The sequence below is a fragment of the Schistocerca cancellata genome, chromosome 6, assembly GCF_023864275.1.
Source record: "Schistocerca cancellata isolate TAMUIC-IGC-003103 chromosome 6, iqSchCanc2.1, whole genome shotgun sequence".
NCBI classification, from domain to species: Eukaryota; Metazoa; Arthropoda; class Insecta; order Orthoptera; family Acrididae; genus Schistocerca; species Schistocerca cancellata.
In genome coordinates, this window is record NC_064631.1 from 549,648,836 (window position 1) to 549,917,313 (window position 268,478).

A 268,478-nucleotide genomic window follows, 5' to 3' on the forward strand; every position below is an offset into this window, starting at 1 on the left:
AAATGTCTTCGGTGATGAGTCCCGCTTCGAACTGAGCTCCGATGACCGGAGAAGATACATTCCTGGAAATTGAAAAAAGAACACATTGACACCGGTTTGTCAGACCCACCATACTTGCTCCGGACACTGCGAGAGGGCTGTACAAGCAATGATCACACGCACGGCACAGCGGACACACCAGGAACCGCGGTGTTGGCCGTCGAATGGCGCTAGCTGCGCAGCATTTGTGCACCGCCGCCGTCAGTGTCAGCCAGTTTGCCGTGGCATGCGGAGCTCCATCGCAGTCTTTAACACTGGTAGCATGCCGCGACAGCGTGGACGTGAACCGTATGTGCAGTTGACGGACTTTGAGCGAGGGCGTATAGTGGGCATGCGGGAGGCCGGGTGGACGTACCGCCGAATTTCTCAACACGTGGGGCGTGAGGTCTCCACAGTACATCGATGTTGTCGCCAGTGGTCGGCGGAAGGTGCACGTACCCGTCGACCTGGGACCGGACCGCAGCGACGCACGGATGCACGCCAAGACCGTAGGATCCTACGCAGTGCCGTAGGGGACCGCACCGCCACTTCCCAGCAAATTAGGGACACTGTTGCTCCTGGGGTATCGGCGAGGACCATTCGCAACCGTCTGCATGAAGCTGGGCTACGGTCCCGCACACCGTTAGGCCGTCTTCCGCTCACGCCCCAACATCGTGCAGCCCGCCTCCAGTGGTGTCGCGACAGGCGTGAATGGAGGGACGAATGGAGACGTGTCGTCTTCAGCGATGAGAGTCGCTTCTGCCTTGGTGCCAATGATGGTCGTATGCGTGTTTGGCGCCGTGCAGGTGAGCGCCACAATCAGGACTGCATACGACCGAGGCACACAGGGCCAACACCCGGCATCATGGTGTGGGGAGCGATCTCCTACACTGGCCGTACACCCCTGGTGATCATCGAGGGGACACTGAATAGTGCACGGTACATCCAAACCGTCATCGAACCCATCGTTCTACCATTCCTAGACCGGCAAGGGAACTTGCTGTTCCAACAGGACAATGCACGTCCGCATGTATCCAGTGCCACCCAACGTGTTCTAGAAGGTGTAAGTCAACTACCCTGGCCAGCAAGATCTCCGGATCTGTCCCCCATTGAGCATGTTTGGGACTGGATGAAGCGACGTCTCACGCGGTCTGAACGTCCAGCACGAACGCTGGTCCAACTGAGGCGCCAGGTGGAAATGGCATGGCAAGCCGTTCCACAGGACTACATCCAGCATCTCTACGATCGTCTCCATGGGAGAATAGCAGCCTGCATTGCTGCGAAAGGTGGATATACACTGTACTAGTGCCGACATTGTGCATGCTCTGTTGCCTGTGTCTATGTGCCTGTGGTTCTGTCAGTGTGATCATGTGATGTATCTGACCCCAGGAATGTGTCAATAAAGTTTCCCCTTCCTGGGACAATGAATTCACGGTGTTCTTATTTCAATTTCCAGGAGTGTACGTCTGGAGACGCCTCGGCCAGCGTTGGGATTTCAACGTGACAATCGCCCGCCATACGGCCCGACAAGTCTTCATAGCAGGACCTCTTTGGTTGTCATCCGCGGTATCCCTACAGCACCCCACCAGCTCGTGATTTTGATCATCAGAAACGCCAATTGGACAGAATTTGCACGATATCCCTCAGGAGGACATCTAACAACTCTGTCAATCAGTGCCAAGCCGAATAACTGCTTGCAAGGGCCAGAGATGGACCAACGTGTTACTGATTTGCTCAATTTGCGAAGCTCTTTCTCTTGAAATAATCATACAGTTTTTCTGAAACTGTAATCATTTATTTGTATGCACATGTACATCACATCTACAACTTTCCGTCTTATTCGCATAATTCCTTTGTGCTGCGTCTTTTTTTATCTTAGAGTGTAGTTAAAATGTATGATCTGTTTTATAGTTCATTTGTTAATAACAATTATTGTCCGTACAGGATCCTCTGTATAGACTATGTTAGAGTACAATTTATATCTAAAATTACACTCGGGGATTTGTACGGACTTTTTAATGCGTTTGTTAGGTATTGTGGATATCCTCTTTTCCTCATTAATTCTCCGCAGTTTCTCTCTATCAGTATTCTCGAATGACATAATAAAATCAATGAATGGTAAGTGGGTATCTCTACTTAACTCGTTCTGTTTTTAGATTGTTTGTTTAATTACAAATACTGCATCTGTTGTCGGCCTGCTCCTGCGAAATCCCATTTGTTATTCACCTAATAAACTCTCTCCACGATACATAAAGCCTCTTTTGTGGCGTGTGCTACTGAAGTTTGTAGATCTCTGTAACGCTCCCTCGCCTGAAAACCATCCTGTGGAGAAACGTGCCCCTCTTCGTTGCACCTTGTCTGTCTCTTCTATTAATCTAGCCTGGTGAGGTTCCCAGACTCAAGAATGGAGGAACACGTGTTTTGTAAGACACTTATTTCTGTGGTGACCTACTTTCCATGTCTACCAATGACCTGAGCCCGGCATCTGCTTTTCGTAGTATTTGTTTTAAGCGGTTGTTCCACTTCAGGTCACACCGGATAGGTACTCATAGGTATTTTATAATAGTTACTGTGGTTTGCAGTCAATAGTGTAACAGAACGGTGACGGGTATTGTCGTCTATTGAATGATTATAAATAAAAAATGAATTATCAGTTGTTTGTAAATGTACTTTCAAATTTTTACGATTACACGTAACTGCATATTTTCCACTGTTAACTCATCGCAATAAAAAGAGAAGAGATAAATTAGACAAAATTTGCTGATGTAGCATTCCTCTGAATCCGATTATTCGGAAACCGGGATGAGTCATAATGACCACCGCAGGAATGAAATCTATAAATCAGAGTTAAATCAAGTAATGCTGATATATTGTAATTTCTGCTGCGAATGGTCTGTTTTGTCTATTTGTTTACCGGTTGTGCCGAACCGTCGTTGGCAAGAAGATAAATTTATCAACTACGGACCGTGTTTGTGACGCTACAAATAATTTTGCATTACGTGGAATAATATAGATCGGACTTCGTGACGTAAATCGTAAATGCAAAGCTTCGCCTTTTCTGAGGTGCGTAAAGCTGGACCTAATGGCGCGAGGTTGGGGCGCAAACAGACACGTTACGAAACTGATCTCCTTGCAACTTCAACTACACTGAAAAAGAGAAATCGTTTCGTCATTATTTGACAAGTGTTAACACACTGTTTTGAAAGTGAAACATAGATCAGGGTACAGATTACATTTATTATTATTCAAGTCCTTAAATGTTAGTACATGAGTGCTTAGATGCTAAGCTGCTGCGAACAAGGCCAACTGAGAAGGAGTGGTGGAAAAAAAAGGAGTATCGTGCCTCACATATTTACAGAAGAATGTCGTAATCTCTTCAGCGATTGCTGTGCATATATCTAACATTATCCGTGTTTGACATCGATATAGTTTCTTACACTATATAAGCGTCTGTTTTACGGAAAGGCTAAACTGATCAATTACAAGTAATAGATTACAGCGTTCCAGTGACAACTATACAGGGTGAACATTAAAAAGTCGGCCGCTGTGGCCGAGCGGTTCTAGGAGCATCAGTCCGGAACCGCGCTGCTGCTACGGTTGCAGGTTCGAATGCTGCCTCGGGCATAGTTCAGATGGTTCAAATGGCTCTGAACACTATGCGACTTAACTTCTGAGGTCATCAGTCGCCTAGAACTTAGAACTAATTAAACCTAACTGACCTGAGGACATCACACACATCCATGCCCGAGGCAGGATTCGAACCGGCGACCGTAGCGGTCGCTCGGCTCCAGAATGTAGCGCCTAGAACCGCACGGCCACTCCGGCCGGCTGTCTCGGGCATGGATGTGTGTCATGTCCTTAGGTTAGTCAGGTTTAAGTAGTTCTCAGTCTAGGGGAACTGATGACCTCAGATGTTAAATCCCATGGTGCCTTGAGCCATTTGAATTTTGAACATTAACAAAACCGACACATACAGGAACGGATTCCTGGCTGGAAATGGAGAAAACAGGGGCCTGCGAACATGCATCGTTGCCACATGGCTGTGACGAATGACAGTTCCTCTGACCACGTTGCGTGTGTTCCTTGTGCGTTGCAGGCTGCTTGATTGACGCAGCGCACTTAGGCAGCAGAGTGGTCCGGTGTTCACGTCGGGAAAAAAAACCGAGATGGTTCATCTCAATATCCTGTAGAACCCGGTCCTCCAAATCTGCCTCCTTGCACTTTCATCTGAAAGGACCCGTGGTCACACAAACGCCCAAAAAGGCCTTGAAGTGTTGTGTGGTTTGATTGGTATTTGTTTGCTGTAGCCGTGCTGCCTCTCGACCGTTTCCATCTGACTGGCCGTACACAGACTCCATCTTAGCTTGTTCCCGACATGAGCACCGTGCCATTCTGCTGTTTGGAGTACGCTGCGTGAATCACACAGCCTGCAACACACAAGTAACACAAGACACGTTGTAAGAGGAGCTCTCATTCGTCAGCGCCATCTACTGTGGCAACGATGCATTTCCGGATATATGTCCATAGGACCTTTTTCCTCCATTACAGTCAGGAATCCGTCTCTGCAATTTGTCAGATGGCTCTGAGCACTATGCGACTTAACTTCTGAGGTCATCAGTCGCCTAGAACTTAGAACTAATTAAACCTAACTAACCTAAGGACATCACACACATCCATGCCCGAGGCAGGATTCGAACCTGCGACCGGAGCGGTAGCTCGGTTCCAGACTGTAGCACCTATAACCGCACGGCCACTCCGGCCGGCTGCAATTTGTCGATTTTGTTTAGGTTCACACTACATAGTAGGTCCTAAAAACCTATTAAATATTTAATAGGTTCCGTGTAGCATGCTGAAACGGCGGAACATTTAGTTTGCTGTAGTTTGTAAGTGACTTATGTGATTAAAAATCGTATGGAATTTAATCACATGTAGTATCTAGAGTGATAATCTTAGCCGCCGAACTTCCTAAGCAATGTGTTCATGCGTCCTTCATTTCTCATTAGAAAATGCAGTGTTCAATATTTTTTCCGTGCTTAACTGTATTTAACTTCGTGTTCCGTGCTTAGCTGTACTCAACATTGGTGCAGCATGTCCCGCTTGCAAAGCACTGGTATACGCAGCTCAGCACACTCGCAGCTGTGAACACGTCACAGTTCGCGCTGCGGAACTGTGGCCCCGGTCGTGCTGAGTTGCCTGTGAGTAAACAGATTGCTTGGTTAAGGTCAGAGTGTGCCTGCTACACCGACAATGATCCTAACTGCTTTCTTATTAAAATAAAAATATCAAGAACGAAAGCGCTGTGATTAGTACTGAACGGTCTGCCCTTAACAAATAATAAAAAAAAACTGAACGATGAAACTACGCGTTTTTGTTGGCGAATCCTACTCTTTAAAGATATAATAGGGTACAGTATGGAAGGTACTATTCCTGTACTACATATAATTCAGTAACAGCACTATTTTGATAATTTCACCTGTAAGACACTCCTTGAGTATCGATGCATAGCAAGCCTAGAGCAGCAGCAACACTTCTGCCATGGGAGCCCCCAGTGATTGAGAAGCTCATTTTGGCGCCAGCCATTACGGGTAGTGCCGAAGGTAAGTAAATGGACGATAAATTCCCGCGTACCGTGGGAAGTTCGATAAATCCGTTAAATGTTGCCGTGTTCACGGACGGGATTAAGAACTCATCAACATTAGAAGCGAGGCGTTAGCAAAGATCGGTAGAAGCAATGGTTAACTGAGATAAGTAATAACAGGCTGAAATAAGTGTGAACGTCAGTACTTGTAGGTAGAAGCGTTAGGAACGTGTATCGTGCGTTGTACTAGAGACAATAAACCTTTAAGTTATATGAAGTCAGCGTCTCCTTTCGAATCATTTTCATATCTATTAGAACTAACTGTGTGTGAAGATTTTTGATGGTAAGTGTGGTGATTTTGATAGGACATGTATTGGTAGCCACACGGGGCCGTCTTAGCCTTCAGGTGCATTGTTCCTTGGGAGTAAGATGCCCACTCAAGCTGTGCAGCGTAACCATCACTCCGACCGCCGTGGTTATATCAGCACAGCTGGTGTTAGGGAACTTGCCCGTGATGCTTACGAATAGAGGAGGAGGCATCTTAAACACCAAGCATCGCCTATTCCAAGTCAATTCACATTGGTTAATAAAAAGGAACCTTGAAGAAAGGGTTATAATTATTTCCTAACTAACTATATGGTTTTCACCATGCCTGTTGAAATTGCTCCCATGGTTACAATGCTTTCGAAGGCTTTGGTTCATTACTTTGGAAGGTCCACGTTCAGAGGATTCAATATTACAATTAGAGCCGTAGTGTGGTCTAAACTGACGAGCAGAAGTGAATGAATTAGTGACTCAAATGAATTAATTAGTGTCTCAAATGAATTGCATGAAATTATAAAAAAATTAGCATCTAGGACAGTAGTTCCCAATCCTACTGAGACCTTTACCCACCTGTGCAATCAGATATTAGTTATTACCTTACCTACCTCCCGCGCCCCCAACCTCTTCCTCCAATATCATCAACATTAGCACATAACTTAACTTTAAAAATAAAAAAATCTTTGAACACATTCATTTTAAAAATCACGAAAGGTAAGCATTTAGTTTTTGTAGATGTTTTATTAAACCTGGAACTGGTGAATCAATGAGATAATTTGTACTGTTTATTTCACAACCTTTTTATAGAATGATGAAATTAATCTCAGAAAAGGAAGTTAACTATCCTCACTGAGGGTAGACACTTGTTACAAAACATGCTTCCTCTGTACAAGTCATCTTCTTAGCGACACTTACTCCGTCTACCCCAGTTAATATCAACCAAATTGGCCGGCCGTTGTGGCCGAGTGGTTCTAGGCGCTTCAGTCTGGAACAGCGCGACCGCTACGGTCGCAGGTTCGAATCCTGCCTCGGGCATGGATGTGCGTGATGTCTTTAGGTTTAATTAGTTCTAAGCCCTAGAGGACTGACGACCTCAGATGTTAGGTCCCATAGTGCTCAGAGCCATCAACCAAATTGAAAGGTGTCTACTACACGTTCACCTACTGGTTGTAAATCACTTGACTGGCGGAAATTGAAAGACTACTTGCTGTCAATGTTTTGTGTCTGACCACTAGCACTAATAGTAACAATAACAACAACAACAACAATAATAATAATAATAATACAGTGTAGACCCCACAGCAGTATAGTATAGTGCTCTGTGATCTGTTGTGCTGTCATTTAATTTATTTTTGTGAAGTGAATAATCAAGAAAATTCTGGTCTGTAGCGGGAACTACCTCCAACGAGGGGAAGGCATTTCCATGAAATATTTAAGCATACTCGATGTGGTATATATGTCTCAATTTCACTGTCGCAGAAGCAGGATACAAAATATGTGTGTAGTGGATGGACTATATGAGGAAGGTCTTCTTCATACATTCGTTTCGCAAGCTTAACCTCCACCACCTTGTGTTACGGGCTAATGCAAGCATTTGAAGAAAAAAAAAGTAATTTCTGTTAAATTATGTAATCAGTATTACAGTCTTACGAAATAATGATAATAGTAATGATCTTTTAAAAGTAATTAAATTTTGTGACCAAAACATAATTGAAACCTTTTGTTTTTACCCCTCAGAAAATTAATTTTACCCTTCAGGGGGTAATTATGCCCACGTTGGGATCCACTGATCTATGAACTCAGGCCAACATGTTATTAAAGAAAAAAATTAAACAAATAGTGAACATTTAGGAGAAAGTAAAGCTGTGTATCGGATGCGGCCTTGGACGCAATTGCCTGCTCGTTGAAGGCAGGAATTCTAGCGAGCCAAAGTTCGATACACAATTTTAGCTTTTATCGCAGTCCACTCTCTCTGTAGAAAACTGTCATTTCTAAATAAGAAAAAACAAGTTTTCTCTGTTGTGAATGTATGATGTATCGTAATTAATAGCAAAAACTAACATGGGTGAAAGTACACGATAACAGAAGCAATTGCGTTAGCGAGATAATGTCTGTTTACGAACAGCCACTGATTTCAATATGAAGTATTGTTCTAGGTAGTACAAATATTTTTGAAATGTAAACAATTCGATTAAGTCCCATTTATTTGGGCTCAAATTTGGCGTAAACCAATATGTCCGCCGTAGAAGTCGAAAGTACTCCTATCTATCAAGTTTTCTGGGAAGGATGTGTGGCCCAATGAGACGTACCACAAGTCCCCAATACACAAATTCAATGAGTAACATTGCTGATGTGGTTGGCGGTTAACAATATCTTACTTTGCATCAAATCTGGGCCCAATTAAATGAGAACATTATCGAGAAATTTACATATCAAACACATTTCTACTAAATAGCACAATACGTATGTTACTAAACAGCTGATAACACGCGTCGGAGTAGCGGGTTGCCTACCTAACGGCTTCCAAAGGCAACAAAAATTTGATTCGCAGAATTTTATGTAATTATTGACCTAGTTTAAAAATCTGAAATGCTGTAGTAATCTACTTATTAAGAAGTATAATCTTACGCTAGAGGTTCAACACAGTAATCAAATAGGAAAGTTAGAAACTATATGTCTCGAAGCAGTTTAACTGACGGCGCGCGAATTACCCAGATTGTCTTCGTCCAGTACTTGAGAATGAGAGCGTTTAGCGACTTCCAAAAAAATTTACTACGCATGATTTCAAACCTTTTCGAAACTTTTTCTTGTTGACTCCCCCCCCCCCCCCAACACAGAAAGGAATGTAATGGAAGGAAACACGTTTATCATTTACTTCATTTTCCCTATTCATGCAAAAAAAGTTCAGTATCAGGCGTGACGCTTTTATTTTTTATTATTTTTACTACAAACACTATTTGCAACACATTTTGTAGATAGTTTCCTAATATACCACTGAATGTACTTGCAAAATTGTATCAGTGTACAACAAGTTCAACTGATATGACGTCATAGACATTGAGATGGATGAAAAACTGTTTTACGAAATTCCAGCATGGTGGAGTAGCTGTGGGTCAAAAACGTCTGTCAATCAGTGCAACGAAAAAATAGTCCAAAGTAAAAAATTTCAATTTGTTTTATTCACTCGATGACTAGTTTCGGAGAGGGACCCATTTTCAGATCATCGTAACACAGTCAAAAATGGTATTTCCGAAAATGCAAAACGTGTCAAAAATGTACAAACGAACAGTTACAGCGACCTGAAGCTGGTCATCGAGTGAATAAAAAGAATGGAATCTGCAACTTTGGACTGGTTTTTCGTTGTACTGAAAAACTGTTTTGTACATAGGAGTTAGATTCTTAACAGAATCAAAGGTGAGGTGGGTGAGGTTTCGGGGTTTACTGGTATCATACTAATATCACTAACCGCAAATTTGCAATTGTTTAGCTCATTTGCGCACCACGTTTACTGGAACGGTTTTGCTCCTGTAATCATCCATTTTTCACCCGTCTTAATTTTGGCTGTTAATTTTGACGCATCCTGTATCTTTGGGGAGAAAGCCCCTGAATTAAGAAAAGTAACAAATGATCAAATTAAGAACTGCCTGAAAAATATTAACAAAAGTTGCAGTTCAACTTTTTAATCAAGTAACGACCTGCACCGTGCAGTATTTTCGTTGTTTGCTCGTAATATCTGTATATATTTTGTAGTTTCTTATTTCTTTCGTCAGAAGCATGAAAATGTTGATAGACACCCGCGAGTGTTGTTCACTGGATCAGGTAATATTCACGACTCTGTGTACGTCGTTTACTTACAATTTATTGTAATTAAGTTACTCTGCCATATTCACTCATACGCAATCTTTGGTTTACGTAATTTCAGTTTTGTGAACAAGTTAGTAATTTCGTGAAGCACACCGCTACTGCTGGGCTGTAATTTAAGCTTCATCAGAGGCACCATTTATTTTGAAGTAGTTATTACAATAATCATACATCTACGTAAGGTTTGCAATGCGTTAGTCTGGTTTATATTGCCCAGTGTGTGTAAGACTGACCCAAGGCGGCGCACCAAGACACAAATTAAACGGAAAAAGGAGACAACTATTTAATAGGGTATACAAAGAATTGAAGCACGGATGGTCACATGTTTGTTTCACTCACAGGAGAGCGGCACGGAAGAGCTGAAAAACCTGAATTGGCAGACTATTGAAGATCGCAGCAAATAATTACGCGAAGGCTTCTTACAAAATTTCAAGAACCAGTATTAAGTGAACAATCTAAAAACATTTTTTCAGACCACAGATCAAGATTAAACTAGTTACACATTATACAGAATTATTTAAATAGCCATTCTTCCCGCTCTCGTTATTCGAAAGGCGAGAAACTCTTTTAACACATGGTATAAGGCTAAGAGCCCTCTGCCACGCACTTCACAGCGGTTTGCAGCGTAAATATGTAGATGTAGTTGCATTCTTGTGTTGTGCACGAAGTGACAGAAACACACAGGTTGTTAACGCTAGAGATTCACTGATTTTCAAGAAGCGCCTGCTGTCTTATCCACGCGATGCGTCCAGCTCGGCGGCGCCGGACTCAATGACTGTATCCAACGTCGCTCACAGTGAGTCGGCACGAAGGCGTCCCGTGTGTCCCTGAGGCTTGCGGTGGCCAATGGGGACTCGGAGAGCGGGGCACACCCCCCAGTGACGAAGTTCCGCCGTCGGTAGACGCGGGTTTCTGCAGCGCCAGGCGCGGAGCCAACGTGTGGGGCCACAAACTCCATAAAAATTTTTGTAAAAGCGTTTAAATTTCCGAATTCCTCTACTGAGTTCCAGCCAATAGAGTAACATGAAGACTAACACTCGTGTAGGGCAAAGGAATTCTTGACGAACGAGCTGTAGAATAGTGGTTGTCAGTGGTCTAAAGTTCCATAAAATTTCAAGCAATATTCTGTCTCGAATGCATATTTTGGAGCTCACCACTACCTGTCCCTCTTCCGTAACAAAATTTCCTCTTCCGACTTTAACTACGCGACACATTCTCTCTAAGCACATATCCTCTAAGAAACCGCAAGATGGAATTGCACATACAGTATACAACAAAACACTTTTTATTTTATTTATTTATTTATTTACTTATTTATTGTTCCGTGGGACCACATTAAGGAGAAGTCTCCATGGTCATGGAACGAGTCAATACATGAAATTATAACACGATTGTAGAAACAGATAAAATGAAATATAAGAAACATATTCAGGCGACGCGTCATTAGTTTAAATAAAGAAAATCAAGAATGTAACACTGGAATTTGCTTAATTTTTTAGCTCTTCCAGGAGCTCCTCGACAGAATAGAAGGAGTGAGCCATGAGGAAACTCTTCAGTTTAGACTTAAAAGTCTATAATAAGAGTCTGTAATAAAAGTCTATAATAAGAGAACTAGGATCTAGTTCTCTTATTATGGTGCTACACATGTGCACATATGCACCAAACGCTAATCTCTTATTAATATTGCCTACAAGGATTGTTCCTGTTCGCTAGTAAATCTTCGTACCATTGTTGTTATGGTCTTCGGTCCAAAGAGCAATTTTATTCAGCTCTACACGCTAATTTATCCTGTGAAAGTCTCTTCATCTCTGCATAAATACTGTCACCTGCGTTATTTTAAATCTGCTTACTATATTCATGCCTAGATTTCCCTCTACAATTTGTACTCCTCACACTTTCCTCCAATACTGAATTGACCATTTTTTGATAGCTCAGGATGTGTCCTATCAACCGATCCCTTCTTTTAGTCAATAATAATTTCAATACTCCCCAGTTGGATTGAATACCTCCTCATTAGTTGCGCGATCTACGCATCTAATCTACAGCATTATTCTGCAGCACCACATTTCAAAAGCTTCTATTCTCTTCTCGTCCCAGTTGCTTATCGTATACGTTTCACTTCCAAACAAGCCTAGTTCCACGCAAATAACTTCAGAAAAGTCTTCCTGTAATTTCATTTTTGCTCGATCTTAACAAATTACTCATTTTCGGAAACGCTCTACGCTTTTCTTGCTATTGTAGGTCTACATTTTATAACCTCTCAGCTTCACCTGTAATCACTTATTTAGCTGTACACATAACAAAATTCTAATGATATTAATTTCAGCATCCAGTTTTAAGTCACTATACATCCCGTTCAACTGCTCTTTGTCGTCTTTGCCGTCTCTGACAGAAGTACTTTGAATGCAGCAAACCTCATAGTTAAAATTTATTTTCTCTCAACTTTAGTTCATTTTCCAAATTCCTCCAGGGTTTCCTGTACTTCTTACTCAGTTGTTGTTGTGGTCTTCAGTCCAAAGACTTGTTTGATGCAGCTCTCCATGCTACTCTATCCGGTGCAAGCCTCTTCATCTCCGAGTAACTACTGCAACCTACATCCCTCTGAATCTGCTTACTGTATTCATCTCTTGGTTTCCCTCTACCATTTTTACCCCCCACGCTTCCCTCCCATACTAAATTGGTGATCTCTTGATGTCTCAGAATGTTTCTACCAACCGATCCATCTTTTTGTCAGATGGTGTTACATATTTCTCTTCTCCCCAGTTCTGTTCAGTACCTCCTCATTATTCTGTTGCACCACATTTCAAAAGCTTCTATTCTCTTCTTGTCTAAACTGGTTATCGTCCGTGTTTTACTTCCACACATTGCTACACTCCATACAAATATTTTCAGAAAAGAATTCGTGACACTTAAATCTACACTTGTTGTTAACAAATTTCTCTTCTTCAGAAACGCTTTCGTTGCCATTGCCAGTCTACGTTTTATATCCTCCCTGTTTCAACCATCATCAGTTATTTTGCTTCCCAAATAGCAAAACTTATTTACTGCTTTAAGTGTCTCATTTCCTAAACTAATACCCTCAGCATAAACTGATTTAATTGAACTACATTCAATTATCCTCGCTTTGCTTCTGTTGATGTTCATCTTATATCCTTCTTTCAAGACACTGTCCATTGTTCAACTGCTCTTACAAGTCCTTTGCTGTCTCTGACAGAATTACAATGTCATCGGCGAACCTCAAAGCTTTTATTTCTGCTCCCTGGACTTTGATTACTAAGCTAATTTTTTCTTTGGTTTCCTTTGCCGCTTGCTCAATACACAGATTGAATAACAGCAGGGACAGGCTACAAAAAAATGGCTCTGAGCACTATGGGACTTAACATCTATGGTCATCAGTCCCCTAGAACTTAGAACTACTTAAACCTAACTAAACTAAGGACATCACACACATCCATGCCCGAGGCAGGATTCGAACCTGCGACCATAGCAGTCGCGCGGCTCCGGACTGGGCGCCTAGAACCGCTAGACCAGGACAGGCTACAACCATGTCTCACTCCCTTCTCAACCACTGCTTCCCTTTAATGCCCCTCGACTCTTATAACTACCATCTGGTTTCTGTTCAAAATGGTTCAAATGGCTCTGAGCACTATGGGACTTAACAGCTGTGGTCATCAGTCCCCTAGAACTTAGAACTACTTAAACCTAACTAACCTAAGGACATCACAGACATTCATGCCCGAGGCAGGATTCGAACCTGCGACCGTAGCAGTCGCGCGGTTCCGGACTGCGCGCCTAGAACCGCGAGACCACCGCGGCCGGCGTGGTTTCTGTACAAACTGTAAATAGCATTTCGCTTCCTTTATTTTACCCCTGTCACCTTTAGATTTTGAAAGAGAGTATTCCAGTCAACATTATCAAAACTTTCTCTAAGTGTACAGTGCTATAAACGTAGGTATGTCTTTCCATAACCTTACTTCTGTGAGAAGTCGTAGGGTCAGTATTGCCTAGCGTGGTCCTACATTTCTCCGGAATTCAAACTGATCTACCCGAGGTAGGCATCTACCAGTATACAAATTCAATAACATGGCAGGCTCTGGACTACTGAGATTACCGCTTCAGTTGCTTGTAGAATTATTGTTGGAGTGTAAACGATTGGATAGATAGTAATGAGGGAAGGAGGGTGAGCCAGCAGATATAGAAGCCAAGCCCACGGCGGCGACGGGAAGGCCGAGGCTTACGTAACGCCGCGTGCTGTGCGGACCCGAGCGCACCGGCCAAGGCTGGTGACGCGGCGCTTGTTGTGTATCTCCGTCTCTCTCTAGCGTCGGCGGTGACTCGCCGAATCCCAGGACGCCCCTCCCTGCTGTTCTTCTGTCGCAGCCGCGTCATCCACGTAGCGCTGGATGCAGTACCTTGCGCTTAGAGTGTCTCTGTACAAATGTTTGCATTCTGATTGGATCTTAAAAGTTGCTCAGGTTCGATTCAAATCGTTTTGTTAAAAATCATGAGTGCTTTGAACGTTTATAGCGTCAAATGTAAATATTTTGTTGATCGTTTCGTATTCCGAGTGAATAAACACGGTCAGGAATGGACATACTGAACCTGAAGCACTGTATGTGTGTGTATGTCTGTATGTGTGTGTGGGGGGGGGGGGGTGAGGGAGGGGGAAGGAATGGGCTGGGAGGGGGGGGGGTGGGGGGGAATGGGCTTGTTACAATCGAGTTCCTACCCCTTCCTTGCCCTGCTCCGCCTTTACCTCTCTCGAAATTGAGGAGACGCAGACTGTAGCTCTAGTTCTTATTTATTTAAAAAGAAAAAATATTCTTTCTGCTACTGTCGAAGCATAGATCGTTTTATCTCACTTGTTTAGTAAATATGTAGGTCTATTTCAATTATTGCTCCTAGGCTTTGGCTGAGCCATATCCCTGTAATGACCTCCCTTCGATAAGTGCTAGTCTTGCAAGGTATGCAGGAGAACTGAGAAATCTGTAAAGTAGGAGATGAGGTGCTGACGGAAGTAGAGTTGATGCACCCGTAAACGAGGTACAAACCTATTTTAGTAATTTCATCCACACATCCACATGTTGAGCCATGAGCAAACACCTGGCCATCTCCATGCCCTTCCGTACACTCAGTTCCCTTCCTTCTACTACTATAGAAGAGAAATATCGAACTCAATATTTATATGTCACTTCCGGTACATTTCGACCTCAGAGACATATTTCTGACTCAAGCAGCAACAGGAGTGCTATGGATATTCAATAAATCAGCTTATCAAGTTATGTAAGTGTTAATTCATTTCGGGTTATCGTAAGCTTACTTTGATTTCAAGAATCTGAAACCACACTGACAAGGACTCACATCAACACTGGTGGAAAGACATCAATGCGGATGATCGATTTATTTTTCAGCATCGAATGTGGATTAACATTGGAAAGTCTAGAGTAAAGTAGAGAAATACTTCGTTTAAAGTTCTACACGTGACAGAAGAAGACAACGCCAATGAAGGCCATTTTGGCGAGCGATGGAACCGCAAACGTTAAAGTTTTCTCTGGCCGACAAAATTAAGTGGGTATTTTAGGTACTGTACACTACGGGACATTGATGCGCCCGATATGTTTTTCTAACATCCAGGAGCCCAGAAAGAGTTATTAATAGTATGGTCAAATATACGATTGTGTGACGAAAAACCGAAATAGGTTTTTCGGAATGATCACCGAGGGTGCAAAATTGAAAACTGAAAAGATGACAGAAGGAAACACTGGGGCAGCCGGAAATATTACAGACAGTAAACACACAGTTTGCAAGCGTACTGTTGAAAACGGGAAGCGTATTTAGTTCAATACGAACACAAATGTCGAGTAGGACATCCTGGACTGTACAAGAGAGTCAGATGCATTTGGTTTGTAGCCAATGGGAAGTCACAAGAGTTAAGGAAGCAAACATCAACCTTTAAATTTGAAAAAGAAAATACCAGAATCAGCCGATAAGAAATTTGGCATCCAGATCTGAGCACTGCGTTCTAAATATCACTGATGACCTCATATCGCTGAACGAAAATAGTCACGTGATTTCGAATTAGTTCATCTTTTGACATACGGTACATTGCCCGAGATGGTAGTTACACTTTGACGGAAGTTGGCTGCTAGGACGAAAAAGAGTGTTATTAAGTTTCGCTTCCACTGGCAAGCTCCGTCTAAGGGTATGGGGATATGGGACACTGTTAACGGCATTCTGCGCCTCGGATTGGGACGTTACGTTCAACGTTCGCCTTCGTACTAATCGAGAGGAGTGGGCTATATGACAGCATCTGCCTTCTATTCATAACAGGACAACACGACTCTACACTGAAGAAGCACTCATGACAGCCACGTACACAGCGCTGATAGATACTGCACCTGACATTTCAAAACACGTCGGAGGAAGGAAAAATAAAATCAGTTCCATTTAGGCCAGCCTTCGAAAAATGGTAGCAGTTTTGGAAACCAATTTCATCGTTAAAGCATTCCTCCTACACGATTAATTTGAGTTCGCCCCGATTTCCAAGTAGAACTACGGCTGCCATCATGAAAATATTTCGAAATTTCCGCACTTTTTCCAGTTCTCCTAAGCTCTTAATTCAAAGGTATATTGCTACATATAATATCGAACATTAAATTCTGAGTCGACTAAGTACTAATACAATTTGATGAAGGGGTGTTGTAGAAACACACTATGTTAGAAAAGCTAATCTTTCCGACTTTTATTGAAAAATCACTTTTGATTCCACAGTACATACAGTAACTACAAAACGACCACATTTCAAGTGAAGTGCAAGGGAGGATATTTTTGACACAGTGACCCCTTCGATCACTTGCCGACAAGTGATGATCAAAGGGATCGTTGTGTCAAAAATCTACGGACACCAGTCACTGAATGCTGGCTCCAATTTTAACTGCACGAGAGGTGGGACTCTTCATGCATGTCGGTCAGGTGCCCTGAAGATGGCGTAATATATCGGTGAAACTGGTTTCTCAATAAAATAACAATTTGAAATTTAGATGGCTGAAAGGTGTTTTGATTCGACATTCTGGAACGATTTAGAGTGGAACGATCACATAAAAGTAATCACAGATGCCAGACGGATTTATTGGAAGAATCCTCGGAAAGTGTTGTCCACCCCCAAAGGAGGTTAGGCCAGTGATATTGCTCGTCATTTTGGGATCAGTACCAGATAGGATTGATAGAAGAAATAGAAGAGCAGCGCGTTTCTTGATAGGTTCAATTAGTAAGCTCGACAGCACCCACCAAGGAGATACAAAGCCAACTACAATGGCGGAAGCTACAAGAGAGGCGTTCTGCATCACTGGGTTTTTTTAATGTTGAAATTTCTAGAGTGTATGTTTCTATAAGTGTACCAATGCACTACTTACATCTCGCGCAAGAACCATAACTGTAAAATTAAGAGAATTATGAGGCCACAAGAAGGCTTACCAACAATCTTTGCTCGTGCGGGCCATTAGCGACTGGGAAAGGAAAGGGCAAATGTGGCAGTGATACACAGAGAACCTTCAGAACCTACAAGGTGGCTTACGGAATGTAGATGTAGCGTGTAGACTTAGGTCTTCAACCGAAGCTCATTTCCTGAATATGGAGATGACCTCGAGAAAGCACCAGTCCTCCGGACACAGTTGCCGCCTCGTGTCTACCATCTGCTTGCCACGGTGCCTCGCATATCGCAGCGCCAGTGACGGCGTGTTTGCGCGCTGGTCTACAGTGCGGGCTCCCGCTTCGCGGTGACTGTGAGATAGCTGTGCGGGTGACGCAGCAGGGAGCGCGGCAGATATAAGCAGCGGCCGCAGCCTTCCCAAGTCAGTCCGCACACCACCGACCAGCAGTACAGAGGCACAGAGACAGCAGCATGAAGCTCGAGAGCATCGTACCCAACTTCAAGGCGCCCTCCACGCAGGGGCCGCTGGACTTCTACAAGTGGAAAGGCGACTCGTGAGTATCCCAGCTGCAACACTCACATTTCTCTGTTTTTCGTCATTCTACGGAATATCACGATTTTCATCTCTCAACATTCCTGCATCCACATAATAATAGCCCTATACTTGTACGACAAGCTCTTCTGCAGTCTTATACGGAGTATTTAATGGTTGCTCTCCTATTTCTATTCTATGCATTATCAGTAAATTAGGTCTCACTTCTCTCAAATTAATTCCGCTATACGTATTTCGCAAACAAAGTTTTGCTAGCCTCGTCGTCTTATTATCGAGAAAAGCTATCTTCCTGAGAAGAATCTGTCTTCATTAGCCAATTCCAGTTTGTAATATCATTACTCCCCCAACCATGATATAACGCAATCTGTTTGATTCTCTGCTTGCAACACAATTGTAATTTTTTATATACGTTTTTTGTTTATCTCTTTTGCGCAGTTGAGCAAAATATGTGGCTGCTGCCAAATTATTTTCACTCGTCACAAAACGATGTACGAAACGAATGAAGTGTTTGGATCACTTTTTTGTTTTGTGACCTTTTTTTATGGGTTTCAGGCAGAGACTATTTCCCCAGATGCAATTATGTCTCTTAATGATACAAACAAGGTACTCACCTACTTCTTTAGAAAATGTACAACAGAATGTATTACATAACCAAATTTTATACAGACGAACCAAAAATTGCGAAAAATTGTGCTAGATAATTAGTCAAAAAAGTACATTAGTTTTACTCCACCATTATAATGAAAACTACAATCATATGTGTTTATATGACAACTGAGTAGCCATTTTTTTATGTTTCAATACTTATACTGAAACTCAAGGAACGCTCCTCAAATGGTTCAAATGGTTCTGAGCACTATGGGACATAACTTCTGAGGTCATCAGTCCCCTAGAACTTAGAACTACTGAAACCTAACTAACCTAAGGACATCAGACACACCCATGCCCGAGGCAGGGTTCGAGCCTGCGACCGTAGCGGTCGCGCGGTTCCAGACTGTAGCGCCTAGAACCGCTCGGCCACCCCGGCCGGCAACGCTCCTCAATTCTCAAACTTCCTATATATATATATACTCTTATTGAAAAATTGTAGCTTTTATTGTGGTGATAGAGGCAGACTAACATACTTTGTAGATTAATTATCTTTTAAAATTAAAAATTATTCGTTTCTCTTTTCTTATGTTTGCATGTACAGGGTGAATCACCTAAGACTAGCACCGCAAATGTTTCGACAGTGGAAGGCGCCATTGATATGTGGATTTCACAGATTTGAATGAGGCAAGGGCCAGTGTATGAACCCCATGCAGATTGTTATGATTTTCAAATGTGTATTTATTTATAAATGTACAAGTATTTCAATGGAACAATGCCTATTGACTGTGTCAAAATCCAAGTAAACTAAATTAGAAGGTCAGAGGCGTTCGTTGTAGGAGTCTAGTGCCAGTAGTTTACGAGATACCGTAGTTTGAATATTGTAAACGCCGACAGTTATTTATTCCATGTCGTAGCACAAAAAAAAAAAAAAAATGTGAATTTCACATTGGTGCCTATGTGCAGCCCTATACAGATGTTAAGAAGTCTCCGAAGGTGCTGTGTTGTTAAATGGGACATTGCCTAGGACAAGCGAAAGACAAATAAAGGTAAATGCAGTATCTATGTGGGGTCTGACATGTAAAGAACCAATGTACTCTCAAAGCCTGTGCTCAACATGACCACCACCAGCATCAATACAAGCCATGTAACGATTGCTCTATACGTTCTAGTATTTCAGTGGAAACTCCAGTGCATGCAGCAGTAATGCGCCGTTTCGTATCATCCATAATTGTTTGAGGTGGGTGACGTCTGTTGGCATATATTCCGGCGTACACTGTACACAAACGAACGGCATACGTCTTATTTTTATCGTAAACCATTAACATGTCCGCTTTTTTCGCATTAGGAAGTAATATTTTCCAAGACGTCCTGCTGCATCCACTATCACACTGTAAGTAACAGTACCGTCGCAGTGCAGTCATAGTGTTCACACAACATAATGTAAATAAATATTACATCGTCGCTTAGCATCTAAGCAACAGGATGGAACAAAGAGCTGTCGATGTTTGCAATGTTCACCATACAATCATTCGTAAACTACTTGCACTAGCTTCGTGCAACAAACACCATTGACATTCTCAGTTGCGTTACTTTTACAATTTTACCATCAATAGGCATTGCCCCATTTCAAAATCTGTGGTTGTTGCAAAAAAAAAAAAAAAAAAAAAAAACTGCACTTTCGTCAACGACTCAAAATTTGTGCATTGGCTACAAAAACGCACCGTTGCCAACTATTCAATCCTGTGAGACCCGCGTATCGATAGTGGCCTCCATGTCCGAAATATTTGCAGTGAAAGAGTTACTGATTCACTCTGTACATATCTCCTCATAACTTAAAGCTTTCCTTTTAGCCGTAGAAAGGCAGATAAAATGGATCTGTTTATGGAACTAAGTGCTAGTCTAACAGAAAAATAATCCTCGAGTTTTAAAATATTTTACGCTGAAATTGTTCTTGGATGGCTATATTTATCACATTGTAGTAGTAAATGCACTATGTCCTCTTCTATGAAGGAGGGTCTGGAAGAATGCATCGAATTTGTGGCATTCGTATCGGTCAGACGCAATCTGAGAAGCTCGTTAACTTTGTGTAAATGAGACATGCAACAAATATTTATCATTCAAATTGCGTTGCCTATCTTATCGAGAATTAAATCATTCATATCTACATATTTTCAAGGAAAAGCAACAGAAGCCACCTCAATAGCGAGAAAGAAACACAAGAATGGAAGGGGTAGAGACTTTTTTTATGTGATAACTTTGCAGAGAGTACATATTTTCATCGTGCTCTGCCTTTTATGTCTCTCGTCATTACTTTCTTCTGTTTGTCACAACAATAACGTTCGTTTTTGCCATTGCACTCGCATTATTTAATCCTGTACACAGGAACACATTGCGACGGCACGTAATAAATTCAGCATTTAAGCTTCTGAAGTTATCTAGCATCGAAAGATCTATAGTCTCTGGGAGCGACCAATGGTCCGTACAAAGAGTCTAACACAACTAATCTATTCTTACTAATATTTAATTCACTGTAGTAAAAAATGCAATGTTTATATTTATTGCATAAAATACATCCTTGGTAGTAACTGACTCAAAAAGAGAGAAAAATTAGTAAGTGATTTTATTTTATTGATCGCTCAGAGCATTAACAATATAGGAGGTACAGAAATACAATCGAAAACTTAGTGTCAAAGTCAATTGTGGTGTAATATTTTATTGTTTTGTACTGATTTCTAGGTCTTTATTAATTCTTTACATCCAGGTGTTTGTTGTTCATACTCCCAGAGGTGCTAAAAAAATTGTTGTAAAATTTTCATCCATTCTGTATAAATGTCCAAGAAGTGTTAACTTTCGTTTCTTTATTCATTCTATCAGTTTTACGTCAGTGATCAAAGCTTCTTAATATTTTGCTATCTTGGATTCTTAGCAGGTCTAAAGTACCAAAACAATTCTTTCGGAAATTAATTTGTAGCTCATTTTGTGCTTTGCTTGTGTTTTAGCAGCTTTGCATATACACTTTAATTTGTGAAACAGTTGTTCAGCATGATTTTTCTATTAGATTCAGCGATCCATGCCAGGCTATTTCTATTAAATGTTTTTTTAATAATCACCCTTAAATACATGAAAATTTGACCTTTTATTTCCTTGCAACGCCGTTAGTCTTCCTTCTTATTTGCCTTTTAGTGTAACGGAAACAATTTTTATCCTGTAAAATTGTAATGAAGAAACAATGCCACAGAAAAACGACGACTTTAAATATGTCTTCGAAATATATGCCACACAGTATTAACCTCTCAATTTATATCTTCGTTGCACAGGTGGTGTGTTCTGTTCTCACACCCGGCAGACTTCACGCCAGTGTGTACCACAGAGCTGGGCCGCATCGCCGTCCACAACCCGGAGTTCCAGAAGCGAGGAGTCAAGCTGCTGGCGCTCTCCTGTGACAAGCTCAAGGACCACGTCGACTGGGTCAATGTGAGTGGTCCTCACTACTGGCTAATGCTGAGTGCATTATAAGATAAATAAGTTCCGTGATACTTCCATTTTACACCAGAGCTCAAGAATATCGCCCCTGTGTTGTCCACAGGACATCAAGTCGTACTGCAAGGACATTCCGGGCGACTTCCCGTACCCCATCGTGTCCGACGAGACGCGCGAGCTGGCCGTCAAGCTGGACATGATCGACGAGCGCGACAAGGACAACGTGGAGAAGGCGATGACGGTGAGGGCCATGTACGTCATCGGGCCGGACAACCGGCTGCGACTCTCCATGGTGTACCCCGCGTCCTGCGGCCGCAACGTCGAGTGAGTACCGCTGCCACACCCTCCACACCCACACACACACAGATACACACACAAATACATGTGCACTGCTCTCTGTGCATGGTTGATGACACGCGCGTCTGCTGGTGTTGCAGTGAGCTGCTGCGCGTGATCGACTCCCTGCAGCTGACGGACCGTCTGAAGGTGGTGGCCACTCCCGCCAACTGGACGCCCGGCACCAAGGTGATGATCCTGCCGCACGTGCCCGACCAGGACTTGCCCAAACTCTTCCCTGGCGGCGTCGAGCGCGTCTCCATGCCCTCCGGCAACAACTACGTGCGCACCACCACTGACTACTGATACATGCGTCACATATAAAAGTTCTGATTCTAATATTATTTATGTTTAAAAATTTATTTGTAATGTAAAAGTTATTTCTAATAAAATATTTGTTACTCTAAGTATACGTTTATTTCATTTGATTTTTCAGAAGTAGATTTGTTTTCATACTAAAATCTTCAGTATAAATACACCCCTTCCCTTTCCTCTTTCATTCTCTTGTTATCTTTTTTAGACGAAAAATACATCAATTGTTTTTTTTTCTTGACTAGACCCACAGCCATCAGATACTTGTTGAATGAAGACATGTTCCCAGTATAGCTGTAGCTTTATGTTATACTTACATTTGATAGATGGACTTCTAGCATTCTGCGTGGTTTCTGTTTGTTCTAAGTCGTGTGTCCCTACCACTTTCGCGCAACGACGCTCTGAGCGTGTTTTTTAGGGAAGTGACTAGTTTGAACCTGGGACCTGTTGCTGGTAAGGAGACGCCAGACCACACATGACATGTAGAGTTCAGAAGAGTTCAGTGAGACTAGCGATGATATAACCAAATACTTAATGATTTCAGCGTCAACTCCACTGCACTCCCTGTAAAAGAATCTTAATACTAACTAAATTTAGTGGAAGGGGTTCAAGGCTTTCCTATTTTTAGTTAGCTGGTAAAATAACGTCGAAAAAGCAGTTAAGTTTTGTTGTGACTTGGCAAGACAGCCAAGCCACTATGACTGGTAGCCGAAATGCACGCGTTTAAGCTCACGCAGGATGGCGTGAGGTCTGGAACAGAACAAAGTATTTATAGTAGCAAAAATAGTTCGTAGCTTCTGTAATACTTAACTTTAATCCATAATTGGTGAACATTGGTCTGACGGCACATGCATCACAAGATAAATAGCAAATGATAACGGCGCCTTGCTAGGTCGTAGCAAATGACGTAGCTGAAGGCTATGCTAACTATCGTCTCGGCAAATGAGAACGTAATTTGTCAGTGAACCATCTCTAGCAAAGTCTGCTGTACAACTGGGGCGAGTGCTAGGAAGTGTCTCTAGACCTGCCGTGTGGCGGCGCTCGGTCTGCAATCACTGATAGTGGCGACACGCGGGTCCGACGTATACTAGCGGACCGCGGCCGATTTAAAGGCTACCACCTAGCAAGTGTGGTGTCTGGCGGTGACACCACAAGTTTACCATTGGAAATTTTATTCTACTCACAAAACATCGTTTATAAATTGCACTATTGATAAAAGGATGATAAAAATCAACTGCGTTCAACAAAAATGTGAACGAATATTCCCTGAATGGGTTTCCAAGTTCTACAATGGATCGAAGGATGACCTATGCCATATCACATCTATAATCTAGGTTTAAATTAGGTTTCACAAAAGATAAAACTATCAAAATGGTCTACAGTGACCCTCAATTATATTTAATTACTTATCTAACTTGTCGTAAATTACAGTGGCTGATGTGGCTTCTCAATAATTATATAACAGAAAAATCATCACGTTTCAGATTTTAACCTACGTAGCAAATGTGAATACCATGAGCTTTAATTGACGATCGACACTAGTAATACGCAAAACGGGGATGTAACAGATGAGACTTCTGCAGTTCTGAGTGAAGCCTTATGCGCTCAAAAATGCGGCATCGCGTGCGTTCATTACCTTGTCGGTGTTTAGGCAGCGTCAGGGCGGCGCAGCTCCTCACATCTCGCCGTCTCGGAAGCAACTCTCTCCTAACTTCTCGTTACTACAATTTACCGAAGTTGGTTTAAAAAAAAACTATCTGGCTGTTTTTTCATCTGACCAATCAGGGTCTCAATGTTAACCTTAAGCTCCGCCTACAAAAATTCTGTCTATCCAATGAGAAACGTTATACTTTTCGTGGTGGGGCAATGTTTTTAAAGTTTGCAACGTAACAGAGACGCGAAAAAGTCTTACGCTAAAACTCGCAACTGGTGTGACCCTTTTAGTGTTATCGTAAGATCAATACTGTTCTTCTGGAGGGATCTATCTTTTAACATGGGCTGCGGGGTGGTCCGGTCGGTTACTTTTCGTGGTGGGGCAATGTTTTTAACGTTTGCAACGTAACACAGACGCGAAAAAGTCTCACGCTAAAACTTGCGGCTGGTGTGGCCCTTTTAGTGTTATCGTAAAATCTGTACTGTTCTTCTGGAGGGGTCTAGCTTTTAACATGGGCTGGGGGGTGGTCCTATCGGTTAGCTGGCTACGTGGATGTCCGTCCCTTATCGTAGGGCCTTCTAGCTTAACACGGTTCTGCTCTCGGCTTCTGTTCTCGTTTCTCCCCTCGGAACTGCGTCTGTCTCACGGTGGGAAGGTATGACATGCATTTAGGCATTCTTGTGTTTGTCTTTGGTATCCCAGTTGCTCACTCGTTACTCGTATTACTTTGGTTAATTTAATGTCACGATTTATTCGGAGCTATGTGACATACTACTGGATTTGCTTATCATGTCAGGGTTTTCATGGAAGGTGTTGGATTTGCCTGACACTTTACAGACTTGCTCAACGTCATAGTCGTTATCAAGTATATCCTATTAACACAAAACAGTCAAACATACATCAAGCACGTAACTTTAAATGGAAAGATAAATCCTAGTCACAAAATCTCATGTAGTGCATTGATACTGTTATTATAAGCATGTTACTTACATGTAGTTGGGCATACATCTACTGTCTGCAAACCGTATGTGAATCAGAAACGAAAATATTGGCTAAGATAACAAGGTATCTGCCAGTCAGCATCGTTGAACCTGTTTATAATGGAGGCATGATGGTGAGTGTGCAATATCTGCACGTTCAGCTAATGCATTGAATCTCGTCATTATAATAAAAATCACATAAAATGACGTATTGAGAGCTACTACTGAACATCTGAGCTGCTCACTGTAACTGCTCTGATAAACTGGCCAACAGCAAATAAAAGTACTATATTTCAGCTGCAGCAGAAACATGTCTCCCTTTAATAAAAGGAGTAGCTGTGAAAATTTCGAATGTTGCAGCCTTTGATTATGTTGATTGAAATACACTCTTTCGAATGTCGCATTGATCAGAGATAAAATAAAAGGAAGCGAGGGGTTATTCGCAACATGTGTAGATACCAGACTGCAGCTCTAAGCGTCGTAGTACATCAGAGGGTGGCAGTAGCTGATGGGAGTGAGACTGGATTTTTGCCTATTCCCGTGTTATCTAATCTGTACATAGAATAAGCAGTAAAGAAAATTAGGAGAAATTTGAAAAATGAATTGAGATATAGGAAGAAGAAATAAAAAACCTTAGCGTTTGCTGACGACGCTCTAAATCTGCCAGTGATTGCATGGCGAGGGCGAAAATTTGGGAAGAATCTCTGGTTAAAATTGATTGCTTATTACAATATGCAACAACCCACACGAAAGAAATATAAATTCATAGCACACCAATGGTACAGTCCCTTATTTGCATGATAATAATGCTTAAACAAAATTACAGAGGCAAAGTCGTGAAAATCGGGAATCCATTCATAAAGGAGAATTATCGTGCACTGACACAAGTAGCGTAGTGTCCAAAAGAGGAAATTGCTTCTCCCCCATCATTGAACCAGAAAGGTGAAAGGCATTGAGCTACAATGCAATTGAAGTCGATGTCAGAGGCTTCCCACATTTCTTTTCCTTCTTTGAGCCATCAGTTTTCTGACCGGTTTGATGGGCCCCACCACGAATTCCCCCCCCCCCCCCCCCCTATTACAACCTCTTCATCTCAGAATAGCACTTGAAATCTACGTCCTCAATTATTTTCTGGATATATTCCAATCTCTGTCTTCCTCTGCAGCTTTTACCCTCTACAGCTCCCTCTAGTACCATGGAAGTTATTCCCTGATGTCTTAACAGATGTCCTAGCATTATATTACTTCTTCTTGACAGTGTTTTAGATATATTCCTTTCCTCGTCCATTCTGCAGAGAGCTTTCTCATTCCTTACCTGAACAGTCCACCTAATTTTCGACATTCTTCTGTAGCATAACATCTGAAGTGCTTCGCTCTCCTCTGTTACTGTTTTCCCACAGTCGATGTGAGACTGCCATGCGATACTGTGCTCCAAACGTACATTGTCAGAATTTCTTCCTCAAATTAAAACCTATGATTGGTACTAGTGGACTTCTCTAGGCCGGGAATGCCCTTTTTGCCATTGCTTGTCCGCCTTTTATGTCCTTCTTGCACCGTCCATACTGCGTTATTTTTCTGCATAAATAGCAGAACTGCATAACTTCATCTAGTTCGTGATCATCAATCCCGATGTTAAGTTTCTCGCTGTTCTCATTTCTGATACTTCTCATTACTTTCATCTTTCTTTGATTTACTCTCATTCACATTCCCACTAAAATTGATAAATTCAGTAACTTGAACTATATTTTTTAAAAAAGAAAAATTATGCAAATTGGAGTTCATTCTGCACAGAATCACTTGTTCTATTCAATAGGGAGGCATGTGCTGGCAATGTCTTTACTTTCTTCACACATAGCGGTCAAGTCACACTGAGAATCCACGCCAGAACCAGAAGTGTTGCGTCAGATCACACGATCAAATTCACGTTAATACTTATCACTACTGCGAGATGATAGCTGCAGGCGTAACTTCCAATTTCAGTTCAAACTACCTTTCTTCTACTCGAGGGTCATCACATGAAACCATCAATCAGCTCACGCTGCAAGAAACTACTCTCGTGAATTTAAGTAAACGCTTCTTTCAAATAAAAGCAAAAAGATCGTCAATTAAATAAACACCATAGCTCGCAGTATATGATTGGTATTGATATGAGGAAAGGAAGAAATCAAATTTAAATATCACTCGCGAAAGTAAATTAAAAAAAAGTAAATTCCACGATTCGAAATAATAAACATTTAATAAAATTAATAAAGCGCTTTTCTAAGGAAAGAGAAGTATCTGTGCTCACTAACCGAAACAGAAATCATACCGAAGCATATTCCAAGGAACATCCATGGTTACCAGCTCGATGACGGAACCCAGAGAGACAGCCTAGAACGGCAGCCGTGGCAGATACCGCAAGGTCCTTTGCCAGACCCCTCTGGACAACATTATCGAGGTAGGTACTACACTATCAGACAGCACAGGAAAGTCTCGGCTTACCTCATCGGCTGATCTGATTACATACATCCTCTCATTAATGCTTGAAGTGATTCTTTGCCGCGCGGGATTAACCGAGCGGTCAAGGCGCTGCAGTTATGGACTGTGCGGCTGGTCCCGGCGGAGGTTCGAGTCCTCCCTCGGGCATTGGTGTGTGTGTTTGGCCTTAGGATAATTTAGGTTAAGTAGCCTGTAAGCTGAGGGACTAATGACCTTAGCAGTTAATTCCAATAAGATTTCGCACGGTTTTTTTGATTAGTCTTGGATAAGGAGTGGGTCAGGAGAGCGTACTGGTTATTACACAAAATAAATATTTTCTCATCACGCGTATTCTCTTTCTAATGGACTACAACACCTATAAAAGCTGTCTGTGCTACACGTAAACGAGGTTAACAAGCAATATTATACGAGAAAAATGAAAGTGGGCTTAGACATCAAGCTGAGACCACAGAAGGTAGTGATACTGGACGCTGCTGTGTTAAGCGAAGTCGACCTTCTAACTCATCCTAATCTTCGATAAGTGTAGAAGCTGAAGCAATGGATTAAAGTTTGTGCTACACCCAGGATTTGAAACTACGTTTCTTGCCTACTGTACACACATGTTAGGCACTACACCAGCGTAGCACTGTGCATTAAGCACCTGCAAGAGTTGCTCTAGGCCAATGCCCAACCCAATACAGACTTCAGTTGATACTGTAAGTAGGCTGTTTATGTTTTCTTTATGTAAGTAGGCTGTTGTATGTTTTCTTATTGGAAACGTTACGTAGCGCTCTGTATGAAAATCACTGGCTGTGCTGTGTGCAGTATGTGGCTAGTTTGCATTGTTGTCTGCCATTGTAGTGTTGGGCAGCTGGATGTGAACAGTGCGTAACGTTGCGCAGTTGGAGGTGAGCCGCCAGCAGTGGTGGTTGTGGGGAGAGAGATGGCGGAAGTTTTGAAATTGAACTGCTATATATATTATGATTATTAAGGTAAATACAGTGTTTGTTCTCTATTAAAATCTTTCATTTGCTAACTATCCCTATCAGTAGTTAGTGACTTCCGTAGTTTGAATCTTTTATTTAGCTGGCAGTAGTGGCGCTCGCTGTATTGCAGTAGTTCGAGTAATGAAGATTTTTGTGAGGTAAGTTATTTGTGAAAGGTATAGTTTAATGTTACTCAGGGCCATTCTTTTGCAGGGATCTTTGATAGTCAGATTGCGTTGCGCTAAAAATATTGTGTGTCAGTTTAAGCACAGTCATGTATAAATCGTTCTAAGGGGACGTTTCAATACCTTCAACGCATTTTCCGATTGTTAAATGGGCTCAAGTCGTGAACTGAAGTTTGTGTTAGGAATGACACTAAGGTAGGATAGGCTATGCAGAGGAGGCAGCCACCGTGCTATGGTGACGTGCTGGTTAGCATATATGCCTAGTGAGTCGGACACCTGGGTTCAAATCCTGACCACAGCAAAAATTTTAATTCATTGTCTCAGCTTGTACCCTTATCAGAGATAAAGTTTAGAATCAAATGTCTCCAGTGAAATGTAATTCAATCATATCATACCAAAGTGTTTCACTGGATTCAAGTCGGGACTCAATCCAGGCCAGGTATGTTACTGTCCAAACACAAACACTTCCATTGGATTGCCACAGGGTGTAGCGTGTTTAATCACTCCACATCACTTGTTTCAGTAATCCACACTCCAGTGGCGTCGCTCTTTATGCCATCTCAAGCACTGATGAGCATTTTCAGAAATGTGTGGCTTCTGAGGAACTGCTCGACCATTTTAACCTATTCTCTTTAACCCTCCACACACAGTCATAGTGGTAGCTGCACTGAAGGTAGGACTTCGGAACTCACAAGTGAATCCTTTTGTTGGTTTCATGCGATTTTTTTACAATTGCCCTCCGCAATGCTCAATGGCTCCTGCCTGTCGTATGAGGTCTGCCTGATCTAGTGTGCTTGTAGTTGCTTCTTTGTATTTATAGTTTTCAATTACATCACGAGCAATCGACTTGGACAGCCTTAGAACGGTTGAGAGGTCACTGATCGATATGTTACTCAGGTGACACCCAATGACTAGTCCACATTCGAAGCGACTGAGCCGTCTTGACCGACCCATTCTTCTCTGACTGCTTCTCTACAAAGAACACGATACTTCCCACTTCCTCTTATGCTGGTGGATCCGACCTTCGCAACAGCTAATGGTCAATTCCACATTACAAGATGTTATCCAGATAATTTTGATTAAACAGTGTAGACGACTTATACATACGTCTGTTTTGGGTACCCTGGGCCGTTGTCTGGCAACTAAAGACAAAAATCTATCTTAGTATACACTAAAAACTAAGAGAATGCTTTGATTGTATGGGTAAGCAGTGGCCACTGAAAGGTGTTTATATTCATATTAACGTTTGTGTATGCTATGAAAGTATTTTAATAAGCTTGTACGATGTATTAAAACAGTTTTTACCCTCAGTTGCCAGCAGCGCAACAGATTCCTCAGTAAAGTTGGATAGACAAATCGTACTTAAGATGATAAAGTATAATCCTCCAAAACGCGTACTGATAAGATCAGGTGGCAGTGTATTTCAAGAGGGGATTTACAAAAAAATAAGTTAAAGATATCCTTGTGGCGCACACCTCGATTCTGTACTTAAGTTCCTCTTAGAAGTTGAGAACTTTTTTTCTCTGTAACGTGTTATTTATTTTTAAAGTTCCTGTACCTACGATCTGTGTTTTCGTGTTTTATTAATTCTTTAAATCTTTGTAAATTTTCTAATGAGCACGTTTCCCATGATCAAAGACCTTCCGCTCCAAGGCACAAGACGATGCACGATTGACGAAGAATGGTTTAACCGACCACGACTTATGTAACTAATTTTAAAAACCTTTACGATTTTACTCACTATAAAAATCTGTAATTTAGGAATTAACAATACCCTCCAGATATCTTTAATACATTACTCAGCTCTCAAATACGTGGAACTCGAAATATTTACAAACGCTGCGTAGATTACATAACAACAAAAGTAGTAGAAAAGGCCGGAAACTTTTTGTGGCGGTTTCTGGTTCGCATGCCTTTACGTGATTCTAAAAGCAGCCACTAGAATTAAACGCCGATCAGGAAAGATAGTGTGTTCCTCGCTACAACACTCTCCCCTACCATACACTGTCAGTTCCAAGAACACGTTCTAGGTTCTCGTTCCTAAGGACGTACAGAATGTTCATCGCGCAGTCTCAGCTCGTCATTCCCGGTAGTAGAGAGAGAGAGATAGTGCTGTGTCAGCAGCTTCGTGGTGCCGCAGTGCAGTTGAGATAAGCTATTACGATCCATCAACGCCTCTCACAGCGAGGCACTTTGCTTTCAGTCCGCTTATCGTAGGTCGGCCAGTCACTGTAACCAGATAATAACGACTCGGCGGTATCACACACGTTTAATGTTACTTAGCTACAGATACCGTTCCACTCTAATATCAACAGTGCAAACCAAATCAAAGATTCATGGTTCAAAAACCAAATTACAGTTGTGAGACCGACACGAATGCATTGGAAAAAAACATCACATCAAGTTATTTTAACGTAACAGGTCAAAATAACTAAAACAAGTATACATAGTGCCAAAAATTTGGCTTGTTAACCACATTTTGAAATTAACAGAGTATTAAATATTCAGTTAAAAATGTGTACAATTATTGTGTTTCTCTTCTAGTAATTGTCTTTTCTCTATCGTTTCCGAAGCTAATTTCAGCTTATTCTTGTATATACAGAGTCATCTCAAAAAAAGACTGCACAAATAGAGGTGTCTCAGTAGTTAAGTCACTGTAATCGGATACTTGGGAACCAGCGTTCGAGTCCAGTCCAGCATCAAGATTTAGATTTCCCGCGGTGTCCATAAATCTTCTTCTTCCTAGCCATAGTCCTTAGTCAAAGTATTCGCTAGTTCATGATCTGGTAATTCTTCAATTTTAACGATATAGCCGGATAACCTTCATACTGCCACAGTCGTCAGTTAATGTATGGTATGAAAGTCGAATGCGCAGTTTACGTGGTGTGTCTCCTAAGAGTCGTCAAGCGCATTTTCTGTAGTGTTGCGGCAGATATATGCAGTTTTGTTTTTGCAATGTGTAGCTGGCGTCAGCCCAAAGAAATACTATTCATTACGTCTTTCATGCTATGCCCAGCATCGACGCAAAGCGTCAGTCTGATTTCCATTGAAAACAAAATGATTTTTAAAGCGGAATTTTACGTGCTCATTCGATAGAGTATCCCAGTGAACCGTGGTACTACTCAGTTGTTTAGAAAATCAAAATTACAATCTAACCACAATTATTTAAAGGAAATAGGAAGCCTGGGATCACTGGTGATGGACAAGCTTGTGACTGTTTTACAATTTCAATTTGACTCAAAACGACTTTTTTATAAACTTCAGTTCGGACATTTGCTCTCTTACTGATGCAGTATAAAAATCTTCACTTCTATTGAATTACATAAACACGAATAAGAACCATATTATTCTGCGTCCGCCACCAAAATCATTGATAGTAGGCACGGTAAATAATCAATCACAAACAATCGTTCTTTTTTAACCATATCTCAAGGGACTAATAACACTACACACTTCCAACCAAAGTTACACAGCGACATAATACCACAACTTCATAAAGAGCAAAGAAATCTTAAAGCTTAATACAACTGAACTGCCCACATAAAGGTCCACAGTTGAATATGCTAATACTAAAAATACAAAATGGGCCAACCAATGTCGCAAAACTTGCACACAGGAATTATAGCAAGATGCACGTTCATTAAAGATACACAAATGATTAACATAAGTGTTAAATAAGAATAGCTAGTAATAACTCGACCATTAAAATGACTTACAGAAACGCTAATATTAACAAAGTGGCCTCACTTCACTCACTTCACAAGCCGGCATTCTTGCCGGGCCGACACAAGAACCACTTCTCTTCACACTCGCCCGACAGCAGCACGGCATGCCGTGTCGCGCCTTCCTTCCGCCAGCAGTTGCTTGCAGACGACAAATGGAACACGACCAGTTATTAGCGTGGCTTTTCTTGTACAGACGTTTCAAGAGAAGAAGAAGAAGAAGGTTGCACTGGGTTCATCCACTCAATGTGAGAAGAGACGAAGTGGGTGCATTCTTTGTTCTTTTTGAGGAATTAAGGGTAGATGAAGATAAGTTTTTTAATTATTTTCTGATGAGTTTAGAACTTTCGACGATCTACATGATCGAATGAAGGGTTCCACTCAGCGCCGCAACACGTCCTTCCGAGAATGTATCCAGCCTAAACAAATGTTGGCAATTACAATCAGGTTAGTGGGATTAGCAATAGTTAAATTTTAAAAAAGTTTATTATTCTGAAGGACGTATATTTTTGTAATCACATTAAAAAATTGAAATATAGCTTAAAAATTGAACGACCCAGCACATGAATTTTCAGAGGTTTGTGATGGCGTAGAGGATCTGGAACATGTCCCTGAAAATTGCTCCACTGCTTGTTGGTAACACTGTGTGTCGGTTGTGGGTCGTTGCCTATTCACTTCGAAATTTGTAATTGGTTGTACCTCATAAAGGGGTAAACACGTGTATTCACGTGATGTACTTGGATGAACGGCAGTATTATTTTTATCCCACGACTTTTTACGCTGTTTAATTTCAGAAACAATCTGCATAGCTCTTAATTGAAACTCTACTACCTCATCGTCGTCAAATGTTTCCAGCGTTGGAACTATCCCGCTGAAAAAATACATATGGCGACTGGATTTTCTGTGCAGTGCATTGATCAGCTCTACCTCTACAGGGTCAAGCTTCCTCTTGTTGTTACTGCGTGATTTCGGTATGTCAGAATTACGTACTTCCTCTGTGAATGTCTCATTACAATCAGTTTCTGGATCCTGAGTATCGTCAGTGAAGGAGAAAGTGTAATCAGAAACTGGTCTTTCCGTGGTCGCATTTTCAGTCAGCGAGAAACTGTCGGCTGTCGGACGTGCTTCTGTTGTTTTCTTCAAAAATTGAAGTTGTTGGCTGTATATGTACGTTCTGGGTGGTTGCCTCTCACTCCCAGATTTTAGAGATGTCTTATACATCCTCTCGTTTCTTTGAAAAGAATCGCGAATATTCGCCCACTTCTTCATAACTAATTCGCCTGAAACAAAAGTGCTAGCTCAAGAGGTACATCACACTACTATCCTTACAAAAAGAAGTTTAATGGTTTTCAACCTGTCTGATATAAAAGCGTCACGAAAGCCGGAAAAATTAAAGAGTCTAGTGGTCTATAAATTAACGTTTTAAGAAAACCAGTGTTGCCCACAATATAAAGAGTATTGGAAAGGAGTAGGAGAATGAAATTTTGCATTGTAAAACCGTATTTTGATAAGTTATTACACGCGAAGTTTAAGGTTTATCGTGCAATTTCTTCTCGACATATGAAAAGCCTGACCTCACACTTCTTTCAAGCAACTATTTTTTCGTCAGTCTTCTTTTCAAATCCCCTTTATGAAAATTGGTCATGCATTTTTTTTTCTTATTTCACGTCAGAAGGCCAAAACGTTGTACAATATGTCGTAGATTTGTTTCTTTCAAAAATATATTGCCAGAGATATACCTCAACGTTGTCGAAAACTAGGGGCAGACTGTTGAAAGGTGCACAATAGGGTCAAATATTTCCAGAAGTATTTAATTGGTTAACGTTTAACATTGCCATTGGTCATTGGGGATATGTGTCAATGTTCATACAAAATTTAATCAAAATCCGTGATGTTCATGCAGGAATACTTTCCCATTTTAGATCACTGTGCATGGATTGGGCCTAATATAGGATAGTTCATTTTATTACTAACGTTACAGCACATATCGGCAATTATTCAGTTTACTTTTCCAGAAAGCTACACTGACATTCTACAATGTTGAAATTTTCTTTTCAGATATCTGGCCAGTGGCTGTACGTTCACAGAGCTTCATGATAGTTACAGAGTTGGCATTTCCACTATCAGTAAAATAGTCAGATGTGTGTGTCAAGCTATTTAGTGTCTACGTTGTGAATAGATGCCTCTATCCACGAAAGAAGACTTGAAAACATTGCTGAAAAATTTGAGCAAAGAGCAAATTTTCCTCATTGCATGGGGACTGTAGATGGAAAGCATGTTCGTATCGTCCATCGATCTAACTCAGTGTATTACAATTACAAAGGATATTAATCATTAGTGCTGATGGCTGTGGCAGACTCAGACTATAATTTTATCTACGCACATATCGGCAGTTATGGCAAAGTGGGTGATTCTACCATATTTAAAGAATGTTCTTTGTGGAAATTACTGATGGAAAAGAAGCTGGTAATTCCTGAAGACAGATGACTTCCTGGTACAGTAACTCCAAAGGTACCTTATATTTTTGTTGGTGATGAAGCGGTTGGACTGCATGAATATGTTCTACGACCGTTCTCTGGACACCAATTAACAGTTACTAAAAGAGTCTTCAGTTATCGCCGTTAAGAGCCCGGAGGTACGTGGAGTGTTCATTTGGGATACTGACTAATAAATGGAGGATTTTCCACAGAGCTATAAATTTAAAACCTGATTTTGCTCTTGACATTGTTAAGGCATGTGTTGTTTTGCACAATTTTGTTCTTAAAAACGAAGGCTACAACTCTGAGGATACTCTGTCCATAACTGGACTCGAAAGTATAACAAGAAGTGAACGTGCACGTGGGGGAATTTCTGCCAATAATGTACGAAAAATCATGACGGACTATTTTATGACACCTGAAGGATCTGTGAAATGGCAATTATCTAAAATTTGATGTATCACTGATTATAAAAAATGTTGCGGATTTAACATAAAAAATAAAGATATGTACTTACCATAGTTGTCTCTATCCTTGTCACACATCCGTTCAAAACCTTCGTTCAATTCTTTACAGACTTCGATCCATGCATTCCCGGTTTGTATTCTGTCCTTATAACTACTTAAAGTCTTGTCCCATAAAACTGGTCGATCCTGCACTAATGTTATCAGAATTTCGACATCGATTTCCGCCATGGCACACTAGAAATCTTCAGAACAGGCTGAACCACCAGAGCAAAGCAAAACGCAACTGATCGGCAGACGACAGTAGATGTGCAGCCCTCTGCTGCCCGCCCCACTACAAGCGCCGGGTGTTCCCCACGACAGCCGGCACCGGGCCGACACAGTGGGGGCCGCCGGCATCCCACGGCATCGGCCCTGCTGTCGGCTGTCGCCCAGCCGGCCACGTCGTCTGTCGGGTAGGTGTGAAACGTCCCGTAAGCTCTTCACCCCCACAACCGGGTAGCCGGTGTCGGCTGCCGGCTGTCGGGTAGATGTAAAACATGCCTTATGGAAGCAATAACGCTACGGCCGGTAGGCAATACGAGCGTTCACTCCCCACGGCTTCTGCACAGGGTCACGTAGCAGACGGTATATATTTATATGTAATCCGACCGGCCCCACAATGAGCGGTCCTGACAATAATCCATAGCCGGGCCGACACCAGGGAATGAGCAGTTTTAACAAATGGCCTGCTGCACAAATACACTCCTGGAAATTGAAATAAGAACACCGTGAATTCATTGTCCCAGGAAGGGGAAACTTTATTGACACATTCCTGGGGTCAGATACATCACATGATCACACTGACAGAACCACAGGCACATAGACACAGGCAACAGAGCATGCACAATGTCGGCACTAGTACAGTGTATATCCACCTTTCGCAGCAATGCAGGCTGCTATTCTCCCATGGAGACGATCGTAGAGATGCTGGATGTAGTCCTGTGGAACGGCTTGCATGCCATTTCCACCTGGCGCCTCAGTTGGACCAGCGTTCGTGCTGGACGTGCAGAGCGCGTGAGACGACGCTTCATCCAGTCCCAAACATGCTCAATGGGGGACAGATCCGGAGATCTTGCTGGCCAGGGTAGTTGACTTACACCTTCTAGAGCACGTTGGGTGGCACGGGATACATGCGGACGTGCATTGTCCTGTTGGAACAGCAGGTTCCCTTGCCGGTCTAGGAATGGTAGAACGATGGGTTCGATGACGGTTTGGATGTACCGTGCACTATTCAGTGTCCCCTCGACGATCACCAGTGGTGTACGGTCAGTGTAGGAGATCGCTCCCCACACCATGATGCCGGGTGTAGGCCCTGTGTGCCTCGGTCGTATGCAGTCCTGATTGTGGCGCTCACCTGCACGGCGCCAGACACACATACGACCATCATTGGCACCAAGGCAGAAGCGACTCTCACCGCTGAAGACGACACGTCTCCATTCGTCCCTCCATTCACGCCTGTCGCGACACCACTGGAGGCGGGCTGCACGATGTTGGGGCGTGAGCGGAAGACGGCCTAACGGTGTGCGGGACCGTAGCCCAGCTTCATGGAGACGGTTGCGAATGGTCCTCGCCGATACCCCAGGAGCAACAGTGTCCCTAATTTGCTGGGAAGTGGCGGTGCGGTCCCCTACGGCACTGCGTAGGATCCTACGGTCTTGGCGTGCATCCGTGCGTCGCTGCGGTCCGGTCCCAGGTCGACGGGCACGTGCACCTTCCGCCGACCACTGGCGACAACATCGATGTACTGTGGAGACCTCACGCTCCACGTGTTGAGCAATTCGGCGGTACGTCCACCCGGCCTCCCGCATGCCGCACGCCCTCGCTCAAAGTCCGTCAACTGCACATACGGTTCACGTCCACGCTGTCGCGGCATGCTACCAGTGTTAAAGACTGCGATGGAGCTCCGTATGCCCGCATCTCGTGGTCGTGCGGTAGCGTTCTCGCTTCCCACGCTCGGGTTCCCGGGTTCGATTCCCGGCGGGGTCAGGGATTTTCTCTGCCTCGTGATGGCTGGGTGTCGTGTGCTGTCCTTAGGTTAGTTAGGTTTAAGTAGTTCTAAGTTCTAGGGGACTGATGACCATAGATGTTAAGTCCCATAGTGCTCAGAGCCATTTGAACCATTTTTTTTAGCTCCGTATGCCACGGCAAACTGGCTGACACTGACGGCGGCGGTGCACAAATGCTACGCAGCTAGCGCCATTCGACGGCCAACACCGCGGTTCCTGGTGTGTCCGTTGTGCCGTGCGTGTGATCATTGCTTGTACAGCTCTCTCGCAGTGCCCGGAGCAAGTATGGTGGGTCTGACACACCGGTGTCAATGTGTTCTTTTTTCCATTTCCAGGAGTGTATAATAAGCACGGCCCCAAATTATTATCGAGTAATACTCTAATATTACCCGTCTCCCAGTAAATTAGCAGAAAACTTAGAGATCACTTCCAGTTGCCTTAAGGCACTTTCAACATTAAATAAACATACCACATGCGGCAGTGACAAATGATTAAACCATTAACTCTACCGCTGCCAGGCGCGTACACGACCTCAACCAGTCCCAAAGCTGTCAATATGTCCTAAAACAAGCTAAAATCTGCATGAAAACCACTTAAAACACACACTCCACGGATGATCAGAAACGGAATGAGGAACATCAGCCCCCTTAAAATAGCCACTGTGGAACCAAGTTCAGAACCATCTCCGGCAGCTACCCACGCCACAATAAGTTTCAACAATCTTCTTAGTTAAACACAGAATAAAAGTCATACGTAATTTGGAGCGTGCAAGTTACGAGCTGGGAAGCTGTTCAGCGTGAGACGACGAACCCACCGCAATTTTGCACGTCAAGGCGTCCAATGATCGGCACCGTACATCCGGCGCGCGCCTAAAGACAAGGGCGGCGAGCACGGCGAGGTCCACGAACCACGGTTAGGGACGCGGGCTTGATTTCAACACAAGACTCACTCGTCACACTTTCACCCTGAAAACCGCGGGGGGAGCAGTCAAAGATAGCAGAACAGCGGAATATCGATATCAGCGATGCAAGCAGAACACGCTAGCGCCAGCCGCCACGGCTCACCCAGATTAGTCTAGTGTGATATTTGTTTTATCGGTATGTGTTAACACCGGCAGTCAGACACCAAGAATAACGAGTACCCCAGCAGTGACAGCACCACCCTGGCCCATGCTGACTGCTACCGCCATGCAGGAGCAGCGGCGCTAAGTAACTGCCGTAGTAATGGTTGTTTTTCGTGTTTCTTTTTGTCCCTATTAACACATACGCTTAAAACAACCATCGCACTAGACTAAGCTGGGAACTCTCTTTCTAATGGGTATGTAAAGTTTCACTTTAAAAATCATTTTGTCTTTAATGGAAATCAGACTGACGCTTTCTGTCCACATTGGAGGCCGCATAGAAGACGTGATGAGCTGTATTTGATTTGTCCGACTCCAGCTACACATTGCAAAAACCTAAATTGCAAATATGTACCGAAACACCAGAGAAAATGTGCCTGACCACTCACGGGAGAGACACCCTGTGTATGTGAAAAGAACAAGTAAAAATGTTTGGGGCAACGACTAAGAAGTGGACTCTAGACATGATGAACATATGTGTCTCAAGACTGCAAATACCAAAGATTTGGAGAAAAACCAAAATTGTGGCTCTGTTGAAACCTGGAAAACAGTCCACAGAAGCTAAAAACTTCGACCGATATCACTTCTGTGTCATCTTTATAAAGTCCTACAAAGAATGATACTTAATCGCATCTCAGCACATACTGACCAAACACTGATAAGAGAACAGGCGGGCTTTCGTTCAGGGAAGTCTTGTTGTGGACAGATCTTGAATTTGACACGGTGCTGCATCCGTCGATCTCACTGCCGCCTATGACACCATCAACTATAAGAAATTATTAGGAAAGACCTATGCTGTTACGAAAGACTATCATCCGACGCAATTTATGAGGTGTCTATTACAAAATAGACGCTTCTTTGTTACTCTACAAAACAAAAGATGTCGATGGAGGATACAGAATAATGGCATTCCACAAGGAAGTGTGTTAGCCCCATTGTTATATAATATCTATACCAATGACCGACCAATTGAACCTGTCACAAGATCTTTCATCTATGCAGATGATACAGTAATTGCTGCCCAAGGAAGAACCTTTGAGAAGGTGGAAGAAAAACTAACTACAGGTCTTCAAACACTGTCTGCCTACTATGATCACAATTACCTGAAACCAAATCTCTCTAAATCACAAGTGTGTGCTTTCCATTTACAGAACAGAGAGGCTAGAAGGAACCTAAACGTACCTGGAGAGGACTACAGTTGACCAACTGCGATACCCCAAAATACCTGGGAGTAAAGCTAGATCGTTCCCTCACCTTGAAAGACCACTGCAAGGACACAAAAATGAAACTGTCTGCTGGGGACAACATCATTCGGAAACTGACAGGTAATAATTGGGGATCGCAACCAGATGATCTTAGCACATCTGCATTGTCCTTATGGTTCTCTGCTGCTGAATATGAAGCACCCATGCGGCAAAACTCCAACCAGCCAGACAAGTGGACATTGCCGTTAATGAAACAAGATGCGTTGTCACTGGCTGCTTGTGGGCAATAATAATTAATAAAATATATCATCTCATGGGCATAGCACCCCCACATATCAGAAGAAGAACAGCAGCAGAAAAAGAGAAGCGGAAACAGGAGACAGATCCAAGACATCACTTGTTCGGAGGTGAATACCAACATCCAAGATTAAGATGAAGAAAGAATTTCCTCGGTTCAACAGAACCACTTTTAACGTCACCTGCAAATCGTCGAATACAGCTTTGGCGTAACTCACCATCAGAGAGCTACTGGAACAACCCTAAAGAAGAGATTGCTAAAGGACGTCACCTCCCATATAAAACATGGAAGGTCCTCAACAGGTTGAGAACTGGTGTATCCCGATGAAAGGTCAATTTGAAGAAATGGGGTTTCACTCCAAGAGATGAACTATGCAAATGTGGCGAACAGCAAGATCATCAACACCTGCTCAACTGTAGAAACCTCCCAACCCCATGTGCGATGGAAGATCTGGTTATCGCCAATGATACAGCAGTTCAAATTTTGGATCACATATGGAATTTAATCATGTACTTATATTGTTTGTAAATTGCTGTCTATCGGCTATATATGTATGTTATGTTCTGGACACGAGTAAATAAATAAATAAACAAGCTTTTTCAGGATGTGACCGTATTTTCAGTGTTTGTGTATCGCGATTGCTGGGGCGCCGATTTGGCACCAACGGGGTAATTGCCTTGACAAGCATGGAAACATAAAAAGATTACTCACTTTGGCCGGTGTATGAGACGAAGAGTTGTTAATCCTGCGCTGGGATTCGATCCGGGCAGAAACATTATGACCGCCTACTTAACAGCGTGTTGGTCGACCTTTGGAACGCGATACAGGAGCGATTCTACATAGGATGGATTCGACAAGTCCTTGGTAGGTTTCCGGGGATATATTGCAGCAGATGTCTACGCACAGGTAACTCCCGTAAATTATAGGGCGGTGGTGTGCCGCGGATGTGGGCCATCGGGTTCAGGTCCGTCGAATTTGGTAACCCATACAGCATGAGGTCGCTATCACACACCTCGAACTACTGTAGCGTAATTCTGACCTTCTGACATGGAGAGTTATCCTGCTGGAAGATGCCATCACTCTCAGGCAAGACATCAAGCTGAAGGGATACCGGGTGGTTCGTGGTAATGTTCACGTAATCTAATGCTGTCCTCGATTATTACCAGACGTCCCGTCGAAGCCCAGGTGAATGTTCTCCACAGCATAAAATTTCCCCCAACGGCCTGTGTCCGTGGTGCAGTGCAAGTTTCGAGCATTCGTTCGCCTGGATGACGGTGTATACAGTCACGATCATTGTCCAGGCGCCGGCCGCGGTGGCCGAGCGGTTCTAGGCGCTCAGTCCGGAACCGCGTGACTGCTACGGTTCGAATCCTGCCTCGGGCATGGATGTGTGTGATGTCCTTAGGTTAGTTAGGTTTAAGTAGTTCTAAGTTCTAGGGGACTGATGACCACAGATGTTAAGTCCCATAGTGCTCAGAGCCATTGTCCAGGTGTAACAACAAACGTCATTCATCCGAGCAGGCGACATATTTTCATTAGACCACGGCCCATCTCGTTCATCCTGTACTTCTGCAATCGTAGCCGACGCTGTCGCTGGACCAGCATGGAAACACATGGATGTTATTTTCTGCCGAGACCCATGTTGAGCAATTCGCTTTCAACAGTGTGCTCAGAAACATTTGTGTCTGCACCAGGATTGTATACTCTGTCGTGAGGTTTGCCACGGATCGCTCCCTAGGACAGAGCATCTTTACATTATAAAAGAGCGAGAGAATGTTCAGAGCATCGTAAAGAACAGGCCAAAGAAGAAGACATTTATGTTGTAATCGTAGGGGTATTCAGGAGTTTTTTCGGTGGGAGGGGTAGGGAAGTGAGTAGGGTGGGATATGTGCAGTCAAAAGTGTGTAACGGATACAATATTTACCATTGAATTTCACCCCAAAAAGTATCGATATTAAGCAAACAGTCAAACAGACAAGAGCTGCTAGCACTTACGTTTAGCAAGCAGTCAAGTTATTAAATGAAATAACCCCGCTTTAGTCTGTAAAAACATGATTTATTGCGATTGCAGGTTCGACACGTGGTCATTTCCAGTGATTCTGAAAACAATCAGTCGTCAGATATAATAACGTAATTATGAAACTGAAAAACGTTGAAGATGAAAATTTCGAAGCTACTTATGTGAGATGTTGTAACCCACTCAGTAACACAAAGCTGTGACATGCTCTTTAAGTGCAATTGCATTTGATGTTGTGAATTTATCTGCTGTTCTGTGAACCATACACTTTAGAAAGCTGTTGAAACATGATATGGACACCTAAATTTAAATTTCATTTAACAGGCGTCGTAAACGGATCACAAAATATTCTCGATATCATTTGCGGTTTCCCTTTTTATTTAACACATTTCTGTCACTTTTCTCCTTTCTGGGCACACATTTCACAAACCACATGATACCGAATCCATATATTATCATCTTTAACTCCGTAGCTTTGTTGATTTTGTGACCCGTTTACTACGCCTGCTACAATAAATTTAAACTTAAGTATTTATATCATTATTTCACCAGTTTTCTAAGGATGTGGTATATGGAATATCAGATAATTTCACAACACTGCAGGCAAATGCTCTTACACAGCTTGGCACAGCTTTGTATTATTGAGTGGGTTACAACATCCCATTTAAGTAGCTTCGACATTTTCATCTTTAACGTTTATCAACTCATAATTACGTATGTTATATTTGACGAATGACTGTTTCCAGAGTGCTTGAAACTGACCATGTGTCGAAATTGCAGTCACAGTAAGTAATGTTTTAAGAGCCTAAAGCGGGATGATTTCATTAAAAAATTTCACAAAGGCTATGGATCCAGTCATCATCAAAAAGTATTCAAGTATTCAGTTTGGAAACTGAATCACTACTTCCCTTGTATCAACAGGAATGCTGGGATACGCAGAGAGGGGAGCAAGAACACTCTGTCCATTTTGATTTATGTTCCTTAAGTACGGTTTTAAATGTTTTAAACTCTATGATGTCGTTTCTGGTGTTGTTGTTGACACTGGAAGGGTGAATGGAGTTTGGAGCAGACGTCTATCACTAGGAACAGCCGCGCGGGGTAGCCGCGCTGTCTTGGGCGTCTTGTCACGGTGTGGGCGGCTCTCCCCGTCGGAGGTTCGAGTCCTTCGGGCATGGGTGTGTGTGCCGTCCTTAGCGTAAGTTAGTTTAAGTTAGATTAAGTAGTGTGTAAGCTTAGGGAACGATGACGTAAGCAGTTTGGTCCCATAAGATCTTAACACAAATTCCCAATTCTATCACTAGGCACAATGCGGCCTCGAGTCTTCTTGACTGGAGCAGAATTGTCTTCAGTGACGAAACCTCTTCGAAGTGAGCCCCTATTACCGGCGAAGACGTGTCTGGAGAAGCTCTGGACGGCTGCGGGATAACAATTTAGCTGCTGCCCACTACATGGTCTGGGGTGTCATTTCATTTCATATCAGGACTCCATTCGTTGTCATCCGCGGCACAGACCATGGGGCTTTTCTTCCCCCGTAATTATAATTTTAGTGCTTCGCCTGACTGGTGGATGGTTTCACTGTGCTGTGTGTGTTTATGAAACAAGGGACCGATGACCTCTGCTGTTTGGTCCCTTTAATCCTCAAACCAACCAACAATCCGCGTCACAGAGGTACGTCGACATTATTTAGTCTGATACAGCGAGAAAAAAAAAATGTCTCATTGGTGAAATTTCGTTGAACTGTTATGTAAATAGAGTTAAATGCATATTTGGTCGGAGTAATTCTTGAAAGTGGATCACTTTTGCTTTGCTGTTTGGCCCTACAGGTGGTGGCTTAGTAAGTAAAAATCGTTCACATAACGTTAACTAAATACACAATAGTTTTGAATCTCCGTTTCTGTATGCTTTTGCTACCTAAATTATCATGTGATAAACTTCTGCTACGAGTTTATTCCATGTTCTTGTGGCGTGTTTGGAAGTATGAATGCGATTATGATTGTGCGTTGTCTACGCCGTTTAAGGACAGCTTACTGAGAAAGCAGCTTATTCGAGTATAACAGTCTACGCAGTTGACCAAAGGAAAGATAGTAGTGGTTTTAGCGACAAGTAAAGATTCAGCAGTAGTGATGGTAGCAAAGATATGGTAACACAAAGTATGGAAGTTATAGCAGACAGTAAAGGTGGGGACTGAAAAAACTAGCTACGTCTTTCTTTGATGCAGCCATCGGTAAATAACTGTTGAAACCAGTGTAGTCACTAACAATACAAGATGGTCAGAAACAGTCTGAAAAATTGTAAGGGCGTTGCAGGGTAGGTTGCGCTGAGAAATAATTATTAAGGAAAAAAAATTGATACATTGCTCCATTTATGGGTTAATTATAACTGAAGTTAGCAAATTAGGCTGTTGAGTGCGCAGATATAAGCGGCCACTCCAGATACGATTAGCGTCAGTTGTTCTGATAGCGTGGGTCAGGGCTAGCCAATCTTTTATACCCACCGCTCACTTTTGTATCTCTGTTAGTAGTAATTTTTTTAACTGCCCACCGGTGCCACAGTAATGGTGATTTACGAAGTCGGGAAGTGGCTTTACTTAATAAAATTTATAAATCAGTGTTACAGCAAATTAAAGCAATCAGCAATGATTACTTACCATACACTTTATGTCCAAATTTTATACTACCCTAATGAAGATGTTTTTAAAAATCCCTACCTATTACCGCCCATCATGAGAGCTAGAACGCCCGCTTGTGGATGGTAGGGACCAGGTTGACTACCGCTGACGTAGATGGTAGCGCATGAGTCTGTTCAGTCTCTGCGTCGGGTTCGATCCTGACTACCGTCCCATGTCCAATTTTTTAATCGCTCTCTTGTTTAGTTTAAGGATATCAAACGCAGCACACGTTTGGCGATCCAGTCCCTGGCGGGCCACGTGAATTTGCGCGCGCAACGGCCTGATTGACCAACTTCGATCCTAATTAACTCGGAAACGGAGCAACGTATCGATTGTTTTTCTTAACAATTATTTCTCAGCGCAACCTATCTTGCAACACACTTAAAAGCTCCTCAGACTGTTTCTGGCCTCCCTGTGTATGTCAGCAATGAATGAAAAAAATTTGTGGTGAAAAATAATGTGGCGACTGCTGCTCTCATCCAGTAACGTGGTAAATGTAAGTAGCATAAGCATTTCTTAAAATAAAATAAAAAATAAAGAGACGTTGATCAGCAGCAAAAATAGGCTTCAAGTTGAGAGAGAAATCACATCGGCTATCCTGTAACCTCCGTGACACAGTACTCGTTAGAGCCTGTGCTATGATAAGTGAGTGGGATTCACCTTATGAGAAAGGATTTTCGCATAGATATCGATCGCGTGTACCTGAATGCTGGCAAGTCTAACTTACATCCACTCTGTGATAACAATGATCCGTCAAGTAAGTTCGAAATGCAATCACACGTCAGTGGATCAAAAGCAAACCAGAAGATGCTACCAACGTGACAATAATACGGTCGACAGCCTAATTAGGCAGTAACTGAGTTTTTTTCTCTGTACGAGTTGGTCTACATTCATGCAAAACAACAAGTTGTAACACTGCATAATATAGTAGAATTTTAGAACCAGAAAATCTATTGAACTGATAGTTTCACGTTCTGTACTGATACGGAAAATCATGAATACATAACATTACACTATAATGTTTACTACAAAACTTTATACTGTCTATTAATCTGATTCAAATCGGGCAAAGGTTACCCTAGAAATTGTACTTTCATACCACACACAAAATGTCAATTTTGATAAAGATAACACTGATAAATTTTGATTTTTATATTGACTTTAACTTTTGCTGGTCGAACCAATTTAGAGCACTTCAGAATTCAAATGAATGAAGGGAGAATCCTGAAACTGTTATGATCGCTGTATTTAAAAAAATGATTACTGAATTTATTATTCATTCAAGATTACCAATATATAAGTTACTACTCTTTTCGTCTTATTTACTGCTCATTTAAATGTCTTTAAATCTGTCTCGAAATAATAAAACTTCATTACTATATCAATACTAAAGTTATCTTTCGACTTCGTTAGACCTTCGCTGTTCATTTACTGGTTCATTAACAAAACAATTCTTTAAACACCGTTCTAATATAGCTAGTTCTGCAAATAATTATTATTAACACAATTTTTAATTTTCATTTCGGGACACTCGGATAGCACAACGTTTGGAAAGGACCCTGTCTAGGTTAGTTATGAGGATAATTGAATGATGGAAAAGTTTTGGTAAAATTTAGGTTATTATTGCATGGTTCACTCTCTGATCCATACGAATACAGTACTAAAAGTTTCAACCTGCTAGTATCGATGCGGCGGTTGGCGGGCGGCGAGATGGCGAGGCACGGAGCACACATACAATCACAGCTATGGCTCTTGACGTATCGGCACTTTAATTCTTCTTAGCGTTGCAATACTTTTCCATTTAGTGCCTATGGAATTTTGCCATGCTGTGAGGGCGTTGGAACGGCATACCCGACGCTCAGTGAAGCTATGTCTTCCAGGAGAGCCTCCTCGCTCCAGAAGGTGTTGCTCAAACCAGTGCCAAACTCCAACTACTACTGTGCCCGTTGTGCCGTGCAGTGCCCGTACGCATTTTCCCGCGCTAGCCCGCCATCCACCTTTTATCGCTCCCTGACAGACCGGGTATTCACCCGAGATTTTGCATTCTCATATCCTAAGGGAAGGGAGTGAGACAGGGTTGTAGCCTCTCCCCGATGTTATTCAATCTGTATATTGAGCAAGCAGTAAAGGAAACAAAAGAAAAATTTGGAGTAGGTATTAAAATCCATGGAGAAGAAATAAAAACTTTAAGGTTCGCCGATGAGATTGTAATTCTGTCAGAGACAGCAAAGGACTTGGAAGAGCAGTTGAACGGAATGGACAGTTTCTTGAAGGGAGGATATAAGATGAACATCAACAAAAGCAAAACGAGGATAATGGAATGTAGTCGAATTAAGTCGGGTGATGTTGAGGGTATTCGATTAAGAACAGAGACACTTAAAGTAGTGAAGGAGTTTTGCTCTTTGGGGAGCAAAATAACTGATGATGGTCGAAGTAGAGAGGATATAAAATGTAGACTGGCAATGGCAAGGAAAGCGTTTCTGAAGAAGAGAAATTTGTTAACATCGAGTATAGATTAAAATGTCAGGAAGCCGTTTCTGAAAGTATTTGTATGGAGTGTAGCCATGTATGGAAGTGAAACATGGACGATAAATAGTTTGGACAAGAAGAGAATAGAAGGCTTTGAAATGTGGTGCTACAGAAGAATGCTGAAGATTAGATGGGTAGATCACGTAACTAATGAGGAAGTATTGAATAGGATTGGGGAGAAGAGGAGTTTGTGGCACAACTTGACAAGAACAAGGGATCGGTTGGTAGGACATGTTCTGAGGCATCAAGGGATCACCAATTTAGTATTGGAGGGCATCGTGGAGGGTAAAAATCGTAGAGGGAGACCAAGAGATGAATACACTAAACAGATTCAGAAGGATGTAGGCTGCAGTACGTATTGGGAGATGAAGAAGCTTGCACAGGATAGAGTAGCATGGAGAACTGCATCAAACCAGTCTCAGGACTGAAGACCACAACAACAACATATCCTAACACATTGCCTACGTATGGGCCAGGCGCACAGTTACATCTTACAACAGTTTCAACATTTGTTACATTTCAATTCTATTACAATACAACTTGACATTTGACATAAACATTAATATTCACATTGAAACTCATTTACAGTTTTCTTAAAATAATGGCATGAAACAAAAAGAAATGAAATCAGAACATCAATTACACAAGTTTATCGTAAAATCAGATGAAAAGAATTACTTATATGTACAATAGTACAGAGTCATTGTTGTTACAATCTGCCTTCTATTAATACAGTTGCAGAATTTCCAGCTATGTATACTTGAATTTAGAGCACTGAGATTAATGCTGTAATTAGTTCCTTTCCTCTCCGAATAGCCAGACAGTAAAAGGGGAAGCATGAGTTGACGTGAAGCGCTGCCTGTGAACCGACAGATAAGAGTTCACGCTGGAGGCGGGAGTGGCTGCGCTGACGTAATGGCGTAGTCCCCCACAGCGGCCAAGGTTGCTGATGAGACAGACTGTCTTGTGTATCTCCGTCTCTCCGGCAGTGACTTGCGGGATCCGAGGAACGTCCTCCTCAGCTGCCTTTCTCTTACAGTCGCATGATTCACGTAGTACTCCATACATTGGACACAATGCGCACCTTTAGTGAATTTTAGTTTGTTTAAAAAAATAGATTAGAGCCACCCCATTTTCTCAGAATGCATGTAATCTATAAATGAAATTAGTTTCTCAGTACCAAAAGTAGACAGTTTCCGATGTGTGTTCTCTTGTTGCAGTCTTCAGTCTGAAAAATGGTTTTATGCAGCTCTCTGCGCCAATCTATCCCGAGTGAACCTCTTCACGTCTGCATAATGTATCCAACCTACATCCATTTGAAGGTGCTTACTGTTCTGCCTCCACAGCTCTTACCTCTCCACACTTCCTTCCACTATCAAACTGACTATTCCTTGATGTCTGAATCTCTTCTTTAAGTCATGTTGCGCCACAATTTTCCTTTTCCCCAGTTCGATTTACTACCTCTCATTTGTTATTACACCTACTTTTTTTCAGCATTCTACTGTCGCAACACATTTCAAAAGCATCTGTTTTCTTTTTGCCTGAGTTATTTACCATCCACATTTCATTTTAATACAAATAACTTCAGAAAACACTTCCTAACACTTAAATTTGTATTCGATTTTAGCATCTTCTCTTTTTGAGAAATGCTTTCACTTCCTAAAATGGTTCAAATGGCTCTGAGCACTATGGGACTTAACATCTGAGGTCATCAGTCCCCTAGAACTTAGAACTATTTAAACCTAACTAACCTAAGGACATCACACACATCCATGACCGAGGCAGAATTCGAACCTGCGACCGTAGCAGTAGCGCGGGTCCGGACTGAATCGCCTAGAACCGCTCGGCACTGCGGCCGGCTTTTACTTACTACCTGAGTTCTGTTCGCAGCTGTTATCACACTTAAATCATCACTCCTCTTACAATAACCAAAATGCTTGTCAATTTCAATGGTTTTGTGTATTAAAGTCACTAACTACACGTCTTTGTGCCATGCTGTGCTGTTACTGAAGTCAAAAGAAAGAGGGCCTGCTAGTCAGTTGTTATTATTATTGTCATATTGACCCAATAGAACCACGCGATGTATACTCAGTCAATGTCGCTCCTTTGTATTCCAATTTGTTTCCCGCTTTCACAGTGAAGTGCCTCTCTTTCATCAGATTACAGTGTTCCAGCCGGTTTTCTAATTTCCCTCTGACGAACTTTCCAATCGAATATTTTTGGTCTGAATATCAGTTATTGTGTGTAAAACCTTTGTATGATTTTCATTGAAATGATCTGAAACGACTCAGTGTGAAAGTTAAGGATACAGTATATGATTCTTTCGTAAGTAGGGCTACCTGCTTGCCGTTTACAGTTTGTTAAATAGCAATATAACAGCGAACATAATTAGCCTTTAATGGTACTCACGTAACTTGAACAAAGTTAGTATCTTTTTAACTATCGATGCCACCAGGGTTTATATAAAAATAATAGCGAGCCCAGGTATGCTTCGCAATTGCTAAATTTGTATGGAACTTGGATATACGTCCTAATTTCCCCCTCCCCCCTCTCTCTGTCCACCACCTGCTCACCGCCCTCTGTGCCCAATCCTCCCCCCCCCCCTCTATCGCCGGCAGGAGTGGCCGAGCGGTTCTAGGCGCTACAGTCTGGAACCGCGCGACCGCTACGGTCGCAGGTTCGAATCCTGCCTCGGGCATGGATGTGTGTGATGTCCTTAGGTTAGTTAGGTTTAAGTAGTTCTAAGTTCTAGGGGACTGATGACCTCAGAAGTTAAGTACCGTAGTTCTCAGAGCCATTTGAACCAAGCGCCCCCCCCCCTCTATCTCTCACCATCTCCTCCACCCCCTCTCTCTGTCAATCTCCTCCTCCTCCTGTATATGCCCCTTTCCTCGCCTCACCCTCTCCGACCATCTATCCTTCACTTTCTCTGATCTTCAGCCTTGTTTATTCTTATTTCCAATGAAACCTTCATGGCAGTTGAAGTGGCTTAACAATCTATTGGTTTCATTGGTACGCGGGTTATGGGAGACCTCTCCCGCTGCTGGATGTGAGTGGATAGTATCTTCAATGATAACATTTTACCTAATTTTAGTCTGTCCTGCATTCGTAACCAAAACTTGTATTGTATTGTTCTGTATGTGAACCGGGGACCTAGAAACGACGGAGAGGCTCCGTCCCCGACGCAGCCGCAGTGGTCCACAACCCCACGACGACTACTGCAGTCCACTTCACCCCTCCGCCGCCCCACACCGAACCTAGGGTTATTGTGCGGTTCGACCCCCAGTAGACCCCCCTCCCTCCCCCCCTTCCCCCCTCCCCCCCCCAGGGAACGTCTCACACCAGACGAGTGTAACCCCTATGTTTGCGTGGTAGAGTAATGGTAGTGTACGCGTACGTGGAGAACATGTTTGCGCCGACATAGTGTGGCTGAGGCGGAATAAGTGGAATCAGCCCGCATTCGCCGAGGCAGATAGAAAACCGCCTAAGGACCATGCACAGACTGGCCGGCTCACGGGACCTCGACACAAGTCCGCCGGGCGGATTCGTGCCGGAGGCCACGCGCTCCTTCCCATTCCGGAAAGCCGTGCATTAGACCGCTCGGGTAACAGGGCGGGCTAATCAAAACTTACTGTGTGAGAGAAAACGGAGCCACACAGTTTCAGAGCACAAGATTTTCTTTCTCGTAGTCGACTGAAATAGAAAGCCTGAACATTATCGCTTAAAAAAATAAAATGGCCCCTGTCAGTTGAACGTTAAATCGGTCAAGAAATTTTCGAGACTTTTGCTGACAACGTTTCCCCTTCATACAGTACATATACAGGGTGTTTCAAAAATGACCGGTATATTTGAAACGGCAATAAAAACTAAACGAGCAGCGATAGAAATACACCGTTTGTTGCAATATGCTTGGGACAACAGTACATTTTCAGGCAGACAAACTTTCGAAATTACAGTAGTTACAATTTTCAACAACAGATGGCGCTGCGGTCTGGGAAACTCTATAGTACGATATTTTCCATATATCCACCATGCGTAGCAATAATATGGCGTAGTCTCTGAATGAAATTACCCGAAACCTTTGAAAACGTGTCTGGCGGAATGGCTTCACATGCAGATGAGATGTACTGCTTCAGCTGTTCAATTGTTTCTGGATTCTGGCGGTACACCTGGTCTTTCAAGTGTCCCCACAGAAAGAAGTCACAGGGGTTCATGTCTGGCGAATAGGGAGGCCAATCCACGACGCCTCCTGTATGTATCGCATAGCCCAAAGCAATCACACGATCGTCGAAATATTCATTGAGGAAATTAAAGACGTCGGCCGTGCGATGTGGCCGGGCACCATCTTGCATAAACCACGAGGTGTTCGCAGTGTCGTCTAAGGCAGTTTGTACCGCCACAAATTCACGAAGAATGTCCAGATAGCGTGATGCAGTAATCGTTTCGGATCTGAAAAGTGGGCCAATGATTCCTTTGGAAGAAATGGCGGCCCAGACCAGTACTTTTTGAGGATGCAGGGACGATGGGACTGCAACATGGGGCTTTTCGGTTCCCCATATGCGCCAGTTCTGTTTATTGACGAAGCCGTCCAGGTAAAAATAAGCTTCGTCAGTAAACCAAATGCTGCCCACATGCATATCGCCGTCATCAATCCTGTGCACTATACCGTTAGCGAATGTCTCTCGTGCAGCAATGGTAGCGGCGCTGAGGGGTTTGCCGTGTTTGCATTTTGTATGGATAGAGGTGTAAACTCTGGCGCATGAGACGATACGTGGACGTTGGCGTCATTTGGACCGCAGCTGCAACATGGCGAGCGGAAACCCGAGGCCGCTGTTGGATCACCTGCTGCACTAGCTGCGCGTTGCCCTCTGTGGTTGCCGTACGCGGTCGCCCTACCTTTCCAGCACGTTCATCCGTCACGTTCCCAGTCCGTTGAAATTTTTCAAACAGATCCTTTATTGTATCGCTTTTCGGTCCTTTGGTTACATTAAACCTCCGTTGAAAACTTCGTCTTGTTGCAACAACACTGTGTTCTAGGCGGTGGAATTCCAACACCAGAAAAATCCTCTGTTCTAAGGAATAAACCATGTTGTCTACAGCACACTTGCACGTTGTGAACAGCACACGCTTACAGCAGAAAAACGACGTACAGAATGGCGCACCCACAGACTGCGTTGTCCTCTATATCGTTCACATCACTTGCAGCGCCATCTGTTGTTGAAAATTGTAACTACTGTAATTTCGAAAGTTTGTCCGCCTGAAAATGTACTGTTGTCCCAAGCATATTGCAACAAACGGTGTATTTCTATCGCTGCTCGTTTAGTTTTTATTGCCGTTTCAAATATACCGGACATTTTTGAAACACCCTGTATATTTATACGTCATTTGTGTTTTAAAAAATGTTACATATGTCTGTGCATACGTTTGTTAGAGTACCGTCTAAAATTATAAAATAAATAACCTGAGTCCTTCCAAGTGTTTATTATGTGTTGTGTAGAAGTTTGAAGTAAACTGGTCAAGAATTTTAGAGACAGTTCACGTGCCAACTGCCTCGCCGCAGTGGTGACACTGGTACCCGTCAGATCACCGCACTTCAGCACTGTCCGGCTTGGCTAGCACTTGGATGGGTGACCGCCCGCGTGTTCCTACCGCTGTTCGCGAGCGGGATACACTCAGCCCTTGTGAGGCCAATCCAGGAGCTACCAAGTGGTTATAATTAAAATTTGCCTAGATTTCCAGGAGGCTTTTGATATCGTTCCTAACAAACGACTATTAATCAAATTGCGTGCATATGGAGTATCGTCTCAGTTGTGTGACTGGATTCGTGATTTCTTCTCAAAGAGGTCACATTTCTTAATGATAGACGGTAAATCATCGAGTAGGAATTGATATCTGGCGTTTTGCAAGGGAGTGTCATAGACCCTCAACTGTTCCTGATTTACATAAATGATCTAGGTGATAATCTGAGCAGTCCCCTTAGATTGTTTGCAGATGACGCTGTAATTCACCATCTAATAAAATCATCAGACGATCAGTTCCAATTACAAAATGATCTAGAGAGAATTTCTGTATGGTGCGAAAAAAGGAAATTGACACTAAACAAAGAAAAGTGCGAGGTCATCCACATGGGTACTAAAAGAAATCCGATAAATTTTGGGTGTACGATGAATCGCACAAATCTAAGGGCTGTCAATTCGACTAAATACCTAGGTATTACAATTACGAGCAGCTTAAATTGGAAAGACCACATAGATGATATTGTGGGGAAAGCGAAAGAAAGACTCCGGCTTGTTGGCAGAACACTTAGAAAATGCGACAAATCCACTAAAGAGACAGCCTACATTAGACTTGTCCGTCTTCTGCTGGAATACTGCTGCGCGGTATGAGATCCTTACCAGGTAGCATTGACGGAGGACATCGAAAAAGTGCAAAGAAGGGCAGCTCGTTTCGTGTTATCGCGCAATAGGGGTGAGAGTGTAACTGATACGATACGCGAGTTGGGGTGGCAGTCATTGAAACAAAGGCGGTTTTCTTTACGGCGAGATCTATTTACGAAATTTCAATCACCAACTTTCACTTCCGAATGCCAAAATATTTTGCTGACACCCACTTACGTAGGGAGAAATGATCATCATAATAAAATAAAAGAAATCAGACCTAGAACGTTGTTCCTTTTTCCCATGCGCCATTCGAGAGTGGAATGATAGAGAAGTAGTATGAAAATGGTTCGTGAAGCCCTCTGCGGGCACTAAAGTGTGAATTGCAGAGTAACCAGGCAGATGTAAATGTACACTCCTGGAAATGGAAAAAAGAACACATTGACACCGGTGTGTCAGACCCACCATACTTGCTCCGTACACTGCGAGAGGGCTGTACAAGCAATGATCACACGCACGGCACAGCGGACACACCAGGAACCGCGGTGTTGGCCGTCGAATGGCGCTAGCTGCGCAGCATTTGTGCACCGCCGCCGTCAGTGTCAGCCAGTTTACCGTGGCATACGGAGCTCCATCGCAGTCTTTAACACTGGTAGCATGCCGCGACAGCGTGGACGTGAACCGTATGTGCAGTTGACGGACTTTGAGCGAGGGCGTATAGTGGGCATGCGGGAGGCCGGGTGGACGTACCGCCGAATTGCTCAACACGTGGGGCGTGAGATCTCCACAGTACATCGATGTTGTCGCCAGTGGTCGGCGGAAGGTGCACGTGCCCGTCGACCTGGGACCGGACCGCAGCGACGCACGGATGCACGCCAAGACCGTAGGATCCTAAGCAGTGCCGTAGGGGACCGCACCGCCACTTCCCAGCAAATTAGGGACACTGTTGCTCCTGGGGTATCGGCGAGGACCATTCGCAACCGTCTCCATGAAGCTGGGCTACGGTCCCGCACACCGTTAGGCCGTCTTCCGCTCACGCCCCAACATCGTGCAGCCCGCCTCCAGTGGTGTCGCGACAGGCGTGAATGGAGGGACGAATGGAGACGTGTCGTCTTCAGCGATGAGAGTCGCTTCTGCCTTGGTGCCAATGATGGTCGTATGCGTGTTTGGCGCCGTGCAGGTGAGCGCCACAATCAGGACTGCATACGACCGAGGCACACAGGGCCAACACCCGGCATCATGGTGTGGGGAGCGATCTCCTACACTGGCCGTACACCACTGGTGATCGTCGAGGGGACACTGAATAGTGCACGGTACATCCAAACCGTCATCGAACCCATCGTTCTACCATTCCTAGACCGGCAAGGGAACTTGCTGTTCCAACAGGACAATGCACGTCCGCATGTATCCCGTGCCACCCAACGTGCTCTAGAAGGTGTAAGTCAACTACCCTGGCCAGCAAGATCTCCTGATCTGTCCCCCATTGACCATGTTTGGGACTGGATGAAGCGTCGTCTCACGCGGTCTGCACGTCCATCACGAACGCTGGTCCAACTGAGGCGCCAGGTGGAAATGGCATGGCAAGCCGTTCCACAGGACTACATCCAGCATCTCTACGATCGTCTCCGTGGGAGAATAGCAGCCTGCATTGCTGCGAAAGGTGGATATACACTGTATTAGTGCCGACATTGTGCATGCTCTGTTGCCTGTGTCTATGTGCCTGTGGTTCTGTCAGTGTGATCATGTGATGTATCTGACCCCAGGAATGTGTCAATAAAGTTTCCCCTTCCTGGGACAATGAATTCACGGTGTTCTTATTTCAATTTCCAGGAGTGTAGATGTAATACGTTGTAACAAGGAAACTAATTACCGTACGAGGACCAAAGTTGGTAGAATTAATGTCAAGAACACGGGTAAGAGAAATAACGAAGAGTCAATTCAGCAGAAACACTTTTAATGTGCTGCTACGCTACGTCATACCATTACATACCGGTACCATTACTGCTACAGAAGGGACTCAATATGGTGCCATCAGTGTCCAGAAGATCTGAAAGCTCTGGATTGCAATTCTTCACAGCAGAACGAAGCATGTCCGTAGGAATGCTGGCCACCTCTCCTGATATGCTGCGATTCAGATCTGCACATGTGAGAATGTTCCCCTGGTAAATCCTGACCTTCATGTAGCCCTGTTGTGAATTGGCAGGAGCCAGTTCACGGGGTTTGGAGGAAGCCGAAAGGCACGCGTTAAAGCTCACGCAGACTGGCGTGAGGTCTGGAACAGTTAAGGGAATGTATAGTAGCAAATAAAGTACGTAGTTGATGTAATACTTAACTTTAATCCATAATTGGAGAACATCGCTCTTGTTGATACATGATTTATAATCTCAATATAAACTGGTAATGGCGCCTTGCTAGGTCGTAGCAAATGACGTAGCTGTAGGCTATGCTAACTATCGTCTCGGCAAATGAGAGCGTATTTGTCAGTGTAGCTTCGCTAGCAAAGTCGGCTGTACAACTGGGGCGAGTGCTAGGACGTCTCTAGACCTGCCGTGTGGCGGCGCTCGGTCTGCAATCACTGACAGTGGCGACACGCGGGTCCGTCGTATACTAACGGACCGCGGCCGATTTAAAGGCTACCACCTAACAAGTGTGGTGTCTGGCGGTGACACCACAAGCCCCACAACCAGAGAGGTGCTGCTGGGTTTGTAACCGGCAGATTCGATCAATACATGAGTATTACGGAAATAGTTCGTAAACTGAAATGGGAACTCCTAGAGAAGTCCTTCCCGCGAAAAACTGTTGAGAAAGGTTGGAGAACCGGCATTTGCGACAGACTGCAGAACGATTCTACTGCCACAAATGTACATCTCACGTAAGGACGCTAATACAAGATAAGAGAATCGCTGCTCGAACGGAAGCGTACAGTTGTTTTCCCTTCGCTCCATTTGCGGGTGGAACAATAAAGGGAATGACTAGTACTGGTACAAGGTACTCTCCACCATGCACCATATAGTGACACATAGACAATATATGTAGACGTAGATGTAGGTGTAGAAACAGAAACAAGCGCCTGTTGTTTTGCTTCCACTGGAAAGCAGCAGTTCTGGGGTGAGCGTAAGCCAGGCCTTGCGTATCGCAGTACGAATGACGCAGTGACTTCTCGCCGGCTAGCAGCACGGGTGAAGAGGGCCGCCCGCAGCGTTCTTGCAGTGACTGTGAGATAGCAGTGCGAGTGTTGGGTGACGCAGCACGGAGGGCGACAGATATAAGCAGCGACCGCAGCCTTCCCAGTCAGTCCGCACACCACCGACCGGCAGTACAGAGGCACAGAGACAGCAGCATGAAGCTCGAGAGCATCGTACCCAACTTCAAGGCGCCCTCCACGCAGGGACCGCTGGACTTCTACAAGTGGAAAGGCGACTCGTGAGTACCCCAGCTGCAAATACTCACATTTCTGTTTGTTTCACCTTTCTACTGAATACCGTTATTTTTGTTTCCCACGACGTCATGCGTCTGTAAAACAATTAGTAAAGCAATTATCTATAGTAACTAGTTTCTGTCCCTGTATGTTCCACTTCGTAAAAGTAAACGAGACTGTAATCTTTTCAAACTAATTCCCTAATGTTGTTTTTGTGGTCTTCGAAACGGAAACTGGCTCCTCTCCAGCTAATATAATCTTTTTGTTTCTGTAAAACTACTGCAACTCTTGAACCTTGGTCGTCCCTTAAAATTTTTGTCCCGCACCCAGTCCTCTGTTACTAAATGAAAATTTTTTTTATGCCTAATGTTTTCTTTTATCAACCTACGCCTTCTTTTAATCAAGTTGGGCCTGTTTTCAGTATCTCTTCATTAGTATTTCGATCTACTCATCCAACAATCATCGTTCTTCTGTTCCACCACAGCTTATATTTACTTCTTGTCTGTACTGTTAATCGTTCCTACTTCTCTTCTACATAAGGCTAAATTCAGCTCATTTGCTTTCAGAAGCAATTTATATTAAATGTTAACGTAGTCCTCTTTTTCAGAAAAGGTTCTCTTGGTACTGTCAACCAGTGCTATACATCCTCATCACTTCTGCCATTGTCAGTTACTTTTGTGGGCAAACAACAAAACTCTTCTACCTTTCTATATCGCTACTCATAAGCTAATTTCCCCAGAACCAACTGCTTTAATAATACTAAGCTCCATTACCTTTCCTTTTCTTTTGTTGCTATAACCTATATTTTTCGGAAATATGCCAACTGCATTTTCCTTTATTTTCCTTCTTTTTTCATGTAAATGTCTACTTCCGAATTCAAAACCCCCTGTTAATGTGTAGATTTCGCTTGTCGTCTTACTACTGAAATCTCTCTTCCAAAAAGCTATGCTCCCAAGAACTGTCTTCCTCAACTAGTCACGTCTCCCAAGGTGCAAACATTTTTAACATCCGCTGCCTGTGTTTCCATCTGTCGTTTTCTCCATGTTCTGTTTGCCACATTCATAGCTTTCGTTTCCACCTCCTCACTTACATACTATATAGCATCATTTGTAATTTAATTTTGTTCATAGGCTCGAATTGCAATGGCAAATTATAATTTCACTATTAAAGCTCCTGAAACAAGTTTATCTAGCACTAGTAGTTATCGTAATTGCAACTAGGAATTGGTATTTCTACCAGTAGTTCCTATAGAGAATCTACCAGAACCGCCACCATTCTATTAGCTCGTTCTAGACCATAGCGCAATAATCGATGTTTCTGTCTGTCGCATTAAATTTCGCGCACTGTACCTGCGCGTATTAATTAGAGAGAAAAATCAAAAACTCAATTTTTTTATTTACCACTCACTAAGATTAACAGTGTCGTGATTTCCTAACATGAATCGTACTGTTATTTTTACTGGCGTTATACGTTTACGCTGATTTCGTTTGCAAATTACAAAACCCATAATCTGTCCTCAGTCACACTGATTTTGCACAAATAGAAAACGAATCACATATCTTATTTCATTATATCTCTGGGACGTTTTGTAGCTGGTTTCCGTAAACGTAAATCTTAACTATTATAAAGTATGAAATTCCAGTGTACGTGCGGAGGATTTATAAACTTTAACCTTCGACTATCAGTAGCTCTCCAGTAATTATTAATGTGGTTAGCAGAACATTCCCTCCTAGTTTCAGCTAGTATAATTAGTTTTAATAAATGGACCTTCTAAGTTTAGTTCTATGAAAGCAATGAAATTCCTTCTCCGTTGTAGTGTAGTTGATGATTTGATCTTATATCAGGCATACACGTTTTTACCTTGGATATCCAGGTCATTGTAACATGGAATATAATTTATAGGAGCACTTTTCCTACAAGTCATACAGCGTGGCTACATTATCTTTCTTGCTCAGTGATAACATTCTGAAGCAGCTATATTTATGGGAATATCTATACCGTTCACAAACATCCATTACCCTTTTCTCACATATGTTACTCTAGACTAATGCCGAATAATTCGTCTCCCAAATAATCATTAGTGAATGCATCTTACAACGAGAACTAATTGCTTTTAAGCTGTTAAAATATTTATAATGAGTTTCTAGGGGATAAGAACTTGCCAATTCTTGTGTATTGGAAATGGGAATAAGATTTTAAAAAACCTGAAACTGAATATTATAACTACTTGATGCACTACTCAGTAACATCTGTAGAACATTTCCCTACAATTTTGTTAAAAAGAAACAATTAATTGGCAATGGTATCCATTTGTTTCTTAGACAAAATCTACAAAACTTCAACGATCAAATTTCTGATGATACAGTAGGAAAATGAATACCGGAAAATATAAATTCTGTTTACGTTATGAAATAATAATTACGAATTTAATTCATAACAAAAATCTCAGACTAACAGTAGAGTCAGAGGTTCGAGTCCTCTGTCGGGCATGGGTGTGTGTGTTGTTCTTAGCATAAGTTAGTTTAAGTAGTGTGTAAGTCTAGTGACCGATGACCTGAGCAGTCTGTTTGCTTAGGCACACACACACACACACACACACACACACACACACACACACTAACAGTAGAACTGTGGATTAGAATGGTACACAAGTTTAACCTGTGTATTTGCACCTTTACTCCACAGGTGGTGTGTTCTGTTCTCACACCCGGCAGACTTCACGCCGGTGTGTACCACAGAGCTGGGCCGCATCGCCGTCCACAACCCGGAGTTCCAGAAGCGAGGAGTCAAGCTGCTGGCGCTCTCCTGCGACAAACTCAAGGACCACGTCGACTGGGTCAATGTGAGTGGTCCTCACTACTGGCTAATGCTGAGTGCATTATAAGATAAATAAGTTCCGTGATACTTCCATTTTACACCAGAGCTCAAGAATATCGCCCCTGTGTTGTCTACAGGACATCAAGTCGTACTGCAAGGACATTCCGGGCGACTTCCCGTACCCCATCGTGTCCGACGAGACGCGCGAGCTGGCCGTCAAGCTGGACATGATCGACGAGCGCGACAAGGACAACGTGGAGAAGGCGATGACGGTGAGGGCCATGTACGTCATCGGGCCGGACAACCGGCTGCGACTCTCCATGGTGTACCCCGCGTCCTGCGGCCGCAACGTCGAGTGAGTGCCGCTATTCACTTACTAACATAACCAACATGCATTACAGGTTACACACACACACACACACACACACACACACACACACACACACACACACTGTACACTGTACACTGTACACTGCCCTCTGTGCATTGTTGATGACACGCGCGTCTGCTGGTGTTTCAGTGAGCTGCTGCGCGTGATCGACTCCCTGCAGCTGACGGACCGGCTGAAGGTGGTGGCCACTCCCGCCAACTGGACGCCCGGCACCAAGGTGATGATCCTGCCGCACGTGCCCGACCAAGACCTCCCCAAACTCTTCCCTGGCGGCGTCGAGCGCGTCTCCATGCCCTCCGGCAACAACTACGTGCGCACCACCACCGACTACTGAGATACTACAACTACCTCTCAATTCATTTGTACATAGCTTCAGATCAATCTTGTAAATCATTTATATTTTTAAAAGCAAATAAACTATCTTGTACCATGACTGTAATCATGAGTAGTTTCTCGCGAGTTGGTCTGCTTAAACCTGGAATGAATTAACGCTGTTCGTTTGTAGGTACCATGAAGGCAATAATGTCTTCAAACAATGGAAGCAGAAGAAATGCAAAAGAGACTATTGTAGACCAATATAACTGATGAGCATTTACAAAAATTTACCATCTTTTCTCCATTATTCATGTGTTTTGGTGTAAAAGTTTAGAATATCAGATTCACAAATTTCATCCTGCAGCATATAAAATGACTTTTATCTTAATAATATGAATATTTATATATGTGTTTGGAGAGAGAGATTGATTTTTGATTGAGACTTTAAGTTGTAACTGGTACCTGAATTTTGGTTGCTGCCTCCTTAAATGATCAGCTTCTGCACCAGTTGGTGACGCGTTGTAATTTGGAGGAAGTTATTGTTCTTTAAGATTTAAAATACGATTATGTTGGTTACTTGGCCGTATTGCGTATAGCTTTGAGCCCAAGTTTTCGTAGGTTTTAATACCTAACGGACCACTGTTGTAAGTAAATAAGATAAAACAGCAACCTGCTTTCCGTGAGAAAAAGAGATTGCTTGGCACACAAACGTCCTTCAAATACACGTCCTGTTGCATCAAAATTGGTCAGTGGAGTTCGGCATCATACTAATATACAAGAACATAATCCAATTACTGCAATTAAGAAATGATGAGAGGTTGTTATGTATTGAATGAAAACTATGAGGAATGCATTTCCTTTCCTGTATTTTAGTGAACTTTGTACACTTACAGTTCTGTCGATTGAGGGCAGGAAACGACAATGAAGTTCACCTCCTTTTCCAAAAACAAGATATTTCTATCCTTCACTTCCATAAAATTTGTGTACATAAATGTTCGGCAACTCTTACACATACTTTACTCGGTTTCATCACTGAAATAGCAATTTTCATTAAATCTAACAATACGCTCTGAGCGACGGCCTATCAACACGTCCTCTTTTCACAAGATACAGATTAACAGTCCTTTTTTTAATAAATCAATTGGTTTTTTTTCAGTCCATACTCAAGATTCACAACTACTATCGTTGCGGGGATTGCGCGCTAAAGAGTTTCTTGTGTCTAGCTGCGCTTCAGTCCACTTCAAGTACTTTTTGAATCAAATTTACATTTATGGTATTTACATATATTACTGAGCTTCTCAGAATAAAATTAGGCACAAATTAGTTACGAAAAGGGCATTGAGGCTCACATAACATTACAAGCGTCTGTTGAAGCAACTGGGAATTTTAACCACAGACTCGTAGTACATTTATTCATTGATGAAGTTTGCTATTTAGAATAACTTACACTCCAACCCGTTAACACATCAAAAATAAAATACGAGAATTAGAAAATAGGTGCACTTCCCTTTTGTGAATCTAAATGTGGTACATAAAATAGCATAATATACAGTCATAGAACTCTTTGAGTATTTTCCCATGGAAATAAAATGTTTGACAGTCAACATACATGATTTGGAATGTAGGTTGAAAGTAGACTACTGCTACTTAACGTTAATAGGGGTTAGTAGTCATTCGGTAAAGCACACGCCCAGAAAAGAAAAAAATGGTTCAAATGGCTCTGAGCACTATGGGACTTAACTTCTGAGGTCATCAGTCCCCTAGAACTTAGAACTACTTAAACCTAACTAACCTAGGGATATCACACACAGCCATGCCCGAGGCAGGATTCAAACCTGCGACCGTTGCGGTCGCGTGGTTCCAGACTGTAGCGCCTAGAACCGCTCGGCCACTCCGAAAAGAGGTCATGGGACTGAATACCTGTCGAATCAAGCACTTCTTTCAGTCTGCCTTTAAACTAGCCTTTTTCTATCAATGATGTGAAGATTGCCTAGGAACAACAGGTGGTTCAAATTGCTTGATAAACTGTGTGTCACATTTCCCTAGAAGTATTACGAGGGTAAATTAGGGACACACAAGTCGCCGAAATGGCGAGCAATTGAAAGACATACCACATGGAATTATTCTCCTTCTAAACAATTCATTTTACTCCTGATCTGGTGTAATTACATTTTGCTGGAGGTATACTGAGTCTCCACTTTATCTCTGACAAGGATAAGAGCTGAACTAACCATTAAAACTTGTGCCAAGGCCAGGGCTTGAACCCGAATTTCTTGATCATTAGGCACATGTGTTACCATTACACCACCCTGGTATTCTCTCTAACACAGCTGCCTGGACTACCGTAGACCAATGTCCTCCCAAACCAAACTTCAATTGATACCTCAACCCGTCTTGATTTCCCTTTCTTAAGTCTTCAGTACTACTGACGCACTGTTATTACTAGGCCTGACTCATGTTAATTAGAAAAAACTTTAATGCATAGAGGAATTATAGTTGTAAGTAGTCAGTTACAAATATGTACATGGTGCCGTTTGGGTATGCAAATAGAAGTAAAGCTGTCCTCAGCCCTACGGTTGGTTTGCGTATGTTTAAGTGTCACTGACTGACTTAATAGTATATGAGATGCCTTAGGCAAATTTCTAGTTGGTGCGATGAATGGCAACTGGCTCTAGATGTAGATAAATCTAAGTTAATGCACATGAATAGGTAAAACAATCTTTTAATATACTAATACGGTATTGATGGTGAGTTCTTAGATGCAGTCACGTCTATTAATAATCTAGGCATAACGTTGTAAAACGACACGAAATGGAAAGAGTTCGTAAGAAAGGCGAATGGCCGATTTCGGTATATTGGGAGAACTCTAGGAATGTATGGCTTGTCTATAAAGGAGTTCACATGTGGAGCACTTGAGCGACTCATTCTTGAGAACTTCTCGAGTGTTTGGGATCCCCATCAGGTAGGATTAAAGGAAGACATCGGAGCAGTTCACAAGTGTGTTGATACCTGTAGTTTCGATGAGCACGCGAGTATAGGGGAAATGGTTGTGAACGGAAATGGGAATCCTTCGAGGGAAGACGACGTTCTTTTCGTGGAATACTATTGAGAAAGTTTGAAGAACCGACGAGAGAACAGTACTACTGCCGCCAACGTGCATCTCGCATAAGAACAACGAAGATTAGATAAGAGAAATTATTACTGTACGTAGGCTGTTTGGGTTTTTATGTTGGTAACGCCACGTAGAGCTCTGTATGAAAATCACTGACTGTGCTGTGTGCAGCCTGTGGCTGGTTGGCATTGTTGGAATATTCGCGATATATATATATACACTCCTGGAAATTGAAATAAGAACACCGTGAATTCATTGTCCCAGGAAGGGGAAACTTTATTGACACATTCCTGGGGTCAGATACATCACATGATCACACTGACAGAACCACAGGCACATAGACACAGGCAACAGAGCATGCACAATGTCGGCACTAGTACAGTGTATATCCACCTTTCGCAGCAATGCAGGCTGCTATTCTCCCATGGAGACGATCGTAGAGATGCTGGATGTAGTCCTGTGGAACGGCTTGCCATGCCATTTCCACCTGGCGCCTCAGTTGGACCAGCGTTCGTGCTGGACGTGCAGACCGCGTGAGACGACGCTTCATCCAGTCCCAAACATGCTCAATGGGGGACAGATCCGGAGATCTTGCTGGCCAGGGTAGTTGACTTACACCTTCTAGAGCACGTTGGGTGGCACGGGATACATGCGGACGTGCATTGTCCTGTTGGAACAGCAAGTTCCCTTGCCGGTCTAGGAATGGTAGAACGATGGGTTCGATGACGGTTTGGATGTACCGTGCACTATTCAGTGTCCCCTCGACGATCACCAGTGGTGTACGGCCAGTGTACGAGATCGCTCCCCACACCATGATGCCGGGTGTTGGCCCTGTGTGCCTCGGTCGTATGCAGTCCTGATTGTGGCGCTCACCTGCACGGCGCCAAACACGCATACGACCATCATTGGCACCAAGGCAGAAGCGACTCTCATCGCTGAAGACGACACGTCTCCATTCGTTCCTCCATTCACGCCTGTCGCGACACCACTGGAGGCGGGCTGCATGATGTTGGGGCGTGAGCGGAAGACGGCCTAACGGTGTGCGGGACCGTAGCCCAGGTTCATGGAGACGGTTGCGAATGGTCCTCGCCGATACCCCAGGAGCAACAGTGTCCCTAATTTGCTGGGAAGTGGCGGTGCGGTCCCCTACGGCACTGCGTAGGATCCTACGGTCTTGGCGTGCATCCGTGCGTCGCTGCGGTCCGGTCCCAGGTCGACGGGCACGTGCACCTTCCGCCTTCCACTGGCGACAACATCGATGTACTGTGGAGACCTCACGCCCCACGTGTTGAGCAGTTCGGCGGTACGTCCACCCGGCCTCCCGCATGCCCACTATATGCCCTCGCTCAAAGTCCGTCAACTGCACATACGGTTCACGTCCACGCTGTCGCGGCATGCTACCAGTGTTAAAGACTGCGATGGAGCTCCGTATGCCACGGCAAACTGGCTGACACTGAGGGCGGCGGTGCACAAATGCTGCGCAGCTAGCGCCATTCGACGGCCAACACCGCGGTTCCTGGTGTGTCCGCTGTGCCGTGCGTGTGATCATTGCTTGTACAGCCCTCTCGCAGTGTCCGGAGCAAGTATGGTGGGTCTGACACACCGGTGTCAATGTGTTCTTTTTTCCATTTCCAGGAGTGTATAATGACTTGTGAACGCTATTAAGGTAAATGCATTGTTTGTTCTCCATCAAAATCTTTCATTTGCTAACTATGCCTATCAGTAGTTAGTGCCTTCAGTAGTTAGAATCTTGTATTTAGCTGGCAGTATTGGCGCTCGCTGTATTGCAGTAGTTCGAGTAACGAAGATTTTTGTGAGGTAAGTGATTCATGAAAGGTATAGGTTATTGTTAGTCAGGGCCATTCTTTTGTAGGGATTATTGAAAGTCAGATTACGTTGAGCTAAAAAAAATATTGTGTGTCAGTTTAGTGATGATCAGAATAAGTAAAGAGAGAACTGTCCGAGTACGTTGAGTTTTACTCAGCTGTCTTTGTATCAAATGACGTAGAAGTTTACCAGCGCAGTATTTCATAATTTTTCTAAGGGGACATTACAGGACATGTGAGAAAGCATATAGACTGTGGTTCTTCTGTCGCTCCGTTTACGACTGGAACAGGCAAGGGAATGACTTGTGTTTCTCGTTAGCCCATGTCACACAGTATGGTGCCTTAAGGAGTATGTATCTAGATACATACTGCGCAACGCAATATTTCTATGGGCGTGGTCCTATGGGAAGTGCTATGTTCTTGTCTCGCTCCGACCTCTGCCGTCTCGCTGCCGGGACGTTAAACCCTAATCTTCCTTCCCTCCCTCTTCGGTCTTCCGGAATGAGTTGGCTAATTAGAAAGGTGTGGATATGAACTTTGGCCATGGTGCGATTTGGTATTTTCGCATTAATGTATAATTCCCAGAGGTGAAAGAGGTGATGGGTGACAGCAAAGTAGGGGTGAGGACGTCAGTACTGACCATGCATCGAGCGCTGGACCTAGAGGCTGATGCTCCGGCATTTACCAGGTCAGGATTTTCCAGTTGTCTAGTGTCCAACCGATATGGTCACAAGCCCAGCAGACGCGCTGCGGGCGATGTTGCGCTGTTAACAAAGGCAGTAACGTCGGTCGTCTGCTGCTACAGCTCATTAACGCCAAATTTCGCCGCACTGTCCTTACGGATACGTTCGTCGTACGTTCCGCATTGATTTCTGCCGTTATTTCACGCACTGTTGGTTGTCTGTTAGCACTGACAAGTCTACGCAAGCGCCACTGCTCTCGGTCGTTAAGTGAAGGCGGTCGGCCATTGCGTTGTCCGTGATGAGAGCTAATGCCTAGAATCTGGGATTCTCGACACGCTCTTGACACTGTGGATCTCGGAATATTGATTTCCCTAACGATATCTGAAATGGAATGCCCCATGCGTCTAGCTCCAAACACCATTACGCATTCAAAGTCTAATAATTCCCATCGTGCGACCATAATCACGTCGGAAACATTACCACACGAATCACCAAATAACAGCTCCATCAATGCATTGCTCTTTTATACTTCGGGTATGTGATACTGAAACGTCCCCTTTGAAAAATTATACACGACTGTGCTTAAACTGACACAATATTTTTAGCGCAACGCAATCTGACTTTCAGAAATCCCTACAAAAGAATGGCCCTGACTAACATTAATCTATACCTTTCACAAATCACTTACCTCACAAAAATCTTCATTACTCGAACTACTGCAATACAGCGAGCGCCACTACTGCCAGCTAAATAAAAGATTCAAACTACGGAAGGCACTAACTACTGATAGGGATAGGTAGCAAATGAAAGATTTTAATAGAGAACAAACAATGTATTTACCTTAATAGTCATAATATATGATATCCAGTATTACAAACTTCAAAACTCCGCCATCTCTCTCCCCACATCCACCACTGCTGGCGGCTCACCTCCAACTGCGCAACGCTACGCGCTGTTCACATCCAGCTGCCGCTGCCCAACACTACAATGGCAGACAACGATGCAAACTAGCCACAGACTGCACACAGCACAGCCAGTGATTTTCATACAGAGCGCTACGTAACGTTGCCAATAAGAAAACATAAGCAGCTTACTTACAATACTTCTGGCATCTGTATATGTACATATTAATATTCATTGACTTTTAGCACTTCAGTGTAATTCTAATCCCACCCCTAGAGGTTAAATACTAACCAACCTATCGGCACATAGACTATGGGATCGACTTGAACGAAGTTCATAAAATCCAGACTATAAGGACTGGCATTTGCGATATTTATTCTATGCGGTTTAGGCCGTGATAAAAGGTACATTTCTTTGCTAAGGTTTCGTCCCTCAATCTCTGTAGCCTCTGATGATGTCTTTAGTGCTGACAGACGAAACAGTGAAGAAATAGGCCTTGGACCACGGCCTGCAACCGATAAAACAGTTTGTTTTCGCTAATTTTTAGATATCATTCACTTCACATGTCTAAAGAGTCTAGGGATGTTTAACCTCGACAGTATATTATTTCAGAATTATGTTCTACATACGCTCTATATTAGATCGAAATTCTTACAGGCGATCCATAATTAATAGAAAGCAAAGCTTTGATTTTTTTTCGTCTTAATATTTGATGTTGGGGGCTAGAATCTTGGGAAAATATTGTTTCTGCAATCTAATTTAAAGCAATATTTTAAAAAGTCATTTCGCAACTTTGGAGCTAATTTTTTTCACAAGACTAGCTTCTATCATCAGAGTACTAGTGAGGGGCATAAATGTAAGGCCTTCCTAGGCCACCTAGATCTTTTTTTCTCTGAAAAATTGTACACTGTGGTAGATATAAGAAGTCAAGCTTACTTCAGATGGAGGATGAGCAGACATTGCCATAGCTCAGCAGGTGCTCTTCAGTCGGGAGCATTATTAAAATATTCTCGTACAATCATAGTTTCTTAAAAAAATAAAAATACGTGAATGTTTTTAAATTAATTAAAACGGATGGTTTTGTATTGAAGAATTCAAGTAAAATATTGTTATCTTTTTTAAAATACAGTCAGTGGACGACAGTCATTAAAGAAACTGGACTTCGATGGAATATTAGGAAGTGAGCCGTAGGTGAGGAGGCTTTATAGAGAAAGAATTTTCTGGAAAGAATGCGAAACGGAAGAGGTGAGGAGGAAAACATTAAACCAAATATCTGGAAAGAGGGGCTGCATGGAGGGGTGGGGGGGGGGAGAAGGGGAGAGGGGGGCTGATATCGAAATTAAGAAGAGTTTTCTTTTAAAGCTGGAAAGATATGCAAATGTCTGTAATTGTCTGGAAGGACTTCGGGGTCAGGTAGGGGGAGACTGTTAAAGTTTCGATGGGACAGGATATGATGTGCGTGAGGAGAATTTCTTGGCTAAACTGCGGCAGAGTACGACTGCTAATAATCATGGATATAATGTAGTGTGGTTGGTGTTACATTTGCAGGAGCTGTACGAAGTTAGATGGCGTTCAATGGAGATGAGAGGAGAAGTTAGTCCGATCATACAGACTCCTATTGCGGCAGCGTAGATGGATGCGGAAGGTGAGACGAAGGATACGGCGTTGAAGGAATTGGAGGCCTTGGTATAGTTTTCGAGGAAAGGAACACCAAGTGACGTTGGCAGAATAAAGGACTGGGTGGATTAAGGATGTGTAGGTACGGAATGTAGATGGAGGGACTCAATCCCTTCAACTTAGCACACTTCGCCATCTTTAATACGAGTACACAGATCATTTCAGAAAACGCGGGAAAACAAGAAAAACATAGTCAACGATCTTTGAGCAATACTTCATGAATATCACACAAAGAAATTAATGCCATTTATTCCCCAAACGATATTGCTTGCGAAGTAGTGCTCAAAACATATATTCCACAGGCTTCAAAATTTTGCTTATGGCAAGTTATTCGGATAGGAAGATCAAATATCTCGGTTTGACACATGTGACTTGTCCTATGTTTCTGGTGCCAGCAATAACTGGTTTACACGAGAAACATCACAAACTGATATTACTACAGGGCTATTACAAATGATTGAAGTGATTTCATAAATTCACTGTAGCTCCATTCACTGACATATGGTCACGACACACTACAGATATGTAGAAAAACTCATAAAGTTTTGTTCGGCTGAAGCCGCACTTCAGGTTTCTGCCGCCAGAGCGCTCGAGAGCGCAGTGAGACAAAATGGCGACAGGAGCCGAGAAAGCGTATGTCGTGCTTGAAATGCACTCACATCAGTCAGTCATAACAGTGCAACGACACTTCAGGACGAAGTTCAACAAAGATCCACCAACTGCTCACTCCATTCAGCGATGGTATGCGCAGTTTAAAGCTGCTGGATGCCTCTGTAAGGGGAAATCAACGGGTCGGCCTGCAGTGAGCGAAGAAACGGTAGAACGCGTGCGAGCAAGTTTCACGCGTAGCCCGCGGAAGTCGACGAATAAAGCAAGCAGGGAGCTAAACGTACCACAGCCGACGGTTTGGAAAATCTTACGGAAAAGGCTAAAGCAGAAGCCTTACCGTTTACAATTGCTACAAGCCCTGACAGCCGATGAAAAAGTCAAACGCTTTGAATTTTCGGCGCTCATGGAAGAGGATGCGTTCAGTGCGAAACTTGTTTTCAGTGATGAAGCAACATTTTTTCTTAATGGTGAAGTGAACAGACACAATGTGCGAATCTTGGCGGTAGAGAATCCTCACGCATTCGTGCAGCAAATTCGCAATTCACCAAAAGTTAACGTGTTTTGTGCAATCTCACGGTTTAAAGTTTACAGCCCCTTTTTCTTCTGCGAAAAAAACGTTACAGGACACGTGTAGCTGGACATGCTGGAAAATTGGCTCATGCCACAACTGGAGACCGACAGCGCCGACTTCATCTTTCAACAGGATGGTGTTCCACCGCACTTCCATCATGATGTTCGGCATTTCTTAAACAGGAGATTGGAAAACCGATAGATCGGTCGTGGTGGAGATCATGATCAGCAATTCATGTCATTGCCTCCACGTTCTGACTTAACCCCATGCGATTTCTTTCTGTGGGGTTATGTGAAAGATTCAGTGTTTAAACCTCCTCTACCAAGAAACGTGCCAGAACTGCGAGCTCGCATCAACGATGCTTTCGAACTCATTGATGGGGACAAGCTGCGCCGAGTGTGGGAGGAATTTGATTATCGGCTTGATGTCTGCCGAATCACTAAAGGGGCACATATCGAACATTTGTGAATGCCTAAAAGAACTTTTTGAGTTTTTGTATGTGTGTGCAAAGCATTGTGAAAATATCTCAAATAATAAAGTTATTGTAGAGCTGTGAAATCGCTTCAATCATTTGTAATAACCCTGTAGTTTCGTTGTAACACGTTAGACATAGTTCACCCGTTTGCCTTTAAAAATCAATAGACACGAACGTAGTTTATGAAAGACACAGAATGTGGAAGCTAAGATTCACGTTGAGCAAGGAAATGAAGCTGGTAATATGCTGATGGCTGGAGCGTACCATACTTTGCTCAGCCACCGATGAGCGTTTCCTCAATACACTGGCACTGCTAACGTCCTTGAAAGATTGACTACAGTGTGTGAAGAAAATTCTTATGACACTGTTGTTTCCAAAACATCAGCTCTGTCTTTAATGTAACAGTCGACAAAGCTAAAAAGTATCGTACAATACGCTTCAGACAATAATGTGACGTCCAACGTTACGATGGACAGGAAAGATCCGTTTTATAGCACTATTAGAAGGTTGATGCGAAAGCACTTACGTTCATGCAGTCCATAACTGTAATGTGCCTTCGATTACTACCAGAGGTCCCATGGTAGCCCAGGTGAACGTCGCCCATAGCATAATACTGCCCCCAAAGACACGGTGCACACTTCGAACAGCCTTTCGCGTGTATGACGGCGTATTCGAACACGACGATCAATATGGTGTATTAAGAAACACGGTTCATCCGACCAGGCGATACGTTTCCATGGTCCAATATCGATGATCGCGTAGCTACTGCAATTGTAACTGATGAGGTCTTTGAGTCTACATGTTAGGGTCATCTGCTGGAGAGCCCCACGTTCAGCAACGAGTGCTGAGAGGTGTGCTTCGAAAATCTTGAGGCTGTAGCTCATGTCCTGTTTTACAGAGAAGACAGGCCTCCGATCTTCATGTTCTGTGGCGAGGCGTGGAGGTTCAATACATTGTTACCCATTCGTGGTTTCATCATACTTCAACGACATCCCATAGATGGTCACGACAAAAACACGCGAGCAGTCGACTAACTTCACCGTTTCCGAGATCCTAGCTACTAGGCGCCGGACTATAACAATCTCCCTTTTGTCGAAGTCGCTTACGTCAATGGAGTCCTCCATTAGCCGCCTGTATCGTCACTAGAATGATTCCCCATTCGTCTCAGCTTCGCGTCACGTGCCCACAAGGCCACCAGGCGGTATTCAGTGTATGTCTACAAGTATATTTTTACGTGTATACTGATTCGCCTGTCATGGACACATACACTGGTGTCCAAAATTGACGCAACAAAGCACTATTTGCCCGTCTGTCTCTAAGTCACGACATAATCATACTAACTGTCAACAGATGTCCGTATCTTCGTCTTCTGCACAGCAGTGGCACTCCGGTCAACAGACAACGACCCCAGCGATGACGCCAGGACATCTACCAAACGGGGTAGTGTTTTCCGGGTAGACCCACATCCACTTTTACCTTCTTCTTCTCCTTCACATTTGACTGCATATGGCGTAACTTGCGGAGAAACTTGCGCAAATCACTCTGAAGTAAAAAGAACTCCTTCGGTTGACTTTTACCTTCTCCTTCACGTTTGACTGCGTGGTACGTAACTAGCGGCGTAACTTGCGCCGATTTTGACTGAACCGCTGTTGGAAAAAAGAGATGATGGCGTACATGTACAGACAAACAAATGATTACAGTTTCAGAAGAAATGGACCATTTATTCAAGAGAAAGAGCTTCGCAAATTGAGCAAGTCAATAACGCTTCGGGCCAGCACTGGCCCTTATGGAAGCACTTATTCGGGTTGACACTGATTAGTAGAGTTGTTTGATGTCGTCCTATGGGATATCGTACCAAATTCTGTCCAACTGGCACGTTAGTCTGTCAAGATCCTGAGATGGTTAGAGAGCCCTGCCGATAAAGATTGGAATTTTCTCAGTTGGGGAGAGATCCGGCAATGCTGTTGGCCAAGGCTGCGTTTGGCAAGCACCAAGATATCTACTAGTAACTCTCGCCGTATGCAGGCGGACACTACTTTGCTGAAATGCAAGCCCAGAGAAGGTTTTCATGAAGGGCAACAAAACGGTGGGTAGAATACTGTCGACGTACCGCTGTGCTGTAAAGGTGCCACGGATGACAACAAAACGGATCCTGCTATGAAATGCGCCCCAGACCATCACTCTTGGCTGTCGGGCCCTATGACGGGCGACAATCAGGTTGGTATCCCACCGCTGAACCGGGCGTCTCCAGACACCTCTTCGCCCTGGAATCTCGCTAACTGGAGTAGAAATGTCTTTAGTGATGATTCCCGTTTCTAACTGAGCTCTGATGAGCAGCGACGATATGCCTGGAGACCCCCGGCCAGCTCAAACAACAGATGGTTTCTTTTTGTAAATACCTTTACATTTGGTGTGCATGAATTTTCTGGATCACTTGTCTGTTAATTACTACAGGTAGCTTGTCATCTGCAACCAAACGATGTTGATGAGAAAGTTTTTTGCTGGGAGTTAACCTATCTAGGATGTAATTTAGTTTGTCGTTGTGTTTTCGCGCCTATATTCGTTTCTACTTGCGTTTTCGTAACGTAACGCAAGTAAAAACCAATATAGGCGCGAAAACATCGCTACAAACTAGATTACATCCTAGAAGATAGGTTAACTCCCAGCAAAAAACTTTCTCATCAACATCGTTTGGTTGCAGATGACAAGCTACGTATAGTAGGGACCGATGACCTCTGCAGTTTGGTCCCTTTAATCCTTAAACCAACCAACCAACCAACCAACCTATAGTAATTAACACACAAGTGATCCAGAAAATTCATGCACACCAAATGTAAAGGTATTTACAAAATGAAACGATTTGTTGTTTGAACTAAAGATGCACGTAATTTTATAATCATTTAACAAAAATGTTCACATTGCAGAATAAATGAAAACGAAAACCCACTGATGATGGCACAGTGGTGCCGAAACATGTTTGGGTACTGAGAAAAACCGGTGTTTTGCATAACTGGCGGACATCACACGCAACAATGCAAACATTTCGGTTAAATCCCATTTATTTGGTCTCAAATTTGGCGTAAACCAATATGTCCGCCGTAGAAATCGAACGTACTCCTGTCCATCATGTTTTCTGGGAATGGTGTGTGACCCAAATGAGACGTACCCCTAGTCTGCGATCCACAAATTCAATGAGCAACATTGTTGATGTGGCATCTGGTTGTATGTTACTTTACGTCGAATTTGGGCCCAATTAAATGGAAAGTTAATCGCAAACTTTATTTATCAAATATATTTGTACTAACTATCAGAAAATTTGTGTTACTAAACGGCTGGAAACACACGTCGTAGTTGCGGGTTGCCTTTCTATCAGCTCCCAAAGACAGTAAAATTTGATTCACAGAAATTCATATAATACTTGACCTAATTTAAAAATCTGAAATGATGTGATCTACTCACTAAGAGGTATAATCTTATGTTAAAGGAACACAGTAAGTCAAGTAGTGAAGCTAGAAACTATGTCTCGCAACAGTGTAACTGACTGCTCACGAATTACTCAGACTATCTACATCCAGTATTTGAGAATGAGAGTGTTAGCGACTCCCAACACACTTAACTACACATAATTTCAAACCTTTTCGAAACTTTTTCTCACTGACTCTTACAGCCCCTCCCCAACACACACACAAAGTAATGGAAGGAAAAATGTTTATTTCTTACTACATTTCCCCTGCTCAGGAGATACGACGTCATACACATTGAGATGAATGAGAAACTGTTTTACGAACTTGTAGCATGCTGAAGCAGCTGTGGGTCAGCAACTTCTGTTGATCAGTGCAACGAAAAACCAGACCAAAGTTGCAAATTTCACTTCTTTTATTCACTCGATGACTGGTTCCGGAACGGTACCCATTTTCAAATAATCGTAACATAGTCAAGAAATGGTATTTCCGAAAATGCAAAACCGTGTCAGAAATGTTGAAACGAACAGTTACAGCGGCCCTAAACTAGTCATCGAGTGAATAAAAACAAGGGAAATTTGCGACTTTGGACTGGTTTTTCGTTGTACTGTAAAACTGTTTTGTACCCAGGGGATAGATTATTTACAGAATCAGGGGTGGGAACGGGGGAGGCTTGGGGGTTTAGTGGATTCATACTAATATTACTACTTGCTCGTAACTACAAATCCGCAGTTACCTCGCTCGTCTGCGTACCACGTTTACTGGAACGGCTTTGCTTCGTCTACGTTTCATCCGTCTTATTTTTCGCATTAATAGTGATGCATGCTTTACATTTGGGTAGAATTTGTAAGCATTAGAAAGCCCTTGAATCAACCAATGTAATAAATTATGAAATTAAGAACTGCATGAAAAATATTAAATTGCAGTTCGACATTTTAATCAAGTAACAACCTGTAGCACGCAAAGTTTCATTGCTTGATTGTAATATTTCTATATATTTTTTAGTTTCTTATTTCTGTTGTCAGAAGAATGAAAACGTTGGCAGACACCTACAACTGTTGTCGCTCACTGGCTCAGATAATATTCGCGATTGCGTGTTCGTCATTTCCTTAGCAGTTTATTGTAATTAAATTAGTCTGCCAAATTAAGTCATACACAATCTTTATTTACGTAATTTCAGTTTTATGAACAAGTTAGTGAATTCGTAAAGCACACCACTCATGCCAGGCTGTAATTTTGGCTTCATGCAAGACACCGTTTATTTTTTTTTGTAGCTATTGCAATAACCACACACCTACGACGTGATCTTGTTTTTTTCTGTGTGGGTTTGCAATTCGTCATGTCTAATCTATATTGTCCGGTGCGAGGAAGACTGTCCCAAGGCACCGAGGGAGGTGGCGCAGTGGTTAGCACACTGGACTCGCATTCGGGAGGACGACGGTTCAATCCCGTCTCCAACCATCCTGATTTAGGTTTTCCGTGATTTCCCTAAATCGTTTCAGGCAAATGCTGGGATGGTTCCTTCGAAAGGGCACGGCCGATTTCCTTCCCGATCCTTCCCTGACCCGAGCTTGCGCTCCGTCTCTAATGACCTCGTTGTCGACGGGACGTTAAACACTAACCACCTACCTACCCACACACCCGTCCCAAGGCGGCGTACCATGACACAATTTAAACAGAAAAAAGAGACAACTATTTAATTGGATGCACAAAGAAGGGAGGCAGGAGTGGTCACATGTTTGTTTCACTCACAGGGGAGCGGCACGATAATGTTGAAAGACGTGAATTGGCAGATTAGTGAAGATCGCCGCAAATAATTACGCGAAAGGCTTCTTACAAACTCTCAAGAACCGGTACTAAGCAATGAATCTAGAAACACTTTTCAGCGCACAAGTCAAGATTAAACTAGTTACACTTTACACAGAGCTATTTAAATAGTCATTCTTGCAGCTCTCCATGCCTCATTCGAAAGGCAAGAAACACTTAACATATGGTATAATGCTAAGTGCCCTCTGCCGCGCACTTCACAGTGGTTTGCAACGTAAATATGTAGATGTAGTTGTATCCTTGTGTTGTGCACCAAGTGACGGAAACAAGCAGGTTGTTAACGCTAGAGATTCACCGATTTTCAAGAAGCGCCGCTGTCTTCTCCATGCGATGTTTCCACCTTGGTGGCGCCTGACCCACTGTCACTGACTGTATCCAGCGTCGCTCACAGTGACTCGGCACAATGGCGGCCCGTGTGTCCCTGAGGCTTGTGGTGGCCAATGGGGACTCGGAGAGCGAGGCACACCTCCCTGTGACGGAGTTCCGCCGTCGGAAGATGCGGGGTTCCACATCGCCAGGCACAGAGCCAACGTTTGCGGTCATGAACCATAAAAAAAAGCATTTTGTAAAAGCGTGTAAATTTCCGAATTTCTCTGCTAAGTTCCAGACCGTATAGTAGCATGAAGACTAGCAGTCTCGCAAAGCGCAAAGGAACTCTAGGTGAACGGAACTGGAGAACAATGATTGTCAGAGCTATAATGTTCCATAAAATTTCAAGTAATTTTCTATCTCGAATGCATATTTTGGAACTCGTCACTATGTGTCAGTCTTTCGTTACAAGATTTCCTCTTCCGACTTTCTAAACTTCACGACACATGCTCTAAGGACAAATTTGTGAAGAAATCGCAAGATGGAATTTCCACATACAGTATATGACAAAACACTAGGATACAGTTTTCTTGTTGTGGTGCTACACATTTTCACGCCTGCACCAAATGCTAATATCTTATTAATATTGCCTACAAGCATTGTAGCTTAAAACATTTTTCCTCTTCGCTAATAATCTTCCTAACGTTGTTGTTATAGTCTTCGGCTCGAAGAGCAGTTTGATTAAGTTCCCCCACACTGATTTATCATGTGAAAGTTTCTTCATCTCTGCATAAATTCTGGAATCAGTATTATCTTTAAGCTGCTTACTGTATTCATACCTAGGTACCCTTCTACCATTTCTACCCCTCACAGTTTCCGCCAATACTGAAATAACAATTTATTGATATCTCAAGATGCATCCTATCAACCGATCCCTTCTTTTAGTCAATAATAATTTCCTTTCTCCCCAGTTGGATTCAATACCTCCTCATTATTTGTGCGATCCACGCATCTAATCTTCAGCATTATTCTGCAGCACCACATTTCAAAAGCTTCTGTTCTCTTCTTGTCTCAGGTGCTTATCGTATACGTTTCACTTCCAAACAAGCCTAACTCCACACAAATAACTTCAGAAAAGACTTTTTGTAGTTTAATTTTTGTTCGATCTTAACCGATGATTCATTTTCCGAAATGCATTTCTTGCTATTGTCAGTCTGCATTTTATATCCTCTCTACTTTACCCGTCATCACTTATTTTACTATCCACATAACAAAATTCGTCTAACACTTAAATGTGATTAATTCTATTATCTAGCTCTCCAGCAGAGCCTGATTTCATTCGACTGTATTCCTTTATCCTTATTTTACTTCTGTTGATATTCATTTCAGCATTCCGTTTTAAGTCACTATACATCCCGCCCAACTGCTGTTCCAAGTCCTTTGCCGTCTCTGACAGAAGTACTGTGAAAGCAGCAAACCTCTTAGTTTAAATTTCTTTTCTCTCAACTTTAGTTCATTTCCCAAATTCCTCCAGGGTTTTCTGTACTTCTTACTCAGTTGTAGTTGTGGTCTTCAGTCCAAAGACTTGTTTGATGCAGCTCTCCATGCTACTCTATCCGGTGCAAGCCTCTTCATCTCCGAGTACCTACTGCAATCAACATCCCTCTGAATCTGCTACTGTATTCATCGCTTGGTCTCCCTCTACGATTTTTACCCCCCCCTCCCCCCAAGCTTCCCTCCCGCACTAAATTGGTGACCTCTTGATGCCCCAAAACGTGTCCTACCAACCGGTTCCTTCTTTTAGTCAAGCTGTGCCATATATTTCTTTTTTCCACAGTTCTGTTCAGTACCTCCTCATTAGTTACTTGGTCTACCCATATAATCTTCAACATTTTGGAAGCTTCTGTTCTCTTCTTGTCCGAATTGTTTATCGTCCATCTTTCTCTTCCATACATGTCTACACTCCATGCAAATACTTTCAGGAAAGTCTTCCTCATATTTAAATCTGTACTCGATGTCAACACATTTCTCTTCTTCAAGAATACTTTTCTTGCTATTGGCAGCCTACATTTTATATCCTCCCTACTTCGACCATCATCAGTTATTTTCCTTCCTAAATAACATAACTCATTTACTACTTTCAAGTGTATCATTTCCTAATCTATTTTCCTCATCTTCACCTGATTTAATTACACTACATAGAATTCTTCTCGTTTTGCTTTTGTTGATGTTCATCTTAAACCTCCTTTCAAGACACTGTCCATTGCGTTCAGCTGCTCTTCCAGGTCCTTTGCTGTCCCTGACAGAATTACAATGTCGTCGGCAAACCTCAAAGTTTTTATTTCTTCTCCACGCATTTTAACTCCTACTCCAATTTTTTCTTTGGTTTCCTTTGGCACTTGCTCAATATACTGATTGCATAACAGCGGGGACAGGCTGCTTCCCTTTAATGCCCCTCGACTCTTATATCTACCATTTGCTTTCTGTACAAACTGTAGATAGCCTTTCGGTCCCTGTATTTTCCCCCTGCCACCTGTAGAATTTGAAAGGGGGTATTGCAGTCAACATTGTCAAAAGGTTTCCCAAAAGTCTACAAATGCTATGAACATAGGCTTGCCTTTCCTTAACCTTTCTAAGGTAATTCGTATTGTCAATGTTAGCTCGCTTGTTGCTACATTTCTCCGGAATTCAAACTGATCAACCCCGAGATAGGCATGTACCTGTATACAAATTCAATATCGTCGAGGTACATGGCAGGCTCTGGACTACTGAGATTACGGCTTCAGTTGCTTGTGAATTATTGTTGGAGTGTATACGATTGGACAGATAGTAATGAGGGAAGAGGGTGAGCCAGCAGATATAGAAGCCAAGCCCACGGCGGCGACTGGAAGGCCGAGGCTTACGTAACGTCGCGTGCTGTGCGGACCCGAGCGCACCGGCCAAGGCTGGTGACGCGGCGCTTGTTGTGTATCTCCGTCTCTCTCTAGTGCCGGCGGTGACTCGCCGAATCCCAGGACGCCCTTCCCTGCTGTTCTTCTGTTGCAGCCGCGTCATCCACGTAGCGCTGGATGCAGTACCTTGCGCTTAGAGTATCTCTGTACAAATGTTTGCATTCTGATTGGATCTTAAAAGTTGCTCAGATTCGATTCAGATCGTTTTGTTAAAAAATATGAGTGCTTTGAATGAAATTTTTTGTAGCGTCAAAAGTAAGTATTTTGTTGATCGTTTCCTATTCCGATTGATTAAACACCGCCTGTGAAGGACACTGCCCGGTACTGGGCGTGTGTGCGGGAGGGGGGGGGGAGGGGGGGTGGGGGGAGGGGGGGGGCGAGATTGGTGGGGGCAAGGTGTTCTGCTTAGAGTCGATTTCTCACCCCATCCTTGTCCTGCTCCACCTTTGCCTATCTCGAAGTTCGCGAGATGCAGACTTACTTTTCATTTATTTAAAATGAAAACATATTCTTTCTGCTGCTGTCGAAGGACAGATCGTCACGTCTCATGTGTTTAATAAATGCGCAGGTCAGTTGCAATTATTGGTCCTAGGCTGCTCCTCAGTCACTTTTCCGTAAAAAGTTTCCTTCGAGGAGTCCTAATCTCGCAAGGTACGCAGGAATAGTGAGAAGTGTGGAAGGTAGGAGATGAGGTAGTGGGGGAAGTTAAATTGTGAGGGAGAGTCGTACTTGGATAGCTTGATGCGCCCGCAAACGAGATACAAACCTGTTTTGATAATTTCATCCGCATTATAACGTCCACACCTTAACCTGTGACCAAACACCCTCCCATCTCCATATACTTCCATACACTCAATACCGTTCCTTCTACAACTGCAGAAGAGAAATACGGGAATTTAATATTTGTATGTTATTTCCGGTACGCTTTCGTTCTGAGAGACATATCGCTGTTTCAAGCACCAACGGGAATGCTATGGACATTAAAGAATTCAGATTATTAAGTTTTGTATGTGTTATTTCGTTTTGGTTTAACGTAAGATTGATTTGATATCAAGAGCGTGAAACAATATCAATACTGGTAAAGGGACCTCAGTGTGGATGATAGATTTATTTTTCAACAACGAATATGGATTAACAATGGGAAGTCTAGAATAAAGTAGACCAATAGTTCGTTTCAAGGTCTACACATGACAGAAGAAGCCGACACTGCTGAAGACTAGTTTGCCGAGCGATGGAAAGGCAAAAGATAAAAAAAGAAAATTAAAAAAAAAGGAAAGAAAGTAGCTGATCCGGTAGAGCATTTGCCTGCGAAAGCCACAGTCCCAAGTTTTGAATTTGAATCTGCCAGGCAGTTCTGAATCAGCGCAAATTTCGCTGCAGAGCGAAAATTCGCGATGTAAATTACTGCTCATTGTCCGTCATCTAGCCGACGTAGCTGTCTAAACTATCATGTCTCTGGCCGACAAAATGAAGTGGGCATTTGAGGTACTCCACAGTACGGAACGTTGAGGGGCCTGAGATATTTCCCTGACATCTAGGAGCTCAGAAAGAGTTATTAATACTATGATGAAATATATGATTATGTGATGAAAAATTGAAATAGCTTTTTAGAAATGATCAGCGCAGGTGAAAAATAAAAATCTCAAAAGATGGCAGAAGGAAATACTGTGGCAGTTGGAAATACTACAGCAGATATTAAACACACGGTTTGAAAAGCGCACTGCTGAAAAAGGGTAGTGTATTTAGTGCAGTATCAACACCAACGTCGAGTAGGACATCCTGAACTGTACAGATGCATTTGTTTTGCTGCCATACGCAAAGAAAGGAGCGCACAAAATCAGCAGAGTTAAGGAGGCAGACATCTACCTTTACACTTGGAAAACAGAATCAGTCGAAAAGGAATTTAGCCTCCAGATCTTAGCAATGCGGTCGAAATATCGCAGATGCCTTCGTGGGCACTGAACGAAAATAGTCACATGGCTCCAAATTAATTCGCCGCTCGGAATGGCCGAGCGGTCTATGACGCCATGTCACGGACTGCTCGGCCCCTCCCGCCGGAGGTTCGAGTCCTCTCTCGGGCATAGGTGTGTGTGTTGTACTTAGCATAAGTTAGTTTAAGTAGTGTGTAAGACAGGGACCGATTACCTCAGCAGCTTGGTCCCTTCGAAATTCACACACATACGAACATTTTTTTTCCCCAAATTAATTCACCTTTTGACATACGGTACATCGCACGAGGTGATAGTTACACTTTGACGGAAGTTGGCTGCTAGGGCGGAAAAGAGTGTTACTAAGTTTCGCTTCCACTAGAAAGCTCCGTCTAATGGTATGAGGATATGGGACACTGTTAAGGGCATTCTGCGCGTTGGATGGGGACGTTACGCTTTCGTACCATTCGAGAGGAGTAGGCTATATGACAGCATCTCCCTTCTATTCGTAACAGGACAACATGACTCTACACCGAAGAAGCACTGATCACAGTCATGTACACAACGCTGACTGATACTGCACCTGACATTTCAAAACAGGTCTGAGGAAGGCAAAGTAAAATCAATTCCATTTAGCCCAGCGTTCGAAAAATGGTAGCAGTTTTGGAAACCAATTTCATCATTATAGAATTCCTCCTATACGATTAATTTGAGTTCGTCCCGATCTCCGAGTGGAACTAAAGCTGCCATCATGAAAATATGTCGAAATTTTCGCATTTTTTCCAGTTCTCCTAAACTCTTAATTCAAATGTATATCGATACACATAATATCGAACATTAAATTCTGAGTATACTAAGTACTAATACGATTCTGATGAAAGGGTGCTGCAGAAACACTATATCAAAAGAAGTAAGCTTTCCAACTTTTGTTGAAAAATCGCTTTTGACTCCACAATACGTACAACATGTATGAAAAGACCACGTTTGCCGGCCGCGGATGCCGAGCGGTACTAGGCGCTTTAGTCCGGAACCCCGTGACTGCTACGGTCGCAGATCCGAATCCTGCCTCGGGCATGGATGCGTGTGATCTCCTTAGGTTAGTTAGGTTTAAGTAGTTCTAAGTTTTAGATGACTGATGACCTCAGATGTTAAGTCCCATAGTGCTCAGAGTCATTTGATCGACCACGTTTCAAGCGAAGTACGAGGGAGGAGATTTTTGACACGGTGATCCCTTCGATTATTACTTGCCGACAAGTGATGATCGAAACGATAGATGTGTTGAAAATCTACTAACACCAGTCATTGAATGCTAGCCCCAATTTTGAGTGCACCAGAGGCGGGAATCTTCCAGCACGTCAGTCAGGAGCCCTGGGGATGGCTTAATTATATCGCCGAAACTGGTTGCTCAATAAAACAACAATCTGAAATTTAGAAGGCTGAAAATCCTGGAGCGATTGAGTGCAGCGATCACATAAGAGGAATTACAGGTAAGGGAAATGCCAGACGGTTTCACTGGAACAATCCTCCCAAAGTGTCATGCACCCACGAAGGAAGTTGCATACAAAAACCTTGTTCGACCAATACCTGAATGTTGCTCGTTAGTCTGGGATCAGTACCAGATAGGATTGATAGACGAATAGGTTTATGTAGGTTCATTTAGAAAGCACGACAGCACCAAGGAGATACAAAGCCAACTCTAATGGCACACGCTACAAGTGACGAATTCTGCATCATTGGGTTTTTTAATGTTAAAATTTCGAAAGCGTATGTTCGTAGAAGTGTACCAATATATTGCTTCGTCATACATACATCTCGCGGCAAGATCGTGTCTGTAAAATTGAGATAATTTCGTGGTCACACGAAGGCTTACCAATAATCGCTCTTCATGCGGACCAGTAGCGACTGCAAATGCAAACGGCAAATGGGGGAGTGATTCACAATGTACTTTCGGAACCCATAAGGCTGGTTTGCGGAATGTGAATGTAGTGGTTAGATTTAGGTCTTCACCCGACGCTAAGTTCCATAGGAGTGACCTTGAGAAAGCAGCAGTCCTGTGGAAAGCGTTGCCATTCATCCTCCACGTCTCCCCGTCTCCGCCCTTGCGTAGCGCAGCGTCAGTGACGGCGTGCTTACGCGCTGGTCTACAGTGCGGGCCCCCGCTTCGCAGTGACTGTCAGCAGTGTGGGTGACGCAGCACGGAGGGCGGCAGATATAAGCAGCGGCCGCAGCCATCTCAGGTCAGTGCGCACACCACCGACCAGCAGTACAGAGGCACAGAGGCAGCAGCATGAAGCTCGAGAGCATCGTACCCAACTTCAAGGCGCCCTCCACGCAGGGGCCACTGGACTTCTACAAGTGGAAAGGCGACTCGTGAGTACCCCAGCTGCAAATACTCACATTTCTGTGTTTTTCGTCATTCTACGGAATACCACGATTTTCATCTCTCATCATGTCCTGTACCCACAAAATAATAGCGGTATACCTACACGACAAGCTCTTCTGCCGTTTTATACAGAGTATTTAATGGTTTCTCTCCCATTTCTATTCTACGCATTGTCAGTAAATTACGTCTCACTTCTCTCAAATTAATTGGGCTATATTTATTTCGAAAACAAAGTTTTCCTAGCCTCGTCGTTTTACTATTGAGAAAAGCTATCCTCATGATAAGAATCAGCCTTCCTCCGCCACTTGCGTCTTGTAATATCAAAAATCCCCCAGCTGCGACATAACGCAATCCGTTTGATTCCGTGCTTGTAATAGTATTGTAATTTTTTATATATATTTTTTTGCTTATCTCCTTTGCAATCGATTAGGAGCTCACTTCAGCAAAATACGTGGCGGCTGCCATATGATTTTCACTTGTCACAAAACCATGCACAAAACGAATCAAGTGTTTGCATCGCTTTCTTGTTTTGTGCTCTTCTTTATTGGTTTCAGGCAGACACTATTTCCGCAGATGCAATTATGTCTCTTAGCGATACAAACAGGATGCTTAACTATTTCTTTCGAAAATATACAACAGAATGTATTACATAATCGAACTGTATTAAGAAGAAAGAAAAATTGTGTGAGATAACTAGTCTACGAAGTACGTTAGTTCGACTCCACTATTAGAATGAAAACTACAATTATATATATAACACAATTGAATAGTTTTTTTATATTTGAATACATATACTGAAACTCAAGGAAATCTCCTCAGTTCTCAAACTTCCTATATATACTCTTATTAAAAAATTGTAGCTTCTGTTATAGCGGCAGAGTCAGACTAACGTACTTTGCAGATTAATTATCTTGCAAAATTTTTCGTTGCTCTTTCCTTATATTTCAACATACAGAGTGAATCACCTAAAACTTACTCCGCAAATATTTAGATACTGGATTTATGTTTCAGTCTTTATCGCCCGCATCTCGTGGTCGTGCGGTAGCGTTCTCGCTTCCCACGCCCGGGTTCCCGGGTTCGATTCCCGGCGGGGTCAGGGATTTTCTCTGCCTCGTGATGGCTCGGTGTTGTGTGCTGTCCTTAGGTTAGTTAGGTTGAAGTAGTTCTAAGTTCTAGGGGACTGATGACCTCAGATGTTAAGTCCCATAGTGCTCAGAGCCATTTTTTTGAATACTGTAAACATCGACAGTTGTTTATTCCATGATGTTGCACAAACGAATGTGAATTTAATATATGTGCCTACGTGCAGCAGTATACAGATGTTACTGAGTCTCCGGAGGGGTTGTGTTGTTAAATGAGAAATTGCCTAGGACAAATGAAAGACAGACAGAGGTGAAGGCAGTATCTCTGAGGAGTCTGAAACGTAAAGGACCAATGTACCTCAAAGCTTGTGCTGTAAATGAGCAGCACTAGTATCATTACTAGCTTGCAGTATGCCTCGCAACGATTGCTGTGCACGTTCTAGCATTTTAGTCGAAACCGCAGTGCAGGCAGCGGAAATGAGCCGTTTCGTATCATCCGTAATTGTTTGAAGAGGTTGACGTCTATTGGGATATCTTTCGGCGTACACGGTACACGAATTAACGACATACGTTTTACGATCACCATAAACCATGAACATGTCCGCTGTTTTCGCATTAGGAAATACCGTCTTCCAAGCATGTCTTACTACGTCCACTATCACACAATACATGACAGTACCGTCGTAATGCAATCGCAGTGTACACACAACGCGATGTAAACAACATGATGGAATAACTGTCGACATCTATAAAGTTCACAATACGATAATTCGTAAACTACTTCCGCTAGCTTCCTGAAACAGACGCCACTGACATTCTCCTTTACATTACTTCTAGCATTTTACAATCAATAGGCATTGTCCCATTTCAAAATTTTTAACTGTTGTAAAAAACTGCACTTAGTTAACATTTCAAAATTTGTGTATGTGCTGCAAATACCCGCCTTTTCCTACAATTCAATTCTGTGAGAATCGCTACCGATAGTGCCCTCCGTGTCCGAAATATCTGTGGTGAAAGAGTCAATGATTCACCCTGTATGTATCTCCTTAATGCTTAAGCTTCCATTTTAGCCCTATAACGGTGGATAAAATGGGTCTGTTCATGGAACTAAGAGCTAGTCTAACTGAAAAATAATCTCCAAGTATTAAAATATTTTGCACTGAAATTGTTCTTGGATGCCTACATTTATCACATTGTATTAGCTTATGCGCCAGGTCCTGTTCTATGAAGGACGAAGTGCGATCTGGTAGAAGGTATCAAATTTGTGGCATTCGTATCGGGGGGATGTAATTAGAGAAGCGCGTTAACATCGTGTAAATGATCCACGCAGTAAATGCGTATCATTCATAATTGAGTTGCCTGCATTATTGAGATTTCATATCTACATATTTTGAAGCAACCTTCTCACTAGCCGAGAAAGAAACATAAGAGTGGAAGGGGTAAAGACTTTTTCCATGTGATAGTTTTGCAAAGAGCAGTGTTCGCTGCCTTTTATGTCTCTCGTCGTTACTTTCTTCTGTATGCCACAACAGTAACTTTTGTTTTTCGTCATTGCTGTCACACTTTACTTATTGTCACTCGCATTATTTAATTCGGTACAAAGGAACACATTGCGATGATACGTTATAAATTCAACATTAGTGCTTCTGAAGTAAAGTTATCTAGTATCGGTAGATATTTAGTCTCTGGGAGCGACCAGTGAGCCCTACGAAGAGTCTAAGACTACTATCCTATTCTTACTAATATTTACTTCACTGTAGTAAAGGAACCATGTTTATATTTATTGCACTCTTCTGTAGCTACTGTGACGCAAAGAAAAGAGAAAAATCAGGAAGTGTTTTTATTTTATTGATCGCTCAGTAGCATTAACGATATAGTAGTTACAGGAATATATTGGAACGTAGTGTAAAAGTCAATTGTGCTGTAACTTTTTACTGTTTTGTACTGATTTATGGGGCTGTTATAATTTCTTAGATCCAGGTGATTGTTATTCATTCTCACAGAGGTGCTAAATACGTTTCTTTTGTTAGAAACTTTTCATTCATTCTGTATAAATGCCCAGCAAGCCGTTAATTTCCATTTCTTTCTTCATTCTATAATTTTTTAGTGTGTGATCATTATATGATTACTGCTTATTAATATTTTGCTATCTTGGGTTCTTAGCAGATATAAAATATTCAGGTCAATTTTTAGCTCATTAATGAGTATTTTGCTTGTATTTTAGCATCTCTGCATATCCATTTACTTTTTTGAAATAGTTGTTCGATATGATTTTCCAATTAGATACAGCGCTCGATGTAGGATTACTTCTATTAAGTGTTTTCTTCAGTAATCACTCCTAAATATATAAAACTTTGACCTTTTATTTTCTTGTAACGTTAATCTGCCTTCTTTTTTGCCTTTTTGTGTGCTAGAAACACTCTTTATCCTGTAAAACTGAAACGAAGAAGTAATGCAACAGAAAAACAACGACTTTACAACGTCTTCGAAATATGTGGCAAAGTGTATTAACCGGTCAATGAATACCTTTGCTCTACAGGTGGTGTGTTCTGTTCTCACACCCGGCAGACTTCACGCCAGTGTGTACCACAGAGCTGGGCCGCATCGCCGACCACAACCCGGAGTTCCAGAAGCGAGGAGTCAAGCTGCTGGCACTCTCCTGCGACAAGCTCAAGGACCACGTCGACTGGGTCAATGTGAGTGGTCCTCACTACTGGCTAATTCTGAGAACATTATAAGATAAATAAGCTGCATGATACTTCCATTTTACACCAGAGCTCAAGAATATCGCCCCTGTGTTGTCCACAGGACATCAAGTCGTACTGCAAGGACATTCCGGGCGACTTCCCGTACCCCATCGTGTCCGACGAGACGCGCGAGCTGGCCGTCAAGCTGGACATGATCGACGAGCGCGACAAGGACAACGTGGAGAAGGCGATGACGGTGAGGGCCATGTACGTCATCGGGCCGGACAACCGGCTGCGACTCTCCATGGTGTACCCCGCGTCCTGCGGCCGCAACGTCGAGTGAGTGCCGCTGCCACACCCTCCCCCCTCCCACACACTCACACAGACACACACTACACGTAAACTGTAGACTGTACGCTGCACACTGTACAGGGTTAATATGACGCTTGTCTCTGGTGTTGCAGTGAGCTGCTGCGCGTGATCGACTCCCTGCAGCTGACGGACCGTCTGAAGGTGGTGGCCACTCCCGCCAACTGGACGCCCGGCACCAAGGTGATGATCCTGCCGCACGTGCCCGACCAAGACCTGCCCAAGCTCTTCCCTGGCGGCGTCGAGCGCGTCTCCATGCCCTCCGGCAACAACTACGTGCGCACCACCACTGACTACTGATACATGTGTCACATATAAAAGTTCTGATTGTGATGCTATTTATATTTAAAAATTTATTTATACTGTAAAAATTATTTCTAATAAAATATTTGTTATTCTTAAGTGTACGTTTATTTCATTTGATTACCATTTTATTTTCAGAAGTAGATTTGCTTTTGTACTAAAATCTTCAGTGTAAATACACCCCTTCCCCTTTCTCTTCTAATCTCTTGTCTTTTTTTAGCCGAAATATAGATCACCTGTTTTTTTTTTTTTTTTTCTTGACTGGATCCACAGCCATCAGACACTTGATCAATGAAGACATGTTCCCAGTGAGGCTGTAACTTTATGTAATACTTTTATTTGGTAGTAGCCTTTCTCAACGTCAAAGTCGTTATGAAATGTATGCCTATTAACACAAAGCAGCCAAACATATATCAAACACATATCTTTAAATGAAAAGATAAATCCTAGTTACAAAATCTCAGTTAATGCATTGATAATAACGCTACAAGGATGTTACTTACATATACTTAGGCCTGTGTCTACTGTCTGCAAGTCATATGTGAATCAAAAAAGAAAATATTGGCAAAGAATACCAAGGTATGTTCTAGTTAGCATCGTTGAACCTGTTTATAACGAAGACACGATCAGTATATGGTGAGTGTGCAATATCTGTACGTTCAGCTATTGCAATGAATCTTGTCATCATAATATAATTCACACACGATGACGTATTTAGAGCTGCTACTGAACATCTGAGCACCTCACTTCAACTGTCCTGACACACTGGCCAGTAGCAAATAAAAGTATTACATTGCAGCTGCAGCAGAAACACGTCTCCATAAAAAAAAACAAAAAACACTATTTTGAATGACGTAATAATCTTATCTAAAATAAAATGCAGTGGGAGATTATTCATAACATGTAGAGATACATGTGGTACCGTGGTTCATGGTGTGGGTTCCTGTAGTCATGTCCTAGTTCATGAACCACGGGCAACGTATGAGTGGCCAAGTAAGTGGTCCCGACAGTCGGGATACCAGTTACTTTGGAATAAGGCTGGGCATCTCGGACATATTCTGAGTCGTGGTCACCTTTGTGCTCATACGGCAAAGACTACCAAATCCACCGGTTAGTCCCTCAGCCGTTAGGGGTAAAACCCAATGGGACTCGGGGCAAGTAAGGCTAGCAACCTGCTTCCCTGGTACATTAAATATGATGCTGGCAACAATCAGAGCAAAATGCCTCGGACCTTTGGAGGTGACGGAGACCCACCTCTAACTGACAAACCAGGGACTCCTAAGATACGACTTGTCAAACAAATGGTAATGAGATGGGGAGCTATTAATATCAATGGGGGCTACTCTGGGAAGAAGGTAGAGCTGGCAGAGGCTGCAAGTAAGATGGGGCTGGACGTTTTAGCTGTTAGTGACATTCGGGTAAGGGGTGAGAAAGAAGAGGAAGTGGGAGAATACAAGGTCTACCTGTCAGGAGTCAAAGCAGGAATAGCACAATGGAGTGTAGGACTTTACATCAGGAAAGAAATGGAACCCAGCGTAGTTGCAATAAGGTATGTAAACGAACGACTGATGTGGTTAGATTTGACAGTGTCTAGCAAGAAAATTAGGATTGTGTCAGTATATTCGCATTGTGAAGGTACAGATCAAGATAAGATGGATAGTTTTATGAGGCACTCAGTGATGTAGTTGTTAGAGTAAAGGACAAGGATAGTGTTCTGCTCATGGGTGATTTTAACGCCAGGATTGGAAATCGAACAGAAGGGTATGAAAAGGTTATGGGTAAATTTGGAGAGGTTATGGAGGCCAACAGGAACGGGAAACAACTCTTGGATTTCTGTGCCAGTATGGGCTTAGTAATCACAAACTCCTTTTTTAAACATAAGAACATTCACCGGTATACTTGGGAAGGCAGGGGAACCAGATCTGTCATTGACTATATAATAACAGATCAGGAATTCAGGAAGGCTGTGAGGGACACACGTTTATTCAGGGGATTCTTTGATGACACTGATCATTATTTAATCTGCAGTGAAATTGGGATTATGAGGCCGAAAGTGCAGGAGGTCAGGTCCATATGTAGGAGGATAAGAGTGGAGAAACTTCAGGATAAGGAAATCAGGCACAAGTACATAACAGCGATCTCAGAAAGGTACCAGTTAGTTGAATGTAGTCAATTACAGTCATTGGAAAAGGAATGGACAAGGTACAGGGACACAGTACTAGAAGTGGCTAAAGAATGTCTTGGAACAGTAGTGTGTAAAAGTAGGATGAAGCAAACAGCTTGGTGGAATGATACAGTCAAGGCAGCCTGTAAAAGGAAAAAGAAGGCGTATCAAAAATGGCTACATACCAGAACCCAGGTAGACAGAGAAAGTTATGTTGAAGGAGGAAACAAAGCCAAACAGATAATTGCAGCATCGAAGAAGAAATCGTGGGAAGACTTTGGAAACAGGTTGGAGACTATGGGTCAAGCTGCTGGAAAACCATTCTGGAGTGTAATTAGCAGTCTTCGTAAGGGAGGTAAGAAGGAAATGACAAGTATTTTGGACAGGTCAGGAAAACTGCTGGTGAATCCTGTGGATGCCTTGGGCAGATGGAGGGAATATTTTGAAGAGTTGCTCAATGTAGGTGAAAATGCGATCAGTAATGTTTCAGATTTCGAGGTAGAATGGGATAGGAATGATGATGGAAATAGGATCACATTTGAGGAAGTGGAAAAAATGGTCAATAGATTGCAGTGCAATAAAGCGGCTGGGGTGGATGAAATTAAGTCGGAACTCATCAAATACAGTGGAATGTCAGGTCTTAAATGGCTACACAGGATAATTGAAATGGCCTGGGAGTCGGGACAGGTTCCATCAGACTGGACAAAAGCAGTAATCACACCAATCTTTAAACATGGAAACAGAAAAGATTGTAACAACTACAGAGGTATCTTTTTAATCAGCGTTGTGGGTAAAATCTTCTCAGGTATTGTTGAAAGGAAAGTGCGAGTATTAGTTGAGGACCAATTGGATTAAAATCAGTGTGGGTTTAGGCCTCTTAGAGGTTGTCAGGACCAGATCTTTAGCTTACGGCAAATAATGGAGAAGTGTTATGAGTGGAACAGGGAATTGTATCTATGCTTTATAGATCTAGAAAAGGCATATGACCGGGTTCCTAGGAGGAAGTTATTGTCTGTTCTACAAGATTATGGAATAGGAGGCAAACTTTTGCAAGCAATTAAAAGTCTTTACATGGATAGGCAGGCAGCAGTTAGAGTTGACGGTAAATTGAGTTCATGGTTCAGAGTAGTTTCAGGGGTAAGACAAGGCTGCAACCTGTCTCCATTGTTGTTCATATTATTTATGGATCATATGTTGAAAACAATAGAGTGGCTGGGTGGGATTAAGATATGTGAACACAAAATAAGCAGTCTTGCATATGCGGATGACTTAGTTGTGATGGCAGATTCGACTGAAAGTTTGCAAAGTAATATTTCAGAGCTAAATCAGAAAAGTAAGCGCTATGGTATGAAGATTAGCATCTCCAAAACGAAAGTAATGTCAGTGGGAAAGAAATATAAACGGATTGAGTGCCAAATAGGAGGAACAAAGTTAGAACACGTGGACGGTTTCAAGTACTTAGGATGCATATTCTCACAGGATGGCAACATAGTGAAAGAACTCGAAGCGAGGTGTAGCAAAGCTAATGCAGTGAGCGCTCAGCTACGATCTACTCTCTTCTGCAAGAAGGAAGTCAGTACCAAGACTAAGTTATCTGTGCACCGTTCAATCTTTCGACCAACTTTGTTGTATGGGAGCGAAAGCTGGGTGGATTCAGGTTACCTTATCAACAAGGTTGAGGTTACGGATATGAAAGTAGCTAGGATGATTGCAGGTACTAGTAGATGGGAACAATGGCAGGAGGGTGTCCACAATGAGGAAATCAAAGAAAAACTGGGAATGAACTGGAATGAACTCTATAGATGTAGCAGTCAGGGCGAACAGGCTTAGATGGTTGGGTCATGTTACGCGCATGGGAGAAGCAAGGTTACCCAAGAGACTCATGGATTCAGCAGTAGAGGGTAGGAGGAGTCGGGGCAGACCGAGGAGAAGGTACCTGGATTCGGTTAAGAATGATTTTGAAGTAACAGGTTTAACATCAGAAGAGGCACCAATGTTAGCACTGAATAGGGGATCATGGAGGAACTGTATAAGGGGGGCTATGCTCCAGACTGAACGCTGAAAGGCATAATCAGTCTTAAATGATGATGATGATGATGATGGTGATGATGTAGAGATACCAGACTGTAGTTCTAAGCGTCGTAGGACATGAGACGTGGCAGTTGCTGATGGAGTGAGACTGGATTTTTGCCTATTCTCACGTTATCCTATCTGAGCATTAAACAATAAACAAAATGAGGACAAATTTGAAAAATGAATCGAGCTACAGGAAGAAGAAATAAAACTTTTACTGCTTGTGATGACGCTATAAACCTGTCAGTGACTGCATAGCGAGGGCGAAAATTTGGGATGGTACTCTGGTTAAATTTGAAAAAAGAGACAGCATTGGTCGTATATTTTTTACTATCGCAAAATCGATTTTCTGTCACTGAGTGACCATCTTCAGTGCTATATTGTATAACTTAAATTAGGATGCACTGTTGTCACTAAGCTTACGGCAATCACATAGACTGGCAGTCTATGTGATTGCCGTAAGCTTAGTGACAATAGTGCATCCTAATTTAAGTTATACAATATAGCACTGAAGATGGTCACTCAGTGACAGAAAATCGATTTTGCGATAGTAAAAAATATACGACCAATGCTGTCTCTTTTTTCAAGTATACCTGTTATGTGGTCGTAGTGCACAAGGCAACATGGAGTCGCCAATCAATATAACTCTGGTTAAAGTTGATTACTTATTACAAAAAGCAACTACCGACATGAAAGAAACATAAATTCGTATCATACTAATGGTAAAACTGTAAAGTCCTTTACTTGCATGATAATCATGCTTCAACAAAATTAAAAGGGGAAGGCCAGAGTGAGTGCCTTCAGAGGCATAGTCATGACAATTGGAAATCCATTCTTTATAAAGGAGAATCATCCTGCACTGAAATTAGAATAAACACAAGAAACGTAGTGTCCAAAAGAGGCAATTGCTTCTCCCCCACCATTGAACCATACAAGTGAAATTCACTGAGCTAAAATGCGATTGAAGTCAGTGTCAGAGGCTTCCCACATTTTTGTTTTCCTTCTTTGAGCCATCAGTCTTCTGACCGGCTTGATGGGCTCCACTACGAATTCCTCCCCTATGCCAACCTCTTCATCTCACAGTAGCACTTGCAACTACATCCTCAATTATTTTCTATATATATTCCAGTCTGTGTCTTCCTCTACACTTTTTACCCTCTACAGCTCCCTCTAGTAACGTGGAAATTATTTCCCGATGTCTTAACAGATTATCTGCCATCCTATCCGTTCTCTTGGCAGTATTTTCTATATATTCCTTTCCTCGCTGTTTCTGCGGAGAACTTCCTTATTCTTTACTTGACCATTCTGCCTAATTTTTCACATTCTTCTAGGATCACATCTCAATTGCTTCGATTTTCTTCTGTTCCAGTTTTCCAACCGTTCACGTCTCACTACCGTGCAATACTGTGCTCCACACACACATTCTCAGAATTTATTCCTCATATTAAGATCTATGATTGTTACTAGTGAACTTCTCTTGGCCAGGACCGCCCTTTTCGTCAATGCTTGTCTGCTTTTTATGTCCTCCTTGCACCATCCGCCCTGGGCTATTTTTCTGTGTAGGTAGCAGAATTGCATAACTTAATCTACTTCGTGATCGCCATCCCTGACGTTAAGTTTCTCGCTGTTCTCATTATTTTCATCTTTGTTGGATTTACTCTCAGTTCACATGCCCTTAAAATTGATAAATTCGGTAACGTCAACTATATTTGAAAAAAGAGAAAACTTTATGAAAATTGAGGTTCGTTCTACATAGAATCACTTTTTCTATTCAATAGGTAAGCCTGCGCTCGCAATGTCTTTACTTTCTTCACACATGGCAGTGAGGTCACACGAAGATTCCACGCCATAAACAGAAGAGCTACGTCAGATCACAACATCAAATCCACATTAATACTTATCACGATTGCGAGATCATCACTGAAGGCGATAACCTCCAACATCAGTTGCAAACTATCTCTCTTCTACTCGAGGATCATCACATGAAACCATCTATCTGCTTACGCTGCAAGAAACTGTTCTCGCAAATTTAAGGAAACGCTTCTTTCAAATAAACGCAAAAAGATTCTCAATTAAATGAACACCATAGCTGGCAGTATATGATTGGTATTGATACGACCAAAAGAAGAAATCAAATTGAAATATCACTCGCGAAAGTAAATTTAGTAAAAAAAGGAAATAATAAATGCTCCCAAACATTTAATGAAATTAATGAATTTCTTTACTAACGAAAGAAGAGAAGTATCAGTGCTCAATAACCGAAACAGAAATCGCACCAAAGCACATTCCAAGGGAGATCCATGGTTACCAGCGCGATGACGGAACCCAGAGAGACAGCCTAGAACGCCAGCCGTGGCCGCTACCGCAAGGTCATTTGCCAGACCTCTCTGGACAACATTATCGAGGTAGGTGCTACACTATCAGACAGCACAGGAAAGTCTCGGCTTACTTCATCGGCTGATTTGAATACATTCATTCTCACATTAATGCTTGAAGAGATTATTCTTGGATAAGAAGTGGGTCAGGAGAGCATACTGCTTATTACACAAAATAAATATTTTCGCATCACGCGCATTCTAAGGGACTACAACACCAATAAAAGCCATCTGTGCAACACATGAACGAGCTTAACAAGAAATGTTATACGAGAAAAATGAAAGTGGGCTTAGACAGACCCCTATCAAGCTGAGACCAGAGAAGGTAGTGATACTGGACCTTGGTGTGTTAAGCGAAGTCGATATTCTAACTCATCCAAATCTTCGATAAGTGTAGAAGCTGAAGCAAGGAATTAAAATTTGTGCTACACCCACGACTTGAAACTACGTTCCCTGCTTACTGTACACACATGCTAGGCACTACACCAGCGTAGCACTGTGCTTTAAACACCTGCAAGAGTTGCTCTAGTCCAATGCCCAACCTAATACAGACTTCAGTTGATACCTTCAACCCATTTTCCGCTTGTTAAATGGGCTCAAGTAGTGAACTGAAGTTTGTGTTAGGAATGACACTAAGGTAGAGGAGGCTATGCAGAGGAGGCAGCCACAGTGCTATGGTGACGTGCTGGTTAGCCTATATGCCTAGTGAGCCGGACACCTGGGTTCAAATCCTGACCATAGCACAAATTTTAATTCATTTTCTCAGCTTGTATCCTTATCAGGATTAAGTTGAGAATCATAGATCTCCAGTAAAATATAATTCAATCATATCATACCGAAGTGTTTTACTGGGTGCCAAAGCCTTCCATCGGATTGCCACAGGGTGTAGCGTGTTTAATCACTCCACAATACATGTTTCAGTTATCCACTCTCCAGTGGCGTCGCTCTTTATGTCGCCTCAAGCACTGATCAGCATTTTTCAGAGATGTGTGGCTTCTACGGAACTGCTCGACCATTTTAACCTATTCTCTTTAACCCTCCACCCACAGTTGTTGTGCTAGCTGCAATGAAGGTAGGACTTCGGAACTCACAACTGAATCCTTTTGCTGACTTCATGCGACTTTTTTACATCCACCCTCCCCAATCCTAGATGGCTCCTTCCTTTCAGTATATGAGGTCTTCCTGATCCTGTGTGCTTCTAGTTGTTTCTTTGTATTTCCAGTCTCAGTTACATCACGAACAATCGACTTGGACAGCCTTAGGTGGGTTGAGAGGTCACTGATTGATTTGTTACTTAGGTGTCATCCAATTTCTAGTCCACATTCGAAGCTACTGATCTGTCTTGACTGACCCATTCTGCTCTGACTGCTTATCTACTGAAAAAACGATACTCCTCGCCTCTTTTTATGCTGTTGTATCCGACCTTCGCAACAGCTAATGGTCAATTCCACATTACAAGATGGTATCCAGATAATTTTTATTAAACTATGTTGATGACTTATACATACGACTGTTTTGGGCACCATGGGCCGTTGTCTGGCAAATTAAGACAAAAATCTGTTTTAGAGTACACTAAAAACTAAGAGAATGCTTTGATTGTATGGGTAAGCAGTGGCCACTGAAAGTTGTTTATATTAATATTAACATTTAAGTATGAGATGAAACTATTCTGATAAGCTTGTACAATATATTAAGATAGTTTTAACCCCCAGTAGCCGGCAGCGCAACAATTTCTTCAGAAAAGTTGGATTGAAAATCGTTCTTGAGATGACGGAGGATAATCCTCCAAAACGCGTACTGGGAAGAGCAGTAAAAGAGTCTGGTGACATTGTATTTCAAGAGGATATTTCCAAAAAGTCAGTTACACATTTCCTTGTGGCATACTCCTTCGATTCCGTACATAAGTTCCTCGTAGAAGTTGAGAACTTTTTTCTCAGTAATGCGTTATTTATTTCTAAAGTTCCTGTACCTACTATCTGTACTTTCGTGTTTCATTAATTCTTTAAATCTTCGTAAATTTTCTAATAAGCACGTGTTCCAAGATCAAAGACCTTCCGCTCCAAGGCACAAGATCATGCACGACTGACGTAGTATGGCTTACCGTCCACAGCTTGCGTAACCATTTTTAAAAATATACAGAACTTTACTCACTATCAAAATCTGTAACTGAAGAATTAATAATATCCTCCAGATACCTTTAATACATTACTCAGAACTTAAATATGTGGAACTCGAAATATTTACAAACGTTGCACAGATCACATCCTCAAGCCTTGTAACTACAAAAACAGTAGAAAAGGCCGGAAACGTTTTGTGGCGGTTCCTGGGTTCGCGTGCCTTTACGTGACTCTAAAAGCAGTCACTAGAATGAAACGCCGACCAGGAAAGATCGCAGGTACAACACTCTTCCATACCAACCACTGTAAGTTCCAAGAAAATGTTTTAGCCACTCATTTCTAAGGACGTACAGAATGTTCATCGCGCAGTCTTGGCTCGTCATTCCCGGTAGTTGTGTGTGTGTGTGTGTGTGTGTGTGTGTGTGTGAGAGAGAGAGAGAGAGAGAGAGAGAGAGAGAGATAGTGCTGTGTCAGCAGCTTCGTGGTGTCGCAGTGTAGTTGAGATAAGCTATTGCGATACAATCCATCAACGCCTCTCCCAGCGGTGCACTTTGCTTCCAATCTGCTTATTGTAGGGCGGCTAGTCACTGTAACCAGATAATAGGATCTCGGCGGTACCATACACGCTTAATGTTACTCAACTACAGATACGGTTCCACTCTAATGTCAACAGTGCCAACCAAGTCAAAGGCTCACGGTTCAATATCAAACACCAGTTGTGAGACCGATCAGAATGCATTGGGAAAAAAATCACATCAAGTTATTTTAACGAAACAAGTTATTATTTATGGATCATATTTTGAAAACAATGGACTGGCTGGGTGAGATTAAGATATGTGAACACAAAATAAGCAGTCTTGCATATGCGGATGACTTAGTTGTGATGGCAGATTCGATTGAAAGTTTGCAAAGTAATATTTCAGAGCTAGATCAGAAATGTAAGGACTATGGTATGAAGATTAGCATCTCCAAAACGAAAGTAATGTCAGTGGGAAAGAAATATAAACGGATTGAGTGCCAAATAGGAGGAACAAAGTTAGAACAGGTGGACGGTTTCAAGTACTTAGGATGCATATTCTCACAGGATGGCAACATAGTGAAAGAACTGGAAGCGAGGTGTAGCAAAGCTAATGCAGTGAGCGCTCAGCTACGATCTACTCTCTTCTGCAAGAAGGAAGTCAGTACCAAGACTAAGTTATCTGTGCACCGTTCAATCTTTCGACTAACTTTGTTGTATGGGAGTGAAAGCTGGGCGGATTCAGGTTACCTTATCAACAAGGTTGAGGTTACGGATATGAAAGTAGCTAGGATGATTGCAGGTACTAGTAGATGGGAACAATGGCAGGAGGGTGTCCACAATGAGGAAATCAAAGAAAAACGGGGAATGAACTCTATAGATGTAGCAGTCAGGGCGAACAGGCTTAGATGGTGGGGTCATGTTACGCGCATGGGAGAAGCAAGGTTACCCAAGAGACTCATGGATTCAGCAGTAGAGGGTAGGAGGAGTCGGGGCAGACCGAGGAGAAGGTACCTGGATTCGGTTAAGAATGATTTTGAAGTAATAGGTTTAACATCAGAAGAGGCACCAATGTTAGCACTGAATAGGGGATCATGGAGGAACTGTATAAGGTGGGCTATGCTCCCGACTGAACGCTGAAAGGCATAATCAGTCTTAAATGATGATGATGATGATGATGATGATGAGTTAAAATAATTAAAACAACTATTCATAGTGCCAAAAAATTTGCTTTTCGAGCACATTTTGACATTAACAGATTTTTAAATTTCAGTTAAAAATGTGAACAATTTTTCGTTTCTCTCCTATTAATTGTCTTTTCCCTATCGTTTCCGGAGCTACTTTCAACTTATTCTTGTATAGACAGAGTCATCTCAAACAACGACTGCACCGATAGAGATGGCGCAGTAGCTAAAGTCACTGTAATCGGATACTTGGGAACCAGTGTTGGAGTCCTGTCCCTTATCGAGATTTAGATTTCCCTCGGTTTCAAATGGTTCAAATGGCTCACAGCACTATGGGACTTAACATCTGAGGTCATCAGTCCCCTGGACTTAGAACAACTTAAACATAACTAACCTAAGGATATCACACACATCCACGCCCGAGGCAGGATTCGAACCTGCGACCGTAGCAGCAGCGTGGTTCCGCACTGAAGCGCCTAGAACCGCTCGGTCACATCGGCCGGTCCCGAGGTTTTCATAAACCTTCTTCTTCCTAGCTATATGCCTGTAGTCAAAGCATTCCCTAGGTCATGATCTGCTAATCTTTTACTTTAACAATATAGCCGGATAACCTTCTTACCGCCACAGTCGTCAGTTAACCAACGGTTGAAAGTCGAATGCACAGTACACACGGTGTCTCTCCTAAGAGTCGTCAGTCGCATTTTCGCTAGTGTTTCGGCAGACATTTCCAGTTATGTTTTTGGTATGTGTAGCTGGTGTCAGCCCAAGGAAATAGTGTTCATCGCGTGTTTCATGCCATGCCCAGGATCGACGCAAAGCGTCGGTTTGTGTGCCGTTACAATAAAAAAAAAGGTGGAATGCAGTAGCAGCTCTGTTAAGTAGCTGCCGCAGTACTATTTATTCTTCGTGTTTTATTGTCCCTGTCAATACATATCCATAATACAAAAATCACACTAGACTAATTAGGAATCGCTCTAACTAATGGATATGTAAAATTGCACTTTAAAAATAATTTTGTGCTTTACGGGAATCAAGCCACACTGCATGCATGAAAGACGTGATGAGCTGTATTTGTATTGGCTGACTCCAGCTACACATTTCAAAAATCTTAACTGCAAATATCTGCCGAAACACCACAGAAAAAGCACCTGACGACTCGTAGGAGAAACCCCCCCCTTTCCATATACGTAAATAGTTCCGTGTGTAATATATTTTCAGTGTTTGTGTATCGCGTTTTCTGAGGAGGCGATTTGGTACCAGCGCGGTATTTGCCTTGACAAGCACGGGAAATCACCTAAAATGATTACTCAAATTGGTCAGTGTACCGGACGAAGGATTGTTAATCCTATCCTGGGGTATTATGGAGCCGAAACGTTATGACCGCCTACTTAACAGCGCGTTGGGTCACCTTTGTAACTCAATACAGCAGAGATTTTGCCCAGCATGGACTGGACAAATCCCTGGTACGTTTCCAGGGATATGTACCAGCAGATATCTGCGCTCAGGTCACACAGTTCCTGTGATTTACAGGGCGGTGGTTTGTGACAGATGTGATCCATCAGGTTCAGATCAGTCGACTTTGATAACACGTACAGTTCGAGTTCACTATCATATACCGCAAACTACTGCAGCGTAATTCTGGCCTTGTGATATGGAGAGTTATCCTGCTTGAAGATACTACCGTCGTCGGGCAAGACATCAAGCATTAAGGGATACACGTAATCCACAGCTGTCCTCCATTACAACCAGAGGTCCCACGGAGGCTCAGCTGAATGTCCCCAAAAGAATAAAACTCCCCCCACTTCCCCCAACAGCCTTTGTCCATGGCGCTGTGCGTGTTTCGAGCGTTCGTTCGCCTGCATGACGGAACATACGGACACGATAGTTGACCAGGTGTAACAACAAACGTCATTCATCCGAGCAGGCGACGTATTTTCATTGGACCACGGCCCGTCTCTTTGCTCCTGTACCCACTGCAATCGTAGCTGACGATGCCGTTGAATCAGCATGGAAACGCGTGGGGGTTATTTGCTGCCGAGTGCCCCATTTTGAAAAATGTGCTCTGAACAATATGCTCCGAAACATTTGTGTCTGCACCAGGATTGCATACTGTGGCGTGAGGACTGCCACGAAGAGAATAACGTTGCATCGTAAAGAAGCGAGAGAAAGTTCAGTTATGTTATAGTCGTAGCGGTATTGAGGATTCTTTCAGTGGAAGGAAGGGAGGGATACGAGCGGTGTGTAACGGATACAATATTTACTATTCAAATACATCACAAAAATTTATCGATATTAAGGAAAGAGTCAAACAGAAAAGAGCTGCTATCACTTACGTTTAGCAAGTGGTCAAGTTATTAAATGAAAGGTTTCAGGAATTACTGGAACCAACTGTCGTTTTTTCTTCAATTTTTATTTATTCATGACCGGTTTCGAATCGCCTGGAGATTTATCATCAGATGATACAATTTAGTTTCGTGTATTGTGGGGGTCGTGCATCCGTGGCAATTACAGAGACGAAAAATTGAGCACTGTATGTGGGAAGAGTTTTAAGATTGTAAGATTGATGTGATGCTATTACTCACTGTTTTTATTCTTGTTGCAAGCACTGCTCTGGAAAACATAATGTATTCTTTCCAGTATAGTTAAATATCAAGTGAAGCAGGCACTTTTCCACCGATGGTGACTTCCACATACTTTACAAAAAATAAACAAACCAAAGAGTGTGGCTGTTGTTGTCCCAAGAGTTTTGTGGAGGCGGAGATTTTCCTTGCTCATTTTTCGTTTTGTGTGGCATTCGTAATAAAATACACTCCTGGAAATTGAAATAAGAACACCGTGAATTCATTGTCCCAGGAAGAGGAAACTTTATTGACACATTCCTGGGGTCAGATACATGACATGATCACACTGACAGAACCACAGGCACATAGACACAGGCAACAGAGCATGCACAATGTCGGCACTAGTACAGTGTATATCCACCTTCCGCAGCAATGCAGGCTGCTATTCTCCCATGGAGACGATCGTAGAGATGCTGGATGTAGTCCTGTGGAACGGCTTGCCATGCCACTTCCACCTGGCGCCAGCGTTCGTGCTGGACGTGCAGACCGCGTGAGACGACGCTTCATCCAGTCCCAAACATGCTCAATGGGGGACAGATCCGGAGATCTTGCTGGCCAGGGTAGTTGACTTACACCTTCTAGAGCACGTTGGGTGGCACGGGATACATGCGGACGTGCATTGTCCTGTTGGAACAGCAAGTTCCCTTGCCGGTCTAGGAATGGTAGAACGATGGGTTCGATGACGGTTTGGATGTACCGTGCACTATTCAGTGTCACCTCGACGATCACCAGTGGTGTACGGCCAGTGTAGGAGATCGCTCCCCACACCATGATGCCGGGTGTTGGCCCTGTGTGCCTCGGTCGTATGCAGTCCTGATTGTGGCGCTCACCTGCACGGCGCCAAACACGCATACGACCATCATTGGCACCAAGGCAGAAGCGACTCTCATCGCTGAAGACGACACGTCTCCATTCGTCCCTCCATTCACGCCTGTCGCGACACCACTGGAGGCGGGCTGCACGATGTTGGGGCGTGAGCGGAAGACGGCCTAACGGTGTGCGGGACCGTAGCCCAGCTTCATGGAGACGGTTGCGAATGGTCCTCGCCGATACCCCAGGAGCAACAGTGTCCCTAACTTGCTGGGAAGTGGCGGTGCGGTCCCCTACGGCACTGCGTAGGATCCTACGGTCTTGGCGTGCATCCGTGCGTCGCTGCGGTCCGGTCCCAGGTCGACGGGCACGTGCACCTTCCGCCGACCACTGGCGACAACATCGATGTACTGTGGAGACCTCACGCCCCACGTGTTGAGCAATTCGGCGGTACGTCCACCCGGCCTCCCGCATGCCCACTATACGCCCTCGCTCAAAGTCCGTCAACTGCACATACGGTTCACGTCCACGCTGTCGCGGCATGCTACCAGTGTTAAAGACTGCGATGGAGCTCCGTATGCCACGGCAAACTGGCTGACACTGACGGCGGCGGTGCACAAATGCTGCGCAGCTAGCGCCATTCGACGGCCATCACCGCGGTTCCTGGTGTGTCCGCTGTGCCGTGCGTGTGATCATTGCTTGTACAGCCCTCTCGCAGTGTCCGGAGCAAGTATGGTGGGTCTGACACACCGGTGTCAATGTGTTCTTTTTTCCATTTCCAGGAGTGTATATATTTATTACATTACTTTCTTTATAAAAATTAGTATTATGTTTTTACATTGCATTTTTCACCATCGATAAGGGACACACTACAATGACGAGAATATGGCTTCCTAGCTTTTACCAGTGTTATGCCAGGTACATAAAACTCTTCGTAGATACATTGCATCACGTCAGTATTCTCGATTACTTGCACTTGTCTCGTGATCGGGAATGCTGATGTGATACAATGTTTCTATGAACAATTTTACATAACTCACATAACACTGGTACGTGTAGTGCCCCTTTTGGGATGTTTAAGAATAATGCGTGTGAAGTGTGTATAAAAATATTGAATAAGACCAAACATACCAGACTGAAAGTCAATTGTGAGAAAAAATAAATAAAATTATTTACAAAATGTAACGTCGATACTACGGGAGGGAAAGACAATAACGATGATAAGCAATATCGCAGTAAAGAATAGGGTGAAATAAAACATTTATATCTTTGTATAACTATAGAAGATGGAAAAGATAAGTTATTACTCACTCTTCTGCTCTTTCGGATTCTCATGTTACTATTGATAGATAGATACTGCGTGTAGCGTTGAACGCTAGCAGATGTTCTTTTTGTTCTTTCGACTAGACGATAAAAAAGGTGTGTATCAGGTTATTGACGGAAATATATGTGTAAAAGTGAGTTCAGTGTATTATTTCAAGAACATGCCAGCCTTTAATCCCAATGTTTTAACTGAAAAGAGAGAATAATTAGTGTTTTTCAGCTATCAAGAAGACGAAAGCAGTGTTCGCTGACTGCCAACAGTTGGCCGTCATTAAGCGGCGGACTTAATATTAACTTTTCTTATAGCTTTCCACAAGAGCAGAAGTTTTCGCGTAATAGTTCTCTCTCTCGCGAAATGTAAAATTATTGCTCTTTGGTTTCTTTATTCTCTTTGTAACAACACATTTACGGAAAGAGTTACGCGAAATACTTTTATCAATGCTGTGCTTTGCTTTTCATTATCATCATTACCTTTTAGCGGAATAAAATGTATATATGGAAGGTTGATTGTTCTGGATCTGGCCTACAATTTAAGGAACGATTTTTAGTAACTGCAACTCATGCTAGAAATCAATATATCTTCCCTACCTCATAATGAGTAAAAGTTGAAATTACTTTGTTATGAACACTAATGTTACAGTCCGTATGATCGTTCAAAAACACAAGTTCGCAGTGGATTTTATTTCTCGTTAAAATGCTATTTCACACCACGACTAGCCCAAGAACATGAGACTCTCATTAAAAAATACGTTGTCACTATAAAGTTTGCCAGATCAGAACGGAGCACAGCAAGATTCCTATCAGATTCTGAAGGTACATTAAATTATTTGCACTGTAAATTATATCCTATCAGCAGCCCGCGTCAATCTGCAACACATCATAAAATCCGCTGATCTTCACTGCTAGTCTGGGAGCTAAAAGAAATAATATTATTTTACTATTATTTTACCGCTTCCTTGCGGTATGCTCGACTATATTGTAAGTCGTTTAAATACGCCGCGGCAGCGGCTTTTCGTTCTCCACGCAGCTCAGCACCACAGATAATATTTATATAACTGAAAAATGTCTCAACAGGATGGGATAATATGCAAGCAAGCTTAACAATAAATGATACAAGTTTTCATTTAAACAACTCTATTAAAACCTTTAAATATCTCAGTGATTACAGACCTTTGTGAATTCAGACATAATGGCGTCAAATGCTTAGTTTCGACAAAAGAGTGCTACATTCGCGTTCTCTACGACAACAACAGGAGATCTTACTCGCGCAACTTCCAAACTAAGAAGACAAAGACATTAATCTACATCACGTATTATATACTAGTTCATTTCTTTTATCTCTGTTTAACATTTATCTTCTGTGTCGGTTTTATTACTCGCCGACGCAGACGTTTTCAAAAATAAATAATAAAAAAAAAATACATAATTTTATGCAATGACACAATATGATACATCTAATTCTCTAATTACTACATAATATATTGTTTTTGTTTCTCTAGACGTTACAATGCCCCCTGGCAGCAATTGACTAACGTTGGAAATGTTCGGCAATATGCTGCCACTAACGTCTGTTTGGTTATTGTCTGTTACCTTGGTTGGAACATTCACCATACACTTCTTAGTTCTTTTACACTGTAGGTTTAATTACACTTTTTATACTGTTCTTACACTTTGCGAGGTGACCGTCAACCTAGTCCCAGGGTCATTACATTTATTTGGCTCCCCCATTCGGGCTACGTGCGATCAGAAAACCTGGGAAAACTGCGCCGGAGCCATGGTCATCTCGCCTGGTTTGTTTTAATACCCAGTTTGATCACAAAAAGTTCAGATTCTATCCAATGTTCACATATAATAAAGGCTATTTGTGAGATCATGTTAAACTTTTAGTCTCTTTGTTACCCATATAATATTTGTGTTTTGGATTGTAATGAAAGTCACTTATTACACATTTTTACCGTAGTATCATGAATCGTCCTTGCATTTACTCGCGACAATTGGTTTAAAATTTCTAGCATTCGTGCGAGTATACTTCATTAACATGACGAAAACATATTACACCTATATATCACTGAACCAATGAATACTTCGGGTCTGTATTGAATAACTCAAAAAAAAACTGTTTGTCACGTCATTTAGTGTCCACTAAACCCTATTCATGTTAGTGCATTAAACACATATTTGATAGTTCATTTGAATGACAACAATGTTGTACGGAGCTGGCGGCGCGAAGCAATTGTTGAGTAGCGTCGTCTGGAACGCCGCGTGCCGACGGCCGCTGGGTTCGACGACCGGCTCTCAGTAACAGCGACGTCGTGCTGACGTGGCGCCCAAGCAGTCACGAACCGCGCTGAACCATTCGCCGATGTCGGCGATTGGCAGTGGTTTACCGCGACCGGCTGGCTGGCGACACGGCACTCGTCTCGGCTTCTCCGCATGGCTCCCCGTCGTAGCGCATGAAACAAACATTCCACAACGGTGTACTGTCTTTAAGGACACAGATTACTAGCTGTGGGAGAAGATGCAACTTGTTAAAAGCGTTTATTGTTCAGTAAGCCGTCGCTTCACTGGTATGCACAGGATGGTTTGGCGTGATAACAGGTTTCTTGTGGCATTGTGACACTGGTATTCAATGTTCGTCACACGCACATTGTACTACACATTTTCACTCACTCCACGGTTGGTACACTGCCAGAGCGTCTTTCAACACGTGAAAATGTTTCGTAACACACATACTAAATGTCCCCATCGAGCGATGTTCGTTTAAATCGACTCCGAACGGATCAATAACTACTGTTTTTATACACTGTCTATTGTTCGTTGAGCACTGCACTAGGACAGTCTGTCACTCAACACTAGACTTATCGACGTATATATTGGTGCAGATACAACAGTCATTTTCTGTCCCTGCTACACACAATATTGCGTCCTTTCCTCCATTATTTATACGCACAGTTTATTTTTTTTAGTACCTTTTAACTGTTCTTCGCATACTCACTCTCATCTACATGGCGTCTATTTGTTTTTACCTTATCACAACACACTTTTCATATTGTTACTAGGCGTATATAGCCCTTTTGTAAAATTTTTTAATTTTCTTATCAGTGTAGCTTGCCTGGTTATCACCCATCTATCAAACAGATTTTACCATGTGCATGACAGCTTGACTTGGGCATATTGCTCAATAAATACTTCATTTAGCACTAGCATTATTTTTAATGATTTTTCCTATGTGACTACAGTGTAGGTTCCACATTGGTTGACTTAATTCGCGTATCGCGTAATGAATATTCAAGGGCGTGTACCAAGTACACAGGCTTCAATTGAAGCATTGTTATATACAAAGCGGAGTTTCCACGGAACCGGCTTGGTTTTTTGATTAGCTTATGCTCCAGTGTCGTTCTCAAATCACTACTGGCAGCAAACATCACATAATTATTGCATATTACAAAGTCCATGTTTGGCTAGTCAAGACTCTCTCTCTCAGGGTTCCTTATTCTAATACAATTACAACAGTTATCTTACTATATTAGATTGCATCATTAATTGCACTTACACACTACACCTAGAAAATGGTTCAAGAAATTAATCCTTTGTATAATGATTCAAGAAATTAATCCTCACTTTATCAACAAGAAGATTGTTCGTTGCTTAATGAGCATATAATATTTTTAAATGGCTCTAATTGTCTGTAAGCAAAATCTTTCCTGTGTAAGCTATTGCCTACTTTCTGAATCCATTTCCTCCAAGTTTCATTACACACAAATTTCTTTCTTAATACTAACATACTTATATTCTAAAACACAATTAAGATCTTCTTACAACTATTACTCTTTATATGTGATATGTCACTGAATAAATAACTTCACATCTTCCGAATCTCTTTAGCTACTAATTCCCTCCTCGACCAAGGGATGGAGTAAGTTGCGCGACAGTATGTTTTATGGGGCATCACCTCTATGTGATAGTGGTACCCTTTGACTATTCCTGGTCGGTCGGTAAATACCATAGTGTATTCCGATAGCAGCTGCGTCAACTGTTGCTTTTGTGTATCGCTTAACCCTTCAGATTCCTGCACTTTGGTTTTAAATGCCTGAACATTTATTTCAAAATTTCGATCCTCTAAATTCGGATAATAGAGGTCTGCTGCATGTGAAAAATCATCAAGGTGTAGTACCCAAGGGTTCCTACCCTTGATATTGATTCGATTACAACACGGCACAAGTACCTCCTTCGATTTCATCATAGATAACTCAATCCTGCTACCCCTATTAACTATGCTTAATTTCCCCAAGGAGAGGTCGATCAATGCGTCCCTCTCGCGGAGAAAATCTACTCCCAGAATGCAGGCCACCTTCAATCCTTTAACAACGAGGAACGAGCTCACTATGGCTTCGCCCTCCTTACAAATCTCCACCTGCACCTGGTACTTAACTGATTGGCTCTGTGCACTAATGGCTCCAGACACCTTACAATTATTAACCGGGAAAGTCGGAATGCTATGTCCTTTTCCCAGTGCCTTAAATAACTCCATACTCATTACACTTACTGAGGCACCTGTGTCGATGATTATATTCACTGCAACATCATTGATTTTCGCTTCGATAATAGCTTGCACATTTTCGTTATTATCTTTCTTACATTCGTGCGGTTCGTTCAGTAGATCTTTATCCATACTGACACCATCGTTGTATCGCAGCATACGTATCCCAGGTATATCCTTATCACTCGTGTTGCTCTCACTCCATCCCTCGGCCATCGATGGAGAGCATATCGAGGCCGATTCTAGTTTGTTGGATTAGTTACTTGTGAAGTATTTGGACGGCTATTGTCCGCGACCTCCACTATATGTACACTCTGATTTGTCGGCCGCCACGGCTGCGCAATGGGCGCGTTTTGCGGTGGTGGTCTATTGTTGTCATACCGGTCATTACCCTGTCGCTCTGGGCTTCTTCGCTGATTTTGCTGCCAATTTCGATTACTATCACTATAATTGCTCTGCCACTGACCTCGCGCATTTTTCCAGCGGTTGGTCCCTGACATTCCGGATTCGTACCGGTCGTCAAATCGACGCTTTTTGTTATAAGTTGTTTGTCCATACCCGTTCTGGCCTCTACCATTACTACCATTTTGCGAATGTTCTTGCCGCTTGTTACCACCCCCACTATTTCCATGGTTGTGGTTTTGTGCACTACTATTTCTGTCATGTTTACATCCTGACCCATTATTCCGCGAGTGATCACACGCTGATTTTGCGTCTTCCTGTATCAAGTCTATAGAATCTAGAACAGACAGGAAGTTTTCCATATCGCTTTCTGGTACGTGCATTAATTTCTCTTTGATATGAATGGGTAAATGTGATTTTAGTAGTCTTATTATGTCTCTTGGTGATATAGGTTCGTCCCAGTAGCGTGTTTTGTTTATATATTTTTCAAAATACCGTCTCAAATTCCCCAGACGAGGTGAGTACGGTTCGGGATTATATACTTCTTTTCTTAGCCGCTCTTGTATACAAGGCGACCAATATTTCGATAGAAATGCCCTTTCGAACTGTTCATATGTCATGCAGCTGTCTGCTACTTCTGTAGCCCACAACGCTGCGTCACCTTGAATGTACGACATTACGTATTGAATTTTCTGTGTTTCATTCCACACACTGGGCAAGATATTTTTAAAGCTTTTTATGAATACCACTGGGTGTACTGATTTCCGTTCAGTAGTAAACGTTTGAAATTGTCTATTTTTGATTAAACTTTCTTCCACTAATATTTTTGAACTACATGGTTTTGCTCCTAGGACATATGCTGTGTGCTCCGAACCGAAGCTACAGCTCTTCGCATTGTCGACTACAGATTCCTCATTGTTGTATCGCGTATAAGTTTGTGCGTTGCCAAAACCGTGGGCTGTTGGCGACAGAGGTTCCTGTTCCAAGTACTTTCTGCTTTGTGCTAAACCCTTCTCCAGGTCGGATATCCGTTTGTTCATGTTCACTTGCCACTGCGGAATATCCTCACTGAGTATTTGTTTGATGGTTTGCACGTCGTTCTGTACCTGACTATTTACTGCGGTACTGCACGTTTCGGGATCTCTATTTGCTATGGCTGCTTGCACTTTGGAATTAATGTTCTTGTCAATCTCACACTCCTTCACTTCTAGCCATGAGTTGAATTCTGTTTCAATTTTAGTTGCTTGTTCGTTCCACTTCTGCTCTACAAGCTGCGTGGAATCTATTTCTAGCTTTTCTACTCGATTAGCTAATACACCTATTTCGTCTACCCTGTTAGTGTTTGCTACTCGCAGGTTGTTGACCTGTTCAGTCAGCTCCTGCACGGCCTTAGGTATCGACTCATAATTCTGTTTCATATCTGCAATCTCTTTTTTCATGTTTTCTAACGATTGCACAAGTTGCTGGTCCCGCTCAGCTTGCCGGCGATCTCGCTCAGCTTGCTGGGCAAGTAAATTTTCTGCTAGCCTACGATCTCGCTCAGCTTGCTGGCGGTCTCGCTCGACTTGCTGTTGCGCAAATTCTGCCTGGTAATTCAGCACGCGCTCTAATATAGCCTGAAGCGAATACCCACCAGGCAGATTACCACTCTCTGGTTCCTGCTTTTCTGGTGGTGGTACAACTTCTTTCTCTACATCCCCTTGAGGACTAGTGGGCGGTGGCACCACTTCCTGTGCCCCTGCCCCCACATTCTCACATGTTATATCCTCAAAGAGAGTACTAGTACTACTTGAGGTACCCGGTTCCACATTTCCTGCACTAACTAATTGTTGTTCCTCAGTATCCATATTGCTCGGACGTTGACTACGCGACTTAACCATATTCCTAAATTGCTTACTAAAACACAAAGTCTGACAGTTTTGCCCCTTGCACACAAAATACGTTAATTTATCTACACTAACTGCACACTAAAAATTACTATCTACCATCAACTTTGTCCTGTCACAAACACTAACATCAAACTACATACAATATGCATACCACTAGCGAAATGAGATCACTTCACTGGAGCTCGACTTCTACAAACAGGACAACTACACTGTAGTCTTACCTTTAGTTTATCTTATCTCGGGGTTCGGCTGCCCCCGGATTACGTAGTCGTTACAGCTTCTCAGTACTATCAGGATCGTCTTCTCAGACTCGTTTGCAGTAGTACGTTTTGTCATGAAAGAGTGTTTACACATTCATTAATACATAGCATTGATCATGATATACATACATACATTCATCACTAAATACATATATATCTATACATACATAACAATCAACACTGAAAGAAAAATACATAAAATTTTATATTTGTGGCCACTGCAAATTCGGGCCCCGCGTTTTTGGGCGACAGTTTCGCGTAATAGTTCTCTCTCTCGCGAAATGTAAAATTATTGCTCTTTGGTTTCTTTATTCTCTTTGTAACAACACATTTACGGAAAGAGTTACGCGAAATACTTTTATCAATGCTGTGCTTTGCTTTTCATTATCATCATTACCTTTTAGCGGAATAAAATGTATATATGGAAGGTTGATTGTTCTGGATCTGGCCTACAATTTAAGGAACGATTTTTAGTAACTGCAACTCATGCTAGAAATCAATATATCTTCCCTACCTCATAATGAGTAAAAGTTGAAATTACTTTGTTATGAACACTAATGTTACAGTCCGTATGATCGTTCAAAAACACAAGTTCGCAGTGGATTTTATTTCTCGTTAAAATGCTATTTCACACCACGACTAGCCCAAGAACATGAGACTCTCATTAAAAAATACGTTGTCACTATAAAGTTTGCCAGATCAGAACGGAGCACAGCAAGATTCCTATCAGATTCTGAAGGTACATTAAATTATTTGCACTGTAAATTATATCCTATCAGCAGCCCGCGTCAATCTGCAACACATCATAAAATCCGCTGATCTTCACTGCTAGTCTGGGAGCTAAAAGAAATAATATTATTTTACTATTATTTTACCGCTTCCTTGCGGTATGCTCGACTATATTGTAAGTCGTTTAAATACGCCGCGGCAGCGGCTTTTCGTTCTCCACGCAGCTCAGCACCACAGATAATATTTATATAACTGAAAAATGTCTCAACAGGATGGGATAATATGCAAGCAAGCTTAACAATAAATGATACAAGTTTTCATTTAAACAACTCTATTAAAACCTTTAAATATCTCAGTGATTACAGACCTTTGTGAATTCAGACATAATGGCGTCAAATGCTTAGTTTCGACAAAAGAGTGCTACATTCGCGTTCTCTACGACAACAACAGGAGATCTTACTCGCGCAACTTCCAAACTAAGAAGACAAAGACATTAATCTACATCACGTATTATATACTAGTTCATTTCTTTTATCTCTGTTTAACATTTATCTTCTGTGTCGGTTTTATTACTCGCCGACGCAGACGTTTTCAAAAATAAATAATAAAAAAAAAATACATAATTTTATGCAATGACACAATATGATACATCTAATTCTCTAATTACTACATAATATATTGTTTTTGTTTCTCTAGACGTTACACCGTCATTAAGCGGCGGACTTAATATTAACTTTTCTTATAGCTTTCCACAAGAGCAGAAGTGATACAATCATTTTAAAAAAATTATTTAATTTAAATCTGAATAGTTCCATGAGTTAATTTTGCGAAAGTTCAAATACATCTAGAGATACCATTTGTCGTAGATCTGTGAACTTTGGACTTGACTGTATTTAGACGAAAACCAGTTATGATAATCTTGTAGGGAGCCTGGCGTTCATTTAAATTGAAAACAAACATTTATTGTGGCCTCCTATAAGATACTTTGCTTCTAACGGTCTCACTTACGTAAAGAAAATAATTAATGCTAACCTCTAATCTTACGTAGCATTAAAAAGCATAAAACCAATATGGAATATTAAAAGAGAACCGTTAGATACGCTAGGAAGCCATATTCTTGTCATTGTAGTACGTTTCTTATCAACGGTGAAATGTATCTATTTTCATATCTTCTGATACCAGTTTTTGTTGTATTTTGCAATCTTTGAAAATGACGTACAGTCGAAATACGCGAGGTTGTTGTAAAAGTGAAAGTGTGGTCAAGACATAAGAAAAGTTATCGAAATCGCATCTAAATGACCGCGTCGTTTCACAGCATTTACATGCAAAGGGCAGTTGAAATAATAGTGTTGACTGCACTATTTGCTTTCTAACTGTTCATGGGAGTGTGATTGTCGATTCTAGAAACCCTGTCACAGACTAAGGAGAGTGTGTCAGTGACATTCTTGCTCTGTAAGAAAAGTATGTGAGCTATTGCGCTGGTATTCACAATTTTCCGGGAAGTTAGACGAGTCGTATTTACGGGTTACCGGCTTCGGTGGATTGATACAGTTAAGGGAGTTGCTTGCGATGACTCAGCACTGCGGCAGTCACGTGTTTTCGAAGTTAGTGGTGGCCAATGAGGACACGGTGAGCTGACACATGCCGAGGCCTACGATCTCGTGGGCCTCGCAGGTACTTTTGTGACGTAGCACTACAGCGTCACCTCTGAAGCGGGGATTTTGTCATATCACGTCGAAGGTGTCGGACACGGCAATGATATTTACTGTCGCCTAACTTACCGTCGCCCAAATTTTGGCATCCCTCAGATGCCTACTAATGAATACCAGAAAATCTTGAGGAAAGTTTCCCAGCAACAGAGCTATAAACTCACGAAGCCATCATAAGACTCAAAAACAATAAAGCAAGTGGTAAAGCCTCCATTATGGTATAATTACTGAAATGTGTCAGAACCAAGTATTTATATGTCATCTGCACTTGCTCTTTGAGAATTTTCTGAATTAAGAAAATACTCTAGAAGAGTGGAAAATCGCATTAATCCTCCCACTTCATGAAAAGGGAGGGAACAAAATGTCAACAAGTACAGAGGAGCATCTACTCTTGCTAGTGGCATATAAAATAGTGTCAACAATTCTCCTAAAAAGGGTTAAAAACTGTAGATGAAAGCTGGGAGGATATCAGAGTGGTTTTCGAAAGGCGAAATCCTGCGTAAGAACATAATTTTAACTTAAAATGAATAAATTGCCACAAAATATTAACGGTAATAGTATCATTTATTGATTTCAAGAAAGCACTTGATTCTGTAGACGGAGAAACAATATACAAAAGCATTAGAGAATTCCGTGTTAAAGAAAATTAGCAAATATATTTGGCGAAGCACTAACAAATACGAATCTAAAGTTAAAATTTATGGGTGACGTATCACAGCCATTCGAAATTAAAACAGCTGTTACACAAGGAGATAGCTTGTCATCTTTACCGTTTAGCTGTATTTTAGAAAAAAAATTGTAAGGCTCTAGAATCTGGAGATAAAATCACCAAATTGCAGCAGTAATTCTGGGAAGAAAATGCAGTAGAATTAAAATAAACTGCCTTGCTTTTATAAACGATTTAGTAATGCTTTCAAAAAATCTGACAGAAACAGTTACTAAGACCATCTGGAAAACGTAGAAAATAGAACTGATCTCAATATTTCCGCTGGAAACAGAACATTCTTGAGAAATATAGAAAGATACACCAAACTACATAGAAACAGGTAAAATAGTAAATTTAAATATTATTGGAGAAACCATACAGCAGAACGGACTACAGAAGTTTCAATACATGTAAGAGTTAGTGAAGTGGGAAGTGCGTAGTTTGACAAAAAATATTTGCAACAAGAGATGTATGTCTAGATAAACAAAACTAAAACACCATACCACACTGGTAAGACTGGAAGGTTTATATGAATGTGAATGCATAACGATGTACTGTAAGCTGGATAGAATACAGGTAACTGAAAAACGGCTTATTAAGAAAGTAATAGGTGCAATAGAAAATCACAGATAGTTGGAAAACGAGAAATAATAAGACAATCTACTGAAGTACAGAGAAAAGAACAGAAGTAATGCGAGAGCAAAAATTAATCTTCTTTGGACAGCTCTGGCTAACGAGAGAAACAGTCCTGTATTTCTGGGAAAAGAAATCGACAATAGCATGAATTCCCTAAATAAAAAAAGAACTAGAAAGAAACAACAGCAAAGATTTGAACAGAAAATAACCTTTTTAAGAATGAAATACAATATTCAGAAGGCTATAGAGTCAGAAGAAGTAAGAAATCAGGAACAACATGGACAGAAAAAAGGAAAAACAACAACATCTGGAAAATGAAGGAATATCAGAAAAATAGGAAAAACAAAGGAAGAAAGGAACTGCAGTTGTTACGTGATCCTAGTTGGTCAATACAAAGATAAAAAATGAAAAAATACGCATATGAAATGTTTTTATATAATAATAATCTGTTTACATAAATTATTATCGCTATAGCATTACTTTCAAGAAACTGAAATTCTAGAAAAGACATTCTGAAAAGCATTCTTCCGAAAATTTCCGAAGTACATGTATCATACAGCTGATTTAAGAGCTGTAGTAGTAACAAACTCTTACAACTTTGACGTCATGAGAATTTACTCAGTCTAAAGTCAAAGGCTTCGATCAACATTACGACTGTTTCACTTGCGACTACAAATGTGAACAAAGGTCTACAGACAAGTTAGTCTTTCTGTGATTGTTTCCTTATAGTCTAGGTGCCTGTGATAAATAAGGACAACCATTTTATGCTAGTTGGTGTTTTAATACGTTGTTATTGACGCCTTAACAAACAAAAGTGCATTATCAAAAAGTTCTGTTTCGGGGACATGCGACACCCCCCTATTTTCAAATATGTCGTAAAATGTAATGTCCGAAAACTACCTCATACTAGCCAAAACTATTTTTGCATCATTTGCAATATAAATTGTTGATGGATAAGGTCAGCAGCACCTAACGGGGACTAAACGCCATCAGCAACATTCCAGAGATGTTAAAAACGTATACAGCGTAATCATTTTATACTATTCGAAAGCTTCGTCTTTTGCTTCGCTTCTCACCATATTATCATAAGAATAGAAAATAGATTATTTTGGGGGATTTTGGGTGATCATTACCGTAGAAAATGACAATGCGAGCGCGATGCGCGCCTCGCGTTTTACTGATTTTTATTCTAAGTTATTTTACCGTGTTATAGTTCTTATGTAGTATTATAGTTATTTCATTGTATTATAGTTATTATGTAGTATTATATTTATTATATAGTATTATAGTTATTTTTAAAGTAAGTCTTTCAGGTGTGATTGTTTAAAATATTTATGACAATAAACAAACGTCTATTATTAATATAAGTATGTATTTTAATACTTACAGTGCAATATTGTTATTAGTAATAACATTCGTTGCAGAACATATTATTCAAATTGCTGACTTTTTCTGTCAATTGACAAATGTAATAAATTGGGGATACATAGATAGAAAGACCCTTTGCTGTATGATTAAAAAATTACAGGACAATCTCTGGAAGTAGTTACTGTCATAATATATCTAGGATATACGTACCGAGCAACTTGAAGTGGAACGACCATATGAAATTAGTAGTGTTAAGGCAGACACCAGGCTAAGATTCATCGGCATTGGAAGACTCCTCAGGAAACGTAGTCCATCAGCAAAGAAAGTAGCTTGCAAAACACACGTTGAACCAATACTTAAATTTTGCTCGTCAGTCTGTGAAACGTACAAGATAGGCCTCATTGAGGGAACAGAAAAGACCCAAAGAAAAGCAGCACGTTCCGTTACATGTTCATTTAGTAAGCATGAAAGCGTCATGGAGATGCTCAGCCAAATCCAGTGGCAGCCGCAGCAAGAGAGCCCTTCTGCATCAAGGAACCGTCTACCGCTAAAAAGCCGGCCGCGGTGGCCGTGCGGTTCTAGGCGCTGCAGTCCGGAACCGCGGGACTGCTACGGTCGCAGGTTCGAACCCTGCCTCGGGCATGGATGTGTGTGATGTCCTTAGGTTAGTTAGGTTTAAGTAGTTCTAAGTTCTAGGGGACTGATGACCTGAGATGTTAAGTCCCATAGTGCTCAGAGCCATTGGCCATCTACCGCTAAAATTCCGAGAGAGTTATATTCCTACACACACCCTTCAATGGCTTGCGGAGTATAGATGTAGATGTAGACTCATAGCGCTAATAATGCATAAAAAACTTTTAGCTAGTATGAAGTAGTTTGCGAACATTACATTTTACGAAACTTTTGAAAGTGCGTAAGTTTCTGATGTTCCAGAATACAAACATTTTGGTAATAGGCTTTTGTTTTTTAAGTCGCCAGTAACAGACTATTAAAATACCAAGTAGTAAAAATACTTGCACTTGTTTGTCACGGGCTCCCGGATTATTCGGGGAGTGTCTTTCACTTCCCTCTTGCCTTAATCCCTGTGGTTTGCCAGGCCTATTTGTGGTGTCATGAACCGTGTTAGATTTTTCGTTGGCAGATGAGTGTAGACCTTTACCTCGTTGGCGATCAGGACGCCAACCCATCCACGTAGAAAAGAAACTAAATAGAATGTGATGTTGAAAATTTTACTCGTAATTTTCTTGGTATCCTTGCCATTTTAGAGACAGTTTTCGTGCTAATTTACTCTCTGTAAGTTAGTTAAAAAATGTGGAAGTTGATATACAAATACGTAAAGATATAAACACTGCGACCAATTTTTTTTTTGAGGAGGGGTCACATCTCCCACGCCCCTCCCCTTGGATCCTTACCTGTCTCCAAGATTGTTAGCAGCCGTTCTCGTACTTTGAGGGCGAGGCAAGTAACATAGGACACCCCAGATATATACATAATGAGTAAATATATGGAGGTGCAGTCTTCGCCAAGTTGTAGCGGACAATATATCCACTCTCTTGATCTGGGCGGGCAGGTCATTTGCAACGTTCACAGATGCCGATTTATAACACATTGTGTTTTAATGAAACTGTACACCATTTCCTGTGGCAGTACTTAAACGAACTTGATTAACTTGATAACAGCGCCACAAACCACTGTACCGCATGTGTCAGCTGTACTGTACCAAATGAAAGCAGACACGCAACTCAGTTACAGTTTGCATATTTATTATTATCACAGCCTCATCGAGTTGGCCACGAACACTGATACACTTTATAAAGTAATTCAGGACTGCTCTTTCACCTCGACCTATCGCAGCACAGACCAGATTTTTCTCCTACGCTGGGAGTCAACGAAACGGAATGGAAGTCAACGTTATCATCAAATGATGGCGTATTCACCCTAGATGGTGGGATATAATTCTACTAAACTCACATCTCTTTTTATAACTCTGAGGTCGCCTGCGACCTCTGGAACCACATCGAATCGATTGCTTCAGACGAACGCTAGGGTAGGTGGGAGTATAGCCCCTTGTGGAGTATTTTAATTGACTGCCATCTATTCAGGAGTTGACCACCAGTTTGTAGGTTTGTCTTATTGTAGCTTATTGTCCCATGGAAGTTTGTGCTCCAGAGGTGAGATACTGAGTTTTTTACTACTTACATTTAACTTTTCTGATGTTTTACTTGAACGTTGTGTAATGTATGGTTTGAAAAGAAGAATCAACGAATTACTCGTTGTTAATCCTATATTTAAGCTTCAGTTACGCGTGGACATATTTGTTCCACTTGGTCACTAAAATCAATGGTGTCACATTTGTCAGGAAATGGCGGAACGGGCAAATTTCCGGAGGTGTTTTGGGATAAATTCCCTCAACTCCAAAAATGTGTCGATGATTCTTCAGTGATAACACAGCAAAAGACGACATTCAACACATACTGCGTGAGCTTATCTGATCTGAAGATATAACTTCGCTGTCTAACGCCGGCCACGGTGGCCGAGCGGTTCTAGGCGCTACAGTCCGGAACCGCGCGACTGCTGCGGTCGCAGGTTAGAATCCTGCCTCGGGCATGGATGTGTGTGATGTCCTTAGGTTAGTTAGGTTTAAGTAGTTCTAAGTTCTAGGGGACTGATGACCTCAGATGTTAAGTCCCATAGTGCTCAGAGCCATTTGAACCATTCGCTGTCTAAAATAAAGATTTATGGGAAACATTTTTGGCAAAGAATTGAATCTGTGCATTTGCTGTCGACACGCAACAAAGAACGAACGGAAGAATGATGAATGAAAAAAAAATGGTTCAAATGGCTCTGAGCACTATGGGACTTAACATATATGGTCATCAGTCCCCTAGAACTTAGAACTACTGAAATCTAACTAACCTAAGGACAGCACACAACACCCAGCCATCACGAGGCAGAGAAAATCCCTGACCCCGCCGGGAATCGAACCCGGGAACCCGGGCGTGGGAAGCGAGAACGCTACCGCACGACTACGAGATGCGGGCGGACTTAACAAAAGGCACTATTTACACGGTAGTTTGAACTCATTCAGGTTACTCTACTATTCTTGCTTTCGTTCAGAAAGAAGCAGTATTTTTTAAGCATTATGTTCAAATATACGAGATATTTCAGTTCAGTATTGTACTGAGTAACTTTTCTTCAACACAACAATATTACAAAGGGTTGCTTCAAGTGTTTTTATTATACAGTCACTAAGAGGAGCACTGCGGGGCTTTACTCCATTTTGTGAGATAAAACCCCGCAATTTTTGTTTTAGTTAAATTGTATATATCTTTGTAATTAATAATCACATAAAGCTGGAATTTGGAAGGGTTATAGGTAACAACTGAACCTTTGATTTCAATTGAAGTTTAAAGGATACCCCTCATTGAACACAATCTTAGAAAAATTGAAAACTGCGGGGCTTTATTTCCACCTACCCTACTTTGTAAACTATAATGGCCAGGGGTGCCGATGCAGTAATATGCCGCATCACCTTTCCAGGCAACGTCGTAGCGGAGATGGTTTGCCATTGCCTTCGTTCGCCCTTTTATGAATTGTCAAGTGTGTATCTGTGTGGATGACTGAGATGAGCGCTTGTGCACTATAGTGTACTTGTCGACTACGACATTACTGCACTTGGCCTTTCGTAGCTGTAATGGGAAACACACGATGTCCTTACAGTAAACACGTACAATGGTGAGTAAGGAAAACTAATCGCACTGTGAACCCTTTCAGGACAGTTATGGGTATGCTATGAAGTGGTTCACGACAAGCCCACGGAAGCACCCTCACTCCCATGTACAATAGTATTGTGGTCGATTGATTTAGTGTTGTGTCTGTGTTGTTATGGATGGGGGGAAGGGAGAGACTGGAACCCGGTGCCAGCACATAGATTACTCCTCTGGAATTGCACAAAAGGGGTCGACGGGCTTAAGCCCCATGCAGACGGATCACCATCAGCAGTGTCACATGACTTCACTTCGTGAGACAACGCGGGGAAGTTCGGAATTTAATCCATGACATTGGTGCAAACACTGATGAACAGGTACTTCAGGCCACAAACCCTCCTCTTCTTGCCGCCCAAATACTGGCTGCTGCTGAGCAAGTGTGTAAAGAGACCAAGCAGCGAAGGTCATCAGTCTCTTCTTCACCACCCTCACTGCCCCCAGCCTCCTCCAGAACAGAAGCAGTGTACCCAATCTGTCTGTATATAGAGTAAATACTATGTGCAACCGTGAGAAACTGCCCAATTTTTGCGTAGCGTGTGTCTGAGGTGGAACATGGGAACCAGACTTGTATACACCTAGTGGGATGTGGGAAACCGCCTAAAAACCACATCCACACTGACCAGCACGCCAACCCCTCGTTGTTAGTCTAGCGGGAGGATTCGATCCAGGACCGTTTAACAATCTATGTAGTTCATGTCCATTATAATTATCCGGGCTGTTATGCCGTGGTCGGTTGATGAATTCTGTGGTGATTCCCAACGTTTCGTCTCCGACTGCGGGAGACATCTTCAAGGGGGTCCGTGGCTTGATGGAAGGTCCAACACACACACTGGCTCGCTACTGACTGCCGCTAAATTCCGTGTCCGCGCGCCCCCGCGCCGCGGCGTGACGTCACGTGTTTTGAAAACGTCAGTGCAATTGGCCGCTGTCCGTCGCCGTCGATCGCCGTTGCCATCACCCAGTAGTGGACGAGTGGTACACATCTTCTTTAACACCGGCATCCATATACCGTTTAATTTGCGCCCTCCTCCTTTCGGTTGAAATTATTTGGGTGTTTAGCGATTTCGATTGCCTCCCTGTCGAGTCTTTCGTAGTATCCGCTCGTGGCCGCTAGTACTTGCGTCTCCTCGAAACGAATATTGTGGTTCCCTGGCTGGAAAGCATGCTCCGCAACAGCTGATCGTTCCGTTTCTCCTGTTCTACAATTTCCCTTGTGCTCTTCCAAACGTTTAGAAACAGTTCTTTTGGTGGTACCCACATAAACATCACCACAGCTGCATGGGATCCTATACACTCCAGATTTTTCCAATGGTTTGCGAGCGTCCTTGGCAGGCCTAAGGTATTCCTGTATCTTCCTGGTGGGCTTGTAAATTACGGTAATATTCCGCTTCGTCAAGATTCTCCCTATTCTTTCCGTTACATTTTTAACAAACGGCAGGAAAACCTTAGATTTTGCAGTAGCCTGTACGTCAGTATGATTTCTGCGTGGCTGCCTCAACGCACGTTTTATTTCGGCGGACGAATATCCGTTCTTCGTTAGTGCATTGTGGAGATGTTCCATCTCAGCGTCGAGCAACTCAGGTTCAAAAATATTTCTAGCTCTGTCCGCTAACGTCTTGATAACACCCCGCTTCTGTTGTGGGTGGTGGTTCGAATCCCGGTGCAAATAACGGTCCGTGTGCGTGGGTTTGCGGTACACTGAGTGGCCCAAACTACCATTTTCGTTTCTAAACACAAGCACACCGAGGAAATGTAGTTTGCCGTCTACCTCCTCCTCCATTGTAAACTGAATTCTTGTGTTTATACTGTTCAGATGTTCGTGGAACCGGTTTAGTTCCTCCCTACCATGTCTCCACAACACAAACGTGTCATCCACGTGTCGGAACCATACATTTGGTTTCTTGCTGGCAGTACCTAAGGCCTGTTCTTCGAATTTCTCCATAAAGAAGTTTGCAATTACGGGACTTACGGGGCTTCCCATAGCCACGCCATCCGTTTGCTCATAAAACTGTTCATTCCACTTGAAGTATGTGGTCGTCAAACAACACTTAAACAGCTCTAAAATATCGGCAGGAAAAATTCGATCCAGCTGTTCCAATACATCATTAAGTGGAACCATGGTAAACAGCGATACCACATCGAAGCTGACCAATATGTCCTCCGGCTGGACCACTATGCCATTCAATCTGCTGATGAAATGTGTCGAATTCTTTATATAAGAGTCCGAACGGCCCACATGTGGTTTTAACAGCGTAGTCAAAAACTTGGCTAACGAGTAGGTGGGCGAACTAATGGCACTTAGTATCGGTCTTAACGGAACATTTTCTTTATGAATTTTGGGCAATCCATAAAGCCTCGGTGGTAGCGCAACCGAACTGCAGAGACCTTTCTGTACACTCTCTTCAATGGAGGACTATTAACCGCGACACAGTTCTGAGAACGTTGTTAGTAGTTGACCAAAGGGAAGTTAGCAATGGTTTTAGCGAAAAGTAAAGATTCAGCAGTACTGACAGTAGCAAAGATACAGTAACTCAAGGTTTGGAAGTCATAGAAGAAAGTAAGAGTGGGGACTGAATAAAATTATCTACGTCTTACTTTCATGCAGCCATCGGTAAACAATCTATGCTTAGACTGTTGAAACCAGTATAGCCACTATCAATACAAGGTGGTCAGAAAGCCTGAAAACTTGTAAGGGCGTCGCAGGGTAGGTTGCGCTGAGAAATAATTATTAAGAAAAAGATACGATACGCTGCGCCGTTCCTGATTTAATTAGCAATGAAAACAAATCAGGCTGTTGCGCCGGCAAATTCAAGCGGCCCACCAAATATAAATAGCGTCGGTTGTTCTGACAGTGTAGATCAGGTGTAGTCAACCTTTTTTGCCCACCGCTCACTTTTGTATCTCTGTCAGTAGCAGTTTTCTAACCGGCCTCCGGTGCCACAGCAATGGTGATTTAGGAAGTCGAGAAGTGAATTAACTTTATCAAAATTGTAAATCAGAGTTACAGCAAGTTAAAGCATACTACAATGGTAACTTACCAAATACTTTATGTCCAAATATTACGAAAACCTAATGAAAACGTTTTTAAAAATCACCACCTCTTACCGCCCATCATGTGAGCTAGAAAGCCAGCTAGTGGGCTGTAGGGACCAGGTTGACTACCGTCAGTGTAGATGATAGGGCGTGAGACGGTTCAATCTTCGGCTCGGTTTCGATCCTTACTACCGTCCCACGTCCAATTTTTGAATCAATCTCTTGTTTAGTTTAAGGAAATCAAACGAAGTACACGTTTGGCTACACCAACCCTGGCGGGCCACGTGAATTTGCGCAAGCAACGGCCTGACTGACCAACTGCAATCCTAATTAACTCGGAAACGGCGCAACGTATTGATTTTTTTTCTTAGCAATTATTTCTCAGCGCAACCTATCCTGCAACACCCTTATAAGCTCTTCGGACTGCTTCTGGCCTCCCTGTATGTGTGAGCAGTGACTGAAAAAACTTTATGGTGTAAATAATGTGACGACTGCTGCTCTCATCCAGTAACGTGCTAAATGTAAGTAGCATAAGCACTTCCTGAATAAAAAAATCGCAGTCAGCAGCAAAAATAGGCTTTAATTTGAGAGAGAAATCACATCGCCTATCCGCCTTCTATTAATTCAGTTGCAGAATTTCAGAATTTCCAGCTATGTATACAGGGTATTTCAAAAATGACCGGTATATTTGAAACGGAAATAAAAACTAAACGAGCAGCGATAGAAATACACCGTTTGTTGCAATATGCTTGGGACAACAGTACATTTTCAGGCGGACAAACTTTCTAAATTACAGTAGTTGCAATTTTCAACAACAGATGGCGCTGCAAGTGATGTGAAAGATATAGAAGACAACGCAGTCTGTGGGTGCGCCATTCTGTACGTCGTCTTTCTGCTGTAAGCGTGTGCTGTTCACAACGTGCAAGTGTGCTGTGGACAACATGGTTTATTCCTTAGAACAGAGGATTTTTCTGGTGTTGGAATTCCACCGCCTAGAACACAGTGTTGTTGCAACAAGACGAAGTTTTCAACGGAGGTTTAATGTAACCAAAGGACCGAAAAGCGATACAATAAAGGATCTGTTTGAAAAATTTCAACGGACTGGGAACGTGACGGATGAACGTGCTGGAAAGGTAGGGCGACCGCGTACGGCAACCACAGAGGGCAACGCGCAGCTAGTGCAGCAGGTGATCCAACAGCGGCCTCGGGTTTCCGTTCGCCGTGTTGCAGCTGCGGTCCAAATGACGCCAACGTCCACGTATCGTCTCATGCGCCAGAGTTTACACCTCTATCCATACAAAATTCAAACGCGGAAACCCCTCACCGCCGCTACCATTGCTGCACGAGAGACATGCGCTAACGATATAGTGCACAGGATTGATGACAGCGATATGCATGTGGGCAGCATTTGGTTTACTGACGAAGCTTATTTTTACCTGGACGGCTTCGTCAATAAACAGAACTGGCGCATATGGGGAACCGAAAAGCCCCATGTTGCAGTCCCATCGTCCCTGCATCCTCAAAAAGTACTGGTCTGGGCCGCCATTTCTTCCAAAGGAATCATTGGCCCATTTTTCAGATCCGAAACGATTACTGCATCACGCTATCTGGACATTCTTCGTGAATTTGTGGCGTTTCAAACTGCCTTAGACGACACTGCGAACACCTCGTGGTTTATGCAAGATGGTGCCCGGCCACATCTCACGGCCGACGTCTTTAATTTCCTGAATGAATATTTCGATGATCGTGTGATTGCTTTGGGCTATCCGAAACATACAGGAGGCGGCGTGGATTGGCCTCCCTATTCGCCAGACATGAACCCCTGTGACTTCTTTCTGTGGGGACACTTGAAAGACCAGGTGTACCGCCAGAATCCAGAAACAATTGAACAGCTGAAGCAGTACATCTCATCTGCATGTGAAGCCATTCCGCCAGACACGTTGTCAAAGGTTTCGGGTAATTTCATTCAGAGACTACGCCATATTATTGCTACGCATGGTGGATATGTGGAAAATATCGTACTATAGAGTTTCCCAGACCGCAGCGCCATCTGTTGTTGAAAACTGTAACTACTGTAATTTCGAAAGTTTGTCTGCCTGAAAATGTACTGTTGTCCCAAGCATATTGCAACAAACGGTGTATTTCTATCGCTGCTCGTTTAGTTTTTATTGCCGTTTCAAATATACCGGTCATTTTTGAAACACCCTGTAGCATAAGCACTTCCTAAATAAAAAAATCGCAGTCAGCAGCAAAAATAGTCTTTAATTTGAGAGAGAAATCACATAGCCTATCCGCCTTCTATTAATTCAGTTGCAGAATTTCAGAATTTCCAGCTATGTATACTTGGATTTAGAGCACTGAGAATAACGCTGTAATTAGTTGTTCCTTTCCTCTCCGACTAGCCAGACAGAAAAAGGGGAGGCATGACTTGGCGTGAAGCGATACCTGTGAGCCGACTGATAAAAGAGTCCGTGATGGCGCGAGTGCTCGAGCTGGCGCAATGGCGTAGTCGGTCACATCGGCCAAGGTTGCTGGTGAGACGGACTCTCTTGTTGTGTATCTCCGTCTCTCTCTAACGCCGTCAGTGACTTGCGGAGTCTGGGGAACATCCTCTTCAGCTGCTTTCCTCTTACAGCCTCATCATCCACGCAGTACTGCACACATTGGATACAATATGTACCTTTAGTGATTTTAGTTTCGTTAAAAAAAAAAAAAAAGGTTAAGTTCAACCCATTTTCCCAGAATGCATGTGACCTATAAATGAAATTAGTATCTCAGTACCAAAAGTAAATAGTTTCCTTTATGTGTTCTGTTGTTGCAGTCTTCAGTCCGAAAAATGGTTTTATGCAGCTCTCTGCGCCAATCTATCCTGAGTGAACCTCTTCACGTCTGCATAATTAATGCAACCTACATCCATTTGAAGCTGCTCATTGTGTTCAAGCCTTGTTCTGTCTCTACACCTGTTACCTCTCCACACTTCGTTCCATTACCAAATTGATGATTCGTTGATATCTGAAGATGTGTTCCACCTATCAATCTCTTCTTTTAGTCAAGTTGCTCCAGTTTTCCTTTTTACCCAGTTCGATTTAGTACCTCTTCATTTGTTATTCCATCTACCTACCTATTTTTCAGCATTCTACTGTCACACCACGTTTCATACGCTTCTGTTCTCTTCTTGTCTTAACTACTTATCATCCACTTCATTTTCGTACAAGGCTACACTTCTTACAAATAACTTCAGAAAAGACTTAAATTTGTATTTGATTTTTGTGTCTTCTCTTTTTGAGAAACGCTTTTGACTCTCCCTGAGTTCTTTTCGCAGCTGTTACCACTCTTACATCGCCATTTCTCTTACAATCACCAAACATGCATGTCAGTTCCAGTGATTTTTGTGTATTACCGTCACGAACTACATGTGTTTGTGCCATGCTGCGATGTTGCTTAAGTCAAAAGAAAGAGGGCCTGCTAGACAGTTATTATATGGTTCAAATGGCTTCAAGCACTATGGGACATAACATCTGAGGTCATCAGTTCCCTAGTCTTAAAACTACTTAAACCTAACTTAACCTAAGGACATCACACACATGCATGACCGAGGCAGGATTCGAACCTGCGACAGTAGCAGCAGCGCGGTTCCGGACTGAAGCGCCTAGAAGCTCTCGGCCACAGCAGCCGACAGTTATTATATGTATATCCATTGTATGATTATCTGTGAAATCATGCGAAACGACACATTGTGAACGTTAAGAACACAGCATATGATTTTTTGTGAATAGGGCTAGACACATGCCATTTAGGGTTTATTAAAAAGCAAATTAAAAACGAATATAGTTAGTCTTTAACGTTACTCATATAACTTACACAAATTTAGCATTTTTTAACTATCGATGCCTCCCCCCCCACCACCATCTCTCGCCATCTCCTCCTCCCCCCTCTCTCCGTACATCTCCTCCTTCCCACTGCAGTCCATTTCCTCCCCTCACTCTCTCTGTCCGTCTATCCCTCACCTACTCCGTCCTTCAGCCTTGTTTATTATTTTTTCCAAAGAAACCATCATGGGAGTTGCAGACGCTTAACAACCGGTTTTTGTCATTGGTATGCGGGTTATCGGAGACCTCTCCCGCCGCTGGATGCGTGTGGACAGTGGCGTAAATGACACTATTTTACATAATTTTAATCTGCCCTGCACTCGTAATCAAAACTTACTGTGAGAAATAAACGAAGCCACGCATTTTCACAATACAGGCTTTTCTTTCTCGTACTCGACTGAAATAGAAAATCTGAGCATTACTGCTTAAAAAAATAAAATGGCCCCAGTCAGTTTGAACGCTGAATCGAAGAACTTTTCGAGATTTTTGCTGACAGCGTTTCCCCTTCATACAGTACACATATACACTCCTGGAAATGGAAAAAAGAACGCATTGACACCGGTGTGTCAGACCCACCATACTTGCTCCGGACACTGCGAGAGGGCTGTACAAGCAATGATCACACGCACGGCACAGCGGACACACCAGGAACCGCGGTGTTGGCCGTCGAATGGCGCTAGCTGCGCAGCATTTGTGCACCGCCGCCGTCAGTGTCAGCCAGTTTGCCGTGGCATACGGAGCTCCATCGCAGTCTTTAACACTGGTAGCATGCCGCGACAGTGTGGACGTGAACCGTATGTGCAGTTGACGGACTTTGAGCGAGGGCGTATAGTGGGCATGCGGGAGGCCGGGTGGACGTACCACTGAATTGCTCAACACGTGGGGCGTGAGGTCTCCACAGTACATCGATGTCGTCACCAGTGGTCGGCGGAAGGTGCACGTGCCCGTCGACCTGGGACCGGACCGCAGCGACGCACAGATGCACGCCAAGACCGTAGGATCCTACGCAGTGCCGTAGGGGACCGCACCGCCACTTCCCAGCAAATTAGGGACACTGTTGCTCCTGTGGTATCGGCGAGGACCATTCGCAACCGTCTCCATGAAGCTGGGCTACGGTCCCGCACACCGTTAGGCCGTCTTTCGCTCACGCCCCAACATCGTGCAGCCCGCCTCCAGTGGTGTCGCGACAGGCGTGAATGGAGGGACGAATGGAGACGTGTCGTCTTCAGCGATGAGAGTCGCTTCTGCCTTGGTGCCAATGATGGTCGTATGCGTGTTTGGCGCCGTGCAGGTGAGCGCCACAATCAGGACTGCATACGACCGAGGCACACAGGGCCAACACCCGGCATCATGGTGTGGGGAGCGATCTCCTACACTGGCCGTACACCACTGGTGATCGTCGAGGGGACACTGAATAGTGCACGGTACATCCAAACCGTCATCGAACCCATCGTTCTACCATTCCTAGACCGGCAAGGGAACTTGCTGTTCCAACAGGACAATGCACGTCCGCATGTATCACGTGCCACCCAACGTGCTCTAGAAGGTGTAAGTCAACTACCCTGGCCAGCAAGATCTCCGGATCTGTCCCCCATTGAGCATGTTTGGGACTGGATGAAGCGTCGTCTCACGCGGTCTGCACGTCCAGCACGAACGCTGGTCCAACTGAGGCGCCAGGTGGAAATGGCATGGCAAGCCGTTCCACAGGACTACATCCAGCATGTCTACGATCGTCTCCATGGGAGAATAGCAGCCTGCATTGCTGCGAAAGGTGGATATACACTGTACTAGTGCCGACATTGTGCATGCTCTGTTGCCTGTGTCTATGTGCCTGTGGTTCTGTCAGTGTGATCATGTGATGTATCTGACCCCAGGAATGTGTCAATAAAGTTTCCCCTTCCTGGGACAATGAATTCACGGTGTTCTTATTTCAATTTCCAGGAGTGTATTTATATGTCATTTGTGTTTTAAAAAAATGTTACTAAAGTAAACTAGTCAAGAACTTTCGGCACTGTTTATGTATCAACGGCCTAGCTGCAGTGGTAACATCGACACCCGTCAGATCACCGCACTTAAGCACTGTCCGGCTTGGCTAGCGCTTGGACGGGTGACCGCCCGTGTATTCCTAGCGCTGTTGGCGAGCGGGCTGCACTCAGCGCTTGTGAGGCCAAATGAGGAGCTACTGGGTGGTTATAATAAAACGTTCCCTAATTAACACAAATTCTAACACGGAAACTAATTACTGTACGAGGACCAGACTTGGTAACATTAATGTCATGGACATGGGGAAGAGAAATAATGCAGCGTCAGTTGAAATGAAACACTTTTAATGCGCTGCTACGGTGCATCATACAATTACATACTGGTTCCACTACTGCTACGAAAGGGGCTCAATATGGCTCCCATCAGTGTCCATAGAGTCTGGAAGTGCAGTATTGCACTCTAAGCAGCAGAACGAAGCAACTCAATAGGTATGCTGGCTACCTCTCTTGATATGCTGCGGTTCAGATGCACATGTGTGAATGCTCCTCTGGTAAACCATGTCCTTCAGGTAGGCCCACAACCTGAAATCACAGGGAGTGAGATCAGCTGAGCGTGCCGGCAAAGCACTTGGAAACGACCGACTGATAATTCTGTCGTTTCCAAATGTGTTTAGAAGCAGGTGAACTTCACGAGTGATGTACGGTGAGGTCCCATCTTGCATGAAAACTTTTGAGTTCAATGTCTCTCTCTCTCTCTCCTGTAGGGCGGGTATGACACGCTGACAAAGCATATAGCTGTAACGCTGGCCAATCACACTGCAAGTCTTTGGTCTTTGAGAGTCAACCTGTTCAAATAGGAATGGGCCAATGATGAACTTAGCCGTGAAGCCACATCATACGGTGACACTTTCACCGTGCAGAGGAACTTCATGCACAGCAACTGGAGGTGAAGATCCCCACACTCGACTTGTGTTCACCTCACCTATCAGAGAAAAATGAGCTTCATCTGTCCATAGGATGGTCGTCAACTTCAATCCTTGCGAAATAGTGGTGAGAGAAGTCAACATCTTGTTGTACGTCCTGTAGTGCAAGCTGTTGTACGATATCGTTCTTGTACGGGTACCATTTGAGAATGGTTCGAAGCACCTTCCGTACAGTGGACCAAGGGATGTACAATTGTTGTGACACAGCACGCGGACTGCCTGACGATCGGCAATTGCGAGCAGCGTTGTCTGCCACAGCAACAGCGATTTCATCAACCACCTGTGGTGCAATTTCCGGCCTCTTCCCGGAGCGATGCCCAGTTCTCCAGATGACTCGAACTTCTTCATCATGCTGTGCACAGCAGACGGAGAAAGAGGACCCTTCCATAATCCTTTCAGCCGGCGATATTCTCGAAGTGCAGCTGCAGCATTTCTGTTGGTTTGGTAATAGAGCCTCACCAATAAAGCCCTGCTCCTTTCTTTCCAAGCTCATGTTGACACGTCAACAAGTGCACTGCGACTGTTCAGGTGTGTGAGACTGTGAATCACGATGACTGGTCACGGCACCTGACGGCCACAGTTGGAACTGGACAATGGCGCTGTGACGCGTGGAAATCATGCACCCCACACTCTGGACATTAATGCTACCAATTTTGATACTCGTACAGTAATCAGCTTCCGTGTTATAACGCGTTAAATAGGGGAAGTTTAATTATAACCACGCGGTGCTTGACTGAGAAGTGGCGACTCCGTTCGCTAGGACTGCTTGCTGTCGGGAGAGCGGTGTGCTGACCACATAACCCTCCACATCCGCACCCAAGTGACGTCTATCGGCTGAGGACGAAACGGTGGTCTGTCGGTACCGTTGGACCTTCCAAGGTCGGTTCGGACGGAGTTAGTTTATGTAGGTTTATTCACCATGTATATTTAAAAATACACTCCTGGAAATTGAAATAAGAACACCGTGAATTCATTGCCCCAGGAAGGGGAAACTTTATTGACACATTCCTGGGGTCAGATACATCACATGATCACACTGACAGAACCACAGGCACATAGACACAGGCAACAGAGCATGCACAATGTCGGCACTAGTACAGTGTATATCCACCTTTCGCAGCAATGCAGGCTGCTATTCTCCCATGGAGACGATCGTAGACATGCTGGATGTAGTCCTGTGGAACGGCTTGCCATGCCATTTCCACCTGGCGCCTCAGTTGGACCAGCGTTCGTGCTGGACGTGCAGACCGCGTGAGACGACGCTTCATCCAGTCCCAAACATGCTCAATGGGGGACAGATTCGGAGATCTTGCTGGCCAGGGTAGTTGACTTACACCTTCTAGAGCACGTTATGTGGCACGGGATACATGCGGACGTGCATTGTCCTGTTGGAACAGCAAGTTCCCTTGCCGGTCTAGGAATGGTAGAACGATGGGTTCGATGACGGTTTGGATGTACCGTGCTCTATTCAGTGTCCCCTCGACGATCATCAGTGGTGTACAGCCAGTGTAGGAGATCGCTCCCCACACCATGATGCCGGGTGTTGGCCCTGTGTGCCTCGGTCGTATGCAGTCCTGATTGTGGCGCTCACCTGCACGGCGCCAAACACGCATACGACCATCATTGGCACCAAGGCAGAAGCGACTCTCATCGCTGAAGACGACACGTCTCCATTCGTCCCTCCATTCATGCCTGTCGCGACACTACTGGAGGCGGGCTGCACGATGTTGGGGCGTGAGCGGAAGACGGCCTAACGGTGTGCGGGACCGTAGCCCAGCTTCATGGAGACGGTTGCGAATGGTCCTCGCCGATACCCCAGGAGCAACAGTGTCCCTAATTTGCTGGGAAGTGGCGGTGCGGTCCCCTACGGCACTGCGTAGGATCCTACGGTCTTGGCGTGCATCCGTGCGTCGCTGCGGTCCGGTCCCAGGTCGACGGGCACGTGCACCTTCCGCCGACCACTGGCGACAACATCGATGTACTGTGGAGACCTCACGCCCCACGTGTTGAGCAATTCGGCGGTACGTCCACCCGGCCTCCCGCATGCCCACTATACGCCCTCGCTCAAAGTCCGTCAACTGCACATACGGTTCACGTCCACACTGTCGCGGCATGCTACCAGTGTTAAAGACTGCGATGGAGCTCCGTATGCCACGGCAAACTGGCTGACACTGACGGCGGCGGTGCACAAATGCTGCGCAGCTAACGCCATTCGACGGCCAACACCGCGGTTCCTGGTGTGTCCGCTGTGCCGTGCGTGTAATCATTGCTTGTACAGCCCTCTCGCAGTGTCCGGAGCAAGTATGGTGGGTCTGACACACCGGTGTCAATGCGTTCTTTTTTCCATTTCCAGGAGTGTATATAGTTATTATCTGTCCAACTGTTTATGAGAGAATCGTGTAAAATGTTGACGTAAATCGGTCAAGAGCTTTCCGAGATATTTGGTAACAACTTCAAACACCTACTTGTCTTTAAATAGTAGTATAGATTTGGATGCAATAAGAATTGTTAAAAAGGACCCTATGATGGAAATAAAGTTTACGTATCAGATATTTTATGTCATTGGGTAAATGATTAAAAATTATTGTTGTTCTATTTTGAACTCCATTCTGAGCCACTAACAGCTTTAGTCAGATTAATGTAGATAATTTCTCCTTCTGCTCTTGTAGCTATGAACATCACTGGTTTTCTGATAGTGAGGAATTTCGTTAGGGAATGCACTTATTGAGGTTGTCAAAATGCCTATCTGAAGACGTGGCTCAATGAAGACCGTGAATGAACACCAAATTATCCTAACTAACCTCTTTTTTGCACTCAGCACTATCTTTATAAGTGATGAGTTAACCCAGAAATTATACAATAAGATATTAATCAGTGTATACACGAAAAATATGTTTAGATATTGATTTGTTTGTGTCCACTGGAATGACATACAGTGATGACTCAGAACAATAATTCTTCTGAGAATGCAAATGTGAAATGAGTGGTTTCCATGGTATGTCGAAATGGAAACCTTCGTCTCGGTTTAGCTGATAGTTGCTAATATTACTTCCGCAGCTTCCTTGAACACTGAATCACAATACAATGAGGCTATGACCAGTATATTTACCGTAATCCATAGACTGTACAGAGGAAGTACAGTGTTCCGCTAGTGCAGAATAGTTTGACTATTAGGCGGGTTTATCGCTGGTGTGCCATGCACCGCTTTGTACAGCGCATATTTTTTGTCTTGTGTACCTTTTGCCACACTGACCGAGAATTTGATCTGTACTGACCCTTCTTAAACGTAGATAATCTTTCATATATCCAACTGGCTAAGACAGCAGTTTATCTGGGATCTGTGAAAGACGACCCGCTTTTGCGAAAGACGGTTATAGATGAAATCCTTTGTCAGTGCGGCAAAAGGTGCATGGGGCAAACAATATGCACTGTTTATTACATTAATTTTTTTAATGTCTAGAGCACAATTTTCCTTTTACAATTAAAGTACGATAACCAGGTTTGGTTGTTATGTAAAACCGTCCGCAGATCGTTCAAAAAGTAAAAAAGCGGTGGATATGCATTGGAAAGCATCATTAGTTGTAGTCATGCAGTGACATGCATTAGTAAATACCAAGACGACCAAGACAAATGGATGTCATTGCATGGCTGCAGCTAATGATGCTTTCCAATGCATATTGACAGCTTTTTTACTTTTTGACTGACTGAAAATGATATTGATAGCAACAGAAGCTATTTACCGTACTTCAGTTGTAATAGGGATGTTATGGTCTAGCACTTAAAATTTATTCCTTTCAAATTTTTATTTAATAAACCACGTAAAGACCATCGGACTCTCTCTGACAATGTCAAGCTTCACTAATATGCGCTGTGCTGGAACGGTGCATCTATTATCAGAGACAAACACGCCTTCTACAGACCAAGAGATTTGCGTTGGTTGAACAGTGTATTTCCACTGGCCAACCCGTGGATTACGGTCGCAGGTTCGAATCCTGCCTCGGGCATGGATGTGTGTGATGTCCTTAGGTTAGTTAGGTATAAGTAGTTCTATGTCTAGGGGACTGATTACCTCAGATGTTAAGTCCCATAGTGCTTAGAGCCATTTGAACCATTTGAACATTTGGTTACGGAAAGGTACTGGCAATAGTCTCATCGTACTGAGATTTAGTCCTCAAAGAAGCGGCTGAATTACAAATAGTAGACAACTTGTTCAACCGAAGCGAGGATTTCCGGTGTGCCAATCATGGAAAATATTCATTACACCTCAGCACTCTCAGGGAAATTATTGTTCTGAGTCTTCCCTACCTGGCATTCCATCACATACCACCCATTTTGATAAACAATCGCGTAATTCGTAAGCACTGTGGATTTGCTGACTTCCAGCTTACTTTTTTTTACTCTTGGACATACAAAGTTTTATGAATGTCTCACACTCTTGTTGTTATCTCTGGTGCGGTTCCTGTCCGCCGAGGAAAACTGAAGAAACACAGCCCTGTAGCATTATTGGTATTCTGCTTGACACAGACACATGGATTGAATATGCTTAGAGTTGTAAAACGACATGAAATGGAATGAGCACGTAATGTCGGTTGAATGAAAGGCGAACGGTCGAATTCGATAATGGGAGAACCATAGGAAACTGTAGCTCATTTGTAAAGGAGACTGCGTGTAGATCACTGGTGCGAGCCGTTCGTGAGTACTTCTCAAATATATATTTGTAGCCCCCATCTGGTCAGATCACGGGAAGATATCGAAGTAATTCAGAGACGTGCCGCTGGGTTTGTAACCGGTAGATTCGATCAATACATGAGTATTACGGAAGTGCTTCGTAAACTGAAATGGTGCATGGGGGCTTTATTAAATAATTTTTATAATTATGCAAATAATTTTTTTTACTGTCTGTCCGGTTACGCAGTCTCTCGTAAACGGTTGGCCCTGACTAGTATTATTACGCAATCTGACTGCATGAAACAACAACAAAGAATGAAAGGAAAATTTCAGTTAATACAATTAATTAATTAAGTCCCCAGCAACTATAAAATCTACGAAACAACAAACACAAGTGTAGCTGTTCTGTATGTGGTAGTATGACTCAACGCACATCTGGCACGGTTCTTCTTCAACAAGACAAGAATTTTTAAATACCAATTATACTGACGTGATAAAAGAAAATTAGAAATACTATAATTGCGCAAGAAAACCAGAATTACACTCTAATACAAGAACACACGCCAGATGCTTTGTTGACTGAACCTGTAATGACACATTATTCAGGTCACTGAAAGAATAAAAGAATAAAAGAAAATACCTCCATATATATTGACGAAATGCACTCTGACCATTAAAATATCTCCATTAGAACAACATCTGCTATCTCTCCCATCAAATAACTGCATAAAACATGGAACAAACACTCCCTACTACCACATATCCACTCCGAGTTCACGACAAACAGTGTCCACCACAACCTCTCGGCCAGAACTGTTTGCCGCTACGTCTCAATAATCACTGCCAGTGGAGGCGGCCGAACAAAACTCTCTGGCGCGATCTCTGGCGCTGTGGCTCAGTGTAGCCACCTTTCAATGGGAATCACTAGAGAAGATCTTTCCGCAGAACACTGTTGAGAAAGGTTGGAGAACCGACATTTGTGACAGGCTGCAGAACGATTCTACTGCCATAAATGTAGATCTCACGTAAGGACGCTAATACAAGATAAGAGAATCGCGGCTCGAAGGGAAGCATATAGTCGTTTTCTCTTCGCTCCATTTGCGAGTAGAACAGGAAAGGGGATGACTGGTGTTGGTAAAAGGTATCCTTCACCATGCACCATATGGTGACACGTGGATTATATGTAATGATAATGTAGGTGTACAAGCAGACACAAGCGCCCGTTGTTTTGTTCCCGCTGGAAAGCAGCAGTTCTGGGGTGGGCGTAAGCCAGGCCTTGCATATCGCAGTACGAATGACGCAGTGATTTCTCGCCGGCGAGGAGCACGGGTGAAGAGGGCCGCCCGCAGCGTTCTTGCAGTGACTGTGAGATAGCAGTAGGAGTGTTGGGTGACGCAGCACGGAGGGCGGCAGATATAAGCAGCGGCCGCAGCCTTCCCAAGTCAGTCCGCACACCACCGACCGGCAGTACAGAGGCACAGAGACAGCAGCATGAAGCTCGAGAGCATCGTACCCAACTTCAAGGCGCCCTCCACACAGGGGCCGCTGGACTTCTACAAGTGGAAAGGCGACTCGTGAGTACCCCAGCTGCAAATACATTTCTGTTTTGTTTCACCTCTCTACGGAATACCGTTATTTTTGTTTCCCACGACGTCATGCGTCTATAAAACAATTAGTAAAACAGTTATGTACAGTAACTAGTTTCTGTCCCTGTGTGTTCCACTTCGTAAAAGTAAATGAGGTTACAATCTTTTCAACTTAATCCCCTAATGTTGTTTTCGTGGCCTTCGAAGAGGAATCTAGTTGATGTTTCTTTCCAAGCGAAGCTAATCTTTTTGTCTCTGTAAAACTACTGTAACACTTGAACGTTGGTATTCCCTTAAAATTTTTATCCATCACCCAGTCCTCTGTTACTAAATGAAAAATTTTGTTATGCCTGTGGCTTTCTTCTATCAGCCTACGCCTTCTTTTAATCAAGTTGTGCCATGAACTTGTTTTCTCGCCTTGTTTCAGTATCTCTTCATTAGCATTCCGATCTACTCATCAAAGCTTCAGCGTTTTTCTATTCCATCAAAGCTTCTATTTACATCTTGTCTGTACAGTTAATTGTTAGTACTTCTCTTCCATATCAGGCTAAACTCCGCTCAAATACTTTCAGAAACAATTTGTATTAAATGTTAACGTAGTTCTCTCTTTCATAACAGCTTTTTTGCAGTACCTGTATGATACATCTTCCTCATTTCTGCCATTGTCAGTTTTTGTGCTGGGCAAAAAACAAAACTCTTCTATCTTCAATCTCTCTTTTCATAAACTAATTTCCCCAGAACCACCTGCTTTAATTACACTAAGCTCCATTACTTCTGCTATTCTTTTGTCGCTATACGCCACATTTTTTCGGAAATATGCCAACTACATTTTCCACCATTTTCTTTCTATGTTCGTGTAAATGTCTACCTCCGAGTTCAGTACCCCTTGCTAATGTGAAGATTTCGATTGTCGTCTTACTACCTACATCTCTCTTTCATAAAGCTAAGCTCCCGAAAACTATCTTTCTCAACCAGTCATGTCTCCCAAAGTGCAAACTTTTTAAACTCCGCTGTCTGTAATTCCACCTGTCGTCTTCTCCATGTTCTGTTTGTCACAGTCACAACTTTTGTTTCCACCTCCTCAGTTACGTACCATGTAGGATCAATTGTAATTTAATTTTTTTCACGGGGTTGCATTGCAATTGCGAATTATAATTTCACTATTAAAGCTCCTGAAATAAGTTGATGTAGCACTAGTAGTTACCGTATGTTGCCTCTAGGAAATGGCATTTCTGTCAGTAGTTCCTACAGAGAATCTACCAGAACCGCCACCATTCCATGAGCACATACTAGACCTTAGCACAATCATCGATGTTTCTGTTTGTCGCATTAAATTTCGTGTACTATGTCTGCCGTGTCATAATTAAAGGGAAAAATGGTAAAATCAATGTTTTTTATTGACCACCAACTAGCAGTAACAGTGTCGTAATTTGCTGACATGAATCGTACTGTTATTTTTACTGGCATTAAACTTTTACGCTGATTTCGTTTGCTAATTATAAAACCCATAATTCTATTTTCAGTCACAATGATTTTGCACAAATAAAAAACGAATCACATATTTTATTTCATTGTAACTCTGGGACGTTTTGCAAGTGGTTTCAGTAAATATAAATCTTATCTATTATGAAGCATAAAACTCCAGCGTAACTGTGGACGATTTATAAACTTCAAACGTGGATTACCAGTCGCTCTCTAGTAATTGATAATGTGGGTAACAGAAGATTCCTAGTTTCAGCTAGTGTAATTAGTGCTAATAAATGGACAGTCTTGTAAGTTTAGTAGTACGAAATCAGTGAAATCCCTTCTTCCTTTTACGGTAGTTGATGGATTGATGTTATATCATGAATACACATATTTGTCCTGGATATCCAGTTTATGGTAACATGGAATATACTATTTGCGAGATTTTTTCCTACAGGTCAGACAGTGTGGACACATTAACTTTTTTGCGCAGTTGTAACTTTGTGAAGCAGTCATATTTATGGGTAAATCTGCATCATTCACAAACATCCATTACCCATTTATCAAGTCTGTTACTCTAAATCAACGCTGAATAATTCGTCTCACAAAAAATCATTCGTGAATGCATCTTACAATGAGAACTAACTGCTTTTGAGCTGTTAAAATGTTTTCTGGAGGATAAGTACTTTTTCTTTTTTGTTGCCAATTCTTGTATATTGGAAATGGGAATAAGATTAAGAACCTGAAACTGAATATTATAACTACTTGATGCACTACCTAGTAACATTTTCAGAACATTTTCCTATAATTTTGTTTAAAAAATAACCATTAATTGGCAATGGTATCCAATTGCTCCTCAGACAAAATCAAACTTCAGCGATCAAATTTTTGATGATACAGTAGAAAAAAGAACACCACACAATATAAATTCTGTTTATGTTATCAAATAATAATTAGGAATTTAGTTCATAAGAAAAATCTCAGACTAACAGTAGAGTCGGAGGTTCGAGTCCTCCGTCGGGCATGGGTGTGTGTGTGTGTGTTGTTCTTAGCATAAGTTAGTTTAAGTAGTGTGTAAGTCTAGTGACCGATGACCTCAGCAGTCTGTTTGCTTAGGCATTCACACGCACACTCACACACACACTAACAGTAGAACTGTAGATTAGTATGGTACACAAGTTTAACCTGTGTATTTGCACCTTTGCTCCACAGGTGGTGTGTTCTCTTTTCGCACCCGGCAGACTTCACGCCAGTGTGTACCACAGAGCTGGGCCGCATCGCCGTCCACAACCCAGAGTTCCAGAAGCGAGGAGTCAAGCTGCTGGCGCTCTCCTGCGACAAACTCAAGGACCACGTCGACTGGGTCAATGTGAGTGGTCCTCACTACTGGCTAATGCTGAGTGCATTATAAGATAAATAAGTTCCGTGATACTTCCATTTTACACCAGAGCTCAAGAATATCGCCCCTGTGTTGTCTACAGGACATCAAGTCGTACTGCAAGGACATTCCGGGCGACTTCCCGTACCCCATCGTGTCCGACGAGACGCGCGAGCTGGCCGTCAAGCTGGACATGATCGACGAGCGCGACAAGGACAACGTGGAGAAGGCGATGACGGTGAGGGCCATGTACGTCATCGGGCCGGACAACCGGCTGCGACTCTCCATGGTGTACCCCGCGTCCTGCGGCCGCAACGTCGAGTGAGTACCGCTGCCACACCCTCCACACCCACCCACACACAGACACACACACAAATACATGTGCACTGCTCTCTGTGCATGGTTGATGACACGCGTGTCTGCTGGTGTTGCAGTGAGCTGCTGCGCGTGATCGACTCCCTGCAGCTGACGGACCGGCTGAAGGTGGTGGCCACTCCCGCCAACTGGACGCCCGGCACCAAGGTGATGATCCTGCCGCACGTGCCCGACCAAGACCTGCCCAAACTCTTCCCTGGCGGCGTCGAGCGCGTCTCCATGCCCTCCGGCAACAACTACGTGCGCACCACCACCGACTACTGAGATACTACAGCTATCTCTCAACTCATTTGTACATAGCTTCAGATCAATCTTGTAAATAATTTATATTTTTAAAAGCAAATAAACTATCTTGTACCATGACTGTAATCATGAGTAGTTTATCACGAGTTTGTCTGGTTAAACGTGGAATGAATTAACGCCTTTCATTTGCAAGTACCATAAAGACAATAATCTCTTCAAAAGATGGAGGCAAAACAAATGTAAACGAGACTATTGGTAGACCAATACAACTAATGAGCAGTTACAAAACTTTATCATGATCGCTCCATTATTCGTGTGTTTTGTCGTAACAGTTTACAATATGAGATTCACAAATGTACACCCTGCAGCATCTGTTGAAGCAGCTGGGAATTTTAGCCACAGACTCGCAGTACATTTATTCATTGACGAAATTTGTTTTTAAGAATCACTTACAATCAATCCTGTTAACACATCATAAATAAAATATGAGAAGTAAGAAACACATTTACTTTCTCTTGTGAATCTGAATGTGGTACGGAAAAGTGGCATAATGTACAGCCATAAAACTTATAGAGTGTTTTCGCATGGAAATAAAAAGTTTGATAGACAACATAAACGATATGAAGTGTGGGTTAATGTTAGACAACCTCTGCTTAACATTAGTCGGGCCTAGTAGTCGGTTGGTATAGCACATGATTAGAAACGATGCTGTATGACTGAATCCCTGTCGCACCATGGAATTTTTTCGGTCTGCCATTAAGTCTGGCTTCTCCTATCAATGATGTGAAGATTGCCTAGGAACAACACGTGGTTCAAGTTGCTTGATAAGCTGTGGGTCACCTTTCCCTACTAGTATTACTTGGGTAAGTTAGGGACACACAAGTCGCTGAAATGGCGACCAATTGAAAGACACACCAGGCCGTTAAGCCACATGGGATTATTCTTCTTCTTAACATTTCTTTTTGCTCCTAGTCTGATGTAATTTATACTCTGGAGATATACTGAGTCTCAGTTGTATCTTTGATAAGGATAGAAGCTGAAGTAATGAATTAAAACTTGTGCCAAGGCCGGGACTTGAACCCGAGTGTTCTGCTTACGAGGCACCTATGTTACCCTTTACTGTAGCCTGTCACTCTAGCTTACAGAACTGCCAGGACTACTGTAGTGCAATGCTGTCCCTAACCAAACTTCAATCAATACCTCAGCCCATCTCGATTTTCCCCTTTGAATCATCAGTACTGCTGAGGCACATTAACTACTAGACCTGATTGATGTTAATTAGAACTAACTTTAATCCATAGACGAATAACTGAGTAGGTGCAAGTAGTCAGTTACAAACATGTAAATGCTGGCATTTGGATGTACAAATAGAAGTAAAGCCGTCTTCAGCTAAGGTTGGTCTGTGTTCGTTAAAGAGTCATTGAGTGACTGTAGAAGTGTACGAGATGACGTAGACAAATTTCTAGTTGGTGTAATGAAAGGTTGCTGGCTCTAAATGTAGAAAAATGTAAGTTAACGCAGATGAGTAGGAAAACATCATCCACTGTTCGAGTACAGTATTGATGGTGAGCTGCTAGATACAGTAACGTCGATTAAACAACCAGGCGTAACGCTGCAAAGCGACATTAAATGGAACGAGCACATAAGGAAGGTGAATAGTCGGCTTCGGTTTATTGGGAGAACTCTAGGAAAGTAGGACTCATCCATAAAGTTCACCTGTAGAGCACTTTCGCGACTCATTCTCGAGTACTTCTTGGGTGTCTGGGATCCCCATCAGGTAGGATTCAAGGAAGACTTCGGAGCAATTCACAAGTATGCCGCTAGATTTGCTACACGTAGTTTCGATTAACACGTGGGTATTGCGGAAATGCTGTGCGAATTCGAATGGGAATCCTTCGAGGGAAGACGACGTTGTTTTCGCGAAACACTATTGAGAAAACTTGAAGGGCCGGCGTTTGCGGCAGACTACAGAACAGTTCTACTGCCACCAACGTACATCTCGCATGAGAACCACGAAGATAAGAGAAATTAGGACTTGTAAGAAATAGTAGAAACTGTCGTTTTCCCGTCCCTCCGTTTGCGACTGGAACAGGAAAGGGAAGACATGTAGTACTACACGTTATACCCCTCCACACCGTATGGACTATGTATGTGTGTATGTAGATGTAGATGTAGACTGCACAGCGCAATGCTTTGATGGATGTGGTCCTAGTGGAAGTGCTATGTCCTTGTCTCGCTTCAGCATCTGCCGCCTCCAATGATCTCGTTGTCGGGACGTTAAATTCTAATCTTCCATCCTTCCTTCTTCGACCCTCTGAAATGACTTGCCTGATTAGGAATAGTTGTAGCAGGGTGTAGATATGAACTTTGGTCATGGTGCGATTCGGTATTTTTCACATTAATTTGTAATTCCTAGAGACGAAAGAGTTGATGGGTGACAGGAAAGAAAGAGTGAGGACTTCATTAATGACGGGGCATCGAGCGCTGAACCTAGAAACTGGTGCTCAGATACTTGCCCACTTTGTCACTGAGGAACACCACACAGATATATTGGGTGTCCCCAGGAGGAATGAGCAATACTCAGGGTATTGACAGGAACGACCATTCGAAGCAAATTGGGCACTAAAATACATACCTTAAGAACTATGTGTCTTTCTTCTGCGAGAAAAATCTATTTTACTACAAGTTCTTTGCTTTCTATATTTTCAGAGTGGAGAGGTGGTAGTATGATCCATAACAAGAAAAAATGTGTGGTAAACATGGGCTCTAATGTGTGTACATTAAGACATTAAGAGATGTGGGCACTTATTCATCTTCGTGGCAGTGAAACATATTTGCTATCCTGAACAAATTCACAAGTTTGCTAGAAACTTTTTCTTGTTTTTGTCCATACTACCTCCTCCCAAAATCTGGAAAGCAAAGAGCTTGCAGCAGAACAGATTTGTTCCACAGCATCAAAGATGAAGGGCTCGTAGCTCTTAACGTATGCACTTCAGAGTCCACAGCTACTAGACTTTTTTATTTGTATGATAATTCCTGTCATATCTCTAAATATTAACCATTCCTCCCGGGACACGCTGTTGCCATATATATATATGTGTGTGTGTGTGTGTGTGTGTGTGTGTGTGTGTGTGTGTATGTATCTGTCTATGTTCCACACCTCCTCCCAAACAATTGGACCTATTTCAGCCAAGCTTGGTTTATATATCCCTTACTGTCAGGCAAACAAGCGATGTTGGAATAAGAACCACCTACTTATCATAGTTCAGGAGATATGACGCCATAACAATAAGACGTGTGGAGACTTGTCGCATCATGTATGACGTTTAAACTTGTTACGTCTTTGCTACTAACTCTCTTCGCAACATATTTCGCAGAGAGTAGCCACATATGCCGCTGAATGTACCTGCACAAATACATTACTGTACGACGCATAGTTCAAGAGATGTGACTTCATAAACCCTGAGATGCGTGAAAAAATGCGGTACAAGCATGAAGTTGTAACACATTTTATTCTTTGCTACTAAGACACTCGTACAGTCGAGGCAATTCAAGGAAATCCCTGACACCTTTCAGCGCAAACGGCTGCAGGCGAAAATGGAAAATGGACAAAATGAATATCTGGGCAATGCTGGGGTTGTCAGCTAGTATTTTTAGATTGTCAGTTCAATCATTTGTTCAACTGACATGTTCCACATAATTACGTTGATCGAGAATATGATTTGAGAGACATTCAACTAATTAACTGAGATTATGACCGTGAGAGATGACGTAGTGGGTATGACACTGGACTCCAGTTCTGTAGGAATGGATTTTAAATCTCTTTCTTTCTGCCTAAATATTGTGGATGTATAACCTCTCGATCAAGTGAAATTTGTGACTTACATGGTTTCTTGACAGGGAGGATACAGCGTTATATCTTGGAAAGAGAGTCATCGGCAGATGTAGAAGTAATTACAGTTGTGCCTCAGGGAAATTTGTTTGGGCCGTTGCTGTTCATATTGTATGTTAATGACCTTGCACACAATGTTAATAGTAACCTTAAAATTTTCGCAGAAGATGTGGTGATCTATAATGAAGTTATGTCCAAAAAGACTGTAAAAATATTCATACAGAATTTGGTTGTATTTCAGAGTTGTGCAAACATTGAGAACTATCTTTGAAGGTTCAGGTAAGTAAGATTTTGCACTTCACGAAGGGACAAAACGTAGTACCCTAGAACTGTAATACCAGAGAGTCACAACTGGAATCGGTCAAACCATACTAATAACTGAGTGTAGTACTTTGAATGATTATGAAATGGAACGATCGCTTAGATTCATCGTAGGTGACAGACATAGCTTCGTCAGTGTAGTGCTACCGGACTACAAAGGAAATTGTTTACAAAACACATGCGTGAGCCATTCTAGAATATTGCACAAGTATATAGAACTCGTACCAAATAGGACTAAAAACAGATAATCAAGATATACAAATAAGGGCAGCACGAAAGATCACAAGATTTGTTTGACCCATGGGAGATTGTCACGTACATAGAGAAGAAAATAAATTAGCAAACGCTCGAAGATACACGCAGACTTTACCGAGAAAGACTACTTACGAAGTTACACGAACTAGCATTATGTGATGAATCTAAGAACATACTGCAGCAACCTACGTATCGCTTTAGTAGGGTTCGCGAAGATAAGATTAGGCTAATTAAAGCATGTACAGAGGCGACTGAACAGTCATTCTAGCCGCGCTCGATACCTGAATGGACGAGAAAAAACGCTAATAACTGGTGCATTTGCCAACTGCCATGCACTTCACAGTGATTTTCAGAGTATGGCTGGGGATATAGATGTAGATACAATTGTAAGCCGGAGAAGATTTCATTTAGAACTTTACATACGTACCAGACTCGGTGAAACAGCTCCAAGCTTTCGAGAGTTATGCTTTAAATGTCACACCTTACAACACTAAGGTGACAAAAATCATGGAATACCCTCTAATATTGCGTCGGATCTCTTGTTTTCCAGCTTAGTGCAGCATCTCGACGTGTCATGGACTCAGCAAGTCACTGGAAGCCTCTGCAGAAATATTGAGCCATTCTGCCTTTATAGCCGTCCATTATTGCGAAGGTGTTGCTGCTGCCGAATTTTGTGCACGAGCTGACCTCTCGATTATGTTCAATAACTGTTAGATGGGAATTATGTCGCGAAATGTGGATGGACAAAGCAGTCGCCGGTCTAACTCTCCAGAATGTTCTTCAAACCATTTGCGAACAATTGTGGCCCAATAACATGGCACAATGTTATGCATAAAAGTTCCATAGTTGTTTCGAAACATTAAGTGCATAAGAGGCCGAACATAACCATTTCCAGTCAATGATCAGTTCAGTTGGACCAGAAGACCCAGTCCATTCCATGTAAATACTTCGCACACCGTTATGGAGCCACAACCAGGTTGCACAGTGCGTTGTTGACAACTTGAGTCTATAAGTCCGTGGAGTCTGCACCAAACTCGAACCCTACCGTCAGCTCTTACCAACAGAAAACGGGATTCATTGGACGAGGTCAGGGTTTTCCTGCCGCCTAGCGTCCAACTGACATGGTCACGAGCCCAGCAGAGGCGTTGCAGCCGGTGTCCTGCTCTTAGCAAAGGCGTCTGCTGCAGTAGCCGATTTACGCAATATGTTAGCACTGACAAGTCTGTGAAAACGCCGCTGCTCTCTGGCGTTAAATGAAGGCCGTCGGCCTCTGCATTGTCCGTGATGAGGAGTAATAGAGGGCTATTACAAATGATTGAAGCGATTTCATAAATTCACTGTAGCTCCATTCACTGACATATGGTCACTGCACACTACAGATACGTAGAAAAACTCATGAAGTTTTGTTCGGCTGAAGCCGCACTTCAGGTTTCTGCCGCCAGAGCGCTCGAGAGCGCAGTGAAACAAAATGGCGACAGGAGCTGAGAAAGCGTATGTCGTGCTTGAAATACACTCACATCAGTCAGTCATAACAGTGCAACGACACTTCAGCACGAAGTTCAACAAAGATCCACCAACTGCTAACTCCGTTCGGCGATGGTATGCGCAGTTTAAAGCTTCTGGATGCCTCTGTAAGGGGAAATCAACGGGTCGGCCTGCAGTGAGCGAAGAAACGGTTGAACGCGTGCGGGCAAGTTTCACGCGTTACAGGACACGTGTATCTGGACATGCTGGAAAATTGGCTCATGCCACAACTGGAGACCGACAGCGCCGACTTCATCTTTCAACAGGATGGTGCTCCACCGCACTTCCATCATGATGTTCGGCATTTCTTAAACAGGAGATTGGAAAACCGATGGATCGGTCGTGGTGGAGATCATGATCAGCAATTCACGTCATGGTCTCCACGCTCTCCCGACTTAACCCCATGCGATTTCTTTCTGTGGGGTTATGTGAAAGATTCAGTGTTTAAACCTCCTCTACCAAGAAACGTGCCAGAACTGCGAGCTCGCATCAACGATGCTTTCGAACTCACTGATGGGGACATGCTGCGCCGAGTGTGGGAGGAACTTGATTATCGGCTTGATGTCTGCCGAATCACTAAAGGAGCACATATCGAACATTTGTGAATGCCTAAAAAAACTTTTTGAGTTTTTGTATGTGTGTGCAAAGCATTGTGAAAATATCTCAAATAATACAGTTATTGTAGAGCTGTGAAATCGCTTCAATCATTTGTAATAACCCTGTACATGGAATTTGGTATCATCGGCACATTCTTGACACTGTCAATCCCGGAATATTGAATTTCCTAACGATTTCTGAAACGGAATGCCCCATACGTCTATCTCCAATTATCATTCCGCGTTCCAAGCCGGCCGGTGTGGCCGAGCGGTTCTGGGCGCTTCAGGCTGGAACCGCGCGACCGCTACGGTCGAAGGATCGAATCCTGCCCCGAGCATGGATGTGTGTGATGTCATTAGGTTAGTTAGGTTTAAGTAGTTCTAAGTTCTAGGGCACTGATGACCTCAGATGTTAAGTCGCATAGTGCTCAGAGCCATTTGAGCCCTTTTTGAGCGTTCCAAGTCTGTTAATTCCTGTCGTGAGGCCGTAACATCGTCAGAAACCTTTTCACATGAATCACCTGAGTACAAATGAGAGACCCGCCAATGCATTTCCTTTTTATATATTGTGTATGCGATACTACCGCCATCTGTATATGTGCATATTTCTACCCACTGACTTTTGTCATCTCAGTGTACTCCTAACCTCACCCCTAGGGGTTAAATGCCATCGAGGTTGTTACCAATCACCCTAGCGGCACATAATCCATGAGTTCGACATTAACGTAGTTCATAACGGCTGGCATTTGCGACATTTATTTTATACGCTTTAGGCCGATATCCAATCTTTGCTAACGCTTCGTGTATCAGTCTATCAGTAGCCTCTGATGATATCTTTAGCACTGTCAGACGAAACGATGGAGAAACAGGGCTTGGTCCACGGACCGCAGCCACTAGTACAGTTCATTTTCAATAATCTTTACATGTCAACCACTTCACTCGTTTAAAGTTTCTAGGAATGTTTAACCTCGACAGTATACTATTTCAGAATTTATGTTATATATACGCACTAAATTAGGTTGAAATTAGTGTAGGCAGTCCAAAACTAGTAGAAAGTAAAGCTTCGAAATATTTTCCATTTTAATATTTGTTGTTGGGGGCTAGAATCTTGTTAAAATTTGTTTCTACAATCTAATGAAGGCAATATTTTAAAAAATAATTTCGCAACTTTGGAGGTAATTTCTTTTTTACAAGACCAGCTTCTATCACCGTAGTACTAGTGAGGTGCATAAATATAAGGTCTTCCTAGATTTTTTTCTCTGAATAATCCTACACTGTGGTAGATATAAGAAGTCATGCTTGCTTCGGATGAAGAGACATTGCCATAGCTCAATCAGGTTGAAGTAGACTAGAATGTAGCTGAATTGGATAAGAATCAGTAATGTACTGAAATGTATGAGAGCGAGTGTATACTGGAAATTTCAATTGAAACAGAATAAAAACGTCGATAAAGTAACTTGTGAAAATCTGAGAGGTTTAATAAATGGTCGAGTAAGTTCATGAACATCTACAAAAGTTCATGGGTACGTTGAAGTTCCCTCAGTCTGATTTGCCAGCTTAGCTCGTTTCCTTCTTTTCTTTCCCTTTTTCTGTTGTTATTGCTAATGCATTGCCTCGCCCGTCAGGACGACTGGGTGTTAACAGCGGTATAGTGTTGCTCTTCAGTCGAGTTGTTGTTGTTGTGGTCTTCAGTCCTGAGACTGGTTTGATGCAGCTCTCCATGCTACTCTATCCTGTGCAGGCTTCTTCATCTCCCAGTACCTACTGCAACCTACATCCTTCTGAATCTGCTTAGTGTATTCATCTCTTGGTCTCCCCCTACGATTTTTACCCTCCACGCTGCCCTCCAATACTAAATTGGTGATCCCTTGATGCCTCAGAACATATCCTACAAACCGATCCCTTCTTCTGGTCAAGTTGTGCCACAAACTTCTCTTCTCCCCAATCCTATTCAATACTTCCTCATTAGTTATGTGATCTACCCATCTAATCTTCAGCATTCTTCTGTAGCACCACATTTCGAAAGCTTCTATTCTCTTCTTGTCTAAACTATTTACCGTCCATGTTTCACTTCCATACATGGCTACACTCCATACAAATACTTTCAGAAATGACTTCCTGACACTTAAATCTATACTCGATGTTAACAAATTTCTCTTCTTCAGAAACGATTTCCTTGCCATTGCCAGTCTACATTTTATATCCTCTCTACTTCGACCATCATCAGTTATTTTGCTCCCCAAATAGCAAAACTCCTTTACTACTTTAAGTGTCTCATTTCCTAATCTAATACCCTCAACATCACCCAACTTAATTCGACTACATTCCATTATCCTCGTTTTGCCTCTGTTGATGTTCATCTTATATCCTCCCTTCAAGACACTATCCATTCCGTTCAACTGCTCTTCCAAGTCCTTTGCTGTCTCTGACAGAATTACAATGTCATCGGCGAACCTCAAAGTTTTTATTTCTTCTCCATGGATTTTAATACCTACGCCGAATTTTTCTTTTGTTTCCTTTACTGCTTGCTCAATATACAGATTGAATAACATCGGGGAGAGGCTACAACCCTGTCTTATTCCCTTCCCAACCGCTGCTTCCCTTTCATGTCCCTCGACTCTTATAACTGCCATCTGGTTTCTGTACAAATTGTAAATAGCCTTTCGCTCCCTGTATTTTACCCCTGCCACCTTCAGAATTTGAAAGAGGGTATTCCAGTCAACATTGTCAAAAGCTTTCTCTAAGTCTACAAATGCTAGAAACGTAGGTTTGCCTTTCCTTAATCTTTCTTCTAAGATAAGTCGTAAGGTCAGTATTGCCTCACGTGTTCCAGTATTTCTACGGAATCCAAACTGATCTTCCCCGAGGTCGGCTTCTACTAGTTTTTCTATTCGTCTGTAAAGAATTCGTGTTAGTATTTTGCAGCTGTGGCTTATTAAACTGATTGTTCGGTAATTTTCACATCTGTCAACACCTGCTTTCTTTGGGATTGGAATAATTATATTCTTCTTGAAGTCTGGGGGTATTTCGCCCGTTTCATACATCTTGCTCACCAGATGGTAGAGTTTTGTCAGGACTGGCTCTCCCAAGGCCGTCAGTAGTTCCAATGGAATGTTGTCTACTCCGGGGCCTTGTTTCGACTCAGTTCTTTCAGTGCTCTGTCAAACTCTTCGCGCAGTATCGTATCTCCCATTTCATCTTCATCTACATCCTCTTCCATTTTCATAATATTGTCCTCAAGTACATCGCCCTTGTATAGACCCTCTATATACTCCTTCCACCTTTCTGCTTTCCCTTCTTTGCTTAGAACTGGCTTTCCATCTGAGCTCTTGATGTTCATACAAGTGGTTCTCTTATCTCCAAAGGTCTCTCTAATTTTCCTGTAGGCAGTATCTATCATACCCCTCGTGAGATAAGCCTCTACATCCTTACATTTGTCCTCTAGCCATCCCTGCTTAGCCATTTTGCACTTCCTGTCGATCTCATTTTTGAGACGTTTGTATTCCTTTTTGCCTGCTTCATTTACTGCATTTTTATATTTTCTCCTTTCATCAATTAAATTCAATATTTCTTCTGTCACCCAAGGATTTCTACTAGCCCTCGTCTTTTCATCTACTTGATCCTCTGCTGCCTTCACTACTTCATCCCTCAAAGCTACCCATTCTTCTTCTACTGTATTTCTTTCCCTCATTCCTGTCAATTGTTCCCTTATGCTCTCCCTGAAACTCTGTACAACCTCTGGTTCTTTCAGTTTATCCAGGTCCCATCTCCTTAAATTCCCACCTTTTTGCAGTTTCTTCACTTTTAATCTACAGGTCATAACCAATAGATTGTGGTCAGAGTCCACATCTGCCCCTGGAAATGTCTTACAATTTAAAACCTGGTTCCTAAATCTCTGTCTTACCATTATATAATCTATCTGATACCTTCTAGTATCTCCAGGGTTCTTCCATGTATACAACCTTATATCATGATTCTTAAACCAAGTGTTAGCTATGATTAAGTTGTGCTCTGTGCTAAATTCTACCAGGCCGCTTCCTCTTTCATTTCTTAGCCCCAATCCATATTCACCTACTACGTTTCCTTCTCTCTCTTTTCCTACACTCGAATTCCTCTCCCTTCACTACCTGAATAATTTCTTTTATTTCATCATACATTTCTTCAATTTCTTCGTCATCTGCAGAGCTAGTTGGCCTATAAACTTGTACTACTGTAGTAGGTGTGGGCTTCGTATCTATCTTGGCCACAATAATTCGTTCACTATGCTGTTTGTAGTAGCTTACCCGCATTCCTATTTTCCTATTCATTATTAAAGCTGCTCCTGCATTACCCCTATTTGACTTTGTGTTTATAACCCTGTAGTCACCTGACCAGAAGTCTTGTTCCTCCTGCCACCGAACTTCACTAATTCCCACTATATCTAACTTTAACCTATCCATTTCCCTTTTTAAATTTTCTAACCTACCTGCCCGATTAAGGGATCTAACATTTCACGCTCCGATCCGTAGAACGCCAGTTTTCTTTCTCCTGATAACGACATCCTCTTGAATAGTCCCCGCCCGGAGATCCGAATGGGGGACTATTTTACCTCCGGAATATTTTACCCAAGAGGACGCCATCATCATTTAATCATACAGTAAAGCTGCATGCCCTCGGGAAAAATCACGGCTGTAGTTTCCCCTTGCTTTCAGCCGTTCGCAGTACCAGCACAGCAAGGCCGTTTTGGTTATTGTTACAAGGCCAGATCAGTCAATCATCCAGACTGTTGCCCTTGCAACTACTGAAAAGGCTGCTGCCCCTCTTCAGGAACCACACGTTTGTCTGGCCTCTCAACAGATACCCCTCCGTTGTGGTTGTACCTACGGTACGGCCATATGTATCGCTGAGGCACGCAAGCCTCCCCACCAACGGCAAGGTCCATGGTTCATGGGAGGGGGGGGGGGGGGGAAGTTCAGTCGAGAGCATTACAAAAATATTCTCATACAAGCGTAGTTTCTAAGAAAGTATAAAATACGTAAATTTTTTAAATTAATTGAAATAGACGGTTTTGTATTGAAGAATTCAAGTAAAATATTATTCAGCATAACGAAAAGCCAGTCCAAATTGCAAATTGTACTCTTTATTCATTCGATAACTATTTTCGGGCCAAGACCCATTTTCAGATCATTGTAACAAAGTCGAAAATGGCATTTCCGAAGATTCAAAAATGTGCAATGAACATTTACCGTGCATACAGATAACTCAACTTGGTCTGATTTTTCGCTCTACTGACTAACAGAAATTGATGAACCAAGTTACTACAGCATGCTGGAAGTTCGTAAAATATTATTATCTTTTTAAAATATAGTCTGTTGACGACAGTCTTTAAAGAAACTGAACTTTGATGGAATATTAGGATATGATAGAAAAACTCCAGTGGAAGACTCTGCAAGAGAGACGCTCAGTAGCTCGGTACGGGTTTTTGTTGAAGTTTCGAGGACATACCTTCACCGAGGACTCAAGCAGTATATTGCTCCCTACTACGTATATCTCGCGAAGAGACCACGAGGATAAAACCAGAGAGATTAGAGTCCACACAGAGGCATACCGACAATCTTTCTTTCCACGAACAATACGAGACTGGAATAGAAGGGAGAACCGACAGAGGTACTCAAGGTACCCTCCGCTACACACCGTCAGGTGGCTTGCGGAGTATGAATGTAGATGTAGATATAAGCAGTAGTTGAGGAGGCATGTTGAAGGAAGCGTGGTGTGGAAGGAATGTGCTACGGAAGAGTGACGAGGAGAACTTCAGACCAAACATCTGGAAAGATGGTATATGGGGAGGAGGTGAGAGGAGTGATGACATTGGGAGCAAGAAGACTGTTCTTTTAAAGTTGGAAAGATGTACAAATGTGTGTAAATGTCTGGAAGGACTTCAGTGTCAAGTGGTGGGAGACAGTTTAAATTTCGATGGGGCAGGATGTGGAGAGCGTGAGAGTGGTGTTCAAAATGGCTGGGACTTAACATCAATGGTCATCAGTCCCCTAGAACTTAGAACTACTTAAACCTAACTAACCTAAGGACATCACACAACACCCAGCCATCACGAGGCAGAGAAAATCCCTGACCCCGCCGGGAATCGAACCCGGGAACCCGGGCGTGGGAAGCGAGAACGCTACCGCACGACCACGAGATGTGGGCGAGAGTGGTGTGTTGGTAAAACTGTGGCAGGGTGCAACAGCTAATAATCAGGGATATAATATAGCGTGTTTGGTATCTCGTTTGCAGGAGAAGTGGCGTTCAGTGTGGGAGAGTTAAGAGGAGAAGTTAATCAGATCAAAAAGGGGAGGGTAGATAGATACGGAAGGTCAGGTGGAGGGTATGGTGTTGAACGATTTGGAGGCGCTCGTATAGTTGTGGTGGAGAGGAAAACCGGGTGACATTGGCATAATAGAGAACTGGTCGGATTAAGGCTTTGTAAGTACGGAGTACGTCTTAGCACACATCGCCATCTTCAATCCTAGAACAAGCAACGTTTCAGACAATCAAAACATGGGAACACAAGAAAAACATCGGCGACGAGCTTTGAGCAATACAGGGTGAGTCGAAAAGGACTTTCCAACTTTGGAATGATATAGAAATTTATTGAGATAACTTACAGAATCGATAGATGTGTCATTTTATAGCAAACAACTTCAAGTTTCATTCTCACAGTACGTCAGTACCCCATTCCGCCATCAGGAAGGACAGTGTAGTGCACAGTTAAAATGACTACTTTCACTGGTGCGGAGAGTGCTTGAACGGGTTCTGTAGAGCTTTCCCCGCAATCTCAACAATAGATGCGACGTGCGTCTCGCGAAACCGGCATTCCACAAAAGACTGTCTTGTGAGTACTGCGTAGACGTTTACGCTTGAGACCATGCAGATTCACTACGGCACAGCACGTTAATGATGTAGATAAGGTTGCTCGTGGAAAGTTCTGTGCGGAAATGTTGCATTGGATAGAGGATGACGAGACATTCCCGAACACAATAATCTTCTGCCATGAGTCAGTATTTCATATCGGTGGCATGGTGAACACCCACAACCTCAGAATATGGGGCAGCAAAGATCCACATGCGACCCTGGAACACGTTCGTGACCGCCCCAAAGTTACGGTAGTGTAAAATTGTTAAGGCTTTCGAGGCCACTTGTTGACAAACTGCCTATTGGCTTCTGTCTCGGGTTCTTCGGCCGACGTTCATCTATTGATTTTACTGACTTTTCGCCAGCACGAGTTGCTGGCATTGTCAAAGCTTCACCCTCCATTGCAGTTCACCACGGACAATGGAGGGCTTTGACAATGCCAGCCACTCGTGCTGGCGAAACGTCAATAAAATCATTAGATGAACGTCGGCCGAAGAACCCGAGACAGAAGCCAATAGGCAGTTTGTTACAGTAGTGTGGTTTGAGCTCTTAACAAACTGAAAGTGAACGGTCCTTTCCTCTTTATGGAGAAAACTGTCGCTGGTATTGTGTATCTAGATGTACTTGAAAACTTTTCAATACCAGAGACTGATGAAGATGACCGAGGGTGGTTGGTTTACTACCGGCAAGACCGTGCACTACCATATTTCGTCACTTAAGTTCGAGGTTTCCTCGATAATCGCTATCCTGGTGGGTGGATTGGCCGTGAACGGCCAATTGCATGGCCACCTCACTCTTCAGACATGACGCCGCATGATTTCTTTCTCTGGTTTTCATTAAAGACTGTGTATGTTCCTCCCCTACCAAACAATTAAGCCGACCTGAAAAATCTAATCTACGCTGCCGTTGCCCAAGTTACGCCCGACTTTCTGCAACGAATGTGGGAAGAAATTGGTTACCGGTGGGATGTTCTCCGCATCATAAATGGTAGTCACATCGAACTAGAATGACACTTGTCACTTTTATGTATAACTGGAGGCTATTTGCTATAAAATGACGCATCTACCGATTCTGTTGGTTATCTCAGTGAATTTCTATATCATTACAAAGTTGGAAAGTCCTTTTTGACACACGCTGTAATTCGTGAATATCGCATGAAGAAATTAAAGAAACTTATTCCCCAAACGATATTGCTTGCCAAGTAGCGTCAAAAACTTAAATACCATGGGCTCCAAAACTTTGCTTATTGCGAATTATTCGAATGGGAAGATGATATATCTGTGCTTGACATAGGTAGTTGCCATAAATGTATCTGATGCCAGCCATAACTGGTTTGTACGAGAAATATCACAAACTGATATTACTAGTTTGGTTGTAACACCTTGGACGTAGTTCACCCGTTTGCCATAAAAAATCAATAGACATGAAAGTAGTTTGTGAAAGACACAGAATGTGGAGGCTAAGATACACGTTTAGCAAACAGTGTACTGATGGCTGGAGCGTACCATACTTTGGTCAGCCACCGGTGAGCGTTTCCTCAATGACACTGCTAACGTCCTTGAAAGATTGTCCAAAGTGTGTGGGAAAAATTCTTATGACACTGTTCTTTCCGAAACGCCAGCCCTGTCGTTAATGTAACAGTCGACAAAGCTAAACAATATTGTACAGTACGCTTCAGACAATAACGTGACGTTCAACGTTACAATGGACAGGAAAGATCCGTTTTATAGCACTGTTAGAAAGTTGGTGCGAAAGCAGCTTACTTCCAAGTAGTCCATAGTTCTCATGTGCCTTCGATTACTACCACAGGTCCCATGGTAGCCCAGGCGAACGTCCCCCATAGCATAATGGTGCCCCCAAAGACACGGTGCACGTTTCGAACAGCCTTTTGCTTGTATGACGGCGTATTCTGATACGACGATCAACTTAGTGTATCAAGAAACACGATTTATCCGACGAGGCGATACGTTCCCATTAATCCAATATCGATGACCTCGTACCTACTGCAATCGTAACTGTCTTTGGGTCTACGTGGGAATATGTTAGGGTCATCTGCTGTGGGGCGCCACGTTCAGCAATGTGCACTGAATAGTGTGCCTCGAGAAACTTCTGCCTGCACCAGCATTGTAGTCTGTCGTCAGATCTACCACAGATCGACACCTATCCTGCTTTACAGAGAATACAAGCCTCCGAACTCTGTGGTGAGGCGTGGATGTCCAAAACTTCGTCGCCCATTCGTGCTTTCACCATCCGTCAACGACTTCATATAAATAATCACGAAAGAAGCACGCGAGCAGCCGACTAGCTTCTCTGTTTTCGAGGTCCTTGCTACCAGGCACACGGCTATCACAATCTCCCACTTTTCGAAGTTGCTTATGTCAGTTGATTTCCCCATTAGCGGCCTGTATTGTCCCTAGAATAATTCTCTACTCCGCTTCCGTACCGTGTAACGCCACCAGGTGGTATTCAAATCGTGTTGAGCAGTGGCCATAATGTTTTGGCTTGTCAGTGTGTGTCTAAACGTATATTTTTACGGGTATACTGATTCGTCTATCATGAAAATACACTCCTGGAAATGGAAAAAAGAACACATTGACACCGGTGTGTCAGACCCACCATACTTGCTCCGGACACTGCGAGAGGGCTGTACAAGCAATGATCACACGCACGGCACAGCGGACACACCAGGAACCGCGGTGTTGGCCGTCGAATGGCGCTAGCTGCGCAGCATTTGTGCACCGCCGCCGTCAGCGTCAGCCAGTTTGCCGTGGCATACGGAGCTCCATCGCAGTCTTTAACACTGGTAGCATGCCGCGACAGCGTGGACGTGAACCGTATGTGCAGTTGACGGACTTTGAGCGAGGGCGTATAGTGGGCATGCGGGAGGCCGGGTGGACGTACCGCCGAATTGCTCAACACGTGGGGCGTGAGGTCTCCACAGTACATCGATGTTGTCGCCAGTGGTCGGCGGAAGGTGCACGTGCCCGTCGACCTGGGACCGGACCGCAGCGACGCACGGATGCACGCCAAGACCGTAGGATCCTACGCAGTGCCGTAGGGGACCGCACCGCTACTTCCCAGCAAATTAGGGACACTGTTGCTCCTGGGGTATCGGCGAAGACCATTCGCAACCGTCTCCATGAAGCTGGGCTACGGTCCCGCACACCGTTAGGCCGTCTTCCGCTCACGCCCCAACATCGTGCAGCCCGCCTCCAGTGGTGTCGCGACAGGCGTGAATGGAGGGACGAATGGAGACGTGTCGTCTTCAGCGATGAGAGTCGCTTCTGCCTTGGTGCCAATGATGGTCGTATGCGTGTTTGGCGCCGTGCAGGTGAGCGCCACAATCAGGACTGCATACGACCGAGGCACACAGGGCCAACACCCGGCATCATGGTGTGGGGAGCGATCTCCTACACTGGCCGTACACCACTGGTGATCGTCGAGGGGACACTGAATAGTGCACGGTACATCCAAACCGTCATCGAACCCATCGTTCTACCATTCCTAGACCGGCAAGGGAACTTGCTGTTCCAACAGGACAATGCACGTCCGCATGTATCCCGTGCCACCCAACGTGCTCTAGAAGGTGTAAGTCAACTACCCTGGCCAGCAAGATCTCCGGATCTGTCCCCCATTGAGCATGTTTGGGACTGGATGAAGCGTCGTCTCACGCGGTCTGCACGTCCAGCACGAACGCTGGTCCAACTGAGGCGCCAGGTGGAAGTGGCATGGCAAGCCGTTCCACAGGACTACATCCAGCATCTCTACGATCGTCTCCATGGGAGAATAGCAGCCTGCATTGCTGCGAAAGGTGGATATACATTGTACTAGTGCCGACATTGTGCATGCTCTGTTGCCTGTGTCTATGTGCCTGTAGTTCTGTCAGTGTGATCATGTGATGTATCTGACCCCAGGAATGTGTCAATAAAGTTTCCCCTTCCTGGGACAATGAATTCACGGTGTTCTTATTTCAATTTCCAGGAGTGTATATTGCTTAGGAAGATCCGAAGATGACAGTTGTAAATGTCGAAACTGGTCGATAAAAAATAGTTTTGAACTCGACCTTGGCTACAAAAAATCTCTTTAATGTACATAGAGATTGTTCCTTCCCATTTCTCATTATGAGAAACTTTAATCACTTTTTCATTTCATTTCTGTACGGGGAAGGATATATGTACTATTTTTCTGTAAGCTGCGTTTCCTGGCTAACTGTAGGAGAATGAGGACCACAGGGTTGCAGCTGCAAGTGGGTGATAAAACTGTGTCCCGCTGAAAGGCGGAGTCACGGCTAGATACAGACTGAACGGACGGTCGCTGTCAGAGATGTGTCCCATGTTATGCTGAGAGCTTCAGAGAGAGCAGGAGGCTGCATTCAGTGGGCTGTAAACTTCCATTGTGAGAAGCAGCATGAGGAATGCTTTGTAAAACAGATAGAGATGTGCAACTCTATGAGATAACACGAGGCACCCAGAGCGAGAAAAATCTGTTAGACCCAGAGGAGGCCAGCAGTCTTTGATATTTAAATTCTGAAAGGGACCCCCGTTTTGGTTCACGAAAATTATTTTTGCAGTGGGGTTGAAGACTCGCGAGTGCATATCTGCAGTCGCTGTCGTTAGCCAAAACGTGAAACCACTCTCATAGTGGGAGAGAATTTATGCTCACTGCCCCACACTAAGACAAAAATTTCATATTACTGATTAATAACAGTAGAGTCTTTCGAAGAAGGGAGATTGTTGCTATTGTTAAACATTTTTCATTGGTCACAACTCGGAAGGTCTACAGTGACTGGCTAACGAAAATCCGGTGCTGAGAGAACAAGCAAAATTTCTAGAAGAAGATCAGAGAGATTTGTCTTGGGTCATTAAAGGGAGACGTGTCTTCGACTTAAAATTGCAGAGAGGGAGGACTTACTGCTAGTGCTAATGATCGATGTCAGAGCTGAACTGGTAATTCTCTGCTACCACTGTAGATATCTTCTGCACCTAAGGTTTAGAACGATGGCAAGCATGCGCCTTATTTGCTTACGTCGTGACGAGAGAACCGCAAAGTCGTTTGTTTCGAGTTTGAGTTTTGCTGATCTCAATTAATTCACGCAGTCATCTAGTTGAACTCAGCAAGCACTTAGGCATGGGAAGTGGTGCTCGTATGCGCTTTTCCTAGTTATTTCTCTAATCTGTTTCACTGCTTCAGCAATAATTGGCAGTTTAGATGGACATAGCTAATTGTATCATTTCATTTCAAGTTCCACCTAGCTGTGCCAAGGAATTATCATGAAAGTTTAATGTTTGGTTTGAACCGTTTTTACAGCTCGTAATTATTGGTAATACTTATTCAATATCTGGAATAAAGTTAACGCAACTCAATAATAAAGAGGGTTCTTTTGTGAACTTCACTTTAACTCCATAGCTGGATGACACCCCTCGTCACTGTATCTATGTAAGCTATGGCACCTCGAATATCGTGTTTAATAGTGCCACCCCTGTTAAAATTCAGATGTTCAGTAGGTTCCGTAGACGACATTTCCTTAATGTTTCACATGATCTTAAGGGGATTGGTCTGTTCACTCTATAGGCCACCAGGTTCAGATCTTCTGAGTATCACAGTGGTATGTTCAGAGCCGAATCCAGGATTTTGGTCTGGGAAATTTTGTATCATCGTGACGTCTCCAAATTGTGTAGAGTAAACGAAGGCGTTTCCTCAATCAATTATAACACGAACTACAATAGCAAAAATTTTCGAGGCTGTTAAGACTGAAAGCTATGTTGCAAAAAAATTTTGTCTCTCTCATTATGAGATTAAAAAGAACCAGATGCACATTTGGGGGGAGGGGGTTGGGCAGGTTACTAAATGAACCAGTAACAAAACCTGTTGTTCTTCTTTGCATCTTCTCTCTTTCCTCTATCAGTCCTGTCTGTTACGCATTTCACACTGCGAGGGATTAGCCGAGCGGTCTAAGGCGCTGCAGTCATGGACTGTGCGGCTGGTCCCGGCGGAGGTTCGAGTCCTCCCTTGGGCATGGGCGTGTGTGTTAGGCGACCACGCGGTTGGACCACCTCGGGCTATCCGTCTTTCACCATATCGTCTGTTGAGATGTCTCCGAACCGCGATTGGAAAATGAGGTGGTCAGCTACCTCCTTTGCTGACAGACTACAATTTCTGAGGATTCTTCCAATGAATCTCAAATTGGCGTATGTCTTACTTGTGATTAATTTCATGTGGTCTTTCCACTTTAAATCGCTCCTTAGGCACACTCCCATGTATTTAATGGGTCTGGCTGCTTCCAGTGGTTGATGTGCAGTCATGTAATCATACCGTAACGGGTCGTTCTACATATTTATGCGCAGTTCGCTACAATCGTTTATACTGAGTGTGTCGAGCGTTGATCGTCTGCGGCTTTAATGATTTTTATCAGTGGGCTTACTTTGGTTGGCGTTTGAATATCTTCGAGTGTATTCGGATTGCAAATGTTATCTCCTCCTCTTGATGCCCGTGTTGCATGTAGTTTCAGCGCTAGTGCTTGACCTACAAAAGAAAGCGCTGCAAAGAACTGCAAGACTTTGTTGACTGTCATTACAGTTAAGGTATTTCGTTTGCTTTTCCATAGATGTGCTGCGTTATGTTACGGACGCAGCATGTGTTCAGCAGCACAACGTGTCATTGCGAGAGCGGGCGCGGAAGTAAGAGGGGACGTCATCGCGGTAAATTGGTGAAAATACGTTGCTCCATCAGTGGTCAAATTTACAAATTGAGAAGTGAGAAAAGGACTGGATGTAGTAAACTGAATGTAGCTGAATATAGTGAGTCCACTATTAGAGCAACGTAATTTTTGTAATCAATTCTGGTCTTTCTGCCCCCTGCGGTATGGCTTGTCATTTTTTCCAGCACGTGCGATAATGTGCTGTTTGTTGTCTTCTGTTTCAGATTTGTGTGGATTGCAGCGCTGCCTTAGCTAGTATTGACTGGGCTGTTCCTGTTGCTGTTATCTCTATGACTTCCTAGCTGCATTTGTTACGACTGCGTGATACCTTTTTCGGTATTACGTGAATACACCCCAAAGGATTATTACAGTTTTTAATCAACGAAAATGCTTGAATCAAACAGAGTTATTTATTTTTAAAAAATGCTGTTTGGAAGCATATTTCTTCCTCCCTTTGTAGCTCATACAGCTGCGCCTCTACGTTCAGGCACTTGACACCACACAGCAAGTACTCCATGTCTACTTACGAGGGTCACTCCAAAAGAAATGCACACTATTTTTGTAAAAATACAGTTCCCATCCTGCATGTGTGAAAGTTTTACAGTGTGTATATACATCCTTCCCGCTTGTTTTCAAACTTAGTTCAATCTGTTTCCGTGAGTGATACGGTCACAGCATGTCTTCAAGATGGCTGCTACACTTGACGTTCGTCAGAAGGAACGCGCTGTCATAGAATTCCTGTGCTGTGAAAACGAGACAGTGGAAAACATCCACAAGAGGTTGAAAAAGGTGTATGAAGATGCTGCTGTCGATCGCACTACAGTTAGTCGGTGGGCAAGCAGGTTACGTGATGAAAGTGGGCACGGCAATATTGAGGATTGTCCTCGCAGCGGCAGGCCTCGTACTACACACACTCCAGACAATGTGCAGAGAGTTAACGAATTGGTGACTGCTGACAGACGCATCACAGTGAACTAATTGTCACGCTACGCTGGGATAGGGGAACGAAGTGTTTGCAGAGTACTGAAAGTGTTGGCGTTAAAAAAGGTTTGTGCCAGGTGGGTTCCCAGGATATTGACAGTGGCTCACAAAGAAACAAGAAAAACGGTACGCAGCAACTTTTGTAACAGTACGAGAATGGTGGAGATGAATGTCTTGGAAGAATGGTGACAGGTGATGAAACAAGCTCCATCATTTTTCACCAGAGACGAAGAGGTAATCAAAAGAGTGGCATCATGCAAATTCACCCAAGAAAAAAAAATTCAAAACCACACCTTCTGCTGGAAAAGTTATGGCTACGGTGTTTTTCAATTCCGAAGGACTCTCGCTTGTGGACATTATGCCAAGTGGAACCACCATACATTCTGATGCGTATGTCACGACACTGAAGAAACTTCAAGCTCGACTGAGTCGTGTTCGCCCACATCGGCAAAAGTAGAATGTTTTGCTGTTGCACGACAATGCACGGCTACATTTCAGCCAAAAACCATGGAAGCTATCATAAAACTCGGATGAACAACACTGAAACACCCGCCTTACAGTCCTGACCTTGCTCCATGTGACTGTCATCTCTTTCGGAAACTGAAAGACTCTCTTCGTGGAACAAGGTTTGAAGATAATGACTCCATTGTGCACGCTGCCAAACAGTGGCTCCAACAGGCTGCTCCAGAATTTTACCGTGCGGGTATACAGGCGCTGGTTCCAAGATGGCGTAAGGCAGTTGAGAGGGATGGAAATTATGTGGAGAAACGGAAATATTGTTCCTAAAGGATGTATCTACACACTGTAAAACTTTCAAACATGTAGAATAACAGATGGATTAAAAAAATGTGTGCATTCCTTTTGGAGTGACCCTTGTACTTTTTTCACCTTGAGTCGCTCCAGCCCACAATTCATACATTCAGTGTTCTATTCAGCAGACACAGATGAGAATCAGGTCAACTCTCTTCATCCTTCCACTTACTTTACATTACTTTATCTCTGGGCATTGCATTTTAAAATAATATCACATACAGAACAAAAATTTACATATGTTGCTTTGGCTTTTACAACAGTATTAAGATAATTTTGTGTTACACAGACTTACATTCCCACAAGAAAAAATGGATCAGATTACTGTAACGGAAATTCCTCGTAGATTAACGAAAATTGTAAATAAACAGTGGAGCTACATTTTCCAAAACAACCTATGAACTATTCTTGTACACATGAATGAGCGAGTCCGCGCTGGGAGCGGACAGAACGCATGTCCTGGTACGAGTGGTCCCCCAGGAAGCTCAGCTGCAGAGTGTCTCATCCACAAGGCCACTGACGAACCGAGTGTTATCTCTCTCCGTCTTTCTCTAGCGGCGGCTATGACTTGCGCAACCGTGCAGTGTTCGCACTATCTGGCTACGGGAAGGTCGCTATTACACTGAAGAATTTGTGAAAATCCTGTTCATTGATGGTGGGTAAGCAACTGGTCAACATTGGCTGATTAGCCGTCGCTCGTGAGGGCACCATGTTTAGCGCCTCACCGCGTTTAACCGCAATCGTTGCGGTATGCTTAACCAACAAATCACAGCAGTAACCACAGTTGAAAGATTCAACTATGTAAACTCAAGCACAACTTCACAGTTTGAATTCCAGATGAAAAACGACAATCGATGAACAAACATGTAACAACTGAGGTACCAACATGCAGAATGAAACTTTTTTCTGTAACCAGTTGTATCTCTGTCAGCAATAAGAATTGGATACACATTATATTTGAATTAATCTATATTACTACCTATCAAAATATTTACTACTACTCCTGAAACGTTTCCAGCGTCTTCAAAACACTGAATAAGTTCTACCGAGGCATATTAACTGTGATCATTCAAAATCACAGTTCAGTAGGTCTTGTAGTTCGTTCGTGATTAATAATCTGTGGACGCATCCACAGTCAGAACCACATTCTCATTTGCCATACAACAAATGTAAAAGCGAAATAGGTACACAAATTTTTTTTACGCCAACGTTTTGTCCAACAAATGTGACAAAATCCAAAATCCGTCGAAACCATCTCGATCACATAAGATTCAAAATCAGTAAAAAAAAAAAAAAAAGTAATCAGTTCCCCAATACATTTACCTTTAAATTTTTCTGTTACGAAATTTAAACGTCAAACGTCTCCTGCCTCCTATTTTGCATGTGTGTTTATCGAATACAGGTAAACAGTTCGCACTTGCAGAAGAGACTCGACGCTCTAGCGAAAAGAAATTAAACTATCTTCGCCTTCAATCACAAATCGTTGCTTTTAATAATACTTAGGATGCATATCAAGCTCTGAAGCCCATTACACAAATTATTTAGCTTGATGAAGAAATAATGGTAACTAATACAAACATTTGTAGATAAGTTACCTACTGCTTCTCTTACCACCTGTACAGGCTTGAAGTACAGATAACGTACGTTGTCAGTTTTGTGCAGATTTGTAGATTGGTGTTCTTACGGCCCCGTTACGTTATTTATTCATAATGCAGCATCTTGTTCAGTGAATCAGACAAATAATACAATTCCATATATAGCATAACACGCACAAAAGCGATATTTCTAGGACTAATAGTATTTTTACACTCAAATAACCATAACTGGCAAACAGATGCCAATTAATACCTCATTCTACACTTCATAAGGCGGAAAGACTGATTCAGCCTACAGAAAAGTTACAATAATCTTCGGTGAAATTAAAAGCAGAGTATAAGATGATTTTAACTTTAAACGCAGATGAGAGAGAGGACTGATGGGAAGAGTATGTTGAAAGTCTTTGCAAGCGAGAGGAACTCTGATGAGGAAATAGAACAAAAAATAGGAGTTGATATGGAAAACAACGGGCATCCAGTACTAGACTTGCGATAATATAAGACGGAAGACATAAATATCATTCCTTCAGAATTTCTAATACCATTGCGGGAAGTCGCAACCAGATAACTTTTCACGTTAGTTTGTAGAATTTATTGAGGCTGGAGACCTACCGTAAGCCTTTCGGAAAAATATCAGCCATACAAACCCAAACATAGGAAGGGCAGATAAAAGCGAAAAGTATAGCAAAATTAGCTTAACGGCTCATAGGTCAAAGTTTTTGACAGTAGTGGTGTACAGAAGAATGGAAAAGAGAATTAAGGACTCGCTAGATGACTATCAGGTTGGCTTTAGGATAGATAAAGGTATTAGAAAGATAGTTGTGACGTTGACTTGATAACGGAACCAAGACTTAACGACAACTCAAGAAATGGTAATAGGATTTAACGGCATACAAAAAGGATTCATCAGTATAAAATATGCGAGATGTTCGAAATACTCAGTAAAATAGATTCATGCCATGAGGAAAGGCTCATAAGCAACAAGTTCACTGAACGGTCGTTGGGAAGACATTGTTGGTAGCCGCTTGATTCATCTGGACGCTCAGTTGCTCAACAATTGCACGTCTGTTCACCCGTACGCATCTCCCCAGCCGTCGTTCACCCCTGACATGTATGGCCCGTGGAGCACCCCAGTTGCTTCGGCGCCGGTTTTGGATAGTGCCATTTTGCCACGCACAGTACAGTTTAACAACGTCGGCACGCACACAATTTACAGACTTAGCCGCTTCGAAAACTCTTCCACCCATGGATCTCAAAAGCCAATAACAATTGCCCTTTCGGACGTCAGAAAATTCACTCCATTTTTACATTACGACAATGACTGCACTGCTTCCCGCGTCCCCACAACACGCCCAATACCTTCTACTGCTAGTGCTGCTGCCTGCCCTTTGTGAGTGGTTATTGCACGTTGACGCCGAACACAGGCTGTGGTCACATTAATGTGACGGGATTGTGTATTTGCCTGGACTGGGATGTCGCTACCGATTACTAGATGGCAGCACCATACGGCAGATGGAATTTTACCGCCAGCGGCGAGAATGATAACTGTTTTAAATACTTAAAATGGCGACGTTTTCCTTACTTGAACAGCGTGCAATCATTCGTTTTCTGAATTTGCGTGGTGTGAAACCAATTGAAATTCATCGACAGCTGAAGAAGACATGTGGTGATGGAATTATGGATGTGTCGAAAGTGCGTTCGTGGGTGCGACAGATTAATGAAGGCAGAACATCGTGTGACAACCTCGGGCTCGCACAAGCCGGTCTGACGACATGATCGAGAAAGCGGAGAGAATTGTTTTGGGGGATCGCCGAATGACTGTTGAACAGATCGCCTCCAGAGTTGGCATTTCTGTGGGTTCTGTGCACACAATCCTGCATGACGACCTGAAAATGCGAAAAGTGTCATCCAGGTGGGAGCCACGAAAGCTGACGGACGACCACAGGGCTGCCCGTGTGGCATGTTGCCAAGCAATGTTGACGCGCAACGACAGCACGAATGGGACTTTCTTTTCGTCGGTTGTGCCAATGGATGAGACGTGGATGCCATTTTTCAATCCAGAAACAAAGCGCCAGTCAGCTCAATGAAAGCACACAGATTCACCGCCACCAAAAAAATTTCGGGTAACCGCCAGTGCTGAAAAAATGATGGTGTCCATGTTCTGGGACAGCGAGGGCGTAATCCTTACCCATTGCGTTCCAAAGGGCACTACGGTAACAGGTGCATCCTACGAAAATGTTTTGAAGAACAAATTCCTTCCTGCACTGCAACAAAAACGTCTGGGAAGGGCTGCGCGTGTGCTGTTTCATCAAGACAACGCACCCGCACATCGAGCTAACGTTACGCAACAGTTTCTTCGTGATAACAACTTTGTAGTGATTCCTCATGCTCCCTACTCACCTGACCTGGCTCCTAGTGACTTTTGGCTTTTTCCAACAATGAAAGACACTCTCCGTGGCCGCACATTCACCAGCCGTGCTGCTATTGCCTCAGCGATTTTCCAGTGGTCGAAACAGACTCCTAAAGAAGCCTTCGCCGCTGCCATAGAATCATGGCGTCAGCGTTGTGAAAAATGTGTACGTCTGCAGGGCGATTACGTCGAGAAGTAACGCCAGTTTCATCTATTTCGGGTGAGTAGTTAATTAGAAAAAAAATCGGAGGCCTTAGAACTTGAATGCACCTCATATTTCGCCGCTACGTATTCAGCGACGCCTGAAATCAGGGTTCTGCGCAGGCGAGCGCCGATGACGCAGTGTTTTCATTCAGGCAACTCGGCGAGCTAACAGTTGTGCGATAATCACTGTGTGACGAAGGTCGTTCCGCAGCAGATATAAGCGTCTGCAGCGAGCCCAGAGTCAATCTGCACGCAGCCGGCGATTGGCATACGAGCTTCCAGGCAGCAACATGAAACTCGAGAGCATCGTGCCAAACTTCAAGGCGCCGTCCACGCAGGGTCCACTAGACTTCTACAAGTGGAAAGGAGACTCGTAAGTTGATTCTGTTGCCAATCATCTGATTCTTAACTGACATCAGATTCGAAATTAAAAGACTGGAATGAGAGTAACTTTACTATCTCTATTTATAGTTGTACAGATAAAGCTTTTAACTTTTTGCGCATAGCTCTTTTTGAATGACAGTAATTTATGATCTAATAATTGCACCTTTTGCATCTGTGCAGTAGAGCTGTACAGTTCCGAAATAACCATATCCTCATGAGAAACTTGTTTCACCAAATTTTTCTGTAAATCTAAGTGATTTAACTGCATTCTGTCATCTAAGAGAACAGTCACTTTTCTTGTATATTTTGACACTAGGAGTAATTTAAAATTTTTATATGAGTCAGCTTGTAACATATCATTTCTGGCGGATAGGGGAGAGGGTTTGGTTCAAATGGCTCTGAGCACTATGGGACTTAACATCTATGGTCATCAGTCCCCTAGAACTTAGAACTACTTAAACCTAACTAACCTAAGGACAGCACAGAACACCCAGTCATCACGAGGCAGAGAAAATCCCTGACCCGCCGGGAATCGAACCCGGGAACCCGGGCGTGGGAAGAGAGGGTTTGGGGAGGTGGAGCAATTACCTTACTGGTATTCAAATTGAAGGCGTAATTTTGCTTGTATTTTACTATTATCCGATAGAAAGAAGCATCTTCCAAATGTGATCTTGGCTGTTAGTGACCCAGGAGTCGACGCCCAGCTAAGTACTCGCAATCCTCGTAGGCTAGGGGGGTCTTCTTTTGAGGCCGATATCTGATGGTTTGGTTTTCCTTAACCCAGCTGCATTGAGAGTCACGGTGCATACTGTGTAATGTGAACCACATCTGCTAGGCTCGCTTCTCATGGCACCACGTATTTTCCTAGGACCTTTAAATTGAAAAATGAAATTGTGATACTTCCAGGGAAACGTTGTTGGCGCGAGAAAGGGATGACCTATGATACTGCTCGCCTTTGACAGCTATTCCTGGAAAGGAGACCCGGACTCTCACCTTTTATTTCCACTGTCGCTGAAAATATAAAACTGATGAGAGCGATATTGAAATGCCTTTGTTGTTAAGAAGAACGATGCAATATTACTCTGGACAGGCATACATGTCCGAAGGAACAGGTACTACAGCGGCTACAGCCGTCAGGAAATACACGAAATGTGTTTAGTGGAATACGAGATAAAAATTCGTGCCAGACCGAGACTCGAACCCAGATTTCCCACTTTATGAGACTGATGGCCTTAACCGCTTTGGCTATTTGTTAGTTCGTGAGTTCGAATACATGTTGAGACGCGAAAGGGCGACATATGGTAATTTGGTACAAGGGTGGCCAAAGCTGTTATGGCGACCGCTCGCGTAAAATTGGGAATCCGGCTTCGAGTCCCGGTGCGACACATTCATCCTCTTATACAGCTGATGATTGCCAGTATTCACAACAGCGAACATTTCATATAAAACTGTCTACCAATTGTCTTCTAAACATCAAGTATGTCAGTGATTTGTAGAACGAGAGAACAATAAAAAAAAAAACGAAACACTTGCTGTATCTACTATTTACTTCCTGACCATCGCTGGGAGACAACTGCATATCACAACCATAGATAAAATGAGGTGCAAGATATTACTGATACAGATTCAGGGTACATACAAAGAAACGCATTACATTAAAAAATTACGAAGGTCATTGTTACATTTTAAATACTATTCATAAGGTTCTATTGTACTGTGGTCCTGTCACATATACATGGCTGAATCTTAATTAGCAGAACGGGAAAGGGGAAACGGTTTCTGTTCATTTAAAAATAAGCTAGATTTCTATGTGATGTTTTTACAAAAAACAAACGCAATTTCCTTTTCCCTTCTGTTAAATAGTTTCATATTTGCTGATGGGAAAGAGACACTTTGTAGCAATAAAATCATCTTTATTATTCATTTTTAAAATTTAATAATTTCCTTTGTCACTTTTTTCCCTTGTAATGTTTGCCTTAATAATAGCTCAATATCTGTATCACTAATACCTACCACTAGGTCAACTGTTAGAAGTAAATAAATAATAACATGAAGATAACTTTTCCCTTTTGTTTTCATAACAGCCTCTTGATAATCTACTTTCCAGTGCACCGTCATTTCCTGTACATGTCTGGTTGTCTAGCATAACACTCGAAAATATTAAGTTCTTATTTCGTCACGACACTGATACTTAAGAGGGGAGTTTCTTCAAGTAAATCGAGCTTGCATTGCAATAAGTATGAAACATTACACAAGGGACAAGTATTGATAGCATAGGTGTAACATCTTCTGTTAATCCATATCTTCTGATTAAATTGTAAAGGCCCTCTAACGATTAACGCAGCTTTCTGTGAAACTTTGAAGCTGTGCCATCACTCATATTTGTACAGCAGTTTTGTCTTGGTGCAAATCTTAACAAGTGTAGTGGAGTTCTTAGATTATTAACAGATTTAGCATTTTATTGCGCAGTTACCATCATTCCGTTAACATAACAGTGATCTACCAGACTGAAAGAGCCAATAATAATTTTGAAGTAATTGCAAAAAGTGTAACTCCCATGGAATGCAGGACTAATATACGACTTAATAGATAAATGAAAACGTAAATATATAAAAATAAGTAACAGCAGAGTCTGCAGCAGCATAGTTACAAAATAATAAAAATAATTTCTAACAAATCTTTTGCAAAGGAAAATTGCACTTATAAAACGAGCTGTATAAACAGCTAATAAATGTGATCATAATCGTAAAGATTAGGCTATTAATCACCTGACTGATCCAATAACTCTCCCAAATCTGCACTTCTTACATGAGAGCGGTTATCCAAATCTATAACGAACAAGATTAATGTGCAAAGGAAAACTCACAAGTCATTGTCGTGAACAGTACAATTACAAATGGTTCAAATGGTTCTGAGCACTATGGGACGTAACATCTGAGGTCATCAGTCGCCTGGACTTAGAACTACTTAAAGCTAACTAACCTAAGAACATCACACACATCCAAGACCGAGGCAGGATTCGAACCTGCGACCGGAGCAGCAGCGCGGTTCCGGAATGAAGCGCCTAGAACCGCTTGGCCACAAAGGCCGGCAACAGTACAATCAACATTAAATATTGTATAGTAAATGCGCAATAAGTAACTATAATGATAGTAATAATAATAATAAGAAGAAGAAGAATAGTCTAATAATAACTGCAATTTGTATAGTAATGATTAGTAGAACTTAAGAAATGACAGTCTTATTAACATTAAGCATTTACCTACTCACCTACATCTACATGGCTACTCTGCAAATCACCCTTAAGTGCCTGGCAGAGGGTTCATCGAACTACTTTCACAATAATTCTCTGTTATTCGACACTCGAACAGCACATGAAAAAAACGAACACCTGTATCTTTCCGTGAGAGCTCTGATGTCCCTTATTATATTATTCTTCCAAAGTAGATAGTGCCAACAAAATATTTTCGCATTCGGAGGAGAAAGTTGGTGATTAAAAATTCGTGAGAAGATCCCGACGCAATGAGAAACGCCTTTGTTTCAATGACGTCCACCGCAAATCCTGTCTCATATCTGTGTCTCTCTCTCCCCAGTTTCTCAATAATACAAAACGTGCTGCTCTTCTTTGAACTTTCTCGATGTACTTGTTAATCCTATCTGGTAAGGATCCCACACCGCACAGCAGTACTCCAAAAGAGGACACACAAGCTTAGTGTAGGCAGTCTCTTTAGTAGATGTGCTACATCTTTTAAGTTTTCTGCCAGTAAAATGCAGTCTTTGGTTCGCCTTCCCCATAACATTTTCTGTGTGTTCTTTCCTATTAAGGTTGTTCGTAAATGTAATTCCTAGGTATTTAGTTGAATTTATAGCCTTTAGATTTATTGCGTAACCGAAGTTTAACGAATTCCTTTTAGCATTTATGTGGATGACCTCACACTTTTCATTATGTAGGGTCAATTACTAATTGTCGCACCATACAGATATCTTACTAAATCGCTTTGCAATTGGTTTTGATCTTCTGATAACTTTACTAGACGATAAACACGAGCGTCATCATTATTTTTTTGTAGATTGTGAGTAGTGATAGCCAAAAGCAACATTTCATAACAGAACAAAAGGATTTAATGTGGAAAAACCGACTGGTCACAGTAAGAGCGAGAAATAATATGGTAAGATTAGTTAGTGAGAAGAAAGAAAACAAAAATAGAAGAACATGAGAATAACAAACGTGGTTTACGATGCAGAAGAGAAACTGGTTCCACGTTAGACAGAAACAAAACAGCTGGAATATTCCGAGAGAGAAGCTACATCACAGATAAGAGGGAAAAGCTTTACTCTCATCTTGAAAACAGACTGAAGAAGGTTACAGGGCAATGACTAGAAAATTTAATAGATACAGTCCTTAATGTAATAACAACTATCTCAGATACTGATAATATGGATTATGAACAATGGGGGTAAGAGTGAGATGGAACAGTTGCATCAAAAGTGAAGGAGTACTCGATTTCAAAAAGTCATGTAACCATCCTTAATTACGGTATTTATAACTTTTCTGATCAGCTGTATACTGACGTAAATTCATAGACAGTATTTGTAATATCAGATCTCTTCTTTTCTCGAAATCTTGCTTCAAAAGTCTTGTTATATTAAGAAATAAGAACTGTTACGTTGAGGATAGAAAAGAAAAAGATACTGTAGAAATCGTATATTTTTCTGTAAAATGGTAGTTATGTATCAATCTTTATCTTATATCCGCAGGTGGTGTGTTCTGTTCTCACACCCGGCAGACTTCACGCCGGTGTGTACCACAGAGCTGGGCCGCATCGCCGTCCACAACCCGGAGTTCCAGAAGCGAGGAGTCAAGCTGCTGGCACTCTCCTGCGACAAGCTCAAGGACCACGTCGACTGGGTCAATGTGAGTCTTCCACACTACTGGCTTACTCTGATAGCATTACGACCGAGATGGAATCCATAATACCTCCACATTACACTAGAGCTCAAGAATATCGCCCCTGCCTTGTCTACAGGACATCAAGTCGTACTGCAAGGACATTCCCGGCGATTTCCCGTACCCCATCGTGTCCGACGAGACGCGCGAGCTGGCCGTCAAGCTGGACATGATCGACGAGCGCGACAAGGACAACGTGGAGAAGGCGATGACGGTGAGGGCCATGTACGTCATCGGGCCGGACAACCGGCTGCGACTCTCCATGGTGTACCCCGCGTCCTGCGGCCGCAACGTCGAGTGAGTGCCGCTATTCATTTACTAACATAACCCACATGCATTACAGGTTACACACAGACACACACACACACACACACACACACACACACACACACACACACACACACGCTCAAACTCACACTGTACACTGCCCTCTCCTGTGCATTGTTGATGACACGCGTGTCTGCTGGTGTTGCAGTGAGCTGCTGCGCGTGATCGACTCCCTGCAGCTGACGGACCGGCTGAAGGTGGTCGCCACTCCCGCCAACTGGACGCCCGGCACCAAGGTGATGATCCTGCCGCACGTGCCCGACCAAGACTTGCCCAAACTCTTCCCTGGCGGCGTTGAGCGCGTCTCCATGCCCTCTGGCAACAACTACGTGCGCACCACCACCGACTACTGAGACAACCCAGTTCTACAAGTCGTAATATTACTGTTGTTAATGTACAAAATGTTTTTGGTTTAAATATGTCTTTAATAAAAGTACTATGTACATATTTTTTTCAAAATGTTTGTTTTTTATTTCACTAAATTATGGATTACTCTTCATTAGTATGTTTGTTACCTACTTAAAAGGAAACTTATACGATTTTCCTATATCTGTTACTCATTAGGATGTTTTTTTTTTTTTTTTTTTTTTTTTTTTTTTTTTTTTTTTTTTTTTTGTTGATCATATTTGTGACGACAAGCCGTGATGTGGATGTAGATGCTGGTTATTTTCGTAACTGGATTTTATGTTTCAGTCTTTATCTACAACAAAATTGGCAAAATATAACCTAACCTCACACACATTGTCGACCCTGAAATTAATCTATCATATAGAAGGAGTTTTGAAGTGGAAATGATTTCAGTATTTTTAAAGCTCTCAGCATCTGCCAGTATCCTTGATACATAAGGGAATCAGACAAGTATTTTCATACTTCTCATACTTCACTCATTCCTGAGCTAAGAGTGAGGCTAAATTATGAACAGTAGAAGTTATTCTTGTTCTTAGTGTTACAGTATCTGATCAAAAGTATCTGGACACCTATTAGTAGACAATAAATGGGAAGTGTGTCCATCCTTCGACTTTACGACGTCTTGAACTCCGCTGGGGACACTTTCAGTGAAGTGTCTGAATCTCTTTTGTGGAACAGCATGCCATTCTTTCTCAAGAGCCGACACCAAATGAGGCAGGTAGTGAAGCTGAACGCTCGAACGTGGGGCAAAGTCGACCATCCAAGTCACCCCAACGGTGTTCCATTGTGTTCAGATCGGGACTCTGGGCAGGCCAGTCCATTTCAGGAAAGCTCCTCTATGCTTCACTGTTGAGACTAGACGTGATCGCAGGTAACGTTTGGCATGCATCGCGAAACCCTGACATTTTTGTCGGATTGTCACAGAGTACAACTCTTCGCTTTTCGCTCTAAATCAGTTGTTTCCGGTCATCCACTGCTCTTTGCACCACCTCAGGCGTCGCTTAGCATTGGCTACAGAAAAGCATGCCTTACGAGGAGCAGAGTCCTTGTGCTGGTTGGTCTGCTGGTAGCACACTGGAACTCAAGAGGGAATTCCCTCCGCTAATTTCGTGCGAGTTTTTACGACCACTATACACAGAGCTCTTCGGTACCTGACCTTCAGTACATGAAGTCTGTTTGGTCTTGATTTAACTGTGGTTGTTCCTTCCTATCTCCACTTCACGATCACGCCACCAACGGTAGACATGGGCAGCTTTAGAAGGGTTGAAATGCAGTGGCGTAGCGTGGTTGTAAAGGTTGGGGAGGCTCTGCAGTTATTATAGGGAGACAAAATAGTTCAATAACCAATAATTTAAACAAATGAAATAAAAAGCATCAAATAAAACAACAACATCTACTACTACTACTACTACTACTACTACTACCACTACCACAGCCACTAATAATAATAATAACTAACTTGTTCAAGAAACGATGACAGATTTGTAGAACTCCAGCAGCAAAAGAAGAAGCACTTACATTTTCTTGTACACAAGTGCAATGCGCCTGTCTTTTCTTTCCACGCATAAATCTATAACTTGGTCTAGAAATATCTGATCACTGGATAGCTCTCCAAGTAGCGTCTTTTCTATTGATAACGTGCTCAAACACGACAGCTGGATGTTGGACATTGAATTCCTTAAATAATTCTTCACTCGTTTAAGAGTACTCATGCTTCGTGCACTGCTTGCTGCAGTTGCGGGTAGGGTCAGAACCAAACCCAGGAACTTCGTTGTTTCTTCATAAACTGAGTCTAAATCATTGTTGACAATGTACTTTAAGAGGATTCTTGGAGATAGTGTTTTTTCTCATCAGCGTATATGTTAAACAGTTCATTTTCAAGTTGTTCTTGTTTGAAAAAAGGGCACTGTTCTAATAATTGAAGCAGTTTCAATTTGGGAATTCTTTTTGACAGTTCGGGGAACACTTTTCGTTCAAAAGTTCAACAAACTGAATTTGGGGAAGTCTTGAAACATTCTTTCCAACTGAACAATTTGCAAATCCAGCATCTCGTAAGTCAGTGCCCCGAGAGGTGTCTTTTGACTGTCACAGAATGGTAAGTTGCCATTCAAACACAAGCTGCATTTAATGCATTCATCAACGAATGTTTCCGTTCTTAACTGTCGTAAGTTTCTCAAAACAGTTTTTATTTCGTCGTGGCAAGCAGTTTATACTGAGAGATTTTGACTGAAGAACATTAAAGAGATGATCAACATAAACAAAGCACCCTCTGTAGAAGCAAAGCAAATAGACAAACGTAGGATCATCCATTCGTCGTTTCATTCCCACAGCACAGGTCAAAGATTCTGGGTCCCTCTGAGAGTCTGTATCATCAAATATATAATTAAAAACACTATATAGCCCTGAGAAATGACTAGATATTGTTGAAACTGCCCTGGAACGAAAGTTTCAGCGAGTGTTGCTCGCATGTGGCAGTTTAAATCCTTTCTCAGTTCGTTTTGATGATTTGCTGAAAACCGAATGGAATGCAGTAAGATCACTTGCAAACATGCGTACTTGTATGATTTTGGAGGCATGTAACAGTACTAAATTCAGTAGGTGTGCGTAACAATGAATAAACAGCGCATAGGGACAGAACTGCTTCACCAATTGTTGTAGTCCTCTTTCTCTGCCCGCCATTACTGCAGCGCCATCATATGTTTGACTAACCACTTTTCCTTCCACATTCCATTCTTTCAATACTGCATGAATAATGTTTGACAAACCTTCAGCAGTTTTATCTGCAGATACATCGTAAACTCCAACGAATCTTTCCTCAATTTTGTTTGCAATACAGTACCTGAATATTATACTCATTTGACTCTTGCATGACACGTCTAATGTTTCATCAGCCTGAATAGAAATGAAATTGCAGTTCTGAATTTAAGATTTTATTTTCTCATTAACTGCCAGAGTTATCATTTCTATTACATCATTCTGTATATCTGGAGAAGTTACTTTAAAGGTTGAAGATGATGACAGATGGTCTCGGATTAACATGCTCTCCATGAGCTAGTAAATCCAACAATTCCAAATAGTTACCTTAGTTGCTGGAGGATTCGTCTTCTCGATGGCCGCGAAAGACTAGTTCTTGTTTACAAAGAAATACAATTGCCTGAATAAGGCGAGCCAATACTCTCCTGCTGGATGCAACTTGTTTGTTGTATTTTATTGCCGGCCGGAGTGGCCGAGCGGCTCTAGACGTTACAGTCTGGAACCGCGCGACCGCTACGGTCGCAGGTTCGAATCCTTCCGTGGGTGGGCATGGATGTGTGTGATGTCCTTAGGTTAGTTAGGTTTAAGTAGTTCTATGTTCTAGGGGACTGATGACCTCAGAAGTTAAGTCCCATAGTGCTCAGAGCCATTTGAACCATTTTTGTATTTTATTGCTGTCAGACGAGCGGCTTCAGAAAGGGCGTGCTCAATTCTACTTTGTCGAATAACTGAAATGATTGTTCTGCAGGTGACGTTTTGATATCTGATGCTTTTGTGCTTTCCTGTCAAAGTTCTTTATTGTACAAATGCCCTCATTGCAGCATTCCTTTTCACCACCAAACAGAAGACATATATAACAATATAATCTGTTATTAACTGCATTCGCAGTCAGCCGAGTACACTTTTCGTACCAGGCTGTCTGAAAAGTGCGTTTTTGTTTGGCTTCACTTAAAACTACACTGAGTATAGGAGTAGGTCGTCTGTCCTTCAATTCGCACTTTTTTTCGTACGTTAATGTAGAAAAAGGCATTTTTAATAAAAACTCTATAAGGTGTTCAGTTGCTGGCTCACTCATGTTGGCGACACAACGAAAATATGCACTAAAATCACGCAAGAATGACTATGAAAACAAACCGCGCAACTGTTCACTTCCGTGTTAAAAGCCAGCATAGAAGCGGCAGAGACTAGTCTCGATGCCTGCTAGCAAGTGCAGCGCACCGGCCTTCGTGGAAGAGGGGAAGTGGAGGGGAGCCGAGAATGCCACTAACGCACAGGCGCACACAGCCAGCTAAGGGAAGGGAGGCAGAGACAAGCAGGCAGATACACTAACTCAGGGTGCGGCGGCGCGGGCTACAAAACTGATGTCTTCGCACATTTAGTGCTCTTAGTAGAAAGTTGTTTATATTTTTGTTATGAATTACTATTGCATCTTTCTGAAGCACGAATACAGGGGAGACTAAGTCTCAAAGTCTCCCCTCACGCTACGCCACTGTTGAAATGTCCCCATGAATTTGTTACGTAGGCGACATCCAATGACTAGCCCACGTTCGAAGTCACTGAGCTCTTCTGAACCATCCAGTCTGTTTGTCATTGCTTCACCAGTGGCAATACTCTCCACGTCCTTTTATACTGGCCATGCGAAGAGAAAATTGAACTAACTTCCGATATAAAATGCCTTAAAAAAATAGAACAAGACATTATTAAGAACAATACCGGAAAGGTTTACAGAAGGTTTAGAAAGTTATTTAACCCGGTATCAGCTATGTAATCTTTGCTTCCGTTGTTCCAACGAATCACTAGAAACCAGCACAGAAAATAAGTGACAAATTTAGACAACTACTTTTACTCTCTTCACAACTGCGAGCTCCCGGGTAGGAAAACCAGATTCGAAAAACCTCCGTCCTAGATGCAAAACGGCAGTCTCTCGAGAAACTGAAGGGAATAATCAAGTTTGAAAAGTAACAAGTCTCTTGGGGAAACAGGATCATAGCAGAAATATGGAAATTAAACGACAGTAATCTCAAACAAGCAACTCAGTAATTGTATCAGACATTTGAGAAAGAGAACGAATACATGCAGAGTGAAAATATGCATTAATTCACCCTGTTAACAAAAAATAAGATAAACCCGATCTGATTATTTACAGGAAAATTTCGTTGTTCCCTGTTGCGAGAAAATTTCTTCAAAAGCCTTATTATGTCGTCTGACAGAACAGTCAGACCAATTAATAGGAGAGTATAGGCCGAATTTCTTAAAGGGCGATCTCGTATAGAACATATATGGAACCTAGAAACAGTTTCGCAAATAAAATGATGTAGAAATATTGTGGTAACTCTTGACGACTACAAAACGACTTAAGATTCGACAGATACACAGACATTAATTTAGTGGAATTCGAAATCGATAGGAAATCAAAGGCAATTATCCAACAGGCATTTAAGGGTACAACCTCCAAGGTTAAATTCAAAGAAGAAACAACAGGTGCATGTAAAATCCACACCGTCATTCGTCAAGGAGATGGACGCTCCCCCTCCTGTTTCACATAATTCTGTAAAAAATATGAAAGCATGGGAAAATAAAATAAAGTGAAACTAACTTGTGATTAAGAAAGAGCAGAGAACCAACACGCCCGCATCTCGTGGTCGTGCGGTAGCGTTCTCGCTTCCCACGCCCGGGTTCCCGGGTTCGATTCCCGGCGGGGTCAGGGATTTTCTCTGCCTAGTGATGGCTGGGTGTTGTGTGCTGTCCTTAGTTTAGTTAGGTTTAAGTAGTTCTAAGTTCTAGGGGACTGATGACCATAGATGTTAAGTCCCATAGTGCTCAGAGCCATTTGAACCATTTTTGAAGAACCAACACGAAGTCTCTGGCTTTCGCAGACGATCTCGCTATTCTTAAACACAGTAGAAACGAAGCCAAAGGTGTCCTGTAGAAAACGAAATCTCACGGAAAACTGGCCTACATTCATGGGGTGGACAAAATACTATGAACATCTGAGATATACGCAAGATATCTTTATTAATAAGAAGATGGACAACCATTGACCTTAAGAACAGCTGCAATTCTTCGCGGAATATACTCGTAGAGTGTCTGAATAGTTTCTAACTGAATGCTGTGCCAGTCTAGTAACGAAACATCAGCCAATAGCTTGAACGATGTTGGAGCTGGAAATCTGCTTCTCACTCTCTGCTCCAACACTCCCCATAGTGTCGAGGCCTGGTGATTGCGTTGGCCAAGGAAGATCTTTGATAATATTCTGAGGCTCCACAAACCATGCCTGAACATATTTGGCAGTTTGTATGGACTGCTTATCGTTTTGGAATACGGCAGTGTTCGACAGCCGTGTGCTGGTCATAGTAAGCACTTCATTGTTGAGGATGACGCCCGATGTTCACTCGCAGTAATTCTGGCAGTGACGGTAATGAAAGGACCAGCTGAGTACGACGACGATAAAGCCCTCCCCCCAAATCATAACGAAATCTCTCCCACGTTCTCTTCATCGATGAGTGTCGCATATGCCTTCAACCAGACAATCGTCGGAGGCGTGTTTGGAGGCAACGCGGTCAGGCTGAACGCCTTAGACACACTGTGCAGCGAATGCAGCAAGGTGGAGGTTTCTTGTTTTTTTTTGGGGGGGGGGGAGGGGGGTGGCACGCTGCTGGTGGTCATGGAAGGCGCCGCAACGGCTGTACGATACGTCAATATCATCCTCCGACCGATAGTGCAACCTGCAACCATATAGGCAACATATTGACGAGGCATTCGTCTTCATGGACGACAATTCGCGCCCCCATCGTGCACATCTTGCGAATGACTTCCCTCAGGATAACGACATCGCTCGACTAGAGTGGCCAGCATGTTCTCCTGACATGAACCCTATCGAACATGCCTGACATAGATTGAAAAGGCTATTTATGGACGACGTGACCCACCAACCACTCTGAGGGATCTACGCCGAATCGCCGTTGAGGAGTGGGACAATCTGAGCCAACAGTGCCTTGATGAACTTATTGAACTTATGGATAGTATGCCACGACGAATACAGGCATGCATCAATGCAAGAGGACATGCTGCTGGGTATTAGGGGTACCGGTGTGTACAGCAATCTGGATCACCACCTCGTATATAGTTTTCAGATCTCTAAGTGGAAAAAAGAAGAAGGAACACAAGTTAATGGAACACATCTGAAATGCCTTACTGTTTGCCTCTAGTGCAAGTAAACTTGAAGAGCTAATGGAAAAATTTGATAGAACTAATTTGAAAGCTGGCCTGAGCACTATGGGACTTAACATCTGTGGTCATCAGTCCCCTAGAACTTAGAACTACGTAAACTTAACTAACCTAAGGACATCACACACATCCATGCCGGAGGCGGTCACGCGATTCCAGACTGAAGCGCCTAGAACCGCACGGCCACACCAGCCGGCTAAAGAATAAGAGTAAGATTGTTAAGATGAAGGGTGTCTCGCATGCCTCGGCGATTCAGGAACTGTGCAGTAGACGCAACCACAATATAGGCGTATCTGTGCAGAGGTCAGACTAACAAGGGGACCCTCCATACTGTAAATCACGGATTCTGATGCGCTTCAGATATGTTGTAGAGGCACTTACCCTAAGTACCTGGCTATCAGGTTTTTTAGCGACTTGTCTTGGTTTTTGAGAAAATCGATTTTGAAGTTCATTGCGCAGTTTGTATATCCATAGCATTACATGTATTTCAAGCATGTAAGCGTAGCGCAGGAGGTAACGTGTTAGAATCCTGCTACTGTATGTATTTTTTTTTTCAAAATCGACCTAATTTTTCATTTTATTTAAAAGAATATCAACAAACAGTGTAAGGTGTGCGAAATTATAAAGATATAGTCAGTTATTAATTTTTTCAAATATTCATTCCGTTTGTGGTTCGCATCGTATTCTCCCAATTCATCTTCTTCGTTGAACTCTATCAGTTCATCATCAATAACAATCTGCCTTTCGACCAAGAGATCCTGTATTGCGATACACATCTCATCTCCAATTGCAACGGAATTGGCAGAGATCACGCTAGGCGGAGTATTCGTCACGAGATTCAAATCGCGGAGTAGATTTTCGTCGTATTTAATGGCATTTGTGATTTCGTCTTCTGATTCTTCGTTCAGCTCCTCTACTTGTGGATCTTCTTCTGGCTGCACTACTGCAGAAACACTTGGTTCTTCCATTTCACAAAATTATTCTAACACACGGCACTAGAGATGCTTTGCGAGCAACTCACGCTGCAGTTAGATGCGAACGTAAAGGAATGAAACTCGCATCCTCATTGGCTGCAACTAGGAGCTGGCGTTCCCGTTACAGCTAACGGTATTCACAGGAGAGGGGATGATAATGGGCGGAGATCGATTTCAGGTAATAAAAGAAGCGACCGTTGTACGAACGTTTGGAACTCCGACTGCGAACCACAAACGGAATCAAAATTTGAAAAAAATTAATAACTGAATACATCTTTATCATTTCGCACACTTTACTCTGTTTGCTGATATTCTTTGAAATAAAATTGAAAAATTCGGTCGATTTAAAAAAAAAAACATATACGAGCAGGATTCGAACATTGTATATCCCACACTGTAGCACTGAAGCTTTACCGCTGCGCCACGCTTACTTGCTTGAATTAAATGTAATGTAACGGATATACAAAGCGCGCAATGAACTTCAAAATCGATTTTCTCTAAAACCAAGGCCCGTGGCTAAAAAACCGGATAGACAGGTACTCAAGGTATGTGCCTCTACAACATATTTGAAGCACATCAGAATCCGTGATTTACAGCGTGGAGGGTCCCCTTGTAAGTTACAACATCTAAAGAGGGGCAGCAGTCTGTTCAGTATTTACAGGGGTAACAATCCCAATGATTGATCTGGCATTGTAAATTCAGCAAACATGTCCTTGCTATGTTGGCGTGGCGAACGGCTCAAAGCAAAGGGAAACTACAGCTGTAATATTTCCTGAGTACAACTCTAGAATACAACTCAATGAGGACGGCGTTCGCTTGAGTAAAATATTCTGGATGTAAAACGCCCCTCTCCCCAAGCGTATCTCTGGGAGGGAGGGGGTAGTAGAGGATCACTAATTGTTCTGGCTCTGATCGCTGACATCGGCCTCAGCATTCCTGAAACATAACTTCAGCGTCAGCCCTTCCTGGGGTCACTCACGCCGCTGTCCACTGCTTGTACAACGACATCATCACTTCCCCCTCCCTGTAGCCAAAGCCAGCATGCTGACAGGGCCCCAGCGCACCTGTGACATGCAACCTCAGCCCCCCAACATTTGAGCAACCGTGTGCTCGCTGTCATTTGCCGTTTTTATCTCCATCCTGTATGAACCGTTGTCAGCAGCAGCAGTGATCACCTGGGAAGAAGAAGACTTATGTCTTGTTATGTTTACTATTACTATGTAGGTGTGTTTTGCTATACTTAAGGCTTCGTTACTGTTACAGACTAGGACACACGTTAAGTTCCTGCCTGAACCACAGCAGCAGCAGCAGCAGTCAATGTCCACAGGATGTCTTCACATCTTTCAAACCTGATGTCGTTTTAGCACAGCTACCGTGGCAGCAGTCATTCTCCACAGGATTCCTTCCCGACGTTTTGAGCCTGGCGTCATTTGACAATGTTGTGGCACAGCCACAGCAGCTGTTACCAGAACTTGAGTTTCAGTTAAGTGCCAACAGAATACTGCTCTTCACCAATATCCACAATCTGAGTTCAACTAGACTCAGGCATAATAAAATATGCCTTAACTTTAAAGCACTTTTAAGGCATGTAGCACAGCTAAAATCGGCAAATTGTAGCTTCCTTCGGAGCTCATACTACACAGGACCGTACCATTGAAAGGCTGGGCCCTGACTCGTTAGACTTTTGTAAGCATTCTCTAACTTCAAGAGAAAAGACGTGCGAGGAATACTCTGTTCTGATTGGTCGGTTTACTTTGAGGCCAATAGAAAAACACTATTATCCCGTCTTAGTCCGCGCTTTTCATGACTAACCAATCAACAAATAGCACACTTTCGAACTGTACTTTTTCCCGAAATTAAATATTTAACGTTCTAATATTTTGTTTATACTTCACGTTATTAGCTATTTTCATTTGTACTCGAATTAGCTTTCCTTTTACCATAAACTTACTTAACATATTATGATACAAATTTCCACATCGTCTGCGGTCACACTGTGCGTGCGTGGGTGAATTCCTAAGGGACCAAACCGTTGAGGTCAACCGTCCCTAGACTTACTACTTAAACTAACTTACGCTAAGGACAATGCTCACATCCATGCCCGAGGGATAACTCGAACTCCGGTGGGAGGGGCGGTCATACTGTCTTAAAATTTTCTCACGCTAGTTCGTACAGCGTTTATCAGTTGGACAATGATCTACATATTTACTTAAGATCACATTCACGCATCATTCACACTACTAAAATCGTATACAAAACTGTACAAACATCTACATCTACGTGATTACTCTGCTATTCACAATTAAGTGCCTGGCAGAGGGTTCAATGAACACCTTCAAGCTGTCTCTCTACCGTTCCACTCTCGTACGGCGCGCGGGAAAAACGAGCACGTAATTTTTTCTGTGCGAGCCCCGATTTCTCGTATTTTATCGTGATGATCATTTCTCCCTATAAAGGTATGTGCCAACAGAATGTTTTCGCAATCGGAGGAGAAAATTGGTGATTCAAATTTCATGAGAAAATCCCGTCGCAACGAAAACCGCCTTTGTTTTAATGATTGCCACTCCAATTCACGTATCATGTCTGTGGCGCTATCTCCTCTATTTTGGGATAATACAAAACGAGCTGCCCTTATTTGAACTTTTTCGATGTCATCCGTCAGTCCCACCTGATGCGGATCCCACAACGCACAGTAATACACCAGAATAGGGCGGACAAGCGTGGTGTAAGCAGTCTCTTTAGAAAATCTGTTACGCCTTGTAAGTGTTCTGCCAATGAATCGCAGTCTTGGGTTAGTTCTACCCACAACATTATCTATGTGATCGTTCCAGTTTAGGTTATTTGTAACTGTAATCCCTAAGTATTTAGTTGAACTTACAGCCTCCAGGTTTGTGTGACTTATCGCGTAATCGAAATTTAGCGGATTTCTTTTTAGTACTCACGTGAATAACTTCACACTTTTCTTTATTCAGGGTCAATTGTCACTTTTCGCACCATACAGATATCTTATCTAAATAATTTTTCAGTTCGTTTTGGTCCCTTACAAGACGGTAAATGGCAGCATCATCTGTAAAACAATCTAAAAGGGCTACTCAGATTGTCTATGTCGTTAATATAGATCAGGAATAACAGAGGGCCTATAACACTTCCTTGGGGAACGCCGGACATTTCTTCTGTTTTACTCGATGACTTTCCGTCCATTACTACGAACTGTGACCTATCTGACAGGAAATCACGAATCCAGTCGCACAACTGAGGCGATATTCGATAGGCACTCATTTGGTTGACGCTTCTGAGGAACGATATCGAAAGCCTTCTGGAAATCTAAAAATATGGAATCAATTTGACATCCTCTGTCGATAGCGTATTTACTTTCTTTGGTAAAGGAGCTTCGGAAAACCGTGATTAATAACTCTGCTTTAGTGGTACAGTCATCAGTGATTTCACCGTTGTTATCGCGCAGTGAAGGTATTGAGTGCGTCTTGCTACTGGTGTTCCTTATGTGTGACAAAATCTCTTTGAGTTTTCTACCAGATTCCGAGACAGAGTTTCGTTCTGGAAATTATTAAAAATATCTCGCATTGAAGTAGGCGCTATAGTTCGAACTTCTTCAAAACTTTGTCAATCTTCGGTATTTTGCGTTCTCTTAAATTTGAGGGTAATTTTACTCTGTCGTTGCAACTACAAAGATGCGTGACTTTTTCACCAGGCGCGTTTCGCATTATTGGTGTAAAGCATCATCATCAGTGGTGGTGATTTTCGGTTGATTTCTCCCTTGCATCGGGAAACGCCGTCTGCTACCACATCGTTGTTTTTCTGCGTTAGACACCGGTAATTTTGGTCTAATTTTTAGACGTTCTGCAACACTATGCACTTGTTATGTTTTCCACAACACACTTTTATGCACACCACTGTTTTCTCTTTGTTTTTGTCAGCTTTTTAAAATAGATGTACTTTGCGGTTCTTTTTGATGATTGTGGGTGTTACGGTGTTCAGCCTAGCAGCAACTGCCTTTTGGTCGCTGATCCCTGTATCCGTCATTATACTCCCTACTTGTCCGGGATTATCTGTTGTTAAGAGGTCAAGTATGCTTACGCAACCATTTACGCTTAGAGTGGGCTCGTGAACTAATCGTTCAAAATAATTTTCTGAGAAAATTTCGGATGACGTTTTATGCCTGTTGCCTGATTTAGCCATATGATTTTTCCAGCATATCGACGGTAGATTTAAGTCACCATCGACTATAATTGTATGAGTGGGGTACTTATTTGAAATAAGATTCTAGTTTTCTTCGAACTGTTCACCAACTATATCTTCTGCGTCGGGGGATCGGTAAAACTATCAAATTAATAGTTTGGTCCAATTGTCAAGTACAACTTCTACCCACACTTTCGCGGGAACTACCTACTTCAATTTCACTACTAGGTAAACTACTTCCGACAGCAATAAATACTCCACCACCAACTGTGTTTAATCTATCCATTCTGAACTCTGTTAGGTCGTGTGAAAAAATTTCGGCTGAACTTATTTCCGGCTTTATCCAGCTTTGCGTATCTATAACTATTTGAGCTTCAGTGCTTTCTGTCAGGTCTTGGAGCTCTGGCTCTTTCCCAATACAGCTACGACAATTTACAACCACAATACCGATTGTTTCTACAACTACCTTATTGTGTTTGACCTACTCCCTTTTAGATGGTTTCTATGGTTTCCTGAGACCCTCTAACCTAAAAACACGTCCAGTCCTTTCCACGAGAGCTGCATCAAACAAGTCTCAGGACTGAAGACCACAACAACAACAACCTTTCCATACAGCCCCCAGTACCCATGTAGCCACTTCCTGTGTATAGTGGACTCCCAAACTATTAAGCAGAACCCGTAAACCCACCACTCAATAGCGCAAGTCAAGGAATCTGCAGCCTAGACGGTCACAGAACCGCCTGAGACTCTGATTCAGACCCTCCACTCGGCTCTGCACCAAAGGACCACTGTCGGTTCTGTCGACGATGCTGCAGATGGGAAGCTCCGTCTTATCTTGCAAGCAAGCCTGGCAGTCTTCTCCATTTCCACACGCCGCCTGAAACCAGAGAGAATCTCCTCCGATCCAAAGGGAAACACGTTATTGGTACCGACATGAGCCAGCACCTGCAGTCGGCTGCGCCCTGTACTCTTCATGGCATCTGGACACACCCTTTCCACATCAAGAATAACTCCCCTTGGTATGCACGTGGAGTGAACACTGGCTTCCTGCCCCTCCTTGGCAGCTATGTTCGTCAGTGACCCCATTATGAGCCTAATGTTGGAGCTCACAGCTACTAGCAAACCCACCATCTGTGAATGCCCAGACCTTGCGGGCCGAGAAGCTTCCTCTGGAACAGGGTGGACGACTCTATCCAGCTTAGAGACTTCATCAGCCACAGATAACGCCTGAAACCTGTTCATCAAACAAATTGGGGAGGCCCTACGATCAGCCCCTCAGAAAGTCTTTCACTGCCTCCCAGACTTTGGAATGATCTCCCACTCGATCACAGCTGAGGCGCAGCCACAGCAGTGCAAAGATCGGGGAACTCATGGGATGTGTTCCACATCCCTCGCAGCCCCGCGTCCGACCCCCCACAGTGATGCCACTTGGCAGCAGCCTCAAGCTCTGTGACAGAAGCCAACACCACCTGGAGCTGTGACCGAAGGGTCACCGACTCAGCTCACATCTGTACACAGCAACCACAGCTCCTACCCATTACTGAAGTCGTTCCTGTTTGAAGCTTGTGAAAATATACAGGATGGTCCGTTGATTATGACCGAGCCAAATATCTCATGACATAAGCGTAAAACGAAAAAACTACAAAGAACGAAACTAGTCTAGGTTGAAGGGGGAAACCAGATGGCGCTATGGTTGGCCCGCTAGATGGCGCTGCCATAGGTCAAACGGATATCAACTGCGTTTTTTAAAATAGGAATCCCCATTTGTTATTACATGTTCATGTAGTATGTAGAAAAATATGAATGTTTTAGTTGGATCACATTTTTCGCTTTGTGACAGATGGCACTGTAATAGCCACAAACATATAGCTCACAATTTTAGACGAAGAATTGATAGCAGGTAGGTTTTTTAAATTAAAATACAGAACATAGGTACGTTTGAACATTTTATTTCGGTTGTTCCAATGTGATTCATGTACCTTTGTGAACTTATCATTTCTGAGAACGCATACTGTTACAGTGTGATTACCTGTAAATACCACATTAATGCAATAAATACTCAAAATGATGTCTGTCAACCTCAATGCATTTGGCAATACGTGTAACGACATTCCTCTCAACAGCGAGTAGCTCGCCTTCCGTAATGTTCGCACATGCATTGACTATGCGCTGACGCATGTTGTCAGGCGTTGTTGGTGGATCACGATATCAAATGTCCTTCAACTTTCCCCACAGAAAGAAATTCGGGGACGTCAGATCCGGTGAACGTGCGGGCCATGGTACGGCGCTTCGGCGACCAATCCACCTGTCATGAAATATGCTACTCAACACCGCTTCAATCGCAAGCGAGCTATGTGCCGTACATACATCATGTTGGAAGTACATCGCCATTCTGTCATGCAGTGAAACATCTTGTAGTAACATCGGTAGAGCATTACATAGAAAATCAGCATGCATTGCACCATTTAGATTGCCATCGATAAAATGGGGGCCAATTACACTTCCTCCATAATGCCGCACCATACATTAACCCGCCAAGGTCGCTGATGTTCCACTTGTCGCAACCATCGTGGATTTTCCATTTCCCAATAGTGCATATTATTCCGGTTTACGTTACCGCTGTTGCTGAATGACGCTTCGTCTCTAAATAGAACGCGTGCAAAAAATCTGTCATCGTCCCATAATTTCTCTTGTGCCCAGTGGCCATGCAATTCCTGGTGCATAGAAATATGATACAGGTGCAATCGATATTGATGTAGCATTCTCAACACCGACGTTTTTGAGATTCCCGATTGTCGCGCAATTTGTCTGCTACTGACGTGCGGATTAGCCGCGACAGGAGCTAAAACACCTACTTGGGCATCATCATTTGTTGCAGGTCCTGGTTGACGTTTCACTTGTGGCTGAACTCTTCCTGTTTCCTTAAATAAAGTAACTATCCGACGAACGGTCCGGACACTTGGATGATGTCCAGGATACCGAGCAGCATACATAGCAAGACCAGAAGTAACACTCGCGCAGAAGTCGAAATAGAAGGCCCTGACTAAAGTAACACATGACACGCCAAAGAACCAGGCACAGTGTCTAGAAAAACGGGACACATACAGTCAGCCGATACCAATGGAAATACAGGCGACTGAACCAGTAAACTCGAGGACACAATATAACAGTAGCACAGATACAGTACCGCGAACGATGAGAGTAGCGACAAACGAACAACACTTTTGTTCACCAATGTTACGATGTGATGCGAATATGGGTCAGGAAATCAAGAATATGCAGACAGGCAGTGGATTGCCAGAGAATAGGCAAGACAACACAAGCAGTGGCAGATTATTTGAGTCTATGAGTCAGCCACAACCAGGATTTATGAGTAGATACGCTACAGATCACTTTTTGACAGTTAGAAAATTCCAACATTTCAAGGAAGAAGGCGGTAGCTTGCATGCACACACATCATCGATCAGTTCCAGGTAGGCTTGCCAAACCATTGGAGCGTGGCTCACAAACTTGACTTCATTTGTGCATACATGTCAGGAACAGTAGCGGAGGTGATGCAAAAGATCGCTGCTACCTGTACGTCTTACCTATGGTTCAGAACAGCATTTCTCGAAAGATATTGGTCTAAGGAGGCGCAAAGCAAAATTAAATCCGAGTTACTTCAGATGACACCATATGAAAACTCAGGGGAGAAAAGCGTTGTAAAATTCTTTGATACAATTGACAAAAAGAATCAATGCTTAGATAAACTATACAGTAACGGAGAGCTGATACATCTATGTAGAATGAAGTTACCGGTAAAGTATCAACAGGCGACCGTAGGAAAGAATGAAAATACCAAGGAATTCAGAGAGGTCTTAAGGGAGCTCGAATTCATGTTCAAAGAAAACGAGGCGAAAGAAAAAAGAAGGGAAAAGGTTCAGCAAAAGGAGAGAACTAGGAACGAATATTCTAATAATAATAATCGTAATCCTAATAATAATAATTTCAGGCAATTTAACAGCTCAGGACAGTGGCATAATGGAGGTAATTGGCATAGAAACGGGAACCAGAATAATTGGTACCGAAATAGGAATGGTAATGGACACTCATACAGTGATGGATATGGGTTTAGGAATCAAAATGCCAACGGTCAAGGGTACTTTGAAAGAGGTCACGATGCCAGAAACACAACTGGCGAGACCAGGGTGCGAATAATTACAGAGGAAATCATGGTCCACAGAGACAAGAACAACACAGCAAAGGGAAACCAGAAGTACAAGTTAGACCACCAAATCCTGAAAAAGGTGAAACTTGACGAGAAAATATGGAAGAGGTTAGGCAAACTAACGTCCACCCATTAACACAATCAAAACAGAACATTCGTTTCTTCGAAGTAGATAAATCAAAATTAGAAAAAATTGACAATAGCCCAATTTAGATAAACAGTGAATTACGAAAATTTCCGAAAAAGAGTCAGCACCAGATACACTTGAATTACGCTACATGGCCTGGGAAAACAGCACAGAATGGGAAAATTCTCAAAGTAAGGATGAACTGCCACCAATTACACTATAAAAAATTATAGATCCACCGGAAAAAATAAAAGAAATCATTAAATTTCCAACGATTTCCCGAAAGCAACACAGACAAATCTCCGCTTCTGCCTTAGGGAACATTCGCTCAGCAGCAATGAGACGTAGGATCACCCAAGACAAGTCTGCCACAAAGAAACGCTTCACCTTGGGCCAGAAAGTATTCGTAAAGACTCATTACCTTTCACACAAGAGCCAAAACAAATGCCGTAAATTTTTTGCAATCAATAAAGGGTCGATGACAATTTCCAGAATCGCTCAAGAAAATGCCGTAGAGCTAGCGAACCCAAAAACAGGTAAGTGTATTGGCATCTACCGAGTGAGTCATTTAAAAGCATTCGAATGAAAAGAACAGTAACAGAAAAGAAAAGGAAAGATACAAAGGGGCAAAAGAAATCTCATATCTTATACAAATAACTAAATAAAAGATAATTAAATAATCAACAAATTAACAGATTAATTAAAAGAAAGAAAGAGAGATACAAAACAGACTAACAATTTTCTTATATCATTGTGTACACTGCAACATGCACACAAACAATAATGATACACAGTCATCAACAACCATCGGTTAGAAGTACCACTTCATGATGACAATGTCAACAAATAAGATCAGGCATCGCATGCTATAGTGCTTCTCAGATGATTTGTGACACCCATATAAATGAGTCGACGCTTTCCAGTACTTCAACGGAGAGCATCGAGCACAGAAATTGACAGAGTAGCACAAAACGAGAAGACTTATTTCGAATAAATAAATAAATAAATAAATTCTCTCTACACTAAAACAAGAGTAAATTTATGAAAATTATATACATTTGTAATACGATATTTTTCTTCTCTTTCCTTGTAAAAGTAATTATTTTTATTATATATGTTAAGTCCATAATTTATAGATACCTTAAAAACTTTGTGAAGAAACTCAGTATAGCTACATAATATCACAAACTCATGGAAAGTCTATTTATTTCTTTTATATGTAAAATTAAGAAAGGATTTATGCAGGATATTTCTTCTCTAAGTAACAATCAAAAACACCTTTTGGGGTAATAATATTAATACCGAGGATAGAATTAAGAGGGAAACGCTTCTTCATTCTTACACAAAAAAAAAAAACAGTGACACATAAAAGAAAAGATAATGCCTAAATAAACAAAACAAAGTAACACAACAGAGCTTTTGCGAATGTTTACGGAAAGCCTGACAAACGAAAAGAGATAATCACATCAAGACATAATACACTGTACACTAACGAGTTCAGATAAAGAAAGCATTGTAAAATAACTTTTGAGAATGAAAAAGAAAAACTGAGACACATAATGGCAACGGCAAAGAAAACTAATTTCTGCAAAGTCCATTTCTGCCTAGCAACAAAACACAAATTGTATAATTATAACAAGAAACAATAGCTATAAAGAAATAATTAAAAAATTGTTAAGAATGGCTGAGAAAGTTAAATGGAAAATCCGAAAGGACGATTTTTGCCTGACTGTCAATGTTTTCCTCAGCATTGACAAACCCCAGACAAAAATTTTGTCACAAGGGGGGGGGGGGGATATGTATGGGGGCGTGGCCACCTGACCTTCATTCCTTACATATTCCGACTCACCATCGTATTCTACATATCAAGACATTTCATTCAAACTCAAACTCGATAGGGTAGAGTCAATTTTACATATTTCCATTTAATCAATATGCAAATCTAATAAATAAATCGCAAGTACGCACCGAGATTAAAAAGTCGAGTCTGGCATACACAAACATCCAAGACATGACGGCCACAGAAGTTTTAGTTCGGCGGAGGCAACCAGCCCACTGGAAAGTCCGTAGGAGGGTGGGTTAGCACGCAGCTGCACCAGCCGACCGACTGCCCACGGACCAAAACAGTTTCTGCCAGAGAAAAGGGATAATGGCCTGTGCGTTCAGCTTAAAAGCAAAACCTGCTGTATTGTATGGGAGAGCCCAAGCATACACATTTTCTTGACGGACCTAGTGTGCAGTTTCAGAGTTCTCACAAGTGGACAGTAAATACCTAACGCAGATGCTATGTATTTCCGGATTGGTCGGCTTAGCCATTCTCTCGTTTGTAAGAGTAACGCTGATTGGTGGACTATTTCTGACGCAATGAGCCGGAGGAGTGAGGGAAAGACAGTGGATGATATACCCATTCGCTTTTTGCATGGAGGGAAGTCATTCCGGTGACGCTCTTGTAGTCGGAACAAATAGCGGGAGCGAGTGTGCTCGTGTTTGTATACAGAGAGGGAGGAACAAAGTCTCCACTCAGTACTGCACTGAGAGAGGACCTCTGTCGCTAGTGTATCAGACTGATACTCTATATTGAGTTGCTCGTGATTAAGCGTTTGTTCACTGTGTTGGCCACGACACTTGATGTGCGGTGCGAATACAGAGTATTAATTAGCGCCTGTGAGCGAACATTGAGTGGCATCGCGGTGTACTGGTTATCTGACCAATGTACCACACCAATAGCCAGACTAGGGGCAGATAGGAGTCCTTGACTTCATCAAGGCGTAGTGAGAGTTCGATTGGCGAAGATCAATCCATATAGAAACAGATAGTTTTGTTATTTTTCAGCGGTGAATGATGCAGGCAGCAGTCGTCGCAGCTCACAGTATTGTACGCTATAGGGTGGGCGAGCCCCGTCTTTCCTCCATTAGAAATAACATACTTCATTCAAGTCACTCCATTACATTTCTCATGAAACAGCCTCGACCGTAGTTAGAAAATTTCAGTCGGATAATTATTCAAGTTGAGTAGGCATGGCTCTCAACCATTCTGCCGAGTAAATAACATTCTTAAAGAAAAGGGATAAAAGAGCTTTCCCACACTTTGTATATAAATGTCACATAACAGGATTCCTATCCATAAGAGTTAACATCCTATTCCAAAAAGAAGCCAGAAATTTGTGTATCAGTTTATAAATAAAAGTTTCACTTGATTTTCTTAAATTTTGCAATAAATAATATTTTCTGTTCATTTAATGTTTTTCTTACACTAACTAGCAATACTCCAGTACCCAAGTATCCCACTAGTTATGTAAGAAAATAGAATATTTTTTGCGTATTTTCCTTACAGCAGACGACTTCAGAAGATATTTATTGCTGAAAGCTTATCAGGCATTTCTTTTTGGTACGTTAGGAGCGTCTGCCTGACTTCTGTAGCAGTGTGGGGTGGAAATTGCTTCTTGCAGTAGCCAAAGGGTACTTCTCAGATTAATCCATTGCACAACTCATCAACATAACTGCCACACATTGACAGCAAATGGCGAACTTGCCAAGACAGGTAAGATAGGTAGGTTACCAAGATAGGACAGTGTCAGAATAGGTGACAGATGATAGGTACGGCAGGTCGCAATCTTAGTAAAAATAATTTTTTTTTTTTTTTGGTGTTACAGAAAGTTTGTTGAGATTTATGCAATGTTAAGTGAAGCAGTGGTTGGGAAGGAGTGAGACATTTTTAGCCTATCCACTATGTTATTCAATTTGTATATTGAGCAAGCAGTAAAGGAAACAAAAGAAAAATTCGGTGTAGGAATTACAATCCATGGAGAAGAAATAAAAACTTTGAGGTTCGCTGATGACCATGTAATTCTGTCAGAGACAGCAAAGGTCCTGGAAGAGCAGTTGAACGGAATGGACAGTGTCTTGAAAGGAGAATATAAGATGAACATCAACAAAAGCAAAACGAGGATAATGGAATGTAGCCGAATTAAGTCGGGTGATGCTGAGGGAATTAGATTAGGAAATGAGACTCTTAAAGTAATAAATGAGTTTTGCTATTTGGGGGTGGGGGGCAAAATTACTAATGATTGTCGAAGTAGAGAGGATATAAAATGTAGACTGACAATGGGAAGGAAAGCGTTTCTGAAGAAGAGAAATTTGTTAACATCGAGTATAGACTTAAGAGACAGGAAGTCGTTTCTGAAAGTTTTTGTATGGAGTGTAGCCATGTATGGAAGTGAAATGTGGAGGATAAATAGTTTAGACAAGAAGAGAATATAAGCTTTCGAAATGTGGTGCTACAGAAGAATGCTGAAGATTAGATGGTTAGATCACATAACTAATGAGAAGATATTGAATAGAATTGGGAAGAAGAGAATTTTGTGGCACAACTTGACTAGAAGAAGGGACATTTTCTGAGGCATTAAGGGATCGCCAATTTAGTACTGGTGGGCAACGTGGAGGGTAAAAATCGCAGAGGGAGACGAAGAGATGAATGCACTAAACAGATTCAGAAGGATGTAGGCTACAGTAGGTACTGGGAGATGAAGAAGCTTGCACAGAATAGAGTAGCATGGAGAGCTGCATCAAACCAGTCTCTGGACTGAAAACCACAACAACAACAAGTTAAGAAAGAAGCAAATAACTGTTAAGTTATTTTTTAAAAAAGAAATTTAGTTAACTGAAGAAAAAAAATTTATTTTAGGATGCATTATCAATTTGAAAAATTTTCTGTCGTGTCTTAAAGAGTTATTTCCAGAGATTTAGGATCAGAATAGATACAAGTATCGAGGAAAGCAGAGCTGTAGTAAAAAGAGCTTGTGTTATTGTGTTGGAAAATTTTTGGATTTTTAGGATTTTTGAATAGCTGTTAGGGCATAGGATTTTCAGGTGATTGGCACAGATGCTGAGTGACGCAGAGACGCAGAGTGACGCAGTATCAAGTAAGTTAGAATTAAGAGGTAACATTTGTACTCTCTTTGCTAGCGCACAGGTGAAGATTGGAGACTGTAGGAGAGCAGACAGAACAGTGGCTGTGAATTCACGACGTTGTTGTTGTTGGTTCAACCAGCTGGTAAGTGGTAGTACAGTTTTGTAGATAGGCTTGTGATGTGTTGAACGAACTTCCATGTTAACGAGAGCGCAAGCCAAAAGATTACGTGATGGACAGCAAGTAGACAAGATGGGGGAGAATCAACCAGATAAACAGCAAGTAAACGAGTTCGTTGAGAATAGGTCAGATGGTGAACCAAAGGATAGGACAGTCGGTGAGCTGCAGAATCAACGGGCTCAGGTAGATTTGGATAGAATTGAGACAGATCAGACAGACGGGACTCGAAGGGACGAGAACACTGAATTTTCAGAATACGAAATTCCGTGTAGGGCGCTTTCTCAGCCAGAAATAGACAGCCCACGCAGGTAATGGCAAAAATTAGCAGTGAAAAATCTCAGGAAACTCGTTTGTTTGCCGCATATTCAGAGACAGAATACGTGTCAATACAGTCAATGAACCGGCAGTTAGTTAACGTTCAAAGAGAAGTAGACAGTGAGGAAGAGGGGGAACATTTAGAATACGTCGAACTTGTTGTACACATTTTAAATATGCCTCAGCAACAGGCACATAACTCTGTGAAGCTTCGAGCACCGCGAGAAGGTACCGTAACAGACGCAACTGTACCTGCAAACATAAGACATACACAACAGAGCGGGCAGTGTGCGGAGTTGTCTGCGCCACGAAATGGTTCGATGACATACGCAACTAGTCCTCAACATAAAGAGCAACACGGCAGCACGGATTGTTGCAGTTATCGAACTTAGAAACGTCACAGGACAGTCCAGTAAACGACGTAAGTGACCGAGTAGAAAACAATAGATCGTAAACACACAGTTCAGCAGAAGGTAGTGTTACAGGACAGGACGCGATCATGGAGATGTTACAAAAATGAACGATAGTGTAACGACACAAATAGCGAAACAGAATCAGGACATCATTAATACACAGATGACGAAACAGTGTCAGGAACTGAAACAGGATAATCAGGAATTGAGACAAGAGATTAAGATACAGATTCAACAGGTTAAAATCCAGATGGAAGAAGGGATCACCAGAATTTATAGTCAGATCACTCAGATAAATAAAGACGCGAAAGAATCTAGGGAAAGAATTCAGGTACCAATACAAGGTCAGCTGCAATTACGCACTGACGTGGACAAGGTCCAATTGGAGATCGTAAACGTTGACAAAAAAAGTGGAACGTTTTACGGAAAAGGCCACTCGAACAGTAATACAAATTTCGGAAGAACAAGCGATTCAAAGCTAAGTCGCAAAAGTTGCACTGAAAAAATATTATCAGCGAATCAATAAAATAGAACTTTAAAACAAAGATGAGTTTGAAAAGCTTCGGACAGAGTTGATACAAACTATCGAAGAAAAGATCGAAACCGATTACACCTATAGGGAAACAACTGATACGTCAAGCATTAATTCAGTACATGAACACGCACCGTCTATCAATGGACCACCCTGTATAACAAACGAACAATGTACTCGGCTTATTAACAGCGGGAATTCGAGGTGCTCTCTCACTGACGGTCTAACTGTGATCAAAAAGTTTCCCTTAAAAGGTCATAGATTCCAGAATCAGTATGGCAATAAGGTACCTTGAGCATTGAGGTTGAAGATATCCGTTTCGTAAAACACCATGTCCTGCTGCCTGCTGCACATCCTCGACGGACAGGAATTGTCGATCCTGTCTTGTGCCGAATTGTGACCAGCAAGGAATTTGGAGTACCATTCTGCAGTGGCGGTTTTTCGACAGACATCTTGCCCAATACACATTCTACATTCTCCAATGGATGTTTGCGGGTGTTTGATTTCCTGTTCTTGATGTGTCCTTCGGCAGCAAAGATTTTGATGTCCTCTTTTTGACGTGACATACCGCTGGAGACCTTATAGTTGTAAGTAGCTAGCGCATGAACTATAAAGCATGACTTCCTTTGAATAAAATTTGGATTATTAAAATTTAAAATCGTTTAGTAACAATATAATATTCCAACCCATAGCATTTTGGAGTTAATAAAAACATTACATTTGCCGACAAATTGCGCTTCGTTTCCCCCACTCCTAGCCCTAAGACGAAACTAATATGTGTTGCTGTCCCTCCCTTCCCCTGCTCTTCTTTCCGTAGCTATCACGGGTACGCTCCCGGTGACATAATAAAGTGGAGAACACTGAGGTAACTACAAGCTGTGGTGACAGAATATGCAAGGAAAAAGGGAAAAAGACCAAACATTCCAGTTTGTTACGAAGGGTAATCATAAAATTTGTCACGACCTAGAAGAAAATCGAGTTACTTAAATCATGGTACACTTGGAAATACCCGCCCGCAGTACCGAAACATTAAGCTAGCTACGAGAACGATAACAAACGAGTGCAGCACATCGATGAATGGAAATGCGTTGTGCCGTTCCGTTTTGACTTCTATGGTCCTGTGGTTCAGTGATTTCAACGTCTACCTGCAATGCAGGCTTGTACCTGCAAATAAACAAAAACTTATTCCTTAATTTTATTTTTTTTTTTTCGTTGTGGTAATCAAAACCTTTTGACTCCCTTTTCCTGTTGCACAGAAGAGGCTTGCCTTTGGCGAATCATATGATAGATTAAATAAGCACAATTACATTTCGCAGGGCACATGAATTTGCCATATTACTTTCAAAATACGTCTTGACGATTTTAAATTTTCGACTCGCCATACAGATATTTCTTTCCCTATAAGCGCCGACAATGGGTAAGAGACTTTAATAGTAAAAATGGTGTTAGAGAGTGTGTTATTATAATGAGACAAAATTCGTCGTTAAGGAATGTTTATCTGCTGTTACTTTATCTTTTTCTCAGGAGAAATCAAGAGCTATGTTAACAGATCAGTTTTTCTATATTCACTGTAAGTACCGTAAGCTGTTTTGCTGTTATCGCTGGAATGTAGCAAGTGTGGCTGCCAATGTTATCAGTAGTGAAACTTCTGTTGGCGGGATATAGATAACACTCGTGGTGTACAGGAGAGTGCGAGTCACGCTCAGCGGTAGGGGGGAGAGAGAGAGCGAGAAAGAGAGAGAGAGAGAGAGAGAGAGAGAGACTGTAGATGCTGCGTCATTGACCTTGCTGCGATGCTAAAAACGTGTTTGCTTACCAGACAGGGCTATGCAAACACGTTGTCCCAACACTGAGATAACGCTTAACTACAGTCCACCGTAATGTGACTTGTTCTCGTTACTAGAAAATTATAACTCAAGCATACACATTCGATGAAGGTTGCTTTTTTATTCACATGCAAAGTTAAGGCTATCGCAGAAAGAGCTAACTGTGGCTTAATTTCGTTGGATTTCTTATTGCATCACGCCTAAAGATTATTTCATTCCTCTCGTCTACTAACGTAAAAGAAACGAAAAAGTCTGTGTAACTTGTTGTTGGTCAAAAATCGAATAGGATTGACAACATGATGCATGCTTGAGGGCAGAAATTGCTTCTTCTTAATTGTATTTTTCTGTAAAGTGATTCGAATGCCTTCGTCACCTTTGTCTCTCCTTGCTATCACCACAACACGTTTTCGGTACACCACTGAATTTACTGTTAATAAGTCATTAGATACGGTTTGCCTCTAGTACAGATGAAATTCAGCACTGAATGGTTGTTCTCAATACAGCAAGTTCGAAAATGGCTTTATTATGCAGTCGCAAAACTGGTTGATCAATGTTGTAAGCTTTCTAGGTAATTTATCCATGAGTGAAATACTGGATATGCGTTTTTCAAAAACTTTCTTCTTATGAAACGTGTGCTTTAGATATGGTATTCATCTGCTGAACAAAACTGACTGTTGATTGGCCCTATGTTGCCCATATAAACCGTGTCGGGAAAAAGACCTTAATCTTAGTGAAAGGCTGGATTTGAAATAATGAAAATGACTCTAATTAAATCTAAAAAGAAAGTAACTGTGTATTCAGTGAAAACTATTTAACTAAAACTCAATACTGAAGTACGTTATCAAAGTTATATAACATGAAGTGAAATTTCCGACTTGAAGTACCCACAGAATAAAAATACTGCTCAACTCGGTAGAAAATACCTGTTTAATGTTACCTTCACTGATCACTGCAAAGTAATCTGTTTACTTAGTAGAACACTTGCAGTTTCTGACGACGTACTGTTTTCTCTCAAGAATGCAAAGTGGTATCTCCCACGAAACAAAAGTTACTTACCTCATGCTCTTTTGAGTCTGGTGTACGGACGCAATCGAAGGCAAATTAAAACCAGCAGCTGCAGCAGCTAAAGGAAAATAATCTACTCTAAATTTTTCTTTGTTTGTCAGAAGCAATCTATGGCTGCGTGTGGCGTAAGGTGCAATCTAGATACGACAAAATATTTTAAACTTTACTAACAATAATGGAGGAGAGTATCCTCTAAAGAAAATTGTTCTTGAAAAATTAAACTGTCGAATAGGAAAGATATCAAATTAACACAAAACATAAATATTATTAATTATCTAAGGGACAAAGATTTCCTTCAGTTGAGATTTCTAACAAACATTTAATTCTTATATGTGCATGGGTTACATTGAAATATTCCTCCAAAAATTTTCTCCATCAACATAATCAATAAAAAAACCTTCATAAACTAGTTTTCATCTCCACATTAAAGTATTCCAGATAATTTTTCCCAGTTCATAAATATCACATCTCCTTCTCTAACACTCAATTTCTCACTACTACGCCCCTTATGAGAATGCGTTGCACAACTGACTGGCGATCAAGCACACCCATGATTATGTTAAACAGTCAAGGATCTTATCCACCACTAGTGCAGCGCCTTCAAGCATCTTTGTCCCAGCACAGTAATGATGGATTATTTACAATTGCAGAAAACATTGGAAAACCTCTCGATGTATTCAGGGTAGCTGAAATTGTACCACAGTCTAACATAACAGTTGCGAAACTCTGTCTGACTTTTGTTACCCTTTGCGACAGCAGCGCACCAAATGGTCGGCCACCAAAATTTCCGAATTCAATATGACAGTGCGAATACTATCGTTTATATTCATAGCTAACACAGTTAATACTATAGGGAGCGTATTTAGTGCAACAAAAATCGACAAGAACTGAAAAATGGCAGCAAATTTGTTACTCTTTAGTTTCGTAAGGACCCCGGGAGTTATGAAACGGCATCTTACGGGACATTCCATTTCCGATTCTCTTGTAAAGTACAGATATTTACGGGGGTATGTCGTTTCCCTTTAATAACACAAGAAAGCTAGTAAACACCAGAAGACCTGCCTTTGTTCGCTATCCTTTCATCCAAATCCGTGAATGTGGAACGTAGGAAACCTGTACCGAATATAAGACCTACATTATTTAACGTAAAAAATAAGCACCCACACCTGTAGCTGAAGGGAAAGTCACACTGATGTAATAATAAAACGACAAAGGAAATAAAACTATTTACCAACACAGAAGAAAACAGATCGACAATAATTACTAAGTCTTAACCACTGACGGCCAGAATCTTCAACATACTGTATTCCTTTTTTTACCAAAACTATTTAGAAAAATACTCATGCATTAGAAATTCGAGTGAAGTGTAAGAATGGGCGAAACATTACTCCATAAAAAGTTCTTACTTGTAAATAAAACCCATATCATAATAAAGGCAGATAACAATAGAAATATATGCTTCTCAGGTATGAAATATTTTTACGTTCTCTTTCAGTGGAGGAAGCCGAAAGTGTACACATATTCGGAAGTATTTCTTCATGAGTAATTTGCAGTTATTGTCATTCTGTCAGTGAAATCTGGCTGTTTTTACATTTCTTTCGCGATAATTTATGTCTCTTGGTAATTCACTAAAGCATGGAACACAAAACATAACTATTTCCTTAATTAAGTAGAGAAATAATTAAAAACAAACTTTATCCTTATGAAGCGGATAACTGTTTCCTCAGCGCTTGGAGCGTTAGTGTCGCTCCAACTGTCTAACGCCAACAACTTTCGCATCAGTGCGTCGCAACTGCGTATTTTAGACTGTGGTTGTGACCAGACATTCGCGGCATGGTAGAGGTACCGTCCCGTTCAGGGAATGGCGCCAATCTGCTGGATTTTTTTCTCGTTGCTAGCGAGACGGCACTGAATACATCTAGGGCGGCCCCAGCTAGCGCGATCAAGTGTCTACTGGAACGACGTAGAGGAATCCGGCCAGCAGCAGCGGAACGAGAGGCTTGCTTGTGTAGTGGCACGAGGAAGACGGTTGGCGGCTGGAGGCGTAATTGCCAACGGCGATCATGAGGGTTAATTCACATGACGCCAAGAAACCGATAATATTGTTGCACTTCTTCACGAAACGAGGGTGGAATCAGAATCCTTTGTCGCACCTTGTAAGAAATTATAGTGGATGTTCCCTGCCACTCACACTTCACTGTTATAGGTTATATGTTGCATTTGTTGTGCTTGTTTACAATAACGTAACTAACAAATAATATATTAGGCGTCATACCGACAATGAGTAATGTTTCCCGGTGTCCAAAAATCGATCATTCACGTCGTGAATACCTAAGACATCACATCATTGCGAATTTTCGAAAGCATAGTACATTTGGGGAGACTAAATCACTCATTCTGTTGCAATTCCAATTAGTCCTATAACGCAGAGTACTGTTACATTAATGAAGAGGTGAAAAGAAATACTTATCAACCAATTTTCTCTCTTTACTTACATGCTCTGCGAAATCTGAAAATAATTCATAGCAAATGGCATGTCATACCGTATCGTTCTTGTTTCTATCTTTGTATTCTATCCTAATGCCACAAATATGAAGCTTTTCTTCTAACTCCATTTTTACAGTTTCTGTGTCGATTTTCTCAACATGTAGAGGAAACATTCGGGAAGACACTTCCAGACACAGAAAGGAGAAAGCAGCACCGTCTGCGGTCACTTGGACGCTCTTAGTGATCTCACTGTTCCTTTGGTCTCTTTTAAAGTTTATTTCACTGCCTGAACTTCAGTCTTTGAACTTCTTTTATTGTTATTGTATTACTGTTGTCCTTAATACCATGCATATTTCTTGTGTATAAGCCTTTAAGAAAATCTTTTTATTTTGTTTCAGTGAATTCTGTGCATTCAGTTCTGCTATTCTAATAAAGTTGTACGGCCTAAACTGTTCCTAAATCATACCATACAAATGGTATCAGAGCATGATCGTGTACATGCTGAGTAAAAGTTGTGAGGATTGGGGTCTTTCGTCTCTTGTGCTGTTGCAGGTATGGCTCGTAGAGACGTTCCCAGTATAGGGTGGATTTGGAGGGACGAATTAGCGTATGAAGTCATCATATACGGAACGATCCATGCAACTACGGTGCCGGCGCTGACCAAACAGCTTCGCTAGATACTAGGAGAACAAGTTCGTTCGTATATTAAATTTCTGGAAAGGAGAGTCCCTCTCCGGTCGTAAATGATAAGGCTGCAGGTAATGGAAGCTTATTATATAAATCGTTTGTGATATTTGAGGTAATTGTGTAAAGCAGGGGAGGAAAGTGATGTGGTGTTATGACTCCAGGCAAAGGTTGTGCAGATGGAGTTGACGCTAAATGATGTGTTGTCTATAGCTTCAGTACAGGGGAATACACCCATAGTGAACACGGAACACGACGCTAAAGGTTGTCAGTTTCAGGAATTAGCGGACTTATATACGAGGTGTGGCTAGAAAAAAACCGGACTAGTACTGGTGAAACAATAAAACGAATGCAATAAGGCTGAAAGTCGCGTGGCCTGTCACGTGACTCTCGCTCCGCCTACTGCTCGAGTTTCATCTGCCTCCTGCACTCAGTCTGCCCGTGGCGTCTGTTTTAAGTAGTTGACGTTTTGTCTGTGCGTCGGAAAATGTTGAGTGTACAGAAAGAACAGCGTGTTAACATCAAATTTTGTTTCAAACTAGGAAAATCTGCAAGTGAAACGTTTGTAATGTTACAACAAGTGTACGGCGATGATTGTTTATCGCGAACACAAGTGTTTGAGTGGTTTAAACGATTTAAAGATGGCCGCGAAGACACCAGTGATGGCACTCGCACACTTTGTTCATGTTGAAACTTTCATGAAGAATCTGCCTAACACTTTCCTTGTCAACTCCTGTTAACTCAGACACTGCTCTGATTCTTAAACGGCGATCTTGTCGAACAAGTTTACCGATTTTTTCAATGTTTGCATCAGTTTTTGCTGACAATGGTCTGCCAGTGCAGTGTCATCATTGTTGGGCAGGGGGGGGGGGAGGGTTGAGAGTAAACCGGCTACTGGTGGGTAGGGTTCCCAAAACGCAGCGCCTCACAAAGCATGAGGCAGGTGATTTGTTTTGCTTGTGGAGGTTGGGGACACTGCGAAAACAAAGAGAGCTTCACTCCAAGTTTAAACGCATCCAAAACCTCTCAGACAAACAGAAGCTAAACGATGTCAAAGTTAGCGTAAGGAGGGCTATGCGTGAAGCGTTCAGTGAATTCGAAAGTAAAATTCTATGTACCGACTTGACAGAAAATCCTAGGAAGTTCTGGTCTTATGTTAAATCAGTAAGTGGCTCGAAACAGCATATCCAGACACTCCGGGATGATGATGGCACTGAATCAGAGGATGACACGCGTAAAGCTGAAATACTAAACACCTTTTTCCAAAGCTGTTTCACTGCAGTTCCTTCTCTAAATCGTCGCACAAACGAAAAAATGGCTGACATCGAAATAAGTGTCCAAGGAATAGAAAAGCAACTGGAATCACAGAGGAAAGTCCACTGGACCTGACGGGATACCAATTCGATTCTACACAGAGTACGCGAAGGAACTTGCCCCCCTTCTAACAGCCGTGTACCGCAAGTCTCTAGAGGAACGGAAGGTTCCAAATGATTGGAAAAGAGCACAGGTAATCCCAGTCTTCAAGAACGGTCGTCGAGCAGATACGCAAAACTATAGACCTATATCTCTGACGTCGATCTGTTGTAGAATTTTAGAACATGTTTTTTGCTCGCGTATCATTTCGTTTTTGGAAACCCAGAATCTACTCTGTAGGAATCAACATGGATTCCGGAAACAGCGATCGTGTGAGACCCAACTCGCTTTATTTGTTCATGAGACCCAGAAAATATTAGATACAGGCTCCCAGGTAGATGCTATTTTCCTTGACTTCCGGAAGGCGTTCGATACAGTTCCGCACTGTCGCCTGATAAACAAAGTAAGAGCCTACGGAATATCAGACCAGCTGTGTGGCTGGATTGAAGAGTTTTTAGCAAACAGAACACAGCATGTTGTTATCAATGGAGAGACGTCTACAGACGTTAAGGTAACCTCTGGCGTGCCACGGGGAGTGTTATGGGACCATTGCATTTCACAATATATATAAATGACCTAGTAGATAGTGTCGGAAGTTCCATGCGGCTTTTCGCGGATGATGCTGTAGTATACAGAGAAATTGCAGCATTAGAAAATTGTAGCGAAATGCAGGAAGATCTGCAGCGGATAGGCACTTGGTGCAGGGAGTGGCAACTGACCCTTAACATAGATAAATGTAATGTATTCCGAATACATAGAAAGAAGGATCCTTTATTGTATGATTATATGATAGCGGGACAAACACTGGTAGCAGTTACTTCTGTAAAATATCTGGGAGTATGCGTGCGGAACGATTTGAAGTGGAATGATCACATAAGATTAATTGTTGGTAAGGTGGGTACCAGGTTGAGATTCATTGGGAGAGTCCTTAGAAAATATAGTCCATCAACAAAGGAGGTGGCTTACAAAACACTCGTTCGACCTATACTTGAGTATTGCTCATCAGTGTGGGATCCGTACCAGATCGGGTTGATGGAGGAGATAGAGAAGATCCAAAGAAGAGCGACGCGTTTCGTCACAGGGTTATTTGGTAAGCGTGATGGCGTTACGGAGATGTTTAGCAAACTCAAGTGGCAGACTCTGCAAGAGAGGCGCTCTGCATCGCGGTGTAGCTTGCTCGCCAGTTTCGAGAGGGTGCGTTTCTGGATGAGGTATCGAATATATTGCTTCCTCCTACTTATACCTCCCGAGGAGATCACGAATGTAAAATTAGAGAGATTCGAGCACGGAGGCTTTCAGACAGTCGTTCTACCCGCGAACCATACGCGACTGGAACAGAAAAGGGAGGTAATGACAGTGGCACGTAAAGTGCCCTCCGCCACACACCGTTGGGGGCTTGCGGAGTATAAATGTAGATGTAGATGTAGAAGATGTGATTGCCTGCGAAGGAAACGGGATAATGGAGGATCAAGGTGACGGTACTGTAAGGGCACAAATCGGAGGAGTAGATCAATCGCATCTCTAGGTGGGGTTGTCGAGATGCAGTGAAATTAGACACTGTCCTTAAGCTACGAAATTACTTCTGAGACACTCTTCGCTCTTTTAGACAATGGTCGTTTTGTAGCTGTGTTGGGTGAGGGTTGGTTCCAATCCCATCAATCTGTAAGTGTGTTGTCTAAGTTGAAAATATCAGGACTCATTTCAGATCATTGCACGTGTTTGGTTGGGCGCAGTTAAAACTGCATATTCCAGACTTTACCTTGGTTATCTAATCGCTAATAGCTCAGGAGTTGACCGCGGAGTTCATTTTAGGTTCAGCTGTTGTACTCAGTACCGGGTTGATGTCAAATTGGGAACGACTATTTTACATTTAAATTTTGTAAACATATAAAGTTTCCGTTGACTTCTATCTGCATAAAGGAAGCTGTTAATAGTAATCTGCTGTTGGATCATTTGTCATTGGATTAGAAGAAACTACCTAGACGATTTAGTTATTTTTTAGCCCTTATTTGGCGGACCATGTGCATCACCTCAGGGAATTTTCTACTCGATAAAGTAGAGCAGGATTAACGGTGAAACCCAGCACGGTTAAGCTTGCGTTGCCCGAGATGGTGTTTTCGAGGCGTATGTTATCTGCAGGTTAAGTTAAGGTTGAGCCAAGTCGGATTAAGACAATAAGAGAATGTTCACGGCCAAAGAATCTAAGATTTTTTTTTTTTAAATTCATTTGTTATATTGCACAGAAAGCCATTCCCCTGAACAAACTGCAAAGAAAGGGACGTAAATTTGAATGGGAGAAGTCTCAGCAAGCTGCTTTCGAAAGGCATAGACGTTTTGGAGTGAGACCCAATGTTGACGATTTTGAATTTTGATAAGCAGTTTATTGTCCAGACCAGTGCTTTGTAGACTCGCGTTGCAGTTCTCTAACTGCAAGAAGATAAATATGGCAGGCGACCTGTATCCTATGCCTCTCGTGGGCTGTCATCGCTCATTCAGTGTACGAACTGAGTCGCTAGCCGTGTTCTTTGCTTTTGGAAAGTTCTAGTTTTACTTCGAGCATCAGGCATTCCTGCTCGAAACCAATAATCAAGCCTTCCAGCCTTGAGTTGAGCTTTGGTCCGCCATAGACGTACTGGTCAGATAACAAGATTGGCTACTCGGATTTCAGCATTCCAACTTCCTGACAGATTAAAACTGTGTGCCGGACCGAAACTCGAACTCGCGACCTTGTCTTTCGCGGGTGAGTGCTCTACCAACTGAGCTACCCAAGCACGACTCACGACCCGTCCTCACAGCTTCAATTCTGCCAGTACCTCGTCTCCTACTTTCTAAACTTCACAGAAGCTCTTCTGCAAACCCAAGTGAAGTTTGGAAGGTAGAAGACGAGGTACCGGCAGAATTGAAGCTGTGACGACGGGTAGTGAGTCGTGCTTGGGCAGCTCAGTTGTTAGGGCACTTGCCCGCGAAAGGCAAAGGTCCAGAGATCGAGTTTCAGTCCGGCACAGAGTTTGAATCTGTCAGGAAGTTTCATATCAGCGAACTCTCCGCTGCAGAGTGAAAATCTCATTCTGTTCAGCATTCCAGTTTGAAGTCACGCTTGTAAGGGGCACGGAAAATGTAACTGCAGATGGACTACGTAGAATGATTCAGAGAGACGGAATCGAGACAATAGGGGAGCAGCTCACGAATCTTAATATGGTTAATCAGATTTTAGGGGAGTTTCCGACACTGTTGATGGGTATCAATAAATGTCAGGAAGACATACGAAATATTATTCACTTTATTACATGAAAGATAAAAAGATTTACTTAACCTGATACAGTCCTTTGCCACAGGAGCGCTTGATAATTCATAACTGTTACTGACTATTAATGCACCACTTGTTGCGCTAATTAACAACTCTTCTCTTGAAGTACAAAATTCAACATTTACAAAAATACATTACCATCTGAGTCTTCAATAACTCTTTAGTCCTACACGATGATGTTGATTGCTTCAACTGAAGTCACGAACTGGGCAAAGCACTTCCATGCTGTGCTCTATATTGACCTCTGTGCTGAGAGAGAGGATGTTTCTTCTTTAGCCTCTCCCATTCATCACTGCGGATTGTAGTGAGACATGGCTAATATCTGTGGTATTGAAGTGTGTCGCTGACTGTGCTGTGTCACCGTGAACTGCGAACAATACAACATTCCACAGTGTCCTAATCCACCCTGATACAGTGGGTTTTCTACTATTGCCACAGCCATCACATTCTCCAGTTGTCTCAAACAATGAAATCATCTTATCATGGGTTGTCGAGGGGCTGGCATGCCGCCACCGGCACACCATCACTGTCCAACCACTCTGGCACAAAGTTGAAGCAGCATGGAATGGCGTCAGTGATGTCATCCAAGTCCAATTCTGTGTGATTCACAACACGGCTAGCACCGTTGTTGTGTACTGAATTCGTTCACTGTATAACACCAAATAATCTACAACTATAATCATATACTATTCCTACTACACTATGTACGCATAATAAGTTTTTATGTAGCAGTTTTAATGGCCAACAGTGTCACTAACACATGGTAGTCCACAGGGGTTGATATAGCTAGCTTTGGCATCGTACGATATTAACAAATGAAAACACCGGTATAGGGTCAAAAATTCATATTTGCAACTTATTGATCAACATCTTGTAAATCGTGTGTTCCAAATGAGGAACAGGTGGAGCAATCAAACTAAAAGAAAACGCGTTTGCAAGCCATCAGAAGAAATAGAACAATAACATTGAGCCACTCCTTTTCACGTAGGCTTTTACAATGATGATATACTTAACTGACTGGTTAATTTTAAGTACAAACTCCCACTTTGTTAAGAGCTCAAAAGCTGGGATACGTATTAGTCAGAGTAGCGGACTTCACAAAACCTGTGCGGATACAATTACCTGCATAAACCTCATCATTTTAGTTTAAAAGCGGAAGTCGACGAGGAACACGAATACCGTACCAACAGAAGAATGAAATTTGAAACATTGCACAGGGACGCAACTCTGCTTGGGCGACATGGTTACGATTCGTTATTGTTCAACATTTTGAAGTTCTCGGAGTAAAAGAAGTTTCTCTCAAACCTCTAGAGATTAAATACAGGGTGTTTCAAAATGAATATACGTGTTTTAAGGTTCTGTAGCATTTATTACATTCAACTTACAATTATAAATAATACATCAATGAAAGAGCAACCCAAACAGATTTGTTCCTATACGTGTGTGCCAAGGGAAGACTACGAAACGACCAAGAGTGACTGAAGAACATGTTGAACGAGTGAGTCTTTCGCGCGTGGCCCCAAGAAATCAGTTTGGAAGGCTAGTCGTGAATTAGCAGTTCCAGTGACTTCTATGTGGAGACTTTTAAGGAGACGCTTACAACTACATCCTTATTGTTTACAGCTGTTACAAGTTCTAAAACCTACAGACTCCGGTTTACACGCCAATTTTGCAAACGAAATGTTGTATGACGACGAAGTTTTTCTGGGTAGCGCCGTCTTCAGTGATGAATCGACATTTCACCTGAGTGGAAATGTGAACACACATAATGTGCGCATCTGGGGAGGGGAGGGGGTTCAACAAATCCCAATTAGATGGTACATTTGCAAGAGAGACCCCTAAATTGAATGTTTTTTTTTTTTTGGTGTCATATCCCGGCGGAAGGTTTACCGTCGTTTCTTTTACGGTGGAGCAACTGTAGGTGGTGGAGGTTTGAGTCCTCCCTCGGGCATGGGTGTGTGTGTTTGTCCTTAGGGTAATTTAGGTTAAGTAGTGTGTAAGCTTAGTGACTGATGACCTTAGTAGTTAAGTCCCATAAGATGTCACACACATTTTTTGTAAGTGGTGTTTCTTATCTTGACGCGCTAGAACTATGGGTCTTTCTCAGCTGGAAGAAGCTTAACCGCAGAACTTCATTTGTCAGCAAGAAGGTGCACCGCCTCACTGACGTAACTCAGCGATTGGTTAAACGACGTTGTACTCGACCGCTGGACTGGCGCAAGCGGCCGGATGTCGAGAGCTTGTTTTTCCTGACCTCCACGTTCACACACTCTCTGACGCCATGCGATTATGACCTTTGGGTGTTTGTAAAGAATCACATGTATGCGTCGCCGCTACCAAGTGAACTACCCGACTTTAGAAACAGCGTTGTCGCATCAATTACTCCAGACACACTGACCAAAGTTTGAGAAGAACTCGCCTATCGATTCGAAGTGTGACGAATGGTGCTCACATTGAACATCGTAGGAAAAACTGTATGAGTTGCTCTTTAATTTGATGTATTATTTGTAACTGTAAGTTGAATTTAACCAATGCAACAAAGTCTTAAAACTCTTGTATTCATTTTGAAACACCCTGTATAATCGTGATTCTCACAAATTAGCCCAATAACACAGAGAATTAGGTATTCCATACAAGTATAGCTATTTTCGGTTATTCTAATATGTCTTGAGCCTAAATTACTTTATTCGTGGTAGTAAGCCATATACACACGAAGTTTGGTTGAAATTGTGTCAGCCACCAGTGAAACTAGAGTACCCACAGAAACACATTACACACACACACACACACACACACACACACACACACAGATACACAAAATGAAATGTGAAATATTTGAAAGGTTTTAGTCCTCATTAAAACAAGAAATAAAAGTCAAATATACATAGATCCGAAAATATAGTCTTTCTCAGATCTGGAGGGACTGAAAGACGTTTCCTAGGGATATAAGCATAGTCGTTACGTTGGTGTTCTATCAACAGGATCAACAGCATGTTTTGCTGTATTTTCTTGTCACAGATCGCTAGATACACTAATAATCTACTCTGACAGTTGGCAGTCTGCATTCAGTTGACAGTTTCGGATATATAGGGTGGTATAAATAGTATACCGTATTTTGAGCTGTAGTCGTATGGATCAAAACAAGACAAAAAACAGTAAGCATCGGCCCTCAAATGCATACCGTAAAAGTTATGGGAATTTATTGTTCTTCGCTACTGTGAAATACACCTTTTCTACTGCAAGCTCCTTGCTGTTGCGAATGGCCTACAGAATGCAGTAAAAAAAAAAAAGGGTACTTGTTCCCTGTTAACGTCCACGGATACAACATGCAATAAACAATTGTTAGTGTTGTTACTGTAAAACGTCTTAATATTTACGGGTAAAGAACAATGCATACATGACTTCTAGTGGAACCAGTTTGTGGTTCGATAAGTTTGAGTGACGCTTTTACGTTGTAGTCTTAGCTCTGCACATAACGGGAAAATGAAAGCACAGGAAATGGCATTCATATGCCTGACCATATCAGAAGTTCATTTCCTCTGTTCCCCACTGTTGGCAGAAAAGGAATTCTCGTTGCTTTTAAATTGCCACCTTGTACGCCCACCACCAGAATCATATCTTACTTGCTTTATTGCTGCAGCTGTCTAACCTATAACTTCTGTACCTTGAACTGATTTCCTGTAGGTTAAGATTGGTTCGTCTTTAATTTATTCTGTCCTGTGTAAATACTGCCTAAGTAATTCCTATTATTGCATCGAACAATATTTCTTGCATTAAAGCGGTCCTAAATTAAAAGTTGCCTATCACTGTATGCAGGAACTGAATGCTTTTCCACATTTACACAGTACTGTAAAACTGAATACTAATTTTTGTTTCTGTTCTTAATTAATTCCAAGTTCCAAAGATCATATCTCAAGATCTAGAAGTGAATATGTAGTACGATCAGATTACAGTCTGTCTTTTCATGATTTGCTTGTGGATATGTATGTTAGCTGTTCACATTTTAGTAACTAGTTTAGTGGCTAAATGTTACTAAAAATGAAGACTTTATCTTTGACACGAAGTATTTTAACAGCCAACCACATTCAATTTTAGCTAGAAAAATAGACATCTTTGTCTTCAGCATTATACATGCTTCTAGATTTTAATTGAAACTTAAAAAAATCGTCTGTAGATTGGAAGTATCTGTATTTTACTTGGGTTTTATTTTTAATTTATGATTAATGTCTCATATATACTTCACCAATTTTTTAGATAATTCTGGCTGAGAGAGAAGCGAGAATGTACTTCAGTAGCAAATGTGACTCATCTCTTCTTCTTCCAAATTTTCTTTATATTTTATCTTTCCAGACTTTTAATGCATTTGGTGCATGGTTTTTCCACGTAGCATTGGTGGTCCATTAGGAGTTTTGAAATTATTTCTGTCCTGTACGATTTCTGTAATGCATATTACCTGAAAGTCTCTTTCTACTATAAACAAAAAGTTACTCTTAACCGTCAGTGGAGGGAGAGGTTGAGAACTCTTTTTAATGGGTCTAGAATCTTTTTTCCTTGTAATCTAGCCATAAAATTAAAAGTATGCTCCACAAAGTGTTGTACAGTTTTCGCGGAATATTGATATAATCAGAGGAATATTCTAATAATTTTGATTCGCTCTGGTGTGACTGAAGCAAAGATATTTACTTAGGAATTGAATCTTTTTGCTTATCTTGACCACCCTAAATGAAATTTTGTCCAGAATCAATCAAAATTTGTTTATCTACCAAGGGGGAAGTTAACTAGGATGATGTTCTTTATTGTAACATTGTTCGCTATGAAGGTATGAATACAAGTATATCTTTTTAAATAGCGTCCCACATTTTTTTACTCCGTAGTCCATTTCCTCTCCTCAATATCTGTTCAGAATCGTACCACAGTGCACTATATACGTTAGAATTGCGTTATTAAAAACGTAACACAAAAGTGACTTTGACTTTCCTGTACTAGGGAAGAAAGGTTTGTGCCCTTCAGCAGAATTAGAAATGGCATATTTTGAATTAGATAGGTTAAAGGGGGAAAGAGTCAGCACCGAGCTGGGAAAAGGTGACAGCTAATAAGCAACAGGAGAAAATCTCATAAATCACATTTCAAATTCCGGTTAACAATCAATTTAACTTGGTACATAAAACAGTGGGGGAAACTCACCCAGTTTTTGAGTTAAGCATACTGCAGCAGACTCATATGAACGACTTTAAGGCTAGGGCAGCAGAAAAGTCCCATAGAAAGAAAAGAGTCATGATGATAGGTAGCAGTCACAGGAGAGGTGTAGGCCAATAGCTACAGGAAAAACTAGAGTGCCAGAGCGCAAGCATCATAAAACCTAGCGCCAAGCTACAGACGTTAAAGTAACCTCTGGCGTGCCACAGGGGAGTGTTATGGGACCATTGCTTTTCACAATATATATAAATGACCTAGTAGATAGTGTCGGAAGTTCCATGCGGCTTTTCGCGGATGATGCTGTAGTATACAGAGAAGTTGCAGCATTAGAAAATTGTAGCGAAATGCAGGAAGATCTGCAGCGGATAGGCACTTGGTGCAGGGAGTGGCAACTGACCCTTAATATAGACAAATGTAATGTATTGCGAATACATAGAAAGAAGGATCCTTTATTGTATGATTATATGATAGCGGAACAAACACTGGTAGCAGTTACTTCTGCAAAATATCTGGGAGTATGCGTGCGGAACGATTTGAAGTGGAATGATCATATAAAATTAATTGTTGGTAAGGCGGGTACTAGGTTGAGATTCATTGGGAGAGTCCTTAGAAAATGTAGTCCATCAACAAAGGAGGTGGCTTACAAAACACTCGTTCGACCTATACTTGAGTATTGCTCATCAGTGTGGGATCCGTACCAGATAGGGTTGACGGAGGAGATAGAGAAGATCCAAAGAAGAGCGGCGCGTTTCGTCACAGGGTTATTTGGTAACCGTGATAGCGTTATGGAGATGTTTAACAGACTCAAGTGGCAGACTCTGCAAGAGAGGCGCTCTGCATCGCGGTGTAGCTTGCTCGCCAGGTTTCGAGAGGGTGCGTTTCTGGATGAGGTATCGAATATATTGCTTCCCCCTACTTATACCTCCCGAGGAGATCACGAATGTAAAATTAGAGAGATTAGAGCGCGCACAGAGGCTTTCAGACAGTCGTTCTTCCCGCGAACCATACGCGACTGGAACAGGAAAGGGAGATAATGACAGTGGCACGTAAAGTGCCCTCCGCCACACACCGTTGGGTGGCTTGCGGAGTATAAATGTAGATGTAGATGTAGATGTAGGTGACAGAAAACACGTGGGCTCCATGCATAGATTTTGATGAAGGGGTTAAGGAGCAAGAATCTAGCATTAAAGGTGGACTGGAGGAAATAAGAACAGCAACAGCACATACTCGTGTGCGGCTTGTCGAGGTTTTGCAGTGACATGACCGGCCCCGGGCTAACACGGCTTTTAGCAGCATGTACAAAGAACTGAGCGAATTGCTTTTGACTATCAAAGTCTCATACCTATCTGTTCCGTGCATACTGGTGCAATTTGGAGACGGGGATACACAAATCATGGCCAGTTCCTGAATACAAGGCGAGAAAAAGATTAGTTGAGCATCTTGCAAAAGGTCTATGGGGGACCACGAGTACACAAGACAATTTCCTGTGATTACAGGAGTAGCACGTTTTTTCAGGTTAGCGTCAGGTTACAGACAGACAGTATTGGAAGAAATTAGAGTAGAACAGAACCATAATATACGTAACTGTTTAGAGAAACAAAAAATTATTTTCCTTCATCAGAACATTACAGAGTTGAAAACCAATATAGATGAGTTTTCTTGTATGCTTAGGAGAAATGAAAAGTACTGAAGTGATAGATATGCTGCGCTTCCCTGGACGTCAAAAAACTACAGCGATGGTGAAATTAAATATCAGAATTACAGACTTGCATCATTTTCGTGTACAGTTAACATGGAAAAAGGAGATGTCACATATGTAAAATTTGGACATAAAATCAATAATATTGAAATAAATAATTTTTGTGTTGCTGAAAACCTACCAGCATGTGATTGTGATTTGTTACGGTAGAATATTTCTTTGATAGTTATGATTGTAGATATCCCACCTAGGAAACTTTCAGCTGTTTACGAGAAATACAGATTCATTGTTGAGCTACCAGTCAGACAAGAAGAAACGGTTAGTAGTTTGTGGAGACTTCAGTGTAGATTTACACAAAATTCAGACAAGGGAACTGAACCAGACTCATTATTTGGGTGCGTCACTCTAATTTCAGTAGACAATTCTCCAACTGGTGTATGATACACTAAAGAGCCAAAGCAACTGTGTAGATTTATTAGAAAATTCAGACAGGGAAACTGGACCAGACTCATTATTTGGGTGCGTCACTCTAATTTCAGTAGACAATTCTCCAACTGGTGTATGATACACTAAAGAGCCAAAGCAACTGTGTAGATTTATTAGAAAATTCAGACAGGGAAACTGGACCAGACTCATTATTTGGGTGCGTCACTCTAATTTCAGTAGACAATTCTCCAACTGGTGTATGATACACTAAAGAGCCAAAGCAACTGTGTAGATTTATTAGAAAATTCAGACAGGGAAACTGGACCAGACTCATTATTTGGGTGCGTCACTCTAATTTCAGTAGACAATTCTCCAACTGGTGTATGATACACTAAAGAGCCAAAGCAACTGTGTAGATTTATTAGAAAATTCAGACAGGGAAACTGGACCAGACTCATTATTTGGGTGCGTCACTCTAATTTCAGTACACAATTCTCCAACTGGTGTATGATACACTAAAGAGCCAAAGCAACTGTGTAGATTTATTAGAAAATTCAGACAGGGAAACTGGACCAGACTCATTATTTGGGTGCGTCACTCTAATTTCAGTAGACAATTCTCCAACTGGTGTATGATACACTAAAGAGCCAAAGCAACTGTGTAGATTTATTAGAAAATTCAGGCAGGGAAACTGGACCAGACTCATTATTTGGGTGCGTCACTCTAATTTCAGTAGACAATTCTCCAACTGGTGTATGGTACACTAAAGAGCCAAAGCAACTGTGTAGATTTATTAGAAAATTCAGACAGGGAAACTGGACCAGACTCATTATTTGGGTGCGTCACTCTAATTTCAGTAGACAATTCTCCAACTGGTGTATGATACACTAAAGAGCCAAAGCAACTGTGTAGATTTATTAGAAAATTCAGACAGGGAAACTGGACCAGACTCATTATTTGGGTGCGTCACTCTAATTTCAGTAGACAATTCTCCAACTGGTGTATGATACACTAAAGAGCCAAAGCAACTGTGTAGATTTATTAGAAAATTCAGGCAGGGAAACTGGACCAGACTCATTATTTGGGTGCGTCACTCTAATTTCAGTAGACAATTCTCCAACTGGTGTATGGTACACTAAAGAGCCAAAGCAACTGTGTAGATTTATTAGAAAATTCAGACAGGGAAACTGGACCAGACTCATTATTTGGGTGCGTCACTCTAATTTCAGTAGACAATTCTCCAACTGGTGTATGGTACACTAAAGAGCCAAAGCAACTGTGTAGATTTATTAGAAAATTCAGACAGGGAAACTGGACCAGACTCATTATTTGGGTGCGTCACTCTAATTTCAGTAGACAATTCTCCAACTGGTGTATGATACACTAAAGAGCCAAAGCAACTGTGTAGATTTATTAGAAAATTCAGACAGGGAAACTGGACCAGACTCATTATTTGGGTGCGTCACTCTAATTTCAGTAGACAATTCTCCAACTGGTGTATGATACACTAAAGAGCCAAAGCAACTGTGTAGATTTATTAGAAAATTCAGACAGGGAAACTGGACCAGACTCATTATTTGGGTGCGTCACTCTAATTTCAGTAGACAATTCTCCAACTGGTGTATGATACACTAAAGAGCCAAAGCAACTGTGTAGATTTATTAGAAAATTCAGGCAGGGAAACTGGACCAGACTCATTATTTGGGTGCGTCACTCTAATTTCAGTAGACAATTCTCCAACTGGTGTATGATACACTAAAGAGCCAAAGCAACTGTGTAGATTTATTAGAAAATTCAGACAGGGAAACTGGACCAGACTCATTATTTGGGTGCGTCACTCTAATTTCAGTAGACAATTCTCCAACTGGTGTATGATACACTAAAGAGCCAAAGCAACTGTGTAGATTTATTAGAAAATTCAGGCAGGGAAACTGGACCAGACTCATTATTTGGGTGCGTCACTCTAATTTCAGTAGACAATTCTCCAACTGGTGTATGATACACTAAAGAGCCAAAGCAACTGTGTAGATTTATTAGAAAATTCAGACAGGGAAACTGGACCAGACTCATTATTTGGGTGCGTCACTCTAATTTCAGTAGACAATTCTCCAACTGGTGTATGATACACTAAAGAGCCAAAGCAACTGTGTAGATTTATTAGAAAATTCAGGCAGGGAAACTGGACCAGACTCATTATTTGGGTGCGTCACTCTAATTTCAGTAGACAATTCTCCAACTGGTGTATGGTACACTAAAGAGCCAAAGCAACTGTGTAGATTTATTAGAAAATTCAGACAGGGAAACTGGACCAGACTCATTATTTGGGTGCGTCACTCTAATTTCAGTAGACAATTCTCCAACTGGTGTATGATACACTAAAGAGCCAAAGCAACTGTTACATCTGCTTAATATCGTGTAGGGCCCCCGCGATCACGCAGAAGTGCCGCAACACGACGTGGCGTGGACTCGACTAACGGCTGAAGTCGTGCTAGGGGACCTGACACCACGAATCCTGCAGCGCTGCCTATAAATCCATAAGAGTACGAGGGGGTGGAGATCTATTCTGAACAGCAAGCTGCAAGGCCTCCCACTTATGCTCAATAATGTTCTTGTCTGGGGAGTATGGTGGGCAGCAGAAAGATTTTTAAACTCAGAAGAGTGTTCATGGAGCACTCTATAGCAATTCTGGACATGTGGTGTATCGCATTATCCTGTTGGAATTGCTTAAGTCCGTCTGAATGCACAATGGACATGAATGAATACAGGTGATCAGACAGGATGCTTGCGTTCGTGCCACCAATCAGAGTCTTACTTAGACCTATCAGGGATCCCATGTCAATCCAACTGCAAACGCCCCACACTATTAGAGAGCGTCCACCAACTTCAACAGCCCCTGCTGACATGCAGGGTCCATGAATTCATGAGGTTGTCTCTATACTCGTCCTCGTCCATCTGCTCGATACAATTTGAAACGAGACGCGTCCAACCAGGTAACATGTTTCCAATCATCAACAATCCAATATCGGTGTTCACGGGCCCACGCGAGGCGTGAAACTTTGTGTCATGAGGTCATCAAGGGTACACGAGAAGGCCTTAGGTTCCGAAAGCACATATCGATTATGTTTTCTTGAATGGTTCGCACACTGACACTTGTTGATGTCCCAGCACTGAAATCTGCAGCAATTTGCGGAACGGCTGCACTTCTGTCACATTGAACGATTCTCTTCAGTCGTCGTTGGTAACGTTCTTGCAGGATATTTTTCCGGCCGCAGCGACGTCGGAGATTTGATGTTTCACCGGATTCCTGACATTAATGGTACAAAAAAATGTTCAAATGTGTGTGAAATCTTATGGGACTTAACTGCTAAGGTCATCAGTCCCTAAGCTTACACACTACTTAACCTAAATTATCCTAAGGAGAAACACACCCACCCACGCCCGAGGGAGGCCTCGAACCTCCGCTGGGACCAGCCGCACAGTCCATGACTGTAGCGCCTTACACCGCTCGGCTAATCCCGCGTGGCCATTAATGGTACAGCCCTGATGAAATGGTCGTACCGGAAAATCCCCACTTCTTCGCTACTTCGGAGATGCTGTGCCCCATCGCTCGTGCGCCGACTATAACACCACGTTCAAAGTCACTTAAATCTGGATAATCTGCCATTGTAGCAGCAGTAACAGATATAACAACTGCACCAGTCACCCTGTGCCTTATACAGGCGTTGCAGACCACAGCGCCGTATTCTGCCAGATTACATATCTCTGAATTTAAATACGCATGCCTATACCATTTTCTTTGGTTCTTTGGTGTAGCAGGACACTGATAATATTTTCGTAGAGAGCGCACATGCTGAAATAATTAATATGTACCCAATTGTTAATGGACTATCTGATCATGTCATGTCATAATGGAAATAAACTATACAGCCCTGAGGTTGGGTCATAAAAAGCAACGAGGCCTACTGATGAGACCAGGATAAAAAGCAATGAGGCTTACTAATGAGACCAGAGTACAATGGTTCAAGATTAGGTTAAAAGATGTAGTATGGGAAGTGCTACATATATACAGAAAGAGTTGCTAATGTCAAATTCAATTTATCCCATAGTAACTTTGTGTCAATATTCGAAAGTTGGTTTCCTAAAAAGTTATCCAGAAGGTACATTAAAAACTGTGTAAGCCGTGGATAAAGAAACCGGTAATTTTCGGATACAGCATTAGCAGTGTCATGATTGACACAGTCAAGTCGTTTGAATATCTGGGTGTAGCCTTGTAAAGCGATATGAAATTGAACGAGCATGTGACGATTGTGGTGGGGAGGGCGAGTGGACGACTTCCGTTTACTCGTGGAATTTCATCTGTAAAGGACACTGCATATTAGACGCCAGTGCAACCTATTGTTGAGCACTACTCACGTGTTTTGAATCCGTACGTGGTATGATTAGGGTAAGACATCGAAGCAATGCAGAGGTGCGCTGCTGCATTTATTACCCGTAGGTTCGAACAACACGCAAGTGTTATGGTTATCCTTTGGGGATTCAAATGGGAATCTCTGGGGGAAGGATGACGTTCTTTTCGAGAAACACTATTGAGAAAATTTAGAGGACCGTCATTTGAGGCTAACTGCCGCCAACGCACATATCTCGTAAGGATTACGAACATAAGATAAGAGAAATTAGGGCTCACTCGAAGGCATATACGCATCTCGTGGTCGTGCGGTAGCGTTCTCGCTTCCCACGCCCGGGTTCCCGGGTTCGATTCCCGGCGGGGTCAGGGATTTTCTCTGCCTCGTGATGGCTGGGTGTTGTGTGCTGTCCTTAGGTTAGTTAGGTTTAAGTAGTTCTAAGTTCTAGGGGACTGATGACCATAGATGTTAAGTCCCATAGTGCTCAGAGCCATTTGAACCATTTTTTTGAAGGCATATAGGTAGTCGTTTTTCCCTTGCTCTGCCTGCTAGCGGAACAGGAAAGAACATTAGTAGTGGTACACTTACCGTACGGTGACTAGTGGAATAACATGTAGATATAGATGTAACTATGGGAATTAAAATCTGATGTAAAAGGAAGAGGGAAATTTATGCAAAGGTAAGATAAGATCCAACATTACTTGCATACAACAAAAAACACTGTGGCACTTTAAGGAAATTCATTAAAACGACCAGAAGTATACGTGCCCTGACAGAAATAAATAATGCAGATAATAAGATTAAAACTACATGAGATATTGTTGAATGGGAAACAAGACATTCAGTCAGTGTACAACATACCATAACAAAATAAACTAAATGACAATATTGTGACTGATAGTTCGCAAGTAGAGTGTAGTTTTAACAATCACTTTCTAAATTTAGCAACAAAAGTAGGATTAAACGGTTCAGTTGAAGGAGCAAGAGAATACAATAAAATGTGATTCCACAAAACTTTAATCAACTAGAAGCAGCACCATTCTTACTGAAATTAACGAAATCATAAATATTCTAAAAAACAAAAGTTCGTGTGGTGTTCATGGAATTTCAAACAGAATTCTGCAAAGTTGTTGTGGCTTAATAAGTAATGTCCTTAGTCATAAATATAATGCATCACTCACACAGGAAATTTTCCAGAGTTAAAAATATGCAGTTTTTAAACTTCTTCATAAGAAAGGTGACAATAAACTTCAACAGTTACAGTCCAGTATTCATACTGACATCTTTTTCCAAAATAATGTAAAAAGCAGTGTACTCAAGAGCAGTCTCACATTTAAGTGGAAGCAATTTACTTCGCATGGCACAGTTTGGAGTCCAGAACGGATGATTGACTGAGAAAGCTATTTATACATTCACCCGTCAAATAGTATAAGTCTTAAATAATAAAATACCACAACTGGTATTTTTATGATGTTTACAAGGCGTTTGATTGTGTAGATCACGTTACGATCTTAGAAAAACTTAAGTTTTATGGAATCGATAGCTTTACACACAACTGATTGAATCATACTAACAAACAGAATGCAAAAAATTGTGCTAAATAGTTCAGACAATGTTGGAAAGGTAGAAAGCTGTGGTGACTGTTGATAAACCACGAAGGCAGTCTTACGGGGCTCAATTTTGGGCCCACTCCTATCCTTTATATATGTGAAGAACCTTGCACTTTACATTCAACAAGCAATATTGTTATTTTTTGCAGATAATACTAGTGTCGTAAGAAATCACACTAGAGAGAAAGCAACAGAAGAGTTGGTAAATGATATTTTCCAAAGAATTATAAAATGGTTGTCAAAAAACGACTGATGTAGCAGATGAGCAGGAGTCACTGAATAGGGTAGAATGCACCAAATTTTTGGATGTATGTACTGATGAAAATTTGAACTGGAAGAAGCATATTACTGAGCTTCCAAAACAATTAAGTTTAGCTAGTTTTTCTCTTGTATAATTGCTAGTCTTGGAAACAAACGAATTAACCTCCTGATGTGTTGTGTTGTGCGTATTTTCACTCAGTGATGTCGCACAGAATAATTTATTGGGTAGCTCATAACTTAGAAAGAAAGTAATGATTAAAAAAATGGGAGCAGTAAGATGAATATGTGGTGTCCATCCACGGACGTCATGTAGGTGCCCCTTCAAGAAGCTAGGCATTTTAAGTGTATTGTCGCAATACATATAGTTGCTAATGAAATTCATTGTAAATAATCCATCACAATTTGCGAAGAACAGCCCCGTCTATGTCTATTAGAGTGAGAAATGACCTTTACTACCCATTACTAAAACTGTCAGTGGCTCAGAAAGGAGTTCAATATGCAGCAACAAAAATTTTTGGTCATATGCTCAATACCATAAAATATCAAGTTTTAAATGTAAACTAAAAATCATTTCTCACGGACATCCCCTTTATTCCATTGACGAATTTCTTGTATATTTAAACACTGTTAACACTAACGATATACTGATATCCTGTAAACTGACTCGTTCCACATCTTTTCGATACAAGACTCTTGAAATGATCTGTGGAACGAATAAGTATCTAACTTGCACACAGTACTGGTACTTAGGTCAACGTAACTCGTCCACTTGCTGGAGTTGACGGAAAACAAAGGGAAATACAAGAAAAATGCACACTGATCATACAGTTAACCGGTTTCAGTTTGCACTATGCCGAAATTGCAGACTGCGAGTGTTCACGTAATTAGCCCCATTAAAACGTCCAGGCACCACTTAGTCTCAGTATACAAGGAAATCGAGAAAATATAAATAAAATAGGTAATCTTTCGTGGAGAGGTGCAGTAGAATCGTATTCAACCTCGCAGAAGAGCACAGGTTCCTAGAAACACTGTACGAGCACCTATATGACCAATAAGTAAACGTGAGCTTGATCGAATTGATAATTCTTCCTCCCAAAACTATAGTACACCTTGGATTAAATGGATGCTTATTTGCGAAAAAAAGAACCATCCTCATACAACAGAGCGAATGCCCAAGCAAACTCACTACTAATGGAGCAATTTTTTTATATGTATCGCATGCATACGTAAGTTACATTTATATACCATCAACACTTCCAAATTCCTAAAGTATGGAAAAATGTCAGAATTAAAAAAAACTCAAAATAAATCATTGGTGCCAGCACCACTTTATGTCTTAACTTAAGGTTCAGATTCTCAAAATATCAGCCTCTTCAGGTGTTGGCCTCTCACATACCCACTAGCAAACCCTAAATGTATTTCTCACTCGTCACTTTTACTACATGGTAGCAGTTGGAATTTTCGCTTTGAAATGGTTCAACTAGGCTAAAGTGGTCTCAATGGCTATGTCACTAACAACTCTTACGGGCAAAATAAGCAATCTATAATAACTCACTTCCGATCCGTGTGTTCCTGTGCTTAATTTGCCGGTCAAGAAAAGCTTCAGGAATAATGCTCCATAAGCAATTACTCCACATACACAATAACGTTACTACCACGTAGTGCAACTCCATACTCAAAAAATTATACCCAAGGCTGACACTCAGCTACCTTCATCTACATGTACATCTACAAAAGTATTCCGCAAGCCATCGCACGGTGCGTGGTGGAGGGTACCCTTTACCACTGCTTGTCATTTCCTTTCCTGCTTCACTCGCAAATAGAGCTAGGGAAAAATGACTATCTATATATCTCCTCGTGAGCCACAATTTCTCGTATCTTATCTTCGTGGTACTTACGCAAAATGTGTGTTGACGGCAGGAGAATCGTTCGGAGTTAGCTTCAGATGCCGGTTCTCTAAAATTTCTCAATAGTATTTCTCGAAAAGAACGTCGGCTTCCCTCCAGGGATTCCCATTTGAGTTCCCTAAGCATCTCCGTAACACTTACGTTTTGTTAGAACCAACCGGTAGCACTGTAGCAGGCCGTCTCTGAACTGCTCCGATCTTTACCTTCAGTCCGACCTGGTACGCATACCAAACACTTGAGCAGTACTCAAGAATAGGTCGCACCAGCGTCCTATATGCGGTCTCCTTTACAGGTGAACCACTCTTTCTTAAAATTCTACCAATAAACCGAAGTCGACCATTCGCCTTCCCCACCACAGTTCTCACATGCTCGTTCCATTTCATATCGCTCTGCAACGTTACGCCCAGATATCTGAACGACTTGACTATCTCAAACGGACGGTAGTAATACCGTTTCCGAACGTTACCGGTTTGTTCTTCCTCCTGCATTAACTTACGTTTTACCACTTTTAGAGCTTGCTGCCATTCGTTAAACTAACTGGATATTTTGTCTAAGTCGTCTTGTATCTTTCTAAAGTCACTCGACTTCGACGCCTTACCGTACAACACAGCATCATCAGCAAACAACCGCAGATTGCCGCTCTCCCTGGTCGCGAAATTATTTATGTATATAGAGGACAACAGCGGTCCTATCACACCTTAGAGTGTGTCTTCATAAATCTCCCTTAATGATTTGCAACACCCAAATCCACTGGTGTGTACACTAATTAATATCACAGGTAAGGCCGGCCCGAGTGGCCGTGCGGTTCTAGGCGCTACAGTCTGGAGCCGAGAGACCGCTACGGCCGCAGGTTCGGGTCCTCCCTCGGGCATGGATGTGTGTGATGTCCTTAGGTTAGTTAGGTTTAATTAGTTCTAAGTTCTAGGCGACTGATGACCTCAGAAGAGCCGGCCGAAGTGGCCGTGCGGTTAAAGGCGCTGCAGTCTGGAACCGCAAGACCCCTACGGTCGCAGGTTCGAATCCTGCCTCGGGCATGGATGTTTGTGATATCCTTAGGTTAGTTAGGTTTAACTAGTTCTAAGTTCTAGGGGACTAATGACCTCAGAAGTTGAGTCCCATAGTGCTCAGAGCCATTTTTTGACCTCAGAAGTTAAGTCGCATAGTGCTCAGAGCCATTTGAACCATCACAGGTAACACAACACGGACCACTTCAGACAAAATTAACGAAGTCAAACTTTAGTGATATCTTTATAAGACTTACGAACTGTACTATCAAATACTGACACAGCGTACGACGCCACTCTTGACTAAGCCAGTACCAACTTAAAATCACTTGACCTTTCATCAAATGCCACGAGGTGCTCTACTCTGATAACATTTTGAAAATTATTATAGTCATCATTCCCTAGATAAGCTATTGCAATCTTCCAACGTTGCATTTCAAACACAGCTCATTCCGAGAACAATTTCTTATAGTTTCTCAACAAAATCGCTGAATTTCCTACACTGACGAAATAATGGATACAATTTGCTCCAGGTAGGTATCGATCACGACGCTAGTAAACATGTCATAACTCACATGCAATAACACATATATCGTCTTACCGACTCCGGCTCACTATCTCGTCGGCTTCTCAATAGTGACTGATTCAAAACCTCCTCAGTACCACAGTTGAACCATTAATTCAGAAAAATGTAGGGCGCTACCGATATTCTTTAACAATTAAAATAGAGAATCCCGCGGCCGTCAGTTGCTCTTCTAGCGACCAGCTCGCCTATGATAATCTCTGGCGCGTCGAAGCTTTGCTGTCGGCCAAAGGTGCATGTTTGATCTCTGCCGTCTGTGTGCGAATATTTGCATGCCCGGACACACTACGGATATTTTCTAGAACGTATTCACCAACATAAGCTTTATTTACAATGATATGATAAATATCACTTCCTTTTCTTTGACTTATCTTACTTTCTGACTGGTACTACAAAAGATTCAAAGGATAAAATGAAATCCTGACGACAAACAATAATTTTGATCCGTCGAAAGTTGAAAGTTTGCGTGAGTATAATGTACACCAGCGCAGAGAAAGTAGAAATGCTACTCATCTACGGAGAATCTAAGTTAGCAGAACAGTAATTATAACAATATTTTCTTATGTAAAATACGGCAGCATGACATACAGTACCGTAGTACTTTTAAACGATATGTAGCATTTCTACAGTCTGTTCGTTGATGTGCAGAGTACTTTAACAGAAGAAAGCGGGGAGACTGAATGACCGATGTGCTTTTTCCTTGTGTTACCATTTGTTTATTGACATTTCCAGCAAGCTGACGAATTGTTTATAAAGGCAGCTAAAAAGTACATGTTATGCAATACATTTTATACATTGAAGAATTACTTAGCTAAAACAGAGTAGGGCTTTGGTAAAAAAAGGTATACGAATAAATAACAATAATGATTTTAAAACATCCAACATTCCACATAACACCTTCACACTATGTTTTTTTTTCCTTTTCTAGAAATACTTACGCCCAAGCTATGCATAGCACAATACTAACACCTCTTCCTCTTTCTGTGCTCAACATCTCACTCCTTGTAGAGGGATGCTGACTCATGACTCAGTTTTTCAGGATTGCAAAAGGGAAGTTGCGGTACAGGAAGCGGCCCGGAGATCACCAGTGTGTGTCTGTGTGTGTGTGTGTGTGTGTGTGTGTGTGTGTGTGTGTAGTGAGTGAAGTATTATGAAACAATGTGTGTGTAGTGTATTCAGTGACTGATAGTGAGATATGAGAGAACAGTGTGGCATGACATTATTTAATAAGTTTTTTTTTAAGTATTGTATACCAGGAGTAAACCTAATGTTTGTCACTAACTAGAAGTCTGTAAATGTATGTGTACACGAATTAGCTTATTTTAAATAGGTCTTAACTTTAAATACTTTGACATGTCCTATAACCTAATAGAAAGAGATTTACGGATGAATAAAGCTACTACTACTACAACTAGGTTACCGATCGAGGTGGCGCAGTGGTTAGACATTGGACTAGCATTCGGGAGGACGACGGTTCAATCCCGCGTCCGGCCATCCTGATTTAGGTTTCCCGTGATTTCCCTAAATCGCTCCAGGCAAATGCCGGGATGGTTCCTTTGGAAAGGGCACGGCCGACTTCCTTGCCCATCCTTCCCTAATCCGATGAGACCGATGACCTCGCTGTCTGGCCTCCTTCCCCAATCAACCCAAATCCCAAACTACTATGTTATGCCAAGTACCTACACTGTGTGCCAGTACAGGGCAGTCAAAGTCGGTGTTGTGTTACGTTTTTAATAACGCCATGCTAACGTAAATAGTACGCTGCGATAAGTTTTTGATCATGTCTTGAAGAGAGGAAGTGGATTACCGAATAAAAAATGCAGGGTACTGTTTAAAAGAAGTCGAATGAAGTTACAAGAAAGTTACTGTTGCTGGTTAACTTTCCACTCTTAGCTAAGTAACATTTAGTTGTTCGATGTTTTATTTTCATTCTGGACGAAAAGCTATTTGCTGTGGTAAAAATAAATAGGACACCCTTACAAGCGTACCGATATTTAGCAACAGTTTGTGGGTTGCTGTGATCGGCGATCTAGCAAGTTTCTTTGTCTATCACAGTGCTAATCTGTTTAGAACTTTAGTGCACACGATGTAAATTTCTCTTCGATCGAATTAAGAAAGTAGTGCTTTATTGTACTTGATTAAAATGTGGGATCGGTTGATGGGACACATACAGGTGCATCAACCTGCCTATAGCCGTGCGGTCTTACTATGTCGGCGATTGCTGCGCAGACAAGTTCTCCATGTACGCGTACACCACCATTACTCTACCACGCAACCATAGGGGTTACACTCGTCTGGTTTGAGACGTTCCCTCGGGGGGTCCACCGGGGGCCGAACCGCACAATAACCCTGGAAGAGTGGTTCGGTGTGGGGCGGCGGAGGGGTGAAGTGGACTGCGGTAGTCGTCGTGGGGTTGTGGACCACCGCGGCTGCGGCGGGGACGGAGCCTCTCCGTCGTTTCTAGGCCCCCGGTTAACATACACTACAATACAATGCAGGTGCATCAAGGAATAGTTAATATGATGATGGAAGGAAGTGTATAGGGAAAAATTGTAGAGGGAGACAAAGACTTGAATTCAGTAAGCAGGCTCAAGTGTATGTAGGTTGTGGTAGTTCAGAAGATATAAGAACGGAAAGTATTACACCACTGACACTCTTAGCCGAACGCTACCAAACAGATATTCCAACGTTTCCGTGCCTGGTTGATCAAAATTTCATCCTTGTATGAGTTTATTTTTGCTACAGAAAACAGCTATTCCTACAGATAATGAATAATGTGTGTAAATGATAGCTATTGAGTGTGTCTATTGTTACTGGAACTTTTCAGGTGGAGATCGCAACAGCTTGCCCAGATGACGTGCACGTGCGGCTTGTCAGATTTTGAGTAATGTGTGAGAAACATAAGAGCGGCACACCAACAGAACATACATGTGGTTGAAATAGAGCACTGAATGCAGATCGAGGGGTGGCAAAATAGACTCAGGACAAGAACGTGGCTTTCAGCAAGGACGACACCTTGAGTAAATAGCGGGAAGAGTTCGCGTTGGTCTGACGAATAGGCGCAAGATAGCAGCTGAATTTCGGACAGATGTTACTGGATGCGTGTCACTACAAACAGATGAGGTTACTGAAACACGAACTGAGATCTAGAGTTGCCAAGCTGACTCCACAGAACGAACAGCAGAGATTTGCATGGTGCATACCCAGAGTCATCTGGGACATTGAGTAGCATTCTGTAATGTCCAGAATGGCGCTCAGGTCGACACCAACATTTCTGTAAGTGACCTAGTGAAAGGTCACAGAAAACGAGCATTCTCGAAACTCACAATTCTCCATCTCCCGTAATCAAGGTGTCGGGAGCTTTTAGGTATGATAACAGCATAGATCAGATAATTGTTGAAGAGTGCTGAATGCTTGTCAGTATGTGGTAAGAATGGTAAATGCTGTTGTCTTACCCTTTATCATCAGGACACGAAATGAAAATTTCCAGCAGGATAATGCAGGACCCCACAATTCAATCCACACCACAATTTGAGGAACATACAGATCTTAGAATTGTCAGTCTGTTCGCCTAATTTATCACCCATAGAACATCTTTGGGAGGAGATATTTTCATACAAGAGTGCAACGAGCAATCTTCACGAATTAATACAACAAGGCAATAATTTTCTGAAAATGTCAATCGAATGCTGTTTGGTTCTATATCACAACGAATACAAGTGTGTTTGTGCTCAGAGGGGGTCATATGCACTGATAAAGTAAAGTCTTAAGGTATGGTTCGTTGGGAGACAGCGAAGTGCGGGTTCAGCTGCCCAACTATTAAGATTTTCCTATCATGCGCGCACCTTGGCACCTTTCTTTCATGAAGTATGACAGTTGTGTGTTTTAAGTGTATCTGGTAAGTGAAGGTGACTGTAATGTGTGTGTGTGTGTGTGTGTGTGTGTGTGTGTGTGTGTGTGTGTGTGTAGTGTGCTGCGGTGTTTGTGTTGTATGATGACAACAGAAGCGAGATAGTGAAACTTGGTGTCAGTACATAGCCTATTGCTCTCGGGCTGCCGACTTTACTGTCCCTATCCGATGGATGGATCACCATCAGCTGTGTCCCATACCCTCTCTTCATGAGACACGGTAGTGAAGTTTGGAATTTAATTAAAGACATGCACGTAAAGACTAGTGATTACGGGATCTGCGCCACCAACCCTTCTCCCATTTTCCATAAACACAAAGGGAAAAGCTGTCAATAGCAGGTGGTGTACCCAGGCGGTTACACGTTGTAACGGAACATATTAAAAGCTTTACTTTACCGAAGTATGCGATACCCTCCAAATTCAACCAGTTTAACGAGTATTTATGATTATAGAAAAGTTATTGTGTATGTTAACAATGATTGCATAACATGTCTCCATAAACAGTCAACCCATTAAATTATACTGAATAACTGACCCACACAAAAGTTAATATCACTTGATCACTGATACAGCAAATGTCATCATGTAAAAACACTAAGTTCATCTTAAATAATTAATATGAAGTACGAAAAATAGTGGCCAACTTAGGTATTTTGGATCTCCTTAAATAAAATTCACCCAGTGAAACCTATTTGTTCATTAGGAGCGGTTTCACTCAGTATTCACGAAATCAATCCTATTTTAGACGAAAACCAATGTAATTCTTAATAATTCATGTTATTTACTTATTTATGCAAATTAGAGAAGTCAATTGACAAACTTCTAAAAAACGGCCTTTTTGTAACAAAGAATTATTCTGTCAAGTCAACAAATCTGTCTGTCATTTTAATAACATGTTAAATTATGTCACTCGATGCAAATTAATAACTTTTCTGCACAAATTATGATAACAGATGTACATGTGACTTATAAACTATATCTCTTTTTAGTAGTTCTTTGACAATGTTATAAATACGAGCAGCAAGAAGGGTCGAGAGGCAGTCGGAATGTCACTTTGGTAAAGTGTTTTTGTGTGTTATTGTTTGAGGTGGATAAACAATGCAAAGAACATGTAACGGAAGTACTACTTTGTGTTGAGTCATGGTCTTTGGTGGACAGTGGAATTAAGATGGCCACCAGAGTAATAAATATTTGAAGTTTACGTATTTGTTGGTTTCGCTCGTTCTTTATCATCAAAAGCACATAAAAAACACGGGACCTCATGTTTTTAACCCTAGACAACCAGATTTAGAGCCAGCATCAGCATCAAGACACAGCAGCGATCCAGTAAGTAGCAGCGATTACTACAACACAAAGCATTTTAATGGCGCCAACCTAACATCAAGTGCTAACAAGCTCCGTCAATGGAAGTGAAATAGTGAGATTATAGCAATTAGCTATATCTACGACTAGGCGACCATTACAACGTCCAAGTACTGGCCACAACCGATGTGAACCAGTGTATTCCAAGAAGGTAAGACTGTTGGCACACATACTGATGTTGATGTTTAACATCATCTCTGAATTGAGTTTTGATCATTTAATGTCCATTATGTGTTGAACACTTCCACAGAGTTTGATGGAGATCGGACAGGTGTTTTATCGTGTTTACTTCAGTGTATGAATAACTTTGCACAAAATTCACTAACATGGAGAGCAACCTATCAAACTAGACTTGAAGCAGAACATCACAACAACTGTCAAATTTTAATGATTAACAAAAACCATCTCATCTGTGTGATTACACATTTATTGCAGTACGAGTCGATTCTTTCTTACAACATATTCAGATAGTCAGTTTGTCTTGTCCGTTGAACTACAGGGGGTGCTCGTTTTTTACTGGTCAGGCAGACAGGAAATAATCTTCATCGTAAACAACAACAACACAGGAAAATTAGTAAAAATGTTGGTATTTGGAGACATTAGGGAATTACAGATTTAAGAGGGGTAGAGGAGTATTATATTTCATAAATATACAAGGTCTGAGCAAAATTAATACAATTTATTTACAAAAATTGCACTTTATAACACACTGATACGGATATAGATGATGAGAATCATTACTTTGGTGATATGAAACTACAAACATTAAGGTGCAGTCTCAGTAGTCGGTGGTGGTGCGCACGTAGTTGTTGCCGGAGGGCATGGAGACGCGCTCGACGCCACCTGGGAAGAGTTTGGGGAGGTCTTGGTCGGGCACGTGAGGCAGGATCATCACCTTGGTGCCGGGCGTCCAGTTGGCGGGAGTGGCCACCACCTTCAGCCGGTCCGTCAGCTGCAGGGAGTCGATCACGCGCAGCAGCTCACTGAAACACCAGCAGACGCGCGTCTCATCAACCCTGAACAGTGCAGAGTGTGTGTGTGTGTGTGTGTGTGTGTGTGTGTGCGTGGTGCGTGCGTGCGTGAGTGTGTGTGAGGGGGGGGGGGGGGTGGCAGCGGTACTCACTCGACGTTGCGGCCGCAGGACGCAGGGTACACCATGGAGAGACGCAGCCGGTTGTCTGGCCCGATGACGTACATGGCCCTCACCGTCATCGCCTTCTCCACGTTGTCCTTGTCGCGCTCGTCGATCATGTCCAGCTTGACGGCCAGCTCGCGCGTCTCGTCGGACACGATGGGGTACGGGAAGTCGCCCGGAATGTCCTTGCAGTACGACTTGATGTCCTGTAGACAACACAGGAGTGATTTGGGGAACTCTGGTGTAATGTAGAGATATTACGAATCTCATCTCGCTCTCAATTCAGTCAGAGTTAGCCAGTACTGTGGAACACTCACATTGACCCAGTCGACGTGGTCCTTGAGCTTGTCACAGGAGAGCGCCAGCAGCTTGACTCCTCGCTTCTGGAACTCCGGGTTGTGGACGGCGATGCGGCCCAGCTCTGTGGTACACACTGGCGTGAAGTCTGCCGGGTGTGAGAACAGAACACACCACCTGTTGAGAAAAAGTCACGAGTGAGTTATTACACTATTTTCTACACTAAAGTTTAAAGGAAATTTTCCATGAAACCTAATTACATACATATGTCATAATAATGTCTCCTGCGAACGATATTACTGAATTTGGGAGATTAACAATTACTTTCAATAAAAATCTTATATCCCGTAGCCTTAAATATACGTCTCGTTAGCCATTAAAGCCTCTAATGCAATACTTAGGCTGCCATAGTATAACTATGTGTACTCTAGTCGTAATGTATTTTCCTACTTAGAAAATCTGAAATATTTACGTCTTTTGTTATGTTAACCATAGTATGACTCTACAGTCCTCTCTTAAATCAAATTATGATTAATAATGTTCACGATATGTTTAACATTACAAAGCACAATTTGTCCTAAAGCGATCCTTAAATCTGCATTTGTAAATACTGTAATTGATGCATTTACACTTTTGTTTAGTTGACTGTTAACATAACGAGTTTGAAATAAACTAAGAGCTGATGGTGATGAGAAACACACAATAGAAGTCTATTGTTTTATTTTCAACTCTGTGTAAATTGGACACTTCGGATGTTTCGAAGACAGCTGAGAACTTGGGAACAACTTTTTCAACAAATGATACCATTCAAAAGGATGCAACTGTTGCGGTATTTACGGAGCTACTGAAGATAGTCTCATTTTATTAAAAACGGGGCGAGATAGTTTTCGTAACGGCATTCAAAACTGCTGAAAAGAGGACGTTTGGGTTTCAGACGCTTATTTTTAAATTTTTGTGAAATTAAGAGTGAAATGTGTGCAATGTGGACAGAACTGCCTGTTAGTGCAGTATAATGTCACATAATAGGTTGAAAAATTCAGCGATCCTGCCATCATGGTCACCATATTTAGAACATCGCTCATTTTCTCCTCTCAAGAGTCATAACAAGTTAGAAGAAAAATCATTGACTATTCTCATCTACTGAATGCCTGCTCAGATTGCACTAGTACCCACTCTCACAAGCAAACCGTAGCTGTGTGTATATGGAAATTTTCGGTTTGAAAATACTGTCATCACTTTTACAGAATCTTATTTCAGCGCCGTAAACTAATTCTGGTATACGTGTGTCTCGGTTAATACCCTGTATATGTTAGACAACGTTTTATTACTTTATATTTCTAGGTCAAGTTTTATTTTGATTCAGATATAGGGAAGTTATCTCTTTCCTTCACAAATTTTTTGTCTATAGTGATTATTATTTTGCAACTTATTTTTAAACTGATGCACTAGTTGCGCAGCATCCAAATAGAAACACAATAAGACATCGAAATATCTTTTTGTGGAATATTTCGAAACGTAAATGGTAAAAATAGTCGTTTGTGCTTATATCGTTACCTGTAGATATTGTACCTGTTGACCAATCACACACAACTGTAAGGGCGATCAATGGTATAAATTGCGTCCGATAGGAGTAAGAACAAAGTGTTCTCAGCTTGTTTGAAGCTGTATTTTGTTGAAGTGTTACTTGGACACCCCAATGAAGTGTTTTCAACTGTAGAATTTGTACAAATCTCTGATTACTAGTTCCGATGAACTATGATTTTCATATCGGCACGTGTTAATAAAATGGTATAAATAACATAAGGTACTTAGGAGATTCATGGCCAAACGCAGATTGCTGTGAAGATCATAACTGCAGGACGTTTTAATCAAATAAAATATTTTAAAAAATTTTACTATCAAAGACTGACACTAATTCTACTGTATTTTGTTGTTACTAGAAACTGTGTTGAATCGTGATTGATCACCGGAAGAAATTGATGGAATTCTCGCGTATGCTGTCAGGTTTTGACCCAATGGAATCACGTTTTATTGACTATTTCGAAACGACTTTAGTTCCTCTTCTGTTTAAAGCCGAAGTCAAGTAACAGATGATACGGTAAAACAAACTGAATTAAAACAGACCTGCCAATAAAAGAGTATATCCAGAGCTATTAATTTTTTATTCCTTATAAATTAATCAGTCCGCAGCTCGTGGTCTCGCGGTAGCATTTTCGCTTCCCGAGCACGGGGTCCTGGGTTCGATTACCGGTGGGGTCAGGGATTTTCACCTGCCTCGACATGACTGCATAATCTGCATTCATCCCCATTACCGTAGGAGGAAGGCAATGGCAAACTACCTCCACTAGGAGGTAGTACGGCGGTGCGGGTCTCCCGCATCGTTCCCCTACGCTCTGTCAAAGAGTATGGGACTTCATCATCATCATAAATTAATCTGTAGCTTTGTAGCTAGAAGGCACTGATAATTGGAAGTTTGAACTGAGTCAATAATCCGACATCAGCTGCCTCGTAACAAATATACTGAATAACCATGTTTCAAGGATTTGATATCTGCTCTTCACTGTGCACGATAAATCTTGCATAAAATGCACGTCCACGGTAGATGAAGGACTAGATTCTCGAAACCGTCTGTGCGATTATAAAAAATGTTATGGTATTCAGCAATTTCTAGGGGGTAATTGATGTAAGCAAAGTGCAGGGGCGTTTCTACCATTAGGCAAGACTACGCGGCAAAGCGGCAAAGGGGTGGCAAAGCGCGGAAAAAATAAATTTCAAATCAAATAGCGAAAAAATTGAGCAGCTGAGTAAAAAAAGTGAAAGAGGAAAAATTGAGGCCCCGAATTGTTTTCAGAAGCTTACGAAACAGTTACTTAATAAGTCGTTACTTATTTTCGCGAAAGTAAACACATTGCCTACCTGAAAACTACAGAAGCCGCTACTGAGTACGAAAGGAAACAAACATCACCCTTTTCAAAAAATTCAGATGGCTCTGAGCATTTGGGACTTAACTTATGAGGTCATCAGTCCCCTAGAACTTAAGACTATGAAACGTCCCCTTAGAAACATTATATAAGACTGTGCTTAAACTGACACACAATATTTTTAGCGCAACGCAATCTGACTTTCAAAAATCCCTACAAAAGAATGGCCCTGACTAACATTAACCTATACCTTTCACAAATCACTTACCTCACCAAAAATCTTCGTTACTCGAACTACTGCAATACAGCGAGCGCCTCTACTGCCAGCTAAATAAAAGATTCAAACTACTGAAGGCACTAACTACTGATAGGCATAGTTAGCAAATGAAAGATTTTAATAGAGAACAAACAATGTATTTACCTTAATAGTCATAATATATATAGCAGTTCATGATATCCAGTCTTACAAATTTCAAAACTCCGCCATTTCTCTCCCCACATCCACCACTGTTGGCGGCTCACCTCCAACTGCGCAACGCTACGCGCTGTTCACATCCAGCTGCCCAACACTACAATGGCAGACAACAATGCAAACTAGCCACAGACTGCACACAGCACAACCAGTGATTTACATACAGAGCGCTACGTGGCGTTACCAATATAACAACCTAAACAGCCTACTTACAAAACTACTTAAACCTAACTAACCTAAGGATATCACACACATCCATGCTCGAGGCAGGATTCGAACCTGCGACCGTAGCAGCAGCGCGGTTCCGGACTGAAGCGCCTAGAACCGCTCGGCCACCACGGCCGGTTGACCCTTTTTCATCTCTGTCGAGTGCTGGAATGGGTCACGTGCTCTGGCGATCATGTTGCGACTTGATACGATAGCTCCCTGAATCGCTCTTTTCTTTTTTTTTCTCTGCAGATCATTTGTTAAGCGTCAGTTGTATAGAGTGGTTCTGTTGATGTTTTTAGTTCTACCATTATTTCCTGCGGATAATCGATCACAAGCTAGACTTTGTACTCCTTCTTCAACAAAAAGGTGTAAAAGATAGGTACATATCACCATAGCAATGCGTAAAAGTGAGCTGATGTCTGCCATAAGTCTGTCTCAGAGTGTCTGACACTCGTAGCACGAGAAAAGAACTACATTGTCTCCCCGAAACAATACACCTGTCGTTTTCTTAAGATTTAACGTATACGCAAACAGTAAGAGTGTTTCATGAGTTGGCTATCGACGGAATAAAATAGTAGAAATTATTTTAAAGGAACTGAGGATAAAGCATGAAAATTGAGGTCTATCGTGGCGGAGCGGTTCTAGGCGCTACAGTCTGGAACCGCGCGACCGCTACGGTCGCAGGTTCAAATCCTGCCTTGGGCATGGAAGTGTGTGATGTCCTTAGGTTGGTTCGGATTAAGTAGTTGTAAGTTCTAGGGGACTGATGACCTCAGCAGTTAAGTCCCATAGTTCTCAGAGCCATTTGAGCCATTTTTTGAGGCCTGTCCCTAGAAAATGGGGACATCTGCCGGAGTGAGGTGGGATGGCAGTAAAAAGGACGGAACGTCAGTTTTTATTTCTCGCCTAGAGCTGCAGAACACCTAGCAACGGCCATAATAAAGTGAAGTATTATCAGTTACTAAAAAAAGAGTAAAGCTGTATTCAGCTGAAGGTTTGTTTCATCACCGTAACGCTTTACTAGGCATGGACGTACTGGGTGGTTATGGTATGCCTGACCTTTGAACTGATTCACACAGCCGTTTACAAGGGTCCTAGCCTTAACAAGGATACCTAAAGACGATGCAACTAGCCATTTTTAAATGATGAACTGATTTAAGAAGCTATAAGTGAAAACCATAATATCATGTCGGGTTCTTATGCTGTACATTTGGATTTGTGGGCTGCCAGTAATCAAGAAGTCACCGACTACATTTAAATCGGACATACAAAATCCTCTGAGTTCTTGTTTCCGACAAAAATGCTAACATATTGCGGAACAAGGGAATTTGGAGTACGGTTGTTGGTGTACTTACGAGTTTCCCTTCCACTTGTAGAAGTCGAGAGGACCCTGCGTGGAGGGCGCCTGGAAGTTGGGCACGATGCTCTCTAGCTTCATGGTGACGGTTGGCTGGCGTGTGAGTTGTGTTCTGCTACCGTGGTGACAGCGGACTGCCTGCTGGCTTCTGGGAGCGGCCTTTTATCTGGCCGCTGTGGGTCCCGCTTCGTCATTCCGCGCCTGCTGGCTGCGTCACGAGCGAGGCTGCTTTGCGTAGCACTTCACGCCAGCAACGACAGCCCGGGAAAACGCTGATATCACGGCTGATACAGGCCGAGCTGTATTGGAAATGGCTATGTCAAAGCTGAGCTGGGAAGGTAAGGGAATCAGAATTAATGGAAGAAGGCTTACCAACTTGAGATTTGCTGATGATATTGCCTTACTGGCCAAAGACTTCGCAGAGCTCCAAAACTTAGTTACAGATCTTGCATCGGAATGTCAGCTGGTTGGCTTGAACTTGAACCTCTCCAAAACAAAAGTAATATCCAACAAATGGGTCCCAGCTGGAGATGTGAAAGTCAAGGACAGTCTACTAGAAGAGGTCAGTGAATATGTCTACCTTGGTCAGATTATAAATATGAAGGGAGACATAAGACCAGAAATCTATCGACGCATCAAGCTTGGTTGGCAAGCATTTGGGAAGAATTCAAAAGTATTCAGATCAAAAATGCCAGTAAATCTGAAGAAAGCAGTATTTGATCAATGCATTCTTCCTGTGATGACGTACGGATGCGAGACATGGACACTGAACTCATTCACAAAAGGGAAACTTAGGACAGCACAGAGAGCCATGGAGAGATCAATGCTGGGCTATACAAGAAACGACAGGAAAAGGGCAGATGACATCCGGTCTGTGACGAAGGTTAATGACATCTTAGAGAGAGTAGGTTCCTTGAAATGGCAGTGGGCTGGCCACGTCGCAAGAAGAAAAGACAACAGGTGGACGAAGCTAGTGCTGGAGTGGAGTCCGAGAGAGCACCGGAAGCCTAGAGGAAGACCACCAGACAGATGGGACAAAGACATCAAGAAGATCGCTGGTAACACCTGGCAGAGAACTGCCCAAGACTGTCCCACTTGGAGAAGACTGCTGAAAGCCTACCTGAATCCACGACTCGAAGAGGCCACATCATCTAATGATTGAATTGGCTGATGATGATGATGATGATGACAGGCCGAGCCTGCGCCTAGACCAGTCTGAAGTTCTGGCCAAGTGCTGTGATTGGCCAAGTGCTGTGTTTCGCCAGTTTGTGTACACACACACACACACACACAAAACACATACACACATAGGGCTTGTAACACACAGATTAACTGTTTTCAGGGACTTGCTTTTTGAATTTTTCTATTACTTTTATTTTATTTTACTTTATTTTGTTTGTCTTCTGACTAGCTTGTACCTTTCAGACAACACTCGTATATGAACATGACGTTCTCAGTTTCTTAATGCATATGTTCCAAATCCTACTTTTCTGCACATTTTTCACCCTCTACGGCTCGCTCTAGCTCCATGTAATTTATTTCCTTACGTCCCATAATTGTGTCTTCCACTCGCTAGCATTCCGCATATGCTACTTACTGGCCGAATCTGAGAACATCCTCATTTGTTTTCTTATCACTCCACTTAATATTCAAGATCGTCCGCTAACACCACGCCTCATGCTCTCCGAATCCCTTGTTTTCGTGCTATACCATAGTCCGCCATTCACTTCCGTACAGTGCTGCCCTCCAGACAGACATTTCTCAAAAATGTGTCTCTCAAGCTCAAATTATGAGACAAGCAGACATTTTTGGCGAGGAATGCCCTCTTTGACAGAGCAAGTCTGCTTCTTATAGCCAGAGCTCTCTTGTCCCACCCGTCGTCCGTTGTTTGCGATTTGGTAGAATTCCTTTACTTCATTAAATTTGTGGTCGTAAATATTGCTGTTGAGTTAGTAGCTAGTCTCATTTCGGATGCTCCGTCATACATTCGCTTTGCTTGTTTTGTTCTCAATCCGCTTTTTACTCCCCGCAAATAGTTCATTCCAATTTACGAGTCCTGTAATCCTTCATTATGTTCGCAGAGGATAGCAGTATAACAAGCAATTCGAATATTTGTTAGATATCTTTCACCCAGAATTTTAATCCTTTATCCGAACTACTTTTTCGTTGTTTCATAGCTTCTTCCAAAAACAGGCATCCCTGACTTATCCCCTTTTTAATCACGGCACTTCTCCCTTGCTTTTCCTCCATATAGAAATGACTTTTTCTGATTTAATCGTCGTGGTTATTATGTTGTAGGCAATAACTTCACTGATTCCCGTGATTTATCCCCGTTTCAGAATGTTATATCCTTCGAAGTATTCTGTGTTGACATAAAAACAAAAGAGTTAGCTTATTTACCACATTGTCAGTACCTGTAGTTGTATGTAATTATCTTACCAGGCATAGCACCTGAAGTGAATAAAGTGTTTCCAGAATGAAATTTTCACTCTGCAGCGGAGTGTGCGCTGATATGAAACTTCCTGGCAGATTAAAACTGTGTGCCGGACCGAGACTCGAACACGGGACCTTTGCCTTTCGCAGGCAAGTGCTCTACTTGTCGTCGTGAATTGTGTTTGGGTAGCTCAGTTGGTAGAGCACTTGCCCACGAAAGGCAAAGGTCCCGACTTCGAGTCTCGGTCCGGCACACAGTTTTAATCTGCCATGAATAAAGTGTTTGTTTAGCGGAAGCGAGCAATAAGAATATTGTATAAAGTAGATAACCGGACATCTTGCGGCTTTTTGAGGATCTTGGAATTCTTATACTCACTACCGATTAGATTTACCACTTAAATGTTTTTGTCAGCTGATATCAAAAATCAGTTTCACTAACAGTAGAGGACGCAAAAATAGTTGTCTGTGTAGACCTTTCCTCCTTGTATAGGGTTCTGAGTGAGGTTACATACTCTGGTGGGAGAGTGTTCAACGAACTCCCGTCTAACACAAATTAAACAGAAAATCAAAAACGTACCTCATTAGTCACTCTTTACCCAAATTAGGAAAACCTGGATCCAGGGATTGAAAATTTCTGTTAGCTACAATGGAGGTAGCAATGATCATTGTGAAGCGGAATGTCAAGTAGCAATATACTGTAAAAGGGACTTTTTCTTTGAAAATATCATTGTAATCAATCAATTGTGCTAATAGTAGCTAATAAATTGCAGCTGCATCAAATTGGGGCTATGTTTTTAATTTAGTCGGTTAAATTTAGCTGACATAAGCATTAATACAGTAGCATTAAGCTATTTGGTGATACTTTATTGTTAATGCACTCACTAAGCACTCCGTCTTCAGGCCACGAGTGGCCTACCGGGACCATCCGACCGCCGTGTTATCCTCGGTGTAGGATGAGGATAGGAGGGGCGTGGGGTCAGCACACCGCTCTCCCGGTCGTAAGATGGTATTCTTGACCGAAGCCACTACTAGTCGGTCGAGTAGCTCCTCAATTGGCATCACGAGGCGCAGTGCACCCCGAAAAATGGCAACAGCGCATGACGGCCCGGATGGTCCCCCATCCAAGTGCCGACCACGCCCGCCAGCGCTTAACTTCGGTGAGCTCATGGGAACCGGCGTATCCACTGCGGCAAGGTCGTTGCTCATTGTTAATGCAGCAAACATATTAAGGTTCTGTGATTCTTTGTCTTTGGTAGTGAATTCCTTGACTCTTTCCACATGTCTGAAGATTCTCTTACTTGATGGGATCTATGGAACACGATGAACGAATGAATGAATGACGGAACAAGTGTAGTCAAACGGCATCGCATCCTTTCGCCTGTATACGAGCATTACTCTGTGTACAGAGTCAGCTGCCAGTCCCATTCACTGAATTTTGTTCGCTATGAAGTCTTCAGTCCTCTCGCATATACACTGCGATGTTCCTTACACACGTATTTCGTTTGCTCGGCAACAGCGCGGAACTGACCGAAGGCTTTCTTGTCGTCACATATCTTTAGATGACAGTGTTGTGACTGGCGGTCCAGGAGAGGAGGCCATCTTGAACTCTACACAGAGACCTATTCTCACTGCCGGTAGTAGAGAGAGACGGAGATAGACAACAGCAGCTGCGTCATCGGCTCTGCCGTGAATCAGCGCAGCGCTCGTAAGAAAGAGAGAAGGCTGCGTGATAAGGTGAAGTATCCACAGCACTGCCCAGCAAATATATTCCTCCAGCAAGTCACAACGGAACTTTACATCAATGAGGCGCTCAGCCCTACCATTGACAAGTACGATCGTAATGTAAGGCCGACATTTCATTCAAGAATTCTACACGCGAAACGCCCGCATCTCGTGGTCGTGCGGTAGCGTTCTCGCTTCCCACGCCCAAGTTCCCGGGTTCGGTTCCCGGTGGGGTCAGGGATTTTCTCTGCTTCGTGATGGCTGGGTGTTGTGTGCTGTCCTTAGGTTAGTTGGGTTTAAGTAGTTCTAAGTTCTAGGGGACTGATGACCATAGATGTTAAGTCCCATAGTGCTCAGAGCCATTTACACGCGAAACAAATATTCAAGGTACTACGCAAGAAACTTTCACTTGAGTCTTAATAATTCAAGGCATTAATGAAGAGAAATTTATGGTTTGGCAGTGTAACGATATTCCTTTGGATACTAGAGCCATCCTGAACACGTTGATTGCAGACAAAAATCACGAAAAAACAAACACGACTAAAGTTCTCACTAAACTTTAATTTTTCAATTACGACACTTTTCTAAGGATTTTATCCATCATTAGTGACGTTTTTCTACAAACTGATATTCTCGCGTATTGCAGCATTTATTGCTTCATCAGCATCGGAGTTGTAAGTGGAGTCAGTTCCACAGAAAAGTGTACACAATAATTTTAAATGTAACGTCTGCAGTGACATCTCTGGTAGTGGTCTCGAATCTGTAATCAATGCGGTTTTGCACAGTACCGGACGCAAAAATAGTTTTCTGTGTAGACCTTTCCTCCTTGTATAGGGTTCTGAGTGGTGGGAGAGTGTGCAACAAATTCCCGTCTAACACAAAGCAAGAACTGGGAATCCCTATCAATTAGACAGAAAATGAAAAACTTACCTCATTAGCCACTCTTTATCCAAATTATCGGACACCTGGATCCAGGAGTTTTTGTTCTGTTAGCGACACTGGAGGGGAGTGGAATGTTTTGCTTTGTCGGTTCCAGTTTAAAATGAGTGCAAAATAACTGAAGCGTCACTTATTTATATTTATATAGTTATCAAAAATGCCTTCTGATGTCCGTTACGAAGCTATTTGGTTCGAATGAGGCGAATTGGGTGCTTCAAGAGGATAATGATCCAAAACATCGCAGGATTTTCTGTACAGTGTAGAAACAAGACAATGGAGTGTCCACGATGGATTGGCCTGCAGTGTCTCGGATGCAAATCCGATATTAAATGTTTGGTCGCATATTAAGATGAAGCTTAAAGGAAAGCCAATATACTTTGTAGCAGCTGTCATGTCAAATCAGGACCATATGGAGATCGTTACCGAGAGAATATGCAGAAAATCTCGTGAAAAGCATGCCAAAAAGGTGCCAAGGTATAATCGATAATGGCAGCGAATGGATTAACTATTAGGTAATTGTGCAATTAGTAATAACATGTATTTTCACGTAAATCTATACACTCTAAGTTCGACTGTATCTGAGAATAATATTTTGAGTCCGCGTATTTAATATTTCCTTTTATATGACGTTTCATTAATTTCAAGTGCAGGATGTAAAATATTTAATTTTCTTGATATAAAATACACATAATACCCCTAGATTTTTCTACACTACTGGCCATTAAAATTGCTACACCACGAACATGACGTACTACAGATGCGAAATTTAACCGACAGGAAGAAGATACTGTGATATGCAAATAATTAGCTTTTCAGAGCATTCACACAAGGTTGGTGCCGGTGGGGACACCTACAACGTGCTGACATGAGGAAAGTTATCAACCGATTTCTCATACACAAACAGCAGTTGACCGGCGTTGCCTGGTGAAACGTTGTTGTGATGCCTCGTGTAAGGAGGAGAAATGCGTACCATCACGTTTCCGACTTTGATAAAGGTCAGGTTGTAGCCTATCGCGATTACGGTTTATCGTATTGCAACATTGTTGCTCGCGTTGGTTAATATCCAATGACTGTTAGCAGAATATGGAATCGGTGGGTTCAGGAGGGTAATACGGAACGCCGTGCTGGATCCCAACGGCCTCGTATCACTAGCAGTCGAGATGACAGGCATCTTATCCGCATGGCTGTAACGGATCGTGCAGCCACGTCTCGATCCCTGAGTCAACAGATGGGGACGTTTGCAAGACAACAACCATCTGCACGAACAGTTCGACGACGTTTGCAGCAGCATGGACTATCAGCTCGAAGAATGTGGTTACCCTTGACGCTACATCACAGACAGGAGCGCCTGCGACGGTGTACTCAACGACTAACCTGGGTGCACTAATAGCAAAACGTCATTTTTTCGGATGAATCCACATTCTGTTTACAGCATCATGATGGTCGCATCCGTGGTTGGCGACATCGCGGTGGACGCACATTGGAAGCGTGTATTCGTCGTCGCCATACTGGCGTATCACCAGGCGTGATGGTTATGGGGTGCCATTGGTTACACGTCTCTGTCACCTCTTGTTCGCACTGACGGCACTTTGAACAGTGGACGTTACATTTCAGATGTGTTACGACCTGTGGCTTTACCCTTCGTTCGATTCCTGCGAAACCCTACATTTCAGCAAGATAATGCACGACCGCATGTTGCAGGTCCTATACAGGCCTTTCTGGATACAGAAAATGTTCGACTGCTGCCCTGGCCAGCACATTCTCCAGATCTCTCACCAATTGAAAACGTCTGGTCAATGGTGGCCGAGTAACTGGCTCGTCACAATAAGCCAGTCACTACTCTTGATGAACTGTGGTATCGTGTTGAAGCTTGTAACCTCCCCACTAAATAAATAATATGAATAATATTCACATTTAGTGTAACCTCCCAACAGTAAAAGTTCCGAAACCTCCCAACAGTAAAAAATATAACTATAACATTGACATTTAGCGTAACCTACCAACAGAGAAATTCCGTAACCTACCAATAATACAATGTGACAAACCTTTCCATAAAATTGTCCCTCACTTATAACCTTTCAATAATTGACTGTGAATATAACCAAGTAAATTTTGGATGTCAGCAGTGCTGCGTCATGGCCCTGAAAATTCATTCTGAATAAATTGAAAAATCTTACCTCAATTAGGTCGCCGGATAACGCGTATATGTCTGCTCCTATAATAAATTTTTCTGGCACAGTCCTGTGCAATGCTGGCCGATAGATTTGTCATGTATAAAAAGAAACAACTGATTTTTCTTTTCAATAATCGGGATGACCAAGGTTGCTTTTACCTTATACTACAATGCCCAGGCTCCGCCATCGCTCCACCACGACCGGCCCAGCCAACTCAATACACATGACTGCTAGCTACTACTTACTGCTACTAACACACAGTTCCTACTGCAGTCAACACTGCTCTTTGGTCTGAGATTCTCTTATAGCTTACATATCGCAGGCAGCGCGTGAGCAATCCATCAAAATTACATCTGCTCGAGTGCGCTAACAACAAATTCCTTAATCATGGACCTCTTACATAACCCTCCACTGGGGGGGGGGGGGGGGGCAAAAATTTGGCAGCGATGGTGAGTCAATTGGACTTGCCATGAGCAACAAATTTTTCTATAATCTATTTAGTTTACTAAGTCTACAGTCACAGAGTATATACATATATATAAGTGCAAAACATATTAAGAAATGAAATAGAGTGCAACCGCACTGAGTACAGAACATATCAAGAAATGAAATAGTGTATATGCAATGAGTACAAAATATATTAACAAATGACATAAAGTGCACACGCACTGAATAAGGCTTTACCATTTTACAAGAATTTAAACATATTGAAAAGTGAAATAAAGTGCACATGCACTGAATAAGTCTTTACCATTTTACAAGAATTTAAACATATTGAAAAGTGAAATAAAGTGCACATGCACTGAATAAGTCTTTACCATTTTACAAGAATTTAAACATATTGAGAAATGAAATAAAGTGCACACGCACTGTATAAGTCTTTAGCATTTTTTACAAGAACTGAAAACATTAACAAATGAAATAAAGTGCACGCACACTGTAAAAGTCTTTAAAGTGCACACGCACTGCATCAGTCTTTAGCATTTTTTACAAGAACTAGGAAAGGGATGGGAAGGATAGCATCATGGTTGTAGCACAGTGGGTTGCACGTGGCTGCACTGAAAGTCCATACCTTTCTACAGAAGCACAACACCAAGTGAGACAATCTGAAGTTCTCTTCCTGAAGTATTTATCAGTGTAACCAAGACACTGAAATATTGCATTAATATTGTATGTTATCATTTTGGTGGTACATTAGGTACACCAAGCAGTAGAACCATAATAACATCTCCATCGTTCCAGGTAGTGGACAGCTTGATATGTCAACACCACATTCTGGTAGAATCCATACTCGTACATCAATGTAGAATTAGAGCAAAAACCAAATATAGTGCCCCATGATCATGAGGATTAACAGGACATACGGATATTGCAGTAATTGCTGGTAATTAGGTCAGAAGGTGAAGGATACATTAAGTCTTATGCTAGTCATCATTCAGGATTACACTAGTGTATCAGCCGATTTCAATAATTATTGGCACTCATTGGCTAGTTACTAAACATTTATGTGCTATGTATGGAGTATTACTAAACATTATTCATAAGTCATCTAATTACAGTAATTATTGGCATAGCATTTATGCATAAGTCATCTCATTACAGTAATCAGTGGCATTCATTGGCCAGTTAGTAAACATCTCATTTCAGTAATCAGTGGCATTCCTTGCGCAGTTAGTAAACATGTAGCAAGTATTGAGCATTACAAAACACTATTAATAATTCATCTCATTGCAGTAATTATTGGCATTCATTTATAGAGTATAACAAAATATTATTAAGAACTCATGTCATTGAAGTAATTATTGCCACTCATTGGCCAGTTACAAATCATTTTTTATGCATTATTCAAAAGTCATCATTCAAAACAAGAGTTAATTATTGGCATAGCATTTATGCATAAGTCATCATATTACTGTAATCATTGGCAACATAAGTCATCTCATTACAGTAATTATTGGCATAGCATTTATGCATAAGTCATCTCGTTACAGTAATCAGTGGCATTCATTTTTACATGTCATCTCATTGCAGTAATCATTACAGAACATATTCATACATCATCTAATTACAGTAATTATTGGCATCATAAGTCTTCTCATTACAGTAATCATTGGCACAACATTTATATAGTACAACAAAATATTATTTACAGAAATTATTGGCATAGCATTTATCCATAATTCATCTCACTACAGTAATCATTGGCATCATAAGTCACCTCATTACAGTAATTATTAGCATTCACTGGTCAGCTACAAGGCATTTATTGTGCATTATTCAGAAGTCATCATTCCAAAACAGGAGTTGTCGGGTGTAGCATCAAACTGCTAGTGTTTATATATGATATCATGTAAGTGACATAAGAAATATTTAAAATGTAAGACATTGTAACTATTACTCAAGATCTGTAGTACAATAATATATAGACATTATGGAATCAATACATCAGAGAAATTTGCATTATATTTAGAACTAGAAATATATCTTAAACTGGTAGCATTATTTAGTTGTATACTGGTAATAGTTGGGACAGGTAATAATTTTTTTGTGCTAGCAATGCATTGCATTGGGATCAATAATTCCTGGGGCATGAAAATACATGCTTTTGACTTATTGCTGGAAATAAGGATTAATAACGTCATTCGTCATGAGTCAGCTGTAGCAAGATTATGAAACAAGTAGAGTATATGTGATCACATTAATAATTGATAGACACAACTGGGTAAAAAAATGCAAGTATTAGAGCAGGTTTCATAACTAAGTGCTTATAGCATATTAATATCATGAAAAGTTTCTCCTGGAAAAAATACAAAATGGGTTATTGACCTGAAAGAAAATGTATATTATGCTGAAAAGCAGCAAACTTCGAATTAACAGGTAATGAAACGTGTACTCAATATGTATGTACTCTAGCTGTCTTTCCCAAAACATCAGTCATTATACTATGCGACATAAGACATACCGTCAAAAGGAACTGCAACAAATACTTAAATAACTACATAGCATTTCTTAACTAACAGTAAATATATAAACGTCATCATTATCATCACCTGCAAAGAAAAACTTCATTATTCATATTGCCATATTCTTCATACAACTATTCATCATCATTTATTATCATCTGCAAAAAATAGACACTTCATTATTCATATTCATATTACCATTTACTTCATACAACTATTCATTATCATTCATTATTTCATATAGTATAGAGTTCCTTACTTCTAGCATATTTCATCACTAGAATTAACATGTGTAGTTCTGTCTGACAGCCTGCATCAATCGCCTCGTATTCTGAAAGAAAAATAATTAGTCAAGACTGCAATCATAGAGTGTGTATAGTATATTCTTGTTAATGCTAGTTAATTCTGATCCATTTACTCTTCATGACAAGGTATTGCATTTTCTTTCGTTCATTCCGATGGTGAAATTTCCATTTCAAAATAAACCACTGTGGTTTGTTTAATTTATTTCTTTTACACAGTATCGCTTTCTGAAAATGAGGAATAAGGATTAATATCTTGCATTTAAATCACGTACCCATTAAATGAAAACTTGTTTCTAGTGATATGACTAAGCATACAACATAGCATGACAGAAAACGTATTATGTCAAAAACATAAGAGAGTTTTCAAGTGCAAAAAATGTACACACAGTCTCATAATTCAGTAACAAAAATTGTAGAATAGTCAAGATATTGAGATATCATAAGGAAAAATGTCAAAGTCAACTGGTGTTTGTTATATCTTAAAGATTTCGTAGTGCATACAGACAAAACAGGAAAACAATCATACATACACGAAAAAGTGAAAAAAATGTGCACGGTCTGATGTGTAACGACAAGAAAAGCGACCTGCTAACCTTACCTAGCCGGGCACTTGCCAAGAAAAAATATAATCATCATCACAAAGTGGTCATATCAATAACTGGAAAAGGCATTACAATGTGATAAATCATAAAGTATGTTCATTCAATAAAGGGTTTAATATTGGAGACATGGTGATTGCCTTTGCTTTTTCTGGTTCTCAAAGTTTCTACATGTACTACATTGGGATGAGGAATGCTGCGAATTCTGTACGGACCTGCGCACATAAGCTCAAATTTACTGCATCTACTCTTTCCTCTGTTGGATAAGTAGTGTGTACGTACTAATATCTTCTGTCCTACATGAAAGTCACGGCGTGTACAAACCTGTTTTTGCTGTCTTCTCCGGCGCTCTGCAGCACGTTTGATGATGTTGAGTGCAATGTCAATTATTTCATGGTGGCGTAGTCGACGAGATGTAGGGAAGGATACTAATTCTTTAATTTTGTTAGGTGGTTCAACATTTCTCAGTATAACAGTCGGAGATAGCATAGTAGATTCATTTGGTATTGAGTTAATTACATCCTGGAATGAGAGTATGTGTGTATCCCAATCAATATGTCTTTTATGGCAGTATATTCTACATAGTTTACCAATTTCTTTCATTAGTCGTTCACAAGGGTTCGAAGAAGCGTGATACTTGGATATATAGATCGGAGAAATGTTTCTAGTTCGTAACATACGGGTTCATATCGCAGATCGAAATTGTGGTCCATTGTCGGAAATTACTTTCAATACATGCCCTACATGAAATAGAAAATGTTTTACAAATGGATTCGAAACAGATTTAGCAGTAGCTTTGCGTAATGGAGTGAAGGTAACAAATTACGAAGTGAGTTCAACAGCGACAAAGATGTAACAAAAACCTCTATTAGTTCTGGGAATTGGACCAAAAATGTCTACAGTGGCAATGTGTCTCAATTTAACGGGTACAATGGGGATGTAACGGAGGAATATGTGAAGTCGTGTCTGATTTAGCTTTCTGGCAGATTTTACATGACGCTAAAACTCGACGAATACGTTTCGCCATGTTGTAAAAATAACAGTTCTGTCTCAGTATAAGAAAACATTTTCTGGCTCCATCATGTGCGTAACTTAAATGAGTATACCAAATTAATTTGTTAACAAGCATAATAACCAACTGTTGCTGTCAGGGTGAGAGCGGCGAAACAGAATGTTGTTGCGTACAGTGTAATGGTTTCGATGGTAACATTATTCCTATCTTGCCAAAGGTGTTTAATTTCTTTCCATACGTTTTCTTTACTCTGCTCTTGTGCTATACCTCGTAATGACGACGAAATGAAATTTTCGAATGCAGCTTGTTGAATATACATGACGCTAAAATTTTCTTGGCAGAAGTTGGTTGCAATGTCTTGCTGATTGTTGATGAGAGAACGGGATAGTACGTCTGCTACAATATTTTGTGTACCGGGAATGTGAACATTTGTAAAATTAAATTCCTGTAAATAAAGTTTCCATCTGCTTAACCTGTCGTGTGTAAATTTTGCGGAAAGTAAAAACTGTATAGCTCTATGATCTGTGTAAACGGTCGTGTGTCTTCCATAAAGAAAATGCCTAAACCTGGTAAATGCCCATACAACACATAATGTTTCAAGTTCTGTAACAATAATTGCGTTCAGCAGGTGACAGAATGCGACTTGCAAAGGCGATGTTTTTAATTACTGTAGTACCGTCTTCTTCAATTTCCTGAAAAATGTGTACGCCTAAAGCGGTGTTAGAATTGTCGGTGGCAATGGAAAAATTTCAAGTAAGATCTGGGTGTGATAAAAGAGGTGCACTCAACAAGGCATGTTTCAAACTAACAAATTCAGAATGTGCTTGGCTATCCCAGGACCAAATAGTGTTTTTACCCGTCAATTGGCATAATCTAGAGGTGTCTAAAGCAGAGTAATGAATAAATTTACGGAAAAAGTTAATTAAACCCAGAAAGCTGCGTAGTTGTTTCTTTGTCGTTGGAACAGTAATGTCACGTAAAGCTTGAAGTTTTTCCGGGTCAGGCGCAATGCTTTCTGCTGAAATTACATGTCCAAGGAATTTTATAGACGTTTGGCCAAAGTGCGATTTGCTAAGATTAACTGTAAGTCAATTGTGCACGAAAAGTTTGCAACAGTTATTCAAGAATCAAATTGTGTTCAGACCAGTTAGCTTCTGCAATAAGGATGTCGTCTACATATGTTGTGATTCTGTCTTTAAGTTCTGTCGGAAGTATAGTATTCAAACCGCGAATAAATGCTACTGAAGAAATTGTTAAACCGAACGGTAATTTGCAAAATTGATAACAGTCACCAAAACAGAGAAATGCTGTGTACTTTATGCAGTTCGGATGGAGCTGAATTTGCCAAAATCCCGACTTCAAATCTAATGTAGAATAAATAGCAGTACCATGAAATTTCTGTAAAAGTTCTTCTAGTGTCTGTGGGCGATCTGTTTCATTAATAATAATGTCGTTGACATGACACGAATCAAGTACGACGCGAAGTGAACCATCCTTTTTCTTAACAATATGGAGCGGGTTTATGTACGGACTAACTGCGGGTTCAATAATTCCTTGGTCTACCACAGCTTGTAATTCTTTCTTAACTTGTTCTCTGTGGATATAAGGAATGGGATAATGTTTAGCTTTAAATGTGTCGTGCTGTTTAACTTGAAATTCATACATAAAACCGGACATAGTACCAGGGATGTTGTCAAAAACTGGAGCTTGCTGTAAAAGAATATTGCGTAGCTCTGTACGTTCGTCGTCTGTATTAGCGCTGCTTTGTTTTACTTTATCAGAAATCATTTGCATAACGTCATAGTCAGCTTCGTCTGGTGTATTATTGTTGTGTACGTACGTATCTGTGAACAATGTGGAATGACAGTCCGTGTTACGCGATGTAGAAATGACCTCTGTTCGATTAATTGCCTGTTCATCTGCAGATAAAGCGTGCTGAAATTCTAATGCCAGTTGTACATTTTCATCCTTTAACATTAAATAGGAATTTTGAAAGTCAATAATTGCGTCATGTTGTACCAGAAAATTCGTACCTAAAATAACGTCTGTTGTCAATAAGGGAACAATCCAAAAATTTGAGTGGAACGTATGACCTGCAATACAAAATGATAAGTGTGTCTGTAATTTTACATCTACTCCTTTACCAGATACTGCTCCTTTTACTTTAGTATTGCCTAATGTTAACGTAGGATATATATTCTCTTTGTTTCATTCGTTGAAGGTTTCTTCATTTATAACTGACAAAGGTGATTCAGAATCGATTACTGCTTAAAATGTGGATGATCCAATCTTTACTTCAATGACAGGGTGGGAAATGGTTTTTTGAATAACAGGTTTTTCATGCAAAAGAGTGTCTCGGATGTCGTCAAAAGTAATAACATTTTCGTGAACAACATTCTGCTTGTCAAAAGTAGTGCTTACGTTGTTGGAAGATGCAACCTGTACTGTATCTAGTCAAATTCTTTCTGACGTGCCGTTATTTGCGGGAGGATGCTGTGGCATTTCAACTATTTCTACTGCTCTGCTATTTCGTCCTGACGCATTAGGTTCGGGATGATACCTACTGTCTGGTTCATTCATGATAATCTGTTGTTCCGGATGATTCTGCTGCTGGTAAGACCTACTGTTATTAAATGTACGCTGAAAATTGTGCTCATTACTTTTACGTCTGTCATGATAGTCATTGCTATACGGCGCGTTGCGATAGGAGTTGAAATGATGTGTTTTCTGTACGTACTGATTTCCTTGTTGCGGTGCGTTACTATTTGGTGGAGCCGACGCTATACGTGTAGGCGGCGAAACATTAAAGCTTGGTTGACCTTGCACATTACATTGTTGGTTAGGTATGCTAACCGGCTGGTTTTGTTGCTGTTGTGGGGAAAAACCTCTATTGTTACCAAAACGTTCCTGGAGCGCCTATTACCTTTGCTATTGAAATAGCGTGGCTGATCGTAATTACTGTATGTTGGTTGGCCTTGATTATGATGTGAAAAATTTTTGTTTATGAAAGAATAATCTGATTGCTGAACTTCCAAAAGCTGTAACAGATCTCTAAATGCCGAAATATTTTCTTTCTGCTGTCCTGTTAAAAGTGATACTCTTAACGATCGTGGCAATTTAGAAATACGTAATTGGATAAGTGCTGATTCACTGTATGGCTCACTGAAGTATTGGTTTTGTTGTACCATGTGTTCATAAAATTGCGTGACAGTGGGAAAATTTGAGTTCTCATAATTCGGTAGGCTAATTAATTGATCCTTGATTCCGCGCTGTGTCGTCTTCGACCAATACGCCGACAGAAAAGCATTCTGAAATTCTTCTACCGAGTAGCATTGTCTCGCGATCGGTCTCATACGAGTTGCCGGTTCGCCTTCCAAAAAACTGCAAATCAATTCAAGTTAGTGTGTTACGGGCCAAGTTGGTGGAAGAGCAAAGCTAAATTGTTGTATCCAATCCAAAGGGTGAATCTGTGTTCTGTCATTTTTAAATACCTTACATTTCCTAACGGATAGAAAGTGCTTGTAATCAAAATTATCGTCTCTGAATGTCTGAACAGGTTCAGGATTGTATGATAATCTGTTTGTCTGTGACTGTTCGGAATCCAAGTCACATACTCTCTGTAAATTACCTAAGCTATACTGGCTGTGCAAATGTGACAAATGTTCAGAATGTGGCATATGCGGTGACGTGTTAGAGGCTGAAAATTTTTTTATTTCTGTCTCTTCTTGCTGTAAAGATGACAATTTTCTACGCAATGTATTGTTGGACGAACCTATTTCACTGACTGTCTGCTGTAAATTTTTGAATTCGGGTGTTTGATTAAACGAAACTGGTAAAGTATCGTCTGACTTGATGTCATTGTTATTTTCGACAACGTCAATACGACTGGCCAATTCATCAAAATTTTCAGTCAGTGCTTTTACGTGATCGTCGTTTTTAGTGTCACATGCATTAATTTGGCTTTGTATTTTACGTGTGGTTTTGTTCAATTTCTTAAAGTCTGCTTTGATGGCATCGGGATCCTGTATTAGTTCCAACTTTTCAAGTCTGTTGGTCATTGTCTGAAAGTCTAATGTGTGTGTGTCTGTTTTTGTTTTAACATCGGAGATTTCATCATGCAATTCGGTGGTCAACTGTTTGATTTCGTCTGATACTGTAGCAATATTGTTGCCTACGTATGTTTTTGCCTTCGTAAACATTTTACGCTTATCTTCCTGTATCTGTGCAGTAATTGTTTCCATGACTTGTTTCTTTACTTTATTATTTTCCTGCATAAATTTACGGTAACGCGTTTCACTGTTTTGTAGGTGGTGATTAAAACGGTAGTCAAATTGGCTTTTCTGTTGGTCAAATTTCGTGTCTACTTTCGCATCCAGTGTGGGTGAAAGTTCAGCGGACATTAATTTAAACTCGTCGCGTAACTGTGTTGCGTTTTCTGAACATTGTTTAGCAACTGCACTAATTTCATCTCTAAGTAATTTTGTTGTGGCTGCTTGCGTTATTACTTAATTCTTGTGCAACAGATCTAATTTCTTCACTACTGTTCCTAGCACAAGCCTTAATATCCTCGCGTAATTGTTCTTTAGTATCATGACATTGCACGGCAACGGCTGTAATCTGTTCACTAAGCTGTTTGAAATTGTTGTCTTGTTTTTCATTAAGTTGTTTGTTCGATTCATTAAGATTGTCCTGTTTTCCATTCAACTGTTTGAAATTTTCGTTAAGTTGTTTGTTCGATTCATTAATTTGTAGCAATAATGCCATAACTTGATCCATGCCAAAACTAGCTACTCTATTCTCTGTGCTGTATGATGGTGTATCTGCTTGTGTCACGTTTTGTGTAACCATTTGGTCATTGTCTGATTCTAGAAAAGGTTTGCCAATTGGATGTGCACTGTTGGTCACTACACCGGAATCAAATAAATCTGACATATTTTGAGTACACTGTTCACCTTCGTTAGAAATATCTATCTGTTCACTGTGTAAATTTTGCCAATCGTGTGTGTCAAACTGGACAGCGTTCATTGTAACGGAACGTGGGGCGTCATCAATTGCCGTTAAATTAAGTGTGGACATTACTGATTGTATATGTTCATCATCTGGAATAAAATCATTACTAGTGATCGGCAAGCACTGATTATCTGTAATTAGAGGATTATCACTATTACACTGACTGTCGCTAGTATTATCGGTCAAATTATTCGAGTCAGCTTTTTCATTCATTGCACATCGCGATGTACTGTTAGCAGTCTTGCGCGGCATTTTGACAAATCAAAGTTAAGCACAAAATGAAACAAAGACAAAGCAAAAATGGAACAAATCCAATTACAACAAAGAGCAATAAATTGCCGATGATCTGTGAACGAAAGAGTGGCAAATTAGTACATGCGTTGCGCCAGATGCAAACTACATTTAATATTAAGTAAATAAGAGCAGATATATAACTGACTACCTCTCAGAAATTCACAAAAATACGATCCTGGCAGGGTCGCCAAGTGTAACCTCCCCACAAAATAAATAATATGAATAATATTCACATTTAGTGTAACCTCCCAACAGTAAAAGTTCCGAAACCTCCCAACAGTAAAAAATATAACCATAAGACTGGCATTTAGCGTAACCTACCAACAGATAAATTCCGTAACCTACCAATAAAACAATGTGACAAACCTCTCCATAAAATTGTCGCTCACTAATAACCTTTCAATAATTGGCTGTGAATTTAAACCGGTAAATTTTGGATGTCAGCAGTGCTGCGTCATGGCCCTGAAAATTCATTCTGAATAAATTGAAAAATCTTACCTCAATTAGGTCGCCGGATAACGCGTATATATCTGCTCCTATAATAGATTTTTCTGGCACAGCCCTGTGCAATGCTGGCCGATAGATTTGTCATGTATAAAAAGAAACAACTGATTTTTCTTTTCAATAATCGGGATGACCAAGGATTGGAGAAATTAGTAAATTCTTTAAATTGAAATGAATGATTGTCAAAAGTTACTTTTTATGAGAAAGATTATTATTAAGAGATTTTTTTTAAACATTTACATGGGACTTGATATAATAATACTACATATGCGTGAGGCTGCTTTTACCTTATACTTCAACGCCCAGGCTCCGCCATCGCTCCACCACGACCGCCCAGCCAACTCGATACACACGACTGCTAGCTACTACTTACTACTACTAACACACAGTTCCTACTGCAGTCAACATTGCTCTTTGGTCTGAGATTTTCTTATAGCTTAAATATCGCAGGCAGCGCGTGAGCAATCCATCAAAATTACATCTGCTCGAGTGCGCTAACAACAAATTCCTTAATCATGGACCTCTTACAAGCTGCAAGGGCAACTGTACTTGTACACGCCATCCAAACTCTGTTTGTATCAAGGCCGTTATTAAGGCCAGAGGTGGTTGTTCTGGGTACTGATTTCTCAGGATGTATGCACCTAAATTGCGTGAAAATGTAATCACATGTCGGTTCTAGTATAATATATTTGACCAATGAATACCCGTTTATGATCTGAATTTCTTCTTGGTGTAGCAATTTTAATGTCCAGTAGTGTATAATAAATCTTCTCAGATACATGTTTATTGTCTGTAAGATACATGATTAAACACCTCTCGCACTCTATACAATTATTCTCAATGTGAAACGGATCAACTCGTACCAATTACTAAACATAAACGTTATATCGATATCTAAATGACAACGCTTCTGATTTAAATTACTTTGTAATTATTATAATAAAGCACAAGGGGCTGTCGAAAAACCGGATGCCATCTTCTCGTGATCGCTGGCCGTCAGCTTAAACGGGGCCGCGACCTGAATCTCAAAGCGCCGCGTCCACACCCAAGTTCGATGTCGCTTTATCACGAGCTCATGGATACCACATGAAACAAAAAAAATTCTGTGAATATTTGGAAATAATTCTAACATAAATACACAGAAAAAATATTATTAAGATGTACCAGATTTCGCTCAGGCGGGAGAGACATCATCGTTACCGTCAAATTTTGTAACACTACATCAGATGAATTTTTATCGGCATATTGTCTGCACTTTCTCCAGGCAACGTTTCCGTATGCGTCGAAACGTCACTACATACATCCTAATGTAATGGTATTTTTATCGCTATTTTGTCGTAACGCACACATATGAACTCACATCGAAGCTGTAGTCACGGAATGAGGCTGCAGGCCATTGAGTTCTCTGGTAGTCAACAACGCACTAGAGTGGGTTAGGTGGCGTTACGTGATACCTCCAATTCGTGAAAAGTATGCTTCTCAGTTTCCCGTCAGCGGATCAAACATACAGTTTTTCTCTGTTTTTCGTATTGCATCTGTGTAGTGAATCCTGAGGAAATGCTCGCTATCGCCGCGCGGAGTGGCCGTGCGGTTAAAGGCGGCATGTAACGGATTGCGCGGCCCCTCCCGCCGGAGGTTCGAGTCCTCCCTCGGGCATGGGTGTGTGTGTTGTTCTTAGCATAAGTTAGTGTAAATTTAAGTAGTGTGTAATTCTAGGGACCGATGACCTCAGCAGTTTGGTCCCTTGGGAATTCACACACATTTGAAATGTTCGCTATCCTTAAATGTTGGTGGTCTCTGTTCTGTATTTGGTTTTATGTGCCCACTCGATAGAGCGGTCCCGGATTAGTCTAGTGCGATATTCGTTTTATCGATGTGTATTAAAATGGGCAGTAAAACGGGGGGAATAATCAGTAGCGACTTGTGTGCTGCCCTGTTCCAAACTCTCTGCTACCGCTATGCAGCAACGCTATTCCAAAATTGGTGATGTTTTAGAGAAGCTCGAAATTTAGCGCGTACTTCAGTGCGAGATGCTTATAGTGGCTTACACACTGAAACTCTGCCTCCAGTCCTGACAGAAAATCCAGTGACATTCTGGTCGTATGTGAAGCACAGCACTGGCAACACACAATCAACAACTGCAGTGCAGGTAACAATGGTAATGTTATCGATGACAGAACCACTAAAGCGGAGTTACTAAAAACCGTTTTCCAAAACTACTTCACCAACAAGACCCGGTCAATATTCCAGAATCCAAATCAAAAACAACTACCAATATGAGCAACTTAGCGGCAGATATCCTCGGTGTAACGAAGCAACTTCTACATCTACATCTACATCTACATGGATACTATGCAAATCACATTTAAGTGCCTGGCAGAGGATTCATCGACCACCTTCACAATTCTCTATTATTCCAATCTCGTATAGCGCGCGGAAAGAACGAACACCTATATCTTTCCGTACGAGTTCTGATTTCCCTTATTTTATCGTGGTGATCGTTTCTCCCTATGTAGGTCGGTGTCAACAAAATATTTTCGCATTCGGAGAAGAAAGTTGGTTCAAATGGCTCTGAGCACTATGGGACTTAACTGCTGAGGTCATCAGTCCCCTAATACTTAGAACTACTTAAACCTAACTAACCTAAGAATATCACACCCATCCATGCCCGAGGCAGGATTCGAATCTGCGAACGTAGCGGTCGCGCGGTTCCAGATTATAGCGCCTAGAACCGCTCGGCCAGGAAAGTTGGTGACTGGGATGGAGTTAATCCATCAACATACTCTGAAAGGAACTTAATTGGTATAAAGTCTGGACCAGAAGACTTGCTTTTATTAAGTGAATTCAGTTGCTTCACTACTCCGTGGATATTTACTTCTAGGTTACTCATGTTGGCAGCTGTTCTCGATTCGAATTCTGGAATATTTTCTTCGTCTTCTTTTGTGAAGACATTTCGGAAGACTGTGTTTAGTAACTCTGCTTTGGCAGCACTGTCTTCGATAGTATCTCCATTGCATCGTGCAGAGAAGGTATTAATCGTTTCTTGCCGCTAACGTACTTCACATACGACCAGAAAATCTTTGGATTTTCTGCCAGGTTTCTAAACAAAGTTTCGTTGTGGAAACTGTTAAGCATCTCTCATTGAAGTCCGCGCTAAATTTCGAGCTTCTGTAAAAGATCACCAATCTTGGAGATTTTCTGTCTGTTTAAATTTGTTATGATTGTTTCGTTGTTTCTGCAACAGTGTTCTAACCCGTTCTGTGTACCAAGGAGGATCACCTCCGTCGTTTGTTAATTTATTTGGTGTAAATCTCTCAGTTACCGCCGATACTATTTCTCTGAATTCAAGCCACATCTGGTCTACACATATATTATTAATTTGGAATGAGGGGAGATTGACTCTCAGGAAGGCGTGAAGTGAATTTTTATCTGCTTTTTAACTTAGTCACTTATTATAGGGAAGCATTCCGTTCCAGACTGTGCACGAATTTGCTTCCTTTAGGCGAACGCTGGTTTAATTGCTCCAGGCATAGCAATCATATAAAGCTGCTCTCTCGGTGTACCTAAGGAATATAAAATTGCACAGATCACACCAACACACAAGAAAGGAAACAAAAGTAATACGCTGAATTATAGAGCCATACCACTGACATCAGTTTACAGTTGGATTTTGGAACATATATTGCGTTCGAACTTTATGAATCATCGCGAAGAAAACGATCAATTCACAAATAGGCAGGACGGATTCAGATAATATCATTCTTGCGAAGCCCGACTCGTTCTTTATTCACACGAAGTAATGAGTGCTATCAGCAGGGGACTTCAAATTGACTCCATATTTCTGGGTTTTCATAAGGCTTTTAAAACTGTTCGTCTCATGAAACTTCTAATTAAATTATGTGCCTACGGACTATCGTCTCAGTTGTGCGATTGGATTCGTGATTTCCTGTCATAAAAGTCACAGTTCGGAGCAATTGACGAAAAGTCATCGAGTAAAACTGAAGTGATATCTGACGTTCCACAAGTGGGTGTTATGGACCCTGAAAGGTGGCTACACTGAGTCACAGCGCCAGAGATTGCGCCAAAGAGTATTATTCAGCCGCCTCCACTGGCAGTGTTTGTTGAGAAGTCGTAGTGGAGAGTGCTTGTCAAGAAGTCGTCGTGGAGAGTGTTTTTTGAGAAGTGGGCAGTAGGAGTTCTGATGTAGCCGTGACTAGTTGAGAGCATGTTGTATGCAGTTGTTCTGATGGGCTAGACAGCCGATGCTGTTCGTTTGCGGATGTTGTAATGATCAGAGTGTATGTTTCGTCAATATATATGAAGGTAAAGAAAAATTTTTTTATTTCAAATGTCCTAACTAACAATGTCTTTTGGTCACAGGTTCAGTCAACAAAGCATCTGGCTTGTGTTCATGTATTAGAGTGTAATTCTGGTTTGTATGTGCAATTATAGTATTACTGGTTCTTTTTAATTACTTCAGTGTAAATGGTGCTTTAAAGCATCTTGTCGTATTGAGGAAGAACCGTGCCAGATGTGTACGTTGAATCACACTTCCACACACATAACAGTTACATTTGTGCTTTATTGTTTCGTAGCTTTTATAGTTGCTGGGGACTTAATTAATTAATTGTGTTAACGGAAGTTTTCTTTCATTCTTTGTTGTTATTCTATGCAGTCAGATTGCGGAGTAATACTAGTCAGGGCCAACCGGTTACGAGACTGCGTAACCGGACAGTCAGCTACTAAAAATTAAAATTATTTGCATTATTATTTAATTAAGCCCCCATGCAACCCTCTGCTGTTCTTATTCTGTATAAACGATTTAACAGACAATGTGAGCAGCCCTCTTAGATCTTTTGCAGATGATGCTATTGTTCACTATCTGGTGCAGTCATCAAAACAAAACCAATTGAAAATGATTTAGATAAGATACCTGTGTGGTGTAAAGTAACAATCAACTTTAAATAATGAACAGTGCGACGCAGTACACATACGTACTAAGAAAAACGCGTTACATTTCGGTTACACGATAAATCAAAGTTAAATGTTGTCGATTCAACTAAATATTTAGAAATTACAGTTACGCACAATTTAAATTCGAACCATCACATAGAAAATTTTGTAGGTAAGGCGAACCAAAGGCTGTATTTTACTGGCAGGACACTTAGAAAATGCAGCACATCCGGTAAAGAAACTACGTGCACTACACTTGTTCGTCCTGTTCAAGAGTACTGCTACGTGGTATGGAAACCTTACCAGATATGACTGACGGAGGAAATCGAAAAAGTGCAAAGAAGGGCAGTTCGCTTTGTATTTTGAGAGAGTGCCACGGACAATGATACACGAATTGGCTAGGCAAACATTAAAAGAAAAGGCGTTCTTCGTTGCGGTCAGACCTTCTCACAAGATTTCAGTCATCAACTTTCTCTTCCAACTGGAGTGGCAAACTTTAAAACAAAGACGTTATTCGTTACGGCGAGATCTTCTCACGACGTTTCAAGCCCCAAATTTCTCTTCCGAATGTGAAAATATTTTGTTGACTTTCACCTACGTAGGTAGAAATGACCATCGTAGTGCAATGAGAGAAATCAAAGCTTGCACGGGGAGATTTCAGTGTTCGTTTTTCCTGCTTACTATTCGATAGTCTGGAAGTAGTTCGATGAACTCTCAGGCAAACACTTAGGTGGGAATTGTGGAGTGGCCATGTAGATGTAAAAAGTGTCACCCCCCTTCCAAAATCTTGTTTGTGGTGACAGACTGATGTTTAGCGTAGACCAAGAACTATATTAGGTTGAAAGATGGGAATATGATTGTGAATTGACAAAGGCAACGAATATAAAAGCGACGTGAAGGTTGTGGTAACCGATTGATTTGTAGCCTAGCTCAATATCTATGTTCGCGACTTATTTTTCCTATCAAAACTAAAACTACAACGTAAATTCCGAAAAACTGTAGTACATAACAGACAAATCTTCGTTGAGTATATTGCTCCATATCGAGGACAAATGTCGTAAATCAGCTATGAAAATTGTGAGGGATCGCGGCGACGTAATTACTACCAGAAATTGAAATACAGTCACATAGGAGAAGTCATGTTTTATAGAAACAGAGTTCCACAGTATAAAAATTTTAGTTGTATTCGAAAAGCGTATACTGTCTCACTAAAAAGAAAAAAAAGAAACCGCGTGTAGGGCACTTGCTGACACACGTTCCGGTGGCGTGATTGTCCCACTGCTCAAGAGCAATTGAATCAGACACTTCAGCAGTCCCCCTCATTGTCTCGATCAGCAAATTGTCTCTTCCTCTACAGTAATTTGCCTGATGCGCAGTCCTAGCTCCATGCTCCCTGTTAGTGACTAACAGCGCTGTGACCAAGTGTGCAAGCTTTTTTTTTTATTTAGTTGCTTATTAGCGTCTCATCTAGATACCATGCAAGTAGAGCGTTATTACTGAGACGTTACGTTTGATTTTTAAAAAAAATTGTATAACGGCATACAGAGCACATAATAGCGGATAATAGACCTTAACAACATATCATGTTAACCTACGATGTATACCATTCTTTTATATTTTTAGGGGAGAAAAGGGTGAAGAATCGTATAAAACACTAATTTGTTCTGAAATGAAATCGTTAAGTCGTCTTCTGATTATATTATGTATTCCATGAGATGAAGATAAAGAATACGTAGATAGGGCCTTTTCACGTAAGAGACAACGCGATAGTAAAAACAAATCTCTCAGTGGAACAGACATAATTGTTCAAGATATCCCAGAAGGAATGGTTAAGATTCAGGGATATGACAGGAACTATCAGTAGAAGAAAAAAGTCTAGTAAACATGGGATTTAAAATGTTAACCTTAAGTACTATGAGCACTTCTTCATCTTCGATACTGTGAAACAAATCTCTTCTGCTGAAAAAGTGCACATAGCTTTTAAGGTATGCATTTTAAAGGCTATGTTTAGTAGGCTGTTTTTCTTGTTGTGGTCCATACTGTCTTTTCTCGAGATATCGAAAGCAAAGAGCTTGAAGTAAAAGCGTTTTGTTTTATGGTACCGAAGATGGTGAAATGCTCTTAAGGAATGTTTTTCAGAGCACATGTTCACTAGATTTTTCTGTTTCTAGTGGTGATTTCTGTCATATCCCTGAAAACTGACCATTCTTCTGGGACACTGTGTACGTGCACATAACAATCGAGGATAAAATGTCTATTTGTAAGATCTGACGACGTGGAGCGATGGAGACAAAGTGATCTACTAAGGGTCAGTGTTTATGGTCTTCAATACAATATAACTTAAGAAGAGCTAGATGATATACGGTTTCGGTCGATTAACAACCATCTCAGATCTACGGAACCAAGCACATAGAACTTAAATTTCTTGGACATACTTTGTTTTAAATAATTAATGTCAGGTAATTAGTTCTGTTCCTACGTACTTTTTTGTACTTATCTTCAGAGCTTTACACTGTGGTGACAAAATTCGAGGCGTACTTTCTAGTAGCGTGTCGGACCTCCTTTTTCCCGCTGTAATACAGCAACTCAGCGTGCCACGGACTCAACAAGTCGTTGGAAGTTTCCTACAGAAATATTGAGCCATGCTGCCTCTAAAGCCGACCACAATTGCCAAGGTGTTACCGGTGCAGGAATTTGGTGCACGAACTCACCTCTCTATAATGTTCCATAAATGTTCGATGGGATTCATGTCGGGCGATCTGGATGGGCAAATCATTCTCTCGAACTGTCCAGAATGTTCTTAAAACCAATCGCGAAAAATTATGGTCTTGAAGCATGGCGCATAGTCACCCATAAAAAATTCCACCACTGTTTGAGAACATGAAGTCCATGAATGGCTGCAAATGGTTTCCATGTAGCCGAACATAACCACTTCCAGTCAATGATCGGTTCAGTTGGATCAGAGGATTGCGTCCATTCCATGTAAAGACAGTCCAGACCATTATGGAACCACCTACAGCTTGCACAGTGCATTGCTGGCAACTTCGGTCGAAGACGTCGTCGGTTCTACACCACACTCGGACTCTACCATCAGCTCTTACCAACTGCAGTCGGGACTCAGCTGACGAGGTAACGGTTTTACAGTGGTCTAGGGTCCAAACGAGGTGGTCACGAGCCCAGGAGAGGCGCTGCAGGCGATGTCGTGCTGTCAGCAAAGGCACTCGCGTCCGACGTTTACTGCCGTAGCCCATTAGAGCCAAATTTCATCGAACTTTCCCGACGTATGCGTTGGTCGTACGTCCCACATTGATTTCTTCGGTTATTTCACGCAGCGTTGCTCGCCTGTTAGCACTGACAACTCTACGCAGACGCCTCTGCTCTCGGTCGTTAAGTGAAGGCCGTCGGTCACTGCGTTGTCCGTAGTGCGCGGTAATGCTTGCAATTTGGTATTCTCGACATACTCTTGACACTATGGACCTTGGAATATTGGATTCCCTAACGATTTCTGAAATGGAATGTCCCAGCGTCTAGCTTCAACTACCATTCCGCTCTCCGAATACATTAATTCCCGTCCTGGGGCCATAATGATGTCGGAAAACTTTTCACATGAAACACCTGAGTACAGATGACAGCTCCGTCAATGCCCTGCCTGTTGATATCTTGCGTACGTGATACTACCGCCATCTGCAATGTGCATATCGCTATGCCATGGCTTTTGTCGCCTCACTGCATAAGGCCCATCGTAACATTAGTTCTTTCTTTCTGTTTGTTTCTCAAAATTGTTACTGGACGTTCTTGTGCGCAAGCTGTGAATTATCAATGAGAAACGCAGACCACGGCGGTCACGGTCAACCGTCCACAGGGATTAGTCTCCTACCAATCTCATGTGCCGACATGCTCTGACCAGCATTTGGATACTGAGAAGCTACGCTTAGTAGCGATGTCGTGGTGGTTAACACTGTATTTAAGTATCAAGTACAATTAACCATGGTAGGTTTCTTAATATTCTCAGAGAAGAAGCTGAGTAGTACCGTGGTGTAGTGGTTATGATACAAAACTGTTGCATGCAGGGTCGTGAGTTCAAAAATCACCTGCACTGTACAATTTTAATTTCTTTATTCTGTTCCAGTACATTCTAGAAGTATCCACAAATGTCAAGAATCATTGTACTGGCATGTTCTGTAGCTGTATTATATACTGTATGTGTTCCAGCCGGAGGCAGTTCGCTCCGCGCTCTTGTATGTGCAAGTGCTGAATAAACCTTCGTTAAGTGAAGTTAGTGTTCGTCATTCATCTAATTACATATTCTTCTACGTGACTATATTGTCAATGTTTCAATATTTTTATAAGAAATAAGTTTTTCTATATGTTTTTACGTGGTCTTCACATTCAGTGAAAGGCAATTTTTCTGTTTGTTTCTGTAGATTTGAAAATGTTCGCTAACCAACTGTAACCGGTCATCAGTTATTTGTTATTACATTGTATTGCGACCAAGACGATTAAAATTTGTACGAGCGATCTTTGGAAAGTAAGATCCGACTGGTGTGAAATGTAAACCACAATGAAAATCAAAAATTTTTTATTCGCAACAGTTAGCCACACCTTCCAGCTACCTCTCTAAATAGTCGCCGCTCCGACTTAAACATTTGTCGTGGCGTTGTAAAAACTTCCCAGTACCCTCGTCACAGAAAGCAGCCGCCTGCGCTTTCCGCCAGTTCTCTACACTGGTCTTCCTTCCGTTGTTTGTGCCAAAATGTTGTCTTCGTAGTCAGCTGTTCATGCGAGCAGAGTTGAACAACGGAGGGAGACAATTAAGGGCTGTATTGTGGGGGATCAAACACTCCCCATCGAAACCGCTGCAGGAGCTTCTTCATTGCCCCTGCAGAATGCGGCTGAAAATTGTGTTGAAGACAGAAACGCATGACCTTTGTGTTGTGTGGGCTGCATAGATTCAGCGAAATCTCTCACCAGATACACATACTTGACGGGAGACACTGTTGTTTTATGCATTTCTACATGGTCACTTTGCGCTCTGAACTGAAAAGAGCGACATGAAGCGATCGACAGGCTCACTAAAGACGCTGCCTAACACATGTGTGCAAAGTGCCATCGGACTTTCATAGTGGTTTCCATTTCACGCCTAATCTGACCTTTCTTTCCGAATAAGATTCTTGATAAAAAGTTCTATGCTGATTCTCTAAGTTATCAAATCTTCTGTTGTGAAGACAGCGTTGATACTAACTGATGTTTTACGTTGCGGAACAATGTTCTGCTACGGCCGATTTGTCGGTATGTACCAGGCGACAATCCCTTTTGTGTTCGGCTACGCAGATACTGACACTTCTTTTTGTTGTTCTGTGCACTAGCGATAGCTGGGATGTATAAAATCCCTTGTAGTTGTGGGGAAGCATACATTAGAACAATAAAAAAAGTGTGTTGACACCTGCTTAGCGAAACACAAAAGGAGCTGCCACCTGGGACTTACTGACAAATCGATCGCAACAGAACGTTCTGAAATGGAGACCACGCCTTAAGATTCAGTGAGACGAGCGTGCAAAAGCAACGTATTATTAGGCATACATGTATATAGGGGTATTAGAAATTCACGAACGCCATGATAATTTTAACAGGAAAGAAGAGGGTGAGTCAATAAATAAGTCGCAAACGCCAGAATACCACACATCGTGTTAAATTTCGCGCCTATATGTATCTAGAAGGTGGCAGTACACGTCGCGTGGAAAATAGCTATACACAGTATTCAGCAGCCAGTCAGACCAAGACGGTAGGTGTGCAATTCATGTGTTTCCTGACTAGAACAATGCGATTTTTATGAGCCGAGGGACGGTTCGCAGCAGACGTCCATACCGAAATTCCACCCGTATGTGGTTAGAACCGTATTTCATGGAAATTTGTGTTCAATTGGCTATAATAATTCAGGAAAGGGCAAGAAGAAAGCCACAAACAAGGAGCGTCCTGGCGGCCCTGCTTATACAGGGTGTTTAAAAAATGACCGGTATATTTGAAACGGCAATAAAAACTAAACGAGCAGCGATAGAAATACACCGTTTGTTGCAATATGCTTGGGACAACAGTACATTTTCAGGCAGACAAACTTTCGAAATTACAGTAGTTACAATTTTCAACAACAGATGGCGCTGCGGTCTGGGAAACTCTATAGTACGATATTTTCCACATATCCACCATGCGTAGCAATAATATGGCGTAGTCTCTGAATGAAATTACCCGAAACCTTTGACAACGTGTCTGGCGGAATGGCTTCACATGCAGATGAGATGTACTGCTTCAGCTGTTCAATTGTTTCTGGATTCTGGCGGTACACCTGGTCTTTCAAGTGTCCCCACAGAAAGAAGTCACAGGGGTTCATGTCTGGCGAATAGGGAGGCCAATCCACGCCGCCTCCTGTATGTTTCGGATAGCCCAAAGCAATCACACGATCATCGAAATATTCATTCAGGAAATTAAAGACGTCGGCCGTGCGATGTGGCCGGGCACCATCTTGCATAAACCACGAGGTGTTCGCAGTGTCGTCTAAGGCAGTTTGTACCGCCACAAATTCACGAAGAATGTCCAGATAGCGTGATGCAGTAATCGTTTCGGATCTGAAAAATGGGCCAATGATTCCTTTGGAAGAAATGGCGGCCCAGACCAGTACTTTTTGAGGATGCAGGGACGATGGGACTGCAACATGGGGCTTTTCGGTTCCCCATATGCGCCAGTTCTGTTTATTGACGAAGCCGTCCAGGTAAAAATAAGCTTCGTCAGTAAACCAAATGCTGCCCACATGCATATCGCCGTCATCAATCCTGTGCACTATATCGTTAGCGAATGTCTCTCGTGCAGCAATGGTAGCGGCGCTGAGGGGTTGCCGCGTTTGAATTTTGTATGGATAGAGGTGTAAACTCTGGCGCATGAGATGATACGTGGACGTTGGCGTCATTTGGACCGCAGCTGCAAAATGGCGAACGGAAACCCGAGGCCGCTGTTGGATCACCTGCTGCACTAGCTGCTCGTTGCCCTCTGTGGTTGCCGTACGCGGTCGCCCTACCTTTCCAGCACGTTCATCCGTCACGTTCCCAGTCCGTTGAAATTTTTCAAACAGATCCTTTATTGTATCGCTTTTCGGTCCTTTGGTTACATTAAACCTTCGTTGAAAACTTCATCTTGTTGCAACAACACTGTGTTCTAGGCGGTGGAATTCCAACACCAGAAAAATCCTCTGTTCTAAGGAATAAACCATGTTGTCTACAGCACATTTGCACGTTGTGAACAGCACACGCTTACAGCAGAAAGACGACGTACAGAATGGCGCACCCACAGACTGCGTTGTCTTCTATATCTTTCACATCACTTGCAGCGCCATCTGTTGTTGAAAATTGTAACTACTGTCATTTCGAAAGTTTGTCCGCCTGAAAATGTACTGTTGTCCCAAGCATATTGCAACAAACGGTGTATTTCTATCGCTGCTCGTTTAGTTTTTATTGCCGTTTCAAATATACTGGTCATTTTCGAAACACCCTGTACAAAGATTGCACATTTTTTCCCCGTCTATGGGTATTTCGCTACCCCTAGGACACATCGGTCTTGTGGGTTGCAGCAATGTAAGGAACCAAATAAACTTCTTACATCCAGAGAGGTCGCTCGTCAGATGCCACAAGAGACTATGCTGCAGACTTTTAACGCCTTGTCGAACGATGGTATGAGTGTTTAAGTTTACGGGAGTAGCATGTTGAAAAAGAAAATTTTAGGCTGGTACACGTGGCTGTGATGTCTCTATCCTAGTTTGCTACTTATTTATTCATTCACCCTCGTACATTAAATAAAATATAAATGTCGAGTTTGGGTCAATACAACGACGATCTATTACTTTTAATCGAGAACGATGGCGTTACACAGAGATAATGACGCAAATGGCATGTCGTGAAGAATGGTGACATCCTCTATGCGGTTATACAAATTCGGGGGCCGCTCAAGGTGTTGGTGGGGTTACCGTTTTACTTCCGAAGATGTCTCCCGCAATCGGAGACGAAACACATCAGGAATAATTTTATATCTTACCTTGCCTAGTCGGCGGTGCGGGTTCCCCGCATCGTCCCCTACGCTCCACGGAGAATGGGACCTCATCATCATGATCTTGATTAGCAGGGGACATTCGGAACTTCCCTCAACGGTTTGATTCATATTCACAGGGTAGGGCGCGACTAGGACTTTAAAATATGTAACCACGAAGAAGCAACTGTCAACAGTTTTTGAGAAAATCGAGTTTGAAAATTATAGGCGTGTTTATGCTGTGAGCTTGGTAGGGGCACTTTTGTTCACGGAACCCGCAACCGGGCGAGTAACCGCTTAGCTCCATGTGCCGAGGTGGATCGATTTCGGTGCTGGAAGTTTTCTTTCCTGCCCATGTAATTCTAAGAACAGATTTATTATGACCGTGTAAAGTATCAGATGGTTCACATGGCTCTGAGCACTATGGCACTTAACTTCTGAGGTCATCAGTCTCCTAGAACTTAGAACTACTTAAACCTAACTAACCTAAGGACATCACACACATCCATGCCCGAGGCAGGATTCGAACCTGGTGACCGTAGCGATCGCGCGGTTCCAGACTGTAGCGCCTAGGACCGCTCGGCCACTCCGGCCGGCTGTAAAGTATCAATATCTAATTATTCATTTACTATTTTTCTAAACTTTAACAAGAAAAAAGAGAAAAAATTGTCTTAAGGAGATTGGAAACGAAAAAAGAATACTCGATGATTTTCAGTTAAATCAGTGCAGTCATTGTACTTATTTTTTTATATCCACATTTGTGACAAGTACACCGAGGTAACAAGAGTCATGGGATAGCGATACGCACATATACAGATGGCAGCACTATCGCCAACGGAAGGTGTAAAATGGCACTGCATTGGCGGAGCTGTCATTTGCACTCAGGTGATTCATGTTAAAAGGTGTCCCACGTCACTATGTTCGCACTATAGGAAAGACTGGTATCGCAGATGGAGCTAAACGCATGCGACATTCCATTCCGGAAATCTTTAGGGAATTGAATATTCCGAGACCACTGTGTCAAGAGTGTGCTCACAGTACCACATTTAAGGCATTATCTCTCACCACGGACAGCGCAGTGGCCGAAGGCATTCACGTAACGATCGAGAGCAGCGACGTTTACGTAGAGCTTTTAGTGCTATCAGATAAGCAACACTGCATGAAATAACCGCACGAAGTCTATGTCGGACGTAACGACTGAAACGTCTCCTTAGAAAAATTTATACACGACTGTGCTTAAACTGACACACAATATTTTTAGCACAACGCAATCTGACTATCAAAAATCCCTACAAAAGAATGGCCCTGACAAACATTAAACTATACCTTTCACAAATCACTTACCTCACAAAAATCTTCATTACTCGAACTACTGCAATACAGCGAGCGCCACTACTGCCAGCTAAATAAAAGATTGAAACTACGGAAGGCACTAACTACTGATAGGCATAGTTAGCAAATGAAAGATTTTAATAGAGAACAAACAATGTATTTACCTTAATAGTCATCAAAAGTCATAATATATACAGCAGTTGATGACATCCAGTATTGCAAATTTCAAAACTCCGCCATCTCTCTCCCCACATCCACCACTGCTGGCGGCTCACCTCCAACTGCCCAACGCTACGCGCTGTTCACATCCAGCTGCCGCTGCCCAACACTACAATGGCAGACAACAATGCAAACTAGCCACAGACTGCACACAGCACAGCCAATGATTTTCGTACAGAGCGCTACGTAACGTTGCCAATAAGAAAACATAAACAGCCTACTTACACGACGAACGTCTGAGTTAGGCAAGTGCGGCGAAACTTCGCTTTCAAGGGCTACGGCAGCAGACGACCGACGCGAGTGGCTTCGTTAACAGCCCTACATCACCTGCAGCGCCTCCCCTCTGCTCATGACCATATCGGTTGGACCTTTGACGACTGGAAAACCGTGGCCCGGTCACTTGGCAAGAGCTGATGGTGGGGTTCGAGAGTTGTGCAGACCCCACGAAGCCACGGACCCGAGTTGTCAACAACGCGCCATGCAAGCTGGTGGTGGCTCTATACTGGTGTGGACTGTGTTTACATGGAATGGGTTGGGTCCTCTGGTTCAGCTATACCGATCATTGATTGGAAACGGCTATATTCGGCTTCTTTGAGACGATTTGCAGGAATTCGTGGGCTTCATGTCCCCAAACATCCGTTGAATTTTTATGGATGATAATGCGCCATGTCTCCGACTACAATTGTTCGCAACTCGTTTTGAAGAACATTCTGGACGATTCGAGTGCACGATCTGGCCAACCAGACGTCCCGGCATGGATCCCATCGAACATTTATGAGAGGTAACTGAGAGGTCAGTTCGCGCAGAAAATCCTGCAACGGCAACTCTTTTGCAATTAAGGCCGGCTTTAGAGGCAGCATGGCTCAATATTTCTCCAGGAGACTTCCAGCGACTTTTTGAGTCCATGTCACGTCGAATTTCTGCACTACACGATATGATTTTTTTCAGCTCAGTGTGTAATGTGTAACCTATGCAGCACTGCACGAATCAGGATGACAGTGATTGTAGGAACACGGGAAACAGTAGTTATCGCGACATACAGCGTATGCCATGAACACCGAATTTTTGCACATCCATGGTCTGTTTCAGTGTGTCTGTTGCAAAACAAAACTTGCCTTACAATCATAAACGGTTCTCGTTCGTCACACAATATCTAATTATAACACGGAACACTGGTGCAGTTAACACTGTAGGCTGTTTAGGTTTTTATGTTGGTAACGCCACGTAGCGCTCTGTATGAAAATCACTGACTGCGCTGTGTGCAGTCTGTGGCTGGTTTGCGTTGTTGGAATATTCTAGTGTTGGGCACTTAGATTTGAACAGCGCGTGGCGTTGCGCAGTTGGAGGTGAGCCGCCAGCAGTGGTGGATGTGGGGAGAGAGATGGCAGAATTTTAAGAGCGGACGATCTGGACGTGTGTCCTCCAGAAAGAGTAAATTTGTAATACTGGATATCATGAACTATATATATATATATTTTGACTTTTGAACACTATTAAGGTAAATACATTGTTTGTTCTCTATCAAAATCTATCATTTGCTAACTATGTATATCAGTAGTTAGTGCCTTCCGTAGTTAGAATCTTTTATTCAGCTGGCAGTATTGGCGCTCTCTGTATTGCAGCAGTTTGAGTAACGAAGATTTTTGTGAGGTAAGTGATTCATGAAAGGTATAGGTTATTGTTAGTCAGAGACATTCTTTTGTAGGGATTTTTGAAAGTCAGATTGCGTTGCGCTAAAAATATTGTGTGTCAGTTTAAGCACAGTCATTTATAATGTTTCTAAGGGGACGTTTCAACACAGATAAAGAAGCAGTAGCGGCAGAGAGATTCGATCCAGAGACCGCTTATGAAAACGAGGGCTTAGTCACTGGACTGCTAACCCTGGCAGTGTTAGTGATCCAGCAAGCAACACAGCTTTAGCACGCCTGTAACTTTTCAAACTTGCTTTTCTCAAAAATGGTCGAGAGCTGCGTCTTACTGTTTATACATGATGAAGTTACCCGCCTTCGTGGCCGGGGTCGCTTGTGTGGTGGCGCTCTAGCTAGTATTTGGCTGGCAAGGATAGGAGAGGTCGTGGAGTAAAGTTGCTGATCACCAGACTTTACGTCAATGTCCCGGTTCAGAAACGAAACTTCTCCACAGTGTCTCATGAAGTGAGGGTGCCGGCCGCTGTGGCCGAGCGGTTCTAGGCGCTTCAGTCCGGAACCGCTTGCCTGCTACGGTCGCAGGTTCGAATCCTGCCTCGGGCATGGATGTGTGTGATGTCCTTAGGTTAGTTAGGTTTAAGTAGTTTTAAATCTAGGGGTGTGTTGACCTCAGACGTTAAGTTCAAATGGCTATGAGCACTATCGGACTTAAGTTCTGAGGGCATCAGTCCTCTAGAACTTAGAACTACTTAAACCTAACTAACCTAAGAACATCACACACATCCATGCCCGAGGCAGGATTCGAACCTGCGACCGTAGCGGTCGCGCCGTTCCAGACTGTAGCGCCTAGAACCGCTCGGCCACCCCAGCCGGCCAGACGTTAAGTCCCATAGAGCCTGGAGTCATTTTTTGAAATGAGGGTAAGTGACACTCTTGACTGTGATCAGCCCGTCGGACTAGGACTCTAGGCTTGGCGGTCCTCTAAGTACTATTCGCGAGGAGTAAGCTATGTGCCGACACTGGGTTTCACCCTCTCCCTTCTATCATCATCATCATCATCATCATCGTCATACAACACAAACATTACGCTACACACATAGACACACACACACGATACTCACATGTAGTATTACAAAGATTTTAATGGAGACTGTTGCCAGTAAAT

General features: G+C 42.2%; 5 protein-coding genes across 5 annotated transcripts; 4 read left to right on the forward strand and 1 right to left on the reverse strand.

The window, feature by feature from the left end:
* The first annotated feature begins 17,623 nt into the window (after positions 1-17,623).
* Positions 17,624-170,773, forward strand: LOC126191279 (peroxiredoxin-6-like). The gene is made up of 5 exons (XM_049932087.1): positions 17,624-17,761; positions 21,669-21,825; positions 21,938-22,155; positions 22,269-22,356; positions 170,602-170,773. The coding sequence occupies exons 1-5, from the start codon at positions 17,679-17,681 to the stop codon at positions 170,716-170,718; spliced, it is 663 nt and encodes a 220-aa protein (XP_049788044.1). The 5' UTR covers positions 17,624-17,678; the 3' UTR covers positions 170,719-170,773.
* Positions 56,965-60,730, forward strand: LOC126191275 (peroxiredoxin-6-like). The gene is made up of 4 exons (XM_049932084.1): positions 56,965-57,088; positions 59,769-59,925; positions 60,038-60,255; positions 60,421-60,730. The coding sequence occupies exons 1-4, from the start codon at positions 57,006-57,008 to the stop codon at positions 60,623-60,625; spliced, it is 663 nt and encodes a 220-aa protein (XP_049788041.1). The 5' UTR covers positions 56,965-57,005; the 3' UTR covers positions 60,626-60,730.
* LOC126191277 (peroxiredoxin-6-like) lies at positions 83,173-87,782 on the forward strand. Its single transcript, XM_049932086.1, has 4 exons — positions 83,173-83,308; positions 86,943-87,099; positions 87,212-87,429; positions 87,555-87,782. Exons 1-4 carry the CDS (start codon positions 83,226-83,228, stop codon positions 87,757-87,759), a joined length of 663 nt encoding a protein of 220 aa, XP_049788043.1. The 5' UTR covers positions 83,173-83,225; the 3' UTR covers positions 87,760-87,782.
* On the forward strand, positions 134,918-138,659 carry LOC126191276 (peroxiredoxin-6-like). Its single transcript, XM_049932085.1, has 4 exons — positions 134,918-135,061; positions 137,750-137,906; positions 138,019-138,236; positions 138,350-138,659. Exons 1-4 carry the CDS (start codon positions 134,979-134,981, stop codon positions 138,552-138,554), a joined length of 663 nt encoding a protein of 220 aa, XP_049788042.1. The 5' UTR covers positions 134,918-134,978; the 3' UTR covers positions 138,555-138,659.
* A 56,653-nt stretch (positions 170,774-227,426) lies between the features above and the next one.
* On the reverse strand, positions 227,427-233,292 carry LOC126191280 (peroxiredoxin-6-like). Its single transcript, XM_049932088.1, has 4 exons — positions 233,140-233,292; positions 228,202-228,358; positions 227,873-228,090; positions 227,427-227,732 (listed from the first exon to the last, which is right to left on the reverse strand). The coding sequence occupies exons 1-4, from the start codon at positions 233,220-233,222 to the stop codon at positions 227,528-227,530; spliced, it is 663 nt and encodes a 220-aa protein (XP_049788045.1). The 5' UTR covers positions 233,223-233,292; the 3' UTR covers positions 227,427-227,527.
* Positions 233,293-268,478: the final 35,186 nt, after the last annotated feature.

Coding starts and splice junctions, on each gene's coding strand:
- LOC126191275 (XM_049932084.1), top strand. CDS start 57,006: ATGAAGCTCGAGAGCATCGTACCCAACTTCAAGGCGCCCTCCACGCAG. Junction 59,926..60,037: donor ACCACGTCGACTGGGTCAAT/GTGAGTGGTCCT, acceptor TGTTGTCTACAG/GACATCAAGTCGTACTGCAA. Junction 60,256..60,420: donor TCCTGCGGCCGCAACGTCGA/GTGAGTGCCGCT, acceptor CTGGTGTTTCAG/TGAGCTGCTGCGCGTGATCG.
- LOC126191277 (XM_049932086.1), top strand. CDS start 83,226: ATGAAGCTCGAGAGCATCGTACCCAACTTCAAGGCGCCCTCCACGCAG. Junction 83,309..86,942: donor TACAAGTGGAAAGGCGACTC/GTGAGTACCCCA, acceptor TTTGCTCTACAG/GTGGTGTGTTCTGTTCTCAC. Junction 87,430..87,554: donor TCCTGCGGCCGCAACGTCGA/GTGAGTGCCGCT, acceptor CTGGTGTTGCAG/TGAGCTGCTGCGCGTGATCG.
- LOC126191276 (XM_049932085.1), top strand. CDS start 134,979: ATGAAGCTCGAGAGCATCGTACCCAACTTCAAGGCGCCCTCCACACAG. Junction 137,907..138,018: donor ACCACGTCGACTGGGTCAAT/GTGAGTGGTCCT, acceptor TGTTGTCTACAG/GACATCAAGTCGTACTGCAA. Junction 138,237..138,349: donor TCCTGCGGCCGCAACGTCGA/GTGAGTACCGCT, acceptor CTGGTGTTGCAG/TGAGCTGCTGCGCGTGATCG.
- LOC126191280 (XM_049932088.1), bottom strand. CDS start 233,222: ATGAAGCTAGAGAGCATCGTGCCCAACTTCCAGGCGCCCTCCACGCAG. Junction 228,359..233,139: donor TACAAGTGGAAGGGAAACTC/GTAAGTACACCA, acceptor TTTTCTCAACAG/GTGGTGTGTTCTGTTCTCAC. Junction 228,091..228,201: donor ACCACGTCGACTGGGTCAAT/GTGAGTGTTCCA, acceptor TGTTGTCTACAG/GACATCAAGTCGTACTGCAA.
- LOC126191279 (XM_049932087.1), top strand. CDS start 17,679: ATGAAGCTCGAGAGCATCGTACCCAACTTCAAGGCGCCCTCCACGCAG. Junction 21,826..21,937: donor ACCACGTCGACTGGGTCAAT/GTGAGTGGTCCT, acceptor TGTTGTCCACAG/GACATCAAGTCGTACTGCAA. Junction 22,156..22,268: donor TCCTGCGGCCGCAACGTCGA/GTGAGTACCGCT, acceptor CTGGTGTTGCAG/TGAGCTGCTGCGCGTGATCG.